The following is a 288358-nucleotide window of genomic DNA, read 5'->3' as shown; positions in this document are numbered from 1 at the left end:
TTCACCAACTCAATATGCTCTCTCATGTAAAGTACCAACATTCGAATTTTACGTGAATCGAAAATAATCTAAATAATAACTAGGCGCCCCAAAGTTAAAAGAAAATGGCTCTGAATATAGTCTGTTAGAAAAAATATACAATGCCTTATTCTATTCTGTTTTAAAGTATATACACCAACTCAGTAAGCTCTCTCATGTAAAATACAGAAATTCTAATTTCACCTGTATGGAGAAAATCTAAATATTATCTTGGCACCCCAAGGTTAAAAACAAAATTGCTCTGAATATAATCTGTCAGAAAAAATATACAATGGCATATTCTACTCTGTTTTGGAGTATATACACCAACTCCATATGCTCTCTCATGTAAAATACAGAAATTCTATATTTAAGCGAATCGAAAAAAATCTAAATATTATCTAGGCACCCCAATGTTAAAAATAAAACTTCTCTGAATATAATCAGTCAGAATAAATATACAATGTCCTATTACACTTTGTTTTGTAGTATATACACCAATTAAATATGGTCTCTCATGTAAAATACAAATTTTATATTTAAGTGAATCGAAAAAAATCTAAATATCATATAGGCACCCCAATGTTAAAAGCAAAGTTGCTCTGAATATAATCTGTCAGAAAAAATATACAACAGCCTATTCTACTTTGTTTTAAAGTATATAAAGCCACGCAATATGCTATCTCATGTAAAATACCAAAATTCTAATTTTACGTGAATCGAAAAAAATCTAAATAGTATCTAGGCGCCCCAAAGTTTAAAGAAAATGGCTCTGTATATAGTCTGTTTGATAAAATATACAATGCTTTTATCTACTCTGTTTTGGAGTATATACACCAACTCAGTGTGCTCTCTCATGTAAAATACAGAAATTCTAATTTTACCTGAATCGAAAAAATCTAAATGTTATCTAGGCACCCCAATGTTAAAAAGAAAATTGCTCTGAATATACTCTGTCAGAAAAATTACACAATGCTTTTTTCTACTCTGTTTTGTAGTAAATACACCAATTCAATATGCTCTCTTTTGTAAAATACAGAAATTCTAATTTTACGTGAACCGAAAAAAATCTAAATATTATCTAGGCACCCCAATGTTTAAAGCAAAATTGCTCTGAATATAATATGTCAGTAAAAATATACAATGTTCATTTCTACTCTGTTTTCGAGTATATACACTAACTCCATTTGCTCTCTCATGTAAAATATTGAAATTCTTATTTTAAGCGAATCGAAAAAAATCTATATAATATCTAGGCTCCCCAAAGTTAAAAGAAAATGGCTCTGAATATAGTCCATTAGAAAAAATATACAATGCCTTATTCTACTCTGTTTTGGAGTATATACACCAATTCAATATGCTCTCTCATGTAAAATAAAGAAATTCTAATTTTACCCGAATCAAAAAAATCTAAATATTATCTAGGCACCCCAATGTTGAAAACAAAATTCCTCTGAATATGATCAGTCAGATAAAATATACAATGCCCTATTCTACTCTGTTTTGGAGTATATACACCAACTCCGTATGCTCTCTCATGTAAAATAGAGAAATTCTATATTTAAGCGAATCGAAAAAATCTAAATATTATCTAGCTGCCCCAAAGTTAAAAGAAAATGGCTCTGAATATAGTCTGTTAGAAGAAATACACAATGCTTTATTCTACTCTGTTTTGAAGTATATACACCAACTCAGTATGCTCTCTCATATAAAATACCGAAATTCTAATTTTATGTGAATCGAAAAATATCTAAATATTATCTAGGCACCACAATGTAAAAAAAAAATTGCTCTGAATATAATCTGTCATAAAAAATATACAATGCCCTATTCTACTCTGTTTTGTAGTATATACACCAACTCCATATGCTCTCTCATGTAAAATACAGAAATTCTATATTTAAGCAAATCGAAAGAAATCTAAATATTATCTAGGCATTCCAATGTTAAAAGCAAAATTGCTCTGAATATAATCTGTCAGAAAAAATATACAATACCCGATTGTACTCTTTATTCGAATATATACACAAACGCCATATGCTCTCTCATGTAAAATAAAAAAATTCAATATTTAAGTTAATCGAAAAAAATCTAAATATTATCTAGGCACCCTAATGTTAAAAACAAAATTGCTCTGAATATAATCTGTCAGAAAAAATACACAATACCCGATTGTACTCTTTATTCGAATATATACACAAACGCCATATGCTCTCTCATGTAAAATAAAAAAATTCAATATTTAAGTTAATCGAAAAAAATCTAAATATTATCTAGGCTCCCCAATGTTAAAAACAAAATTGCTCTGAATATAATTTGTCATAAAATATATTCAATGCCCTATTCTACTCTGTCTTGGATTATATACACCAACTCAGATTGCTCTCTCATGTAAAATACAGAAATTATAATTTTACCCGTATCGAAAAAATCTACATATTGTCTAGGCACCCGAATGTTAAAAGAAAAATTAATCTGAATATAATCTGCCAGAGAAAATACACAATGCCCTATTCTACTCTGTTTTGGAGTATATACACCAACTCACTATGCTCTCTCATGTAAAATACTGAAATTCTAATTTTACACGAATCGAATAAATCTAAATATTATCTAGGCACCCCAATGTTAAAAACAAAAATGCTCTGAATATATTCTGTCAGAGAAAATATACAATGTTCTATTCTACTCTGTTTTAAAGTATATACACCAACTCAGTATGCTCTCTCATGTAAAATACCCAAATTTTAATTTTACGTAAATCGGAAGAATTCTAAATATTATCTAGGCACCCCAATGTTAAAAACAAAATTGCTCTGAATATAATGTGTCAGAAAAAATATGCAATGACCTATTCTACTCTGTTTTGGAGTATATACACCAACTCAATATGCTCTCTCATGTAAAATACCGAAATTCTAATTTTCATGAATTGGTAAAAATTCTTAATAATATCTAGGCACCCCAAAGTTAGAAGAAAATGACTCTGAATATAGTCTGTTATTAAAAATATACAATGCCTTATTCTGCTCTGTTTCGGAGTATATACATTAAGTCAGTATGCTCTCTTATGTAAAATACCGAAATTCTAATTTGACCCAAATCGAAAAAATCTAAATATTATCTAGGCTCCCCAATGTTAAACACAAAATTGCTCTGAATACAATCTGTCAGAAAAAATATAAAATGCCCTATTCTACTTTGTTTTGGAGGATATACACCAACTCAATATGCTCTCTCAGGTAAAATACTGAAATTCTAATTTTACGTGAATCGAAAAAAATGTAAATAATATCTAAGCGCCCCAAAGTTAAAAGAAAATGGCACTGAATATAGTTAGTTAGAAAAAATATACAATGCCTTATTCTACTCTGTTTTGAAGTATACCCACCAATTCAATATGCACTCTCATGTAAAATACAGAAATTGAAATTTTACCCGAATTGAAAAATTCTAAATATTATCTAAGCACCCCAATGTTAAAAAAAAAATTACTCTGAATATAATCATTCAGATAAAATATACAATGCCCTATTCTACTTTGTTTTGGAGTTTATACACCAACTCCATATGCTCTCTTATGTAAAATACAGAAATTCTATATTTAAGCGAATCGAAAATAATCTAAATATTATCTAGGCTCCCCAATGTTAAAGGCAAAATCGCTCTGAATATAATCTGTCATAAAATACATACAATGCTCTTTTCTACTCTGTTTTGTAGTATATACACCAACTGAATATGCTCTCTCATGTAAAAAACCGAAATTCAAATTTTACGCTAAACGAAAAAAATCTAAATAATATCAAGGCGCACCAAATTTAAAAGAAAATGGCTCTGAATATAGTCTCTTAGAAAAATCAGAAGAAATATACAATGCCCTATTCTACCCTGTTTTAAAGTACATACATCATCTCCATATGCCCCCTCAAGTAAAATAAAGAAATTCTATATTTAAGCGAATCCAAAAAAAATCTAAATAATATCTAGGCACTCCCACTTTAAAATCAAAATTGCTCTGAATATAATCTGTCAGAAAAAATATAAAATGCCCTTTTCTACTCTGTTTTGGAGTATATACACCAATTCAATATGCTTTCTCATGTAAAATCCCGAAATAGTAATTTTACCCAAATCGAAAAAATCTAAATATCTAGGCACCCAAATGTTAAAAACAAAATTGCTCTGAATATAATCTGTCAGAAAAAATATACGAAGCCCTATTCTACTCTGTTTTCGAGTATATACACCAACTCAGTATGCTCTCTGATGTAAAAAAATGAAATTCAAATTTTACCCAAATCCAAAAAAGCCTAATATTATCTAGGCACGCCAATGTTAAAAACAAAATGGCTCTGAATAGAATCTGTCAAAAAATATATACAATGCCTTATTCTATTCTGTTTTGGGGTATATACACCAACTCCATATGCTCTCTCATGGAAAATACAGAATTTCTATATTTAAGTGAATCGAAAAGAATCTAAATATTATCTAGGGACCCCAATGTTAAAAGCAAAATTGCTCTGAATATAATCTCTCAGAAAAAATATACAATGCCCTTTTCTACTCTTTTTTCGAGTACATACACCAACTCAATATGTTCTCTCATATAAAATACAGAAATTCAAATTATACACGAGTCGAAAAAATCTATATATTATCTAGGTACCCGAATGATAAAAAAAAAATTGCTCTGAATATAGTCTTTCAGAAAATATATACAATGCCCTATTCTACTCTGTTTTCGAGTATATACACCAACTCAGTATGCTCTCTCATATAAAATACCGAAATTCTTATTTTACGTGAATCAAAAAAAATCTAAATATTATCTAGGCACCCCAATGTTGAAAGCAAAGTTGCTCTGAATATAATCGGTCAGAAAAAATAAACAATGCCCTATTCTACTTAGTTTTGGAGCATATACACCACCTACATATGCTCTCTTATGTAAAATACAAAAATTCTATATTCAGGGGAATCAAAAAAAATCTAAATATTATCTAGGCACCCAAATGTTACAAGCAAAATTGCTCTGAATATAATCTATCATAAAAAATATACAACGCTTTTTTCTACTCTGTTTCAGAGTATATACAACAACTCAATATGCTCTCTCATGTAAAACACTTAATTCTAATTTTACGCGAATCGAAAAAAATCTAAATAATATCTAGGTGCCCCAAAGTTAAAAGAAAATGGCTCTGAATATAGTCTGTTAGAAAAAACATACAATGCCTTTCTACTCTGTTTTGGAGTATATACACAAACTAAGTATGCTCTCTATGTAAAATACCGAAATTCTAATTTTACGAGAATTGAAAAATAACTAAATATTATCTGGGCACCCCAATGTTAAAAGCAAAATTACTGTGAATATAATCTGTCAGAAAAAATATACAATGCTTTATTCTACACTATTTCGTAGTATATACAACAACTCAGTATGCTCTCTCATGTAAACACCGAAATTGTAATTTTACCCGAATCAAAAAATGTAAATATTATCTAGGAACCCAAATGTTAAACGCAAAATTGCTCTGAATATAATCTGTCATAAAATATATACAATGATCTTTTCTACTCTGTTTTGTAGGATATATACCAACTCAGTATGCTCTCTCAGTTAAAAAACCGAAATTCAAATTTTATGCTAATCGAAAAAATTCTAAATAATATCAAGGCGCACCAAAGTTAAAAGAAAATGGCTCTGAATATAGTCTGTCAGAAAAAACAAACAGTGCCTTATTCTACCCTGTTTTGGAGTGTATACACCAACTCAGTGTGCTCTCTCATGTAAAATATCGAAATTCTAATTTTACGGGAATCAAATAAAATCCAAATATTATCTAGGCACCCCAATGTTAAAAACATAATTGTTCTTAATGTAATCTGTCATAAAAAATATACAATGCCATATTCTACTCTATTTTAAAGTATATACACCAACTCAATATGCTCTCTCATGTAAAATACAGAAATTCTATATTTAAGTGAATCAAAAAAAATCTAAGTATTATCTAGGGACCACAATGTTAAAAACAAAATTGGTCAAATATAATCTGTCAGAAAAAATATACAATGCCCTATTCTACTCTGTTTTGAAGTACATACACCAACTCCATATGCTCTCTCATTTAAAATACAGAAATTCTATATTTAAGCGAATCGAAAAAATTCTAAATATTATATAGGCACCCCAATGTTAATAGGAAAATTTCTATGAATATAGTCTGTTTATCAAATTATAAAATGCCCTTGTCTACACTGTTTTGAAATATATACACCAACTCAATATACTCTCATGCAAAATACCGAAATTCTAATTTTACCCGAATCGAAAAAAATCTAAATAATATCTAGGCGCCCCAATGTTAAAAGAAAATGGCTCTGAATATAGTCTGTTAGAAAAAATGTACAATGCCTTATTCTACTATGTTTTGGAGTATATACACCAACTCAGTATGCTCTCTTGTGTAAAATACAGAAATTCAAATTTTACCTGAATCGAAATAATCTAAATATTATCTATGCATCCCAATGTTAAAAACAAAATTGCTCTGAATATAAACTGTCAGAAAAAATATACAATGCCCTATTCTACTCTGTTTTTGAGTATATACACCAACTCAACCTGTTATCTCATGTAAAATACAAAAATTCTATATTTCAGCGAATCAAAAAAAATCTAAATATTACCTAGGCACCCCAATGTTAAAAAAAAAAATTGTTCTGAATATAATCTGTCAGAAAAAATATACAATTTTCTTTTCTACTCTGTTTTGGAGTATATAGACCAATCAATATGTTCTCTAATGTAAAATACCGAAATTCTAATTTTACGCGAATCGAAAATAATCTAAATAATATCTATGCGCTCCAAAGTTAAAAGAAAATGGCTCTGAATATAGTCTGTTAGAAAAAATATACAATGCCTTATTCTACTCTGTTTTGGAGTATATACACCACCTCAATATGCTCATGTAAAATACCGAAATTATAATTTTACGTGAATCGAAGAAAATCTAAATATTATCTAGGCACCTTAATGCAAAAGCAAAATTGCTCTGAATATAATCTGTCAGAAAAAATATACAATGCCCTTTTCTACTACGTTTTAAAGTATATACACCAACTCCATATGCTCTCTCATGTAAAATACAGAAATTCAATATTTAAGCGAATCAAAAAATCTATATATTGTCTATACATCCCAATGTTCAAAACAAAATTGCTCTGAATATTATCGGTCAGAAAAAATATACAATGCCCTATTCTACTCTGTTTTGGGGTATATACAACAACTTTATAAGGTCTCTCATGTAAAATACAGAAATTCAATATGTAAGCGAATCGAAAAAAATCTAAATGTTATCTAGGCACCCCAATGTTAAAATCAAAATTGCTCTAAATATAAACTGTCAGAAAAATATACAATGCCATATTCTACTATTTTTTGTAGTTTATACACCAACTCCATATGCTCTCTCATGTAAAATACAGGAATTGTATATTTAAGCGAATCGAAAAAAATCTAAATATTATCTAGTCACCCCAATGTTAAAAGCAAAATTGCTCTGAATATAATCTGTCAGAAAAAATATACAATGTTCTTTTCTACTTTGTATTGGAGTATATACACCAACTCAATATTCTCTCTCATGTAAAATACCAAAATTCTAATTTTATGTGAATCGACAAAAATCTAAATAATATCTAGGCGCCCCAAAGGTAAAAAAAAAGAAGTCTCTGAATATAGTCTATTAGAAAAAATATACAATGCCTTATTCTACTCGGATTTCAAGTATATACACCAACTCTGTATGCTCTCTCATGTAAAATACCGAAATTCTAATTTTACATGTATCGAAAAAAATCTAAATGTTATCCAAGCACCCCAATATTAAAAGCCAAATTGCTCTAAATATAATCTGTCAGAAGAAATATACAATGACCTTATGTACTCTGTTTTGGAATATATACAACAACTCAATATGCTCTCTTATGTAAAATACAGAAATTCTATATTTAAGCGAATCAAAAAAAATCTAAATATTATCTAGGCTACCCAATGTTAAAAACAAAATTGCTCTGAATATAATCTGTCAGAAATAATATACAATGCCCTATTCTATCCTGTTTTGGAGTATATACACCAACTCAATATGCTCTCTCCTGTAAAATACGGAAATTCTAATTATATGTGAATCGAAAATAATCTATATAATATCTAGGCGCCCCAAAGTTAAAAGAAAATGGCTCTTAATATAGACTGGTAGAAAAAATATACAATGCCTTATTCTACTGTGTTTTGGAGTATATACACCAACTCAGTATCCTCTCTCATGTAAAATAACGAAATTCTAATTTTACGTGAATCGAATAAAATCTAAATAATATCTAGGGACCCCAAAGTTAAAAGAAAATGGCTCTGAATATAGTCTGTTAAAAAAAATATACAATGTTTAATTCTACTCTGTTTATGAGTATATACACCAACTTCGTGTACTCTCTCATGTAAAATACAGAAATTCTAATTTTACCGGAATAGTTAAAATCTAAATATTTCCTAGGCACCCCAATGCTTAAAAGAGAATTGCTCTGTATATAATCTGTCAGAAAAAAAATACAATGCCCTATTCTACTCTGTTTTCTAGTATATACACCAAATCCACATGCTCTCTCATGAAAAAAACAGAAATTCTATATTTAAGCGAATCGAACAGAATCTAAATATTATGTACGCACCCCAACATTAAAAGCAAAAGTGCTGTGAATATATTCGGTCAGAAAAAATATACAATGCCCGTTTCTACTCTGTTTTGTAGTATATACATCAACTCAATTTGCTCTCACATGTAAAATACAGAAATTCTAAATTTTCCATAATCGACAAAAATCTAAATATTATCTAGGCACCCCAATGTTAAAAGAAAAGTTGCTCTGAATATAATCTGTCATAGACATTATACAATGCCCTTCTCTACTCTGTATTGAAGTATATAAACCAACTCAGTATGCTCTCTCATGTAAACTACCGAAATTCTAATTTTATGCGAATCGAAAAAAATCTAAATAATATCTAGGTGCCCCAAAGTTAAAAGAAAGTGGCTCTGAATATCGTCTGTTAGACAAAATATACAATGCCTTATTCTACTCTGTTTTGGAGTATATACATCAACTCAGTATGCTCTCTCATGTAAAATACCGAAATTCTAATTTTACGCGAATCGAAAAAAATCTAAATAATATCTAGGTGCCCCAAAATTAAAGAAAATTGCTCTGAATATAGTCTGTTAGAGAAAATATACAATGTCTTATTCTACTTTGTTTTGGTGTATATACACCAACTCAGTATGCTCTATCATGTAAAATAAAGAAATTCTAATTTTACCCAAATCGAAAAAATCTAAATATTATCTAGACAACCCTATGTGAAAAATAAAATTTCTCTAAATATAATCTGTCAGATAAAATATACAATGACCTCTTCTACTCTGTTTTGGAGTATGTACATCAACTCAGTATGCTCTCTCATGTAAAATACAGAAATTCAAATTTTACCCGAATCGAAAGAATCTAAATATTATCTAGGCACCCCAATGTTAAAAACAAAATTGCTCTGAATATAATCTGTCAGAAAAAATATACAATGCCCGATTCTTCTCTGTTTTGGAGTATACACCAACTCCATATGCTCTCTCACGTAAAATACAGAAATTCTATATTTAAGAAACTCGAAAAAAATCTAAATATTATCTAGGCCCCCCTACGTTAGAAACAAAATTGCTCTAAATATAATCTGTCAGAAAAAATATACAATGCCCTTTTCTACTCTGTTTTGTAGTATATACACTATGTCAATATGATCTCTCATGTAAAATAAAGAAATTCTAATTTTACGGGAATCGAAAAAAATCTAAATATTATCTAGGCACCCCAATGTTACAAGGAAAATTGCTCTGAATATAATCTGTCACAAAAAATATGCAATGTTTTATTCTACTCTGTTTTGGAGTATATACACAAACTCATTATGCTCTTTCATGTAAAATACGGAAATTCTAATTATACGTGAATCGAAAAAAATCTAAATAATATCTAGACTCCCCAACGTTACTAGAAAATGGCTCCTAATATAGACTGTTAGATAAAATATACAATGCCTTATATTACTCTGTCTTGGGGTATATACACAAACTCAGTATGCTCTCTAATGTAAAATAACGAAATTCTAATTATATGCGAAACGGAAAAAATCTAAATAATATCTAGGCGCCCCAATGATAAAGAAAATGGCTCTAAATATAGTCTGTTAGAGAAAATATACAATGTCTTATTCTACTTTGTTTTGGAATATATAAACCAACTCCACATGCTGTCTCATGTAAAATACATAAATTGTATATTTAGGTGAATCGAAAAAAATCTAAATATTATCTAGGCACCCCAATGTTAAAAGCAAAATTGCTCTGAATATAGTCTGTCAGAGAAAATATACAATGCCCTTTTTTACTCTGTTTTATAGTATATACACCAACTTAATATGCTATCTCATGTAAAATACGGAAATTATAATTATACGCGAATCGAAAAAAATCTAAATAATTACTAGGAGCCCCAAAGTTAAAAAAAATGTCTCTGAATATGGTGTGTTAGAAAAATATACAATGTTTTATTATACACTGTTTTGGAGTATATACACAAATTTCGTGTACTCTCTCATGTAAAATATAGAAATTCTAATTTTACCAGAATAGTTAAAATCTAAATATTACCTAGGGACCCCAATGTTTAAAACAAAATTGCTCTGAATATAATCTGTCAGAAAAAATATACAATGCCCTATTCCACTCTGTTTTGGAGTATATACACCAACTCCATATGCTCTCTCATGTAAAATACCAAATTATAAATTTACGTGAATCGAAAGAAATCTAAATATTATTGAGGTACCCCAATGTTAAAACAAAATCGCTCTGATTATAATCAGTCAGAAATAATATACGATGCTTTATTCTACTTTCTTTTGAAGTATATACACAAACTCAATATGCTCTCTCATGTAAATTACCGAAATTCTAATTTTACGGGAATCGAAAATAATCTAAATATTGTCTAGGAACCTTAACGTTAAAAGCAAAATTGCTCTGAATATAATTTGTCAGAAATAATATAAAATATCTTTTTTTACTCTGTTTTGGGGTATATACACCAACTAAATATGCTGTCTCATGTAAAATACCAAAATTCTAATTTTACGTGAATTGAAAAAAGCTAACTATGATCTAGGCACCACAATGTTAAAAGCAAAATTGCTCTAAATATAACCTCTCAGAAAAAATACACAATGCGCTTTTCTACTCTGTTTTGGAGGAAATACACCAACTAAATATGCTCTCTCAAGTACAATACCGAAATTGTAATTTTACGCTAATCGAAAAAAATCTAAATATTATCCAGGACCCCAATGTTAAAAGAAAATGACTCTTAATATAACCTGTGAATCAAAATATACTATTCCCTTTTCTACTGTGTTTTGCAGTATATACACCAACAGAATATGCTCTCTAATGTAAAATACGGAAATTCTAATTTTACGTGAATCGAAATAAATCTAAATATTAACTAGGCACTTCAACGTTAAAAGCAACATTGATCTGAATATAATCTGTCAGAAAAAATATACAATGTTCTTTTCTACTCGGTTTTCAAGTATATAGACAAACTCAATATGTTCTGTAATCTAAAACACTGAATTTCTAAATTTACGTGAATCGAAAAAAATCTAAATATTATCTAGGCACCCCAATGTTAAAAGCAAAATTGCTCTGAATATAATCTTTCATAAAAAATATACAATGCCCTATTCTACTATGTTTTGGAGTATATAAACAAACTCAATACGCTCTCTCATGTAAAATGCGAAAATTCTAATTTTACCCGAATCGAAAAAATCTAAATATAATATAGGCATACCAATGATAAAAACAAAATTGCTCTGAATATAATCTGTCAAAAAAAATATACAATGCCCTATTCTCCTCTGTTTTGGAATATATACACCAACTCAGTATACTCTCTCATGTAAAATACCGAAATTCTAATTTTACGTGAATCGAAAAATATCTAAATATTATCTAGGCACCCCAATGTTAAAAGCAAAATTGCTCTGAATATAGTCTGTTTGAAAAAATATACAATGCCCATTTCTACTCTCTTTTATACTATATACACCAACTTAAGATGCTCTCACATGAAAAATAAAGAAATTCTAATTTTACCCGAATTGAAAAAATCTAAATATTATCTAGGCATCGAAATGTTAAAAGCAGAATTGCTCTGAATTTAATCTGTCAGAAAAAATATACAATGCCTTATTCTGCCCTGTTTTGGAGTATATACACCAACTCAGTATGCTCTCTCATGTAAAATAAAGAAATTCTAATGTTACGTGAATTGAAAAAAATCTAAATATTATCTAGGACACCCAATGTTAAAAGCAAAATTGCTCTGAACATAATCTGTCCGAAAAAATATACAATTCCCTTTTCTACTTTGTTTTGGGGTATATACACCAATTCAATATGCTCTCTCATATAAAATACCGAAATTCTAATTTTACATGAATCGAAAAAAATCTAAATAATATTTATGCGCTCCAAAGTTAAAAGAAAATGGCTCTGAATATAGTCTGTTAGAAAAAATATACAATGCCTTATTCTACTCTGTTTTGAAGTATATACACCAACTCACTATGCTCGCTCATGTAAAATACAGAAATTCTAATTTAACGTGAATTGAAAAAAATCTCAATATTTCCTAGGCACCCCAAAGATAAAAACAAAATTGCTCTGAATATAATCTGTCAGAAATAATATACAATGCCCTGTTCTTCTCTGTTTTGGACTATATACACCAACTCAATATGCTCTCTCATGTAAAATACCGAAATCCTAATTTTACCCAAATTAAAAAAATCTAAATATTATCTAGCCTCTCCAATGTTAAAAGCAAAATTTCTCTGAATATAATCTGTGAGAAAAAATATACAATGCCCTTTTCTACTCTCTTTTGTAGTATATACAACAACTCAATATGCTCTCTCATGTAAAATAACGAAATTCTATTTTTACACGATTTGAAAAAATCTAAATGATACTAGGTGCACTAAAGTTAAACAAAAATGCCTCTAAATACAGTCTGTTAAAAAATATATACAATGCCTTATTCTACTCTGTTTTGGAGTATATACACCAACTCAGTATGCTCTCTCATGTAAAATACAGAAATTCTAATTTTACACCGAATAGAAAAAATCTAAATATTATCTAGGCAGCCCAATGTTAAAAGCAAAATTGGTCTGAATATAATCTGTCAGAAATAATATACAATGCCCTTTTCTACCCTGTTTTGGAATATATAAACCAACTCAATATGCTCTATCATGTAAAATACCGAAATTATAATTTGACGTGAATCGAAAAAAATCTAAATAATATCTAGGCGCTCCAAAGGTAAAAGAAAATTGTTTTCAATATAGTATGCAAGAAAAAATATACAATGCCTTATCCTACTGTATTTTGGAGTATATACACCAACTCAGGATGCTCTCTCATGTAAAATACAGAAATTCTAATTTTACCCGAATTGAAAAAATCTAAATATTATCTAGGCACCTCAGTGTAAAAAAGGAAATTGCTCTGATTATAATCTGTCAGAGAAAATCTACAATGCCCTATTCTACTCTGTTTTGGAGTATATACACCAACTCCATATGCTCTCTCATGTAAAATACAGAAATTCTATATTTAAGCGAATCGAAAAAAATCTAAATATTATATATGCATTCCAGTGTTAAAAGAAAAATTGGTCTGAATATAATCTGTCAGAAAAAATATACAATGCCCTCTACTTTTGTGTATTGTAGTATATACACCGACCCCATATGTTCTCTCCTGTAAAATACAGAAAATCTATATTTAAGCGAATCGAAAAAAATCTAAATATTATCTAGGCACCCCAATGTTAAAAGCAAAATTGCTCGTATTATAATCTGTCAGAATAAATATACCGTGCCCTTTTCTACTCTGTTTTGCAGTATATACACCAACTCAATATGCTCTCTCATGTATACTACCGAAATTCTAATTTTATGCAAATCGAAAAAATCTAAATAATATCTAGGTGCCGCAAAGTTAAAGGACAATGGCTCTAAATATAGTCTGTTAGAGAAAATACAAAATGCCTTATTCTATTCTGTTTTGGAGTATATACACCAACGCAGTATGCTGTCCCATGTAAAATACAGAAATTCTAATTTTACGTGTATCGAAAAAATCTAAATATTATCTAGGCACCCCAATGTTAAAAACAAAATTGCTCTGAATATAACCTGTCAGAAAAATTATACAATGCCCTATTCTACTCTGTTTTGGAGTATATACACCAACTGAGTATGCTCTCTCATGTAAAATACAGAAATTCTATATTTAAAAGAATCGAAAAAAATCTAAATATTATCCGGGCACCCGAATGTTAAAAGCAAAATTGCTCTGAATATAATCTGTCAGAAGAAATATACAATGCCCTTTTCTACTCTGTTTTGGAGTATATACACCAACTCAATATGCTCTCTCATGTAAAATACAGAAATTCTAATTTTACCCAAATCGAAAATATCAAAATATTATCTAGGCACCCCAATGTTAAACGCAAAATTGCTCTGAATGTAATCTGTCAGAAAAAATATAAAATGCCCTTTTCTACTTTGTTTTGTAGTATAAACACCAAGTCAATATGCTCTGTCATGTAAAATACAGAAATTCGAATTCCACCGGAATCGAAAAAATCTAACTATTATAAAGACACCCTAATGTTAAAAGAAAAATTGCTCTGAATATAATCGGTCAGAACAAATATACAATGCCCTATTCTACTCTGTTTTAAAGTATATACACCAACTCCATATGCTCTCTCATGTAAAATACAGAAATTCTAATTCTACCGGAATAGAAATAATCTAAATATTATCTAGGCACCCCAATGTGAAAAAACAATATTGCTCTGAATATAATCTGGCAGAAAATATATACAATGCCGTATTCTACTCTGTTTTGGAGTATGTACACCAACTCAGTATTCTCTCTCATATAAAATACAAAAATTCTATGTTTAAGCGAATCGAAAAGAATCTAAATATTATCTAGGCACCCCAATGTTAAAAGCAAAATTGCTCTAAAAATAATCTGTCAGAGAAAAAACACAATGCCCTTTTCTACTCTGTTTTGTAGTATATACACCAACTCAATATGCTCTGTCATGTAAAATACAGAAATTCTAATTCTACCCGAATCGAAAAAATCTAAATGTTATCTAGGCATCCCAATGTTAAAAGCAAAATTGCTCTTAATAAAATCTGTCAGAAAAAATATAGAATGCCCTTTTCTACTCTGTTTTGGAGTATATACACCAACTCCATACGCTCTCTTATGTAAAATACGGAAATTCTAATTTTGGGCGAATCAAAAAAAATCTAAATAATATCTAGGCACTCCAAAGTTAAAAGAAAATGTCTCTGAATATAATCTGTTAGAAGAAATATACAATGCCTTATTCAACTTTGTTTTGGAGTATATACACCAACTCAGGTTGCTCTCTCATGTAAAATACAGAAATTCTAATTTTACCCGAATCGAAACAATCTAAATATTATCTAGGCAGCTCAATGTTAAAAACAATATTGCTCTGAATATAGTCTGTCAGAAAAAATCTACAATGCCCTATTCTATTCTGTTTTGGAGTATATACACCAACTCAGTATGCTCTCTCATGTAAAATACGAAAATTCTATGTTTAAGCGAATCGAAAAAAATCTAAATATTATCTAGGCACTCCAATGTTAAAAGCAAAATAGATCTGAATATAATCTGTCAGAATAAATATACAATACCCTTTTCTACTCGGTTTTGTAGTATATACACCAATTCCATATGCTCTATTATGTAAAGCAAAAAAAATACTATATTTAAGTGAATAGAAAGAAATCTAAATATTATCTAGGCACCCCAATATTAAAAGCAAAATTGCTCTGAATATAATCTGTCATAGAAAATATACAATGGCCTCTTCTACTCTGTTTTGTAGTATGTACACCAACTCAATATGCTCTCTCATATAAGATACCGAAATTCTAATTTTACGTGAATCGAAAAGAATCTAAATAATATCTACGTGCCCCAAAGTTAAAAGAAAATGGCTCTGAATTTATTCTGTTAGAAAAAATATACAATGCCTTATTCTACTTTGTTGTGGAGTTTATACACCAACTCAGGGTGCTCTGTCATATAAAATACAGAAATTCAAATTTTACCCGAATCGAAAAAATCTTAATATTATCTAGGCACCTCAATGTTAAAAACAAAGTTGCTCTGAATATAATCTGTTATAAAAAATATACAATGCCCTATTCTACTCTGTTTTGGAGTATATACACCAACTTCATATGCTCTCTCATGTTAAATACAGAAATTCTATATTTAACCGAATCGAAAAAAATCTAAATATTATCTAGGCAACCCAATGTTAGAAACAAAATTGCTCTGAATATAATCTGTCAGAAAAAATATACACTGTTTTATTCTACTCTGTTTTGGGGGATATACACAAACTTAGTATGCTCTCTAGAGTAAAATACCGAAATTATAATTTTAAATGAATCAAAAAAAACGTAAATATTATCTAGGCTCCCCAATGTTAAAAACAAAATCGCTCTGAATGAAACCTCTCAGAAAAAATATACAGTGCCCCTTTCTACTCTGTTTTCTAGTATATACACCAACTCAATATGCTCTCACATGTATAGTACCGAAATTCTAATTTTACGCAAATCGACAAAAATCTAAATAATATCTAGGTGCCCCAAAGTTAAAGGAAAATGGCTCTTAATATAGTCTGTTAGAGAAAATATAAAATGCCTTATTCTACTCTATTTTGGATTATATACACCAACGCAGTATTCTCTCTCATGTAAAATACAGAAATTCTAATTTTACGTGTATCTAAAGAAATCTAAATATTATCTAGGCACCCCAATGTTAAAAACAAAATTGCTCTGAATATAACCTGTCAGAAAAATTATACAATGCCCTATTCTACTCTGTTTTGGAGTATATACACCAACTCAGTATGCTCTCTCATGTAAAATACAGAAATTCTTTATTTAAAAGAATCGAAAAAAATCTAAATATTATCCAGGCACCCAAATGTTAAAAGCAAAATTGCTCTGAATATAATCTGTCAGAAGAAATATACAATGCCCTTTTCTACTCTGTTTTGGAGTATATAAACGAACTAAATATGCTCTCTCATGTAAAATACAGAAATTCTAATTTTACCCAATTCGAAAGAATCTAAATATAATCTAGGCACCCCATTGTTTAATGCAAAATCGCTCTGAATATAATCTCTCAGAAAAAATATACAATGTTCTTTTCTACACTGTTTTGTAGAAGAAATACCAACTCAATATGCTCTGTCATGTAAAATACAGAAATTCGAATTCCACCGGAATCGAAAAAATCTAAGTATTATCAAGGCACCCCAATATAAAAAGCAAAATTGCTCTGAATATTATCTGTCATAAAAAATATACAATGCCCTATTCTACTCTGTTTTGGAGTATATACACCAACTTCATATGCTCTCTCATGTTAAATACAGAAATTCGATATTTAAGCAAATCGAAAAAATCTAAATATTATCTAGGCACGCCAATCTTAGAAACAAAATTGCTCTGAATATAATCTGTCAGAAAAAATATACAATGTTCTATTCTACTCTGTTTTGGAGTATATACACAAACTCAGTATGCTCTCTCATGTAAAATACCAAAATTATAATTTTAAATGAATCGAAAAAAATGTAAATATAATCTAGGATACCCAATGTTAAAAACAAAATTGCTATGAATGAAATCTGTAAGAAAAAATATACAATGCGTTTTTCTACTCTGTTTTGTACTATATACACAACTTCCATATGCTCTCTCATGTAAAATACAGAAACTCTAATTTTACGCGAATCGAAAAAATCTAAATAATATCTAGGTGCCTCAAAATTAAAAGAAAATGTCTCTGAATATAGTCTGTTAGAAAAAAATAGAATGTCTTATTCTACTCAGTTTTGGAGTATATATATCAACTCAATATGCTCTCTCATGTAAAATACAGAAATTCTAATTCTACCCGAGTCGACAAAACCTAAATATTATCTATGCACCCCAATGTTAAAAACAAAATTGCTCTGAATATAGTCTGTCAGAAAAAATATACATTGCCCTATTCTAATCTGTATTAAACTATATACACCAACTCCATATGCTGTCTCATGTAAAATACAGAAATTCTATATTTCAGCGAATCGAAAAAAATCTAAATATTATCTAGGCACACGTATGTTAAAAGCAAAGTTGCTCTAAATTTAATCTGTCAGAAAAAATATACAATGCCCTTTTCTCCTCGGTTTTGTAGTATATACACCAACTCAATATGCTCTGTCATGTAAAATACAGAAATTCTAATTCTACTCGTATCAAAAAAAACTAAAAATTATCTAGACCCCCAATGTTAAAAGCAAAATTGCTCTTAATATAATCTGTAAGAGAAAATATACAATGCCCTTTTATACTCTGTTTTAAAGTATATACACCAACTCAATATGCTCTCTCATGTAAAATACCAAAATTCTAATTTTAGGCGAATCAAAATTAATCAAAATAATATCTAGGCGCCCCAAAGTTAAAATAAAATGGCTCTGAATATATTCTGTTAGAAAAAATATACAATGCCTTATTCTACTCTGTGTTGGAGTATATACACCAACTCAGGGTGCTCTTGCATGTAAAATACAGAAATTCGAATTTTACCCAAATCGAAAAAATCTAAATATTATCTAGGCACCCCAGTGTTAAAAAAAAATTGCTCTAAATATATTCTGTCAGAAAAAATATACAATGCCCTATTCTACTCTGTTTTGGAGTAAATACACCCACTCCCTATGCTCTCTCATGTAAAATACAGAAATTCTATATTTATGCGAATCGAAAAAAATCTAAATATTATCTAGGCACCCCAATGTTAAAAGGAAACTTGCTCTGAATATAATCGGTCAGAAAAGATATACAATGCCCTTTCTACTCTGTTTTGGAGTATATACACCAACTCCATATGCTCTCTAATTTAAAATACAGAAATTCAAATTGTACGCGAATCGAAAAATATATAAATAATATCTAGGTGCACCAAAGTTAAAAGAAATTGGCTCTGAATATAGTCTGTTAGAAAAAAAAAAAAACAACGCCTTATTCTACTCTGTTTCGGAGTACATACACCATCTCAGGGTGCACTCTCCTATAAAATACAGAAATTCTAATTTAACCGGAATCGAAAAAATCTAAATATTATCGAGGCACCTCAGTGTTAAAGAAAACTTGCTCTGAATATAATCTGCAGAAAAAATATACAATGCCGTATTCTACTCTTTTTTGGAGTATATATAGCAACTCAACATGCTCTCTCATGCAAAATACAGAAATTATATATTTAAGCGAATCGAAAAAAATCTAAATATTATCTAGTCACCCCAAAGTAAGAAGAAAAATCGCTCTGAATATAATCGGTCAGAAAAAATATACATTGCCCTATTGTACTCTGTTTTGGAGTATATACACCAACTCCATATGCTCTCTCATGTAAAATACAGAAATTCTATTTTTAAGCGAATCAAAAAAAATCTATATATATCTAGATACCTCAAAGTTAAAAGAAAATAACTCTGAATATAGTCTGTTAGATAAAATTTACAATGCCTTATTCTACTCTTTTTTGGAGTATATACACCAACTCAGTATACTCTCTCATGTAAACTACAGAAATTCTAATTCTACCCGAATTGAAAAAATCTAAATATTATCTAGGCACCCCAATGTTAAAAACAAAATTGCTCTGAATATAATTTGTCAGAAAAAATACACAATGCCATTTTATACTCTGTTTTGTAGTATATACATCAACTCAATAGGCTCTCTCTTATAAAATAACGAAATTCTAACTTTACACGAATCGAAAAAAATCTAAATAATATCTCGGCGCCCCAAAGTAAAAAGAAAATGGTTCTAAATATAGTCTGTAAGAACAAATATAGAATGCCTTATTCTTCTCTGTTTTGGGGTATATACACCAACAAAGTATGCTCTCTCATGTAAAATACTGAAATTCTAATTTTACGTGAATCAAAAAAAATCTTAATATTATCTAGGCACAGCAATGTTAAAAACAAAATTGCTCTGAATATAATCTGTCAGAAAAAATATACAATGCCGTATTCTACTCTGTTTTAAAATATGTACACCAACTCCATATGCTCTCTCATGTATAATATAGAAATTTTAATTCTACCCGAATCGCAAAAATCTTAATATTATCTAGACACACCAATGTTAAAAACAAAATTGCTCTGAATATAATCTGTCTTAGAAAATATACAATGCCCTATTCTACTCTGTTTTGGAGTATATACACCAACTCAATATGCTCTCTCATGTAAAATACCGAAATTCTAATTTTAGGTGAATCAAAAAAATCTAAATAATATCTAGGCGCCCCAGAGGTAAAAATAAATGGCTCTGAATATAGTCTGTTAAAAAAAATATACAATGCCCTATTCTACTCTGTTTTGGAATATATACACCAACTCAGTATGCACTCTCATGTACAATACAGAAATTTAAATTTTACGTGAATCGAAGAAAATCTAAATATTATTTAGGCACCCCAATATTAAAAACAAAATTGCTCTGAATAAAATCTGTCAGAAAAAATATACAATGCCCTTTTCTACTCTGTTTTGTAGTATATACACCAACTCAATATGCTCTCTTATATAAAATGCAGAAATTCTATATTTAAGCGAATCGAAAAAATTCTAAATATTATCCAGGTGTCCCAATGTTAAAAGAAAAATTGTAATCTATTAGAAAAAATATACAATGCCCTTATCTACACTGTTTTGGAGTATATACACCAACTCAATATGCTCTCTCATGTAAAATACAGAAATTCTAATTTTACACAAATCGAAAAAAGTCTAAATAAAATATAGATGCCCCAAAGATAAAAGAAAATGGCTCTGAATATAGTCTGTTGGAAAAAAAATACATCGCCTTATTCTACTCTTTTTTTAAGTACATACACCAACTCAGTGTGCTCTCTCATGTAAAATACAGAAATTCTAATTTTACCTGAATCAAAAATAATCTAACATTATCTAGGCACCCCAATGTTAAAAACAAAATTGCTCTGAATATAATCTGTCAGATAAAATATACAATGCCCTATTCTACTCTGTTTTAATGTAAATACACCAACTTCATATGCACTCTCATGTAAAATACAGAAATTCGGTATTTAAGCGAATCGAAAAAAATCTAAATATTATTTAGGCACCCCAATGTTAAAGCAAAATTGCTCTGAATATAATCTGTCAGAAAAAATATACAATGCCCTATTCTACTCTCTTCTGGAATATATACACCAACTCAACATGATGTCTTATGTAAAATAACGAAAGTATAATTTTAGGCAAATCAAAAAAGATCTAAATAATATCTAGGCGCCCCAAAGTTAAAAGGAAATGGCTCTGAATATAGTCTGTTAAAAAAATATACAATGCCTTATTCTACTCTGTTTTGGAGTATATACAGCAACACAGGGTGTTCTCTGATGTAAAATATAAAATTCTAATTTTACCCGAATCGAAAAAATCTAAATATTATCTAGGCACCTCAATGTTAAAAACAAAATTGCTCTGACTATAATCTGTAAGAAAAAATATACAATGCCCTATTGTACTCTGTTTTCGAGTATATACAACAACTCCCTATGCTCTCTCAGGTAAAATACAGAAATTCTATATTTAAGCGAATCGAAAAAAATCTAAACATTATCTAGGCACCCCAATGTTAAAAACAAAGTTGCTCTGAATGAAATCTGTCAGAAAAAATATACAAGGCCCTTTTCTACTCTGTTTTGTAGTATATACACCAACTCAATATGCTCTCTCATATAAAATACGGAAATTCTAATTTTACGCGAAATGAAAAAAATCTAAATAATAACTAGGAGCCCCAAAGGTAAAAGAAAATGGTTCTAAATGTAGTCTGTAAAAAAAAAATACAACGACTTATTCTTTTCTGTTTTGAAGTATATACACCAACTCCATATGCTCTCTCAATTAAAATACAGAAATTCTATATTTAAGCGAATGGAAAAAATTCTAGATATTATCTAGGCACCCCAATGTGAAAAGCAAAATTGCTCTGAATATAATCTGTCACATAAAATATACAATGCCCTTTCCTTCTCTGTTTTGTAGTATATACCCCAACTCAAAATACTCTCTCATGTAAAATACAGAAATTCTAATTCTACCCAATTCAAAAAAATCTAAATATTATCTAGGCACCCCAGTGTTAAAAAAAAATTGCTCTGAATATAATCCGTCAGAAAAAATATACACTGCCCTATTCTACTCTGTTTTGGAGTATATACACCAACTCCATATGCTCTCTCATGTAAAATAAAGAAATTCTATATTTAAGCGAATCGAAAAAAATATAAATATTATCTAGGCACCGCAATGTTACAAACAAAATCGCTTGGAATATAATCTGTCAGAAAAAATATGCAATGCCCTATTCTACTGAATTTTGGAGTATATACACCAACTCCGTATTTTCTCTCATGTAAAATACAGAAATTCTATATTTATGCAAATCGAAAATAACCTAAATATTATCTAGGCACCCCAATGTTAAAAGCAAACTTGCTCTGAATATAATCTGTCAGAAAAAATATACAATGCCCTTTTCTACTCTGTTTTGGAGTATATACACCAACTCAATATGCTCTCTCATGTAAAATAGCGAACTTCAAATTTTAGGTAAATCAAAATAATCTAAATAATATCTAGGCGCCCCGAAGTTAAAGAGAAAATGACTCTGAATATAGTCTGTTAGAAAAAATAAACAATGCCTTATTCTACTCTGTTTTGGAGTATATACACCAACTCAGTATGCTCTCTCATGTAAAATACAGAAATTCTAATTTTACGTGAATTGAAAAAAATCTAAATATTATCTAGGCAACCCAATGTTAAAAACAAAATTGCTCTAAATATAATCTGTCACAATAATTATAAAATGCCCTATTCTACTCGGTTTTGGAGTATATACACCAACTCAGTTTGCTCTCTCATGTAAAATACCAAAATTCTAATTTTAAGTGAATCGGCAGAATTCTAAATATTATCTAGGCACCGCAATGTTAAAAAAAAATTGCTCTGAATAAAAACTGTCAGAAAAAATGTACAATGCCCTTTTCTACTCGGTTTTGTAGTATATACACCAACTCCATATTCTCTCTCATGTAAAATACAGAAATTCTAATTCTACCCAATTCAAAAAAATCTAAATATTATCTAGGCACCCCAGTGTTTAAAAAAAATTGCTCTGAATATAATCCGTCAGAAAAAATATACACTGCCCTATTCTACTCTGTTTTGGAGTATATACACCAACTCCATATGCTCTCTCATGTAAAATAAAGAAATTCTATATTTAAGCGAATCGAAAAAAATATAGATATTATCTAGGCACCGTAATGTTACAAACAAAATCGCTTGGAATATAATCTGTCAGAAAAAATATGCAATGCCCTATTCTACTCTATTTTAAAGTATATACACCAACTCCGTATGCTCTCTCATGTAAAATACAGAAATTCTAATTTTACGTGAATTGAAAAAAATCTAAATATTATCTAGGCAACCCAATGTTAAAAACAAAATTTCTCTAAATATAATCTGTCACAATAATTATAAAATGCCCTATTCTACTCGGTTTTGGAGTATATACACCAACTCAGTATGCTCTCTCATGTAAAATACCAAAATTCTAATTTTAAGTGAATCGGCAAAATTCTAAATATTATCTAGGCACCGCAATGTTAAAAAAAAATTGCTCTGAATAAAAACTGTCAGAAAAAATGTACAATGCCCTTTTCTACTCGGTTTTGTAGTATATACACCAACTCCATATGCTCTCTCATGTAAAATACAGAAATTCTAATTCTACCCAATTCAAAAAAATCTAAATATTATCTAGGCACCCCAGTGTTAAAAAAAAATTGCTCTGAATATAATCCGTCAGAAAAAATATACACTGCCCTATTCTACTCTGTTTTGGAGTATATACACCAACTCCATATGCTCTCTCATGTAAAATAAAGAAATTCTATATTTAAGCGAATCGAATAAAATATAGATATTATCTAGGCACCGCAATGTTACAAACAAAATCGCTTGGAATATAATCTGTCAGAAAAAATATGCAATGCCCTATTCTACTGAATTTTGGAGTATATACACCAACTCCGTATGCTCTCTCATGTAAAATACAGAAATTCTATATTTATGCAAATCGAAAATAACCTAAATATTATCTAGGCACCCCAATGTTAAAAGCAAACTTGCTCTGAATATAATCTGTCAGATAAAATATACAATGTCGTTTTCTACTCTGTTTTGGAGTATATACACCAACTCAATATGCTCTCTCATGTAAAATAGCGAACTTCAAATTTTAGGTGAATCAAAATAATCTAAATAATATCTAGGCGCCCTGAAGTTAAAAGAAAATGACTCTGAATATAGTCTGTTAGAAAAAATAAACAATGCCTTATTCTACTCTGTTTTGGAGTATATACACCAACTCAGTATGCTCTCTCATGTAAAATACAGAAATTCTAATTTTACGTGAATTGAATAAAATCTAAATATTATCTAGGCAACCCAATGTTAAAAACAAAATTGCTCTAAATATAATCTGTCACAATAATTATAAAATGCCCTTTCTACTCGGTTTTGGAGTATATACACCAACTCAGTTTGCTCTCTCATGTAAAATACCAAAATTCTAAATTTAAGTGAATCGGCAAAATTCTAAATATTATCTAGGCACCGCAATGTTAAAAAAAAATTGCTCTGAATAAAAACTGTCAGAAAAAATGTACAATGCCCTTTTCTACTCGGTTTTGTAGTATATACACCAACTCCATATGCTCTCTCATGTATAATGCAGAAATTATATAGTTAAGCAAATCGAAACAATCTAAATATTATCTAGGCACCCCAATGTTAAAAACAAAATTGCTCTGAATATAATCTGTCAGAAAAAATATACAATGCCCTATTCTACTCTGTTTTGTATTATATATACCAACTATATTCGCTTTCATGTAAAAAACCGAAATTCTATATTTAAGCAAATCGAAAAATATCTAAATATTATCTAGGCACCCCAATGTTATAAGAAAAATCGCTCTGAATATAATCTCTCAGAGAAAATACACAATGCCATTTTCTATTCTGTTTTGTACTATATACAACAACACAATATGCTCTGTCATGGAAAATACAAAAATTGTAATTTTACCCGAATCAAAAAAATCTAAATATTATGAAGGCACGCCAATTTTAAAAACAAAATTGCTCTGAATATTATCTGTCAGAAAAAATATACAATGCCCTATTCTACTCAGTTTTGGAGTATATACACCAACTCAATATGCTCTCTCATGTAAAATACGGAAATTCTAATTTTACATGAATCGAAAACAATCTAAATATTATCTAGGAACTCCAATGTTAAAAACAGAATTTCTCTGAATATAATCTGTCAGAAAAGTTATACAAAGCCCTATTCTACTCTGTTTTCCTGTATATACACCAACTCCATATGCTCGCTCATGTAAAATACACAAATTCTATATTTAAGCGAATCGAAAATAACCTAAATATTATCTAGGTACCTCAATTTTAAAAGAAAAATATCTCTAAATATTATCTGTCAAAAAAAATATGCAATGCCCTATTCTACTTTATTTTGGAGTATATACACCAACTCCATATGCTCTCTCATGTAAATACAGTAATTCTATACTTATGTGAATCGAAAATAATCTAAATATTATCTAGGCACCCCAATGTTAAAAGCAAACTTTCTCTGAATATAATCTGTCAGAAAAAATATGCAATGAATTTCTACTCTGTTTTGGAGTATATATCTTAACTCAATATGCTCTCTCATGTAAAATAGCGAAATTCTAATTTTAGGTGAATCAAAATAATCTAAATAATATCTAGGCACCCCAGAGTTAAAAGAAAATGACTCTGAATGTAGTCTGTTAAAAAAAATAAACAATGCCTTATTCTACTCTGTTTTGGAGTATATAAACCAACTCAGTATGCTCTCTCATGTAAAATACAGAAATTCTAATTTTCCGTGAATCGAGAAAAATCTAAATATTATCTAGGCATTCCAATGTTAAAAGAAAAATTGGTCTGAATATAATATGTCAGAAATAAATATACAATGCCCTTTTCTACTCTGTTTTGTAGTATATACACCAACACAATATGCTCTGTCATCTAAAATACAGAAATTCTAATTCTACCCGAATCGAAAAAATCTAAATATTATTTAGTCAACCCAATGTTAAAAACAAAATTGCTCCGAATATAATCTGTCAGACAAAATATACAATGCCCTTTTCTACTCTGTTTTGAAGTCTATACACAAACTCAATATGTTCTCTCAAGTAAAATACCGAAATTCGAATTATACGGGAATCGACAAAAATCTAAATATTATCTAGGCACCCCAATGTTAAAGGAGAATGGCTCTGAATATAATCTGTCACAAAAAATATACAATGCCCTTTTCTACTATGTTTTGGAGTATATACGCCAACTCAACATGTTCTCTCATGTAAAATACCAAAATTCAAATATTAAATGAACCGCAAAAAGTCTAAATATTATCTAGGCATTCCAATGTTAAAAGCAAAATTGATCTGAATATAATCTGTCAGAAATAATATACAATGCTTTTACCTACCCTGTTATAAAGTATATACACCAGCTCAATATCCTCTCTCATGTAATATACGGATATTCTAAATTTACGTGAATCGAAAAAAATCTAAATATTATCCTGGCACCCCTATGTTAAAAACAAAATTGCTCTGAAAATAATCTCTCAGAAAAAATGCCCCATTCTACTCTGCTTTGGAGTATATACACGAAATCCATATGCTCTCTCATGTAAAATACAGAAATTCTATATTTAAGCGAATTGAAAAAAACCTAAATATTATCTAGGCACCCCAATGGTAAAGCAAAATTCCTCTGAATATAATCTGTCAGAAAAAATATACAATGCCCTTTTCCTCTATGTTTTGTAGTATATAAACCAACTCAATATGCTCTCATGTAAAATACCGAAATCCTAAATTTACACGAATAGACAAATATAAAAATAATATCTATGCGCCTTAAAGTGAAACGAAAATGGCACTGAATATAGTCTCTTAGAGAAAATATACAATGCCTTATTCTACTCTCTTTTGGATTATATACACCAAGTCAGTATGCTCTCTAATGTAAAATACCGAAATTCTAATTTTACGCAAATCAAAAAAAATCTAAATATTATCTAAGTACCCCAATGTTAAATACAAAATTGCTCTGAATATAATCTGTCAGAAAAAACATACAATGCCTTATTCTACTCTGTTTTGGAGTATATACACCAACTCCATATGCTCTCTCATGGAAAATACCGAAATTCTAATTTTACACAAATCGAAAAAAATCTAAATAATATCTAGGCGCCCCAAAGTTAAAAGAAAATGGCTCTGAATATACTCTGTTAGACGAAATATACAATGCTTTATTCTACTCTGTTTTGGAGTATATACACAAACTCAGTATGCTCTCTCATTTAAAATACAGAAATTCTAATTTTACCCGAATCGAAAAAATATAAATATTATCTAGGCACCAAAATGTTAAAAAAATATTGCTCTGAATATAATCTGTCAGAAAAAATATACAATGCCCTCGTCTCCTTTGCTTCGGAGTATATACACCAACTCCATATGCTCTCTCATGTAAAATACAGAAATTCTATATTTAAGCGAATCGAAAAAAATCTAAATATTATCTAGGCACCCCAATATTAAAAGCAAATTTTCTCTGAATATAATCTGTCAGAGAAAATATACAATGCCATATTCTAATTTGTTTTGGAGTATATACACCAACTCAGTTTGCTCTCTCATGTAAAATACCGAAATTCTAATCTTACGTGAATCGAAAAGAATCTAAATAATATCTTGGTGCCCCAAAGATAAAGAAAATGGCTCTGAATATAGTCTGTTAGAAAAAATATACAATGCCTTATTCTACTCTGTTTTGGAATATATACACCAACTCAGTATGCTCTCTGATGTAAAATACCTAAATTCTAATTTTACGCGAATCGAAAAGAATCTAAATAATATCTAGGTGCCACAAACTTAAAAGAAAATGGCTCTAAATATAGTCTGTCAGAGAAAATATACAATGACTTATTTTACTCTGTTTTAGAGTATATACACAAACTCAGTATGCTCTCTCATGTAAAATATAGAAATTCTAATTTTACACGAATCGAAAAAATCTAAAAATTATCTAGGCACCCCAAAGTTAAAAACAAAATTTCTCTGAATGTAATCTGTCAGAAAAAATATACAATGCCTTATTCTACTCTTTTTTGGAGTATATACACCAACTCCATATGCTCTCTCATGTAAAAAACAGAAATTCTATATTTGAGCGAATCGAAAAAAATCTCAATATTATCTAGGCACCCCAATGTAAAAAGCAAAATTGCTCTGAATATAATCTGTCAGAAAAAATATACAATGCCCTATTCTACTCTGTTTTGGAGTATATACACCAACTCAATATGCTCTCTCATGTAAAATACAGAAATTCTAATTTTACCAGAATAGAAAAATCTAAATATTATCTAGGCAATCCAATGTTAAAAGCAATATTGCTCTTAATATAAACTGACAAATAAATATAAAATGCCATTTTTTACTCTCTTTTGTACTATATACAAGACCTCAATATGCTCTCTCACGGAAAATAGAGAAATTCGAAATTACGTGAATCTAAAAAAATTTAAATATTATCTAGGCACAACAAAGTTAAAAGCAAAATTGCTCTGAATATCATCTGTCAGAAAAAATATACAATGCCCTATTCTACTCTGTTTTGGAGTATATACACCAACTACATATGCTCTCTCATGTAAAAAACAGAAATTGTATATTTAAGCGAATAGAGGAAAATCTAAATATTATATAGGCAATCCAATGTTGAAAGCAAAATTGCTCCGAATATAATCTGTCAGAAAAAATATACAAATCCCTCTTCCACTTTGTTTTGGAGTATATACACCAAATCAATATGCTTTGTCTTTTAAAATAACAAAATGATAATTTTACGCGAATCGAGAAAAATCTAAATAATATCTAGGCGCCTCAAAGTTAAAAAAAATGGCTCTGAATGTAGTCTGTAAGAAAAAATATACAATGCCTTATTCTAATCTGTTTTAGAGTATATACACCAACTCAGTTTGCTCTCTCATGTAAAATACCGAAATTCTAATTTTATCTGAATCGAAAACATCTAAATATTATCTAGGCACCACAATGTTAAAAACAAAATTGCTCTAAATATAATCTGTCTGACAAAATGTACAATGCCCTATTCTACTCTGTTTTGGAGTATATACACCAACTCAATATGCCCTCTCATGTAAAATACCGAAATTGTAATTTTACCCGTATCGGAAAAATATAAATATTATCTAGGCAACCCAATGTTAAAAGCAATATTGCTCTGAATATAATCTGAAAGAAAAAATATAAAATGCCCTTTTCTACTCTCTTTTGTAGTATATACACCACCTCAATATGCTCTCTCACGTAAAATACAGAAATTCAAAATTTACGTGAATCTAAAAAAATCTAAATAATATCTAGGCGCCCAAAAGTTAAAAGAAAATGGCTGTGAATATAGTCTGTTAGAAAAGATATACAATGCCTTATTCTTCTCTGTTTTAAAGTATATACACCAACTCAGTATGCTCTCTTATATAAAATACCGAAATTATAATATTACCGTAATCGAAAATATCTAAACATTATCTAGGCACCCCAATGTTAAAAAAAAAATTGCTCTGAATATAATCTGTCAGAAAAAATATACAATGCCCTATTCTACTCTTTTTTAGTGTATATCAACTAACTCACTATGCTCTCTCATGTAAAATAGAGAAATTCTAAATTTACGTGGATCTAAAAAAGTCTAAATATTATTTAGGCACCCCAAAGTTAAAAGCAAAATTGCTCTGAATATCATCTGTCAGAAAAAATATACAATGCCCTATTCTACTCTGTTTTGGAGTATATACACCAACTCCATATGCTCTCTCATGTAAAAAACAAAAATTCTATATTTAAGCAAATAGAGAAAAATCTAAGTATTATCTAGGCAATCCAATGTTGAAAGCAAAATTGCTCCGAATATAATCTGTCAGAAAAAATATACAATGCCCTTTTCTACTCTGTTTTGGTGTATATACACCAACTCAATATGCTCTCTCATGTAAAATACCGGAATTCTAATTTTACACGAATCAAAAAAAAAATCTAAATAATATCTACATGCCCCAAAGTTAAAAGAAATTGGCTCTGAATATAGTCTGTTAGAAAAAATATACAATGCTTTATTCTACTCTGTTTTGGAGTATATATACCAAATCAGTATGCTCTCTCATGTAAAATACCAAAATACGAATTTTACCTGATTCAAAATAATTTCAATATTATCTAGGCACCCCAATGTTAAAAACAAACTTGCTCTGAATATAATATGTAGGAAAAAATATACAATGCCCTATTCTACTCTGTTTTGGAGTACATACACCAACTCCATATGGTCTCTCATGTAAAATACTGAAATTCTATATTTAAGCGAATCGAAAAAAATCTAAATATTATCTAGGCACCCGAATGTTAATAGCAATATTACTCTGAATATATTCAGTCAGAATAAATATATAATGCCCTATTCTACTCTGTTTTGGAGTATATACACCAACTCCATATGCTCTCTCATGTAAAATACCGAAATTCTAATTTTACGCAAATGGAAAAAAACCTAAATAATATCTAGCCGCCCCAAAGTTAAAAAAAATGGCTCTAAATATAGTCTGTTAGAAAAAAATATACAATGCCTTATTCTACTCTCTTTTGGAGTATATACAGCAACTCAGTGTGCTCTCTCATGTAAAATACCAAAATTCTAATTTTACCCGAATCTAAAAAATCTAAATATCATCTAGGAACCCCAATGTTAAAAACAACATTGCTCTGAATATAATCTGTAAGAAAAAATATACAATGCCCTATTCTACCCTGTTTTGGAGTATATACACCAACTCAGTACGCTCTCCCCTGTAAAATTCCGAAATTCTAATTCTACGTGAATCGACAAAAATCTAAGTATTATCTAGGCACCCGAAGGTTATAAGCAAAATTTCTCTTAATATAATGTGTAAGAAAAAATATACAATGCCCTTTTCTACTCTGTTTTGGAGTATATACACCAACTCAATATGCTCTCTCATGTAAAACACAGAAATTCTAATTTTACCCGAGTAGAAAATAATCTAAATATTATGTAGGCACCCCAATGTTTAAAACAAAATTGCTGTGAATATAATCTGTCAAAAAAATGCACAATGCCCTCTTCTACCCTATTTTGGAGTATATACACCAACCCAGTATGCTCTCTCGTGTAAAATACAGAAATTCTAATTTTACCCGAATCGAAAAAATCTAAATATTATCAAAGCACCCCGATGTTAAAAACAAAATTGCTCTGAATATAAACTTTCAGAAAAAATATACAATGCCCTTTTCTACTCTGAGTCTGAGTATATACACCAACTCTACATGTTCTCTCATGTAAAATACAGAAATTCTATATTTAAGCGAATCGAAAACAATCTAAATATTATCTAGGCACCCCAATGTTAAAAACAAAATTGCTCTGAATATAATCTGTCAGAAAAAAATATACAATGCCCTATTCTACTCTGTTTTGGGGTATATAAAACAACTCCATATGCTCTCTCATATAAAATACAGAAATTCTATTTTTAAGCGAATCAATAAAAATATAAATATTATCTAGGCACCCCAATGTTAAAAGCAAAATTGCTCTGAATATAGTCTGTCACAAAAAATATACAATGCCATTTTCTACTCTGTTTTGTAGTAAATACATCAACTTAATATCCTCTCTCAGGTAAAATGCAGAAATTCTAATTTTACCCGAATCGAAAAAATCTAAATATTATCTAGGCACCCCAATGATAAAAGCAAAATTGCTCTGAATATAATCTGTCAGAAAAAAATATAAAATGCCCTTTTCTACTCTGTTTTGGATTATATACACCAACTCCATATGCTCTCTCATGTAAAATACAGAAATTCAATATTTAAGCGAATCGAAAAAATCTAAATATTATCTAGGCACCCCAATGGTAAAAACAAAATTTCTCTGAACATCATCTGTCAGAATAAATATACAATGCTCTATTCTACTCTGTTTTGGACTATATACACCAACTCCATATGCTCTCTCATGTAAATTACAAAAATTTTTTATTTAAGCGAATCAAAAAAATCTAAATAATATTTATGCACAACAAACTTAAAAGAAAATGTTTCAGAATATAGTCTGTTAGTAAAAATATACAATGCTTTATTCTTCTATGTTTTTGTGTATATACACCGACTCAGTATGCTCTCTCATGTAAAATACAGAAATTCTAATTTTACCCGAATCGAAAAAATCTAAATATTATCTAGGCACCCCAATGTTAAAAACAAAACTGCTCTGAATACAAACTGTCAGAAAAAATTTACAATGCTTTATTCTACTCTGTTTTTGAGTATATGCACCAACTCTACCTGCTCTCTCCTGTAAAATTCAGAAATTCTATATTTAAGCGAATCGAAAAAAATCTAAATATTATCTAGGCACCCCAATGTTAAAAACAAAATTGCTCTGAATATAATCAGTCATAAAAAATATAGAATGCCCTTTTCTACTCTGTTTTGGAGTATACACACCAAATCAATATGCTCTCTCATGTAAAATACCAAAATTCTAATTTTACGCGAATCGAAAGAAATCTAAATAATATCTAGGCACGCCAAAGTTAAAAGAAAATGGCTCTGAATATAGTCTGTTAGAGAAATTATACAGTGTTTTATTCTACTCGGATTTGTAGTATATACACCAACACAATATTCTCTCTCATGTAAAATACCGAAGGTCTAGACTTATGTGAATTGAAAAAATTCTGAATATTATCTAGGCACCACAATGTTAAAAGCAAAATTGCTCTGAATATAAACTGTCAGAAACAATATACAATGACTTATTCTACTCTATTTTGGAGTATATTCACCAACTCACTATGCTCTCTCATGTAAAATACAGAAATTATAATTTTACCCGAATCGAATAAATCTAAATATTATCTAGGCACGCCAATGTAAAATAAAAAATTGCTCTGAATGTAATCTCTCAGAAAATATATACAATACCTTATATTACTGTATTTTGGAGTAAATACACCAATTCAGTATGCTATCTTATGTAAAATACCGAAATGCGAATTTTACGTGAATCGAAAAAAATCTAAATATTATCTAGGCACCCCAATGTTAAAAGCAAAGTTGCTGTGAATATAATCTGTCAAAAAATATATACAATGCCCTTTTCTACTCTGTTCTGTAGTATATACACCAACTCAATATGATTTCTCGTGTGAAATACAAAAATTCTAATTTTACCCGAATCGAAAAAATCTAAATATTATCTAGGCACCCCAATGTTAAAAGCAAAATTGCTCTGATTATAATCTGTCACAAAAAATATACAATGCCCTTTTCTACTCTCTATTGGAGTATATATACCAACTCAATATGCTCTCTCATGTAAAATACCCAAATTCTAATTTTACGCGAATCGAAAAAAATCTAAAAAATATCTAGACGCTCCAAAGTTTAAAGAAAATGCCTCTGAATGTAGTCTGTTGTAAAAAATATACAATGCCTTATTCTACTTTTTTTTGGATTAAATACACCAACTCAGTATGCTCTCTCATGGAAAATACAGAAATTCTAATTTTACCAGAATCGAAAATATCTAAATATTATCTAGGAAGCCGAATGTTAAAAGCAAAATTGCTCTGAATATTATCTGTCAGAAAAAATATACAATGCCCTATTCTACTCTGTTTTGGAGTATATACACCAACTGCATATGCTCTCTCATGTAAAATACAGAAATTCAATATTTTAGTGAATCGGAAAAATCTAAATATTATGTAGGCACCCCAATGATAAAAGCAAAATTGCTCTGAATATTATCTGTCAGAACAAATATACAATGCCCTTTATTACTCTGTTTTGTAGTATATACACAAACTCAATATGGTCTCTCATGTAAAATAACCAAATTCTAATTTTACCCGAATTCAAGAAAATCTAAATAATATCTATGAACCCCAATATTCAAAGCAAAATTGCTCTGAATATAATCTTTCAGGAAAAATATACAATGCCCTATTCTACTCTGTTTTGGAGTATATACACCAACTCAGTTTGCTCTCTCATGTAAAATAACGAAATCCTAATTTTACGTGAATCGAAAATAAGGTAAATATTATCTAGGCACCACAATGTTAAAAGTAAAATTGCTATAAATATACCCTGTCAGAAAAAATATATAATGCCCTTTTCTACTCTTTATTAAAGTATATACACAAACTCAATATGCTCTCTCATGTAAAATACCGAAATTCTAATTTTACACTAATCGAAAAATATTTTAAAAATCTAGGCGCCCGAAATTTAAAAGAAAATGGCTATGAATATAGTGTGTTAGAAAAAAATATACAATGCCTTATTCTACTCTGTTTTGGAGTATATACACCAACTCAGTATGCTCTCTTTTGTAAAATACAGAAATTCTACATTTAAGCGAATCGAAATAAATCTAAATATTTTCTAGGCACACCAATGTTAAAAGAAATATTGCTCTGAATATAATTTGTCAGAATAAATATACAATGCCCTATTCTACTCTGTTTTGGAGTTTATACACCAACTCCATATGCTCTCTCATGTAAAATACAGAAATTCTATATTAAAGCAAATCAACAAAAATCTAAATATTATCTAGAAACCCCAATGTTAAAAGTAAAATTTCTCTGAATATAATCTGTCAGAAAAAATATACAATGCCGTTTTCAACTCTGTTTTGTAGTATATACACCAAATTAATATGGTCTCTCATGTAAAATACACAAATACTAATTTTACCAGAATCGAAAAAATCTAAATAATATCTAGGCGCCCCAAATGTAAAAGAAAATGGCTCTGAATATAGTCTGTTAGACAAAATATACAATGCCTTATTCTCCTCTGTTTTGGAGTATATACCCCAACTGAGTATGCTCTCTCAGGTAGAATACCGAAAAAATAATTTTACGTGAATCAAAAAAATCGAAATATTATCTAGGCACCTCAATGTTGAAAACAAAATTTTTCTGAATATAATCTGTCATAAAAAATATACAGTGCCGTATTCTACACTGTTTTGGAGTATATACACCAACTCAGTATGCTCTCTCATGGAAAATACCGAAATTCTAAGTTTACATGAATCGAAAATAATCTAAATATTATCTTGGCACCCCAACCTTAAAAGCAAAGTGGCTCTGAATATAATCTGTTGGAACAAATATACAATTCCTTATTCTACTATGTTTTGGAGTATATACACCAACTCACTATGCTCTGTCATGTAAAATAAAGAAATTCTAATTTTAAACGAATCGAAAAAATCTAAATATAATCTAGGCACTTCAATGTTAAAAAAAATTGCTCTGAATATAATCTGTCAGATAAAATATACAATGCCCTATTCTACTCTGTTTTGGAGTATATACACCAACTCCATTTGCTCTCTCATGTAAAATACAGAAATTCTATATTTAAGAGAATTGAAAAACATCTAAATATTATCTACGCACCCCAATGTTAAAACCAAAATTGCTCTGAATATATTCTGTCAGAAAAAATATACAATGCCCTTTTCTACTCTGTTTTGAAGCATATACACCAACAAAATATGCTCTCTCATGTAAAATACCAAAATTCTAATTTTACGCAAATGGAAAAAAATCTAAATAATATCTAGGCACCCGAAATTTAAAGAAAATGGCTATGAATATAGTCTGTTAGAAAAAATATACAATGCTTTGTTCTACTCTGTTTTGGAGTATATACACCAACTCAATATGCTCTCTCATGTAAGACACAGAAATTCTAATTTTAAGTGAATGGAAAAAAATCTAAATATTATCTAGGCACCCAAATTTTAAAACCAAAATTGCTCTGAATATAGTCTGTCAGAGAAAATATACAATGCCCTCTTCTACACAGTTATGTTGTATATACACAAACTCCATATTCTCTCTCATGTAAAATACAGAAATTCTATATTTAAGCAAATCGAAAAAAATCTAAATATTATATACTTACCCCAATGATAAAAACAAAATTGCTATGAATATAATCTGTCAGAGAAAATATAAAATGCCCTATTCTACTCTGTTATGAAGTATATACACCAACTCCATATGCTCTCCAATGTAAAACACAGAAATTCCATATTTAAGCGAATCGAAAAAAACATAAATATTATCAAGGCACGCCAATGTTAAAAGCAAATTTGCTCTGAATCTAATCTGTCAGAAAAAATATACAATGCTTTTTTCTACTCTGTTTTGGAGTATATAGATCACCTCAATATGCTGTCTCATGTAAAATACAGAAATTCTAATTTTACGCTAAAAAAAATTCTAAATAATATCTAGGCTCCACAAAGTTAAAAGAAAATGGCTCTGAATATAGTCTGTTAGAAAAAATATACAATGCCTTATTTTACTCTGTTTTGGAGTATATACACCAACTCAGTATACTCTCCCATGCAAAATATCGAAATTCTAATTTTACCCAAATCGAAAATATCTAAATATTATCCAGACACCCAAATGTTAAAATAAAAATTGCTCTGAATATAATGTCAGAAAAAATATACAATGCCCTATTCTACTCTGTTTTGGAGTATATACATCAACTCCATATGCTCTCTCATGTAAAATACCGAATTTCTATATTTAAGCGAATCAAAAAAATTCTAAATATTATCTAGGCACCCCAAAGATAAAAACAAAATTTCTCTGAATATAATCTGTCAGAAAAAATATACATTGCCCTTTTCTACTCTGTTTTGGTGTATATACACAAACTCAATATGCTCTTTCTTGTAAAATACGTAAATTCTAATTATACGCGAATCGAAAAAAATCTAAATAATATCTAGGCATCCCTATGTTACAAGAAAATGGCTCGAAATATAATCTGTCAGAAAAAGTATACAATGCTTATTTCTACCCTGTTTTGGAGTATATACACCAACTCAATACGCTCTCTCATGTAAAATACCGAAATTATAAATTTACGCGAATCGAAAAAAATCTAAATAATATCTAGGCGCCCCAAAGTTAATAGAATATGGCTCTTAATATAGACTGTTAGTAAAAATATACTATGCCTTATATTACTCTGTTTTGGAATATATACACCACCTCAGTATGCTCTCTCATGTAAAATACCGAAATTAGAAATTTACGCGAATCAAAAAAAATCTAAATAATATCTAGGCGCCCCATAGATAAAGAAAATGGCTCTGAATATAGTCTGTTAAAGAAAATATACAATGTTTTATTCTACTTCGTTTTGGAGTATATACACCAACTCCATGTGCTCTCTCATGTAAAATACAGAAATTCTATATTTAAGCGAAACGAAAAAAATCTAAATATTATATAGGCACCCCAATGTTAAAAACAAAATTGCTCTGAATATAATCTGTCAGAAAAAATATACAATGCCCGATTCTACTCTGTTTTGGAGTATACACCAACTCCATATGCTCTCTCATTTAAAATACAGAAATTCTATATTTAAGCGACTCGAAAAATATCTAAATATTATCTATTCACCCCTATGTTAACAACAAAATTTTTCTAAATATAATCTGTCAGAAAAAATATACAATGCCCTTTTCTACTCTGTTTTGTAGTATATACACCAACTCAATATGCTCTCTCAGATAAAATAACATAATTCTAATTTTACGTGAATCGAAAAAAATCTGAATATTATCTAGGCACCGCAGTGTTAAAAGCCAAATTGCTCTGAATATAATCTGTCAGAAAATGTATACAATGCCTTTTTCTACTCTGTTTTGGAGTATATACACTACCTCAATATGCTCTTTCATTTAAAATACGGAAATCCTAATTATACGAGAATAAAAAAATTATAAATAATATCTAGGCACCCCAAAGTTAATAGAAAATGGCTCTTAATATAGACTGTTAGAAAAAATATACAATGCCTTATATTACTCTGTTTTGGAGTATATAGGCCAACTCATTATGCTCTCTCATGTAAAATACCGAAATTCTAATTTTACGCGAATCCTAAAAAATCTGAAAAATATCTAGGCGCCCCACAGTTAAAAGAAAATGGCTCTGAATATAGTCTGTTAGAGAAAATATACAATGTCTTATTCTACTTTGTTTTGGAGTATATACACAAACTCAGTATTCTCTATCATGTAAAATACAGAAATTCTAATTTTACCCAAATCGAAAATATCTAAATATTATGTAGGCACCCCAATGTTAAAAACAAAATTTCTCTGAATATGATCTGTCAGAGAAATTAACAATGCCCTATTCTACTCAGTTTTGGAGTATATACACCAACTTTATATGCTCTCTCATGTGAAATACCGAAATTCTTTTTTTACGTGAATCGAAAATAATATAAATATTATCTAGGCACCCCAATGTTAAAAACAAAATTGCTCTGAACATAATCTGTCAGAAAAAATATACAAAACTTTTCTACTCTGTTTTGCATTATATACACCAACTCAATATGCTCTCTCATGTAAAATACAAAAATTCTAATGTTACCTGAATCGAAAAAATTCAAATATTATCCTCTCTCCCCATGTTAAAAACAAAATTGCTCTGAATAAAATCTATCAGAAAAAATATACAATGCCCTATTCTATTCTGTTTTGGTGTATATAACCCAAATCCATATGCTATCTGATGTAAAATACAGAAATTCTATATTAAAGCGAATCGAAAAATATCTAAATATTATCTAGGCACCCCAATGTTAAAAACAAAATTGCTCTGAATATAATCTGTCAGAAAAAATATACAATGCTTTTTTGTACTTTGTTTTGTAGTATATACACCAACTCAATATGCTCTCTCTTATAAAATACCGAAATTCTAATTTTACGCGAATCGAAAAAAATCTAAACATGATCTAGGCTCCCCAAAGCTAAAAGACAATGGTTCTAAATACAGTCTGTAAGAACAAATATAGAATGCCTTATTCTTCTCTGTTTTGGGGTATATACACCAACATAGTATGCTCTCTCATGTAAAATACTGAAATTATAATTTTACGTGAATCAAAAAAAATATAAATATTATCTAGGCACCCCAATGTTAAAAACAAAATTTCTGTGAATGTAATCTGTCAGAAAAAATATACAATGCCCTATTCTACTCTGTTTCAAAATATGTACACCAACTCCATATGATCTCTCATGTAAAATATAGAAATTCTAATTCTACCAGAATCGCAAAAATCTTAATATTACCTAGGCACCCCAACGTTAAAAACAAAATAGCTCTGAATATAATCTGTCAGAGAAAATATACAATGCCCTATTCTACTCTGTTTTGGAGTATATACACCAACTCAATATGCTCTCTTATGTAAAATACCGAAATTCTAATTCTAGGTGAATAAAAAAAAATCTTAATAATATCTAGGCACCCCAAAGTTAAAAGAAAATGGCTCTGAATATAGTCTGTTAGAAAAAAATATACAATACCCTACTCTACTCTGTTTTGGAATATATACACCAACACAGTATGCTCTCTCATGTAAAATACAGAAATTCCAATTTTCCGTGAATCGAAGAAAATCTAAATATTATTTAGGCACCCCAATGTTAAAAACAAAATTGCTCTGAATAAATCTGTCAGAAAAAATATACAATTCCCTTTTCTACTCTGTTTTGTAGTATATACACCAACTCAATATGTTCTGTCATGTAAAATACAGAAATTCTAAATTTACCCGAACTGAACAAATCCAAATATTATCTAGGCACTGCAATGTTAAAAGCAAAATTGCTCTGAATATAATCTGTCAGAAAAAATATACAATGCCCTCTTCTATTCTGTTTTGAAGTATAAACACCAACTCAATATGCTCTGTCATGTAAAATACAGAAATTCTAATTCTACCGGAATCGAAAGAAATCTAAATATCATCTAGGCACCCCAATGTTAAAAGCAAATTCCTCTAATATAATCTGTCAGAAAAAATATACAATGCCCTTTTCTACTCTGTTTTGGAGTATATACACCAACTCAATATGCTCTCTCATGTAAAATACAGAAATTCTAATTTTAGGTGAATAAAAATAATCTAAATAATATCTAGGCGCCCCAAAGTTAAAAGAAAATGACTCTGAATATAGTCTGTCAGAAAAAATATACAATGCCGTATTCTACTCTGTTTTGGAGTATATAGACCACCTCAGTATGCTCTCTCATGTAAAATGCAGAAATTCTAAGTTTACGTTAATCGAAAAAAATCTAAATATTATCTAGGCACCCCAATGTTAAAAACTAAATTGCTCTGAATATAATCTGTCAGAAAGAATATACGAAGCCCTATTCTACTCTGTTTTGGAGTATATACACCAACTCCATGTGCTCTCTCATGTAAAATACAGAAATTCTATATTCAAGCGAATCGAAAAAATTCTAGATATTATCTAGGCACCCCAATGTTAAACGCAAAATTTCTCTGAATATAATCTGTCAGAAAATATATACAATGCTCTTTTCTACTCTGTTATGTAGTATATACACAAACTCAATATCCTCTCTCATGCAAAAAAACAAAATACAAATTTTATGCTAATCAAAAAAAATCAAAATAATATAAAGGCACACGAAAGGTAAAAGAAAATGGCTCTGAATATAGTTTCTTAGAAAAATCAGAAGAAATATACAATAACCTATTCTACCCTGATTTAAAGTACATATACCATCTCCATATGCCCCCTCATGTAAAATACAGAAATTCTGTATTTAAGCGAACCCAAAAAATTCTAAATATTATCTAGGCACCCCAATGTTAAAAGAAACATTGCGCTGAATATAATCTGTCAGAAAAAATATGCAATGCCCTATTCTACTCTATTTTGGAGTATATACACCAACTTAGTATGCTCTGTCATGTAAAATACCGAAATTATAATTTTACGCAAATTGAAAACAATCTAAATAATATCTAGGCGCCACAAAGTTAAAAGAAAATGGCTCTGTATATAGTCTGTTAAAAAAATATACAATGCCTTATTCTACTCTGTTTTGGAGTATATACACCAACTCAGTGTGCTCTCTCATGTAAAATACAGAAATTCTAATTTTACCCGAATCGAAAAATTCTAAATCTTATCTAGTCACCCGAATTTTAAAAACAAATTTGCTCTGAATATAATCTGTCAGAAAAAATATAGAATCCCTTATTCTACGCTGTTTTGGAGAATATACACCAACTCAGTATGCTCTCTATGTAAAATACCGAAATTCTAATTTTACGTGAATCGAAAAATAACTAAATATTATCTGGGCACCCCAATGTTAAAAGCAAAATTGCTGTGAATATAATCTGTCAGAAAAAATATACAATGATTTATTCTACACTATTTTGGAGTATATACAAGAGCTCAGTATGCTCTCTCATGTAAAATACTGAAATTCTAATTTTATGCGAATCGAAACAAATCTAAATATTATCTAGGCACCCCAATGTTAAAAACAAAATTTCTCTGAATATAATCTTTCAGAGAAAAATCCTATGCGCTATTCTACTCTGTTTTGGAGTATTCACCAACTCCATATGCTCTCTCATGTAAAATACAGAAATTCTATATTTAATCAAATCGAAACAAATCTAAATTTTATCTGGGCACCCCAATGTTAAAAATCAAAATTGCTCTGAATATAATCTGTCAGAAAAAAAAGACTATGCGCTATTCTACTCTGTTTTGGAATATTCACCAACACCATATTCTCTCTCATGTAAAATACAGAAATTCTATATTTACGCGAATTGAAAAAAATCTAAATTTTATCTAGCCACCTAAATGTTAAAAACAAAATTGCTCTGAATATAATCTGTCATAAAAAATATACAATGCCCTATTCTACACTGTGTTGGAATATATACACCAACTTTATATGCTCTCTCATGTAAAACACAGAAATTCTATATTTAAGCGAATCGAAAAAAATCTAAATATTATCAAGGCATGCCAATGTTAAAAGCAAATTTGCTCTGAATCTAATCTGTTAGAAAAAATATACAATGCTTTTTTCTACTCTGTTTTGGAGTATATAGACCACCTCAATATGCTCTCTCATGTAAAATACAGAAATTCTAATTTTACGTGAAAAAGAAATCTAAATAATATCTAGGCTCCCTAAAGTTAAAAGAAAATGGCTCTGAATATAGTGTGTTAGAAAAAATATACAATGTTTTATTTTACTCTGTTTTGGAGTATATACACCAACTCAGTATTCTCTCTCATGTAAAATATCGAAATTCTAATTTTACCCGAATCGAAAATATCTAAATATTATCTAGGCACGCCAATGTTAAAATCAAAATTGCTCTGAATATAATGTCAGAAAAAATATACAATGCCCTATTCTACTCAGTTTTGGAGTATATACACCAACTGCATATGCTCTCTCATGTAGAACACAGAAATTTTATATTTAAGCGAATCGAAAAAAATCTAATTATCTAGGCACCCCAATGCTGAAAGCAAAATTTCTCTGAATATAATCTGTCAAAAAAATATACAATTCTTTATTCAACTTTGTTTTGTAGTATATACAACAACTCGATATGCGCTCTCATGTAAAATACAGAAATTCTAAATTTACGTGAATCGAAAAAAATCTAAATATTATCTAGGCATAACAATGTTAAAAGCAAAATTTCTCTGAATATAATCTGTCACAAAAAATATACAATGCCCTTTTCTACTTTTTTTTGCAGTATATACACCAACTCAATATGATCTCTCATGTAAAATACAAAAATTCTAATTTTCCGCGAGTCGAAAAAAATCTAAATTATATCTATCCATTCCAAAGTTAAAAGAAAATGGCGCTGAATATAGTCTGTTAGAAAAAATATACAATGCCTTATTCTACTCTGTTTTGGAGTATATACACCAACTCAGTATGCTATCTCATGTAAAATACTGAAATTCTAAATTTACGTGAATCGAAAAGAATCTGAATATTATCTAGGCACCACAATGTTAAAAGCAAAATTGCTCCGAATATAATCTATCAGAAAAATATACAATGTTCTATTGTACTATGTTTTGGAGTATATACACCAACTCCATATGCTCTCTCATGTAAAACAGAGAAATTCTATATTTAAGGGAATTGAAAAAATTCTAAATATTATCTAGGCACCCCAATGCTGAAAGCAAAATTGCTCTGAAAATAATCTGTCAAAAAATATACAATTCTCTATTCTACTCTGTTTTGTAGTATATACACCAACTCCATATGCTCTCTCATGTAAAATACAGAAATTCTAAATTTACGTGAATCGAAAAAAATCTAAATATTATCGAGGCACCCCAATGTTAAAAGCAAAATTCCTCTGAATGTAGCATGTCACAAAAAATGTACAATGCCCTTTTCTACTCTGTTTTTGAGTACATAAACCAACTCAGTATGCTCTCTCATGTAAAACACCGAAATTCTAATTTTACGTGAATCAGAAAATAACTAAATATTATCAGGGCACCCCAATAATAAAAGCAAAATTGCTCTTAATATAATCGGTCAGAGAAAATATATAATGCCCTATTCTACACTGTTTTGGAGTATATACACGAACTCAATATGCTCTCTCATGTAAAATACCGAAATTCTAATTTTACGCAAATAGAAAAAAATCTAAATAATATCTAGGCAAACCAAATTTAAAAGAAAATGGCTATGAATATAGTCTGTTCGAAAAAATATACAAGGCCTTCTTCTACTCTGTTTTGGAGTAAATACACCAACTCCGTTTGCTCTCACATGTAAAATACAGAAATTAAATTTTACCAGAATCGAAAAAATCTAAATATTATCTAGGCCCCCCAATGTTAAAAACAAAATTGCTCTGAATATTATTTCTCAGAAAAAATATACAATGCCCTTTTCTACTCTGTTTTGGAGTATATACATCAACTCCATTAGCTCTCTCATGTAAAATAAAGAAATTCTATATTTAAGCGAATTGAAAAATATCTAAATATTATTTAGGCACTTCAATGTTAAAAACAAAATTGCTCTGAATATAATCTGTCAGAAAAAATATACAATGCCCTATTCTACTCTGTTTTGAAGTATATACACCAACTTTATATGCTATCTCATGTAAAATACAGAAATTTTGTATATAAGCGAATTGAAATAAATCTAAATATTATCTAGGCACCCCAATGATAAAAGCAAAATTGCTCTTAATATAATGTGTCATAAAAAATATACAATGCCCTTTTCTACTACGTTTTGGAGTAAATACACCAGCGCCGTATGCTCTCTCATGTAAAATACAGAAATTCTAATTTTACCAGTATCGAAAAAATCTAAATATTATCTAGGCACCCCAATGTTAAAAGCAAAGTTGCTTTGAATATAATCTGTCAGAAAAAATATACAATGCCCAATGGTACTCTGTTTTGGTGTATATACACCAACTCCATACGCTCTCTAATGTAAAATAAAGAAATTCTATATTTAAGCGAATCAAAAAAATCTAAATATTATCTAGGCACTCCAATGTTAAAAACAAAATTGCTCTGAATATAATTTGTCAGAAAAAATATACAATGCCCTTTTCTACTCTGTTTTGGAGTATATAAACCAACTCCATAAGCTCTCTCATCTAAAATACAGAAATTCTATATTTAAGCGAATCGAAAATAATCTAAATATTATCTAGGCACCTTAATGATAAAAACAAAATTGGTCTGAATACAAGCTGTCAGAATATACAATGCCCTATTCTACTCTGTTTTGAAGTATATACATCAACACCATATGCACTCTCATGTAAAATAGAGAAGTTCTATATTTATGCAAATCGAAATAAATCTAAATATAATCTAGGCACTCCAAAGATAAAAGCAAAATTGCTCTGAATATAATCTGTCAGAAAAAATATACAATGCCATTTTCTACTCTGCTTTGGAGTATATACACCAAATCAATATGCTCTCTCAGGAAAAAAACCGAAATTCTAGTTTTACGCAAATCAAAACTAATCGAAATAATATCTAGGCGCCCCAAATTTAAAAGAAAATGGCTCTGAATATAGTCTTTTAGAGAAAATATATAATGCTTTATTCTATTCTGTTTTAGAGTATATACACCAACTAAGTATCCTCCCTCATGTAAAATACTGACATTCTAATTTTCCCGAATCGAAAAAAATCTAAATATTATCTAGGCACCCCAATGTTAAAAACAAAATTGCTCTTAATATAGTCTGTCAGAAAAAATATACAACGCACTATTCTATTCTGTTTTGGAGTATATACACCAAATCCATATGCTCTCTCATTTAAAATACAGGAAATCTATATTTAAGCAAATCGAATAAAATCTAAATATTATCTAGGAACCTCAATGTTAAAATCAAAATTGCTATGAATATAGTCTGTCTGACAAAATATAAAATGCCCTTGTCTTCCCTGTTTTGGAATATATACACCAACTCAATATGCTCTCTCATGTAAAATACAGAAATTCTAATTTTATGCTAATCGAGAAAAATCTAAATAATATTTAGGCGCCCCAAAGTTAAAATAAAATTGCTCTGAGTATAGTCTGTTAGAAAAAATATACAATGTCTTATGCTACTCTTCTTTTGAGTATATACACCAACTCAATATGCTCTCCCATGTAAAATACCGAAATACTAATTTTACGTTAATCGAAAAAAGTCTAAATAATATCTAGGCGCCCCATGTTAAAAAAAAATTTCTCTGAGTATAGTCTGTTAGAAAAAATATACAATGCCTTATTCTACTCTATTTTGGTGTATATACACCAACTCCATATGCTCTCGCATGTAAAATACAGAAATTCTATATTTAAGCGAATCGAAAAAAATCTAAATATTATATATGCACTCCAATGTTCAAAACAAAATTTCTCTGAATACTATCTGTCATAAAAAATATACAATGCCCTATTTTACTCTGTTTTGGAGTATATACACCAACATTATATGCTCTCTCATGTAAAATACAGAAATTCTGTATGTAAGCGAATGGAAAAAAATCTAAATATTATCTAAGCACCCCAATGTTAAAACCAAAATTGCTCTGAATATAATCTGTCATAAAAAATATACAATGTCGTTTTCTACTCTGTTTTGGTTTATATACACCAACTCCATATGCTCTCTCATGTAAAATACCGATATTCTAATTTTACGTGAATCGAAAAAAATCTAAATAATATCTAGGCGCACCAATGTTAAAAGAAAATGACTCTGAATATAGTCTGTTAGAAAAAATATACAATGTCTTATTCTACTGTGTTTTGGAGTATATACACCAACTCAGTATGCTCTCTCGTGTAAAATACAGAAATTGTAATTTTACCCGAATCGAAAAAATCTAAATATTATCTAGGCACCCCCATGTTAAAAGCAAAATTGCTCTGAATATAAACTGTCAGAAAAAATATACAATGCCCTATTCTACTCTGTTTTTGAGTATATACACCAACTCCACCTGCTCTCTCATGTAAAATACAGAAATTCTATATTTAAGCGAACCGAAAAAATCTAAATATTATCTACGCACCCCAATGTTTAAAACAAAATTGCTCTGAATATAATATGTCAGAAAAAATATACAATGCTTTTTTCTACTGTGTTTTGGAGTATATACACCAACTCCATATGCTCTCTCATGTATAATAGAGAAATTCTATATTTAAGCAAATCGAAAAAAATCTAAATATTATCTAGGTTCCCCAATGTTAAAAAAAATTGCTCTGAATATAATCTCTCCGAAAAAATATACAATTCCCTATTCTACTCTGCTTTGGAGTATATACACCAAATCAATATGCTCTCTCATGTAAAATACTGAAATTCTAATTTTACACGAATCCAAAAAAATCTAAATAATATCTAGGCGCCCCAAAGTTAAACGAAAATGGGTATAAATATAGTCTGTTAGAAGAAATATACAATACCTTATTCTACTCGGTTTTGGAGTGAATACAACAACTTTGTATGCTCTCTCATGTAAAATACAGAAATTATATTTTACCATAATCGAAAAAATCTAAATATTATCTAGGCAACCCAATGTTAAAAACAAAATTGCTCTGAATATAATCTGTCAGAAAAAATATACAATGCCCTTTTCTACTTTGCTTTGGAGTATATACACAAACTCAATATGCTCTCTCAAGTAAAATACCGAAATTCTAATTTTACGCGTATTGAAATAAATCTAAATAATATCTCGGCACCCCAAAGTTAAACGAAAATGTCTCTGAGTATAGTCAATTAGAAAAAATACAGAATGCTTTATTCTACTCTATTTTGGAGTATATACACCAACTCAGTATGCTCTCTCATGTAAAATACCGAAATTCAAACTTACCCGAATCGAAAAATTTAAATTTTATCTAGGCACCCCAATGGTAAAAACAAAATTTCTGTGAATATAATATGTCAGGAAACATATACAATGCCCTATTCTACTCTGTTTTGGAGAATATACACCAACTCCATATGCTCTCTCATGTAAAATACAGAAATTCTATATTTAAGCGAATCGAAAAAATCTAAATATTATCTAGACACCCAATGCTAAAAACAAAATTGCTCTGAATATAATTTGTCAGAAAAAATATACAGCCCTATTCTACTCTGTTTTGGAGTATATACACCAACTCAGTATTCTCTCTCCTGTGAAATACCGAAATTCTCATTTTACATGAATGGAAATAATTCTAAATATTATCTAGGCACCCCAATGTTAAAAACAATATTGCTCTGAATATAATCTGTCAGAATAAATATACAATGCCCTATTCTACTCTGTTTTGGAGTATATACACCATCTCAGTATGCTCTCTGATGTAAAATACCGAAATTCTAATTTTACGTGAATCGTAAAAAATCTAAATAATACATAGGCGCCCCAAATTTAAAAGAAAATGGCCCTGAATATAGTTTGTTAGATAAAATATACAATGCCTTATTCTACTCTGTTTTGGAGTGTATACACCAACTCCATATGCTCTCTCATATAAAATATCGAAATTCTAATTTTACCCAAATCAAAAATATCTAAATATTATCTTGACACCCCAATGTTAAAAACAAATTGCATTGAATATAATCTGTCAAAAAAAATGTACAATGCCCTATTCTACCTTGTTGTGGAGTATATATACCAACTCAATATGCTCTCTCATGTAAAATACCGAAATTCTAAATTTACGTGAATCGAAAGAAATGTAAATAATATCTATGCGCCCCAAAGTTAAAAGAAAATGGCTCCAAATATAGTCAGTTAGACAAAATATACACTGCCTTATTCTACTCTGTTTTGGAGTATATACAGCAACTCAGTATGCTCTCTCATGTAAAATATAGAAATTCTAATTTTACATGAATCGAAAATATCTAAAAATTATCTAGGCACCCCAAAGTTGAAAACAAAATTGCTCTGAATATAATCTGTCAGAAAAAATATACAATGCCCTATTCTACTCTGTTTTTGAGTATATACACCAACTCCATACGCTCTCTCATGTAAAATACAGAAATTCTATATTTAAGCGAATCGAAAAAAAATCTAAATATTATCTAGGAACCCCTATGTTAAAAGTAAAATTGCTCTGAATATAATCAGTCAGAAAAAATATACAATGCCCTATTCTACTCTGTTTTGGAGTATATACACCAACTCAATATGCTCTCTCATGTAAAATACAAAAATTCTGTATTTAAGCAAATGGAAAAAATATCTAAGAATTATCTAGGCATTCCAAAGTTAAAAGCAAAATTGCTCTGAATATAATCTGTCAGAAAATATATACAACGCCTTTTTCGACTCTGTTTTGTTGTATATACACCAAGATAATATGCTCTCTCATGTAGCATACCGAAATTCTGATTTTATGCGAATCAAGAAAATCTCCATATTGTCTATGCACCCTAGTGTTAAAAGCAAAATTGCTCTGAATATAATCTGTCAGAGAAAATATTTAATGCCCTTTTCTCCTCTGTTTTAAAGTATATACACCAACTCAATACGCTCTCTCATGTAAATTACCGAAATTCTAAAGTTACGCGAATCGAAAAAAATCTAAATAGTATCTAGGAGCCCCAAAGTTAAAGAAAATGTCTCTGAAAATAGTCTGTTATAAAAATATACAATTCCTGTTTCTACTCTGTTTTGGAGAATATACACCAACTCAATATGCTCTCTGATGTAAAATACAGAAGTTCTAATTTTACGTGAATCGAAAAAAATCTAAATATTATCTAGGCATCTGAATATTAAAAGTACAAATGCTCTGAATAAAATCTGTCAGAAAAAATATGCAATGCCCTTTTCTACTCTGTTTTGGAGTATATACACCAACTCAATATTCTCTCTCATGTAAAATACGGAAATTCTAATTTTACCTGTATCGAAAAAAATCTAAATAATATCTAGGCGTTCTGAAGGTAAAAGAAAATGTCTCTGAATACAGTCTGTTAGAAAAAATATACAATGCCTTATTCTACTCTGTTTTGGAGTATATACACAAACTCCATATGCTCTCTCATGTGAAATACAGAAATTCTATATATAAGCGAATCAAAATAAATCTAAATATTATCTAGGCACCCCAATGTTAAAAACAAAATTGCTCTGAATATAATCTGTCAGAAAAATTACACAATGCCCTATTTTATTCTGTTTTGGATTATATACACCAACTCCATATGCTCTCTCATGTAAAATACAGAAATTCTATATTTAAGCAATTCGAAAAAAATCTAAATATTATCTAGGCAACACAATGTTAAAAGCAAAATTTCTCTGAATATAATCTTTCAGAAAAAATATACAATGCCCTATTCTACTCTGTTTTGGAGTATATACACCAAGTCCATATACTTTCCCATGTAACATAGAGAGATTCTATATTTGCGCAAATCGAAAAACATCTCAATATTATCTAGGCACCCCAATGTTAAAAGCATAATTGCTCTGAACATAATCTGTCAGATAAAATATACAATGTCCTTTTCTACTCTGTTTTTTAATATATACACCAAATAAATATGCTCTCTCATGTAAAATATAGAAATCATAATTTTACCAGAATGAAAAAACCAAAATTTATCTACGCACCCCAATTTTAAAAAGAAAATTGCTCCGAATATAATCTGTCAGAAAAAAAATACAGCCCTTTTCTACTCTGTTTTGGAGTATATACACCAACTCAGTATTGTCTCTCTTGTGAAATACCGAAATTCTCATTTTACATGAATGGAAATATTTCTAAATATTATCTAGGCACCCCAACGTAAAAAACAATATTGCTCTGAATATAATCTGTCAGAATAAATATACAATGCCCTATTCTACTCTATTTTGGAGTATATACACCAACTCCATATGCTCTCTCATGTAAAATACCAAAACTCTAATTTTACGTGAATCGAAAAAAATCTAAATACTATTTGGCACCCGAATATTAAAAGCAAAATTGCTCTGAATATAATCTATGAGAAAAAATATACAATGTTCTTTTCTACTCTGTTTTAAAGTATATACACCAACTCAACATTGTCTCTCATGAAAAATACAGAAATTCTAATTTTACGTGAATCGTAAAAAATCTATGTAATATCTAGGCGCTGCTAAGTTAAAAGAAAATGGCCCTGAATATAGTCTGTTAGAAAAAATATGCAATGCCTTATTCTACTCTGTTTTGGAGTGTATACACAAACTCCATATGCTCTCTCATGTAAAATATCGAAATTCTAATTTTACGCAAATCGAAAAAATCTAAATATTATCTTGACACCCCAATGTTAAAAACAAATTGCATTGAATATAATCTGTCAGAAAAAGTATACAATGCCCTATTCTACCCTGTTGTGGAGTATATACACCAACTCAATATGCTCTCTCATGTAAAATACAGAAATTCTAATTTTACATGAATCGAAAAAAATCTAAATAATATCTAGGCACCCCAAAGTTAAAAGAAAATGGCTCTAAATATAGTGTGTTTGACAAAATATACAATGCCTTATTCTACTCTGTTTTGGAGTATATACACCAACTCAGTATGCTCTGTCATGTAAAATATAGAAATTCTAATTTTACATGAATCAAAAATATCTAAAAATTATGTAGGCACCCCAAAGTTAAAAACAAAATTGCTCGGAATATAATCTGTCAGAAAAATATACAATGTCCTATTAGACTCTGTTTTTGAGTGTATACACGAGCTCCATATGCTCTCTCATATAAAATACAGAAATTCTATATTTGAGCGAATCAAAAAAAATCTCCTTATTATCTATGCACCCCAATGTTAAAAGCAAAATTGCTCTGAATATAATCTCTCAGAGAAAATATGCAATGCCCTTTTGAACTCTGTTTTGGAGTATATACACCAACTCAATATGCTCTCTGATGTAAAATACTGAAATTCTAATTTTACGTGAATTGAAATAAATCTAAATAATATCTAGGTGACCCAAAGTTAAAGAAAATGTCTCTGGAAATTGTCTGTTATAAAATTATACAATTACTTATTCTACTCTGTTTTGGAGAATATACAGCAACTCAGTATGCTCTCTGATGTAAAATACTGCAAATGTAATTTTACGTGAATCGAAAAATATCTAAATATTGTAAAGGCATCCGAATTATAAAAGTACAATTGCTCTGAATAAAATCTGTCAGAAAGAATATGCAATGCCCTTTTCTACTATGTTTTGGAGTATATACATCAACTCAATATGCTCTCTCATGTAAAATATGGAAATTCTAATTTTTCCTGTATCAAACAAAATCTAAATAATATCTAGGCGTTCCGAAGGAAAAGAAAATGGCTCTGAATATAGTCTGTTAGAAAAAATATACAATGTCTTATTCTACTATGTTTTGAAGTATATACACCAACTCCATATGCTCTCTCATGTAAAATACAGAAATTCTATATATAAGCGAATCGAAATAAATCTAAATGTTATCTAGGCACCGCAATGTTAAAAACAAAATTGCTCTGAATATAATCTGTCAGAAAAAATATATAATGCCCTATTCCACTGTGTTTTGGAGTATATACACTAACTCTATATGCTCTCTCATGTAAAATACAGAAATTCTATATTTAATCGAATCAAAAAAATTTTAAATATTATCTAGGCACCCCAATGTTAAAAGCAAAATTTCTCTGAATATAATCTGTCAGAAAAAGTATACAATGCCCTATTCTACTCTTTTTTGGAGTATATACACCAACTCAGTATGCTCTCTCATGTAAAATACCGTAATTCTAATTTTACGCGAATCGAAAAAAATATAAATAATATCTAGGGGCCCCAAACTTAAAACAAAATGGCTCTAAATATAGTCTGTAATAAAAAATATACAATTCCTTATTCTACTCTGTTTAGGAGTGTATACACCAATTCCATATGCTCTCTCAAGTAAATCACAGAAATTCCATTTTTAAGCGAATTGAAAAAAATCTAAATAAAATCTAGGCAACCCAATGTTAAAAGAAAAATTTCTCTTAATATAATCTGTCAGAAAAAATATACAATGCAATTTACTACTCTGTTTTGCCGTATATACACCAGCTCAGTATGCTCTCTCATGTAAAATACCGAAATTCTAATTTACGCAAATCAAAAAAAATCTAAATAATATCTAGGCGACCCAAAGTTAAAACAAAATGACTCTGAATATACTCTGCTAGAAAAATATACAATGCCTTATTCTGCTCTGTTTGGAGTATATACACCAACTCAGTATGCTCTCTCATGTAAAATACCGAAATTCTAATTTTACGTGAATCGAAAAATATCTAAAAATTATCGAGGCACCCCAATGTTAAAAACAAAATTGCTCTGAATATAGTCTGTCAGAAAAACTATACAATGCCCTATTCTACTCTGTTTTGGAGTATATACACCAAATCCATATGCTCTCTCATGTAAAATAGAGAGATTCTATATTTGCGCAAATCGAAAAACATCTCAATATTATCTAGGTACCCCAATGTTAAAAGCATAATTGCTCTGAATATAATCTGTCAGAAAAAATATACAATGCCCTTTTATACTTTGTTTTGTAATATATACCCCAACTAAATACGCTCTCTCAAGTAAAATATAGAAATTCTTATGTTACCAGAATCAAAAAACCAAAATTTATCTAGGCACCCCAATGTTAAAAACAAAATTGCACCAAATATAATCTGTCAGAAAAAATATACAGCCCTATTCTACTCTGTTTTGGAGTATATACAACAACTCAGTATTCTCTCTCCTGTGAAACACCGAAATTCTCATTTTACATGAATGGAAATAATTCTAAATATTATCTAGGCACCCCAACGTAAAAAACAATATTGCTCTGAATATAATCTGTCAGAATAAATATACAATGCCCTATTCTACTCTGTTATGGAGTATATACACCATCTCAGTATGTTCTCTCATGTAAAATACCGAAATTCTAAATTTACGTGAATCGTAAAAAATCTAAATAATACCTAGGTGCACCAAAGTTAAAAGAAAATGGCCCTGAATATAGTCTGTTAGAAAAAATATACAATGCCTTATTTTACTCTGTTTTGGAGTGTATACACCAACTCCATATGCTCTCTCATGTAAAATATCGAAATTCTAATTTGACCTAAATCGAAAAAATCTAAATATTATCTTGACACCCCAATGTTAAAAACAAAATTGCATTGAATATAATCTGTCAGAAAAAATATACAATGCCCTATTCTACTCTGTTTTGGACTATATACACCAACTCAGTATGCTCTCTCATGTAAAATACAGAAATTATAAATTTACGTGAATCAAATAAATCTAAATATTATCTAGGCAACCCAATGTTAAAAACAAAATTGATGTGAATATAATCTCTCAGAAAAAATATACATTGCCCTTTTCTACTCTGTTTTGTAGTATATACACCAACTCTATATTCTGTGTCACGTAAAATACAGAAATTCAAATTTTACCCACATCGAAAAAATCTAAATATTATCTAGGCAACCCAATGTTAAAAAAAAAATTGCTCTGTATATAATCTGTCAGAAAAAATATACAATGCCATATTCTACGCTGTTTTGGAGTATATACACCAAATCCATAAGCTCTCTCAGGGAAAATACAGAAATTCTATATTTAAGCAAATCGAAAAAAATCTAAATATTATCTACGCATCCCAATGTTAAAGGAAAAATTGTACTGAATATGGCCTGTCAGAAAAACTAAACAATCCTTTTTTCTACTCTGTTGTGTAGTATATACACCAACTCAATATGCTCTCTCATGTAAAATACCGAAATTCTAAATTTTCTCGAATCGAAAATAATCTAAATTATATCTAGGCGCCTCAAAGTTCAAAAAAATGACTCTGAATATAGTCTGTTAGAAAAAATATACAATGCCTTACTCTACTCTGTTTTTAGGTATACACACCAACTCAGTATGCTCTCTCACGTAAAATACTGAAATTTTAATTTTACGTGAATCGAAAAAAATCTAAATATTATCTAGGCACTCCAATGTTAAAAAAAATTTCTCTGAATATATTCTGTCAGAAAAAATATACAGTGCCCTATTCTACTCTGTTTTGGGGTACGTACACCAACTCAGTACGCTCTATCATGTAAAATACTGAAATTCAAATTTTACGTGAATCGAAAAAAACCTAAAAATTATCTAGGTACACCAATGTTAAAAGCAAAATTTCTCTGAATATAACCTGTTAGACACAATATACAAAGCCCTTTTATACTCTGTTTTGGAGTATATACACCAACTCAATATGCTCTCTAATGTAAAATACCGAAATTCTTAATTTTATGTGAGTCGAAAAAAATCTAATTAATAGCTAGGCGCCTTAAAGTTAAAAGAAAATGGCTCTGAATATAGTCTGTTAGAAAAGATATACAATGCCTTATTCTACTGTGTTTTGGAGTATATACACCAACTCTGTATGCTCTCTAAGGTAAAATACCGAAATTCTAATTTTACGTGAATCGAAAAAAATCTAAATATTATCTTGACACACCAATGTTAAAAACAAAATTGCTCTGAATATAATCTGTCAGAAAAATATACAATGCCTTTTTCTACTCGGTTTTGGAGTACATACACCAACTCCATATGCTCTCTCATGTTAAATACAGAAATTCTATATTTAAGCGAATTGAAAAAAATCTAAATATTATCTAGGCAACCCAATGTTAAAAACAAAATTGCTCTGAATATAATCTGTCAGAAAAAATATACAATGCCCTATTCTACCCTGTTTTGGAGTATATACACCAACTCAATATGCTCTCTAATGTAAAATACCAAAATTCTAATTTTACGTGAATCTAAAAAAATCTAAATAATATCTAGTCGCAACAAAGTTAAAAGAAAATGACTCTGAATATAGTCTGTTAGAAAAAATATACAATGCCTAATTCTACTCTGTTTTGGAGTATATAGACCAACTCAGTATGCTCTCACATGTAAAATGTAGAAATTCTAATTTTACACGAATCGAAAAAAATCTAAAATTTATTTAGGTACCCCAAAGTTAACAACAAAATTGCTCGGAATATAATCTGTCAGAAAAAATATACAATGCCCTATTCTACTCTGTTTTGGAGAATATACACCAATTCAGTATGCTCTCTCATCTAAAATACCAAAATTCTAATTTTATGTGAATCGAAAAAAATCTAAATAATATCTAGGGACCCCAAAGTTAAAAACTAAATTGCTCTGAATACAATTTGTCAGATAAAAAAAACAATGCCCTATTCTACTCTGTTTTGGAGTATATCGACCAATTCCATATGCTCTCTCATTTAAAATACAGAAATTCTATATTTAAGCGAATCAAAAAAAATCTAAATATCATCTAGGCACTTCAGTGTTAAAGCAAAATTGCTCTGACTATAATCTGTCAGAAAAAATATACAATGCCTTATTCTACTCTGTTTTGGAGTTTATATATTAACTTAGTATGCTCTCTCAAGTAAAATACCGAAATTCTAATTTTACGGGAATCAAAAAAAATCTAAATATTACCTAGGCACCCGAATGTTAAAAGCAAAATTTCTCTGAATATAATCTGTCAGAAAAAATATACGATGCCCTTTTCTTTTTGTTTTGGATTATATACACCAACTCAATCTGCACTCTCATTTAAAATACCGAAATTGTAATTTTACGTGAATCGAAAAAAATCTAAATAGTATCTAGGCGCCCCAAAGTTAAAAGAAAATGGCTCTGATTATATTCTGTTAGAGAAAATATACAATGCCCTTTTCTACTCTGTTTTGGAGTATATACACCAACTCAGTATGCTCTCTCATGTAAAATACCGAAATACAAATTTTACGTGAATCAAAAAAAAATCAAAATATTTTCCAGGCACCACAATGTTAAAAGCAAAATTCCATTGAATATAATCTGTCAGAAAAAATATACAATGCCCTCTTCTACTCTGTTTTTGAGTATATACACCAACTCAATATGCTCTCTCATATAAATTGCGTAATTGTAATTCTACGCGAATCGAAAATTCTAAATAATATTTAGTCTTCTCAAAGTTAAAAGAAAAAGGCTCTGAACATAGTCTGTTAGAAAAAATATACAATGCCTTATTCTAATCTTCTTTGAAGTATATGCAGCAACTCAGTGTGCCCTCTCATGTAAAATACCGAAATTCTAATTTTACCTGAATCGAAATAATCTAAATATTATCTACGCACCCGAATGTTAAAAGCAAAATTGCTTTGAATATAATCTGTCTGACAAAACATACAGTGCCCTATCCTACTCTGTTTCAGAGCATATACACCAACTCAATATGCCCTCTCATGTAAAATACCGAAATTCTAATTTTACCTGAATCAAATAAATCTAAATATTATGTAGGCAACCCAATGTTAAGAGCAATATTGCTCTGAATATATTCTGACAGAAAAAATATAAAATGCCCTTCTCTACTCTCTTTTTTAATATATACACCACCTCAATATGCTCTCTCACGTAAAATACAGATATTCGAAATTTACGTGAATCAAAAAAAATCTAAATAATATCTAGGCGCCCAAAAGTTAAAAGAAAATGGCTCTGAATATAGTCTGTTAGGAACAATATACAATGCCTTATTCTTCTCTGTTTTAAAGTATATACACCAACTCAGTATGCTTTCTTATGTAAAATACCGAAATTAGAATATTACCAGAATCGAAAAAATCTAAATATTATTTAGGCACCCCAATGTTAAAAATAAAATTGCTCCGAATATAATCTGTCAGAAAAAATATACAATGCCCTATTTTTCTCTGTTTTGGAGTATATACACCAATTTCATATGCTCTCTCATGTAAAATACAGAAATTCTATATTTAGCGAATCGAACAAAATCTAAATGTAATCTAGGCACCCCAATGTTAAATACAAAATTGCTCTGAATATAATCTGTCAGAAAAAATATACAATGCCCTATTCTAATCGATTTTTGCGTATATACACCAACTCCATATGCTCTCTCATGTAATATACAGAAATTCTATATTTAAGAGAATCGAGAAAATCTAAATATTATCTAGGCATCCCAATGATGAAAACAATACTGTTCTGTGTATAATCTGTCGGAGAAAATATACAATGCCCTTTCCTACTCTGTTTTGTAGTATATACACCAACTCAATATGCTCTTTCAGGAAAAATACAAAAATTGTAATTTTACCCGAATCGAAAATATCTAAATATTATCAAAGCACCCCAATTCAAAAAACAAAACTGCTCTGAATATAATCTGTCATAAAAAATATACAATGACCTATTCTACTCTGTTTTGGAGTATATAAACCCAATCCATATGCTCTCTAATGTAAAATACAAAAATTCTATATTTAAGAGAATCGAAAGAAATCTAAATATTATCTAGGCACCCAAATGTTAAAAGCAAAATTGCTCTTAATATAATCTGTCAGAAAAGATATACAATTCCCTATTCTATTCTGCTTTGGAATATATACACCAAATCAATATGCTCTCTCATGTAAAATACAGAAATTCTATATTTAAGCGAATCGAAAAAAATCTAAATATTATCTAGGCACCCCAAGGTTAAAAGCAAAATTGCTCTGAATATAATCTGTCAGAAAAAATATACAACGCCCTTTTCTACTCTGTTTTGGAGTATATGCAGCAACTCAATATGCGCTCTCATGTAAAATACAGAAATTATTATTTTAAGCGAACTGAAAAAAATATAAATAATATCTAGGCATCCCAAAGTTAAAAGGAAATGGCTCTGAATATACTCTGTTTAAAAAAATATGCAATGCATTATTCTAATCTGTTTTGGAGTATATACACCAACTCAGTATGCTCTCTCATGTAAAATACCGAAATTCTAATTTTACCCGAATCGAAAAAATCTAAATATTATCTAGGCACCCCAATGTTAAAAACAAACTTGCTCTGAATATAATCTGTCAGAAAAAATATACAATGCCCTATTCTACTCTGTTTTGGGGTACATACACGAACTCAATATGCTCTCTCATGTAAAATACATAAATTCTAATATTAAGTGAATGGAAAAAAACCTAAAGAATATCTAGGCGCCCCAAAGTTAAAAGAAAATGGCTCTGAATATAGTCTGTAAGATAAGAAAAACAATGCCTTATTCTACACTGTTTTGGAGTATATACACCAACTCAGTATGCTCTCCCATTTAAAATACCGAAATTATAATTTTACAAGAATCGAAAAAATCTAAATAATATCTACGTGACGCAAAGTTAAAAGAAAATGGCTCTGAATATAGTCTGTTAAAAAAATATGCAATAGCTTATTCTACTGTGTTTTACAGTATATACACTAACTCAGTATGCTCCCTCATGTAAAATAACAAAATTCTAAATTTACACGAATCGAAAAAAATGTAAATAACGTCTAGACGCCCCAAGTTAAAAGAAAATGGCTCTGAATATATTCTGTTAGAAAAAATATACAATGCCTTATTCTACTCTGTTGCGGACTATATACACCTACTCAGTATGCTCTCTCATGTAAAATAGAGAAATTCTAAATTTACGTGAATCTAAAGAAATCTAAATATTATCTAGGCACCCCAAAGTTAAAAGCAAAATTGCTCTGAATATATTCTGTCAGAAAAAATATACAATGCCTTATTCTACTCTGTTTTGGAATATATACACCAACTCCATATGCTCTCTCATGTAAAATACAGGAATTCTATATTTAAGCGAATAGAGAAAACTCTAAATATTATCTAGGCACTCCAGTGTTAAAAGCAAAATTGCTCTGAATATAATCTGTCAGAAATAATATATAATGCCCTATTCTACTCTGTTTTTGAGTATATACAACAACTCCATATGGTCTCTCAGGTAAAATATTGAAATTCTAATTTGACGTGAAAGGAAAAAAACCTAAAAAATATCTAGGCACCCCAAAGTTTAAAGAAAATGGCTCTGAATATAGTCTGTAAGAAAAAATATACAATGCCTTATTCTACTTTGTTTCGGAGTATATACACCAACTCAGTATGCTCTCTCATGTAAATTACCGAAATTTTAATTTTACCCGAATTGAAAAAATCTAATTATTATCTAGGCACCCCAATGTTAAAAGTAGAATTGCTCTGAATATAAGCTGTCAGAAAAAATATACAAGGCCCTATTCTACTTTTTTTTTGGTGTATATAAACCAACTCAGTACGCTCTCTCATGTAAAATACCAAAATTCTTATTTTACATGAATCGAAAAAATCTAAATATTATCTAGGTACCCGGAGATTAAAAGCAAAATTGCTCTGAATATATTCTGTCAGAAAAAATATACAATACCCTTTTCTACTCTGTTTTGGAGTACATACACCAACTCAATATGCTCTCTCATGTAAAATACAGGAATTCTACATTTAAGCGAATAGAGAAAACTCTAAATATTGTCTAGGCACTCCAGTGTTAAAAGTAAAATTGCTCTGAATATAATCTGTCATAAATAATATATAATGCCCTATTCTACTCTGTTTTTGACTATATACAACAACTCCATATGGTTTCTCAGGTAAAATATTGAAATTCTAATTTGACGTGAAAGGAAAAAAACCTAAAAAATATCTAGGCACCCCAAAGTTTAAAGAAAATGGCTCTGAATATAGTCTGTAAGAAAAAATATACAATGCCTTATTCTACTTTGTTTCGGAGTATATACACCAACTCAGTATGCTCTCTCATGTAAATTACCGAAATTTTAATTTTACCCGAATTGAAAAAATCTAATTATTATCTAGGCACCCCAATGTTAAAGTAGAATTGCTCTGAATATAAGCTGTCAGAAAAAATATACAAGGCCCTATTCTACTTTTTTTTGGTGTATATAAACCAACTCAGTACGCTCTCTCATGTAAAATACCAAAATTCTAATTTTACATGAATCGAAAAAATCTAAATATTATCTAGGTACCCGGAGATTAAAAGCAAAATTGCTCTGAATATATTCTGTCAGAAAAAATATACAATACCCTTTTCTACTCTGTTTTGGAGTATATACACCAACTCAATATGCTGTCTCATGTAAAATACCGAAATTATTAATTTACGTGAATCGAAAAAAATCTAAATATTATCCCGGCACCCCAATGTTGAAAACAAAATTGCTCTGAATATAATCTCTCAGAAAAAATATACAATGCCCTATTCTACTCTGTTTTGCAATATATACAGCAACTCGATGTGCTCTCTCATGTAAAATAGAGAAATTCTGTATTTAAGTGAATCGAAAAAAATCTAAATATTATCTAGGCAACACAATGTTAAATGCAAAACTGCTCTGCATATATTCTCTCATAAAAAATATAGAATGCCCTTTTCTACTCTGTTTTGGAGTATATACACCAACTCAATATGCTCTCTCAGGTAAAATACCGAAATTCTAATATTACGCGAATCGAATAAACTCTAAATAATATCTATGGGCCCCAAAGTTAAAAGAAAATGGCTCTGAATATTGTCTGTTAGAGAAAATATACAATGACATATTCTACTCTGTTTTGGAGTATATACAGCAACTCAGTATGCTCTCCCATGTAAAATACAGAAATTTTAATTTTACCCGAATCAAAAAAATATAAATAATATGTAGGTAACCCAATGTTAAAAATAAAATTGCTCTGAATATAATCTGTCAGAAAAAATATACAATGCCCTATTCTACTCGTTTTTAGAGTATATACACCAACTCCATATGCTCTGTCATGTAAAATACAGAAATTCTAATTTTACCCGAATCGAAAAAATCTAAATATTATCTAGGCACCCCAATGTTAAAAACAAAATTGCTCTGAATATAATCCGTCAGAAAAAATATACAATGCCCTGTTCTACTGTTTTTTGGAGTATATACACCAACTCCATATGCAATCTAATTGGAAATACATAAATTCTATATTTAAGCGAATCGAAAAGAATCTAAATATTATCTAGGCACCCCAATGTAAAAAGCAAAATTTCTCTGAATATAATCTGTCAGAAAAAATATGCAATGCCCTTTTCCACTCTGTTTTGGAGTTTATACACCAACTAAGCATGCTCTCTCATGTAAAATAACAAAATTCAAATTTTACGTGAATCGAAAATAATCTAAATATTATCTAAGCACCCGAATGTTAAAAGCAATTTGTCTCTGAATATAATCTTTCATAAAAAATTTACAATGCCCTAATCTAGTCTGTTTTTGAGTATATACACCAACTCAATATGCTCTCTCATGTAAAATACCGAAATTCTAATTTTACGCGAATCGGAAAAAATCTAAAGAGTATCTAGGCGCCCCAAAGTTAAAAGAAAATGGCGCTGAATATAGTCTGTTAGATAAAATATACAATGCCTTATTCTATTCTTTTTTGGAGTATATAAACCAACTCCGTATGCTCTGTCATGTAAAATACAGAAATTCTAAATTTACCAGAATCGAAAAAATCTAAATATTATCTAGGCATTCCAATGTTAAAAACAAAATTGCTCTGAATATAATCTGTCAGAAAAAATATACAATGCCCTATTCTACTGTATTTTGGAGTATATACACCAACTCCATATGCTATCTAATTGGAAATACATAAATTCTATATTTAAGAGAATCGAAAAGAATCTAAATATTATCTAGGCACCCCAATGTAAAAAGCAAAATTTCTCTGAATATAATCTGTCAGAAAAAATACACAATGCCCTTTTCCACTCTGTTTTGGAGTTTATAAACCAAGTATGCTCTCTCATGTAAAATACCAAAATTCTAATTTTACGTGAATCGAAAATAATCTAAATATTATCTAAGCACCCGAATGTTAAAAGCAATTTGTCTCCGAATATAATCTTTCATAAAAAATTTACAATGCCCTAATCTTGTCTGTTTTTGAGTATATACACCAACTAAATATGCTCTCTCATGTAAAATACCGAAATTATAATTTTACGCGAATCGGAAAAAATCTAAAGAATATCTAGGCGCCCCAAACTTAAAAAAAAATGGCTGTGAATATAGTCTGTTAGATAAAATATACAATGTTTTATTCTAATCTTTTTTGGAGTATATACACCAACTCAGTATGCTCTCTCATGTAAAATAACGAAATTCTAATTTTACCCCAATCGAAAAAATCTAAATATTATCTAGGCATACCAATGTTAAAAAAAATTGCTCTGAATATAATCTGTCATAAAAAATATACAATTCCCCATTCTACTATGTTTTGGAGTGCATACACCAACTCTATTTGCTCTCTCATGTAAAATACAGAAATTCCATATTTAAGGGAATCGAAAAAAAATCTAAATATTATCTAGGCTCCCCAATGTTAAAAACAAAATTTCTCTCAATATATTCTGTCAGAAAAAATATAAAATGCCCTTTTCTACTCTGTTTTGGAGTATAAACACCAACTCAGTTTGCGCTCTCAGGTAAAATACAGAAATTCTAATATTACCCAAATCGAAAAAATCTAAATATTCTGTAGGCACCACAATGTTAAAAACAAAACTGCTCTGTATATAATCTGTCAGATAAAATATACAATGCACTATTCTACTCTATTTTTGGAGTATATACACCAACTCCATATGCTCTCTTATGTAAAATACAGAAATTCTAATTTTACTCGAATCGAAAAAATCTAAATATTATCTAGAAACCCCTATGTTAAACACAAAATTGCTCTGAAAATAATCAGTCAGAAAAAATATACAATGCCTTATTCTACTCTGTTTTGGAGTATATACAAAAACTGCATATGCTGTCTCAGGTAAAATACCGAAATTCTAGTTTTACGTGAATCGAAAATAATCTAAATAATATCTAGGCACTTCAAAGTTAAAACAAAATGGCTCTGAATATAGTCTGTTAGAAAAAATATACAATAGCTTATTCTACTCTGTTTTGGAGTATATACACCAACTCAGTATGCTCTCTCATGTAAAATACAGAAATTCGAATTTTACCCAAATCGAAAAAATCTAAATATTATCTAGGCACACCAATGTTAAAAACAAAATTGTTCTGAATATAGTCTGTCAGAGAAAATATACAATGCCCTATTCTACTCTGTTTTGGAATATATAAACCAACTCCATATGCTCTCTCATGTAAAATACAGAAATTCTATATTTAAGCGAATAGAAAAAAATCTAAATTATATCTAGATGCCCCAAAGTTAAAAGAAAATGGCTCTGAAAATTGTCTGTTAGAAAAAATATACTATGCCTTATTCTACTCTGTTTTGGAGTATATACACCAACTCAGTATGCTGTCTCATGTAAAATACTGAAATTCTAATTTTATGCGAATCGATATAAATCTAACTAATATGTAGCCACCCCAAATATATAAGAAAACGGCTCTGAATATAGTCTGTTAGAAAAAATATACAATGCCATATTCTACTCTGTTTTGGAGTATATACAACTCAGTATGCTCTCTCATGTAAAATACAGAAATTCTAATTTTTCCCGAATCAAAAAAATCTAAACATTATCTAGTCACCCCAATGTTAAAAACAAAATTTCTCTGAACTTAATCTGTCATAAAAAATATACAATGCCCTTTTTACTCTGTTTTGGAGTACATACACCAACTCCATATGCTCTATCATTTAAATAAAGAAATTCTATATTTAAGCGAATCGAAAAAAATCTAAATATTATCTAGGCACTTCAATGTTAAAAACAAAATTCCTCTGAATATAATCTGTCAGAAAAAATATACAATGCCCTTTTCTACTCTGTTTTGGAGTATATACACCAACTCAGTTTGTGCTCTGAAGGAAAATAGAGAAATTTTAATTTTACCCTAATCAAAAAAATCTAAATATTCTTTAGGCACCCCAATGTTAAAAACAAAACTGCTCTGAATATAATCTGTCAGAAAAAATATACAATGCCCTATTTTACTTTTTTTTGGAGTATATACACTAACTCCATATGCTCTCTCATGTAAAATACAGAAATTCTATATTTAAGCGAATAGAGAAAATCTAAATATTATCTAGGCACCCCAATGTTTGAGACAATATTGTTCTGGGTATAATCTGTCAGAGAAAATATACAATGCCTTATACTACTCTGTTTTGTAGTATATACACCAACTCAATATGCTCTTTCATATAAAATACAAAAATTCTAATTTTACCCAATTCGAAAATATGTAAATACTATCAAAGCACCCCAATGTTAAAAACAAAACTGTTCTGAATGTAATCTGTCATAAAAAATATACAATGACCTATTCTACTCTGTTTTGGATTATATACACCAACTCCATATGCTCTCAAATATAAAATACAGAAATTCTATATTTAAGCAAATCGAAACAGATCTAAATATTATCTAGGCACCCAAATGTTAAAAGCAAAATTGCTCTGAATATAATCTGTCAGAAAAAATATAAAATTCCCTACTCTACTCTGCTTTAGAGTATATACACCAACTCAATATGCTCTCTCATGTAAAATACAGAAATTCTATATTTAAGCGAATCGAAAAAAATCTAAATATTATCTAGGCACCCCAAGGTTAAAAGCAAAATTGCTCCGAATATAATCTGTCCAAAAAAATATCCAACGACTTTTTCTACGCTGTTTTGGTTTATATACACAAACTCAATATGCCCTCTCATGAAAAATACCGAAATTCTAATTTTACCCGAATCGAAAAAATCTAAATATTTTCTAGGGAACCCAATGTTAAAAGCAATATTGCTCTGAATATAATCTGACAGAAAAAATATAAAATGCCCTTTTCTACTCTCTTTTGTAGTATATACACCACCTCAATACTGCTCTCTCAGGTAAAATACAGAAATTCGAAATTTACGTGAATCAAAAAAAATCTAAATATCTACGTGCCCCAAAGTTAAAAGAAAATGGCTCTGAATATAGTCTGTTAAAAAAATATGCAATAGCTTATTCTACTGTTTTTTACAGTATATACACTAACTCAGTATGCTCCCTCATGTAAAATAACAAAATTCAAAATTTACACGAATCGAAAAAAATGTAAATAACGTCTAGACGCCCCAAGTTAAAAGAAAATGGCTCTGAATATATTCTGGTAGAAAAAATATGCAATGACTTATTCTACTTTGTTTTGGAGTATATACACCAACGCAGTATGCTCTCTCATGTAAAATACAGAAATTCTAATTTCACCCGAATCAAAAAAATCTAAATATTATCTAGGCACTGCAATGTTAAAAACAAAATTGCTCTAAATATCAGCTGTCAGAAAAAATATACAATGCGCTATTGTACTCTTTTTTGGAGCGTATAAACCAACTCCATATGCACTCTCATGTAAAATACAGAAATTCTATATTTAAGCGAATTGAAACGAATATAAATATTATCTAGGCACCCCAAAGTTAAAAAAAATTGCTCCGAATATAATCTGTCATAAAAAATATACAATGCCCTATTCTATTCTGTTTTGGTGTATATACACCAACTCAGTTTGCTCTCTCATGTAAAATAGAGATATTCTAATTTTACGTGAATCTAAAAAAATCTAAATATTATCTAGGCACCTCAAAGTTAAAAGCAAAATTTCTCTGAATATAATCTGTCAGAAAAAATATACAATGCCCTTTTCTACTCTGTTTTGGAGTATATGCAGCAACTCAATATGCGCTCTCATGTAAAATACCAAAATTCTAATTTTACGCGAATTGAAAAAAGTATAAATAATATCTAGGCACCCCAAAGTTAAAAGAAAATGGCTCTGGATATAGTCTGTTAGTAAAAATATACAATGCCTTATTCTACTCTGTTTTGGAGTATATACAACAACTCAGTATGATCTCTCATGTAAAATATCAATATTCTAATTTTACACGAATCGAAAAAATCTAAATATTATCTAGGCACCCCTATGTTAGAAACAAAATTGCTCTGAATATAATCTGCCACATAAAATATACAATGCCTTATTCAACTCTGTTTTGGAGTATATACACAAACTCAGTATGCTCTCTGATGTAAAATAGAGAAATTCTAATTTTACCAGAATCAAAAAACTCTAAAAATTATCTAGGCACCCCAATCTTAAAAACAAAATTTCTCTGAATATAATCTGTCAGAAAAAATATACAATACCCTGTTCTACTCTGTTTTGAAGTATATACACCAACTCAATATGCTCTCTCATGTTAAATACAGAAAATCTCTATTTGAGAGAATTGACAAAAATCTCAATATTATCTAAGCAACCCAATTTTAACAGCAAATTTGCTCACAATATAATCTGTCAGAAAAAATATACAATGCCTTTTTGTACTCTGTTTTGTAGTATATACACCAAATCAATACGCTCTATCATGTAAAATACTGAAATTCTAATTTTACGCAAATCAAAATAAATCTAAATAGTATCTAGGCGCCCAAAAGATAAAAGAAAATGGCTCTGAATATAGTCTGTTATAAAAAATATACAATGCCTTATTCTACTCTGTTTTGGAGTATATACACCAACTCAGTATGCTCTCTCATGTAAAATATAGAAATTCTAATTTTACACAAATTGAAAATATCTAAAAATTATCTAGGCACCCCAAAGTTAAAAACAAAATTGCTCTGAATATAATCTGTCAGAAATAATATACAATGCCCTTTTCCATTTTGTTTTGGAATATATACACCAACTCAATACGCTCTGTCATGTAAAATACCGAATTTCTAATTTTACGTGAATCGAAAAAAATCTAAATAATATCTAGGCGCCCCAAAGTTTAAACAGAATGTCTCTGATTTTAGTCTGTTAGAGAAAATATACAATGCCTTATTCTACTCTGTTTTGGAGTATATACACAAACTCCATATGCGCTCTCATGTAAAAAAAATTCTATATTTAAGCGAATCGAAAAAAATCCGAATATTATCTAGGAACCCCAATGTTAAAAGAAAAATTGCTCTCAAGAAAATCTGTCAGAAAATGTATACAATGCCCTTTTCTACTCTGTTTAGGAGTATATACACCAACTCAATATGCTCTCTACTGTAAAATTTTAATTTCGAATTTTACGTGAATCAAAAAACATCTAAATAATATCTAGGCTCCCCAAAGTTAAAGGAAAATGGCTCTGAATGGAGTCTGTAACGAAAAATATACAATTCCTTATTCTACTCTGTTTTGGAGTTTATACACCAAATCCATATTCTCTCTTAAGTAAAATACAGATATTCTATTTTTAAGCGAATTGAAAAAAATCTAAATATTATCTAGGCAACCCAATGTTAGAAGCAAAATTTCTCTGAATATAATCTGTCAGAAAAAATATACAATGCAATTATTACTTTGTTTTGCCATATATACACCAACCCAATATGCTCTCTCATGTAAAATACTGAAATTCTAATTTACGCGAATTGAAAAGAATCTAAATAATATCTAGGTGACCCAAAGTTAAAAGAAAATGGCTTTGAATATACTCTGTTAGAAAAATATACAATGCCTGATTCTACTCTGTTTTGGAGTATATACACAAACTCCATATGCTCTCTCATGTAAAATAACGAAATTCTAATTTTAACAAAATCGAAAAAATCTAAATATTATCTAGGCACCCCAATGTTAAAAACAAAATTGCTCTGAATATAATCTGTCAGAAAAAATATAGAATACCCTATTCTACTCTGTTTAGGAGTATATACACCAACCCCATATGCTCTCTCATGTAAAATACCAAAATTCTATATTTAAACGAATGGAAAAAATCTAAATACAATCTAGGCACCACAACGTTAAAAGCAAAATTGCTCTGAATATAATCTCTCAGAAAAAAATATACAATGATCTTTTCTAATCTGTTCTGGCGTATATACACCAACTCAATAGGCACCCTCATGTAAAATACCGAAATTCTAGTTTTACGTGAATCAAAAAATTCCAAAAAATATATAGTCGCCACAAAGTTAAAATAAAATGGCTCTGAATATAGTCTGTTAGAAAAAATATACAATGCCCTATTCTACTCTGTTTTGGAGTATATACACCAACTCAGTATGCTCTCTCATGTGAAATAACGAAATTCAAATTTTACTTGAATAAAAAAAATCTAAATATTATCTAGGCACCCTAATGTTAAAAACAAAATTGCTCTGAATATGATCTCTCAGACAAAATATACAATTCCCTATTCTACGCTGTTTTGGAGTATATACACCAACTCCATATGCTCTCTTTTGTAAAATACATATATTCTATATTTAAACGAATCGAAAAAAATCTAAATATTGTCTAGGCACCCCAATGTGAAAAGCAAAATTGCGCTGAATATAATCTGTCACAAGAAATATACAATGCCTTATTCTACTCTGTTTTGGAGTATGTACACACTCAATATGCTCTCTCATGTAAAATACCGAAATTCTAATTTTACGTGAATCAACGAAAATCTCAATATTATCTAGGCACCCGAATGTTAAAAGCAAAATTTCTCTGAATATAATCTGTCAGAAAATATATACAATGGCCTTTTCTACTCTGTTTTGGACTATATACACCAACTCAATATGCTCTCTCATGTAAAATACCGAAATTCTAATTTTACGTGAATCGAAAACAATCTAAATAATATCTAGGCGCACCAAAGCTAAAAGAAAATGGCTCTGAATATATTCTGTCAGACAAAATATACAATGCCCTATTCTACTCTCTTTTGGAGTTTATACACCAACTCAGTATGCTCTCTCCTGTAAAATACCGAAATTCTAATTTTATAACCATCAAAAAAAATCTAAATATTATGTAGGCACCCCAATGTTAAAACAAAATGGCTCTGAATATAATCTGTCCGAAAAATATACAATGCCCTATTCTACTCTGTTTTGTATTATAGTCACCAACTTCATATGCTCTCTCATGTAAAATACAGAAATTCTATATTTGTGCGAATTGAAAAAAATCTAAATATAATCTAGGGACCCCAATGTTAATAGCAAAATTGCTCTGAATATAATCTGTCAGAAAAAAATACAATGCCTTATTCTAGTCTGTTTTGGAGGATATACACCAACGCAGTGTGCTCTCTCATGTAAAATACCGAAATTCTATTTTTACGTGAATCGGAAAAAATCTAAATATTATCTAGGCACCCCAATGATACCACCAAAATTGCTCTGAAAATAGTCTGTCAGAAAAAATATACAATGCCCTTTTCCACTTTTTTGGAGTATATACACCAACTCAATATGCTCTCTCATGTAAAATACAAAAATTTTAATTTTACGAGAATGGAAAAAAATCTAAATAATATCTAGGCGTCCCAATGTTAAAAGAAAATGGCTCTGAATATAGTCTGTTTGAAAAAATATACAATGCCCTATTATTCTCTGTTTTGGAGTATATACACCAAGTCAGTATGCTCTCTCATGTAAAATACCGAAATTCTAATTTTACACGAATTTTAAAAAGCTAAATATTATCTAGGCACTACAATGTTAAAAACAAAATTGCTCTGAATATAGTCTGTCAGAAAAAATATACAATGCCCTATTCTACTCTGTTTTGGAGTATATACACCAACTCCGTATGTTCTCTCATGTAAAATACAGAAATTCTATATTTAAGGGATGCGAAAAAAATCTAAATATTATCTAGGCACATTAATGTTGAAATCAAAATTGCTCTGAATATAATCTGTCAGAAAAAATATACAATGCTCTTTCCTACACTGTTTTGGAGTATCTACACCAACTGAATATGCTCTCTCACGTAAAATACATAAATTCTAATTTTACGTGAATCGAAAAAAATCTAAAGAATATCTAGGCGCCCCAAAGTTAAAAGAAAATTGCACTGAATATAGCCTATTTGAAAAAATATACAATGCCTTATTCTACTCTGTTTTGGAGTATATACAGAAACTCAGTATGCTCTCTCATGTAAAATACCGAAATTCTAATTTTACCCGAGTCAAAAACATCTAAATATTATCTAGGCACTGCAATGATAGAAACAAAATTGCTCTGAATATAGTCTGTCAGAAAAAATATAAAATGCCCTATTCTACTCTGTTTTGGTGTATATACACCAACTTCATATGCTCTCAAATAAAAAATACATAAATTCAACATTTAAGCGAATCGAAGAAAATCTAAATATTATCTAGGCATCCCTATGTTAAAAGCAAAATTGCTCTGAATTTAATCTGTCAGAAATAATATACAATGCCCTTTTCTATTCTTTTTTGGAGTATATTCACCAACTCAATATGCTCTCTCATGTAAAATACCGAAATTATAATTTTACGCGAATCAAAAAAAATCTGAATAATATCAAGGCGTCCCAAAGTTAAAAGAAAATGGGTCTGAATATAGTTTGTTGAAAAAAATATACAATGCCTTATTCTACTCTGTTTTGGAGTATATACACCAGTTCAGTATGCTCTCTCATGTAAAATACAAAAATTCTATATTTAAGCGAATCGAAAAAAATCTAAATATTATCTAGGCACCCCAATGTTAAAAACAAAGTTTCTTTGAATATAATCTGTCTGAAAAAATATACAATGGCCTATTCTACTCTATCTTAGAGTATATAAAAGAACACCATATGCTCTCTCATATAGAATATGGAAATTCTATATTTAAGCAAATCGAAAAAAATCTAAATAGTATCCAGGGACTCCAATGTTAAAAGCAAAATTGCTCTGAATATAATCTGTGAAAAAGAAATTTACAATGCCCTTCTCTACTATGTTTTGGTGTATAAACACCAACTCAATATGCTCTCTCATGTAAAATACCGAAATTCTAAATTTATGCAAATTGAAAAAAATCTAAAAAATGTCTTGGCGCCCCAAAGTTAAAAGATAATGGCTCTGAGTATAGTCTGTTAGAAAAAATATACAATGCCTTATTCTACTTCGTTTTGGAGTATATACACCAACTCAGTATGCTCTCTCATGTAAAATACCGAAATTCTATTTTAACGTGAATCGAAAAAAATCTAAATAATATCTAGGTGCCCCAAAGTTAAAAGAAAATGTCTCTGTATGTAGACTGTTAGAAAAAATATACAATGCCTTATTCTACTTAGTTTTGGATTATATTCACCAACTCAGTATGGTCTCTCAGGGAAAATACCAAAATTCTAATTTTATGCGAATCGAAAAAAATCTAAATATTATCTAGGCACCCCAATGTTAAAATAAAGATTGCTGTGAATATAATCTGTCAGAAAAAATATACAATTCTCTTTTCTACTCTGTTTTGGAGTATATACACCAACTCCATATCCTCTCTCATGTAAAATAATGAAACTCTATATTTAAGGGAATCGAAAAAAATCTAAATATTATATCGGCACCCCAATGTTAAAAGCAAAATTGCTCTAAATATAATCTGTCAGAAAAAAGGTACAATGCCCTTTTCTACTCTGTTTAGGAGTATATACACAAACTCAATATGCTCTCACATGTAAAATACCAAAATTCTAATTTTAGGTGAATCGAAAAAAATCTAAATAATATCTAGCCGCCCCAAAAATCAAACAAAATGTCTCTGAATATAGTCTGTTAGAAAAAATATACAATGCCTTATTCTACTTTGTTTTGGGGTATATACACGAACTCAATATGCTCTCTCAGGTAAAATACAGAAATTCTATATTTAAGCGAATCGAAAAAAATGTAAATATTATCTAGGCACCCCAATGTTAATAAAAAAATTGCTATGAATATAATCTGTCAGAAAAAATATACAATGCCCTTTCTACTCTCTTTTCGAGTATATACACCAGCTGCATATGCTCTCTCATGTAAAATACAGAAACTCTATATTTAAGCGAATCGAAATAAATCTAAATATTATCTAGGCACCCCAATGTTAAAAGCAAAATTGCTCTAAATATAATCTGTCAGAAAAAATGTACAATGCCCTTTTCTACTCTGTTTAGGAGTATATATACCAACTCAATATGCTCTCACATGTAAAAAACCGAAATTGTGATTTACGTGAATCAAAAAATCTAAATAATATCTAGGCGCCCCAAAGTTAAAACAAAATAGCTCTGAATATAGTCTGTTAGAAAAAATATACAATGCCTTATTCTACTTTGTTTTGGAGTATATACAACTCAGTGTGCTCTCTCATGTAAAATAACGAAATTCTAACTTTACACGAATCGAAAAAATATGAATATTATCAAGGCACGCCAATTTTAAAAACAAAATTTCTCTGAATATACTCTGTCAGAAAAAATATACAATGCCCTATTCTACTCTGTTTTGGATTATATACACCAACTCCATATGCTCTCTCATGGAAAATACCGAAATTGCATATTTAAGAGAATAGAAAAAAATCTAAATATTATCTAGGCACCTCAATGTTAACAACAAAATTTCTCTGAATATAATCTGTCAGAAAAAATATACAATGCCCTATTCTACTTTGTTTTTGAGTATATATACCAACTCCATATGGTTCCTCATGTAAAAAACAGAAATTCTATATTTAAGCGAATCGAAGAAAATCTAAATATTAACATGGCACCACAATGTTAAAAGCAAAATTTCTCTAAATATAGTCTGTCAGTAAAAATATACCATGCTTTTTTCTACTCTGTTTTGTAGTATATACACCAACTTAATATGCTATCTCATGTAAAATACGAAAATTCTAATTATACGTGAATCGAAAAAAATCTAAATAATTTCTAGGCACCCCAAAGTTAAAAGAAAATTGCTCTGAATATAGTCTATTAGAAAAAATATACAATGTTTTATTCTACACTGTTTTGGAGTATATACACCAACTTCGTGTACTCTCTCATGTAAAATATAGAAATACTAATTTTACCAGAATAGTTAAAATCTAAATATTACCTAGGCACCCCAATGTTAAAAACAAAATTTATCTGAATATATTCTATTAAAAAAATATACAATGCCTTTTTCTACTCTGTTTTGGTGTATATACATTAACTCCATATGCTCTCTCATATAAAATATAGAAATTAAATATTTAAGCAAATCGAAAAAAATCTAAATATTATCTAGGCACCGCAATATTAAAACCAATATTGCTCTGAATATAATCTGTCAGAAAAAATATAAAATGCCCTATTCTACTGTTTTGGAGTACATACACCAACTCAGTGTGCTCTCTCATGTAATATACCGAATTTCTAATTTTACCTGAATTGAAAAAATCTAAATATTGTCTAGGCACCCCAATGTTAAAATCAAAATTGCTCTGAATATAATCTGTAAGAAAAAATATACAATGACCTATTCTACTCTGTTTTGGAGTATAGACACCAACTCAATATCCTCTCATGTAAAATACAGAAATTTTATATTTAAGCGAATTGAAGAAAATCTAAAAATTATCTAGGCACCCCAATTTTAAAAAAATATAGCTCTGAATATAATCTGTCAGAAAAAATATACAATGCCTTATTTTCCTCTGTTTTGGAGTATATTCACCATCTCAGTATGCTCTCTCATGTAAAATACAAAAATTCTAATTTTACCAGAATAGATAAAATCTAAATATTATCTAGGCACCTTAATGTTAAAAACAAAATTGCTCTGAATATAATCTGTCAGACAAAAATATACAATGCCCTATTTTAGTCTGTTTCGAGTTTATACAACAACTCAATATACTGTCTAATATAAAATACAGAAATTGTATATTTATTCAAATAGAAAATAATCTAAATATTATCTAGGCCCCCCAATTTTAAAAATAAAATTTCTCTGAATATAATTTGTCATAAAAAATACACAATGCCCTATTCTACTCTGTTTTGGAGTATATACACCAACTCAGTATGCTCTCTCATGTAAAATACCGAAATGCACATTTTACCAGAATCCAAAAAATCTAAATATTATCTAGGCACCAGAATGTTAAAAGCAAAATTGCTCTAGATATTATCTGTCAGAAAAAATATACAATGCCCAATTCTACTCTGTTTTGGAGTATATACACCTACTCCATATGCTCTCTCATGTAAAATACAGAAATTCTATATTTAACCGAATCGAAATAAATCTAAATATTATCTAGGCACCCCAATGTTAAAAACAAAATTGCTTTGAATATAGTCTGTCAAAAAACATGTACAATGCCCTATTCTACTCTGTTTTGGAGTATATACAGCAACAGTATGCTCTGTCATGTAAAATATCGAAATTCTAATTTTACGTGAATGGAACAAAAACTAAATAATATCTAATCGCTTGAAAGTTAAAAGAAAATGGCTCTGAATATAGTCTGTTAGAAAAAATATACAATGCCTTATTCTACTGTTTTTGAGTATATACACCAACTCAGTATGCTCTCTCATGTAAAATACCGCAATTCTATATTTACGTGAATCGAAAAAAATCTAAATATTACCTAGGCACCCCAATGTTAAAATCAAAATTGGTCAGAATATAAACTTTCCGAAAAAATATACAATGCCCTATTGTACTCTGTTTTGGGGTATATACACCCACTGAGTATGCTCTCTCATGTAAAATACCGAAATTCTGATTTTATGTGATTCGAAAAAAATTTAAATATTATCTAGACACCCGAAGGTTAAAGCAAAATTGCTTTGAATATAATCTGTCAGAAGAAATATACAATGCCCTGTACTTCTCTGTTTTGGAATATATACACCTACTCAATATGCTCTCTCATGTAACATACCGAAATTCTAAATTTACGTGAATCGAAATAAATCTAAATAATATCTAGGTGGCCCAAAGATAAAAAAAAAATGCCTCTGAATACAGTCTGTTAGAAAAAATATGCAATGCCTAATTCTACTCTGTTTTGGAGTATATACACCATCTCAGTTTGCTCTCTCAAGTAAAATACCAAAATTCTAATTTTACGTGAATCGAAAAAAATCTAAATAATATCTAGGCACCCCAATGTTAAAAGCAAAATTGCTCTGAATATAATCTGTCAGAAAATATGTACAATGCCTTATTCTACTCTGTTTTGGAGTAAATACACGAACTCAGTGTTCTCTCTCATGTAAAATACCGAAATTCTATATTTAAGCGAATCGAAAAAAATGTAAATATTGTTCAGGCACCCCAATGTTAAAAGGAAAATTGCTATGTATATAATCTGTCAGAGAAATATACAATGCCCGTTTCTACTCTGTTTTGGAGTATATACACCAACTCAATATAGTCTCACATGTAAAATACAGAAATTCTAATTTTACACGATTCGAAAATAATCTAAATAATATCTAGGCGCCCCAAAGGTAATGGAAAATGGCTCTGAATATAGTGTGTTAGAAAAAATATACAATGCTTTATTCTACTTTTTCTTAGAGTTCTATACACCAACTCAGTATGCTCTCTCATGTAAAATACAGAAATTCTAATTTTTCCTGAATCGAAAAAATCTAAATGTTATCTAGGACCCTTAATGTTAATAAAAAAGTTGCTCTGCATATAATATGTCAGAAAAAATACACAATGCGCTTTTCTACTCTGTTTTGAAGTATATACACCGACTCAATATGCTCTCTCATGTAAAATACAAAAATTCTATATTTAAGCGAATTGATAAAAATCTAAATATACTCTAGGCACCGCAATGTTAACAGCAAAATTTCTCTGAATACAATCTGTCAGAAAACATATACAATGCCCTTTTCAACTCTATTTTGGAGTATATACACCAACTGAATATGCACTCTCAGGTAAAATACAGAAATTCAAATTGTATGTGAATCAAAAAAAATCTAAATACTATCTAGGCGCCCCAAAATTGAAAGAAAATAGCTCTGAACATAGTCTGTAAGAAAAAATATAAAATGCCCTATTCTACTCTGTTTTGGAGTATATACACCAACTCAGTATGCTCTATCATGTAAAATACAAGTATTACATATCTAAGCGAATCGAAAAAAATTGAAATATTATCTAGGCACCCCAAGGTTAAAAGAAAAATTGCTCTGAATATAATCTGTCAGAAAAAAAATACAATGCCCTTGTCTATTCTGTTTTGTAGTATATACACGAGCTCAATATGTTCTCTCATGTAAAATACCGATATTATAATTTTACCTGAATCGAAAGGAATCTAAATAATATCTAGGCGCCCCAAAGTTAAAAGAAAATGGCTCTCAATGTAGTGTGTTAGAAAAAATAAACAATGCCTTATTCTACACTCTTTTGGAGTATATACACAAACTCAGTATGCTCTCTCATGTAAAATACAGAAATTCTAATTTTATGTGAATCAAAAAATTTTTAATAATATCTAGGAATATCAATGTTAAAAACAAAATTTCTCTGAATATAATCTGTCAGAAAAAATATACAATGCCCTTTTCTACTCTGTTTTGCAATATATACATCAACTTTATATGCTCTCTCATGTAAAATACGATATTCAAATTTTTCAGGAATCAAAAAAAATCTAAATAACATCTAGGAACCCCAAAGTTAAAAGAAAATGGTTCTGCATTTAGTCAGTTAGAAAAAATAATCAATGCCTTATTCTACTCTGTTTTGGAGTATATACACCAACTCAGTTTGCTCTCCTGTGTAAAATACAGACATTCTAATTTTATCCGAATCGAAAGAATCTCAATATTATCTAGGCACCCCAATGTCAAAAACAAAATGGCTCTGAATATAATCTGTCAGAAAAATTATACAATGCCCTACTCTAATCTGTTTTGGAGTATATACACCAAATCCATGTGCTCTGTCATGTAAAATACAGAAATTGTATATTTAAGTGAATCGAAAAAAATCTAAATATTAACTTGGCACCCCAATGATAAAAACAAAATTCCTCTGAATATAATCTCAGAAAAAATATACAATGCCCTGTTCTACTCTCTTTAGGAGTATATACATCAACTCCATATGCTCTCTCATGTAAAATAAAGAAATTCTATATTGAAGCGAATCGAAAAAAATCTAATTATCTAGACACCCCAATGTTAAAAGCGAAATTTCTCTGAATATAATCTGTCAGAAAAATTATACAATGCCTTTTCCTACTCTGTTTTGTTGTATATACACCAACTCATTATGCTCTCTCATGTAACATACAGAAATTCTAATTTTAACCGAATCGAGAAAATCTAAATGTTATCTACGCACCCCAATGGTTAGATCAAAATTTTTCTGAATATAATCTGTGAGGAAAAATATACAATACCCTATTCTACTTTGTTTTTGAGTATATACACCAACTCAGTGTGCTCTCTCATGTAAAATACAGAAGGGGAGAAGACAAGCAAAGCACACTGCCATGTTTGTACCTACGCAACTGTCTTGCATGCTCTGCTCATGTACCCCAAAACCTATAATCCAATAAAAAATAAAAAAAATACAGAAATTCTATATTTTAGCAAATCGAAAAAAATCTGAATATTATATAGGCAACGCAATGTTAATAGCAAAATTTCTGTGAAAATAATCTGTCAAAAAATATACACAATGCCCTTTTATACTATGTTGTGGAGTATATACACCAATTCAATATGCTCTCTCATGTAAAATACCAAAATTCTAATTTTATGCGAAACTAAAAAAAACTAAATAATATCTAGGCGCCCCAAAAATAAAAGAAAATGGCTCTGAATATATTCTGTTAGACAAAATATACAATGCCTTATTCTACTCTGTTTTGCAGTGTATACACCAGCTCACAATGCTCTCTCATGTAAAATACAGAAATTCTAATATTACCCGAATCTAAAAAATCTAAATATTATCTAGGCACCTCAAAGATGAAAAAAATTGCTCTGAATATATTCTGTCAGAAAAAATATACAATGCCCTATTCTACTCTGTTTTGGAGTATATCCACCAACTCCATATGCTCTCTCATGTAAAATACAGAAATTCTATATTTAACCGAATCGAAAAAAATCTAAATATTATCTAGGCATTCCAATGTTAAAAGTAAAAATGCTCTGAATATAATGTCAGAAAAAATATACAATGCCCTATTCTACTTTGTTTTAGAGTATATAAACAAACTCAATACGCTCTCCATGTAAAATATCGAAATTATAAATTACGCGAATCAAAAATAATCTAAATAATATCTAGGCACCCCTAAGTAAAATGAAAATGGCTCTGAATATAGTCTGTTAGAAAAAATATACAATGCCTTATTCTACGCTGTTGTGGAGTATATACACCAACTCACTATGCTCTCTCATGTAAAATACCAAAATTCTAATTTTACGTGAATCGAGAAAAACCTAAATAATATCTAGGCACTCTAAAGTTAAGAAAAAATGGCTCTGAATATAGTCTGTTAAAATAAATATACAATGCCTTATTCTACTCTATTTTGGAGTATATACACCAACTCCATATGCTCTCTCATGTGAAATACAGAAATTCTATATTTCAGCTTATCGAAAAAAATCTAAATATTATCTAGTACCCCTACGTCAAAAGCAAAATTGCTCTGAATATATTCTGTCAGAAAAAATATACAATGCCCTATTCTACTCTGTTTTGGAGTATATACACCAACCCAATATGGTCTTTCATGTAAAATATCGAAATTATAATTTTACATGAATTGAAGAAAATCTAAATAATATCTAGGCGCCCCAAAGTTTAAAGAAAATGGCTCTGAATATACTCTGTTAGAAAAAATATACAAAGCCTTATTCCCCTTTTTGTAGTATATACACCAACTCAGTATGCTCTCTCATTTAAAATATTGAAATTCTAATTTTACGCAAATCGAAAATAATCTAAATAATATCTAGGCTCTCCAAAGTTAAAAGAAAATGGCTCTAAATGTAGTCTGTTAGAAAAAATATACAATGCCTTATTCTACTCTGTCTTGAAGTATATACACCAGCTCACAATGCTCACTCATGTAAAATACAGAAATTCTAATATTAAGCAAATCGAAAAAATCTAAATATTATCTAGGAACCCAAAAGATGAACACAAAATTGCTCTGAATATATTCTGTCAGAAAAAATATACAATGCCCTATTCTACTCTGTTTTGGACTATATACACCAACTCCATATGCTCTCTCATGTAAAATACAAAAATTCTATATTAAAGGGAATCTTAAAAAATCTAAATATGATCTAGGCACCCCAAAGTTAAAAGCAAAATTGCTCTGAATATAATCTCTCAGAAAAAATTTACAGTGCCCTTTCGTACTCTGTTTTGTAGGATATACACCAACTCAATATGCTCTATCATGTAACATACAGAAATTCTAATTTTACCCGAATCGAAAAAATCTAAATATTATCTAGGCAAACCAGTGTTATAAACAAAATTTCTCTGAATATACTCTGTAAGAGAGAATATACAATGCTCTATTCTACATTGTTTTATAATATATAAACCAACTCAATATGCTCTCTCATGTAAAACACCGAAATTCTAATTTTACACGATTTGAAAAAAATCTGAATTATATCTAAAAGCCCCAAACATAAAAGAAAATGGCTCTGAATATAGTCCGTTAAAAAAAATATACAATGCCTTATTCTACTTTGTTTTGGAGTATATACACCAACTCAGTATGCTCTCTCATGTAAAATACCGAAATTCTAATTTTCCGTGAATTGGAAAAAATCTAAAGATTATTTAGACACCCCAATGTTAAAAACAAAACTTCTCTGAATATAATCTGCCAGAAAATATATATAATACCATATTCTACTCTGTTTCGGAGTATATACAACAACTTCAGATGCTCTCTTTTGTAAAATACAGAAATTATAACTTTACCCGAATCGAAAAATATCTAAATAATATTTATTTTCCCCAAAGTTAAAAGAAAATGGCTCTGAATATAGTCTGTTAGAAAAAATATACAATGCCTTATTCTATGTTTTGGAGTATATACACCAACTCAGTAGGCTCTTTCATGTAAAATACCGAAATTTTAATTTTATGTGAATCGAATAAAATCTAAATAATATCTAGGCGCCCCAAAGTTAAAAGAAAATGGCTCTGAATGCAGTCTGTTAGAAAAAATATATAACGCCCATTTCAACTCTTTTTTGGAGTATATACACCAACTCTATATGCTCTCTCATGTAAAATACGAAAATTGTAATTTTATGTGAATCGAAAAGGATCTAAATAATTTCTGGGAGCCTCAAAGTTAAAAGAAAATGGCTCTGAATATAGTCTGTTAGAAAAAATATACAATGTCTTATTCTACACTGTTTTGGAGTATATACACCAACTCAGTATGCTCTCTCATGTGAAATACAGAAATTCTAATTTTACCCGAATCAAAAAAATCCACATATTATCTAGTCACCCCAATGTTATAAACGAAATTGCTCTGAATATAATCTGTCAGAAAAAAATATACAATGCCCTTTTCTACTCTGTTTTAAAGTATATACACCAACTCCATATACACGCTCATGTAAAATACAGAACTTCTATATTTAAGCGAATCGAAAAATATCCTAATATTATCTAGGAAACCCAATGTTAAAAACAAATTTGCTCTGAATATAGTCTGTCAGAAAAAATATGCAATGCCTTCTTATACCCTGTTTTGGAGTATATACACCAACTCCATATGCTCTCTCATGTAAAATAGAGAAATTCTATATTTAAGCGAATCGATAAAAATCTAAATATTATCTAGAAACCCCAATGTTAAAAGCAAAATTGATCTTAATATAATCTCTCAGAAAAAATATACAATGCCCTATTCTACTTTGTTTTTGACTATATACAAAAACTCAGTATGCTCTCTCATGTAAAATACCAAAATTCTAATTTTACAGAAATCGAAAAAAATCTGTATAATATCTAGTTGCCCCAAAGTTAAAAGAAAATGGCTCTAAATGTAGTCTGTTAGAAAAAATATACAATGCCTTATTCTACTCTGTTATAAAGAATATACACCAACTCAGCATGCTCTCTCATGTAAAATACAGAATTCATAAATTACGCGAATCGAATATTCTAAATAATATCTAGGTGCCCCAAAGTTAAAAGAAAATGGCTCTGAATATAATTTGTCAGAAAAAATATACAATGCCCTTTTCTACTGTGTTTGGTAGTATATAAACCAACTCAATATGCTGTCTCCTGTTAAATACAGAAATTCTAATTTTACGTGAATCGAAAAACACCTAAATATTATCTAGGCACCACAATGTTAAAAGAAAATTGCTCTGAATACAATCTGTCCGAAGAAATATACAATGTGCTATTCTACTGCGTTTTCGAGTATATACACCAACTTCATATGCTCTCTCACGTAAAATACCGAAATTCCAATTTTACGCGAATCAAAAAAAATCTAAATAATAATTAGGCGCCCCAAAGTTGAAAGAAAATGGCTCTGAATATAGTCTGTTAGAAAAAATATACAATGCCTTATTCTACTCTGATTTGGAGTATATATACCAACTCTGTATGCTCTCTCATGTAAAATATTGAAATTATAATTTTCCGCGAATTGAAAAAATCTAAATATTATCTAGGCACCCCAACTAAAAATAAAATTGTTCTGAATATAATCTGTCAGATAAAATATACAATGCCCTATTCTACTCTGTTTTGGAGTATATAAACCAACTCCATATGCTCTCTCATTTAAAATACAAAAATTGTATATTTAAGAAAATCAAAAAACATCTAAATATTATCTAGGTACCGCAATGATAAAAGCAAAATTGCTCTGAATATAATCTTTGTGAAAAAATATACAATGCCCTTTGCTACTCTGTTCTGGAGTATATACACGAACTCAATATGCTCCCTCATGTAAAATATCGAAATTCTAAATTTATGCAAATCGAAAAAAATCTAAATAATATCTAGGCGCCCAAAAGTTAAAAGAAAATGGCTCTAAATATAGTGTGTTAGAAAAAATATACAATGCCTTATTCTATTCTCTTTTGGAGTATGTACACCAACTCAGTATGCTCTCTCATATAAAATACCGAAAATCTAATTTTACATGAATTGAATAAAATATAAATATTATCGATGCACTCCAATGTTAAAAGCAAAATTGCTCTAAATATAATCTGTCAGAAAAAATATACAATGCCCTATTCTACTCTGTTTTGGAGTAAATACACCAACTCAGTATGCTCTCTCATGTAAAATACAGAAATTATAAATTTACATGAATCGAAAAAAATGTAACTATTATCTAGGCACTCCAATGTTAACAGCAAAATTACTCTGAATATAATCTGTCAGAAAAAATATACAATGCCCTTTTCTACTCTGTTTTGTTGTATATGCATGAACTCAATATGCTGTCTTATGTAAAATACCGAAATTCAAATTTTACGTGAATCGAAAAAAATCTAAATAATATCTAGGCACCCCAAAGTTTAAAGAAAATGCCTCTGAATATAGTCTGTTAGAAAAAATATACAATGTATTATTCTACTCTGTTTTAAAGTATATACACCAAGTCAGTATGCTCTCTCAAGTAAAATACCAAAATTCAAATTTTATCCGAATCGAAAAAATCTAAATATTATCTAGACACCCTAATGTTAAAAATAATATTGCTCTGAATATAATCTTTCAGAAAAAATATACAATGCCCTTTGCTACTTTGTTTTGTAGTATATACACCAACTCAGTATGCTGTCTTCTGTAAAATACCGAAATTAAAATTCTAAGCGAATCGAAAAAAACCTATCTAATATTTAGGCGCCCAAAAGTTAAAAGAAAATGGCTCTAATAGAGTCTGTTAGAAATATATACAATGTCTTATTCAACTCTGTTTGGGAGTATATACACCAACTCAGTATTCTATCTCATGTAAAATACCGAAATTCTATATTACGCGAATCGAAAATAATCTAAATATTATCTAGGCACCCGAATGTTAAATGCAAAATTTCTCTGAATATACTCTGTCAGAAAAAATATACAATGCTTTTTTCTACGCTGTATTGTATTATATCAACCCACTCAATATGCTCTCTCGTGTAAAATAACGAAATTCTAATTTTACGTGAATCGAAAAAAATCTAAATAATATATACGCGCCTCAAAGTAAAAAGAAATTGGCTCTGAATATACTCTGTTAAATAAAATATACAATGCCCTTTTCTACTCAGTTTTGGAGTATTTACACCAACTCAGTATGCTCTCTCTTGTAAAATAGCGAAATTCTAATTTTACCCAAATCGAAAAAATATAAATATTTTCTAGGCACCCCAATGCTATAAGCAAAATTGCTCTGCATATAATCTGTCATAAAAAATATACAAAGCCCTTTTCTACTATGTTTTGTATTATATACACCAACTCAATATGCTCTCCAATGTAAAATACAGAAATTCAAATTTTACGCAAATCGAAAATAATTTAAATAATATCTAGGTGACCGAAAGTTAAAAGAAAATGGCTCTGAATATAGTCTGTTATAAAAAATATACAATGCCTTATTCTACTCTGTTTTGGAATATATACACCAACTCAGAATGCCCTCTCAGGTTAAATACCGAAATTCTAATTTTACGTGAATCGAAAAAAATCTACATATTATCTAGGCACCCCAATGTTAAAAGCAAAATTGACCTGAATATCATCTGTCAGAAAAAATATACAATGCTTCTTTCTACACTGTTTTGTAGTATATACACCAACTCAATATGATCCCTCCTGTTAAATACCGAAATTTTAATTTGATGCGAATTGCAAAAATCTAAATGATATCTAGGTTCCCCAAAGTTAAAAGAAAATGGCTCTAAATATAGTCTGTTATAAAAAATATACTATGCCTTATTCTACTTTGTTTTGGAGTATATACACCATCTCAGTGTGCTCTCTCATGTAAAACACCGATATTCTAATTTTATGTGAATCAAGAAAAATCTAAATATTATCTAGGCACCCCAATGTTAAAATCAAAACTGCTCTGAATATATTCTGTCAGAAAAAATATACCATGCCCTATTCTACTGTGTTTTGTAGTATATACACCAACTCAATATGCTCTCTCATGTAAAATACCGAAATTCTAATTTTACTCGAATCGATAAAAATCTAAATAATATCGAGGGATCCCCAAGTTAAAAGAAAATGGCTCTGAATATAGTCTGTTAGAAAAAATATACAACGCCTTTTTCTACTCTGTTTTGGAGTATACACACCAACTCAATATGCTCTCTCATGTAAAATACCGAAATTCTAATTTTGCGCCAATCGAAAAAAATCTTAATAATATGTAGGCGCCCCAAAGTTAAAAGAAAATGGCTCTGAATACAGTCTGTTAGAAAAAATGTACAATGCCTTATTCTACACTATTTTGGAGCATATACACAAACTCAATATGCTCTCTAATACAAATAACCGAAATTGAAATTTTACCCGAATTGAAAAAATCTAAATATTATCTAGCCAAACCAATGTTAAAAACAAAATTGCTCTGAATATAGTCTGTCTGAAAAAATATAAAATGCACTATTCTACTTTGTTTTGGAGTATATACATCAAGTCGATCTGCTCTCTCATATAAAATACAGAAATTCTATATTTAGGAGAATCGAAAAAAATCTAAATATTATCTAGGCACCCCAATGTTAAAAGCAAAATTGCTCTAAATATTAGTCTGTCAGAAAATATATACAATGCCCTTTCTACTCTGTTTTGTATTACATACACCAACTCAATATGCTCTCTAATGTAAAATACCGAAATTCCATATTTAAGGTGCATCGAAAATAATCTAAATAATATTTAGGAGCCCCAAAGTTAAAAGAAAATGGCTCTGAATATAGTCTTTTAGAAAAAAATATAGAATACCTTATTCTACTCTGTTTTGGAGTATATACAGCAACTCAGTATGTTCTCTAATGTAAAATACGGAAATATTAATTTTACGTGAATCGAAAAAAATCTAAATATTATCTAGACACCCCAATAATAAAAACAAAATAGCTATGAATACATTCTGTCAGAAAAAATATACAATGCCGTATTCTACTTTGTTTTGGAGTATATACACCATCTCAGTATGCTCTCTCATGTAAAATATAGAAATTCTAATTTTACACGGATCGAAAAAATTTAAATATTATCTAGGCACCCCAATGTTAAAAGAAAAATTGCTCTGAATATAATCTGTCAGAAAAATATACAATGCCCTTTACTACTCTGTTTTGTAGTATATACACCAAGTCCATATGCTCTCTCATGTAAAATACAGAAATTCTATATTTAAGCGAATCAAAAAAAATGTAAACATTATCTAGGCACCCCAATGTTTAAAGCAAAATTTCTCTGAACGTAATCTGTCAGAAAAAAATATACAATGTTCTTTTCTACTCTGTTTTGGAGTATATACCCCAACACAGTATGCTCTCTCATGTAAAATACAGAAATTCAAATTTTACGTGAATAAAAAATATCTAAATATTATCTAGGCATCCGATGTTAATAGCAAAATTGCTCTGAATATAAATTGTCAGAAGAAATATACAATGCCCTTTTCTGCTCTGTTTTGGAGTATATACACCAACTCAATATGCTCTCTCATGTAATATACCAAAATTCTAATTTAACGTGAATCGAAAAAATCTAAATAATATCTACGTGACCGAAAGTTAAAAGAAAATGGCTCTGAATATATTCTGTTAGAAAAAATATACAGTGCCTTATTCTACTCTGTTTTGGAGTTTATACATCAACTCAGTATGCTCTCTAATATAAAATACCGAAATTGAAATTTTACCCTAATCGAAAAAATCTAAATATTATCTAGCCACCCCAATGTTAAAAACAAAATTGCTCTGAAAGTAGTCTGACTGAAAAAATATAAAATGCCCTATTCTATTTTGTTTTGGAGTGTATATATCAACTCGATATGCTCTTTCATTTAAAATACAGAAATTCTATATTTAAGCGAACTGAAAGAAATCTAAATATTATCTAGGCACCCCAATGTTAAAAGCAAAATTTCTCTGAATATTAGTCTGTCAGAAAATATATACAATGCTCTTTCTACTCTGTTTTGTATTATATACACCAACTCAATATGCTGTCACATGTAAAATACAGATATTCTAATTTTACGTGAATCGAAAAAAATTTAAATAATATTTGGGAGCCCCAAAGTTAAAAGAAAATTTCTCTGAATATAGTCTGTTAGAGAAGAAATAGAATACCTTATTCTACTCTGTTCTGGAGTATATGCAGAAAATCAGTGTGCTCTGTAAAGTAAAATACGGGAATTCTAATTTTACGTGAATCAAAATAAATCTAAATATAATCTAGGCACCCCAATGTTAAAAACAAAATTGCTCTGAATATAGTCTGTCTGAAAAAATATAAAATGCCCTATTCTACTTTGTTTTGGAGTATATACATCAACTTGATCTGCTCTCTCATGTAAAATACAGAAATTCTATATTTAAGCGAACTGAAAAAAATCTAAATATTATCTAGGCACCCCAATGTTAAAAACAAAATTTTTATAAATATATACTGTCAGAAAAAATATACAATGCCGTATTCTACTTTGTTTTGGAGTATATACACCAACTCCATATGCTCCCTCTTGTAAAATACAGAAATTCTAATTTTATGTGAATCGAAAAAAATCTAAATATTATCAAGGCACCAGAATGTTAATAGCAAAATTGCTCCGAATATAATCTGTCAGAAAAAATATACAATGCCCATTCTACTCTCTTTTTTAGTATATACACCAACTCAATATGCTCTCTCATGTAAAATAAAAAATTTTAATTTTACCCCATTCGAAAAATTCTAAATATTATCTAGGCACCGCAATACTAAAAGCAAAATTTCTTTGAGTATAATCTGTCAGAAAAAATACACAATGCTCTATTCTACTCTGTTTTAGAGTATATACACCAACTCCATATGCTCTCTCATGTACAATACAGAAATTATAATTTTACCCGAATCGAAAAAATCTAAATATTATCTAGGCACCCCAATGTTCAAAGCTAAATTGCTCTGAAAACAATCTGTCAGTAAAAATAGACAATGCCCTTTTCTACTCCGTTTTGCAGTTTATACACCAACTCAATATGCTCACTCATGTAAAATACAGAAATTTTAATTTTACCCGAATTGAAAAAATCTAAATATTTTCTAGGCACCACAATGATATAAACAAAATTGCTCTGAATATAATCTCTCAGAAAAAATATACAATGACATATTCTATTTTTTTGAGTATAAACCAACTCCATATGCTCTCTTATGCAAAATACAGAAATTCAATATTTAAGCGAATCTAAAAAAATCTAAATTTTATCTAGGCACTCCAAAGTCAATAGGCAAAATTGCTCTGAATATAATCTGCCAGAAAAAATATACAATGCCCTATTGTACTCTGTTTTGTAGTATATACATTAACTCAATATGTTCTCTTTTAAAATACAGAAATTCTAATTTTACGCGAATCGAAAAAAATCTAAATAATATCTAGGCGCCACAAAGTTAAAAGAAAATGGCTCTGAATATAGTCTGTTAGAAAAAATATACAATGCCTTATTCTACACTGTTTTGGAGTATATACACTAGCTCAATATTCTGTCTTATGTAAAATACCGAAATTCTAATTTTACGTGAATCGAAAAAAATCTAAATATTATCTAGGCAACCCAATGTTAAAAACAAAATTTTTCTGAATATAATCTGTCAGAAATAATACACAATGCCTTATTCTACTCTTTTTTGAAGGATATATCCCAACTCAATACGCTCTCTCATGTAAAATACAGAAATTCTATATTTAAGCGAATCGATAAAAATCTAAATATTACCTAGGCACCCCAATCTTAATAGCAAAATTGCTCTCAATATAATCTGTCAGAAAAAATATATAATGTCCTTTTCTACTCTGTTTTGGATTATATACACCCACACAATATGCTCTCTCATGTAAAATACCGAAATTCTAATTTTACGCGAATCAAAAATAATCTAAGTAATATCTAAGTGCCCCAAAGTTAAAAGGAAATGGCTCTGAATATACTCTTTTAAAATAAATATACAATGCCTTTTTCTACTCTGTTTTGGAGTATATACACCAACTCAGTATGCTCTCTCATGTAAAATACCGAAATTCTAAATTTACGTGAATCGAAAATAATCTAAATATTATCTAGGCAGCCGAATGTTAAAAGCAAAATTGCTCTGAATATAATTTGTCAGAAAAAATATACAATGCCCATTTCTACTCGGTTTTGGGGTATAAACACCAACTCAATATGCTCTCTCATGTAAAATACTGAAATTCTAACTTTACGAAAATCGAAAAATATCTAAATAGTATCTACGCTCCCCAAAGTTAAAAGAAAATGGCTCTAAATATAGTCTGTTAGAAAAAATATACAATGCCTTATTCTACTATGTTTTGGAGTATATACACCAACTCAGTATGCTCTCTTATTTAAAATACAGAAATTCTTATTTTACTTGAATTAAAAATAATCCAAATATTATCTAGGCTCCACAATGTTAAAAACAAAATTGTTCTGAATATAATCTGTCAGAAAAAATATACAAGCCCTATTGTACTTTGTTTTAAAGGATATACGCCAATTCCATATGCTCTTTCCTGTACAATACAAAAATTCTATATTTACGTGAATCGAAATAAATCTAAATATAATCTAGGCACCCCAATGCTAAAAACAAAATTGCTCTGAATATAATCTGTCAGAAAAAATGTACAATGGCCTATTCTACTATGTTTTGGAGTACATACACCAACTCAATATGCTCTGTCATGTAAAAGACAGAAACTATATGTAAGCGAATCGACAAAAATCTAAATACTATCTAGGCACCCCAATTTTAAAAGCAAAATTGCTCTGAATATAATCTGTCATAAAAAATATACAATGCACTATTCTACTCTTTTTTGGAGTATATACACCAACTCAATTCGCTCTATCATGTAAAATACAGAAATTCTAATTTTACCCGAATCGAAAAAATCTAAATATTATCTAGGCACCCCAATGTTAAAAGCAAAATTGCTCTGAATAGAATCTGTCAGAACAAATATACAATGCCCTATTCTACTCTGTTTTAGAGTATATACACCAACTCATTATGCTTTGCATGTAAAATACCGAAATTATAATTTTACATGTATCGAAAAAAATCTAAATATTATATAGGCACCCCCATGTTAGAAACAAAATTGCTCTGAATATAATCTATGAGACAACATATAACATGCCCTATTCTACTCTGTTTTGGAGTATATACACCAACTAATTATGCTCTCTCATGTAAAATAGAGGAATTCTAATTTTACGTGAATCGAAAAAAATCTAAATATTATCTAGGCACCCGAATGTTAAAAGCAAAATTTTCTGATTATAATCTGTCAGACAAAATATACAATGCCCTTTTCTCCTCTGTTTTGGAGTATATACACCACCGCAATATGCTCTCTCATGTAAAATACAGAAATTCTCTTTTTACGTGCCTCAAAAAAAATCTAAATAATATCTACGTGCCACAAAGTTAAAAGAAAATGGCTCAGAATATAGTGTGTTAGAAAAAATATACAATGTCTTATTCTACTTTGTTTTGGAGTATATACACCAACTCAGTATGCTCTCTCATGTAAAACACAGAAATTCTATCTTTACGTGAATCTAAACTAAATCTAAATATTATCTAGGCACCCATATGTTAAAATCAAAATTGCTCTTAATATAATCTCTCACAAACAATATACAATGACCTCTTCTACTTTGATTTGGATTAAATACACCACTCAATATGCTCTCTCATGTAAAATACAGAAATTCTATATTTAAGTGAATCGAAATTAATCTAAATATTATCTAGGCACCCCAGTGTTAAAAGCAAAATTGCTCTGAATCTAATCTGCCAGAAAAAAATATACAATGCTTTTTTCTACTCTGTTTTGTAGTATATAAACCAACTCAGTATGCCCTCTCGTATAAAATACAGAAATTCTAATTTTACACGAATTGAAAAATCTAAATATTATCTAGGCACCCCAATGTTAAAAACCAAATAACTCTGAATATAATCTGTCAGAAGAAATATACAATGCCCTATTCTACCTTGTATTGGAGTATATACACCATCTCCATATGCTCACTCATGTAAAATACAGAAATTCTAAATTTACGTGAATCGAAAAATATCTAAATATTATCTAGGCACCGCAATGTTAAAAACAAAATTGTTCTGAATATAATCTGTCAGATACAATATAAAATGCCCTATTCTACTTTGTTTTGGAGTATATACAACAACTCAGTATGCTCTCTCATGTAAAATACAGAAATTCTAATTTTACGTGAATCGATGAAAATCTAATTAATATATTGGCACCCCAATGTTAATAGCAAAATTGCTCTGAATAGAACCTGTCAGAAAAAATATAAAATGCTTTTTTCTACCTTGTTTTGAAATACATACAACAACTCCATATGCTCTCTCGTATAAAATCCTAAATTATAATTTTAAGTGAATCAAAAAAATCTAAATAATATCCAGTCGCCCCAATGTAAAAAGAAGATGGCTCTAAGTATAGTCTGTTAGAAAAAATATACTATGCCTTATTCTTCTCTTTTTTGAAGTATATACACCAACTCAGTGTGCTCTCTCAGGTAAAATACCGAAATTATATTTTTACGTGAATCAAAAAAAAACCTAAATATTATCTAGGCACCCCAATGTTAAAAACAAAATTGCTCTGAATATAATCTGTCAGAAAAAATATACAATGCTTTATTCTACCCTGTTTTGGAGTATATACACCAACTCATTATGCTCTCTCATGTAAAATACAGAAATTCTACATTTGAGCGAATCGAAAAAAATCTAAATATTATCTAGGCAAGCCAATGTTAAAAGCCAAATTGCTCTGAATATAATCTGTCCGAAAAAATATCCAATGCCCTATTCTACTCTGTTTTGGAGTATATACACCAACTCAGTATGCTCTCTCATGTAAAATACAGACATACTAAATTTACGTGAATAGAAAAAAATCTAAATATTATATAGGCACCCCAATGTTAAAAGCAAAATTGCTCTGAACATAATCTGGCAGAAAATATATACAATGCCCTTTTCTACTTTGTTTTGAAATACATAAACCAACTCCATATACTCACTCATGTAAAAATCTAAATTATAATTTTACGTGAATCGAAAAAATCTAAATAATATCGTGGCACCCCAAAGTTGAAAGAAAATAGCTCTGAATATAGTCTGTTAGAAAAAATAAACAATGCCTTATTCTACTCTGTTTTGGAGTATATACACCAACTCAGTATGCTCTCTCATGTAAAATACCGAAATTCTATTTTTACATGAATCGATAAAAATCTAAATATTATCTAGGCACCCCAATGTTAAAAACAATATTGCTCTGAATATAATTACTCAGAGAAAATACAAAATGCCCTTTTCTTCTTTGCTTTAGAGTATATACACCAACTCAGTATGCTCTCTCATGTAAAATACCGAAAGTCAAATTTTACGTGAATCGAAAAAAATATAAATATTATCTAGGGTACCCAATGTAAAAAGCAAAATAGCTCTAAATATAATCTGTCAAAGAAAATATTCAATCCCTTTTCTACTCTGTCTTGAAGTATATACATCAATTCCATATGCTCTCTCATGCAAAATACAGAAATTCTATATTTAAGCGAATCGAAGGAAATCTAAATATTATTTAGGACAACCAATGTTAAAAGAAAAATAGCTCCAAAGATAATCTGTCAGAAAAAATATGCAATGCTCTTTTCTACTCTGCTTTTCAGTATAAAACCAACTCAATATGCTCTCTAATGTACAATACCGAAATTTTAATTTTACGCGAATCGAAAAAAATCTAAATAATATCTAGGCGCCCCAAAGTTAAAAGAAAATGGCTCTGAATATACTCTGTTAGAAAAAATATACAATGCCTTATTCTACTCCGTTTTGGAGTATATACACCAACTCAGTATGCACTCTCATGTAAAATACAGAAATTCTAGTTTTACATGAATCCAAAAAATCTAAATATTACATAGGCACCACAATGTTAAAATTCCTCTAAATATAATCAGTCAGAATAAAAACACAATGCCATATTCTACTCTGTTTTGGAGTATATACCCCAACTCCATATGCTCTTTCCTGTTAAATACAGAAATTCTATATTTAAGCGAATCGAAAAAATTCTAAATATTATCTAGGCAACTCAATGTTAAAAACAAAATTGCTCTGAATATAATCTGTCAGAGAAAATATACAATGCCCTATTCTACTCTGTTTTGTAGTACATACACCAATTCAATATGCTCTCTCATGTAAAATACCGAAATTCTAATTTAACGCGAATCGAAAGAAATATAAATAATATCTAGGTGCCCCAAAATTAAAATAAAATAGCGCTGAATATTATCTGTTAGAAAAAATATACAATGCCTTATTCTACTCTGTTTTGGCGTATATACACCAACTCAGTATGGTCTCTCATATAAAATACCAAAACTCAAATTTTACGTTAATCAAAAAAATCTAACTATTATCTAGGCACCGCAATGTTAAAAACAAAATTTATCTGAATATAATCTGTCAGAAAAAATATACAATGCCCTCTTCTACACTGTTTTGTAGTATATACACCAAAAAATATACTCTCTCATGTAAAATACAGAAATTCTAATTTTACGCTAATCGAAAAAACTCTGAAAAATATCTAGATGCCCGAAAGTTAAAGAAAATGGCTCTGAATATAATATGTTAGAAAAAATATACAATGTCTTATCCTAATGTGTTTTGAGGTATATACACCAAAACAATATGCACTCTCGTGTAAAATACCGAAATTCTAATTTTACGGGAATCAAAAAAAAGCTAAATAATAACTAGGCGCACCAGAGTTAAAAGAAAATGGCTCTGAATATAGTCTGTTAGAAAAAATGTACAATGCCTTATTCTACTCTATCTTGAAGTATATACACCAACTCAGTATGCTCTCTCATGTAAAATAGAGAAATTCAAATTTTACCAGAATCGAAAATATCTAAATATTGTCTAGGCACCCCAATGTTGAAAATAAAATTGCTCTGAATATAATCTGTCAGAAAAAATACACAATGCCTTATTCTAATTTGATTTGGGGTATATACACCAACTACATATACTCTCTCATGTAAAATACAGAAATTCTATATTTAAGCAAATCGAAAATAATCTAATTATTAACTAGGCACCCCAATGTTAAAAACAAAATTGCTCTGAATATAGTGTGTCAGAAAAAATATACAATGCCCTATTCTACTCTGTTTTGGAGTATATACTGCAACTCAGTATGCTCTCTCATGTAAAATACCGAAATTCTAATTTTACGTGAACTGAAAAAAATCTAAATAATATTTAGGTGCTCCAAAGTTATAAAAAATTGGTTCTGAATATACTCTGTTTGAAAAAATATACAATGCCTTATTCTACGCTGTTTTGGAGTATATCCATCAACTAAGTATGCTTTCTCATGTAAAATACAGAAATTCTAATTTTACCCGAATCGAAAGAATCTAAATATTGTTTAGGAACTCCAATGTTAACAGCAAAATTTCTCTGAATTTAATCTGTCAGAAAAAATATACAATGCCCTTTTCTACACTGTTTTGTAGTATATATATTAGGCACCCCAAAGTTAAAAGAAAATGCTTCTAAATGTAGTCTGTTAGAAAAAATATACAATGCCGTATTCTAATATTTTTTGGAGTATATATACCAACTCAGTATGTTCTCTCATGTAAAATACAGAAATTTTAATTTTACGTGAATCGAAACAATTCTAAATATTATATAGGCATTCCAATGTTGAAAAAAATTGCTCTGAATATAATCTGTCAGAAAAAATATACAATACTGTATTCTACACTGTTTCGGAGTATATACACCAACTCAATATGCACTCTCTTGTAAAATACAGAAATTCTAATTTTATGTGAATCAAAAAAAATCTAAATAATATTGAAGAGACCCAAAGCTAAAAGAAAATCGCTCTGATTATAGTCTGTTAGAAAAAATATACAATGCTTATTCTACTCTTTTTTGGGTTATATACACAACTCAGTGTGCTCTTTCATGTAAAATACAGAAATCCTATATTTAAGCGAATCGAAAATAATCTAAATATTATTTAGGCACCTCAATGTTAAAAACAAAATTGCTCTGAATATAATCTTTCAGAAAAAATATACAATGCCCTATACTAATCTGTTTTGGTGTATATACTCCAACTAGATATGCTCTGTCATTTGAAATACAGAAACTCTCTATTTAAGTGAATCGAAAAAAACCTAAATATTATCTAGGCACCCCAATACTAAAAGCAAAATTGCTATTAATATAATCTGTCATAAAAAATATAGAATGCCCTATTCTAGTCTTTTTTAGAGTATATACACCAACTCAGTATGCTCTCTCATGTAAAATATTGAAATTCTAATTTTACATGAATCGAAAACAATCTAAATAATATCTAGGCGCTTCAAAGTTAAGAGAAACTGGCTCTGAATATAGTCTGTTAGAAAAAATACATAATGCCTTATTCTACTCTGTTTTGGAGTATATACACCAGCTCACTATGCTCTCTCATGTAATATACAGAAATCCTATATTTAAGAGAATCGAACAATATCTGAACATTATCTAGGCACACCGATGTTAAAAATAAAACTACTCTTAATATAATCTCTGAGAAAAAATATACAATGCCCTATTCTACTATTTTTTCGAGTATATACACTAACTCCATAGGCTGTCACATGTAAAATACAGAAATTCTATATTTAAGCGAATTGAAAAAAATGAAATTAATCTAAGCACCCGAATGTTAAAAGCAAAATTGCTGTGAATATAATCTGTTAGAAAATATATACAATGCCCTTTTCTACTCTGTTTTGTAGTATATACAGCAACTCAATATGCTCTCTCATGCAAAATAGAGAAATTCTAAATTTACCCGAATCAAAAATATCTAAATATTATCTAGTCACTTCAATATTAAAAGCAAAATTGCTCTTAATATAATCTGTCAGAAAAAATATACAATTCCCTATTCTACTCTGTTTTGGAGTATATACACCAACTCCATATGCTCTCTCATATAAAATACAGAAATTCTATATTTAAGCGAATCGGTAAAAATCTAAATATTACCTAGGCACCCCAATGTGAAAAGCAAAATTGCTCTGAATATAATCTGTCAGAAAAAATATACAATGCCCTATTCTACTCTGTTTTAGAGTATATACACCAACTCATTATGCTCTCTCATGTAAAATACCGAAATTCTAAATTTGCGTGAATTGAACAAAATATAAATATTATCTAGGCATTCCAATGTTATAAAAAGAAGTCTCTGAATTTAATCGGTCAGAACAAATATACAATGCCCTATTCTACCCTGTTTCAGAATATATACACCAACTCCATATGCTCTCTCATGTAAAATACAGATATTCTATATTTAAGCGAAACGAAAAAAATCTAAATATTATCTAGGCATCCCAATGTTAAAAGCAACATTGCTCTAAATATAATTTGTCAGAGAAAATATACAATGCCCTATTCTACCCTGTTTTGTAGTATATACACCACCTCAATACGCTCTCTAAGGAAAAATACCGAAATTCTAATTTTACGTAAATCAAAAATAATCTAAATAATATCTAGGTGCCCCAAAGTTAAAAGAAAATATCCCTGAATATAGTCTGTTAGAAAAAATGTACAATGCCTTATTCTACTCTGTTTTGTAGTAGATACACCAACTCAGTATGCTCTGTCATGCAAAATACAGAAATTCTAACTTCACGTGAATCGACAAAAATCTAAATATTATTGAGGCACCCCAATGTTAAAAGCAAAATGGCTCTGAATATAATCTGTCAGAAACAATATACAATGCCCTATTCTACTGTGTTTTGGAGTATATACACCCAGTCAACATGCTCTTTCATGCAAAATACTGAAATTTTAATTTTACACCAATCGAAAAAAATATAAATAATATCTAGACGCCCGTAAGTTAAATGAAAATGGCTCTGGATATAGTCTCTAAGACAAAATATGCAATGCCCTATTCTACTCTGTTTTCAAGTATATACACCAAATCAGTATGGTCTTTCATGTAAAATACCGAAATTCTAAATTTACGTGAATCGGAAAAACTCTAAATATTATCTAGACAACCGAATGTTAAAAGCAAAATTGCTCTGAATACAATCTTTCATAAAAAATATAAAATGTCCTATTCTACTCTGTTTTGTAGTACATACACAAACTCAATATACTCTCTCATGTAAAATACAGAAATTCTAATTGTACCCGAATAGAAAAAATCTAAATATTATCTAGGCACCCCAATATTAAGAACAAAATTTCTCGGAATACAATCTGTCAGAAAAAATATATAATGCCCATTTCTACTTTGTTTTGAGTATATACAACAACTCAGTATGCTCTCTCAAGTATAATACTGAAATTCTAATTTTACGTGAATTGAAAAAAATTTAAATATTAACTAGGCACACGAATGTTAAAAGCAAAATTGCTCTGAATTTATTCATTTAGAAAAAATATACAATGTCCTATTCTACTCCGTTTTAGAGTATATACACCAACTCAGTATGCTCTCCCATGTAAAATAGAGAAATTCTGAATTACGTGAATCAAAATAAATCTATATATTATCTAGGCGCCCGAATGTTAAAAGCAAAATTTCTCTGAATACATTCTGTCATAAAAAATATACAATGTCCTATTCTACTCTGTTTTGTAGTATATACACCAACTCAATAGGCTCTCTCATGTAAAATACAGAAATTCTAATTTTACGCGAATTGAAAAAATCTTAATATTATCTAGGCACCACAATGTTAAAAACAAAATTGCTCTGAATATAATCTGTCAGAAAAAATATACAATGCCCATTTCTACTCTGTTTTGGAGTATATACACCAACTGCATATGCTGTCTCATGTAAAATAGAGAAATTCTATATTTAAGCGAATCGAAAAAAATCTAAATTATATCTAGGGGCCCCAAAGTTAAAAGAAAATGGCTCTGAATACAGTCTGTTAGAAATAATATATAATGCCCATTTCTACTCTGTTTTGGAGTATATACATTAACTCAGTATGCTCTCTCATGTAAAATACAGAAATTCTAAATTTACGTGAATCGAAAAAAATCTAAATATTATCTAGGCACCCAAATGTTAAAAGCAAAATTGCTCTGAATATAACCTGTCAGAAAAAATATACAATGCCCTTTTCTACTCCGTTTTGTATTGTATACACCAACTCAATACGCTCTCATGTAAAATAAAAAAAATTCTAATTTTCGCGAATCAAAAAAATGTAAATATGCTCTAGGCACCCCAATCTTAAAAACAAAATTTCTCTGAATATAATCTGTCAGAAAAAATATACAATGCCCTATTCGACTCTTTATGGAGTATATACACCAACTCAGCATGCTCTCTCATTTAAAATAACAAAATTCTAAATTACGTGAATCGAATAAAATCTAAATATTATCTAGGCACCCCAATATTAAAAGCAAAATGGCTCTGAATATAATCTGTCAGAAAAAATATACAATACCCATTTCTACTCTGTTTTGGAGTATATACACCAACTCAATATGCTCTCTCATGTAAAATACCAAAATTCTAATTTAACGTGAATCGAAATAAATCTAAATAATATCTAGGCGCCCCAATGTTAAATGAAAATAGCTCTGAATATAGTCTGTTAGAATAAATATACAATGCCTTAATCTATGCTGTTTTGGAGTATATACACCAACTCAATATGCTCTCTCATGTAAAATACAGAAATTATATATTTAGTCAAATCGAAAATAATCTGAATATTATCTAGGAACCCCAATGATAAAAACAAAATTGCTCTAAATATAATATGTCAAAAAAAATATACAATGCCCTATTCTACCTTGTTTTGGAGGCTATACACCAACTCCATATGCTGTCTCAAGAAAAATACAGAAATTCTATGTTTAAGCGAATTGAAAAATCTCTAAATATTATCAAGGCACCCCATTGTTAAAAGCAAAATTGCTCTGAATATAATTTGAAAGAAAAAATATACAATGCCCTTTTCTACTCTGTTTTTTAGTATATACACGAACTCAATATGCTCTCTCATTTTAAATACCGAAATTCTAATTTTACACGAATCGAAAAAAATCAAAATTATATCTAAGTGCGCAAAAGTTAAAAGAAAATGGTTCTGAATATACTCTGTGTGAGAAAATATACAATGCCTTATTCTACTCTGTTTTGGAGTATATACATCAACTCAGTATGCTCTCTCATGTAAATTAAGGAAATTCTAATTATACGTGCATCGAAAAACACCTAAATATTATCTAGGCACACCAATGTTAAAAGCAAAATTGCTCTGAATAAAATCTGTCAGAAAAAATATACAATGTCCTATTCTACTCCGTTTTGGAGTACATACACCAACTCCATATGCTCTCTCATGTAAAATACCAAAATTCTAATTTTACATGAATCGAAAAAAATCTAAATTATATCTAGGTGCCCCGAAGTTAAAAGAAAATGGATCTGAATACAGTCTGTTAAAAAAATATACAATGCCTTATTCTACTTTGTTTTGGAGTATATACACCAACTCAGTATGCTCTCTCATGTAAAATACCAAAATTCAAATTTTACGCGAATTGAATAAAATCTAAATAATATCTAGGTACCCCAAAATTAAAAGAAAATGTCTCTAAATACAGTCAGTTAGAAAAAATATATAATGCTCTTTTCTACTCTGTTTTGGAGTATATACACCAACTCAATATGCTCTCTCAAGTAAAATACCAAAATTCTAATTTTACGTGAATCGAAAAAAATCTAAATATTATCTAGGCACCCGAATGTTAAAAGTAGAATGGCTCTAAATATAATCTGTCAGAAAAAATATACAATTCCCTTTTCTACTCTGTTTTGTATTATATACATTAACTCAATATACTCTCCCATGTAAAATACCGAAATTATAATTTTACGCGAATCGAAAAAATGGAAATAATATCTAGGCACCACAAAGTTAAAATAAAATGGCCCTGAATGTAGTCTGTTTGAAAAAATATACAATGCCTTATTCTACTTTCTTTTGGAGTATATACACCAGCTCAGTGTGCTCTCTCATGGAGAATACCGAAATCCTAACTTTACATGAATCGAAAAAAATCTTAATACTATCTAGACACCCGAATGTTAAAAGCAAAATTGCGGTGAATACAATCTGTCAGAAAAAGTATACAATGCCCTTTTCTACTCTGTTTTGGAGTATATACACCATCTCAATATGCTCGCTCCTGTAAAATACCGAAATTCAAATTTTACGTGAATCGAAAAAGATCTAAATATTATCTAGGCATCCCAATGTTAAAAAAAATTGCTCTGAATATCGTCTGTCAGAAAAAGTATACAATGCCTTATTCTACTCTGTTTTGGAGTATATACACCAACTCAATGTGCTCTCTCATGTAAAATACAGAAATTCTGTATTTAAGCGAATCCAAAAAAATCTAAATATTATCTAGGAAACCCAATTTTAAAAACAAATTTGCTCTGAATATAATCTGTCACAAAAAATATACAATGCGTTTTTCTAATCTGTTTTGCATTATATACACCAACTCAATATGCTCACTCATGTTAAATAACGTATTTCTAATTTTACGCGTATCCAAAAAAATTAAAATAACATCTAGGTGCCCCAAAGTTAAAAGAAAATGGCTCTGAATTTAGTCTGTTAGGAAAAATATACAATGCTTTATTCTACTGTGTTTTGGAGTATATACAGCAACTCAGTGTGCTCTCTCATGTAAAATACAGAAATTCTTATTTTACGTGAATCAACAGAAATCTAAATATTATCTAGGCTCCCGAATGTTCAAAGTAAAATGGCCCTGAATATAGTCTGTCAGAAAAAATATACAATTCCCTTTTCTACTCTGTTTTGTAGTATATACATTAACTCAATATGCTCTATCATGTAAAATGTTGAAATTCTACTTTTACGTGAATCGAAAAAATCTAAATATTATCTAGGCACCCCAAAGTTAAAAGAAAATGACTCTTAATATAGTCTGTTTGAAAAAATATTCAATGCCTTATTCTAGTTTGTTTTGGAGTATATACAGTAACTCAGTATGCCCTCTCATGTAAAATAACGAAATTCTACTTTTACGCGAATCAAAAAAATCTAAATAATATATAGGCACGCCAAAGTTATAAGAAAATGGCCCTGAATATAGTCTGTTAGAAAAAATATACAATGCCTTATTCTACTAAGTTTTGGAATATATACACCAACTCCATATGCTGTCTCATGTAAAATACAGAAATTCTATATTTAAGCGAATCGAAAAATCTCTAAATATTATCTAGGCACCACATTGTTAAAAGAAAAATTGCTCTGAATATAATTTGTAATAAAAAATATACAATGCCCTTTTCTATTCTGTTTTGTAGTATATACAACAAACCAGTATGCTCTCTCATGTAAAATACCGAAATTCAAATTTTACGTGCATCGAAAAACACCTAAATATAATCTAGGCACCCCAATGTTAAAAGCAAAATTTCTCTAAATAAAATCTGTCAGAAAAAATATACAATGTCACATTCTACTTTGTTTTAGAGTACACACACCAACTCCATATGCTCTCTCATGTAAAATACCGAAATTCTAATTTTACACGAATCGAAAAAAATCTAAATTATATCTAGGTGCCCCGAAGTTAAAAGAAAATGGCTCTGAATACAGTCTGTTAAAAAAAATATACAATGCCTTATTCTACTTTGTTGTGGAGTATATACACCAACTCAGTATGCTCTCTCATGTAAAATACAAAAATTCAAATTTTACACGAATCGAATAAAAGCTAAATAATATCTAGGTGCCCCAAAATTAAAAGTAAATGGCTCTAAATACAGCCTGCTAGAAAAAATATATACTGCCCTATTCCACTCAGTTTAGGAGTATATACACCAACTCAATATGCTCTCTGAAGTAAAATAACAAAATTCTAAGTTTACATGAATCAAAAAAAAATCTAAATATTATCTAGGCACCCGAATCTTAAAAGTAGAATGGCTCTTAATATAATCTGTCAGAAAAAATATATAATGCCCTTTTCTACTCTGTTTTGGAGTATATACACCAACTCAATATGCTCTCTCATGGAAAATACTGAAATTCTAACTTTACGTGAATCGAAAATAATCTAAATAATATGTAGTCGGCCCAAAGTTAAAAGAAAATGGCTCTTAATATAGTCTGTTAGAAAAAATATACAATGCCTTATTCTACTCTGTTTTGGAGTGTATATACAAACTCAATATGCTCTCTCATGTAAAATAGAGAAATTCTAATTTTACGTGAATCGAAAAAAATCTAAACATAATCTAGGCACCCCAATGTAAAAAACAAAATTGCTCTGAATATAATCTGTCAGAAAAAGTATACAATACCTTTTCCTTCACTGTTTTGTAGTATATACACCAACTCTTGCTCTCTCATGTAAAATACAGAAATTCTAATTTTAACCGAATTCATAAAATCTAAATATTATCTAGGCACCCCAATGTTAAAAACAAAATTTTTCTGAATATAATCTGCCATAAAAAATATACAATTCCCTATCCCACTCTGTTTTGGAGTATATAAACAAACTCCATATGCTCTCTCATGTAAAATTCAGAAATTCTATATTTAAGCGAATCGAAAAAAATGTAAATATTATCTAAGCACCCAAATGTTAAAAGCAAAATTGCTCTAAATATAACCTGTAAGAAATAATATACAATGCACTTTTCATCTCTGTTTTGTTGTATATACACCAACTCAATATGCTCTATCATGTAAAATACAGAAATTTTAATTTTACCAGAAGAGAAAAAATCTAAATATTATCTAGGCACCCCAATGTAAAAAACAAAATTGCTCTGAATATAATCTGTCAGAAAAAATATACAATGCCCTATTATACTCTGTTTTGGAGTATATACACCAACTCCATATGCTCTCTCATATAAAATACAGAAATTCTATGTATAAGCTAATCGAAAAAAATCTGAATATTATCTAGGCACCCCAGTGTTAAAGCAAAATTGCTCTGAATATAATCTGTCAGAAAAAATATACAATGCCCTTTTTTACTCTGTTTTGGAGTATATACACCAACTCAATATGCTCTCTCATGTATAATACCGAAATTCTAATTATACGCGAATTGAAAAAAATATAAATAATATCTAGGCGCCCCGAAATTAAAAGAAATGGCGCTGAATATAATCTGTTAAAAAAATATAAAATGCCTTATTCTACTCTGTTTTGGAGTATATACACCAACTCAGTATGCTCTCTCATATAAAATACCAAAATTCTAATTTTACGTTAATTGAAAAAAATGTAAATATTATCCAAGCAGCGCAATTTAAAAAAAAAAAATTACTGTGAATATAGTCTATCAGAAAAAATATACAATGCCCTATTCTACTGTGTTTTGGAGTATATACACCAACTCCATATGCTCTCTCATGTAAAATACAGACATTCTATATTTAACCGAATAGAAACAAATCTAAATATTATCTAGGCACCCCAAAGTTGAAAGCGAAATTGCTCTGAATATAATCGGTCAGAAAAAATATACAATGCCCTATTGTACTCTGTTTTGGCGTATATAGAACAACTCCTATGATCTCTCATGTAAAATACCGAAATTCTTTATTTTAGCGAATCGAAAAAAATCTAAATATTATCTAGGCACCCCAATGTTTAAAACAAAATTGCTCTGAATATTATATGTCAGAAAAAATATAGAATGCCCTATTCTACTTTGTTTTGGAGTATATACACCAACTCAGTATCCTCTCTCATGTAAAATACTGAAATTCTAATTTTACGCGAATCGAAAAAAATCTCAATAATATCTAGGTGCCCCAAAGTTTAAAGAAAATGGCTCTGAATATAGTCTGTTAGAAAAAATAAACAATGCCTTGTTCTACTCTGTTGTGGAGTGTATACACCAACTCAGTATCCTCTCTCATGTAAAATACAGAAATTCTAATTTTACCCGAATCGAAAAAAGTCTAAATATTATCTAGGCACCCAAAGGTAAAAACCAGAGTTGCTCTGAATATAATCTGTCAGAAAAAATATACAATGTTCTATTCTACTCTGTTTTGTATTATATACACCAACACCATATGCTGTCTCAGGTAAAATACTGAAATTCTAATATTAAGGGAATCGAAAAAATATAAATAATATCTAGTCGCCCCACAGTTAAAAAAAAGGCTGTGTATATAGTCAGTTAGAAAAAATATACAATGCCTTATTCTACTCTGTTTTAGTGAATATACACCAAACCAGTGTGCTCTATCATGTAAAATACCGAAATTCTAAACTTACGCGAATCAAAAAAAATCTAAATAATATCTAGGCGCCCCAAAGTTCGAAAAAAATGTCTAGGAATATACTCTGTTAGATAAATTATACAATGCCTTATTCTACTCTGTTTTAAAGTATATACAACAACTCAGTGTGCTCTCTCATGTAACATATATAAATTTTAATTTTACCCGAATCGTAAAAATCTAAATACTATCTAGGCACCCCAATGTTAAAAACAAAATTGCTCTGAATATTATCTGTAACAGAAAATATACAATGTCCTTTTCTACATTGTTTTTGAGTATATACACCAACTCAGTATGCTCTCATGTAAAATACCGAAATTCTAATTTTACGTGAATTGAAAAAAATCAAAATATTATCTAGGCACACCAATGTTAAAATAAAAATTTCTCTGAATATAATCTGTAAGAAAAAATATACAATGCCCTTTTCTACTCTGTTTTGTAATATATACACCAACTCAATATTCTCTCTAATGTAAAATACCGAAATTCTAATTTTACGTGAATCGAAAAGAATCTATATAATATCTAGGTGCCCCGATGTGAAAAGAAAAAAGCTCAAATATAGTCTGTTTAAAAAAATAGACAATGCCTTATTCTACTTTGTTTTGGAGTATATACACCAACTCATTATGCTCTCTTATGTAAAATACCAAACTTCTAAATTTACGTGAATCGAAAAAGATCTAAATATTATCTATGCACACGAATGTTAAAAGCAAAATTGCTCTGAATATACTTTGTCAAAAAAAATATACAATGCCCTTTTCTACTCTCTTTTGGAGTTTATACACCAACTCAATATGCTCTATCATGTAAGATACCGAAAGTCTAAATTTACGTGAATTGAAAAAAATCCAAATATTATATAGTCACCCGAATATTTAAAACAAAACTGCTCTGAATATCATCTGTCAGAAAAAATATACAACGCCCTATTCTAGTATTTTTTGGAGTATATACACCAACTCCATATGCTCCCTCATGTAAAATTCAGAAATTCTATATTTAAGGGAATCGAAAACAATCTAAATGTTATCTAGCACCCAAATGTTAAAAGCAAAATTGCTCTGAACATAACCTGTCAGAAAAATATACATTGTTTTTTCTACTCTGTTTTGTAGTATATACACCAACAGTACACTCTATCATGTAAAATACAGAAATTCAAATTTTACCCGAAGAGAAAAAATCTAAATATTATCTAGCCACCCCAATGTTAAAAACAAAATTACTCTGCATATAATATGTCAGAAAAAATATACAATGTTCTATGCTACTCTGTTTTGGAGTATATACACCAACTCAGTATGCGCTCTCATGTAAAATACCGAAATTCTAATATTCCGTGAATCGAAATAAATCTAAATATTAACTAGGCACCCGAATGTTAAAAGCAAAATTGCTCTGAATATAATCTGTCAGAAACAGTATACAATGCCCTTTTCTACTCTGTTTTGGAGTATATACACCAAATCAATATGGTCTCTCATGTAAAATACCGAAATCCTAAATTGCGCTAATCGAAAAAAATCTAAATAATATCTAGTCGCCCAAAAGATAAAAGAAAATGGCTCTAATATAGTCTGTTAGAAAAAATATACAATGCCTAATTCTACTCTTTTTTGGAGTATATACAACTACTCAGTATGGTCTCTCATGTAAAATACCGAAATTCTAAATTTACGTGAACCGAAAATAATCTAAATATTATCTAGGAACACCAATGTTAAAAACAAAATTGCTCTGAATATTATCTGGCACAAAAAATATACAATGCCTTATTCTACTTTGTTTTGGAGTATATACACCAACTCCACATGCTCTCTCATGTAAAATAGAGAAATTCAATATTTAAGCGAATCGAAAAAAATATAAATATTATCTAGGCACCCCAATGTTAAAATCAAACTTGCTCTGAATAAAATCTGTCAGGAAAAATATACAATGCCTTATTCTACTCTGTTTTGGAGTATATATACCAACTCAATATTCTCTCTCATGTAAAATAGCGAAATTCAAATTTTACGTGAATCGAAAAAAATCTAAATAATATCAAGGCGCCCCAAACTTAAAAGAAAATGGCTGTGAATATAATCTGTTAGAAAAGATAAACAATGCCTTATTCTACTCTATTTTGGAGTATATAAAACTACTCAGTGTGCTCTATCATGTAAAATACCGAAATTCTAATTTTACGTGAATCGAAAAAAATCTAAATATTATCTAGGCAACCCAATGTTAAAAACAAAATTGCTCGGAATATAATCTGTCAGAAAAAGTATACAATGCCTTCAACTTCTTTTTTTTGTAGTATATACACCAACTCATGCTCTCTAATGTAAAATACAGAAATTCTAATTTTAACCGAATCCAAAAAATCTAAATATTATATAGGAACCGCAATGTGGCTGGCAAAATTGCTCTGAATATAATCTGTCAAAAAAAATACACAATGTCCTTTTCTACTATGTTTTGGAGTATATACACCAATTCAATATGCTCTCTCATGTAAAATATCGAAATTCTAATTTTACGCGAATGGAAAACAAACTAAATAATATCTAGGCGCCCCAAAGTTAAAAGGAAATGGATCTGAATATATTCTGTTATAAAAAATATACAATGCCTTATTCTACTCTGTTTTGTAGTGTATACACCAGCTTACTATGCTCTCTCATGTAAAATACAGAAATTCTAATTTTACCCGAATAGAAAACATCTAAATATTATCTAGGCACCCCAATGATAAAAGCAAAATTGCTCTGAATATAATCTGTCAGAAAAATATACAATGCCCTATTATACTCTGCTTTGGAGTATATACACCACCTCCATATGCTCTCTCATATAAAATACAAAAATTCTATATATAACCGAATCAAAAAAAATCTAAATATTATCTAGGCACCCAAATGTTAAAACAAAATTGCTCTGAATAAAATCTCTCAGAAAAATATACAATGCCTTATTCTATTCTGTTTTGGAGTATATATACCAACTCAATATGCTCTCTCATGTAAAATAGCGAAATTCTAATTTTACGTGAATCGAAAAAAATCTAAATATAATCTAGGCACCCCAATGTAAAAAACAAAATTGCTCTGAATATAATCTGTCAGAAAAAGTATACAATGCCTTTTCCTACACTGTTTTGTAGTATATACACCAACTCATGCTCTCTAATGTAAAATACAGAAATTCTAATTTTAAACGAATCCAAAAAATCTAAATATTATCTAGGCACCCCAATGTTAAAAACTAAATTTCTCTGAATATAATCTGTCAGAAAAAATATACAATGCCCTACTCTACTTTGTTTTTGAGTATATACATCAACTCAGTGTGCTCTCTCATGTAAAATGCAGAAATACTATATTTTAGCAAATCGAAAATATCTGAATATTATATAGGCACTGCAATGTTAATAGCAAAATTGCTCTGAATATAATCTCTCAAAACAAATATACAATGCCCTTTTCTACTATGTTTTGGAGTATATACACCAATTCAATATGCTCTCTCATGTAAAATACCGATATTCTAATTTTACGCGAATGGAAAAAAAACTAAATAATATCTACGCGCCCCAAAGTTAAAAGAAAATGGCTCTGAATATATTCTGTTATAAATAATATACAATGCCTTATTGTCCTCTGTTTTGTAGTGTATTCACCAGTTCACTATGCTCTCTCATGTAAAATACAGAAATTCTAATTTTACCTGAATCGAAAACATCTAAATAGTATCTAGGCACCCCAATGATAAAAACAAAATTGCTCTGAATATAATCTGTCAGAAAAAATATACAATGCCTTATTATACTCTGTTTTGGAGTATATACATTAACTCAGTATGCTCTCTCATGTAAAATACAGAAATTCCATATTTAAGCAAATCGAAAAAAAATGAAAAATTATCTAGGCACCCCAATGTTAAAAGCAATGTTGTTCTGAATATACTCTGTCAGAAAGAATATACAATGCCCTATTCTACTTTTTTTTTGTAGTATATACACCAACTCAGTATGCTCTCTTTTGTAAAATAAGAAAATTCTAATTTTTCCTTAATCGAAATAAATCTAAATATTATCTAGGCACCTGAATGTTAAAAGCAAAATTGCTATGAAAATAATCTCTCAGAAAAAATATACAGTGCCCATTTCTACTCTTTTTTAGAGTATATACACCAACTCAATATGCTCTCTTATGTAAAATACCGAAATTCAATTTTACATGAATAGAAAAAAATCTAAATAATATCTAGGCGCCCCAAAGTTAAATAAAAATTGCTCTGAATATAGTCTGTTAGAAAAAATATACAATGCCTTATTCTACGCGGTTTTGGAGTATATGCACCAACTCAGTATCCTCTCTCATGTAAAATAGAGAAATCATATATTTAAGCGAATCGAAAAAAATCTGAATATTATCTAGGGACACCAATGTTAAAAACAAAATTTCTCTGAATATAATCTGTGAGAAAAAAATATACAATGGCCTTTTCTACTCTGTTTTGTGGTATATACACCAACCCCATATACTCTCTCGTGTAAAGTAAAGAAATTCTATATTTAACCGAATCAAAAAAAATCTAAATATTATCTAGGCAATCCAATTTTGACAGCAAAATTGCTCTGAATATAATCTGTCAGAAAAAATATACAATAGCCTTTTCTACTCTGTTTTGTGGTATATACACCAACCCAATATACTCTCTCATGTAAAATAAAGAAAATCTATATTTAACCGAATCAAAAAAAAATCTAAACATTATCTAGGCAATCCAATGTTGAAAGCAAAATTGCTCTGAATATAATCTGTCAGAAAAAATATACAATGTTGTATTCTACTTTGTTTTGGAGTATTTAAACCCACACAATATGCTCTCTCATATAAAATATTGAAATTATAATTTTACGAGTATCGAAAAAAATCTAAATAATATCTAAGCGCCCCTAAGTTAAAAGAAAATGGCTCTGAATAAAGTCTGTTAGAAAAAATATACAAAGACTTATTCAACACTGTTTTAGAATATGTACACAAACAGTATGCTCTCTCATGTAAAATACAAAAATTCTAATTTTACGCAAATCGAGAAAAATCTAAATAATATCTAGGCGCCTCAAAGTTAAAAGAAAATAGCTGTGAATATAGTCTGTTAGAAAAAATATACAATGCCTTATTCTACGCTGTTTTGGAGTATATACACCAACTCAGTATGCTCTCTCAGGTAAAATACCGAAATTATAATTTTACGTGAATCGAGAAAATCTAAATAAAATCTAGGCACCCCAAGTTAAAAGAAAATGGCTCTGAATATAGTCTGTTAGAATAAATATAGAATGCCTTATTCTACTCTGTTTTTGAGTATATACACCAACTCATTATGCTCTCTCATGTAAAATAACGAAATTCAAAGTTTACGTGAATGCAAAAAAATCTAAATATTATCTAGGCACCACAATGTTACAAACAAAATTGCTCTGAATATAATCTGTGAGAAAAAATATACAATGCCCTCTTCTACTTTGTTTTGCAGTATATAGACCAACTCCATATGCTCTCTCATGTAAAATACCAAAATTCTTAATTTACGTGAATCGGGAAATATCTAAATATTATCTAGGCACCCTAATATTAAAAGCAAAATTGCTCTGAATGTAATCTGCCAGAAAAAATATTCAATGCCCTATTCTACCTTGTTTCGGGGTATCTAAGCAAACTCAATATGCTCTCTCATACAAAATACCGACATTCTAATTTTACATGAATCGAAAAAAATCTAAACAATATCTAGGCGCCCCACAGTTAAATGAAAATAGCTCTGAATATAGTCTGTTAGAAAAAATATACAATGCCTTAATCTACGTGGTTTTGGAGTATATACACAAACTCTGTATGCTCTCTTATGTAAAATACAGAAATTGTTTATTTAAGCGAATCGAAAAAACTCTGAATATTATCGGGGCACCCCAATGTTAAAAACAAAATTGCTCTGAATATAGTCTGTCAGAAAAAAATATACAATGCCCAATTCTACTCTGTTTTGGAGTATATATGCCAGCTCCATATGCTTTCTCATGTAAAATACAGAAATTCTTCATTTAAGCGAATCGAAAAACCTCTAAATATTATCGAGGCACCCCAATGTTAAAATCAAAATTGCTCTGAATATAATTTGTCAGAAAAAATATTCAATGCCCTTTTCTACTTTGTTTTGTAGTATATACACCAACTCAATATGCTCTCTCATGTAAAATAACGAAATTATAATTTTACGTGAATCGAAAAATACCTAAATAATATCTAGGCGTGCCAAAGTTTAAAGAAAATGGCTCTGACTATACTCTGTGAGAAACTATATAGAATGCCTTATTCTACTCAGTTTTGGGGTATATACACCAACTCAGTATGCTCTCTCATGTAAAATACAGGATTTATAATTTTACCCGAATCGAAAAAATCTAAATATTATGTAGGCACCCCAATGTTAAAAACAAAATTGCTCTGAATAGAATCTGTCAGAAAAAATATACAATGCCCTATTCTACTCTGTTATGGAGTATATACACCAACTCAATATGCTCTCACATGTAAAATACTGAAATTATAAATTGACGCTTATCGAATCAAATCTAAATATTATTTAGGCACCCCAATGTTAAAAGCAAAATTTCTCTGAGTATGATCTGTCAGAAAATATATACAATGCCCTTTTCTACTCTTTTGTGGAGTATATACACCAAGACAATATACTGTCCCATGTAAAATACAGAAATACTAATTTAACGCGAATCAAAAGAAATCTAAATATAATCTAGGTGACGCAATGTTAAGAGCAAAATTGGACTGAATGTAATCTGTGAATAGAAATATATAATGCCTTCTTCTACTCTGTTTTGGAGTATATACACCAACTCAATATGCTCTCCCATGTAAGTATAAGAAATTCTAGATTTACACGAACCGATAAAATTCTAAGTATTATCTAGGCATTCCAATGTTATAACCAAAATTCCTCTAAATATAGTCTGTAAGAAAAAATACACAATGCTTTTTCCTACTCTGTTTTGGAGTATATACAGCAAGTAAATATGCTCTCTCATGTAAAATACAAATATTCTAAATTTACGTGAATAAAAACAAAATCTAAAGATTTTCTAGGCACCCCAGTGTTAAAAGCAAAATTGCTCTGAATATAATCTGTCAGATAAAATATACAATGCCCTTTTCTACTCTGTTTTAAAGTATATACACCAAGTAAATATGCTCTCTCATGTAAAATAGTGAAATTATAAATTTACGTGAATCGAAAAAAATCTAAATATCATATAGGCACCCCAATGTTAAAAGCAAAATTGCTCTAAATATACTCTGTCAGAAAAAATATACAATGCCCTTTTTTACTGTGTTTTGGAGTATATTCACCAACTCAATATGCTCTCTCATGTAAAATACCGAAATCATAAATTTACGATAATCGAATGAAATCTAAATATTATCTTGGCACCCCCAGGTTAAAAAAAATTTCTCTGAATATAATACGTCAGAAAAAATATACAATGCCTTATTCTACTCTGTTTTGGAGTATATGCACCAACTCAATATGCTCTCTCATGTAAAAAAAAGAAATTTTAATTTTACGTCAATCGAAAAAAACTAAATATTATCTAAGCATCACAATGTAAAACGAATAATTTATCTGAATATAGTCTGTCAGAAAAAATATAAAATGCTTTCTTCTACTATGTTTTGGAGTATATACACCAACCGAATATGCTCTCTCGTGTAAAATACCGAAATTCTAATTTTACATGAACCGAAAATAATATAAATATTTTCTAGGCATTCCAATGTTAAAAGCAAAATTTCTCTGAATAAAATCTGTCAGAAAAAATATACAATGCCCTCTTCTACTCTGTTTTGGAGTATATACACCAACTCACTATGCTCTCTCATGTAAAATACCGAAATTATAAATTTACGCTAATTGAATGAAATCTAAATACTATCTAGGCACCGCAATGTTAATAGCAAAATTGCTCTAAATATGATCTCTGAGATAAAATACACAATGCCATTTTCTACTCTATTTTGGAGTATATACACCAACTCAATATGCTCTCTCATGTAAAATACTGAAATACTATATTTACAAAAATCGAAGAAAATCTAAATAATATCTAGGAACCCCAATGTTAAAGCAAAATTGCTCTGAATAAATTCTGTGAGAATAAATATACAATGTCCTTTTCTACTTTGTTTTGGAGTATATACACCAAATCAATATGCTTTCTCATGTAAAATACCGAAATTCTAAATTTAGTCAAATCGAAAAAAGTATAAATATTATCTAATCACCCCAATGTTAAAAGCAAAATTGCTCTGAATATAATCTGTTAGACAAAATATACAATGCCCTTTTCTACTGTGTTTTGGGGTATATACACCAACTCAATATGCTCTCTCATGTAAAATACAGAAATTCGATATTTATGCGAATCGTAAAAAATCTAAATATTATCTAGGCAACCCAATGTTAAAATCAAAATTGCTCTGAATATAATCTGTCAGTAAAAATATACAATGGCCTTTTCTACTCTGTTTTGGAGTATATACACCATCTCAATATGCTCTCTCATGTAAAATTCTGAAATTCTAATTTTACGCGAATCGAAAAAAATCTCAATAATATCTAGGCACCCCAATGTTAAAACAGAATGGTTCTGAGTATAGCCTGTAAGAAAAATTAACAATGCCTTATTCTACTCTGTTTTGGAGTATATACAACAACTCAGTGTGCTGTCTCAAGTAAAATAGCGAAATTCTAATTTTACGTGAATTGAAAAAAATATAAATATTATCTAGGCACCTGAACGTTAAAAGCAAAATTGCTCTGAATATAATCTGTTAGAAAAAATATACAATGCTTTTTTCTACTCTGTTTTGGAGTATATACACCAACTCATTATGCTCTCTCAGGTAAAACACGGAAATTCTAATTTTACCTGAATCAAAAAAAATCTAAATATTATCTAGGCACCCCAAAGTTAAAAGAAAATGGCTCTGAATATAGTGTGTTGGAAAAAATATACAATGCCTAACTCTACTCTGTTTTGGAGTATATACACCAACTCAGTATTCTCTCTCATGTAAAATACTAAAATTATAATATTACGTGAATCAGAAAAAATCTAAATCGTATCAAGACACCCCAATGTTAAAAACAAAATTGCTCTGAATATAATCTGTCAGAAAAAATATAAAATGCCCTATTCTGCTCTGTTTTGGAGTATATGAACCAACTCCATATGCTCTCTTATGTAAAATACGGAAATTCTATATTTAAGCAAATCAAAAATAATCTGAATATTATCTAGGCACCCCTATGTTAAAAGTAAAATTGCTCTGAATATAATCTGTTTGAAAAAATATACAATGCCCTTTTTTACTCCGTATTACAGTATGTACCCAGACTCAATATGCTCTCTCATGTAAAATACAGAAATATTGATTTTACACGAATCGAAAAAATCTAAATATTATCTAGGCACCCGAATGTTAAAAACAAAATTGCTCTGAATATAATCGGTCAGAAAAAATATACAATGCCCTATTCTACTCTGTTTTGGTGTATATACACAAACTCCATATGCTCTCTCATGTGAAATGCAGAATTTCTAATTTTACGTGAATCGAAAAAAATCGAAATATTATCTAGGCACCCGTATGTTAAAATCAAAACTGCTCTAAATATAATCTGTCAGAAGAAATATACAATGCCCTTTTCTACTCTGTTTTGTATTATATACAACAACTCAATATGCTCTCTCATGTAAAATAGAGAAATTTTAATTTTACGCATATCAAAAAATATCTAAATAAATCTAGGCGCCCCAAAGTTAAAAGAAAATGGCTCTGAATATAGTCTGTTAGAAAATATATACAATGCCCTTTTCTACTCTGTTTTATACTATATAAACCAACTCAGTATGCTCTCTCATGTAAAATACAGAAATTCTAATTTTACCCGATTCAAAACATTCCAAATATTATCTAGGGACCCCAATGTTAAAACAAAATTTCTCTGACTATAATCTGTCAGAAAAAATATACAATACCCTATTCTACTTTGATTTGGAGTATATACACCAACTCAGTATGCTCTCTCATGTAAAATACAGAAATTCTAAATTTACATGAATGGAAAAATATCTAAACATTATCTAGGCACCCCAATGTTAATTGAAAAATTGCTCTGAATATAATCTTTCAGAAAAAATATACAATGCCCTTTTATACTTTGTTTTGGAGTATATACAAAATCTCAATATGCTCTCTCATGTAAAATACCAAAATTTTAATTTTACGCGAATCGAAAAAAATCTAAATAATATCTAGGCGTCCCAAACTTAAAAGAAAATAACTCTGAATATAGTCTGTTACAAAAAATACACAATGCCTTATTCTACTCTGTTTTGGAGTATATACACCTACTAAGTATGCTCTCTCATGTAAAATACTGAAATTCTAATTTTACGTGAATCGAAAAAAATCTAAATAATATCTAGGCGCCCCAATGGTAAAAGAAATTGGCTCTGAAGATAGTCTGTTAGAAATATATACAATACCTAATTCTACTCTCTATTGGAGTATATACAGCAAGTCAGTATGCTCTCTCATGTAAAATAACGAAATTCCAATTTTCCGTTAATTTAAAAATATCTAAAGATTATCTAGGCACCTTGATGTTAAAAGCAAAGTTGCTCTGAATATAATCTGTGAGAGAAAATAAACAATGCCCTATTCTACTCTGTTTTGTAGTATGTATGCTCTCTCATGTAAAATACCGAAATTCTATTTTTACGTGAATCGAAAAAAACCTAAATATTATCTAGGCACCCCAATCTTAAAAGCAAAGTTTCTCTGAATACATTCTGTCATAAAATATATACAATGCCCTATTCTACTCTGTTTTGGAGTATATACACCAACTCCATATTCTCGCTCACATAAAATACAGAAATTCTATATTTAAGCGAATTGAAAAAAAACTATATATTATCTAGGCACCCCAATGTTAAAAGCAAAATTGCTCTGAATAAAATCTGTCAGAAAAAATATACAATGCCCTTTTCTACTCTGTTTTTTAGTATATACACCAACTCAATATGCTGTCTCATGTAAAATACTGAAATGCTAATTTTACCCGAATCGAAAAAACCTAAATATTATCTAGGCACCGCAATGTTAAAAACAAAATTTCTCTGAATATAATCTGTCAGAAAAAATATACAATGCACTATTATACACTGTTTTGGAGTATATACACCAACTAAGTATGCTCTCATATAAAATACAGAAATTATAATTTTACGTTAATCGACAAAAATCTAAATATTATCTAGGCACCCCAATGTTAAAAGCAAAATTGCTATGAATATAATCTGTCAGAAACAATATACAATGCCCTGTTCTACTCTGTTTTGGAGTATATACAGCAACTCAATAAGCTCTCTTAAGTAGAATACCGAAATTCTAATTTTACGCGATTGAAAAAAATCTATATAATATCTAGGCCCCCCAAAGTAAAACGAAAATATCTCTGAATATAGTCTGTTAGAAAAAATATACAATGCCTTATTCTACTCTGTTTTGGAGTATATACACATATTCAGTATGCACTCCCATGTAAAATACCATGATTCTAATTATACGTGATTTGAAAAAAATTTTAATATTATATAGGCACCCGAATGTTAAAAGCAAAATTGCTCTGCATATAATTTGTCAGAAAAAATATACAATGCCATTTTCTACTCTGTTTTAGAGTATATACACCAACTGAATATGCTCTCTCATATAAAATACAGAAATTCTAATTTTACGCGAATTGAAAAAAATCTAAATAATATCTAGGTGCCCCAAAGTTAATAGAAAATGGCTCTGAATATACTCTGTTAGAAAAAATATGCAATGCCTTATTCTATTCTGTTTTGAAGTATATACACCAACACAGTATGCTCCTTCATGTAAACTACCGAAATTCTAATTTTACGTGAATCGAAAAAAATCTAAATATTATCTAGGCACCCAAATGTTAAAAACAAAACTGCTCTGAATATAATCTGTCAGAAAAAATGTACAATGCCCTATTCTACTCTGTTTTGGAGTATGTACAGCTACTCTATATGCTTCCTTTTGTAAAATACGGAAAATCTATATTTAAGTGAATCGAAAAAAATCTGTATATTATCTAGGCACCACAATGTTAAAAGCAAAATTGCTCTGAATAAAATCTGTCAGAAAAAATATACAATGCCCTATTCTACTCTGTTTTGTAGTATATACATTAACTCAAAATGCTCTCTCAGGTAAAATACAGAAATTCTAATTTTACGTGAATCGAAAAAATCTAAATATTATCTAGAGACCCAATGTTAAAAATAAAATTGCTCTGAATATATTCTGTCAGAACAAATATACAATGCCCTATTCTACTCTGTTTTTGAGTATATACAATAACTCAGTATGCTCTCTCATGTAAAATAACAAAATTCTAATTTCACGTGTATTGAAAAAAATCTAAATATTATCTAGGCACCCCAATGTTAAAAGCAAAATTGCTCTGAATACAATCGGTCAGAAAAAAATATACAATGCCCTTTTGTAATTTGTTTTGGAGTATATACACACACTCAATATGCTCTCTGATGTAAAATAGCGAAATTCTAATTTAACGTGAATCAACAAAATCTTAATAATACCTAGGCGCCTCAAAGTTAAAGGAAAATGGTTCTGAATATAGTCTGATAAAAAAATATACAATGCCCTATTCTACTCTGTTTTGGGGTATATACACTAATTCAGTATGCTCTTCCATGTAAAATACCAAAATTCTAATTTTACGTGAATCGAAAAAAATCTAAATATTATCTAGGCAGCGGAATGTTAAAAGCAAAATTTCTCTGAATATAATCTGTCAGAAAAAATATACAATGCCCTTTTCTAATCTGTTTTGGAGTATATACACCAACTGAATAGGCTCTCTCATGTAAAATACAGAAATTCTAATTTTATGCAAATCGAAAAAAATCTAAATAATATCTAGACTCCCCAAAGTTAGAAAAAAATGGCTCTGAATATAGTTTGTTTGAAAATATATACAATGCCTTATTCTTCTCTGTTTTGGAGTATATTCACGAACTCAGTATGCTCTCTCATGTAAAATACAGAAATTCTAATTTTACCCGAATCGAAAAAATCTAAATATTATCTAGGCACCCCAATTTTACAAACAAAATTGCTCTGAATATAATCTGTCCAAAAAAAAGGTACAATGTTCTATTCTCCTCTGTTTTGGAGTATATACAAAAATTCCATATGCTGTCTCATGTAAAATACAGAAATTCTTTATTTAAAAGAATTGAAATAAATGTAAATATTATCTAGGCACCCCAATGTTAAAGCAAAATTGCTCTGAACATAATTTGTCAGAAAAAATATACAATGCCCTTTTCTACTCTGTTTTGGAGTATATACACCAACTCAGTACCGTCTCTCATGTAAAATACCGAAATTCTTATTTTACGTGAAACAACAAAAATCTAAATATGATCTAGGCACCCGAATGTTAAAAGCAAAATTGCTCTCATTATAATCTGTCAGACAAAATATACAATGCTTTTTTCTACTCGGATTTGGAGTATATACACCAACTCAATATGCTCTCTCATGTAAAATAGCATAATTCAAATTTTACGTGAATCGAAAAAAATCTAAATAATATCTCGGCGCACCAAAGTTAAAAGACAATGGCTCTGAATACAGTCTGTTAGAAAAAATGTACACTGCCTTATTCTATTTTATTTTGGAGTATATACACCAATTCAGTATGCTCTCTCATGTAAAACACCGAAATTATAATTTTACGTGAATCGAAAAAATCTAAATATTATCTAGGGAACCCAATGTTAAAAAAAAATTGCTCTGAATATAATCTGCCAGAAAAAATATACAATGTCATTTTCTACTCTGTTTTGTAGTACAAACACCAACTCAGTATGCTCTCTCACGTAAAATACAGAAATTAAATATTTAAGCGAATCGAAAAATATCTAACTATTATCTAGGCACCACAATGTTAAAAGCAAAATTGCTCTGAATATAATCTGTCAGAAAAAATATACAATGTCATTTTCTACTCTGTTTTGTAGTATATACACCAACTCAATACGCTCTCTCATGTAAAATACAGAAATTCTAATTTTACCAGAATCGAAAAAATCTAAATATCTTATAGACACCACAATGTAAAATACAAAATTGCTCTGAATATAATCTGTCAGAAAAAATATACAATGCCCTATTCTATTCCGTTTTACAGTATATACACCAACTCAGTATGCTCTCTCATATAAAATACCGAAATTCCAAGTTTACGTGAATCGACAAATATCTAAATATTATCTAGGCACCCCAATGTTAAAAACAAAATTGCTGTGAATATAATCTGTCAGAAAAGATATACAATGCTCTTTTCTACTCTGTTTTGAAATATATACACACACTCAATATGCTCTCTCATGTAAAATAGAGAAATCCTAATTTTACGCTAATCAAAAAAATCTAAATAATATCTAGGCGCCCCAAAGTTAAAAGAAAATGGCTCTAAATGTAGTCTTTTAGGAAAAATATACAATGCCTTATTGTAATCTTTTTTTGGAGTACATATACCAACTCAGTATGCTCTCTTATGTAAAATACAGACATTCTAATTTTACTTGAATTAAAAAAAATCCAAATATTATCTAGGCACCACAATGTTAAAAACAAAATTATTCTGAATATAATCTGTCAGAGAAAATATACAATGCCCTATTTTACTCTGTTTTGCAGGATATACGTTAATTCCATATGCTCTCCCCTGTAAAATACAGAAATTTTATATTTACGTGAATCGAAATAAATCTAAATATTATCTAGGCACCCCAATGTTAAAAACAAAATTGCTCTGAATATAATCTGTCAGAAAAAAATATACAATGACCTATTTTACTCTGTTTCGGAGTACATATATCAACTCAAAATGCTCTTTCATGTAAAATACAGAAATTCTATATTTAAGTGAATCGACAAAAATCTAAATATTATCTAGGCACCCCAATGTTAAACACAAAATTTCTCTGAATATAATCGGTCAGAAAAAATATACAATGCCCTATTCTACTTTCTTTTAGATTATATACATCAACTTAGTATGCTCTCATGTAAAACACAGAAATTCTAATTTTACGTGTATCGAAGAAAATCTAAATATTATGTAGGCAACCCAATGTTGAAAACAAAACTGCTCTGCATATAATCTGTTAGAAAAAATATACAATTCTTTATTCTACTCTGTTTTAGAGTATTACACCAAGTCAGTGTGCTCTCTCATGTTAAATACCGAAATTCTAATTTTACGTGAATTGAAAAAAATCTAAATATTATCTAGGCACCCGAATGTAAAAAGCAAAATTGCTCTGATTATAACCTGTTAGACAAAATATACAATGCCCTATTCTCCTCTGTTTCTGGGTATATACACCACCGCAATGTGCTCTCTTATATAAAATACAGAAATTCTTATTTTACGCGAATCACAAAAATCTAAATAATATCTAGGAGCCCCAAAGTTAAAGGAAAATGGCTCTGAATATAGTCTGTTAGAGAAAATATACAATGCCTTATTCTACTCTGTTTTGAGTATATACACCAACTATTGATGCTCTCTCATGTAAAATACCGAAATTTTAATTTTAACCAAATCGAAAAAATCTAAATATTATCTAGGCATTCCAATGTTAAAAGCAAAATTGCCCGAAATATAATCTGTCAGAAAAAATGTAACATGCCCTATTCTACTCTGTTTTGGAATATATACACCATCTCCATATGCTCTCTCATGTAAAATACAAAAATTCTATATTTAAGTGAATCAAAAAAAATCTAAATATTATCTAGGCACCCCAATGTTAAAAACAAAATTGCTCTGAGTATAATCTGTCAGAAAAAATTTAAAATGCCTTATCCTACGCTGTTTTGGAGTACATACACCAACTCCATGTGCTGTGTAATGTAAAATACAGAAATTCTATATAAGCGAATAGAAAAAAATCTAAATATTCTCTAGGCACCCCAATGTTAAAAGCAAAATTGCACTGAATATAATCTGTCAGAAAAAATATACAATGCCCTATTCAACCCTGTTTTGGAGTATATAAACCAACTCAGTATGCTCTCTAATTTAAAATACCGAAATTCTAAATTTACTTGAATCGAAAGGAATGTAAATATTATATAGGCACCCCAATGTTAAAAGCTAAATTGCTCTGAATATAGTTTGTCAGAACAAATATACAATGCCCTTTTCTACTTTGTTTTGAAATATATACCCCAACTCCATATGATCTCTAATGTAAAATACCGAAATTCTAATTTTACACGAATCGGAAAAAATCTATATAATATCTAGGCGCCCCAAAGTTAAACGAAAATGGCTCTGAATATAGTGTGTTAGAAAAAATAAGGAATGCCTTATTCTACTCTGTTTTGGAGTATATACACCAACACAGAGTGCTCTCACGTAAAATACCAAAATTCTTTATTTACGTGAATCGAAAACAACCTAAATATTATCTAGGCACCCCAATGTTAAAAAAAAATTGCTCTGAATATAATCTCTCAGAAAAAATACACAATGCACTTTTCTACTCTGTTTTAAAGTATATACACCAACTCAGTGTGCTCTCATGTAAAATACAGAAAGTCTAATTTTACGTGAATCAAAAAAAATCTATATATTATCTAGGGACCCCAATGTAAAAAGCAAAATTGCTCTGAATATATTCTGTCAGAAAAAATATACAATGCCCTTTTCTACAATGTTTTGGAATATATAAACTAACTCAATATGCTCTCTCATGTAAAATACCAAAATTTTAATTTTAGGCTAATTGAAAAATATTTAAATAATATCTAGACGCCAAAAGTTAAAAGAAAATGGCTCTGAATATAGTCTGTTAGAAAAAATATACAATGCCTTATTCTACTGTGTTTTGGAGTATATACATCAACTCAGTATGCTCTGTCATGTAAAATACAGAAATTCTAAATTTTCTTGAATTGAAAAAAATCTAAATATTATCTAGGCACCCCAATGTTAAAAACAAAATAGTTCTGAATATAATCTGTCAGAAGAAATATACAATGCCCTATTCTACTCTGTTTTGGAGGATATACACCAACTCCATATGCTCTCTCGTGTAAAATACAGAAATTCTGTATTTATTCGAATCAAAAAAATTTTAAATATTATCTAGGCACCCCAATGTTAGAAACAAAATTGCTCTGAATATAATCTGTCGGAAAAGATATACAATGACCTGTTCTACTCTGTTTTGGAGTACATACACCAACTCAATATGCTCTCTCATATAAAATACAGAAATTCTATATTTAAGCGAATCGAAAAAAATCTAAATATTATCTAGGCACCCCAATGTTAAAAGCAAAATTGCTCTGAATATAATATGTCAGAAAAAATATACAATGACCTTTTCTACTCTGTTTTGTACTATATACACGAACCCAGTATGCTCTCTCATGTAAAATACACAAATTCTAATTTTACCCGAATCGAAAACATCTAAATATTATATAGGCACCCCAATGATAAAGACAACATTGCTCTGAATATAATCTGTAAGAAAAAATATACAATGCCCTACTCTACTCTGTTTTGGAGTATATACACCAACTCAGTATGCTCTCTCATGTAAAATACAAAAATTCTAATTTTACGTGAATCGAAAAAAATCTAAATATTATCTAGGCACTTCAATGATAAAAACAAAATTGCTTTGAACATAATCTGTCAGAAAACATATAACATGCCTTATTCTACTCTGTTTTGGAGTATATACACCAACTCAGTATGCTCTCTCATGTAAAATACAGAAATTCTAATTTTACGTGAATCGAAAAAAATCTAAATATTAACTAGGCACCCCAATGAATAAAACAAAATTGTTCTGAATATAATCTGTCAGAACAAATATACAATGCCCTATTCTTTTCTATTTTGGAGAATATACACCAATTCCATATGCTCTCTCATGTAAAATACAGAAATTCTGTAGTTACGTGAATTGAATAAAACCTAGTATCTCCTAGGCACCCCAATGTTAAAAACAAAATTGCTCTTAATATAATCTGTAAGAGAAAATATACAATGCCCTATTCTACTCCGTTTTAGAGTATATACACCAACTTAGGATGCTCTCTCACGTAAAATACTGAAATTCAAATTTTACGTGAATCGAAATGAATCTAAATATTATCTAGGCAACTTAATGTTAAAAAACAAGATTGCTCTGAATAAAACCTGTCCGAAAAAATATACAATGAACTATTCTACTCTGTTTTGGAGAATATACACCAACTCAGCATGCTCTCTCATGTAAAATACCGAAATTCTAATTTTACGTGAATCGAAAAAAATGTAAATATTATCTAAGCATCCAAACGTTAAAAGCAACATTGCTCTGATTATAATCTGTCAGACAAAATATACAATGCCCTGTTCTAGTTTGTTTTGGAGTATATACACCAACTCAGTATGCTCTCTCATGTAAAATACCGAAATTCTAATTTTACTTGAATCGAAAAAAATGTAAATATTATATAGGCACCCCAATGTTAAAAGCTAAATTGCTCTGAATATAATCTGTCAGAACAAATACACAATGCCCTTTTCTACTTTGTTTTGAAATATATACCCCAACTCCATATGCTCTCTAATGTAAAATACCGAAATTCTAATTTTACATGAATCGAAAAAAATCTATATAATATCTAGGCGCCACAAAGTTAAACAAAAATGGCTCTGAATATAGTCTGTTAGAAAAAGTAATCAATGCCTCATTCTACTCTGTTTTGGAGTATATACACCAACTCAGTGTGCTCTCTCATGTAAAATACCGAAATTCTATTTTTACGTGAATCGAAAACAACCTAAATATTATCTAGGCACCCCAATGTTAAAAAAAAAATTGCTCTGAATATAATCTGTCAGAAAAAATATACAATGCCCTATTCTAATTTTTTTTGGAGTATATACACCAAATTCATATGCTCTCTCATTTAAAATAGAGAAATTCTATATTTAAGTGAATCAAAAGATATCTAAATATTATGTAGGCACCCCAATGTTAAAAACAAAATTTCTCTGAATATATTCTGTCAGAAAAAATATACAATGCCCTATTCTACTCTGTTATGGAGTATATACACCAACTCAATATGCTCTCATATATAAAATACTGAAATTATAAATTGACGCTTATCGAATGAAATCTAAATATTATTTAGGCACCCCAATGTTAAAAGCAAAATTTCTCTGAGTATGATCTGTCAGAAAATATATAAAATGCCCTTTTCTTCTCTTTTTTGGAGTATATACACCAACTCAATATACTCTCCCATGTAAAAAAAACGAAATTCTAATTTAACGCGAATCGAAAAAAATCTAAATATAATCTAGGTAACTTAATGTTAAAAGCAAAATTGGACTGAATGTAGTCTGTCAAAGAAATATAAAATGCCTTCTTCTACTCTGTTTGGGAGTATATACACCAACTCAATATGCTCTCCCAGGTAAGTATCAGAAATTCTAGTTTTACACGAACCGATAAAATTCTAAGTATTATCTAGGCATTCCAATGTTATAACCAAAATTGCTCTGAATATAGTCTGTCAGAAAAAATACACAATGCTTTTTCTACTCTGTTTTGGAGTATATACAGCAATTCAATATGCTCTCTCGTGTAAAATACCGAAATTCTAAATTTACACGAATCAAAAAAATTCTAAAGATTTTCTAGGCACCCCAATGTTAAAAGCAAAATTGTGCTGAATATAATCTGTCAGAAAAAATATACAATGCTTTTTTCTACTTGGTTTTGGAGTATATACACCAAGTGAATATGCTCTCTTATATAAAATACCGAAAATATAAGTTTGCGCGAATCGAAAAGAATCTAAATATCATCTAGGCACCCCAATGTTAAAAGAAAAATTGCTCTAAATATAATCTGTCAGAAAAAATATACAATGCCCTTTTCTACTCTGTTTTGGAGTATATTCACCAACTCAATATGCTCTCTTCTGTAAAATACTGAAATCATAAATTTACGATTATCGGATGAAATCTAAATATTATCTTGGCACCCCAATGTTAAAAGAAAATGTCTCTGAATATAATATGTCAGAAAAAATATACAATGCCTTATTCTACTCTGCTTTGGAGTATATACACCAACTCAGTATGCTCTCTCATGTAAAATACCGAAATTCTAAATATACGTAAATCGAAAAAAATCTAAATATTATCTAGGCACCCCAATGTTTAAAGCAAAATTGCTCTGAATATAATCTGTCGGAAATAATATACAATGCCTTTTTCTACTCTGTTTTCCAGTATATACACCAACTCAATATGCTCTCTCATGTAAAATACCGAAATTCTAATTTTATGCGAATCGAAAAAAAATTAAATAATATCTAGGCGCTTTAAAGTTAAAAGAAAACGACTCTGAATATTGTCTGTTTGATAAAATATACAATGCCTTATTCTACTCTGTTTTGCAGTATATACACCAACTATGTATGCTTCCTCATGTAAAATAACGAAATTCTAATTTTACGTGAATTGAAAAAAATCTAAATATTATCTAGACACCCCAATGTTAAAAATATAATTTCTCTGAATGTAAGCTGTCAGAATACATATACAATGCCCTATTTTACTTTGGTTTGGAGTATATACAGTAACTCGATATGCTCTCTCATGTAAAATAAAATAATTATATATTTAAGCGAATCGAAAAAATCTAAATATCATCTAGGCATCCCAATGTTAAAATAAAATTACTCTTAATATAATCTGTCAGAAAAAATATCCAATTCCCAAATCTACGCTGTTTTGGCGTATATACACCAACTCAATATGCTCTCTCATGTAAAATACAAATATTCTATATTTATGCGAATTGAATAAAAATCTAAATATAATCTAGGCACCCCAAAGATAAAAACAAAATTGCTCTGAATATAATCTTTCAGAAGAAATATACAATTCCCTATTCTACTCGGTTTTGGAGTATATATACCAACTCCATATGCTCTCTCATGTAAAATACAGAAGTTCTATATTTAAGCGAATCGAAAAAAATCTAAATATTATCTAGGCACCTCGATGTTAAAGGAAAAATTGCTCTGAATATAATCTGTCAGAAAAAATAGACAATGCCCTTTTCTACTCTGTTTTGGAGTATATACACCAACTGAGTATGCTCTCTGATGTAAAATACCGAAATTCTAAATTAACGTGAATTGAAAAAAATCTAAATATTGTCCAGGAACCCCAATGTTAAAAGCAAAATTGCTCTGAATATAATCTGTCAGAAAAATATACAATGCCCTATTCTACTCTGCTTTCTAGTATATACACCAACTCAGTATGCTCTCTCATGTAAAATACCGAAATTCTAATTTTACGTGAATCGAAAAAAATCTAAATAATATCTATGCACCCCAAAGTTAAAAGAAAATGGCTCTGAATATAGTCTGTTTGAAAAAATATACAATGTCTCATTCTACTCTGTTTTGGAGTATATACAGCAACTCGATATGCTCTCTCATGTAAAATAGAATAATTCTATATTTAAGCGAATTGAAAAAAATCTAAATATTATCTAGGCACCCCAATGCTAAAAGCAGAATTTCTCTGAATATATTCTGTCAGAAAAAATATACACTGCCCTTTTCTACTTTGTTTTGGAGTATATAAACCAACTCAATATGCTCTATCATGTAAAATACCGAAATTCAAGTTTTTCGTGAATCAAAAAAAATCTAAATAATATTTATGCACCCCAAAGTTAAAAGAAAATGGCAATGAATATAGTCTGTTAGAAAAAATATACAATGCCTTATTCTACTCTGTTTTGGAGTATATACACCACCTCAGAATGCTCTCTCATGTAAAATACCTAAATTCTAAATTTACGTGAATGGAAAAAAAACTAAATATTATCTAGGAACCCTAATGTAATAGCAAAATTGCTCTGAATATAATCTGTCAGAAAAAATATACAATGCCCTTTTGTACTCTGTTTGGAGTGTATACACCAACTCAATACTCTCTCTCATGTAAAATACCGAAATTCTAATTTTACACGAATCCAAAAAAATCAGAATAATATCTAGGCGGCCCAATGTTAAAAGAAAACGGCGCTGAATATATTCTGTTAGAGAAAATATACAATGCCTTATTGTACTCTGTTTTGGAGTATATACTACAACTAAGAATGCTCTCTCATGTAAAATACCGAAATTCTAATTTTACCCGAATTGAAGAAATCTAAATATTATCTAGGCACCCCAATGTTAAAAAAAAATTACTCTGAATATAATCTCTCAGAAAAAATATACAATTCCCAATTCTACTCTGTTTTGGAGTATATACACCAACTACATATGCTGTCTCACGTAAAATACAAAAATTCTATATTGATGCGAATTGAATAAAAATCTAAATAGAATCTAGGCTCACCAATGTTAAAAACAAAATTGCTCTGAATACAATCTTTCAGAAAAAATACACAATTCCCTTTTCTACTTCTTTCTGGAGTTATATAACAACTGAATATGCTCTCTCATGTAAAATACAGAAGTTCTATATTTAAGCGAATCGAAAGAAATCTAAATATTATCTAGGCACCCCAATGTAAAAGGAAAAATTGCTCTTAATATAATCTGTCATATAAAATAGACAATGCCCTTTTCTACTCTGTTTTGGAGTATATACAGAAACTCAATATGCTCTCTCCTGTAAAATACCGAAATTCTAATTTTACATGAATCGAAAATAATCTAAATAATATCTAGGCCCCCGAAAGTTAAGAGAAAATATCTCTGAATATAGTCTGTTAGAAAAAATAAAAAATGCCTTATTCTACTAAGTTTTGGAGTATATACACCAACTCCATATGCCCTCTCATATAAAATACAGAAATTTTATATTTAAGCGAATCGAAAAAAATATAAATATTATTTAGGCACCGCAATGTTAAAAGCAAAATTGCTCTGCATATAATCTGTCAGAAAAAATATACAATGCTTTATTCTACTCTGTTTTGTAGTATATACAACAAATCAGTATGCTCTCTCATGTAAAATACGGAAATTCTACATTTACGTGAATCGAAGAAAATCTTACTAATATATAGGCGCCCCAAAGTTAAAAGAAAATGGCTCTGAATATAGTCTGTTAGTAAAAATATACACTACCTTATTCTACTCTGTTTTGGAGAATATACACCAACTCAGTATGCTATCTCATGTAAAATACCAAAACTCTAATTTTACGTGAATCAAAAGAAATCTAAATATTTACTAGGTACCCAAATTTTAAAAACAAAATTGCTCTGAATATAATCTGTCAGAAAAACTATACAATGCCCTATTCTACTCTGTTTTGTAGTATATACACCAACTCCATATGCTCTCTCATTTAAAATACCGAATATCTATATTTAAGCGAATCGAAAGAAATGTAAATATCATCTAGGAACCCCAATGTTAAAAAAAAAATTGCTGTGAATATAAACTGTCAGAAAAAATATACAATGCCCTTTTCTACGCTGTTTTGTAGTATATTCACCAACTGAATATGCTCTCTCATGTACGATACCGAAATTCTAATTTTACACGAATCGAAAGCAATCTAAATATTATCTAGGCACCCCAATGTTAAAGACAAAATTGGTCTAAATACAATCTGTCAGAAAAAATATACAGTGACCTATTCGACTCTGTTTTTGAGTATATACACCAACTCCATATGCTCTGTCATGTAAAATAAAGAAATACTATATTTAATCAAATCGAAAAAAATCTCAATATTATCTAGGCACATCTATGTTAAAAGAAAAATTGCACTGAATATAATCTGTCAGTGAAAATATACAATGCCCTTTTCTACTCTGTTTTGTAGTATATACACCAACTGAATATGCTCTCTCATGTACGATACGGAAATTCTAATTTTACGCAAATCGAAATAAATCTAAATAATATCTTGGCACCCCAAAGTTAAAAGAAAATGGCTCTGAATATAGTCTGTTAGAAAAAATATACACTACCTTATTCTACTGTGTTTTGTAGAATATAAACCTACTCAGTATGCTACCTCATATAAAACACGAAAATTCTAATTTTACGTGAATCGAGAAAAATCTAAATATTACCTAGGTACCCAAATTTTAAAAACAAAATTGTTCTGAATATAATCTGTCAGAAAAACTATACAATGCCCTATTCTACTCTGTTTTGGAGTATATACATCAACTCAATATGCTCTCTCATGTAAAATACCGAATATCAATATTTAAGCGAATCGAAAAAAATCTAAATATTATGTAGTTACCCCAATGTTAAAAGCAAAATTGCTTTGAATACAATCTGTCAGAAAAAATATACAATGCCCTTTTCTACGCTGTTTTGTAGTATATAAACCAACTCAATATGCTCTCTCAAGTAAAACACCGAAATTATAATTTTATGCAAATCGAAAAAAATCTAAATAATATCTCGGTGCCCCAAAATAAAAAGAAAATGGCTCAAAATATACTCTTTCAGAAAAAATATACAATGTCTTATTCTACCCGGTTTTGGAGTATATACACCAACTCAGTATGCTCCCTCATGTAAAATACAGAATTTCTAATTTTACGTGAATCGAAAACAATCTAAATATTATCTAGGCACTTCAATGTTAAAGACAAAATTGCTCTGAATACAATCTGTCAGAAAAAAAATACAATGACCTATTCCACTCTGTTCTTGAGTATATACACCAACTCCATATGATCACTCATGTAAAATAAAGAAATTCTATATATAAGCAAATCGAAAAAAACTCAATATTATCTAGGTACCCCTATGTTAAAAGCAAAATTGCTCTGAATATAATCTGTCAGTGAAAATATACAATGCCCTTTTCTACTCTATTTTGTAGTATATACACCAAATCAATATGCTCTCTCATGTAAGATACTGAAATTCTAATTTTACGCAAATCGAAGGAAATCTAAATAATATCTCCGTTCCCCAAAGTTAAAAGAAAATGACTCTGAATATATTCTGTTAGAAAAAATATACAATGCCTTATTCTACTCTGTTTTGGAGTATATACACCAACTCATGCTCTCTTATGTAAAAGACAGAAATTATAATTATAGGTGAATCGAAAAAAATCTAATTATCTAGGCACCACAATGTTTAAAGCAAAATTGCTCTGAATATAATCTGTCAGAAGAAATATACAATGCCCTTTTCTACTCTGTTTTGTAGTATATACACCAACTCAATATGCTATCTCATTTAAAATACAAAAATTCTAATTTTACCCAAATCGAAAAAATCTAAATATTATCTAGGAACCACAATGTTAAAAACAAAATTGCTCTGAATATAATCTGTCAGAAAAAATATACAATGCCCTATTCTACTCTGTTTTGTAATATATAAACCAAGTTCGTATTCTCTATCATGTAAAATACAGAAATTTTATATTTAAGCGAATCGAAAAAAATCTGTATATTATCTGGGCACCCCAATGTTAAAAGCAAAATTTCTCTGAATATAATCTTTCAGAAAAAATATACAATGTTCTTTTCTACTCTGTTTTGTAGTATATACACCAACTCAATATGCTGTCTCATGTAAAATACCGAAATTCTAATTTTACGTGAATAGAAAAAAATCTTAATAAAATCTGGCTCCCGAAAGTTAAAAGAAAATGGCTCTGAATATATTCTGTTAGAAAAAATTCACAATACCTTATTCTACTCTGTTTTAGAGTATATAAACCAACTAATTATGCTCTCTCATGTAAAATACAGAAATTCTAATTTCACCTGAATCGATAAAATCTAAATATTATCTAGGCACCCCAATGTTAAAACCAAAATTGCTCTGAATATAATCTGTCAGAAAAAAATAATAAAACGCCCTATTCTACTCTGTTTTCTAGTGTATACAGCAACTCCATATGCTCTCTCATGTAAAATACAGAAATTCTATGTTTAAGCAAATCGAAAAAAATCTAAATATTATCTAGGAACCCCAATGTTTAAAACAAAACTGCTCTGAATACAATCTGTCAGAAAAAATATACAATGCCCTATTCTACTCTGTTTTCGAGTATATACACCAACTCCATATCCTCTCTTATCTAAAATACCTAAATTCTAATTTTACGTGAATCGAATTAAAACTAAATAATATCCAGGCACCCCAATGTTAAAAACAAAATTTCTCTGAATAAAATCTGTCAGAAAAAATATACATTGCCCTATTCTTCTCTGTTTTGGAGTATATACACCAACTTTATATGCTCTCTCATTTAAAATAGAGAAATTCTATATTTAAGCGAATCAAAAGATATCTAAATATTATGTAGGCACCCCAATGTTAAAAACAAAATTTCTCTGAATATAATCTATCAGAGAAAATATACAATGTCCTATTCTACTCTGTTATGGAGTATATACACCAACTCAATATGCTCTCACATGTAAAATACTGGAATTATAAATTGACGCTTATCGAATGAAATCTAAATATTATTTAGGCACCCCAATGTTAAAAGCAAAATTTCTCTGAGTATGATCTGTCAGAAAATATATACAATGCCCTTTTCTTCTCTTTTTTGGAGTATATACACCAACTCAGTATACTCTCCCGTGTAAAAAAACGAAATTCTAATTTAACGTGAATCGAAAAACATCTAAGTATAATCTAGGTAACCCAATCTTAAAAGCAAAATTGGACTGAATGTAATCTGTCAAAAGAAATATATAATGCCTTCTTCTACTCTGTTTTGGAGTATATACACCAACTCAATATGCTCTCCCAGGTAAGTATCAGAAATTCTAGTTTTACACGAACCGATAAAATTCTAAGTATTATCTAGGCATTCCAATGTTATAACCAAAATTGCTCTGAATATAGTCTGTCAAAAAAAGTACACAATGCTTTTTCTACTCTGTTTTGGAGTATATACAGCATCTCAATATGCTCTGTCATGTAAATTACTGAAATTCTAATTTTACCAGAATCGAAAACATCTAAGTATTATCTAGGCACCACAATGTTAAAAAAAAAATTGCTCTGAATATAGTCTGTCAGAAAAAATATACAATGCCTTATTGTACTCTGTTTTGGAGTATATACACCAACTCAATATTCTCTCTCACGTAAAATACAGAAATTCTAAATTTAAGCGAATCGAAAAAAATCTGTATAATATCTAGGCACCCCAATGTTAAAAGCAAAATTGCTCTGAATATAATCTGTCAGAAAAAATATACAATGACCTTTTCTACTCTGTTTTGGAGTATATACACCGACTCATTATGCTCTCTCATATAAAATACCGAAATTGTAATCTTACGCGAATCAATAAAAATCTAAATGATATCTATGCCCCTCCCAGTTAAAAGAAATGGCTCTGAATATAATCTCTTAGAAAATATATACAATAACCCTTTTTACTCTGTTTTGTAGTATATACACCAACTCAATATGCTCTATCATGTAAAATACAGAAATTTAAATTTTGCCTGAATCGAAAAAATCTAAATAATATCTAGGCCGTGCAATGTAAAAAAAAAATTGCACTGAATATAATCTGTCAGAAAAAATATACAATGCCATTTTCTACTCTATTTTGGAGTATATACACCAACTCAATATGCTCTTTCATGTAAAATGCAGAAATTCTATATTTAAGCGAATCCAAAAAAATCTAAATATTATCTAGGCACCACAATGTTAAAAGCAAAATGGCTCTGAATATAATCTGTCAGAAAAAATATACAATGCCCTATTCTACTCTGTTTTGGAGTATATACACCAAATCCATATGCTCTCTCATGTAAAATACCGAAATTCTAAATTTACGTGAATCGACAAATATCTAAATATTATCTAGGCACCGCAATGTTAAAAGCAAAACTGCACTGAATATAATCTGTCAGAAAAAATATACAGTGCCCTTTTCTATTCTTTGGAGTATATACACCAACTGCATATGCTCTCTCAAGTAAAATACTTAAATTGTAATTTTACGCGAATCGAAAATATCTAAATATTATCTAGGCACCCCCATTTTAAAAACAAAATTGCTCCAAGTATCATCTGTGAGACAACATATAACATGCCCTATTCTACTCTGTTTTGGAGTATATAGACCAACTCTGTATGCTCTCTCATGTAAAATACAGAAATTCTAATTTTACGTGAATCGAAAAAAATCTAAAAATGATCTAGGCACCCGAATGTTAAAAGAAATATTGCTCTAATTATAATCTGTCAGACAAAATATACAATGCCCTTTTCTCCTATGTTTTGGGGTATATACACCACCGCAATATGCTCTCTCATATAAAATACAGAAATTCTAATTTTATGCGCATGGAAAAAATTCTAAATAATATGTAGGCGCCCCAAACTTAAAAGAAAATGGCTCAGAATATTCTCTGTTAGAAAAAATATGCAATGCCTTATTCTACTCTGTTTTGTAGTATATACACCAACTCAGTATGCTCTCTCGTGTAAAATACAGAAATTCTAATTTTACCGAATACAAAAATCTAAATATTATCTAGACACCCAAATGTTAAAAACCAAAATGCTCTGAATATAATCTCTCAGAAGATATATACAATGCCCCATTCTACCCTGTATTGGAGTATATACACAATCTCCATATGCTCTCTCATGTAAAATAGAGAAATTCTAAATTTACGTGAATCGAAAAAAATCTAAATATTATCTAGGCACCCAAATGTTAAAAATAAAATTGTTCTGAATATAATCTGTCAAAAAAATATACAATGCCCTATTCTACTCTGTTTTGGAAGATATACACCAACTCCATATGCTCTCTCATGTAAAATACAGATATTTTATATTTATGTGAATCGAAAAAAATCAAAATAATATATAGGCACCCCAATGTTAATAGCAAAATTTCTCTGAATATAATCAGTCAGAAAAAATATACAATGCCCTTTTCTACTTTGTTTGGAAATACATACACCAACACCAAATGCTCTCTCATGTAAAAAACTTAAGTTATAATTTTACGTGAATCAAAAATAATCTAAATATTATCGAAGCACCCCAATATAAAAAGCAATATTGCTGTGAATATGATGTGACAGAAGGAATATACAATGCCCTTTTCTACTCTGTTTTGGACTATATAAACCAACTCAATATGCTCTCTAATGTAAAATACCGAAATTCAAACTTACACGAATCGAAAAAAATCTAAATAATATCTAGGCGCCCAAAGGCTAAAAGAAATTGGCTCTGAAGGCAGTCTGTTAGAAATATATACAATACCTAATTCTACTCTGTTTTGGAGTATATACACCAAGTCAGTATGCTCTCTCATGTAAAATACAGAGATGCTAATTTTACCCAAATCGAAAAAAATCTAAATAATATCTAGGCGCCCCAAAATTAAAAGGAAATGGCGGTGAATATAGTCTGTTAGAAAAAATATACAATGCCTTATTCTACTCTGTTTTGGAGTATATACACCAACTCAGTATGCTCTCTCATGTAAAATAAAGAAATTCTAATTTCACCCTAATCGAAAAATTCTAAATATTATCAAGGCACCCCAATATTAAAAACATAATTTCTCTGAATATAATCTGTCAGATAAAATAGAAAATGCCCTATTCTACTCTGTTTTGGAGTATATACACCAACTCAATATTCTCTCTCACTTAAAATACAGAAATTATATATTTAAGCGAATCGATAAAAATCTATATATTATATAGGTACCTTAATGTTAAAAGCAAAATTGCTCTGAATATAATCTGTCAGAAAAAATATACATTGCCCTATTCTGCTGTGTTATGGAGTATATACACCAACTAAATACGCTCTCTCACGTAAAATACGGAAATTCTAATTTTACCTGAATCGAAAAAATCTAAATATTATCAAGGCACAACAATTTTAGAAACAAAATTGCTCTGAACACAATCTGTCAAAAAAAATATACAATGCCATATTCTACTCTGTTTCGGAGGATATACACCAACTCCATATTCTCTCTCATGTAAAATACAGAAATTCTATATTTATGTGAATTGAAAAAAATCTAAATATTATCTAGGCACCCCAATGTTAAAAACATAATTTCTCTGAATATAATCTGTCAGATAAAATATAAAATGCCCTACTCTACTCTGTTTTGGGGTATATACAGCAACTCATTATGCTCTCTCATGTAAAATAAAGAAATTGTAATTTCACCCTAATCGAAAAATTCTAAATATTATCTAGGAACCCCAATATTAAAAACATAATTTCTTTGAATATAATCTGTAAGATAAAATATAAAATGTCCTATTCTACTCTGTTTTGGAGTATATAAACCAACTCCATATGCTCTCTCATATAAAATACAGAAATTCTATATTTAAGCGAATCGAAAAATATCTAAATATTATCTAGGCACCCCGACGTTAATAGCAAAATTGCTCTGAATATAATTTGTCAGAAAAAATATACAATGCTTTTTTTTACTCTGTTTTGTAGTATATACCCCAACTCAATATGCTCTCTCATGTAAAATACCGAAATACTAATTTTATGCGAATCGTAAAAAAGCTAAATAATATCTAGGCTCCCCAAAGTTAAAAGGAAATGGCTGTGAATACAGTCTGTTATAAAAAATATACAATGCCTTATTCTACTCTGTTTTGGAGTATATAAACCAACTCAGTATGCTCTCTCATATAAAATACTGAAATTCTAATTATACATTAATAGAAAAAAATCTACATATTATCTTGGCACCCCAATGTTAAAAACAAAATTTCTCTGAATATAATCGGTCAGAAAAATTATACAATGCCCTTTTCTATTATTTCTTGGAGTATATACACCAACTCAGCGAGCTCTCTCATGTAAAATAATGATATTCTAATTTTACATGAATCGAAAAATATCTAAATATTATCTCTGCAACTCAATATTAAAAGCAAATTTGCTCTGAATATAATCTGTCAGAAAAATTATACAATGCCCTATTCTACGTTGTTGTGGAATATCTAAACCAACGCAATATGCTCTTTCATGTAAAATACTGAAATTCTAATTTTACACGAATCGAAAAGGATCTAAATAATATCTATGTGCCCCAAAGGTAAAAGAAAATCGCTCTGAATATAGTACGTTAGAAAAAATATACAATGCCTTATTGTACTATGTTTTGGAGTATATACATTAACTCAGTATGCTCTCTCATGTAAAATACAGAAATTCTAATTTTACCCAAATCGAAAAAATCTACATATTATCTAGTCACCCCAATGTTAGAAACAAAACTGCTCTGAATACAATCTGTCAGAAAAAAATACACAATGCCCTTTTCTACTCTGTTTTAAAGTATATACACCAACTCAGTATGCTCTCTTATGTAAAATACCGAAATTCATATTTTACGTGTATCAAAAAAAATGTAAATACTATATAGGCACCCCAATGTTAAAAAAAAAATTGCTCTGAATATAAGCTTTCAGAACCAATATACAATGTTTTATTCTACTCTGTTTTGGAGTATATACACCAACTAAGTATGCTCTATCATGTAAAATATCGAAATTCTAATTTTATGTTAATCAAAAAAATCTAAATATTATCTAGGCACCCCAATGTTCAAAGCAAAATTACTCTGAATATCATCTGTCAAAAAAATATACAATGTTTTTTCTACTCTGTTTTGGAGTGTATACACCAACTCAATATGCACTCTCATGTAAAATACCGAAATTCTAATTTTACGTGAATCGAAAAAAATCTAAATAATATCTAGGCTTCTTAAATTTAATAGAAAATAACTCTCAATATAGGCTGCTGGAAAAAATATACAATGCCTTATTCTACTCTTTTTTGGAGTATATACACCAGCTCAGTATGCTCTCTCAGGTAAAATACCAAAATTCTAATTTTACGTGAATCGAAAAAAATCTAAATAATATCTAGGCACCCAAAAAATAAAAAAAAAATTCTCTGAATATAGTCTATTAGATAAAATATAAAATGCCTTATTCTACTCTGTTCTGGAGTATATAAACCAGCTCAGTATGCTCTCTTATATAAAATACGGAAATTCTAAATTTACATGGATCGAAAAAAATCTAAATATTATCTAGGCACCCCAATGTTAAAAGGAAAATTGCTCTTAATATAATCTGTCAGAAAAAATATACAATGCCTTATTCTACTCTGTTTTTGTGTATATACACCTACTCCATATACTCTCTCATGTAAAATACACAACTTCTATATTTAAGCGAATCAAAAAATATCCTAATATTATCTAGAAAACCCAATGCTAAAAACAAATTTGCTCTGAATATAGTCTGTCAGAAAAAATATACAATGCCGTCTTATACCCTGTTTTGAAGTATATACACCAACTCCATATGATCTCTCATGTAAAATAGAGAAATTCTATATTTAAGCGAATCGATAATAATCTAAATATTATCTAGGCACCCCAATGTTAAAATCAAAATTGCTCTTAATATAATCTGTCAGAAAAAATATACAATGCCCTATTCTACTTTGTTTTTGACTATATACACCAACTCAGTATGCTCTTTCTTGTAAAATACCGAAATTTTATTTTACAGAAATCGAAAAAAATCTGAATATTATCTAGGCACCCCAATGTTTAAAAAAATTACTCTGAATATCATCTGTCAGAAAAAGATATACAATACCATATTCTACTCTGTTTTGGAGTATATACCCCATCTCCATATTCTTTCTTATGTAAAATACAGAAATTCTATATTTAAGCGAATCGAAAAAACTCAAAATATTATCTAGGAACCTTAAGGTTAAAAGAAAAATTTCTCTGACTATAATTTGTCAGAAAAAATATACAATGCTTTTTTCTACTCTGTTTTGTGGTATATACACCAACTCAATATGCTCTCTCATGTAAAATATCGAAATTCTAATTTTACACGAATCGAAACAAATCTAAATAATATCTAGGTGCCCCAAAGTTAAAAGAAAATGGCTCTGAAATAATCTGTACGAAAAAATATACAATGCCCTATTTTACTCTGTTTTGGAGTATATACACCAACACAGTATGCTCTCTCATTTAAAATACCAAAATTATAAGTTTACGTCAATGGAAAATAATCAAATTATTTTCTAGGCACCCAAATAATAAAAGCAAAATTGCTCTGAATATAATCTGTCAGAAAAAATATACAATGCCCCATTCTACTCTGTTTTGGACTATATACACCAACTCCATATGCTCGCTCATGTAAAATACAGAAATTCTATATTTAAGCGAATGGAAAGAAATCTAAATATTATCTAGGCACCAGAATGTTAACAGCAAAATTGCTGTGAATATAATCTATCAGAAAAAATATACAATGCCATTTTCTACACTTCTTTGTAGTATATATACCAACTAAATATGCTCTCTCATGTAAAATACCGAAATTTTAATTTTACATGAATAGAAAAGAATTTAAATAATATTTATGTGCCCTAAAGTTAAAAGAAAATGGCTCTTTATATAGTCTGTTAGAAAAAATATACAATGCCTTATTTTATTCTGTTTTGGAGTATATACACCAACTCAGTATGCTCTCTTATGTAAAATAACGAAATTCTAATTTTCCGTGAATCAAAAAACATCTAAATATTAACTAGGCACCCGAATGATAAAAGCAAAATTGCTCTGAATAAAATCTGTCAGGAACAGTATACAATGCCCTTTTCTACTCTGTTTTGGAGTATATAAACCAACTCAATATGGTCTCTCATGTAAAATACCGAAATCCTAAATTACGCTAATCGAAAAAAATCTAAATAATATCTACTCGCCCCAGAGATAAAAATTAATGGCTCTGAGCATAGTCTGTTTGAAAAAATATACAATGCCTTATTCTACTCTTTTTTGGACTATATACACCAACTCAGCATTGTCTCTCTTGTAAAATACCGAAATTTTAACTTAACGTGAATCGAAAATAATCTAAATATTATCGAGTCACCCCAATGTTAAAAGCAAAATTGCTCTGAATACAATCTGTCAGAAAAAATATACAGTGCCCTTTTCTAGTCTGTTTTGTAGTATATAAACCAACTCAATATGCTCTATCATGTATAATACCAAAATTCTAATTTTACGTGAATCGAAGAAAATCTAAATATTATCTAGGCACCCCACAGTTAAAAGAAAATGGTCTGAATATAGTCTGTTAGAGAAAATATATAATGACTTATTCTACTTTGTTTTGGAGTATATACACAAACTCAGTATGCTCTCTCATGTAAAATACCGAAATTCTAATTTTATGTGAATTGAAAGAAATCTAAATATTAACTAGGCACCCGAATGTTAAAAGAAAAATTGCTCTGAATATAATCTGTCAGAAAAAGTATACAATGCCTTTTTCTACTCTGTTTTGGAGTATATACACCAACTCAATATTGTCTCTCATGTAAAATACCGAAATCCTAAATTACACAAATTGAAAAAAACCTAAATAATATCTCGGCACCCCAAAGTTAAAAGAAAATGGCTCTGAATGTAGTCTGTTAGAAAAAATATACAATGCCTTATTATACTCTTTTTTGGAGTATATACACCACCTCAGTATACTCTCTCAATTAAAATACCGAAATTCTAAATTACGTGAATCAAAATGAATCTAAATATTATCTAAGCGCAAAATTGCTCTGAAAATAATCTGTCAGAAAAAATATACAATGCCCATTTCTACTCTGTTCTGGAGTATATACACCAACTCAATATGCTCTCTCATGAAAAATACCGAAATTCTAATGTTACGTGAATTGAAAATAATCTAAATAATATCTAGGCACCCCAAAGTTAAATGAAAATAGCTGTAAATATAGTCTGTTAAAAAAATATACAATGCCTAAATCTACGCTGTTTCGGAGTATATACACCAACTCAGTATGCTCTCTCATGTAAAATACAGAAATTCTATATTTAAGCAAATCAAAAAAAATCTGAATATTATCAAGGCACCCCAATGTTAAAGACAAAATTACTCTGAATATGATCTGTCAGAATAAAATATAAAATTCCCTATTCTACTATGTTTTGGAGTATATACGCCAACTCCATATGCTCTCTCATGTAAAATACAAAAATTTTATTTTAAAGCGAATCGAAAAAACTCTAAATATTATCTAGGCACCCCAATGTTAAAAGCAAAATTGCTCTGAATATGATTTTTCAGAAAAAATATACAATGCCCTTTTCTACTTAGTTTTGTAGTATATACACCGACTCAATATGCTCTATCATGTAAAATACCGAAATTCTAAATTTAAGTGAATCGAAAAACACCTGAATATTATCTAGGCACCCAATGTTAAAAGCAAAATTTCTCTGAATACAATCTGTTAGAAAAAATATGCAATGTTTTATTCTACTCTATTTTGGAGTATATACAACTACTCCATATGCTCTCTCATGTAAAATACCGAAATTCTAATTTTACGCTTATCAAAAACTATCTAAACGATATCTAAGCACGCCAAAGTTAAAAGAAAATTGCTCGGAATATAGTCTATTAGAAAAAATGTACAATGCCTTATGCTACTCTCTTTTTGAGTGAATACACCAACTCATTTTGCTCTGTCATGTAAAATACAGAAATTCTAACTTCACGTGAATCGACAAAAATATAAATATTATCGAGACACCCCAATGTTAAAAGCAAAATTGCTCTGAATATAATCTGTCAGAAAAAACATACAATGCCCTATTCTACTGTTTTGGAGTATATGAACGAACTCCATATGCTCTCTCATGTAAAATAGAGAAATTCTATATTTAAGCGAATCAAGAAAAATATAAATATTATCTAGGCACCCCAATGATAAAATCAAACTTGCTCTGAATATAATTTGTCGAAAAAATATAAAATGCCCTATTCTACTCTGTTTTGTAGTATATACACCAAATCAATATTCTCTCTCATGTAAAATACAGAAATTCTAATTTTACGCCAATTGAAAAAAATCTGAAAAATATCTAGACGCCCGAAAGTTAAAAGAAAATGGCTCTGAATATAGTCTGTTAGAAAAAATATAGAATGCCTTATTCTAATGTGTTTTGGAGTATATACACCAACACAATGTGCTCTCTCATTTAAAATACCGAAATTCTAATTTTATGGGAATCTAAAAAAATCTAAATAATAACTAGGCGCGCCAAAGTAAAAAGAAAATGGCTCTGAATATAGTCTGTTAGAAAAAATGTACAATGCCATATTCTACTCTGTCTTGAAGTATATACACTGACTCAGTATGCTCTCTCATGTAAAATAGAATAATTCTAATTTTACCCGAATCGAAAAAATCTAAATATTGTCTAGGAACCCCAATGTTAAAAACAAAATTGCTCCGAATATAGTCTGTCATAAAAAATATAAAATGCCCTATTCTACTCTTTTTTATAGTATATAAACCAACTCAGTATGCTCTCTCATGTAAAATACCGAAATTCTAAATTTACGTTAATCGAAAAAAATCTAAATATTACCCAGGCACCCCAGTGTTAACAGCAAAATTTCTCTGAATTTAATCTGTCAGAAAAAATATACAATGCCCTTTTCTACTTTGTTTTGTAGTATATACACCAACTCAATATGACATCTCATGTAAAATACTGAAATTCTAATTTTACGTGAATCAAAAAAAATATAAAGAACATTAGGCGCCCCAAAGTTAAAAGACAATGCTTCTTTATACACTCTGTTAGAAAAAATAAACAATGCCGTATTCTAATTTTCTCTGGAGTATATATACCAACTCAGTATGCTCTCTCATGTAAAATACAGAAATTCTAATTTTACGTGAATTGAAACAAATCTAAATATTATCTAGGCATTCCAATGTTAAAAAAGATTTCTCTGAATATAATCTGTCCGAAAAGTTATACAATACTCTATTCTATTCTGTTTCGGAGTATATACACCAACTCAATATGCTCTCTCATGTAAAATACAGAAATTCTAATTTTATGTGAATCGAAACAAATTTAAATAATATTGAAAAGCCCCAAAGCTAAAAGAACATGGCTCTGATTATAGTCTGTTAGAAAAAATATACAATGCTTATTCTACTCTTTTTTGGGTTATATACACCAACTCAGTGTGCTCTCTCATGTAAAATACAGAAATTCTATATTTAAGTGAATCGAAAATAATCTAAATATTATCTAGGCACCCCAATGTTAAAAAGAAAATTGCTATGCATATACTCTTTCAGAAAAAATATAGATTGCCCTATTCTACTTTGTTTTGGAGTATATACACAAACTAGATATGCTCTGTCATTTGAAATACAGAAATTCTCTATTTAAGCGAATCGAAAAAAACCTAAATATTATCTAGGCACCCCAATATTAAAAGCAAAATTGCTCTTAATATAATCTGTCAGAAAATATATAGAATGCCCTATTCTAGTCTTTTTTAGAGTATATACACCAACTCAGTATGCTCTCTCAAGTAAAATATTGAAATTCTAATTTTACGCGAATCAAAAACAATCTAAATAATATCTAGGCTCTCCAAAGTTAAAAGAAAATGGCTCTGAATATAATCTGTTAGAAAAAATATACAATGCCTTATTCTATTCTTTCTTGGAGTATATACACCAGCTCACAATGCTCTCTCATGTAAAATACAGAAATTCTAATATTAACCGAATCAAAAAAATCTAAATATTATCTAGGCACCCCAAAGATGAAAACAAAATTGCTCTGAATATATTCTGTCATAAAAAATATACAATGCCCTATTCTACTCTGTTTTGGAGTATATACACCAACTCCATATGCTCTCTCATGTAAAATACAAAAATCTATATTAAAGGGAATCGAAAAAAATCTAAATATGATCTAGGCACCCCAAAGTTAAAAGCAAAATTTCTCTGAATATAATCTGTCAGAAAAAATATACAGTGCCCTTTCGTACTCTGTGTTGTAGGATATACACCAACTCAATATGCTCTATCATGTAACATACATAAATTCTAATTTTACTCGAATCAAAAAAATGTAAATATTATCTAGGCACCCCAATGTTATAAACAAAATTGCTCTGAATATACTCTGTAAGAGAGAATATACAATGCTCAATTCTACATTGTTTAGTAATATATAAACCAACTCAATATGCTCTCTAATGTAAAATACCGAAATTCTAATTTTATGCGAATTGAAATAAATCTATATAATATCTAGGTGCCCCATGGCTCTCAATATAGTCTGTTAGAGAAAATAGACAATGCCTTATTCTACTTTGTTTTGGAGTATATACACCAACTCATTATGCTCTCTTATGTAAAATACCAAAATTCTACATTCACGTGAATCGATAAAATCTAAATATTATCTATGCACCCGAATGTTAAAAGCAAAATTGCTCTGAATATACTCTGTCAGAAAAAATATACAATGCCCTTTTCTACTCTGTTTTGGAGTATATACACCAACTCAATATGCTCTCTCATGTAAAATACCGAAATTCTAATTTTACATGATTCGAAAAAAATCTAAATTATATCTAAAAGCCCCAAACATAAAAGAAAATGGCTCTGAATACAGTCCGTTAAAAAAATATATACAATGCCTTATTCTACTTTGTTTTGGAGTATATACACCAACTCAGTATGCTCTCTCATGTAAAATACCGAAATTCTAATTTTCGTGAATTGGAAAAAATTTAAATATTATCTAGACATCCCAATGTTAAAAAAAAAACTGCTCTGAATATAATCTGCCAGAAAATATATATAATGCCCTATTCTACTCTGTTTCGGAGTATATACAACAACTCCAGATGCTCTCTTTTGTAAAATACCGAAATTCTAAATTTACCTGAATCGAGAAAAATCTAAATAATATTTATTTGCCCCAAAGTTAAAAGAAAATGGCTCTGAATATAGTCTGTTAGAAAAAATATACAATGCCTTATTCTACTATGTTTTGGAGTATATACACCAACTCAGTAGGAGCTTTCATGTAAAATACAGAAATTTTAATTTTATGCAAATCGAATAAAATCTAAATAATATCTAGGCGCCCCAAAGTTAAAAGAAAATGGCTCTGAATGCAGTCTGTTAGAAAAAATATATAATGGCCATTTCAACTCTGTTTTGGAGTATATACATTAACTCTATATGCTCTCTCATGTAAAAAACGAAAATTCTAATTTTATGTGAATAGAAAAGGATCTAAATAATTTCTGGGCGCCTCAACGTTAAAAGAAATGGCTCTGAATATAGTCTGTTAGAAAAAATATACAATGTCTTATTCTACACTGTTTTGGAGTATATACAGCAACTCAGTATGCTCTCTAATGTAAGATACAGAAATTTTAATTTTACATTAATCAAAAGAATCTAAATATTATCTAGGCACCCCAATGTTAAAAACAAAATTGTTCTGAATATAATCTGTCATAAAAACTATACAATGCCCTATTCTACTCTGTTTTGAAGTATATACACCAACTCAGTATGCTCTCTCAGGTAAAATACCAAAATTCTATTTTTACGTGAATCAAAAAAAATCCTAAATATTATCTAGGCACCCCAATGTTAAAAACAAAATTGCTCTGAATATAATCTGTCAGAAAAAATATACAATGCTTTATTCTACCCTGTTTTGGAGTACATACACCAACTCAGTATGTTCTCTCATGTAAAATACCGAAATTCTAATTTTATGTTAAGCGAATAAAATCTAAATATTAACTAGGCACCTTGATGTTAAAAGCAAAGTTGCTCTGAATATAATCTAAGGGAAAAAATATACAACGCCCTATTCTACTCTGTTTTGGAGTATATACACTAACTCAGTATGCTCTCTCATGTAAAATACCGAAATTGTATTTTTACGTGAATCGAAAAAAACCTAAATATTATCTAGGCACCCCATTGTTAAAAGCAAAATTGCTCTCAATATAATTTGAAAGAAAAAATATACAATGTCCTTTTCTACTCTGTTTTTTAGTATATACACGAACTCAATATGCTCTCTCATTTAAAATACCGAAATTCTAATTTTACGCGAATCGAAGAAAATCAAAATAATATCTAAGCGTGCAAAAGTTAAAAGAAAATGGCTCTGAATATACTCTGTGATAGAAAATATACAATGCCTTATTCTACTCTGTTTTGGAATATATACATCAACTCAGTATGCTCTCTCATGTAAATTAAGGAAATTCTAATTATACGTGCATCGAAAAACACCTAAATATTATCTAGGCACACCAATGTTAAAAGCAAAATTGCTCTAAATAAAATCTGTCAGAAAAAAATATACAATGTCCTAATCTACTCCGTTTTGGAGTACATACACCAACTCCATATGCTCTCTCATGTAAAATACCGAAATCCTAATTTTACACGAATCGAAAATAATCTAAATTATATCTAGGTGCCCTGAAGTTAAAAGAAAATGGCTCTGAATACAGTCTGTTAAAAAAAATATGCAATGCCTTATTCTACTTTGTTTTGGAGTATATACACCAACTCAGTATGCTCTCTCATGTAAAATACCAAAATTCAAATTTTACGCGAATCGAATAAAGTCTAAATAATATCTAGGCGCCGCAAAATTAAAAGAAAATGTCTCTAAATACAGTCTGTTAGAAAAAATATATAATGCCCTTTTCTACTCTGTTTTGGACTATATACACCAACTCAATATGCTCTATCAAGTAAAATACCAAAATTCTAATTTTACGTGAATTGAAAAAAATCTAAATATTATCTAGGCATCCGAATGTTAAAAGCAAAATTGCGCTGAATATAATCTGTCAGAAAGAATATACAATGCCCTTTTCTACTCTGTTTTGGAGTATACACACCAACTCAATATGCTCTCTCCTGTAAAATACCGAAATTCTAATTTTACGTGAATTGAAAAAAATCTAAATATTATCTAGGCACCCCAATGTTAAGAAAAAATTGCTCTGAATATCATCTGTCAGAAAAAGTATACAATGGCCCATTCTACTCTGTTTTGGAGTATATACACCAACTCAATGTGCTCTCTCATGTAAAATACAGAAATTCTGAATTTAAGCGCATCCAAAAAAATCTAAATATTATCTAGGAAACCCAATGTAAAAAACATATTTGCTCTGAATATAATCTGTCATAAAAAATATACAATGCGTTTTTCTACTCTGTTTTGCATTATATACACCAACTCAATATGCTCACTCATGTTAAATAACGTATTTCTAATTTTACGCGTATCGAAAAAAATTTAAATAATATCTAGGTGCCCCAAAGTTAAAAGAAAATGGCTCTGAATTTAGTCTGTTAGGAAAAATATACAATGCTTTATTCTACTCTGTTTTTGAGTATATAAAGCAACTCAGTGTGCTCTCTCATGTAAAATACAGAAATTCTTATTTTACGTGAGTCGACAGAAATCTAAATATTATCTAGGCTCCCGAATGTTAAAAGTAAAATGGCTCTGAATACAATCTGTCAGAAAAAATATACAATTCCCTTTTCTACTCTGTTTTGTAGTATATACATTAACTCAATATGCTCTATCAGGTAAAATGTTGAAATTCTACTTTTACGTGAATCGAAAAAATCTAAATATTATTTAGGCACCCCAAAGTTAAAAGAAAATGGCTCTTAATATAGTCTGTTAGAAAAAATATTCAATGCCTTATGCTACTTTGTTTTGGAGTATATACAGTAACTCAGTATTCCCTCTCATGTAAAATTCCGAAATTCTAATTTTACGCAAATCAAAAAGAATGTAAATAATATCTAGGCGCGCCAAAGTTAAAAAAAATGGCTCGGAAATACTCTGTTATAAAAAATATACAATGCCTTATTCTCCTTTTTTTTTTGTAGTATATAAACCAACTCAGTATGCTCTCTCATGTAAAATACCGAAATTCTAATTTTACCTGAATCGAAATAAATCTAAATATTATCTAGGCACCAGAATTTTAAAAGCAAAGTTGCTCTGAAAATAATCTGTCAGAAAAAATATACAATGCCCATCTTTCCTCTGTTTTGGCGTATATTCACTCACTCAATATGCTCTCTCATGTAAAATACCGAAATTCTAATTTTACGTGAATCGAAAAAAATGTATATAATATCTAGGCGTGCCAAAATTATATAAATATAGCTCTAAATATACTCTGTCAGAATAAATATACAATGCCTTATTCTACGCTGTTTTGGAGTATATACACCAACTCAGTATGCTCTCTCATGTAAAATACAGAAATTCTATATTTAAGTGAACCGATAAAAATCTGAATATTATCTAGGCACCCCGGTATTAAAAACAAAATTGCTCTGAATATAATCTGTCAGAAAAAAATATACAATGCCTTATTCTACTTTGTTTTGGAGTATATACACCTACTCCATATGCTCTCTCTTGTAAAATACAGAAATTCTATATTTAAGCGAACTGAAACAAATCTAAATATTATCAAGGCACCAAAAATTTAAAGGAAAATGGCTCCGAATATAGTCTGTTAAAAAAAATATACAATGCCTTATTCTACTCTGTTTTGGAGTATATTAACCAACACGGTATGCTCTCCCATGTAAAATACCGAAATTCTAAATTTACGTGAATCGCAAAAAATCTAAATATTATTTATGCTCCCCAATGTTAAAAGAAATATTGCTCTGAATATGATCTGTCAGAAAAAATATACAATTCCCTATTCTATTCTGTTGTGGAGTATATAAAACAACTCAGTGTGCTCTTTCATGTAAAATACCGAAATTCTAATTTTACGTGAATCAATAAAAATCTAAATATTATCTAGGCACCCCAAGGTTAAAAACAAAATTGCTCTGAATATAATATGTTAGAAAAAATATACAATGCCGTATTCTACTCTGTTTTGGAGTATATACACCAGCTCCATATGCTCTCTCATGTAAAATAAAGAAATTCTATATTAAAGGGAATCGAAAAAAATCTAAATATGATCTAGGCACCCCAAAGTTAAAAGGAAAATTGCTCTGAATATAATCTGTCAGAAAAAATATACAGTGCCTATTCGTACTCTGTTTTGTAGTATATACACCAACTCAATATGCTCTCTCATGTAACATACAAAAATTCTATTACCCGAATTGAAAAAATCTAAATATTATCTAAGCACCCGAATGTTAAAAGCAAAATTGCTCTGAATATACTCTGTCAGAAAAAATATACAATGCCGTTTTCTACTCGGTTTTGGAGTATATACACGAACTCAATATGCTTTCTCATGTAAAATACCGAAATTCTAAATTTACGCGATTCGAAAAAAATCTAAATGTTATCTAGGCAGCCCAATGTTAAAAACAAAACTGCTCTGTATATAATCTGCCAGAAAATATATATAATGTTCTCTTCTACTCTGTTTCGGAGTATACACACCAACTCAGTATGCTCTCTTATGTAAAATACCGAAATTCATATTTTACGTGTATTGAAAAAAATCTAAATATTATATAGGCACCCCAATGTTAAAAACAAAATTGCTCTGAATATAACCTTTCAGAACCAATATACAATGCCCTATTCTACTCTGTTTTTGGAGTATATACACCAACTAAGTATGCTCTATCATATAAAATATCGAAATTCTAATTTTATGTTAATTGAAAAAATCTAAATATTATCTAGGCACCCCAATGATAAAAGCAAAATTACTCTGAATATAATCTGTCAAAAAATATACAATGCCTTATTGTACATTCTTTTGGAGTATATACACCAACTCAATATGCTTTCTCATGTAAAATACCGAAATTCTAATTTTACGTGAATTGAAAAAAATCTAAATAATATCTAGGTTTCTTAAGTTTAATAGAAAATGGCTCTGAATATAGTCTGCTGGAAAATATATACAATGCCTTATTCTACTCTGTTTTGGAGTATATACACCAGCTCAGTATGCTCTCTCAGGTAAAATACCAAAATTCTAATCTTACGCGAATGGAAAAAAATCTAAATAATATCTAGACGCCAAAAAGATTAAAGAAAATTTCTCTGAATATAATCTATAAGATAAAATATAAAATGCCTTATTCTACTCTGTTCTGGAGTATATACACCAACTCAATATGCTCTTTCATGTAAAATACAAAAATTCTAATTTTACCCGATTCGAAAATATCTAAATATTATCAAAGCACCACAATGTTAAAAACAAAACTGTTCTGAATATAATCTGTCAGAAAAAATATACAGTGACCTATTCTACTCTGTTTGGGAGTATATACACCAACTCCATATGCTCTCTAATGTAAAATACAGAAAATCTATATTTAAGCAAATCGGAAGAGATCTAAATATTATCTAGGCACCCAAATGTTAAAAGCAAAATTGCTCTGAATATAATCTGTAAGAAAAAATATACAATTCCCTATTCTACTCTGCTTTGGAGTATATACACCAACTCAATATGCTCTCTCATGTAAAATACAGAAATTCTATATTTAAGCGAATCGAAAAAAATCTAAATAGTATGTAGGCACCGCAAGGTTAAAAGCAAAATTGCTCCGAATATAATCTGTCTGAAAAAATATCCAACGGCCTTTTCTTTTCTTTTTTTTTTTTTTTAATTTTTTATTGGATTATAGGTTTTGGGGTACATGAGCAGAGCATGCAAGACAGTTGCGTAGGTACACACATGGCAGTGTGCTTTGATTTTCTTCTCCCCTTCACCCACATTTGGCATTTCTCCCCAGGCTATCCCTCTTCACCTCCGCCTCCCACTGGCCCTCCCCTTTTCCCCCCAATAGACCCCAGTGTTTAGTACTCCCCTCCCTGTGTCCATGTGTTCTCATTTTTCATCACCCACCTATGAGTGAGAATATGCGGTGTTTCATGGATGAATCTGGAAAACATCATCCTCAGCAAACTGACACAAGAACAGAAAATGAAACACAAACGGCCTTTTCTACTCTGTTTTGGTGTATATACACCAACTCAATATGCTCTCTCATGTAAAATACCGAAATTCTAATTTTACGCGAATCGAATAAAATCTAAATAATATCTACGCGACCCAAAGTTAAAAGAAAATGGCTCTGAATATAGTCTGTTAAAAAAATATCAGGACTTCATGAACAAAACACCAAGAGCATTGGCAACAAAAGCCAAAATAGACAAATGGGACCTAATGAAACTCCACAGCTTCTGCACGGCAAAAGAAACAGTCATTAGAGTGGATCGGCAACCAACAGAATGGGAAAAAATTTTCGCAGTCTACCCATCTGACAAAGGGCTGATATCCAGAATTTACAAACAACTCAAGCAGATTTACAGGAAAAAAACAAACAAGCCCATTCAAAAGTGGGCAAAGGATATGAACAGATACTTTACGAAAGAAGACATATATGAGGCCAACAATCATATGAAAAAATGCTCATCGTCACTGGTCATCAGAGAGATGCAAATCAAAACCACATTGAGATACCATCTCACGCCAGTTAGAATGGCGATCATTAAAAAATCTGGAGACAACAGATGCTGGAGAGGATGTGGAGAAATAGGAACACTTTTACACTGCTGGTGGGAGTGTAAATTAGTCCAACCATTGTGGAAGACAGTGTGACCATTCCTCATGGCCTTAGAAATAGAAATATTTCTACAGTATATACACCAACTCTGTATGCTCCCTCATGGAAAATACCGAAATTCTAAATTTACGTGAATCGAAAAAAATGTAAATAACATATAGGCGCCCCAAAGTTAAAAGAAAATGGCTCTGAATATACTCTGTTAGAAAAAATATACAATGCCTTATTTTACTCTGTCTTGAAGTATATACACCAAATCAGTATGCTCTCTAATGTAAAATACCAAAATTCTAATTTTACGTGAATCTAAAAAACCTATATATTATCTAGGCACCCAAATGTTAAAAACAAAATTGCTCTGAATATAGTTTGTCAGAAAAAATATACAATGCCCCATTCTACTCTTTTTTGGAGTATATACAACAACTCCATATGCTCTCTCATGTAAAATACAGAAATCCTATATTTAAGCAAATCGAAAAAAATCTAAATATTATTTAGGCACCCCAATGCTAAAAGCAAAATTGCTCTGAATTCAATCTTTTAGAAAAAATATACAATGCTTCTTTCTACTTCGTTTTGTGGTATATACACCAACTCATTACGCTCTCATGTAAAATAAAAAAAATTCTAATTTTACCCAAATCAAAAAAATGTAAATATTATCTAGGCACACCAATGTTAAAAACAAAATTGCTCTGAATATAATCTGTCAGAAAAAATATCGAATACACTATTCTACCCTTTCTGGGGTATATACACCAACTCAGCATACTCTCTCATATAAAAGAACGAAATTCTAATTTTACGTGAATCGAATAAAATGTAAATATTATCTAGGCACCGCAATATTAAAAATAAAATTGCTCTGAATATAATCTGTCAGGAAAAATATGCAATGCCCTATTTTATGTTGTTTTGGAGTATCTAAACCAACTCAATATGCTCTCTCATATAAAATACCGAAATTCAAACTTTATGCGAATCGAAAAGGATCTAAATAATATCTAGGCGCCTCAAAGTTAAAAGAAAATGGCTCTGAATATATTCTGTTAGAAAAAATATACAATGCCTTATTCTACTCTGTTTTGGAGTATACACAACAACTCAGTATGCTCTTTCATGTAAAATACAGAAATTCTAATTTTACCCGAATCGAAAAAATCTACATATTATCTAGTCACCCCAATGTTAAAAACAAAATTTCTCTGAATATAATCGGTCAAAAAAATATACAATGCCCTATTCTACTCTGTTTTGGAGTGTATACACACACTCAATATGCTCTCTCATGCAAAATACCGAAATTCTTATTTGTAGCGAATCAAAAAAAATCTAAATAATATCTAGGCGCCACTAAGCTAACTGAAAATGGCTCTGGATGTATTCTCTTAGAAAAAATATACAATGCCTTATTCTACTCTGTTTTGGAGTATATACACCAACTCAGTATGGTCTCTCATGTAAAATACCGAAATTCTAATTTTATGTGAATCGAAAAAAATCTAAATATTATATACGCACCCAAACGTTCAAAACAAAATTGCTCTGAATTTAGTCTGTCAGAAAAAATATACAATGCCCTATTCTACTCTGTTTTGGAGTATATACACCAACTCCATATGCTCTCTAATGTAAAATACAGAATTCTATATTTAAGCAAATCGAAAAAAATCTAAATATTATCGAGGCACCCAAATGATAAAAGCAAAATTGCTCTGAATATAATCTGTCATGAAAAATATAGAGTGCTCTTTTGTACTGTGTTTTGTAGTATATACAACAACTCAATATGCTGTCTCATTTAAAATACCGAAATTCTAATTTTCCATGAATCGAAAAAAATCTAAATAATATATAGGCGCCTCAAAGTTAAATGAAAATAACTCTGAATATAGTCGGTTATAAAAAATATACAATGCCTTAATCTACGCTGTTTTTGAATATATACACCAACTCTGTATGCTCTCTGATGTAAAATACAGAAATTCTATATTTAAGTGAATCGAAATAAATCTGAATTTTATTTAGGCTCCCCAATGTTAAAAACAAAATTGCTCTGAATATAATCTGTCAGAAAAAAATATACAATGCCCTATTCTACTCTGTTTTGGAGTATATACGCCATCTCCATATTCTCTGTCATGTAAAATACAAAAATTCTATATTTAAGCGAATCGAAAAAACTCAAAATATTATCTAGTCACCTTAATTTTAAACGCAAAATTGCTCTGTATATAATTTGTCAGAAAAAATATACAATGCCCTTTTCTACTCCGTTTTGTAGTATATACACCAACTCAATATGCTCTCTCATGTCAAATACCGAAATTCTAATTTTACTCGAATCGAATAGATCTAAATATTATCTAGTCACTTCAATGTTAAAAGCAAAATTGTTCTGAATATAATCTGTCAGAAAAAATATAAAATGCCCTATTCTACTTTTTTTTGCAATATATACAGCAACGCAGTATGCTCTCTATTATAAAATACTGACATTCTGATTTTACGTGAATTGAAAAAAGTCTAAATATTATCTAGGCACCTCAATGCTAAAAGCAAAATTGCTCTGAATTCAATCTTTTAGAAAAAATATACAATGCTTCTTTCTACTTCGTTTTGTGGTATATACACCAACTCATTACGCTCTCATGTAAAATAAAAAAAATTCTAATTTTACCCGAATCAAAAAAATGTAAATATTAATTAGGCACACCAATGTTAAAAAAAAATTGCTCTGAATATAATCTGTCAGAAAAAATATCCAATACACTATTCTACACTTTTTGTGGTATATACACCAACTCAGCATACTCTCTCATATAAAATAACGAAATTCTAATTTTACGTGAATCGAATAAAATGTAAATATTATCTAGGCACCGCAATATTAAAAATAAAATTGCTCTGAATGTAATCTGTCAGGAAAAATATGCAATGCCCTATTTTATGTTGTTTTGGAGTATCTAAACCAACTCAATATGCTCTCTCATATAAAATACCGAAATTCAAATTTTATGCGAATCGAAAACGATCTAAATAATATCTAGGCGCCTCAAAGTTAAAACAAAATGGCTCTGAATATATTCTGTTAGAAAAAATATACAATGCCTTATTCTACTCTGTTTTGGAGTATATACAACAACTCAGTATGCTCTTTCATGTAAAATACAGAAATTCTAATTTTACCCGAATCGAAAAAATCTACATATTATCTAGTCACCCCAATGTTAAAAAAAAAAATTCTCCGAATATAATCGGTCAAAAAAATATACAATGCCCTATTCTACTCTGTTTTGGAGTGTATACACACACTCAATATGCTCTCTCATGCAAAATACCGAAATTCTTATTTGTAGCAAAACGAAAAAAATCTAAATAATATCTAGGCACCCCTACGCTAACTAAAAATGGCTCTGGATGTATTCTCTTAGAAAAAATATACAATGCCTTATTCTACTCTGTTTTGGAGTATATACACCAACTCAGTATGGTCTCTCATGTAAAATACCAAAATTCTAATTTTATGTGAATCGAAAAAAATCTAAATATTATCTACGCACCCCAATGTTCAAAACAAAATTGCTCTGAATTTAATCTGTCAGAAAAAATATACAATGCCCTTTTCTACTCTGTTTTGAAGTATATACACCAACTCAATATGCTCTCTCATGTTAAATACCGAAATTCTAATTTTACGCAAATTTAAAAGAATGTAAATAATATCTAGGCACGCCAATGTTGAAAAAAATGGCTCTGAATATACTCTGTTAGAAGAAATATACAATTCCTTATTCTACTCTGTTTTGGAGTATATACACCAACTCAGTATACACTCTCATGTAAAATAAAGAAATTCTAATTTTACATGAATCAAAAAACACCTAAATATTATCTAGGCATCCCAATGTTAAAAGCAAAATTGCTCTGAATACAATCTGTCAGAAAAAATATACAATGTCTTATTCTACTTTGTTTTGGAGTATATATACAAACTCAGTATGCTTTCTCATGTAAAATACCGAAATTCTAATTTTACGTGAATCGAATAAATTTTAAATAATATCTAGGCTCCCCAAATTTTAAAGAAAATGGCTGTGAATACAGTCAGTTAGAAAAAATATATAATTCCCATTTCTACTCTGTTTTGGAGTATATACACCAACTCAATATGCTCTCTCATGTAAAATACCGAAATTCTAATTTTACGTGAATTGAAAAAAATAGAAATGTTATCTAGGCACCCCAATATTAAAAACAAAACTGCTCTGAATATAATCTTCCTGAAAAAATATACAATGCCCTATTCTACTCTGTTTCGCAGAATATACACCAACTCACTATGCTCTCTCACGTAAAATAAAGAAATTCTAATTTTACGTGAATCGAAAAGGATCTAAATAATATCTAGGCGCCTCAAAGTTAAGAGAAAATGACTCTGAATATAGTGTGTTAGAAAAAAATATATAATGCCCATTTCTAGTGTTTTTGAGTATATACACCAACTCAATATGCTTTCTCAAGTAAAATAAAGAAATTCTAATTTTACGTGAATTGAAAAAAATCAAAATATTAGCTGGGCACCCGAATGTTAAAAGCAAAATTGCTCTGAATTTATTCTTTCAGAGAAAATATACAATGTCCTATTCTACTCCGTTTTGGAGTATATACACCAACTCAGTATGCTCTCTCATTTAAAATATAGAAATTCAAAATTACGTGAATCAAAATAAACCTAATATTATCTAGGCGCCCGAATGTTAAAAGCAAGATTTCTCTGAATACAATCTGTCAGAAAAAATATACAATGTCCTATTCTATTCTGTTTTGGAGTATATACACCAACTCAATATGCTCTCTCATGTAAAATACAGAAAATCTAATTTTACGCGAATGGAAAAAATCTGAATATTATGTAGGCCCCCCAATGTTAAAAACAAAATTGCTCTGAATATAATCTGTCAGAAAAAATATACAATGCCCTATTCTACTCTGTTTTGGAGTATATACACCAACTCAGTGTGCTCTCTCATGTAAAATACCGAAATTCTAATTTTACGTGAATCGAAAAAACCTAAATATTATCTAGGCACCACAATGTTAAAAACAAAATTGCTCTGAATATAGTCTGTCAGAGAAAATATACAATGCCCTATTCTACTCTGTTTTGGAGTATACACACCAACTGCATATGCTCTATCATGTAAAATACAGAAATTCTATATTTAAGAAAATAGAGAAACATCTAAATATTATCTAGGCAATGCCAATGTTTAAAACAAAATTGCTCTGAATATAATATGTCAGAAATACTATTCAATGCCCTATTCCACTTTGTTTTGGAGTATACACACCAACTCCATATGCTCTCTCATGTAAAATATAGAATTTCTATCTTTAAGCGAATCAAAAAAAATCTAAATATTATCTAGGCACCCCAATGTTAAAAAACAAAATAGCTATGAATGTAATCTGTCAGAAAAATATACAATGCCCTATTCTACTCTGTTTTGGAGTATTTACACCATCTACATATGCAATCTCATGTAAAATAAAAAAATTCGAGATTTAAGCGAATCGAAAAAAATCTAAATATTATCTAGACACCCGAATGTTAAAAACAAATTACTCTGAATATAATCTGTCAGAAACAATATACAATGCCCTATTCTACTGTGTTTTGCAGTACATACCTCAACTCCATATGGTCTCTCACGTAAAATACAGAAATTCGATATCTAAGCAAATCGAAAAAAATCTAAGTATTATCTAGGCACCCCATTGTTAAAAGAAAAATTGCTCTGAATATAATCTGTCAGAAAAATATACAATGCCCTTTTCTACTCTGTTTTGTAGTATATACAGCAACTCAATATGCTCTCTCCTGTAAAATACCGACATTCTAATTTTACGCGAATCGAAAAAAATCTAAAAAATATTTAGGCGCCCCATAGTTAAAAGAAAATGGCTCCGAATATAGTCTGTTAGACAAAATATACAATGCCTTATTCTACTCTTTTTTGGAGTGTATACACAAACTCAGTATGCTCTCGCATGTAAAATACCGAAATTCTAATTTAACGTTAATCGAAAAAAATATAAATATTATCTAGGCTCCCCAATGTTAAAAACAAATTGTTCTGAATATAATCTGTCAGAAAAAGTATACAATGCCCTCTTCTACTCTGTTTTGGAGTATATACACCCACTCCATATACTTTTTCATGTAAAATAAAGAAAGTCTATATTTAAGCAAATCGACATAAATCTAAATATTATCTAGGCACCCCAATGTTAAAAACAAAATTGCTCTGAATATAATCTGTCAGAAAAAACGTACAATGCTCTTTTATACTTTTTTTTGTAGTATGTACACCAACTCCATATGCTCTCTCATGTAAAATACCGATATTCAAATTTTTCAGTAATCAAAAATATCTAAATAACATCTAGGAACCCCAAAGTTAAAAGAAAATGGCACTGAAAATAGTCTGTTAGAAAAAATAATCAATGCCTTATTCTACTCTGTTTTGGAGTATATACACCAACTCAGTTTGCTCTCCCTTGTAAAATACAGACATTCTAATTTTATTCGAATCGAAAGAATCTCAATACTATCTAGGCACCCCAATGTTAAAAACAAAATGGCTCTGAATATAATCTGTCAGAAAAAATATACAATGCCCTACTGTAATCTCTTTTGGAGTATATACACCAAATCCATGTGCTCTGTCATGTAAAATACAGAAATTGTATATTTAAGTGAATCGAAAAAAATCTAAATATTATCTTGGCACCCCAATTATAAAAACAAAATTGCTCTGAATATAATCTTTCACAAAAAATATACAATGCCCTGTTCTACTCTCTTTAGGAGTATATACATCAACTCCATATGCTCTCTCATGTAAAATAGAGAAATTCTATATTGAAGGGAATCGAAAAAAATCTAAATATTATCTAGACACCCCAATGTTAAAAGAAAAATTGCTCTGAATATAATCTCTCAAAAAAATTATACAATGCCTTTTCCTACTCTGTTTTGTTGTATATACACCAACTCATTATGCTCTCTCATGTAACATACAGAAATTCTAATTTTAACCGAATAGAGAAAATCTAAATGTTATCTACGCACCCCAATGGTTAGATCAAAATTTCTCTGTATATAATCTGTCAGAAAAAATATACAATACCCTATTCTACTTTGTTTTTGAGTATATACACCAACTCAGTGTGCTCTCTCATGTAAAATACAGAAATTCTATGTTTTAGCAAATCGAAAAAAATCTGAATATTATATAGGCACTGTAATGTTAATAGCAAAATTGCTGTGAAAATAATCTGTCAAAAAATATATACAATGCCCTTTTCTACTATGTTTTGGAGTATATACACCAATTCAATATGCTCTCTCATGTAAAATACCGAAATTCTAATTTTACGCGAATCTAAAAAAAACTAAATAATATCTAGGCGCCCCAAAAATAAAAGAAAATGGCTCTGAATATATTCTGTTAGAAAAAATATACAATGCCTTATTCTACTCTGTTTTGTAGTGTATATCCCAGCTCACAATGCTCTCTCATGTAAAATACAGAAATTCTAATATTACCTGAATCGAAAAAATCTAAATATTATCTAGGCACCTCAAAGAAGAAAACAAAATTGCTCTGAATATATTCTGTCAGAAAAAATATACAATGCCCTATTCTACTCTGTTTTGGAGTATATACACCAACTCCATATGCTCTCTCATGTAAAATACAGAAATTCTATATTTAACCAAATCGAAAAAAATCTAAATATTATCTAGGCATTCCAATGTTAAAAGAAAAAATGCTCTGAATATAATCTGTCAGAAAAAATATACAATGCCCTATTCTACTTTGTTTTAGAGTATATAAACACACTCAATATGCTCTGTCATGTAAAATATCGAAATTATAAATTACGCGAATCGAAAATAATCTAAATAATATCTAGGCACCCCTAAGTAAAATGAAAATGGCTCTGAATATAGTCTGTTAGAAAAAATATACAATGCCTTATTCTACGCTGTTTTGGAGTATATACACCAACTCACTATCCTCTCTCAAGTAAAATACCAAAATTCTAATTTTCCGTGAATCGAGAAAAACCTAAATAATATCTAGGCGCTTTAAAGTTAAGAGAAAATGGCTCTGAATATAGTTTGTTAAAATAAATATACAATGCCTTATTCTACCCTATTTTGGAGTATATACACCAACTCCATATGCTCTCTCATGTGAAATACAGAAATTCTATATTTCAGCTTATCGAAATAAATCTAAATATTATCTAGGTACCCCAATGTTATAAACAAAATTTCTCTGAATATATTCTGTCAGAAAAAATATACAATGCCCTATTCTACTCTGTTTTGGAGTATATACACCAACCCAATATGCTCTTTCATGTAAAATATCGAAATTCTAATTTTACATGAATCGAAGAAAATCTAAATAATATCTAGGCGCCCCAAAGTTTAAAGAAAATGGCTCTGAATATACTCTGTTAGAAAAAATATACAAAGCCTTATTCTACCCTTTTTTTAGTATATACACCAACTCAGTATGCTCTCTCATGTAAAATAAAGAAATTCTAATTTTACATGAATTGAAATAAATCTAAATATTATCTAGGCACCCGAATGTTAAAAGCAAAGTTGCTCTGAAAATAATCTGTCAGAAAAAATATACAATGCCCATTTCTACACTGTTTTGGCGTATATACACACACTCAATATGCTCTCTCATGTAAAATACTGGAATTCTAATTTTACGTAAAATGAAAAAAATCTATATAATATCGAGGCGCCCCAAAGTTAAATAAAAATAGCTCTGTACATAGTCTGTCTTAATAAATATACAATGCCTTATTCTACGCTCTTTTGGAGTATATACACCAACTCAGTGTGCTCTCTCATGTAAAATACCGAAATTCTATATTTAAGCGAATCGAAAAAAATCTAAATATTATCTAGGCACCACAAGGTTAAAAGAAATGGCTTCGAATATAGTCTGTTAGAAAAAATATACAATGCCTTATTCTACTCTGTTTTGGGGTATATAAACCAACTCAGTATGCTCTCTCATGTAAAATAATGAAATTCTATATTAAAGCGAATCAAAATAAATCTAAATATTATTTAGGCACCCCAATGTTAAAAGCAAAATTGCTCTGAATATAATCTGTCAGAAAAAATATACAATGCCCTATTCTACTCTGTTTTGTAGTATATACACCAACTCAATATGCTCTCTCATGTAAAATACAGAAATTCTAATTTTACGCCAATCGAAAAAAATCTGAAAAATATCTAGACGCCCGAAATTAAAAGAAAATGGCTCTGAATATACTCTGTTAGAAAAAATATAGAATGCCTTATTCTAATGTGTTTTGGAGTATATACACCAACACAATGTGCTCTCTCATGTAAAATACCGAAATTCTAATTTTACGGGAATCCAAAAAATCTAAATAATAACTAGGCACGCCAAAGTTAAAAGAAAATGGCTCTGAATATAATCTGTTAGAAAAAATGTACAATGCCATATTCTACTCTGTCTTGAAGTATATACACCGACTCAGTATGCTCTCTCATGTAAAATAGAAAAATTCTAATTTTACCCGAATCGAAAAAATCTAAATATTGTCTAGGAACCCCAATGTTAAAAACAAAATTGCTCCGAATATAGTCTGTCAGAAAAAATATAAAATGCCCTATTCTACTCTTTTTTGGAGTATATACACCAAATCCATATGCTCTCTAATGTAAAATACTGAAATTCTATATTTAAGCTAATCGAAAATAATCTAAATATTATCTAGGCACCCCAATGTTAAAAAGAAAATTGCTATGAATATACTCTTTCAGAAAAAATATACAATGCCCTATTGTACTTTGTTTTAAAGTATATACACCAACTAGATATGCTCTGTCATTTGAAATACAGAAATTCTCTATTTAAGCGAATTGAAAAAAACCTAAATATTATCTAGGCACCCCAATATTAAAAGCAAAATTGCTCTTAATATAATGTCAGAAAATATATAGAATGACCTATTCTAGTCTTTTTTAGAGTATATACACCAACTCAGTATGCTCTCTCATGTAAAATATTGAAATTCTAATTTTATGCGAATCGAAAACAATCTAAATAATATCTAGGCTCTCCAAAGTTAAAAGAAAATGGCTCTGAATGTAGTCTGTTAGAAAAAATATACAATGACTTATTCTACTCTGTCTTGAAGTATATACACCAGCTCACAATGCTCTCTCATGTAAAATACAGAAATTCTAATATTAACCAAATCGAAAAAATCTAAATATTATTTAGGCACCCCAAAGATGAACACAAAATTGCTCTGAATATATTCTGTCAGAAAAAATATACAATGCCCTATTCTACTCTGTTTTGGAGTATATACACCGACTCCATATGCTCTCTCATGTAAAATACAAAAATTCTATATTAAAGGGAATCTTAAAAAATCTAAATATGATCTAGGCACCCCAAAGTTAAAGCAAAATTGCTCTGAATATAATCTGTCAGAAAAAATATACAGTGCCCTTTCGTACTCTGTTTTGTAGGATATACACCAACTCAATATGCTCTCTCATGTAACATACAGAAATTCTAATTTTACCCAAATGGAAAAAATCTAAATATTATTTAGGCACACCAATGTTATAAACAAAATTGCTCTGAATATTCTCTGTAAGAGAGAATATACAATGCTCTATTCTACATTGTTTTATAATATATAAACCAACTCAATATGCTCTCTAATGTAAAATACCGAAATTTTTATTTTACGCGAATCGAAATAAATCTATATAATATCTAGGTGCCCCATGGTTAATAAAAAATGGCTCTCAATATAGTCTGTTAGAGAAAATAGACAATGCCTTATTCTACTTTGTTTTGGAGTATATACACCAACTCATGATGCTCTCTTATGTAAAATACCAAAATTCTACATTCACGTGAATCGAAAAAATCTAAATATTATCTATGAACCCGAATGTTAAAAGCAAAATTGCTCTGAATAAACTCCGTCATAAAAAATATACAATGCCCTTTTCTACTCTGTTTTGGAGTATATACACCAACTCAATATGCTCTCTCATGTAAAATACCGAAATTCTAATTTTACATGATTCGAAAAAAATCTAAATTATATCTAAAAGCCCCAAATATAAAAGAAATTGGCTCTGAATATAGTCCATTAAAAAAAATATACAATGCCTTATTCTACTTTGTTTTGGAGTATATACACCAACTCAGTATGCTCTCTCATGTAAAATACCGAAATTCTAATTTTCCGTGAATTGGAAAAAATCTAAAGATTATCTAGACACCCCAATGTTAAAAACAAAACTGCTCTGAATATAATCTGTCAGAAAATATATATAATGCCCTATTCTACTTTGTTTCAGAGTATATACAACAACTCCAGATGCTCTCTTTTGTAAAATACCGAAACTCTAACTTTACCCGAATCGAAAAAAACTAAATAATATTTATTTTCCCCAAAGTTAAAAGAAAATGGCTCTGAATATAGTCTGTTAGAAAAAATATACAATGCCTTATTCTACTATGTTTTGGAGTATATACACCAACTCAGTAGGCTCTTTCATGTAAAATACCGAAATTTTAATTTTATGCAAATCGAATAAAATCTAAATAATATCTAGGCGCCCCAAAGTTAAAAGAAAATGGCTCTGAATGCAGTCTCTTAGAAAAAATATATAACGCCCATTTCAACTCTGTTTTGGAGTACATACACCAACTCTATATGCTCTCTCATGTAAAATACTAAAACTCTAATTTTATGTGAATCGAAAAGGTTCTAAATAATTTCTGGGCGCCTCAAAGTTAAAAGAAAATGCCTCTGAATATAATCTGTTAGAAAAAATATACAATGTCTTATTCTACACTGTTTTGGGGTATATACACCAACTCAGTATGCTCTCTCATGTAAAATACAGAAATTCTAATTTTACACGAATCGAAAAAATCTACATATTATCTAGTCACCCCAATGTTAAAAACAAAATTGCTCTGAATATAATCTGTCAGAAAAAAATATACAATGCCCTTTTCTACTCTGTTTTAAAGTATATACACCAACTCCATATACTCTCTCATGTAAAATACAGAACTTCTATATCTAAGCGAATCGAAAAATATCCTAATATTATCTAGGAAACCCAATGTTAAAAACAAATTTGCTCTGAATATAGTCTGTCAGAAAAAATATGCAATGCCTTCTTATACCCTGTTTTGGAGTATATACACCAACTCCATATGCTCTCTCATGTAAAATAGAGAAATTCTATATTTAAGCGAATCGATAAAAATCTAAATATTATCTAGGAACCCCAATGTTAAAAGCAAAATTGCTCTTAATATAATCTCTCAGAAAAAATATACAATGCCCTATTCTACTTTGTTTTTGACTATATACACCAACTCAGTATGCTCTCTCATGTAAAATACCAAAATTCTAATTTTACAGAAATTGAAAAAATCTGTATAATATCTAGTTGCCCCAAAGTTAAAAGAAAATGGCTCTAAATATAGTCTGTTATAAAAAATATACAATGCCTTATTCTACTCTGTTTTAAAGAATATACACCAACTCAGTATGCTCTCTCATGTAAAATACAGAATTCATAAATTACGCGAATCGAATATTCTAAATAATATCTAGGCGCCCCAAAGTTAAAAGAAAATGGCTCTGAATATAATTTGTCAGAAAAAATACACAATGCCCTTTTCTACTGTGTTTTGTAGTATATAAACCAACTCAATATGCTCTCTCCTGTTAAATACAGAAATTCTAATTTTACGTGAATCATAAAAGACCTAAATATTATCTAGGCACCCCAATGTTAAAAGCAAATTGCTCTGAATACAATCTGTCCGAAGAAATATACAATGTGCTATTCTACTGCGTTTTCGAATATATACACCAACTCCATATGCTCTCTCGCGTAAAATACCGAAATTCCAATTTTACGTGAATGGAAAAAAATCTAAATAATATCTAGGCGCCCCAAAGTCGAAAGAAAATGGCTTTGAATACAGTCTGTTAGAAAAAATATACAATGCCTTATTCTACTCTGATTTGGAGTATATATACCAACTCTGTTTGCTCTCTCATGTAAAATACTGAAATTATAATTTTCCGTGAATTGAAAAAATCTAAATATTATCTAGGCACCACAATTTAAAAAAAATTTTTTTCTGAATATAATCTGTCAAATAAAATATACAATGCCCTATTCTACTCTGTTTTGGAGTATATACAAAAAACTCCATATGCTCTCTCATTTAAAATACAAAAATTGTATATTTAAGAGAATCAAAAACATCTAAATATTATCTAGGTACCGCAATGATAAAAGCAAAATTGCTCTGAATATAATCTTTGTGAAAAAATATACAATGCCCTTTGCTACTCTACTCTGGACTATATACACGAACTCAATATGCTCCCTCATGTGAAAAATCGAAATTCTAAATTTATGCAAATCGAAAAAAATCTAAATAATATCTAGGCGCCAAAATTTAAAAGAAAATGGCTCTAAATATAGTGTGTTAGAAAAAATATACAATGCCTTATTCTATTCTCTTTTGGAGTATGTACACCAACTCAGTATGCTCTCTCATATAAAATACCAAAAATCTAATTTTACGTGAATTGAATAAAATATAAATATTATCAATGCACTCCAATGGTAAAAGCAAAATTGCTCTAAATATAATCTGTCAGAAAAAATATACATTGCCCTATTCTACTCTGTTTTGGAGTAAATACACCAACTCAGTATGCTCTCTCATGTAAAATACAGAAATTATAAATTTACATGGATCGAAAAAAATCTAACTATTATCTAGGCACTCCAATGTTAACAGCAAAATTACTCTGAATATAATCTGTCAGAAAAAATATACAATGCCCTTTTCTATTCTGTTTTGTAGTATATGCATGAACGCAATATGCTGTCTCATGTAAAATACCGAAATTCAAATTTTACGTGAATCAAAAAAATCTAAATAATATCTAGGCGCCCCAATGTTAAAAACAAAACTGCTCTGAATATATTCTGTCACAAAAAATATACAATGCCCTCTTATACCGTGTTTTGTAGTATATACACCAACTAAATATGCTCTCTCATGTAAAATACCGAAATTCTAATTTTACTCGAATCAATAAAAATCTAAATAAAATCTAGGGATCCCCAAGTTAAAAAAAATGGCTCTGAATATAGTCTGTTAGAAAAAATATACAACGCCTTCTTCTACTCTGTTGTGGAGTATATACACCAACTCAATATGCTCTCTCATGTAAAATACCGAAATTCTAATTTTGCACCAATCAAAAAAATCTTAATAATATCTAGGCGCCCCAAAGTTAAAAGAAAATGGCTCTGAATACAGTCTGTTAGAAAAAATGTACAATGCCTTATTCTACACTATTTTGGAGTATATACAAAAACTCAATATGCTCTCTAATACAAATAACCGAAATTGAAATTTTACCTGAATCGAAGAAATCTAAATATTATCTAGCCAAACCAATGTTAAAAACAAAATTGCTCTGAATATAGTCTGTCTGAAAAAATATAAAATGCACTATTCTACTTTGTTTTGGAGTATATACATCAACTCGATCTGCTCTCTCATGTAAAATACAGAAATTCTATATATAAGAGAATCGAAAAAAATCTAAATATTATCTAGGCACCCCAATGTTAAAAGGAAAATTGCTCTAAATATTAGTCTGTCAGAAAATATATACAATGCCCTTTCTACTCTGTTTTGTATTATATACACCAACTCAATATGCTCTCTAACGTAAAATGCAGAAATTCTAATTTTACGTGAATTGAAAAAAAATCTAAATAATATTTAGGAGCCCCAAAGTTAAAAGAAAATGGCTCTGAATATTGTCTTTTAGAAAATGATATAGAATACCTTATTCTACTCTGTTTTGGAATATATACAGCAACTCAGTATGCTCTCTAATGTAAAATACGGAAATACTAATTTTACGTGAATCGATAGAAATCTAAATATTATCTAGACACTCCAATAATAAAAACAAAATAGCTATGAATACATTCTGTCAGAAAAAATATACAATGCCGTATTCTACTTTGTTTTGGAGTATAAACACCAAATCAATATGCTCTCTCTTGTAAAATACAAAAATTCCAATTTTACATGAATCGAAAAAAATCTGAATATTATCAAGGCACCCGAATGTTAATAGCAAATTTGTTCTGAATATAATCTGTCAGAAAAAATATACAATGCCCTTTTCTACTCTCTTTCGTAGTATATACACCAACTCAATATGCTCTCTCATCTAAAATACAGAAACTCTAATTTTACCACATTCGAAAAATTCTAAATATTATCTAGCCACCACAATGCTAAAAGCAAAATTGCTCTGAGTATAATCTGTCAGAAAAAATATACAATGCCCTATTCTACTTTGTTTTAGAGTATATACACCAACTCCATATGCTCTCTCATGTAAAATAGAGAAATTATAATTTTATCCAAATCGAAAACATCTAAATATTATCTAGGCACCCCAATGTTAAAAACTAAAGTGCTCTGAATATAATCTGTCAGAAAAAATATACAGTGCCCTTTTCTATTCCGTTTTGTAGTATATACACCAACTCAACCTGCTCTCTCATGTAAAATACAGAAATTTAAATTTTAGCCAATTCGAAAAAATCTAAATATTATCTAGGCACCACAATGTTATAAACAAAATTCCTCTGAACATAATGTGTCAGAAAAGATATACAATGCCCTATTCTATTTTTTTTAGTATATAATCCAACTCCATATGCTGTCTTATGTAAAATACAGAAATTCCATACTTAAGCGATTCAAAAATAATCTAAATTTTATCTAGGCACTCCAATGTTAAAAGCAAAATTGCTCTGAATATAGTCTGTCAGAAAAAATATAAAATGCCCTATTCTACTCTGTTTTGTAGTATATACACAAACTCAATATGCTCTCTCATGTAAAATACAGAAATTCTAACTTTATACAAATCGAAAACAATCTAAATAATATCTAGGTGCCACAAAGTTAAAAGAAAATGGCTCAGAATATAGTCTGTTAAAAAACTATACAATGCCTTATTCTACTCTGTTTTGGAGGATATACACCAACTCAATACGCTCTCTCATGTAAAATACAGAAATTCTATATTTAAGCGATTCGAAAAAAATCTAGATATTAACTAGGCACGCCAATATTAAAAGCAAAATTTCTCTGAATATAATCTGTCAGAAAAAATATACAATGTTTTTTTCTACTTTGTTTTGGATTATATACACCCACACAATATGCTCTCTCATGTAAAATTCCGAAATTTTAATTTTACGTGAATCAAAGAAAATCTAAGTAATATTTAAGCACCCCAAAGTTAAAAGGAAATGGCTCTGAATATACTCTTTTAGAATAAATATACAATGCCTTTTTGTACTCTGTTTTGGAGCATATACACCAACTCAGTATGCTCTCTCATGTAAAATACCGAAATTCTAAATTTACGTGAATCAAAAATAATCTAAATATTATCTAGGCAGCTGAATGTTAAAAGCAAAATTGCTCTGAATATAATTTGTCAGAAAAAATATACAATGCCCTTTTCTACTCTGTTTTGTGGTATAAACACCAACTCAATATGCTCTCTCATGTAAAATACCAAAATTCTAATTTTACGCAAATCGAAAAATATCTAACAAATATCTACGCTCCTCAAAGTTAAAAGAAAATGGCTCTGAATATACTATGTTAGAAAAAATATACAATGCCTTATTCTACTCTGTTTTGGAGTATATACACCAACTCAGTATGCTCTCTCATAAAATATACCAAAATTCTAATTTTACGTAAATTGAAAAAAATCTAAATATTGTCTAGGCACCCAGTGTTCCAAACAAAATTGCTCTGAATATAATCTCTCAGAAAAAATATACAAAGCCCTATTCTACTCTGTTTTGGAGTATATACACCAACTCAATTGGCTGTCTCATGTAAAATAGAGAAATTCTAATTTTATGCTAATCGAAAAAAATCTAAATAATATCTAGGCTCCCCAAAGTTAAAAGAAAATGGCTCTGAATATAGTCTGTTAGAGAAAATATACAATGCCTTATTCTTCTCTGTTTTGGGGTATATTCACCAACGCAGTATGCTCTCTCATGTAAAATACAGAAATTCTAATTTTACTTGAATCGAAAAAATCTAAATATTATTTAGACACCCGAATGTTAATAACAAAATTGCTCTGAATATAGTCTGTCATAGAAAATATACAATGCCCTATTCTCCTTCGTTTTGGAGTATATACACAAATTCCATATGCTCTCTCAGGTAAAATACAGAAATTCTTTATTTAAGAGAATCGAAATACATATAAATATTATCTAGGCACCCCAATGTTAAAAGCAAAATTGCTCTGAATATAATCTGTCAGAAAAAATAAACAATGCCCTATTCTACTCTGTTTTGGAGTATATACACCAACTCAGTATGCTCTCTCATGTAAAATACCGAAATTCTAACTTTACATGAATCGAAAAAAATTAAAATATTATCTAGGCACCAAAATGATAAAAAGAAAATTGCTCTGAATATAATCTGTCAGAGAAAATATACAATGACCTATTCTGCTCTGTTTTGGAGTATATACACCAAGTCCATATGCTCTCTCATGTAAAAGAAATTCTAAATTTACGTGAATCGAAAAAAATCTAAATATTATCTAGGCACCCCAATGTTAAAAACAAAGTTGTTCTGAATATAATCTGTCAGAAAAAATACACAATGCTTTATTCTATTCTGTTTTGGAAGATATCCACCAACTCCATCTTCTCTCTCATGTAAAATACAGATATTCTATATTTACGTGAATCGAAAAAAATCTAAATATTATCTAGCCACACCAATTTAACAAACAAAAGTGCTACGATTATAATCTGTCTGAAAAAATATCCAATGCTATATTCTACGTTGTTTTGGAGTATATACACCAACTCAGTATGCTCTCTCATGTAAATACCGAAATTCTAAATTTACGTGAATCGAAAAAAATCTAAATATCATATAGGCACCCCAATGTTAAAAGCAAAATTGCTCTGAACATAATCTGTCAGAAAAAACATACAATGCCCTTTTCTATTTTGTTTTGAAATACATACACCAACTCCATATGCTCTCTCATGTAAAAATCTAAATTATAATTTTACGTGAATCGAAGAAATCTAAATAATATCTTGGCACCCCAAAGTTGAAAGAAAATAGCTCTGAATATAGTCTGTTAGAAAAAATAAACAATGCCTTATTCTACTCTGTTTTGGAGTATATACACCAACTCAGTATGCTCTCTCATGTAAAATACCGAAATTCTATTTTTACGTGAATCGATAAAAACCTAAATTTTATCTAGGCACCCCAATGTTAAAAACAATATTGCTCTGAATATAATAACTCAGAAAAAATATAAAATGCCCTTTTCTACTCTGTTTCAGAGTATATACACCAACTCAGTATGCTCTCTCATGTAAAATACCGAAAGTCAAATTTTACGTCAATCAAAAAATATAAATATTATTTAGGGAACCCAATGTAAAAAGCAAAATAGCTCTAAATATAATCTGTCAAAGAAAATATTCAATCCCTTTTCTACTCTGTTTTGGAGTATATACATCAAGTCCATATGCTCTCTCATGTAAAATACAGAAATTCTATAGTTAAGCGAATCGACGGAAATCTAAATATTAACTTGGGAAACCAATGTTAAAAGAAAAATAGCTCCAAATATAATCTTTCAGAAAAAATATGCAATGCTCTTTTCTACTCTGCTTTTCAATATAAACACCAACTCAATATGCTCTCTAATGTACAATACCGAAATTTTAATTTTACGTGAATCGAAAAAAATCTAAATAATATCTAGGCGCCCCAAAGTTAAAAGAAAATGGCTCTGAATATACTCTGTTAGAAAAAATATACAATGCCTTATTCTACTCCGTTTTGGAGTATATACAACAACTCAGTACGCACTCTCATGTAAAATACAGAAATTCTAGTTTTACATGAATCCAAAAAATCTAAATATTATCTAGGCACCACAATGCTAACATTCCTCTGAATATAATCGGTCAGAATAAAAATACAATGCCATATTCTACTCTGTTTTGGAGTATATACCCCAACTCCATATGCTCTCTCCTGTTAAATACAGAAATTCTATATTTAAGCGAATCGAAAAAATTCTAAATATTATCTAGGCAACTCAATGTTAAAAAAAAATTGCTCTGAATATAATCTGTCAGAGAAAATATACAATGCCCTATTCTACTCTGTTTTGTAGTACATACACCAATTCAATATGCTCTCTCATGTAAAATACCAAAATTCTAATTTAACGCAAATTGAAAGAAATATAAATAATATCTAGGCACCCCAAAATTAATAGAAAATAGCGCTGAATATAATCTGCTAGAAAAAATATACAATGCCTTATTCTACTTTGTTTTGGAGTATATACACCAACTCAGTATGCTCTCTCATATAAAATACCAAAATTCTAATTTTACGTTAATCAAAAAAAATCTAAATATTATCTAGGCACTGCAATGTTAAAAACAAAATTTCTCTGAATATAGTCTGTCAGAAAAAATATACAATGCCCTCTTCTACACTGTTTTGTAGTATATACACCAACTAAATATACTCTCTCATGTAAAATATAGAAATTCTAATTTTACGCCAATCGACAAAACCCTGAGAAATATCTAGATGCCCGAAAGTTGAAGGAAATTGGCTCTGAATATAATCTGTTAGAAAAAATATACAATGCCTTATTCTAATGTGTTTTGAGGTATATACAGCAAAACAATATGTACTCTCATGTAAAATACCGAAATTCTAATTTTAGGGGAATCGAAAAAAAGCTAAATAATAACTAGGCGCCCCAAAGTTAAAAGAAAATGGCTCTGAATATAGTCTGTTAGAAAAAATGTACAATGCCTTATTCTACTCTATCTTGAAGTATATAAACCAACTCAGTATGCTCTCTCATGTAAAATAGAGAAATTCTAATTTTACCCGAATCGAAAAAATCTAAATATTGTCTAGGCACCCCAATGTTGAAAATAAAATTGCTCTGAATATAATCTGTCAGATAAAATACACAATGCCTTATTCTAATTTGTTTTGGGGTATATACACCAACTACATATACTCTCTCTTGTAAAATACAGAAATTCTATATTTAAGCAAATCGAAAATAATCTAATTATTAACTAGGCACCCCAATGTTAAAAACAAAATTGCTCTGAATATAGTGTGTCAGAAAAAATATACAATGCCCTATTCTACTCTGTTTTGGAGTATATACTGCAACTCAGCATGCTCTCTCATGTAAAATACCGAAATTCTAATTTTACGTGAACTGAAAAAAATCTAAATAATATTTCGGTGCTCCAAAGTTATAAAAAATTGGCTATGAATATACTCTGTTTGAGAAAATATACAATGCCTTATTCTACGCTGTTTTGGAGTATATACATAAACTCAGTATGCTCTCTCATGTAAAATACAGAAATTATAATTTTACCCGAATCGAAAGAATCTAAATATTGTCTCGGAACCCCAATGTTTACAGCAAAATTTCTCTGAATTTAATGTGTCAGAAAAAATATACCGTGAACTTTTCTACACTGTTTTGTAGTATATATATTAGGCGCCCCAAAGTTAAAAGAAAATGCTTCTAAATGTAGTCTGTTAGAAAAAATATACAATGCCGTATTCTAATATTTTTGGAGTATATATACCAACTCAGTATGTTCTCTCATGTAAAATACAGAAATTCTAATTTTACGTGAATCGAAACAAATCTAAATATTATATAGGCATTCCAATGTTGAAAAAAATTGCTCTGAATATAATCTGTCAGAAAAAATATACAATACTGTATTTTACTCTGTTTCGGAGTATATACACCAACTCAATATGCACTCTCTTGTAAAATACAGAAATTCTAATTTTATTTGAATCTAAAAAAATCTAAATAATATTGAGGAGACCCAAAGCTAAAAGAAAACGGTTCTGATTATAGTCTGTTAGAAAAAATATACAATGCTTATTCTACTCTTTTTTGGGTTATATACACCAACTCAGTGTGCTCTTTCATGTAAAATACAGAAATTCTATATTTAAGCGAAACGAAAATAATCTAAATATTATCTAGGCACCCCAATGTTAAAAACAAAATTGCTCTGAATATAATCTTTCAGAAAAAATATACAATGCCCTATACTAATCTGTTTTGGTGTATATACTCCAACTAGATATGCTCTGTCATTTGAAATACAGAAATTCTCTATTTAAGCAAATCGAAAAAAACCTAAATATTATCTAGGCACCCCAATACTAAAAGCAAAATTGCTATTAATATAATCTGTCAGAAAAAATATAGAATGCCCTATTCTAGTCTTTTTTTAGAGTATATACACCAACTCAGTATGCTCTCTCATGTAAAATATTGAAATTCTAATTTTACGTGAATCGAAAAAATCTAAATAATATCTAGGCGCCCCAAAGTTAAGAGAATCTGGCTCTGAATATAGTCTGTTAGAAAAAATACATAATGCCATATTCTACTCAGTTTTGGAGTATATACACCAACTCAGTATGCTCTCTCATGTAATATACAGAAATCCTATATTTAAGAGAATCGAACAATATCTGAACATTATCTAGGCACACCAATGTTAAAAATAAAAATACTCTTAATATCATCTCTGAGAAAAAATATACAATGTTCTATTCTACTATTTTTTCGAGTATATACACTAACTCCATAGGCTCTCACATGTAAAATACAGAAATTCTATATTTAAGCGAATCGAAAAAAATGAAATTTATCTAGGCACCCGAATGTTAAAAGCAAAATTGCTCTTAATATAATCTGTCATAAAAAATATACAATTCCCTATTCTACTCTGTTTTGGAGTATATACACCAACTCCATATGCTCTCTCATATAAAATACAGAAATTCTATATTTAAGCGAATCGGTAAAAATCTAAATATTACCTAGGCACCCCAATGTGAAAAGCAAAATTGCTCTGAATATAATCTGTCAGAAAAAATATACAATGCCCTATTCTACTCTGTTTTAGAGTATATACACCAACTCATTATGCTCTCTCATGTAAAATACCGAAATTCTAAATTTGCGTGAATTGAAAAAATATAAATATTATCTAGGCATTCCAATGTTATAAAAAAAAGTCTCTGAATTTAATCGGTCAGAAAAAATATACAATGCCCTATTCTACCCTGTTTCAGAATATATACACCAACTCCATATGCTCTCTCATGTAAAATACAAATATTATATATTTAAGCGAAACGAAAAAAATCTAAATATTATCTAGGCATCCCAATGTTAAAAGCAAAATTGCTCTAAATATAATTTGTCAGAGAAAATATACAATGCCCTATTCTACCCTGTTTTGTAGTATATACACCACCTCAATACGCTCTCTAAGGAAAAATACCGAAATTCTAATTTTAAGTGAATCAAAAATAATCTAAATAATATCTAGGTGACCCAAAGTTAAAAGAAAATTGCTCCTAATATAGTCTGTTAGAAAAAATGTACAATGCCTTATTCTACTCTGTTTTGTAGTAGATACACCAACTCAGTATGCTCTGTCATGCAAAATACAGAAATTCTAACTTCACGTGAATCGACATAAATCTAAATATGATTGAGGCACCTCAATGTTAAAAGCAAAATGGCTCTGAATATAATCTGTACGAAACAATATACAATGCCCTATTCTACTCTGTTTTGGAGTATATACACCCAGTCAACATGCTCTTTCATGCAAAATACCGAAATTCTGATTTTACGCCAATCGAAAAAAGTATAAATAATATCTAGGCGCCCGTAAGTTAAATGAAAATGGCTCTGGATATACTCTCTAAGACAAAATATGCAATGCCTTATTCTACTCTGTTTTGAAGTATATACACCAACTCAGTATGCTCTCTCATGGAAAATAGAGAAATTCTGAATTACGTGAATCAAAATAAATCTAAATATTATCTAGGCGCCTGAATGTTAAAAGCAAAATTTCTCTGAATGCAATCTGTCATAAAAAATATACAATGTCCTATTCTACTCTGTTTTGTAGTATATACACCAACTCAATATGCTCTCTCATGTAAAATACAGAAATTCTAATTTTACACGAATTGAAAAAATCTAAATATTATCTAGGCACCACAATGTTAAAAACAAAATTGGTCTGAATATAGTCTGTCAGAAAAAATATACAATGCGCATTTCTACTCTGTTTTGGAGTATATACACCAACTCCATATGCTCTCTCATGTAAAATAGAGAAATTCTATATTTAAGCAAATCGAAAAAAATCTAAATTATATCTAGGGGCGCCAAAGTTAAGAGAAAATGGCTCTAAATACACTCTGTTAGAAATAATATATAATGCCCATTTCTACTCTGTTTTGGAGTATATACACCAACTCAAAATGCTCTCTAATGTAAAATACAGAAATTCTGAATTTACGTGAATCGAAAATAATCTAAATATTATCTAGGCACCAAAATGTTAAAGGAAAATTGCTCTGAATATAACCTGTCAGAAAAAATATACAATACCCTTTTCTACTCCGTTTTGTAGTATATACACCAACTCAATACGCTCTCATGTAAAATAAAAAAAATTCTAATTTTCGCGAATCAAAAAATTGTAAATATGCTCTAGGCACCCCAATCTTAAAAACAAAATTGCTCTGAATATAATCTGTCAGAAAAAATATACAATGCCCTACTCGACTCTTTCTGGAGTATATACACCAACTCAGCATGCTTTCTCATTTAAAATAACAAAATTCTAAATTACGTGAATCGAATAAAATCTAAATATTATCTAGGCTCCCAAATATTAAAAGCAAAATTGCTCAGAATATAATCTGACAGAAAAAATATACAATACCCATTTCTACTCTGTTTTGGAGTATATACACCAACTCAATATGCTCTCTCAGGTAAAATACCGAAATTCTAATTTAACGTGAATCGAAATAAATCTAAATAATATCTAGGCGCCCCAATGTTAAATGAAAATAGCTCTGAATATAGTCTGTTAGAATAAATATACAATGCCTTAATCTACGCTGTTTTTGAGTATATACACCAACTCAATATGCTCTCTCATATAAAATACAGAAATTATATATTTAATCGAATCGAAAATAACCTGAATATTATCTAGGAACCCCAATGATAAAAACAAAATTGCTCTAAATATAATTTGTCAGAAAAAAATATACAATGCCCTATTCTACCTTGTTTTGGAGGATATACACCAACTCCATATTCTCTCTCATGAAAAATACAGAAATTCTATATTTAAGCAAATTGAAAAATCTCTAAATATTATCTAGGCACCCCATTGTTAAAAGCAAAATTGCTCTGAATATAATTTGAAAGAAAAAATATACAATGCCCTTTTCTACTCTGTTTTTTAGTATATACACGAACTCAATATGCTCTCTCATTTAAAATACCGAAATTCTAATTTTACGTGAATCGAAAAAAATCAAAATTATATCTAAGCGCGCAAAAGTTAAAAGAAAATGGCTCTGAATATACTCTGTGAGAGAAAATATACAATGTTTTATTCTACTCTGTTTTGGAGTATATAAATCAACTCAGTATGCTCTCTCATGTAAATTAAGGAAATTCTAATTATATGTGCATCGAAAAACAACTAAATATCCTCTAGGCACACCAATGTTAAAAGCAAAATTGCTCTGAATAAAATCTGTCAGAAAAAATATACAATGTCCCATTCTACTCCGTTTTGGCGTACATACACCAACTCCATATGCTCTCTCATGTAAAATATCAAAATTCTAATTTTACACGAATCGAAAAAAATCTAAATTATATCTAGGTGCCCCAAAGTTAAAAGAAAATGGCTCTGAATACAGTCTTTTAAAAAATATACAATGCCGTATTCTACTTTGTTTTGGAGTATATACACCAACTCAGTATGCTCTCTCATGTAAAATACCAAAATTCAAATTTTACGTGAATCGAATAAAATCTAAATAATATCTAGGCGCCCAAAAATTAAAAGAAAATGTCTCTAAGTACAGTCAGTTAGAAAAAATATATAATGCCCTTTTCTACTCTTTTTTGGAGTATATACACCAACTCAATATGCTCTCTCAAGTAAAATACCAAAATTCTAATTTTACGTGAATCGAAAAAAGTCTAAATATTATCTAGGCACCCGAATGTTAAAAGTAGAATGGCTCTGAATATAATCTGTCAGAAAAAATATACAATTCCCTTTTCTACACTGTTTTGTATTATATACATTAACTCAATATGCTCTCTAATGTAAAATACCGAAATTATAATTTTACGTGAATCGAAAAAATGGAAATAATATCTAGGCTCCCCAAAGTTAAAAGAAAATGGCCCTGAATATAGTCTGTTTGAAAAAATATACAATGCCTTATTCTACTTTCTTTTGGAGTTTATACAACAACTCAGTATGCTCTCTCATTGAGAATACCGAAATCCTAATTTTACGTGAATCGAAAAAAATCTTAATATTATCTAGACACCCGAATGTTAAAAGCAAAATTGCGCTGAATATAATCTGTCAGAAAAAATATACAATGCCCTTTTCTACTCTGTTTATGAGTATATACACCAACTCAATATGCTCTCTCCTGTAAAATACCGAAATTCTAATTTTACGTGAATCGAAAAAGATCTAAATATTATCTAGGCATCCCAATGTTAAAAAAAAAATTGCTCTGAATATCGTCTGTCAGAAAAAGTATACAATGCCCCATTCTACTCTGTTTTGGAGTATATACACCAACTCAATGTGCTCTCTCATGTAAAGTACAGAAATTCTGTATTTGAGCGAATTCAAAAAAATCTAAATATTATCTAGGAAACCCAATGTTAAAAACAAATTTGCTCTGAATATAATCTGTCAGAAAAAATATACAATGCGTTTTTCTACTCTGTTTTGCATTATATACACCAACTCAATATGCTCACTCATGTTAAATAATGTATTTCTAATTTTACGCGTATCGAAAAAAATTTAAATAATATCTAGTTGCCCCAAAGTTAAAAGAAAATGGCTCTGAATTTATTCTGTTAGGGAAAATATACAATGCTTTATTCTACTCTGTTTTGGAGTATATACAGCAACTCAGTGTGCTCTCTCATGTAAAATACAGAAATTCTTTTTTTACGTGAATCGACAGAAATCTAAATATTATCTAGGTTCCCGAATGTTCAAAGTATAATGGCTCTGAATATAGTCTGTCAGAAAAAATATACAATTCCCCTTTCTACTCTGTTTTGTATTATATACATTAAATCAATATGCTCTATCATGTAAAATGTTGAAATTCAACTTTTACGTGAATCGAAAAAATCTAAATATTACCTAGGCACCCCAAAGTTAAAATAAAATGGCTCTTAATATAGTCTGTTAGAAAAAATATTCAATGCCTTATTCTACTTTGTTTTGGAGTATATATAGTAACTCAGTATGCCCTCTCATGTAAAATAACGAAATTCTACTTTTACGTGAATCAAAATAATCTAAATAATATATAGGCACCCCAAAGTTATAAGAAAATGGCTCTGAATATAGTCTGTTAGAAAAAATATACAATGCCTTATTCTACAAAGTTTTGGAATATATAAAGCAACTCAGTATGCTCTCTCATGGAGAATACCGAAATCCTAATTTTATGTGAATTGAAGAAAATCTAAATATTATCTAGAAACCCGATTGTTAAATGCAAAATTGCTCTGAATATAATCTGTCAGAAAAAATATACAATGCCCTATTCTACCTTGTTTGGGAATATATACACCAACTCCATATGCTCTCTGATGTAAAATACAGAAATTGTATATTTAAGCGAATCGAAAAGAATCTAAATATAATCAAGGCAACCCAATGTTAAAAGCAAAATTTCTCTTAATATAATCTGTCAGAAAAAATATACAATGCCCTTTTGTACTCTGTTTTGGAGTATATACACCTACTCCACATGCTCTCTCATGTAAAATACAGAAATTCTAAATTTAAGCGAATCGAAAAAAATATAAATATTCTCTATGCAACCTAACATTAAAAACAAAATTGCTCCGAATATAATCTGTCAGAAAAAATATACAATGCCCTATTCTACTCTGTTTTGGATTATATACACCAACTCAATATGCTCTCTCATGTAAAACACAGAAATTCTATATTAAAGCGAATCGAAAACAATATAAATATTACCTAGGCACCCCAATATTTAAAAAAAATTGCTCTGAATATAATCTGTCAGAACAAATATACAATGCCATTTCCTCCTCTGTTTTGTAGTATATAGAACAACTCAATATGCTCTCTCTTGTAAAATACCGAAATTCAAATTTTACGTGAATCGAAAAAAATGTCAATAATATCTAGGCGCCCCAAAGTTAAAAGAAAATGGCTCTGAATATAGTCTGTTAGAAAAAATATACAATGCCTTATTCTACTCTGTTTTGGAGAATATACAACAACTCAGTATGCTCTCTCATGTAAAATACTGAAATTCAAATTTTACGTGAATTGAATAAAATGTAAATATTATCTAGGCACCCCAATATTAAAAACAAAATTACTATAAATATGGTCTGTCAGAAAAAATATACAATGCCCTATTCTACTCTGTTTTTTATTATATACAGACACCTTATAAGCTCTCTCATGTAAAATACAGAAATTCTATGTTTAAGCGAATCGAAAAAATCTAAATATTATCTAGGCACCTCAATGTTAAAAGCAAAATTGCTCTGAATATAATCTGTCACAAAAAATATACAATGCCCTTTTCTACTCTGTTTTGTAGTAATACACCAACTCAATATGCTCTCTCATGTTAAATACCGAAATTCTAATTTTACGCGAATCGAAAAGAATGTAAATAATATCTAGGTGCGCGAAAGTTAAAAAAAATAGCTCGGAATATACTCTGTTAGAAAACATATACAATGCCTTATTCTACTCTGTTTTGGAGTATACACACCAACTCAGTATACTCTCTCATGTAAAATACAGAAATTCTAAATTTACGTGAATCAAAAAACACCTAAATATTACCTAGGCACCCCAATGTTAAAAGCAAAATTTCTCTGAATACAGTCTGTCAGAAAAAATATACAATGTCTTCTTCTACTTCGTTTTGGAGTATATACACCAACTCAGTAAGCTTTCTCATGTAAAATAACGAAATTCTAATTTTACGTGAATCGAATAAATTTTAAATACTATCTAGGCTCCCCAAATTAAAAAGAAAATGGCTCTGAATACAGTCTGTTAGAAAAAATATATAATTCGCATTTCTACTCTGTTTTGGAGTATATACACCAACTCAATATGCTCTCTCATGTAAAATACAGAAATTCTAATTTTACGTGAATTGAAAAAGACCGAAATGTTATCTAGGCACCCCAATATTAAAAACAAAACTGCTCTGAATATAATCTTCCAGAAAATATATATAATGCCCTATTCTACTCTGTTTTGGAGAATATACACCAACTCATTATGCTCTCTCATGTAAAATAACAAAATTCTAATTTTACGCGAATCGAAAAAGATCTAAATAATATCTAGGTGCCTCAAAGTTAAGAGAAAATGACTCTGAATATAGTCTGTTAGAAAAAATATATAATGCCCATTTCTACTGTTTTTGAGTATATACACCAACTCAATATGCTCTCTCAAATAAAATACCAAAATTATAAATTTACGTGAATTGAAAAAAATGAAAATATTAACTAGGCACTCGAATGTTAAAAGCAAAATTGCTCTGAATTTATTCTTTCAGAGAAAATATATAATGTCCTATTCTACTCCATTTTGGATTATATACACCAACTCAGTATGCTCTCTCATGTGAAATACAGAAATTCTAAATTACGTGAATCAAAATAAATCTAAATATTATCTAGGCGCCTGAATGTTAAAAGAAAAATTTCTCTGAATACAGTGTGTCATAAAAAATATAAAATGTCCTATTCTACTCTGTTTTGTAGTATATACACCACCTCAATATGCTCTCTCATGTAAAATACATAAATTCTAATTTTACACGAATAGAAAAAATCTAAATATTATGTAGGCACCCCAATGTTAAAAACAAAATTGCTCTGAATATAATTTGTCAGAAAAAATATACAATGCCCATTTCTACTCTGTTTTGGAGTGTATAAACTAACTCAGTATGCTCTCTCATGTAAAATACAGAAATTCTATATTTACGTGATCGCAAAAAATTTAAATATTATCTAGGCAACACAATGTTAAAAACAAAATAGCTGTGAATATAATCTGTCAGAAAAAATATACAATGCCCTATTCTACTCTGTTTTGGAGTATATACACCAACTCAATATGCTCTCTCATGTAAAATACAGAAATTCTAAATTTACGTGAATCGAAAATAATCTAAATATTATCTAGGCACTTAAATGTTAATAGCAAAATTGCTCTGAATATGACCTGTCCGAAAAAATATACAATGCCCTTTTCTACTCCGTTTTGTAGTATATACACCAACTCAATACGCTCTCATGTAAAATAAAAAAAATTCTAATTTTCGCGAATCGAAAAACTGTAAATATGCTCTAGGCACCCCAATCTTAAAAAGAAAATTGCTCTGAATATATCTGTCAGAAAATATATACATTGCCCTATTCTACACTTTCTGGAGTATATACACCAACTCAGCATGCTCTCTCATTTAAAATAAAAAAATTCTAAATTTACATGAATCGAATAAAATCTAAATATTATCGAGGCACCCCAATATTAACAGCAAAATTGCTCTGAATATAATCTGTCAGAAAAAATATACAACGCCCTATTCTACGTTGTTTTGGACTATCTAAACCTATTCAATATGCTCACTCATGTAAAATATCGAAATTCTAATTTTACGCGAATCGAAAAGTATCTAAATAATATCTAGGTGCCTAAAAGTTAAGAGAAAATAGCTCTGAATATAGTCTGTTAGAAAAAATATACAATGCCTTATTCTACTGTGTTTTTGAGGATATACACCAACTCAGTATGCTCTCTCATGTACAATACCGAAATTCTAATTTTACCCGAATCGAAAAAATCTACATATTATCTAGTCACTCCAATGTTAAAAACAAAATTGCTCTGAATATAGTATGTCAGAAAAAATATACAATGACCTATTCTACTCTGTTTTGGAGAATATACACCCACTCAATATCCTATCTCATGCAAAATACCGAAATTCTCTAAATAATATCTAGGCGCCGCCATGTTAAATGAAAATGCCTCTGAATATATTCTCTTAGAAAAAATATACAATGCCTTATTCTACTCTGTTCTGAAGTATATACACCAACTCAGTATTGTCTCACATGTAAAATACCGAAATTCTAATTTTACCTGAATCGAAAAAAATCTAAATATTATCTAGACACCTCAATATTAAAAACAAAATTACTCTGAATATAATCTGTCAGAAAAAATACACAATGCCTTAATCTACTCTGTTTTGTAGTATATACATTAACTCAATATGCTCTCTCATGTAAAATACCAAAATTCTCATTTTACACCAGTCGACGAAAGTCTAACTATTATCCAGTCGCCCCAGAGTTAAAAGAAATTGGCTCTGAATATAGTCTGTCAGAAAAAATATACAATCACCTATTCTACCCTGTTTTGGATTATATACACCAACTCCATATGCTCTCTCATGTAAAATACAGAAATTCTATATTTAAGCGAATCGAAATATCTCTAAATATTATCTAGGCACCCCATTGTTTAATGCAAAATTGCTCTGAATATAATTTTTAAGAAAAAATATACAATACCCTTTTCTACTCTGTTTTGTCGTATATACAACAAATCAGTATGCTCTCTCATGTAAAATGCCAAAATTCTAATGTTACGTGCATCGAAAAACACCTAAATATAATCTAGGCACCCCAATGTTAAAAGCAAAATTGCTCTGAATAAAATCTGTCAGAAAAAATATACAATGTCCCATTCTACTCCGTTTTGGAGTACATACACCAACTCCATTTGCTCTCTCATGTAAAATACCGAAATTCTAATTTTACGTGAATCGAAAAAAATCTAAACATTATCCAGGCACCCCAATGTTAAAAGCAAAATTGCTCTGAATATAATCTGTCAGAAAAAATATACAATGCCATTTTCTACTCTGTTTTGGAGTATATACACCAACTCAATATGCTCTTTCATATAAAATGCAAAAATTCTATATTTAAGCGAATCCAAAAAAATCTAAATATTATCTAGGCACCGCAATGTTAAGAGCGAAATGGGTCTAAATATAATCTGTCAGAAAAAATATACAATACCCTATTCTACTTTGTTTTGTAGTATATACACCAACTCAGTATGCTCTATCATGTAAAATATAGAAATTCTAATTTTACCCGAATCGAAAAAAATCTAAATATTATATAGGCATCCCAATGTTAAAAAAAAAATTGCTCTGATTATAATCTGTCTGAAAAAATATACAATGCCCTATTCTACTTTGTTTTGGAGTATATATACCAACTCAGTATGCTCCCTCATGTAAAATACCGAAATTATAAATTTACATGAATCGACACAAATCTAAATATTATCTAGGCACTGCAATGTTAAAAGCAAAATTTCTCTGAATATAACCTGTCAGAAAAAATATACAGTGCCCTTTTCTTCTCTGTTTTGGAGTATATACACCAACTCAATATGCTCTCTCATGTAAAATAATTAAATTGTAATTTTATGCGAATTGAAAAAAATCTAATATCTAGGCGTCTAAAAGTTAAAGGAAAATGGCTATAAATATAGTCTGTTAGAAAAAATATAAAATGCCTTATTCTACTCTGTTTTGGAGTATATACACCAACTCAGTATGCTCTCACCTGTAAAATACAGAAATTCTAATTTTACGTGAATCCAAGAAAATCTAAATATTATCTAGCCACCCCAATGTTAAAAACAAAATTTTTCTGAATATAATCTGTCAGAAAAAATATGCACTGCCCTATTCTACTCTGTTTTGGAGTATATACACCAACTCCATATGCTCTCTCATGTAAAAAAGAGAAATTCTATATTTAAGCGAATGAAAAATACCTAAATATTATCTAGGCACCCCAATGTAAAAAGCAAAATTGCTCTGAATATAATCTCTCAGAAAAAATATACAATGCCCATATTCTACTTCGTTTTGGAGTATATACACCAACTCAGTACGCTCTCTCATATAAAATACCAAAAGTCTAGTTTTACGTGAATCGAAAAAAATCTAAATATTATCTAGGCACCCCAATGTAAAAAGCAAAATTGCTCTGAATATAATCTGTCAGAAAAAATATACAATGCCCTTTTATACTCTGTTTTGGGATATATACACACACTCAATATGCTGTCTCATGTAAAATAGAGAAATTCTAATTTTACGCTAATCAAAAAAAATCTAAATAATATCTAGGCGCCCCAAAGTTAAAAGAAAATGGCTCTTAATATAGTCTGTTAGAGAAAATATACAATGCCTTATTGTACTCTCTTTTGGAGTATATACACCAACTTAGTATGCTCTCTTATGTAAAATACAGAAATTCTAATTTTACTTGAATTAGAAAATATCCAAATATTATCTAGGCACCACAATGTTAAAAACAAAATTGTTCTGAATATAATCTGTCAGAAAAAATATACAATGCCCTCTTGTACTCTGTTTTGGATGATATACGACAATTCCATTTGCTCTCCCCTGTAAAATACAGAAATTCTATATTTCAGTGAATCGAAATAAATCTAAATATTATCTAGGCACCCCAATGTTAAAAAAAAATTGCTCTGAATATAATCTTTAAGAAAAAATATACAATGCCCTATTCTACTCTGATTTGGAGTATATACACCAACTCAATTTGCTCTCTCATTTAAAATACAGATATTCGAATTTTACCCGAATCGAAAAAATCTAAATATTATCTAGGCACACCAATGTTAAAAACAAAATTGCTCTGAATATAATCTGTCAGAACAAATATACAATGCCCTATTCTACTTTGTTTTAGAGTATATACACCAACTCATTATGCTCTCTCATGTAAAATACGAAAATTCTAATTTTACGTGAATCGAAAAAAATCTAAATATTATCTAGGCACCCCCATGTTAAAAACAAAATTGCTCTGAATATAATCTGTAAGACAACATATAACATGCCCTGTTCTACTTCGGTTTGGAGGATATACACCAACTCAGTATGCTCTCTCATGTAAAATACAGGAATTCTAATTTTACGTGAATCGAAAAAAATCTAAATATTATCTAGGCACCCAAATGATAAAAACAAAATTGTTCCTAATATAATCTGTCATAAAAAATATACAATGCCCTATTCCACTCTGTTTTGGAAAATATACCCCAACTCCATATGCTTTCTCATGTAAAATACAGAAATTCTATATTTACGTGAATCGAAAAAAATCTAAATATTATCTCGGCACCCATATTTTAAAAACAAAATTGCTCCTAACATAATCTCTCAGAAAAAATATACAATGACCTCTTCAACTTTGATTTGGAGTATATACACCACTCAATATGCTCTCTCATGTAAAATACAGAAATTCTATATTTAAGTGAATCGACTAAAATCTAAATATTATCTAGGCACCCCAAAGTTAAAATCAAAATAGCTCTGAATATAATTTCAGAAAAAATATACAATGCTCTTTTGTACTCTGCTTTATAGTATATACACCAACTCAGTATGCTCTCGTGTAAAATACAGAAATTCTAATTTTTCCCGAATCGGAAAATCTAAATATTATCTAGGCCCCCAATGTTAAAAGCAAAATTGCTCTGAATATAATCTGTCAGAAAAAATATACAATGCCCTATTCTACTCTGTATTGGAGTATATACACTAACTACATATTCTCTCTCATATAAAATACAGAAATTCTATATTTAAGCGAATAAAAAAAACCTAATTATTATCTAGGCACCCCAAGGTGAACAGAAAAATTGCTCTGAACATAATCTGTCAGAAAAAATATATAATGCCCTTTTCTACCCTGATTTGGAGTATGTACACCAACTCAATATGCTCTCTTATATAAAATACCGAAATTCTTATTTTATGTGAATCACAAAAATCTAAATAATATCTAGGAGCCCCAAAGTTAAAGAAAAATGGCTCTGAATATAGTCTTTTAAAGAAAATATACAATGCCTTATTCTAATCTGTTTTGAAGTATATACACCAACTCCATATTCTCCCTCATGTAAAATACCGAAATTTTAACTTTATGCAAATGGAAAAAATCTATATAATATCTAGGTGCCCCAAAGTTAAAACAAAATAGCTCTAAATATAGTGTGTTAGAAAAAATATACAATGATTTATTCTACTCTGTTTTGAAGTATATACACCAACTCAGTATGCTCTCTCATTTAAAATACCGAAATTCTAATTTTACGTGAATCAAAAAAAATCTAAATAATATCTAGGCGCCCCAAAGTTAATAGAAAATGGCTCTGAATATAGTCAGTTAGAAAAAATATACAATGTTTTATTCTACTCTGTTTTGGAGTATATACACCGACTCAGTATGCTCTCTCATGTAAAATTCAGAAATTCTAATTTTACAAGAAATGAAAAAATCTAAATATAATCTAGGCACCCCAATTTTAAAAATAAAATAGTTCTGAATATAATCTGTCCGAAAAAATATACAATGCCCTATTCTACTCTGTGTTGGAGGATATACACCAACTTTATATGCTCTCTCATGTAAAATACAGAAATTCTACATTTATGTGAATCGAAAAAAATCTAAATATTATGTAGGCACCCAATGATAAAAACAAAATTGCTCTGAATATAATATGTAGGAAAAACTATACAATGACCTATTCTACTCTGTTTTGGAGTACATACACCAACTCAAAATGCTCTCTCATTTAAAATACAGAAATTCTATATTTAAGCGAATCGACAAAAATCTAAATATTATCTAGGCACCCCAATGTTAAAAGTAAAATTGCAATGAATATAATATGTAAGAAAAAATATACAATGCCCTTTTCTACTCTGTTTTGTAGAATATATACAAACTCAGTATGCTCTCTCATGTAAAATACAGAAATTATAATTTTACCAGAATCGAAAACATCTAAATATTATATAGTTACCCCAATGATAAAAACAAAATTGCTCTGAATATAATCTGTCAGAAAAAATACACAATGCCCTATTCTACTTTGCTTTGGAGTATATACACCAACACAGTATGCTCTCTAAAGTAAAATACCGAAATTCTAATTTTACGTGAATAGAAAGAAATCTAAATATTATCTAGGTACCCCATTGTTAATAGCAAAATTGCTCTGAATAAAATCTGTCAGAAAAATATATACAATGCCATTTTCTAATCTGTTTTGGAGTTTATACAACACCTCAATATGCTCTCTCATGAAAAATACCAAAATTCAAATTTTACGTGAATCAAAAAATATCTAAATAATATCTAGGCGCCCCAAAGTTAAAAGAAAATGGCTCAGAATATATTCTGTTAGAATAAATATACAATGCCTTATACTACTCTGATTTGGAGTATATATACAAACTCAGTGTGCTCTCTCATATAAAATACTGAAATTCAAAATTTAGTGAATCGAAAAAATCTAAATATTATCTAGGCACCCCAATTTTAAAAACAAAATTGTTCTGAATATAATCTGTCAGATAAAATATACAATGTTCTATTCTACTTTTTTTTGGAGTATATACACCAACTCCATATCCTCTCTCATTTAAAATAGAAAAATTGTATATTTAAGCAAATCGAAAAAATCTAAATATTATCTGGGCAAACCAGTGTTAAAAGCAAAATTGCTCTGAATATAATCTGTCTGAAAAAATATACAATGCCCTTTTCTACTCTGTGTTGTAGTATATAAACCAACTCAATATGGTCTAATGTAAAATCCCGATATACTAATTTTACGTGAATCGATAAAATCTAAATAATATCTAGGCACCCCAAAGTTAAAAGAAAATGGCTCTGAATATAGTCTGTTAGAAAAAATATACAATACCTTATTCTACTTTGTTTTGGAGTATATACCCCAACTAAGTATGCTCTCTCATGTAAAATACAAAAATTCCAATTTTACATGAATCGAAAAAATCTAAATATTATCTAGGTACCCCAATGTTAAAAACAAAATTTCTTGGAAAATAATCTGTCAGAAAAATATAACATGCCCTATTCTGCTCTGTTTTGGACTATATACACCATCTCCATATGCTCTCTCATGTAAAATATAAAAATTCAACATGTAAGCAAATCGAAAATAATCTAAATATTATCTAGGCACCCCAATGTTGAAAAAAAATTACTCTGAGTATAATCTGTCAGAAAAAATTTAAAATGCCCTATTCTACTCTGATTTGGAGTATATACAACAACCCAATTCAATCTCTCATGTAAAATACCGAAATTCTAATTTTTTCCGAATCGAAAAAATCTAAATATTATTTAGGCACACCAATGTAAAAAACAAAATTGCTCTGAATATAATCTGTCAGAACAAATATACAATGCCCTATTCTACTCTGTTTTAGAGTATATACACCAACTCCGTATGCTCTCTCCTGTAAAATACAGAAATTCTATATTTACGTGAATCAAAATAAAATTTAAAAATTATCTAGGCACCACAAAGTAAAAAGTAAATTGCTCTGAATATAATCTGTAATAAAAAATATACAATGCCCTTTTCTACTATGTTTTGGAGTATATACACCAACTCAATATGCTCTCTCCTGTAAAATACCGAAATTCTAATTTTACGTGAATCGAGAAAAAGCTAAATATTATCTAGAAACCCCAATGTTAAAAACAAAATTGCTCTGAATATAATCTGTCAGAAAAAATATACAATGCCCTATTCTACTCTGTTTTAGAGTATATACACCAACTCAGTATGCTCTCTCATGTAAAATACAGAAATTCTAATTGTATGAGAATCGAAAAAAATTTAAATATTATCTAGGCACCCCACTGTTAAAAACAAAATTTTTCTGAATATAATCTGTTAGAAAAAATATTTAATGCCCTTTTCTTCTCTGTTTTGGACGATATACACCAACTGAATATGCTCTCTCATGTAAAATACAGAAATTATAAAATGATGCTTATCGAATCAAATCTAAATATTATTTAGGCACCCCAATGTTAAAAGCAAAATTTCTCTGAGTATGATCTGTCAGAAAAAATATACAATGCCCTTTTCTACTTCTTTTTGGAGTATATACACCAACTCAATTTGCTCTCCCATGTAAAATACCGAAATTCTAATTTAACGCGAATCGAAAAAAATCTAAATATAATCTAGGTAACCCAATGTTAAAAGCAAAATTGGACTGAATGTAATCTGTCAAAAGAAATATATAATGCCTTCTTCTACTCTGTTTTTGAGTATATACACCAACTCAATATGCTCTCCCAGGTAAGTATCAGAAATTCTAGTTTTACACGAACCGATAAAATTCTAAGTATTATCTAGACATTCCAATGTTATAACCAAAATTGCTCTGAATATAGTCTGTCAGAAAAAATACACAATGCTTTTGCTACTCTGTTTTGGAGTATATACAGCAACTCAATATGCTCTCTCATATAAAATACCAAAATTCTAAATTTACGTGAATCCAAAATAATCTAAAGATGATCTAGGCACCGCAATGTTAAAAGCAAAATTGCTATGAATATAATCTGTCGGAAAAAATATACAATGTTGTTTTCTACTATGTTTTGGAGTATATACACCCAGTCAATATGCTCTCTCATTTAAAATAATGAAAATCTAATTTTACACGAATCGAAAAAAATCTAAATATCATCTAGGCACCCCAATGTTAAAAGCAAAATTGCTCTAAATATAATCTGTCAGAAAAAATATACAATGCTTTTTTCTACTCTGTTTTGGAGTATATACACCAACTCAATATGCCCTCTCATGTAAAATACAGAAATTACAATTCTACGCGTATGAAAAAAAATCTAAATAATATCTAGGCGCCCCAAAGGTAAGAGAAAATGGCTCTGAATATCGTCTGTTAGAAAATATATACAATGCCTTATTCTACTCTGTTTTGTAGTATATACACCAACTCAGTATACTCTCTCATGTAAAATACCGAAATTCTAATTTTACGTGAATTGAAAAAAATCTAAATGTTATTTAGGCACCCCAATGTTAAAAACAAAATTGTTCTGAATATAGTCTGTCAGAAAGAATATACATTGCCCTATTCTACACAGTCTTCGAGAATATACACCAACTCCATATGCTCTCTCATGTAAAATACACAAATTCTATATTTACGTTAATCGAAAAAAATCTAAAAATTATCTAGGCACCCCAATGTTTAAAACAAAATGCTCTTAATATAATCTGTCAGAAAAAATATACAATGCCTTATTCTTATCTGTTTTAGAGTGTATACACTAACTCCATATGCTCTCTCATCTAAAATACAGAAATTCTATATTTAAGCGAATCAAAAAAATCTAAATATTATCTAGGCACCCAATTGTTAAAAGTAAAATTGCTCTGAATATAATCTGTCAGAAAATATATGCAATGCTTTTTTCTACTCTGTTTTGTAGTATATAAACCGACTCAATATGCTGTCTCATGTATAATATTGAAGTTCTAATTTTACCCGAATCAAAAAAATCTAAATATTTTCTAGACACCCAAATGTTAAAAACAAAATTGCTCTGAATATAGTTCGTCAGAAAAAATATACAATGCCCTATTCTACTCTGTTTTGGAGTATATATACCAACTCAGTATGCTCTCTCATGTAAAATACCGAAATCCTAGTTTTACGTGAATCGAAAAAAATCTAAATATTACCTAGGAACCCCAATGTTAAAAGCAAAATTGCTCTGAATATAATCTGGCAGAAAAAATATACAATGCCCTATTCTACTCCGTTTTGGAGTATTTACACCAACTCCATATTCTCTCTCATGTAAAATACAAAAATTCCATATTTAAGCAAATCAAAACAAATCTATATATTATCTAGGCGCCCCAAAGTAAAAAGAAAATGGCTCTGAATATAGTCTGTTAAAAAAATATACAATGCCTTATTCTTCTCTGTTTTGTAGTATATTCACCAACTCAGTGTGCTCTTTCGTGTCAAATACAGAAATTCTAATTTCACCCGAATTGAAAAATCTAAATATTATCTAGGCACCCCAATGTTAAAAACAAGATTTCTCTGAATATAATCTGTCAGAAAAAATATACAATGCCCTATTCTACACTGTTGTAGAGTAAATACACCAACTTCCTATGCTCTCTCATGTAAAATACAGAAATTCTAAATTCACGTGAATTGAAGAAAATCTAAATATTATCTAGGCACCCCAATGTTAAAAACAAAATTGTTCTTAATATAATAAGTCAGAAAAAATATACAATGCCCTATTCTACTCTGTTTTGGAAGATATACACCAACTCCATATGCTCTCTCATGTAAAATACTGATATTCTATATTTACGTGAATTGAAAAAAATCTAAATGTTATCTAGGCACACCAATATTAGAAACAAAAGAGATATGATTATAATCTGTCAGAAAAAATGTACAATGCCCTATTCTACTCTATTTTGGAGTATATACACCAACTCAGTATGCTCTCTCATGTAAAATACCGAAATTCTAAATTTACATGAATCGAAAAAAATCTAAATATTATATAGGCAATCCAATGTTAAAAGCAAAATTGCTCTGAATATAATCTGTCAGAAAAAATATTCAATGCCCTTTTCTACTTTGTTTTAAAATACATACACCAACTCAATATGCTCTCTCATGTAAAAACCTAAATTATAATTTTACGTGAATCGAAAAAATCTAAATAATATCTAGGCGCCCCAAAGTTAAAAGAGAATGTCTCTGAATATAGTCTTTAAAAAAAAATAAACAATGCCTTATTCTACTCTGTTTTGGAGTATATACACCAACTCAGTATGCTCTCTCATGTAAAATACCGAAATTCTATTTTTACATGAGTCGAAGAAAACCTAAATATCATCTAGGCACCCCAATGTTAAAACAAAATTGCTCTTAATATAATCTCTCTGAAAAAATACACAATGCCCTTTTCTACTCTGTTTTAGATTATAAACACCAACTCAGTACTCTCTCTCATGTAAAATACCGAAAGTGTAATTTTACGTGAATTGAAATAAATCTAAATATTATCTAGGGACCCCAATGTAAAAAGAAAAATTTCTTTGAATATAATCTGTCAGAAAAAATATACAATGCCCTTTTCTACAATGTTTTGGAATATATAAAACAACCCAATATGCTCTCTGATGTAAAATACCAATATTCAAATTTTACGCTAATCCAAAAAATCTAAATAATATCAAGGCACCCGAAAGTTAAAAGAAAATGGCTGTGAATATATTCTGTTAGAAAAAATATACAATGCCTTATTCTACTCTGTTTTGGAGTATATACACCAACACACTATGCTCTCTCACGTAAAATACAGAAATTCTAATTTTAAGTGAATTGAAAAAGATCTAAATATTATCTAGGCACCCCAATGTAAAAACAAAATAGTTCTGAATAAAATCTGTCAGAAAGAATATACAATGCCCTATTCTACTCTGTTTTGGATGATATACACCAACTCCATATGCTCTCTTATGTAAAATACAGAAATTCTATATTTACGTGAATAGAAAAAATTCTAAATATTATCTAGGCACCCCAATGTTAAAACAAAATTGTTCTGAATATAATCTCTCGGAAAAAATATACAATGACCTATTCTACTCTTTTTTGGAGTACATACACCAACTCAATATGCTTTCTCATGTAAAAGACAGAAATTCTATATTTAAGCTAATCGACAAAAATCTAAATATTATCTAGGCACCCCAATGTAAAAAGCAAAATTGCTCTGAATATAATATGTCAGAAAAAATATACAATGCCTTTTTCTACTCTGTTTTGGAGTATATACACCAACTCAGTATGCTCTCTCATATGAAATACCGAAATTCTAAATTTACGTGAATCGAAAGAAATCTAAATATGATCTAGGCACCCGAATGTTAAAACAAAAATTTCTCTCATTATAATCTGTCAGGCATAATATACAATGCCCTTTTCTCCTTTGTTTTGGGGTATATACACCACCGCAATATGCTCTCTCATATAAAATACTAAAATTCTAATTTTACGTGCATCGAAAAAAATCTAAATAATGTCTAGGCGCCCCAAAGTTAAAAGAAAATGGTTGTGAATATAGTCTGTTAGAAAAAATATACAATGCCTTATTCTACTCTGTTTTGGAGTATATACACCAACTCAGTATGCTCTCTCACGTAAAATACAAATATTCTATATTTACGTGAATCGAGAAAAATCTAAATATTATCTAGACACCCCAATGTTAAAAACAAAATTGCTTTGAATATAATCTGTCAGAAAAGATATACAATGCCCTTTTCTACTTTGTTTTGTAATATATACACCAACTCTATATGCTCTCTCTTGTAAAATACCGAAATTCTAATTTTACGTGAATCAAAAAAATCTAAATATGATCTAGGCACCCGAATGTTAAAAGCAAAATTGCTCTCATTATAATCTGTCAGACAAAATATACAATGCTCTTTTCTACTCGGATTTGGAATATATACACCAACTCAATATGCTCTCTCATGTAAAATAGCGTAATTCTACTTTTACGTGAATCGAAAAAAATCTAAATAATATCTCGGCACACGAAAGTTAAAAGACAATGGCTCTGAATACAGTCTGTTAGAAAAAATGTACACTGCCTTATTCTATTTTGTTTTGGAGTATATACACCAATTCAGTATGCTCTCTCATGTAAAACACCGAAATTATAATATTACGTGAATCAAAAAAATCTAAATATTATCTAGGGAACCCAATGTTAAAAACAAAATTGCTCTGAATATAATCTGTCAGAAAAAATATACAATGTCATTTTCTACTCTGTATTGGATTATATACAACAACTCCATATGCTCTCTCATGTAAAATACAGAAATTCTATATTTAAGTGAATCGAAAAAAATCTAAATATTATCTAGGCACCGCAAGGTTAACAGGAAAATTGCTCTGACTATAATCTGTCAGAAAAAATATAAAATGCCCTTTTCTACTCTGATTTGGAGAATATACACCAACTCAATATGCTCTCTTATATAAAATACCGAAATTATATATTTAAGGGAATCGAAAAAATTTAAATATTATCTAGGCACCCCAATGTAAAAAGCAAAATTGCTCGAAATATAATCTGTCAGAAAAAATGTAACATACCCTATTCTACTCTTTTTTCGAATATATACAGCATCTCCATATGCTCTCTCATGTAAAATACAAAAATTCTATATTTAAGCTAATCGAAAAAAATCTAAATATTATCTAGGCACCACAATGTTAAAAACAAAATTCTCTGAGTATAATCTGTAAGAAAAAATTTAAAATGCCCTATTCTACTCTGTTTTGGAGTACATACACCAACTACATATTCTCTCTAATGTAAAATACAGAAATTCTATATTTAAGAGAATAGAAAAAACTCTAAATATTCTCTAGGCACCCCAATGTTAAAAGCAAAATTGCACTGAATATAATCTGTCAGAAAAAATATACAATGCCATATTAAAACCTGTTTTGGAGTATATACACCAACTCAGTATCCTCTCTCATGTAAAATACCGAAATTCTAATTTTACACGAATCGAAAAAAATCTATATAATATCTGGGCGCCCCAAAGTTAAACAAAAATGTCTCTGAATATAGTCTGTTTGAAAAAACATACAATGCCTTATTCTACTCTGTTTTGGAGTATACACACCAACTCAGTTTGCTCCCTCATGTAAAATACAGAAATTCTAAATATATGTGAATCGAAAAAATTCTAAATATTATCTAGGCACCCCAATGTTATAAGAAATATTGCTCTGAATATAATCTGTCATAAAAAATATACAACGCCCTATTCTACTCTGTTTTCGAGTATATACACCAAATCCGTATTCTCTCTCATGTAAAATACAGAAATTCTATATTTAAGTGAATCGAAATAAATCTATATATCATATAGGCACCCCAATGTTAGAAGCAAAAATGCTCAGAATATAGTCTGTCAGAAAAAATAGACAATTCCCTTTTCTACTCTGTTTTGTAATATATACACATACTCAATACGCTCTCTCATGTAAAATACAGAAATTCTAATTTTACCCGAATCGAAAAAATCTAAATATTATCTAGGCACCCCGATGTTAAAAACAAAATTGCTCTGTATATTATCTGTCAGAAAAAATATACAATGCCCTATTCTGTTCTGTTTTAAAGTATATACAACAACTTAGTATGCTCTCTCACGTAAAATACAGAAAATATAATTTTACGTGAATCGAAAAAAATCTAAATAATATCTAGGTGCCCCTAAGTTAAAAGAAAATTGCTCCGAATATAATCTGTGAGAAAAAATATACAATGTTCTATTCTACTCTGTTTTGGAGTATATACACCAACTCAGTATGCTCTCTCATGAAAAATACCGAAATTCTAATTTTACGTGAATTGAAAGAAATCTAAATATATTCTAGGAACCCGAATGTTAAAAGCAAAATTGCTCTCATTATAATCTGTCAAAAAAAATATACAATGTCCTTTTCTCCTATGTTTTGGAGTATATACACCACTGCAATATGCTCTCTCATATAAAATACTGAAATTCTAAATTTACGCGCATCAAAAAAAATCTAAATAATATCTAGGCGCCCCAAGTTAAAAGAAAATGGCTCTGTATATAGTCTGTTAGAAAAAATATGCAATGCCTTATTCTACTCTGTTTTGAAGTATATACACCAACTCAGTATGCTCTCTCATGTAAAATACAGATATTCTATATTTACGTGAATCGAGAAAGATCTAAATATTATGTAGGCACCCCAATGTTAAAAACAAAATTTCTCTGAATATAATCTGTCAGAAAAAATATACAATGACCTATTCTACTCTATTTTGGAGTACATACACAAACTCAATATGCTCTCTCATGTAAAATACAGAAATTCTATATTTAAGCGAATTGACAAAAACCTAAATATTATTTAGGCACCCCAATGTTAAAAGGAAAATTGCTCTGAATATAATATGTCAGAAAAAATATACAATGCCCTTTTCTACTCTGTTTTGTAGTATATACATGAACTCAGTATGCTCTCTCATGTAAAATACAGAAATTCTAATTTTACCCATATCGAAAACCTCTAAATATTATATAGGCACCCCAATGATAAAGACAGAATTGCTCTGAATATAATGTTTAAGAAAAAATATACAATGCCCTATTCTACTCTGTTTTGGAGTATATACACCAACTCAGTATGCTCTCTAATGTAAAATACAGAAATTCTAATTTTACGTGAAGAGAAAGAAATCTAAAAATTTAAAATTCCCTATTCTACTTTGTTTTGGAGTATATACACCAACTACATATTCTCTCTAATGTAAAATACAGAAATTCTATATTTAAGAGAATAGAAAAAAATCTAAATATTCTCTAGGCACCCCAATGTTAAAAGCAAAATTGCACTGAATATAACCTGTCAGAAAAAATATACAATGCCATATTAAACCCTGTTTTGGAGTATATACACCAACTCAGTATGCTCTCTCATGTAAAATACTGAAATTCTAATTTTACACGAATCGAAAAAAATCTATATAATATCTGGGCGCCCCAAAGTTAAACAATGCCCTATTCTACTCTGTTTTGGAGTATATACACCAACTCAGTATGCTCTCTAATGTAAAATACCGAAATTCTAATTTTACGTGAAGGAAAGAAATCTAAATATTATCTAGGCACCCCAATGTTAAAAGCCAAATTGCTCTGAATAAAATTTGTCAGAAAGAATATACAATGCCCTTTTCTACTCTGTTGTGGATTATATACAAAACCTCAATATGCTCTCTCATGGAAAATAGCAAAATTCAAAATTTACGTGAATCGAAAAATATGTAAATAATATCTAGGCGCCCCAAAGTTAAAAGAAAATGGCTCTGAATATAGTCAGTTAGACAAAAAAAAACAATGCCTGATTCTACTCTGATTTGGAGTATATATACAAACTCAGTGTGCTCTCTCATGTAAAATACTGAAATTCAAAATTTACGTGAATCAAAAAAATCTAAATATTATCTTGGCACCCCAATGTTAATAACAAAATTGCTCTGAATATAATCTGTCGGAAAAAATATACAATGACCTATTCTACTCTATTTTGGAGTACATACACCAACTCAATCTCTCTCATGTAAAATACAGAAATTCTATATTTAAGCGAATCGACATAAATCTAAATATTATCTAGGCACCACAATGTTAAAAGCAAAATTGCTCTGAATATAATCTGTCAGAAGAAATATACAATGCCCTTTTCTACTCTGTTTTGTAGTATATACACCAACTCAATATGATCTCATATATAATCCCGATATAAAAATTTTACACAAATCGATAAAAATTTAAATAATATCTAGGCGCCCAAACTTAAAAGAAAATGGCTCTGAATATAGTCTGTTTGAAAAGATATACAATGCTTTTTTCTACTTTGTTTTGGAGTATATACACCAACTCAGTATGCTCTCTCATGTAAAATATTGAAATTCAAGTTTTATGTGAATCGAAACAAATCTAAATATTATCTAGGCACCGCAATGATAGACGGAAAATTTCTCTGAATATACTCTGTCAGAAAAAATAAATACAATGCCCTTTTCTACTCTGTTTTGGAGTATAAACACCAACTCAATATGCTCTCTCGTGTAAAATACAGAAATTCAGAGTTTATGTGAGTCGAAAAAAATCTAAATATTATCTAGGCACCCCAATGTTAAAAACAAATTGTTCTGAATATAATCTGTAAGAAAAAATATACAATGCCCTATTCTACTTTGTTTTGGAAGCTATACACCAACTTCAAATGCTCTCTCATGTAAAATACAGATATTCTATATTTACGTGAATTTTAAAAAATCTAAATATTTTCTAGGCACACCAATTTTAGAAACAAAAGTGCTATGATTATAATCTGTCAGATAAAATATAATATGCCCTATTCTACTCTGTTTTGGAGTATATACACCAACTCAGTATGCTCTCTCATGTAAAATAGAGAAATTCTAATTTTACGTGAATCGAAAAAAATCTAAATATTATCTAGGCACCCCAATGTTAATAGCAAAATTGCTCTCAATATAATCTGTCAAAAAAATATACAATTCTCATTTCTACTTTGTTTTGAAATACATACACCAACTCCATATGGTCTCTCATGTAAAAAACCTAAATTATATTTTTACGTGAATCAAAAAAATCTAAATAATATCTAGTCGCCCCAATGTTAAAAGAAAATGGCTCTGAATATAGTCTGTTAGAAAAAATATACTATGGCTTATTCTACTCTTTTTTGGAGTATATACACCAACTCAGTATGCTCTCTCAGGTAAAATACCGAAATTCTATTTTTACATGAATTGAAAAAAACCTAAATATTATCTAGGCACCCCAATGTTGAAAACAAAATTTCTCTGAGTATAATCTGTCAGAAACATATACAATGCCTTATTCTACTCTGTTTTATAGTATATACACCAACGCAGTATGCTCTCTCGTGTAAAATATGGAAATTCTACATTTAAGGGAAACGAAAAAAATCTGTATAATATCTAGGCACACCAATGTTAAAAGCAAAATTGATCGGAATATAGTCAGTCAGAAAAAATATACAATGCCCTTTTCTTCTGTGTTTTGTACTATATACACCAACTAAATATGCTCTCTCATGTAAAATAAAGAAATCCAAATGTTACACGAATGGAAAAAATCTAAATATTATCAAGGCACCCCAATGTTGAAAGCAAAGTGGCTCTGAACATAATCTGTGAGAAAAAATATACAATGCCCTATTCTACTCTGTTTTGGAGTATATACACCAATTCAGTATGCTCTCTCATGTAAAATACCGAAATTGTATTTTACGTGAATCGAAAAAAATCTAAATATTATCTAGGCACCCCAATGTTAAACACATAATTGCTCTGATTATAATCTGTCAGAAAAAAATACAATGCCCTTTTCTACTTTGTTTTGTAATATATACACCAACTCAATACGCTCTCTCTTGTAAAATACAGAAATTCTAATTTTACCCGAATTGAAAATATCTAAATATAATCTAGGCACCCCAATGTTAAAAACAAAATTTCTCTGAATATAATCTGTCAGAAAAAATATACAATGCCCTATTCCACCCTCTTAGAGAGTATATACATCAACTTAGTATGCTCTCTCATGTAAAATACCGAAATTGTAATTTTACGTGTATCTAAGAAAATTTAAATATTATCTAGGCACCCGAATGATAAAAGCAAAATTGCTCTGATTATAATCTGTCAGTCAAAATATACAATGCCCTTTTCTCCTCTGTTTTGGAGTATATACACCACCACCATATGGTCTCTCATATAAAATACAGAAATTCTAATTTTACGTGCATAGAAAAAAACCTAAATAATATCTAGGCGCCCCAAAGTAAAAAGAAAATGGCTCTGAATATAGTTTGTTAGAAAAAATATACAATGCCTTATTCTACTCTGTTTTGTAGTATATACACCAACTCAGTATGCTCTCTCGTGTAAAATACAGAAATTCTAATTTTACCCGAATAGAAAAATCTTAATATTATCTAGGCACCCCAATGTTGAAAACAAAACTTCTCTGAATATAATCTGTCAGAAAAAATATACAATGCCTTATTCTACTCTGTTTTATTGTATATACACCAACGCAGTATGCTCTCTCGTGTAAAATATGGAAATTTTACATTTAAGGGAAACGAAAAAAATCTGTATATTATCTAGGCACCCCAATGTTAAAAGCAAAATTGATCTGAATATAATCTGTCCGAAAAATATACAATGCCCTTTTCTTCTCTGTTTTGTACTATATACACCAACAAAATATGCTCTCTCATGTAAAATAAAGAAATTCAAATTTTACCCGAATGGAAAAAATCTAAATATTATCTAGGCACCCCAATGGTAAAAACAAAATTGTTATGAATATGATCTGTCAGAAAAAATATACAATGCCCTATTCTACTCTGTTTTGGAGTATATACACCAACTCAGTATGCTCTCTCATTTGAAATAACGAAATTCTAATTATCCGTGAATCGAAAAAAATCTACATGTTATCGAGGCACCCAAATGTAAAAAACAAAATTGCTCTAAATGTAATCTGTCAGAAAATATATACAATGCCCTTTTCTACTCTGTTTTGGAGTATATACACTAATTCCATATGCTCTCTCATGCAAAATACCGAAATTCTATATTTAAGTGAATCGAAAAAAATCTAAATATTATCTAGGCACCCCAATGTTAAAAACAAAATTTTTCTGAATATAATCTGTCAGACAAAATATACAGTGCCCTTTTCTACTTTGTGTTGGAGTATATACACCAACTCAATATGCTCTCTCATGTAAAAGACAGATATTCTATATTTAAGCGAATTGAAAAAAATCTAAATATTATCTAGGCACCCCAATGTTAATAGCAAAATTGCTCTGAATATAACCTGTTAGAAAAAATATACAATGACCTTTTCTACTCTGTTTTGGAGTATATACACCAACTCAATATGCTCTCTCATGTAAAATACAGAAATTGTAATCTTACGCGAATCGATAGAAATCTAAATAATATCTAGGCGCCTCAAAGTTCAAAGAAAATGGCTCTTAATATAATGTCTTAGATAAAATATACAATATTCTTTTCTACTCTGTTTTGTAGTGTATACACCAAATCAATATGCTCAATCATGTAAAATACAGAAATGAAAGTTTTGCTTGAATCGAAATAATCTAAATAATATCTAGGCACCGCAATGTTAAAAACAAAATTTCTCTGAATATAATCTGTCAAAAATATATACAATGCCTTTTTCTACTCTGTTTTGGAGTATATACACCAACTCAATATGCTCTCGCATGTAAAATACGGAAATTCTAATTTTCTGCGAATCGAAAAAATCTAAATATTATCTAGGCGCCCCAAAGTTAAAAGAAAATGGCTCTGAATATATTCTGCTATAAAAAATATACAATGCCTTATTCTACTCTGTTTTGGAGTATATACACCAACTCAGTATGCTCTCTCATATAAATACAGAAATTCTAGATTTAAACGAATCGAAAAAAATCTATATATAATCTAGCCTCCCCAATGTTAAAAGCAAAATTGCTCTGAATAAAATCTGTCAGAAAAAGTATACAATGCCCTTTTCTACCCAGTTTTGAGGCATATACACCAACTCAATATGCTCTCCCATGCAAAATACAGAAATTCTAGTTTTACCCAAATAGAAAAAAACCTAAATATTATATAGGCACCCCAATTTTAAAAACAAAATTGCTCTGAATAATCTGTCCGAAAAAATATACAATAACCTATTCTTCTCATTTTCGGAGTATATACACCAACTCCATATGCTCTCTCATGTAAAATAAAGAGATTGTATATTCAAGCGAATTGAAAAAAATCTAAATATTATCTAGGCACCCCAATGTTTAAAGCAAAATTGCTCTGAATATACTTTGTCAGAAAAAATATACAATGCGTTTTTCTTCTCTGTTTTAGAGTATATACACCAACTCAATATGCTCTCTCAAGTAAAATAGCGAAATGCTAATTTTACGCGAATCGAAAAAAATCTAAATAATATCGACGCGCCCCGAAGGTAAAAGAAAATGGCAGTGAATATAGTCTGTGATAATAAATATACAATGTCTTATTCTACATTTTGGGAGTATATATACCAACTCATTATGCTCCCTCATGTAAAATAGCGAATTACTAATTTTATGTGAATCGAAAAAAATCTAAATATTTTCTAGGCACCCCAATGTTCCAATGTTAAAAGCAAAATTGCTGTGAATATAATCTGTCAGAAAAAAATTACAACGCTCTATTCTACTCTGTTTTGAAGTATATACACCAACACCATATTCTCTCTCATGTAAAATACAGAAATTCTATATTTAAGTGAATCAAAAATAATCTATATATTATCTAGGCACCCCAATGTTAAAAGCAAAATTGCTCTGAATATATTCTGTCAGAAAAGATATACAATGCCCTATTCTATTCTGTTTTAGAGTATATACACCAACTCAGTAGTCTCTCTCTTGTAAAATACCAAAATTTAAATTTTACGTATATCGAAAAAAATCTAAATATTATCCATTCACCCCAATGTTAAAAACAAAATTGCTCTGAATATAATCTGTCATAAAACATATAAAGTGCCCTATTCTACTCTGTTTCGGAGTATGTACACCAACTCAGTATTATCTCTCAGGTAAAATACAGAAATTCTAATTTTACGTGATTCGAAAAAAATCTAAATATTTTCTAGGCACTTAAATGTTAAAAACAAAACTGCTCTGATTATAATCTGTCAGAAAAAATATACAATGCCCTATTTTACTCTGTTTTAAAGTATATACACCAACTCCATATGCTCTCTCCTGTAAAATACAGAAAATCTATATTTAAGCGTTTTGAAAAAAATCTATATATTATCTAGACAACCCAATATTAAAAGCAAAATTGCTCTGAATGAAATCTGTCAGAAAAAAATATACAATGCCCTATTCTACTCTGTTTTGTAGTATATACATCAACTCAATATGCTCTCTCATGTAAAATACAGAAATTCTAATTCTATGTGAATCAAAAAAATCTAAATATAACCTAGGGACCCCAATGTTAAAACAAAATTTCTCTGAAAATAATCTGTCAGAAAAAATATACAATGCCCTATTCTACTTTGTTTTGGAGTATATACACCAATTCAGTATGCTCTATCATGTAAAATACCAAAATTCTAATTTTACGTGAATCGAAAAATATCTAAATATTATCTAGGCATCAGAATGTTAAAAGCAAAATTTCTGTGAATATAATCAGTCAGAAAATATATACAATGCCCTTTTCTACTCTGTTTTGGAGTATATACACCTACTGAAAATGCTCTCTCATGTAAAATAATGAAATTCTAATTTTACGTGAATCAAAATAAGCTAAATAATATCTAGGCGCCCCTAAGTTAAAAGAAAATGGCTCTGAATATAGTTTGTTAGAAAAAATATACAGTGTTTTATTCTATTCTGTTTTGGAGTATATACACCAACTCACTATGCTCTCTCTTGTAAAATACCGAAATTCTAATTTTACGTGAATAAAAAAAAATCTATATATTATCTAGGCACCCAATTGTTAATAACAAAATTGCTCTGAATATAATCTGTCAGAAAAAAGTATACAATGCCCTATTCTACTCTGTTATGGAGTATATACACCCACTCCATATGCTTTTTTATATAAAATACACAAAGTCTATATTAATGAGAATAGAAAAAAACTAAATATGATCAAGGCACCCCAATGTTAAAAGCAAAATTGTTCTGAATATAATCTGTGAGAAAAAATGTACAATGCCCTTTTCTAATCTGTTTTGGAGTATATACAACAACTCAATATGCTTTCTCATGTAAAATACCAAAATTCTAATTTTACGTTAATTGAAAAAGATCTAAAAAATCTCTAGGTGCCCAAAGATAAAAGAAAATAACTGAATATAGTCTGTCCGAAAAAATATACAATGCCCTTTTCTACTCTGTTTTGGAGTATATACACCAACTCAATATGCTCTCGCATGTAAAATACCGAAATTCTAATTTTATGCAAATCGAAAAAAAATCTAAATAATATCTAGTCGCCCCAAAGATAAAAGAAAATGTCTCTTAATATAGTCCATTAGAAAAAATATACAATGCCTTTTTATACTCTGTTTTGGAGTATATAAACCGACTCATGATGCTCTCTAATGTAAAATACAGAAATTCTAAATATACGTCAGTCGAAAAAATTCTAAATATTATCTAGGCACCCCAATGTTGAAAACAATATTACTCTGAATATAATCTGTTAGAAAAAACATAAAAGGCCCTATTCTGCTCTGTTTTGGAGTATATACACCAACTCAGTATGCTCTCTCATATAAAATACAGAAATTGTATATTTAAGCGAATCGAAAAAAATTTAATATTATTTCGGCACCCCAATGTTAAAAGCAAAATTGCGCTGAAAATAATCTTTCAGAAAATATAGACAATGCCCTTTTCTACTTTGTTTTGGAGTATATACACCAAGTCAATATGCTCTCTCATGTAATATACCAAAATTTTAATTTTACGCGAATTGAAAAAATCTTAATAATTTCTAGGAGCCCCAAAGTTAAAAGAAAATGGCTCTCAATATAGTCTCTTAGAGTAAATATACAATGCCTTATTCTACTTTGTTTTGGAGCAAATACACAAACTTTGTATGCTCTCTCACGTAAAATAACGAAATTCTAATTATACCCGAATTGAAAAAATCTAAATATTATCTAGGCGCCCCAATGTTAAAAACAAAATTGCTCTGAATATAATCTGTCAGAAAAAATATACAATGCCTTATTCTACTCTGTTGTGCAGTATATACACCAACTCAGTACACTCTCTCATGTAAAATACATAAATTCTATATTTAAGCGAATCGAAAAAAATCTAAATATTATCTCGGCACCCCAATGTTAAAAACAAAATTACTCTGAATATAATCTGTTAGAAAAAAATATAAAATGCCCTATTCTACTTTGTTTTTGAGTATATACACCAACTCAGTATGCTCTCTCATGTAAAATACAGAAATTGTATATTTAAGTGAATCGAAAAAAATCAAAATATTATTTCGGCACCCCAATGTTAAAAGTAAAATTGCTCTGAAAATAATGTGTCAGAAAAACTAGACAATTCCTTATTCTACTTTGTTTTGTAGTATATACACCAACTCAATATGCTCTCTCATGTAAAATACAGAAATTCTAATTTTACATGAATTGAAAAAATCTAAATATAACCTAGGGACCCCAAAGTTAAAACAAAATTTCTCTGAATATAATCTGTCAGAAAAAATATACAATGCCCTATTCTACTTTGTTTTGGAGTATATACACCAATTCAGTATGCTCTTTCATGTAAAATACCAAAACTCTAATTTTACGTGAATCGAAAAAAATCTAAATATTATCTAGGCACCCCAATGTTAAAAGCAAAATTGCTCTGAATATAATCTGTCAGAAAAAATATACAATGCGCTATTCTACTCTGTTTTAGAGTATATACACCAACTCATTATGCTCTCTCATGTAAAATAGAGAAATTCTAAATTTACCCAAATCGAAAATATCTAAATATTATCTAGTCACTTCAATATTAAAAGCAAAATTGCTCTTAATATAATCTGTCAGAAAAAATATACAATGCCCTATTGTACTCTGTTTTGGAGTATATACACCAACTCCATATGCTCTCTCATATAAAATACAGAAATTCTATATTTAAGCGAATCGGTAAAAATCTAAATATTACCTAGGCACCCCAATGTTAAAAGCAAAATTGCTCTGAATATAATCTGTCAGAAAAAATATACAATGCGCTATTCTACTCTGTTTTAGAGTATATACACCAACTCATTATGCTCTCTCATGTAAAATACCGAAATTCTAATTTTACGTGAATCAAAAAAAATATAAATATTATCTAGGCATTCCAACGTTATAAAAAAAATGTCTCTGAATTTAATCGGTCAGAAAAAATATACAATGCCCTATTCTACCCTGTTTCAGAATATATACACCAACTCCATATGCTCTCTCATGTAAAATACAAATATTCTATATTTAAGCGAAACAAAAAAAATCTAAATATTATCTAAGCATCCCAATGTTAAAAGCAAAATTGCTCTAAATATAATTTGTCAGAGAAAATATACAATGCCCTATTCTACCCTGTTTTGTAGTATATACACCACCTCAATACGCTCTCTAAGGAAAAATACCGAAATTCTAATTTTACGTGAATCAAAAATAATCTAAATAATATCTAGGAGCCCCAAAGTTAAAAGAAAATTGCTCTTAATATAGTCTGTTAGAAAAAATGTACAATGCCTTATTCTACTCTGTTTTGTAGTAGATACACCAACTCAGTATGCTCTGTCATGCAAAATACAGAAATTCTAACTTCACGTGAATCGACAAAAATCTAAATATTATTGAGGCACCCCAATGTTAAAAGCAAAATGGCTCTGAATATAATCTGTCAGAAACAATATACAATGCGATATTCTACTCTGTTTTGGAGTATATACACCCAGTCAACATGCTCTTTCATGCAAAATACCGAAATTCTGATTTTACGCCAATCAAAAAAAATATAAATAATATCTAGGCGCCCGTAAGTTAAATGAAAATTGCTCTGGATATAGTCTCTAAGACAAAATATGCAATGCCTTATTCTACCCTGTTTTGGAGTATATACACCAAATCACTATGGTCTTTCATGTAAAATACGGAAATTCTAATTTTACGTGAATCAAAAAAACTCTAAATATTATCTAGACAACCGAATATTAAAAGCAAAATTGCTCTGAATACAATCTTTCATAAAAAATATCAAATGTCCTATTCTACTCTGTTTTGTAGTATATACACAAACTCAATATGCTCTATCATGTAAAATACAGAAATTCTAATTGTACCCGAATAGAAAAAATCTAAATATTATCTAGGCACCCCAATGTTAAGAATAAAATTTCTCTGAATACAATCTGTCAGAAAAAATATATAATGCCCATTTCTACTCTGTTTTTGAGTATATACACCAACTCAATATGCGCTCTCAAGTAAAATACTGAAATTCTAATTTTACGTGAATTGAAAAAAATATAAATAATATCTAGGCACCCGTATGTTAAAAGCAAAATTGCTCTGAATTTATTCTTTTAGAAAAAATATACAATGTCCTATTCTACTTCGTATTGAAGTATATACACCAACTCAGTATGCTCTCTCATGTAAAATACAGAAATTCTAAATTACGTGAATCAAAATAAATCTAAATATTATCTAGACGCCCGAATGTTAAAAGCAAAATTTCTCTGAATACAATCTGTCATAAAAAATATACAATGTCCTATTCTACTTTGTTTTGTAGTATATATACCAACTCAATATGCTCTCTCCTGTAAAATACATAAATTCTAATTTTACGCGAATAGAAAAAATCTAAATATTATCTAGGCACCCCAATGTTAAAAACAAAATTGCTCTGAATATAATCTGTCAGAAAAAATATACAATGCCCATTTCTACTCTGTTTTGGAGTATATACACCAACTCCATATGCTCTCTCATGTAAAATAGAGAAATTCTATATTTAAGCGAATCGAAAAAAATCTAAATTATATCTAGGTGCCGCAAAGTTAAAAGAAAATGGCTCTGAATACAGTCTGTTAGAAATAATATATGATGCCCATTTCTACTCTGTTTTGTAGTATATACACCAACTCAGTATGCTCTCTCATGTAAAATACAGAAATTCTAAATTTATGTGAATCGAAAAAAATCGAAATATTATCTAGGCACCCAAATGTTAAAAGCAAAATTGCTCTGAATATAACCTGTCAGAAAAAATATACAATGCCCTTTTCTACTCCGTTTTGTATTATATACACCAACTCAATATGCTCTCTCATGTAAAATAAAAAAAATTCTAATTTTCACGAATCAAAAACATGTAAATATGCTCTAGGCACCCCAATCTTAAAAACAAAATTTCTCTGAATATAATCTGTCAGAAAAAATATACAATGCCCTATTCGACACTTTCTGGAGTGTATACACCAACTCAGCATGCTCTCTCATTTAAAATAACAAAATTCTAAATTACGTGATTCGAATAAAATCTAAATATTATCTAGGCACCCCAATATAAAAAGCAAAATTTCTCTGAATATAATCTGTCAGAAAAAATATACAATGCCCATTTCTACTCTGTTTTGGAGTATATACACCAACTCAATATGCTCTCTCATGTAAAATGACGAAATTCTAATTTAACGTGAATCGAAATAAATCTAAATAATATCTAGGCGCCCCAATGTTAAATGAAAATAGGTCTTAATATAGTCTGTTAGAATAAATATACAATGCCTTAATCTACGCTGTTTTGGAGTATATACACCAACTCAATATGCTCTCTCATGTAAAATACAGAAATTATATATTTAATCGAATCGAAAATAATCTGAATATTTTCTAGGAACCCCAATGTTAAAAACAAAATTGCTCTAAATGTAATTTGTCAGAAAATAATATACAATGCCCTATTCTACCTTGTTTTGGAGGATATACACCAACTCCATATGCTCTCTCATGAAAAATACAGAAATTCTATATTTAAGCGAATTGAAAAATCTCTAAATATTAGGTAGGCACCCCATTGTTAAAAGCAAAATTGCTCTGAATATAATTTGAAAAAAAAAATATACAATGCCCTTTCTACTCTGTTTTTTAGTATATACACCAACTCAATATGCTCTCTCATTTAAAATACTGAAATTCTAATTTTCCGCGAATCGAAAAAAATCAAAATAATATCTAAGCGCGCAAAAGTTAAAAGAAAATGGCTCTGAATATACTCTGTGAGAGAAAATACACAATGCCTTATTCTACTCTGTTTTGGAGTATATACATCAACTCAGTATGCTCTCTCATGTAAATTAAGGAAATTCTAATTATACATGCATCGAAATACACCTAAATATTATCTAGGCACACCAATGTTAAAAGAAAAATTGCTCTAAATAAAATCTATCATAAAAAATATACAATGTCCTAATCTACTCCGTTTTGGAGTACATATACCAACTCCATATGCTCTGTCATGTAAAATACCAAAATCCTAATTTTATATGAATCGAAAAAAATCTAAATTATATCTAAGTGCCCCAAAGTTAAAAGAAAATGGCTCTGAATACAGTCTGTTAAAAAAAATATACAATGCCTTATTCTACTTTGTTTTGGAGTATATACACCAACTCAGTATGCTCTCTCATGTAAAATACCAAAATTCAAATTTTACGCGAATCGAATAAAGTCTAAATAATATCTAGGCGTCCCAAAATTAAAAGAAAATGTCTCTAAATATAGTCTGTTAGAAAAAATATATAATGCCCTTTTCTACTCTGTTTTGGAGTATATACACCAACTCAGTATGCTCTCTCAAGTAAAATACCGAAATTCTAATTTTACGTGAATCGAAAAAAATCTAAATATTATCTAGGAATCTGAATGTTAAAAGCAAAATTGCGCTGAATATAATCTGTCAGAAAATATATACAATGCCCTTTTCTACTCTGTTTTGGAGTATATACACCAACTCAATATGCTCTCTCCTGTAAAATACCGAAATTGTAATTTTACGTGAATTGAAAAAAATCTAAATATTATCTAGGCACCCCAATGTTAAAAAAAAATTGCTCTGAATATCATCTGTCAGAAAAAGTATACAATGTTCCATTCTACTCTGTTTTGGAGTATATACACCAACTCAATGTGCTCTCTCATGTAAAATACAGAAATTCTGTATTTAAGCGCATCCAAAAAAGTATAAATATTATCTAGAAAACCCAATGTAGAAAACATATTTTCTCTGTATATAATCTGTCCGAAAAATATACGATGCGTTTTTCTACTCTGTTTTGCATTATATAACCCAACTCAATATGCTCACTCCTGTTAAATAACGTATTTCTAATATACGCGTATCGAAAAAAATTTAAATAATATCTAGGTGCCCAAAAGTTAAAAGAAAATGGCTCTGAATTTAGTCTGTTAGGAAAAATATACAATGCTTTATTCTACTCTGTTTTAGAGTATATACAGCAACTCAGTGTGCTCTCTCATGTAAAATACAGAAATTCTTATTTTACGTGAATCGACAGAAATCTAAATATTATCTAGGCTCCCAAATGTTAAAAGTAAAATGGCTCTGAATATAATCTGTCAGAAAAAATATACAATTCCCTTTTCTACTCTGTTTTGTAGTATATACATTAACTCAATATGCTCTATTATGTAAAATGTTGAAATTCTACTTTTACGTCAATCGAAAAAATCTAAATATTATCTAGGCATCCCAAAGTTAAAATAAAATGGCTCTTAATATAATCTGTTAGAAAAAATATTCAATGCCTTATGCTACTTTGTTTTGGAGTATATACAGTAACTCAGTATGCCCTCTCATGTAAAATACCGAAATTCTAATTTTACATGAATCGAAAAAGTCTAAATAATATATAGGCACCCCAAAGTTATAAGAAAATGGCTCTGAATATAGTCTGTTAGAAAAAATATACAATGCCTTATTCTACTAAGTTTTGGAATATATACACCAACTAAGTATGCTCTCTCATGGAGAATACCGAAATCCTAATTTTACGTGAATCGAAGAAAATCTAAATATTATCTAGAAACCCGAATGTTAAAAGCAAAATTGCTCTGAATATAATCTGTCAGAAAAAATATACAAAGGCCTATTCTACTCCGTTTTGTATTATATACAGACACCCCATATGCTCTCTCATGTAAAATACAGATATTCTATATTTAAGCGAATCGAAAAAATCTAAATATTATCTAGACACCCCAATGTTAAAAGCAAAATTGCTCTGAATATAATCTGTCACAAAAAATATACAATGCCCTTTTCTACTCTGTTTTGTAGTATGTACACCAACTCAATATGCTCTCTCATGTTAAATACCGAAATTCTAATTTTACGCGAATCGAAAAGAATGTAAATAATATCTAGGAGTGCCAAAGTTAAAAAAAATGGATTGGAAATACTCTGTTAGGAAAAATATACAATGCCTTATTCTACTCTGTTTTGGAGTATATACACCAACTCAGTATGCTCTCTCATGTAAAATACCGATATTCGAATTTTATGTGAATCGAGAAAAATCTAAATAATATCGAGGTGCCCCAAAAGTAAAAGAAAATGGCTCTGAATATAGTCTGTTAGAATAAATATACAATGTCTTATTGTACTCTGTTTTGAAGTATATACACCAACTCAATATACTCTCTCATGTAAAATACAGAAATTCTCATTTTATGTGAATTGAAAAAAATTTAAATGTTATCTATGCACCCCAATATTAAAAAGAAAACTGCTCTGAATATAATGTGCCAGAAAAAAATATACAATGCATTATTTTACTCTGTTTTGGTGTATATACACTAACTCCATATGCTCTCTCATGTAAAATAAAGAAATTCTATATTTAAGCGAATCGAAAAAAATCTAAATATTATCTAGGCACCCCATTGTTAAAAGCAAAATTGCTCTGAATATATTCTGTCAGAAAAAATTTACAATGCTATATTCTACATTGTTTTGGAGTATATACACCAACCGAATATGCTCTTTCATGTAAAATATCGAAATTCTAATTTTACGTAAATCGAAAAAAATCTAAATAATATCGAGGCGACACAAAGTTAAAAGAAAATGGCTCTGAATATACTCTCTTAGAAAAAAATATACAATGCCTTATTCTCCTTTTTTTTTGTAGTATATAAACCAACTCAATATGCTCTCTCATGTAAAATAACGAAATTCTAATTTACCTGAATCGAAATAAATCTAAATATTATCTAGGAACCCGAATTTTAAAAGCAAAGTTGCTCTGAAAATAATCTTTCAGAAAAAATATACAATGCCCATTTTTACTCTGTTTTGGCGTATATTCACTCACTCAATATGCTCTCTCATGTAAAATACCGAAATTCTAATTTTACGTGAATCGAAAAAAATGTATATAATATCTAGGCGCCCCAAAATTATATAAAAATAGCTCTGAATATATTCTGTCAGAATAAATATACAATGCATTATTCTATGCTGTTTTGGAGTATATACACCAACTCAGTATGCTCTCTCATGTAAAACACAGAAATTCTATATTTAAGCGAATCGATAAAAATCTGAATATTATCTAGGCACCCCAATATTAAAAACCAAATTGCTCTGAATATAATCTGTCAGAAAATAATATACAATGCCCTATTCTACTTTGTTTTGGAGTATATACACCTACTCCATATGCTCTCTCTTGTAAAATACAGAAATTCTATATTTAAGTGAATCGAAACAAATCTAAATATTATCTAGGCATCAAAAAGTTAAAGGAAAATTGCTCCGAATATAGTCTGTTAGAAAAAATATACAATGCCTTATTCTACTCTGTTTTGGAGTATATAAACCAACACAGTATGCTCTCCCATGTAAAATACCGAAATTCTAAATTTACGTGAATCGCAAAAAATCTAAATATTATTTAGGCTCCCCAGTGTTAACAGCAATATTGCTCTGAATATAATCTGTCAGAAAAAATAAACAATTCCCTATTCTATTCTGTTGTGGAGTATATAAACAACTCAGTGTGCTCTTTCATGTAAAATAACGAAATTCTAATATTACATGAATCAATAAAAATCTAAATATTATCTAGGCACCACAATGTTAAAAAAAATTGCTCTGAATATAATATGTTATAAAAAATATACAATGCCGTATTCTACTCTGTTTTGGAGTATATACACCACCTCCATATGCTCTCTCATGTAAAATACAGAAATTCTATATTAAAGGGAATCGAACAAAATCTAAATATAATCTAGGCACCCCAAAGTTAAAAGCAAAATTGCTCTGAATATAATCTGTCAGAAAAAATATACAGTGCCTATTCGTACTCTGTTTTGTAGTATATACACCAACTCAATATGCTCTCTCATATAACATACAGAAATTCTAATATTACCCGAATCAAAAAAATCTAAATATTATCTAGGCACCCGAATGTTAAAAGCAAAATTGCTCTGAATATACTCTGTCAGAAAAAATATACAATGCCGTTTTCTACTCGGTTTTGGAGTATATACACCAACTCAATATGCTCTCTCATGTAAAATACCGAAATTCAAATTTTACACGATTCGAAAAAAATCTAAATGTTATCTTGGCACCCCAATGTTAAAAACAAAACTGCTCTGTATATAATCTGCCAGAAAATATATATAATGTTCTCTTCTACTCTGTTTCGGAGTATATACACCAACTCAGTATGCTCTCTTATGTAAAATACCGAAATTCATATTTTACGTGTATCAAAAAAAATCTAAATATTATATAGGCACCCCAATGTTAAAAACAAAATTGCTCTGAATATAACTTTTCAGAACCAATATAAAATGCCCTATTCTACTCTGTTTTGGAGTATATACACCAACTAAGTATGCTCTATCATGTAAAATATCGAAATTCTAATTTTATGTTATTCGAAAAGAATCTAAATATTATCTAGGCACCCCACTGTTAAAAGCAAAATTGCTCTTAATATAATCTGTCAGAAAAAATATACAATACCTTATTCTACACTGTTTTGGAGTATATACACCTACTCCATATACTCTCTCATGTAAATACAGAACTTCTATATTTAAGCGAATCGAAAAATATCCTATTATCTAGGAAACCCAATGTTAAAAACAAATTTGCTCTGAATATAGTCTGTCATAAAAAATATACAATGCCTTCTTATACCCTGTTTTGGAGTATATAGACCAACTCCATATGCTCTCTCATGTAAAATAGAGAAATTCTAATTTTACGCGAATCGAAAAATATCTAAATAATATCTAGGCACACCAAAGTTAAAAGAAAATGGCTCTGAATATACTCTGTTAGAAAAAATATACAACGCCTTAATCTACTTTGTTTTGGAGTATATAAACAAACTAAGTATGCTCTCTCATGTAAAATATCGAAATCCTAAATTTACGTTAATCAAAAAAAATCTAAATATTAACTAGGCACCCGAATGTTAAAAGCAAAATTGTTCTGAATATAACCTGTCAGAAAAAATATACAGTGCTCTTTTCTACTCTGTTTTGTAGTATATAAACCAAATCAATATGCTCTCTCATGTAAAATACTGAAATTCTAATTTTACCGGAATCGAACAAAATCTAAATAATATCTAGGTTCCGCACAGATAAAAGTAAATGGCTCTGAATATAGTCTGTTAGAAAAAATATACAATGCCTTATTCTACTCTGTTTTAAAGTATATACACCAACTCAGTATGCTCTATCATGTAAAATACAGAAATTCTAATTTTACCCGAATCGATAAAATCTAAATATTATTTAGGAACCCCAATGTTAAAAACAAAATTTCTCTGAATATAATCTGCCAAAAAAAAACATACAATGGCCTATTCTACTTTGTTTTGGAGAATATACACCCACTCACTCTGCTCTCTCATATAAAATATCGAAATTCTAATTTTACACGTATTGAAGAAAATCTAAATAATATCTAGGCACCCCAAAGTTAAAAGAAAATAGCTCTGAAAATCGTCTGCTAGAAAAAATATACAATGGCTTATTCTGCTCTTTTGTGGAGTACATATACCAACTCAGTATGCTCTGTCATGTAAAATACAGAAATTCTAATTTTACCCGAATCGAAAAAATATAAATATTATCTAGGAACCCCAATGTTAAAAACAAAATTGCTCTGAATATAATCTGGCACAAAATATACACAATGTCATATTCTACTCTGTCTTGGAGTATATACACCAACTCCATATGCTCTCTCATGTAAAATAGAGAAATTCTATATTAAAGCGAATCAAAAAATATATAAATATTATCTAGGCACCTTAATGTTAAAATCAAAATTGCTCTGAATATAATCTGTCGAAAAAATATACAATGCCTCATTCTACTCTGTTTTGTAGTATATACACCAACTCAATATGCTCTCTCATGTAAAATACCGAAATTCTAATTTTACGCGAATCAAAAAAAAACTAAATAATATCTAGGCGCTCCAAAAATAAAAGAAAATGTCTCTGAATATATTCTGTTAGAAAAAAATATACAATGGCTTATTCTACTCTGTTTTGTAGTGTATACACCAGCTCACAATGCTCTCTCATGTAAAATACAGAAACTCTAATTTTACCCGAATCGAAAAAATCTAAATATTATCTAGGCACCCCAATGATGAAAAGAAAATTGCTCTGAATATATTCTGTCAGAAAAAATATATAATGCCCTTTTCTACTCTGTTTGAAAATATATACACCAACTCCATATGCTCTCTCAAGTAAAATACAGAAATTTTATATTTGACCGAATCGAATAAAATCTAAATATTATCTAGGCATTCCAATGTTAAAAGCAAACATGCTCTGAATATAATCTGTCAGAAAAAATATACAATGCCCTATGCTACTCTGTTTTGGACTATGTACACCAACTCAGTATGCTCTCTCATGTAAAATACAGAAATTCTAAATTACGTGAATCAAAACGAATCTCAATATTATCCAGGCGGCGAATGTTAAAAGCAAAATTGCTCTAAAAATAATCTGTCAGAAAAAATATACAATGCCCATTTCTACTCTGTTCTGGAGAATATACACCAACTCAATATGCTCTGTAATGTAAAATACTGAAATTCTAATGTTACGTAAATCGAAAATAATCTAAATAATATCTAGGCGCCCCAAAGTTAAATGAAAATAGCTGTGAATAAGGTCTGTTAAAAAAAATATACAATGCCTTAATCTACGCTGTTTTGAAGTATATACATCAACTCAGTATGCTCTCTCATATAAAATACAGAAATTCTATATTTAAGCGAATCAAAAAAAATCTGAATACTATCAAGACACTCCAATGTTAAAGACAAAATTGCTCTGAATATGATCTGTCAGAAAAAAATATACAATTCCCTATTCTACTATGTTTTGGAGTATATACGCCAAATCAATATGCTCTCTCATGTAAAATATTGAAATTCTAATTTTAAGTGAATCGAATAACACCTAAATATTATCTAGGCACCGCAATGTTAAAAGCAAAATTTCTCTGAAGACAATCTGTCAGAAAAAATATACAATGTTCTATTCTACTCTATTTTGGAGTACATACACCAACTCCATTTGCTCTCTCATGTAAAATACCGAAATTCTAATTTTACGCGAATCGAAAAAAAATCTAAATAATATCTAGGTTCCCCAAAGGTAAAAGAAAATCGCTCTGAATATAGTCCGTTAGAAAAAATATATAATGCCTTATTCTACTTTGTTTTAAAGTATATACAACAACTCAGTATGCTCTCTCATGTAAAATAACAAAGCTCTAATTTTACGTGAATCGAATACAATCTAAATAATATCTAGGCGCCCAAAAGTTAAAAGAAAATCGCTCTGAATACAATGTGTTAGAAAAAATATTTAATGCCCATCTCTACTCTGTTTTGGAGTATATACACCCACTCAGTATGCTCTCTCATATAACATACCGAAATTCTAAATTTACGTAAATCGAAAAAAATCTAAATATTATCTAGGCACCGCAATGTTAAAAACAAAATTACTCTGAATATAATCTGTCAGAAAAGATATATTCTACTCTGTTTTGTAGTATATACACCAACTCAATATGCTCTCTCATGTAAAATACAGAAATTTTAATTTTACGTGAATCAAAATAAATGAATATAATATCTAGCCTCCCGAAAGTTAAAAGGAAATGTCTTTGAATATAGTCTGTTAGAAAAAATATACAATGCCTTATTCTACGCTGTTTTGGAGTATATACAACAACTCAGTATGCTCTCCCATTTAAAATACCAAAATTCTAATATTATGTGAATCAAAAACTTTAAATATTATCTAGGCACACCCGAATGTTAAAAGTAAAATCATTCTGAACATAATCTGTCAGAAAAAATATACAATCCTTTTTTATACTCTGTTTTGGATTATATAAACTCACTCAATATGCTCTCTCATGTAAAATACTGAAATTCTAATATTACGCGAATTGAAAAAATCTAAATATTATCTAGTGACACCAATGTTAAAAACAAAATTGATCTGAATATAATTTGTCATAAAAAATAAAAAATACCCTATTCTACTGTGTTTTGGAGTATATACACTAACTCCATATGCTCTCACATGTAAAATACCGAAATTGTAATTTTATGCGAATCGAAAAAAATATAAATAATATCTAGGCGCCGTAATGTTAAAAGCAAAATTGCTCTGAATATAATCTGTCATAAAAAGGATACAATGCCCCATTCTACTCTATTTTAGAGTATATACACCAACTCCATATGCTCTCTCATGTAAAATACAGAAATTCTATATTTAAGCGAATCGAAAAAAATATAAATATTATCTAGGCACCCCAATGTTAAAAACAAAATTGCTCTGAATATAATTTGTCAGAAAAAATATACAATGCCCTTTTCTACTCTGTTTTGTACTATATACACCAACTCAATATGCGCTCTCCTGTAAAATACAGAAAATCTAGTTTTACCCGAATCGAAAAAAACTAAATATTATCTAAGCACCCCAATGTTAAAAACAAAACTGCTCTTAATATAATCTGTCGGAAAAAATATCCAATGCCGTATTCTACTCTGTTTTAGGGTATATACACCAACTCAGTATGCTCTGTCATGTAAAATACAGAAATTCTATATTTACGTGAATCAAAAGAAATCTAAATATTATCTAGGCACCCTAATGTTAAAAGGAAAATTGCTCTGAATATAATCCGTAAGAAAACATATACAATGCCTTTTTCTACTATGTTTTGGTGTATATACACCAACTCAATATGCTATCTTCTTTAAAATACTGAAATGCTAATTTTACGTGAATCGAAAAAAATCTAAATATTATCTAGGCACCCCAATGTTAAAAACAAAATTGCTCTGAATATAGTCTGTCAGAAAAAATATACAATGCCCTATTCTACTGTGTTTGGAAGTATATATACCAACTCGATATTCTCTCTCATGTAAAATACCGAAATTCCCTATTTAGGCGAATCGAAAAAATTCTATATATTGTCTAGGCACCCCAATGTTCAAAGCAAAATGGCTCTGAATATAACCTGTCAGAAGACGTATACAATGCCATTTTTTACCTTGTTTTGAAGTATATACAAACTCAATGTGCTCTCTCATGTAAAATAGAGAAATTCTAATTTTACCCGAATCGAAAAATTCTAAATATTATCTAGGCACCCCAATGTTAAAAACCAAATTGCTCTGAATATAATCTGTAAGAAAAAATATACAATGTCCTATTCTACTCTCTTTTGGAGTATATACACCAACTCAGTATGCTCTCTCATGTAAACCACCGAAATTCTAATTTTACGTTAATCGACAAAGATCTAAATATTATCTAGGCACGCCAGTGTTAAAAACAAATTGCTCTGAATATAATCTGTCAGAAAAAATATACAATGCCCTATTCTACTTTTTTTTGGAATATATACACCAACTCAGTATGGACTCTACTGTAAAATACCAAAATTGTTAATTTACGTGAATTGGCAAATATCTAAATATTTTCTAGTCACCCCAGGGTTGAAAGCGCAAATGCTCTGAATATAATCTGTCAGAAGGAATATAAAATGACCTATTCTACTCTGTTTTGGAGTATATACACCAACTCAGTATGCTCTCTCCTGTAAAATACCGAAATTCTAAATTTATGTAAATAGACAAAAATCTAAATATTATGTAGGCACCCCAATGTTACAAGCAATATTGCTCTGAATATAATCTGTCATATAATATATACAATGCCCTTTTCTACTCTGTTTTGGAGTATATACACCAACTCAATATGCTCTCTCATGTAAAAAACCTAAATTATAATTTTACGTGAATCAAAAAATCTAAATAACATCTAGGCGCCCCAAAGTTAAAAGAAAATGGCTCTGAATATAGTCTTTTAGAGAAAATATACAATGTTTTATTTCTCTCTGTTTTGGAGTATATACAGCAACTCAATATGCTCTCTCATGTAAAATACCGAAATTTTATATTTATGTGAATCAAAAAAAATGTAAATATTATCTAGGCACCTTAATGTTAAAAGCAAAGTTGCTCTGAATATAAACTGTCAGATAAAATATACAATGCCCTATTCTACTCTGTTTTGGAGTATATACACTAACTCCATATTCTCTCTCACGTAAAATACAGAAATTCTAATTTTACCCGAATCGAAAAAATCAAAATTCTATATTAAAGCAAATCAAAAAAATCTATATATTATATAGGCACCTTAATGTTAAAAGCAAAATTTCTCTGAATAAAACCTGTCAGAAAAAATATACAATGCCCTATTCTATTCTGTTTTCGAGTATATACACCAAATCAATACGCTCTCTCATGTAAAATACAGAAATTCTAATTTTACCCGAATCGAAAAAATCAAAATATTATCTAGGCACCCCAATGTTAAAAACAAAATTGCTCTGAATATAATTTGTCTGAAAAAATATAAAATCTCCTATTCTACTCTGTTTTGGAGTATATACACCAACTCAGTATGCTCTCTCATATAAAATACCGAAATTCTAATTTGACGTGAATCGAAAAAAATCTAAATACTATCTAGGCACCCCAATGTTAAAAACAAAATTGCTCTGAATATAATCTTTCAGAAAAAATAGACAATTCCCTATTCTACTCTATTTTGGAGTAAATATATTAACTCCATATGCTATCTCATGTAAAATACAGAAGTTCTATATTTAAGCGAATCAAAAAAAATCTAAATATTATCTAGGCAGGCCAATGTGAAAGGAAAAATTGCTCTGAATATAATCTGTCAGAGAAAATAGACAATGCCCTTTTTCACTCTGTTTTGGAGTACATACACAAACTCAATATGCTCTCTCATGTAAAATACCGAAATTCTAATTTTACGTGAATCGAAAAAAATCTAAATAATATCTAGGCCCACGAAATTTAAGAGAAAATATCTCTGAATATAGTCTGTTAGAAAAAGTAGAAAAAGCCTTATTCTACTCAGTTTTGGAGTATATACATCAACTCCATAAGCCCTCTCATGTAAAATATAGAAATTCTATATTTAAGCGAATCGAAAAAAATCTAAATATTATTTAGGCACCCCAATGTTAAAAGTAAAATTGCTCTACATATAGTCTGTCAGAATAAATATACAATGCCCTATTCTACTCTGTTTTGTCGTATATACACCAACTCAGTATGCTCTCTCATGTAAAATACCGAAATTCTATATTTACGCAAATCGAAGAAAATCTTAATAATATCTAGGCGCCCCATAGTTAGAAGAAAATGGCTCTGATTATAGTCTGTTAAAAAAATATACACTACCTTATTCTACTCTGTTTTGGAGAATATACACCAACTCAGTATGCTATCTCATGTAAAATAAAAAAGGTCTAAGTTTATGTGAATCGAAAAAAATCTAAATATTATCTAGGTACACAAAGTTTAAAAACAAAATTGCTCTGAATATAATCTGTCAGAAAAACTATACAATGCCCTATTCTACTTAGTTTTGGATTATATACACCAACTCCGTATGCTCTCTCATTTAAAATACCGAATATCAATATTTAAGCGAATTGAAAAAAATCTAAATATTATCTAGGAACCCCAATGTTAAAAGAAAAATTGCTGTGAATATAAACTGTCAGAAAAAATATACAATGCCTTTTCCTACGCCGTTTTGTAGTATATAAACCAACTCAATATGCTCTCTCAAGTAAAATATCGAAATTATAAATTAACGTGAATCGAAACCAATTTAAATATTATCAAGGCACCCCAATGTTAAAGACAAAATTGCTCTAAATACAATCTCTCAGAAAAAACATACAGTGACTTATTCGACTCTGTTTTTGAGTATATACACCAACTCCATATGCTCTGTCAGGTAAAATACCGAAATTCTAAATTTACATGAATCGAAAAAAAACCAAATATTCTAGGAACCCAAAACTAATAGCAAAATTGCTCTGAATATAATCTGTCATAAAAAATATACAATGCTTTTGTACTCTATTTGGAGTTTATGCACCATCTCAGTATGCTCTCTCATGTAAAATACCGAAATTTTATATTTACGTGAATCGAAAAAATGTAAATTATATCTAGGCACCCCAATGTTAAAAGCAAAGCTGCTCTGAATATAATCTGTCAGAAAAAATATACAATGCCCTATTCTACTCTGTTTTGGAGTATATACACAAATTCCATATTCTCTCTCACGTAAAATACAGAAATTCTATATTTAAGCAAATCAAAGAAATCTATATATTATATAGGCACCTTAATGTTAAAAGCAAAATTGCTCTGAATAACATCTGTCAGAAAACATATACAATGCCCTATTCTATTCTGTTTTCGAGTACATACACCAACTCAATACGCTCTCTCAGTTAAAATACAGAAATTCTAATTTTACCCGAATCGAAAAAAATCTAAATATTATCTAGGCACCCCAATGTTAAAAACAAAATTGCTCTAAATATAATCTGTCTGAAAAAATATACAATCTCCTATTCTACTCTGTTTTGGAGTATATACACCAACTCAGTATGCTCTCTCATATAAAATACCGAAATTCTAATTTGACGTGAATCGAAAAAAATCTAAATATTATCTAGGCACGCCAATGTTAAAAATAAAATTGCTCTGAATATAATCTGTCAGAAAAAATATAGAATGCTCTATTCTACTCGGTTTTGGAGTATATACACCAACTCAATACTCTCTCTTATGTAAAATACAGAAATTATAATTTTACATAAATCCAAAAAAATCTAAATAATATCTAGGCGGCCCAGAGTTAAAAGAAAATGGCTCTGAATATATTCTGTTAGAGAAAGTATACAATGCCTTATTCTACTCTGTTTTGGAGTATATACAACCACTAACAATGCTTTCTCATGTAAAATAGCGAAATTCTAATTTTACCCGAATCAAAAAAATCTAAATATTATCTAGGCACCCCAATGTTAAAAACAATATTACTCTGAATATAATCTCTCCGACAAAATATACAATTCCCAATTCTACTCTGTTTTGGAGTATATACACCAACTCCATATGCTCTCTCATGTAAAATACAAAAATTCTATATTGATGCGAATTGAATAAAAATCTAAATGTAATCTAGGCACACCAATGTTAAAAACAAAACTTCTCTAAATATAATCTTTCAGAAACAATATACAATTCCCTTTTCTACTTTGTTTTGGAGTTATATACCAACTCCACATGCTCTCTCATGTAAAATACAGATGTTATATATTTAAGCGAATCGAGAAATATCTAAATATTATCTAGGCACCCCAGTGTAAAAGAAAAAATTGCTCTGAATATAATCTGTCAGAAAAAATAGAAAATGCCCTTTTCTACTCTGTTTTTGAGTATATACACAAACTCAATATGCTCTCTCATGAAAAATAACGAAATTCTAATTTTACGAGAATCGAAAAATATCTAAATAATATCTAGGCCCCCGAAAGTTAAGAGAAAATATGTCTGAATATGGCCTGTTAGAAAAAAATGAAAGTGTTTTATTCTACTCAGGTTTGGAGTATATAAACTAACTCCATATGCCCTCTCATGTAAAATACAGAAATTCTTTAAGCGAATCGAAAAAAATCTAAGTATTATTTAGGCACCCCAATGTTAAAAGCAAAATTGCTCTTAATATAATCTGTCAGAAAAAATATACAATGCCCTATTCTACTCTGTTTTGTAGTATATACACCAACTCAGTATGCTCTCTAATGTAAAATACCGAAATTCTACATTTACGCGAATCGAAGAAAATCTTAATAATATCTAGGTGCCCCAAAGTTAACAGAAAATGGCTCTGAATATAGTCTGTTAGAAAAAATATACACTACCTTATTGTACTCTGTTTTGGAGAATATACACCAACTCAGTATGCCATCTCATATAAAATACCAAAATTCTAATTTTACGTGAATCGAAAAAAATCTAAATATTATCTAGGTACGCAAATTTTAAAAACAAAATTGCTCTGAATATAATCTGTCAGGCAAACTCTACAATGCCGTATTCTACTCTGTTTTGGAGTATATACACCAACTCCATATGCTCTCTCATGTAAAATACCGAATATCAATATTTAAGCGAATCGAAAAAAATCTAAATATTATCTAGGAACCCCAATTTTAAAAGCAAAATTGCTGTGAATACACTCTGTCAGAAAAAATATACAATGCCCTTTTCTACACTGTTTTGTAGTATATAAACTAACTCAATATGCTCTCTCCATTAAAACACCGAAATCGTAATTTTATGCAAATCGAAAAAATCTAAATAATATCTAGGCACCCCAAAGTAAAAAGAAAATGGCTCAAAATATACTCTTTTAGAAAAAATATACAATGCCTTATTCTACCCGGTTTTGGAGTATATACACCAACTCAGTATGCTCTCTCATGTAAAATACCGAAATTCTAAATTTACGTGAATCGAAAACAATCTATATATTATCTAGGCACCCCAATGTTAAAGACAAAATTGCTCTGAATACAATCTGTCAGAAAAAAAATAAAATGACCTATTCGACTCTGTTCTTGAGTATATACACCAATTCCATATGCTCTCTCATGTAAAATAAAGAAATTCTGTATATAAGCAAATCGAAGAAAATCTCAATATTATCTAGGCAGCCCTATGTTAAAAGCAAAATTGCTCTGAATATAATCTGTCAGTGAAAATATACAATGCCCTTTTCTACTCTGTTTTGGAGTATATACACCAAATCAATATGCTCTCTCATGTAAGATACCGAAATTCTAATTTTACACAAATCGAAAGAAATCTAAATAACATCCTGGCGACCCAAAGTTAAAAAAAAAATGACTCTGAATATAGTCTGTTAGAAAATATATACAATGCCTTATTCTACTGTGTTTTGGAGTATATACACCAACTCAGTATGCTCTCTCATGTAAAATACTGAAATTTTAATTATACGTGAATCGAAAAAAATCTAAATATTATCTAGGCACCCCAATGTTTAAAGCAAAATTGCTCTGAATATAATCTGTCAGAAAAAATATACAATGCCCTTTTCTATTCTGTTTTCTAGTATATACACCAACTCAATATGCTCTCTCATTTAAAATACAAAAATTTCTAAGTTTTCCCAAATCAAAAAAATCTAAATATTATGTAGGCACCCCAATGTTAAAAACAAAATTTCTCTGAATATAATCTGTCAGAAAAAACATACAATGCCCTATTCTACTCTGTTTTGTAGTATATAAACCAACTCCATATTCTCTCTCATGTAAAATACAGAAATTCTATATTTAAGCGAATCGAAAAAAATCTGTATATTATCTGGGCACCCCAATGTTAAAAGCAAGATTTCTCTGAATATAATCTTTCAGATAAAATATACAATGCCCTTTTCTACTCGGTTTTGTAGTATATACCTCAACTCAATATGCACTCTCATGTAAAATATCGAAATTCTAATTTTACGCAAATCGATAAAAATCTAAATAATATCTAGGCGCCCCAAAGTTAAAAGAAAATGGCTATGAATATAGTCTGATGGAAAAAATATACAATGCCTTATTCTAATCTATTTTGGAGTACATACGCCAACTCAGTATGCTGTCTCATGTAAAATACCGAAATTCTATATTTACGTGAACCAAAAAAAAGTAAATATTATCTAGGCACCCCAAGGTGAAAAGCAAAATTACTGAAAAAGTAATTTGTCAGAAAAAATACACAATGCCCTTTGCTACTCTGTTTTGGGGTATATACACCAACTCAATATGCTCTCTCATATAAAATACCGAAATTCTAATTTTACATGAATCGAAAAAACTCTTAATAATATCTAGGCTACGCAAAGTTAAAAGAAAATGGCTCTGAATATAGTCTGTTAAAAAAATATACAATACCTTATTCTACTCTGTTTTGGAGTATATAAACCAACTATATATGCTCTCTAATGTAAAATACAGAAACTAAAATTTCACCCGAATCGAAAAAATCTAAATATTATCTAGACACCCCAATGTTAAAACCAAAATTGCTCTGAATATAATCTGTCATAAAAAAATATAAAACGCCCTATTCTACTCTGTTTTCTAGTGTATACAGCAACTCCATATGGTCTCTCACGTAAAATATAGATATTCTATATTTAAGCAAATCGAAAAAAATCTAAATATTATCTAGGAACACCAATGTTAAAAACAAAACTGCACTGAATATAATCTGTCAGAAAAAATATACAATGCCCTATTCTACTCTGTTTTCGAGTATATACACGTAATCCATATCCTCTCTCATCTAAAATACGGAAATTCTAATTTTACGTGAATCGAATAAAAACTAAATATTATCCAGGCACCCCAATGTTAAAAACAAAATTTCTCTGAATATAATCTGTCAGATAAAATATACAATGCCCTATTCTACTCTGTTTTGGAGTATATTAACCAACTCAGTATGCTCTCTCATGTAAAATAACAAAATTCTAATTTTACGTGAATCGAATAAAATCTAAATACTGTCTAGGCACCCCAAAGTTAAAAACAAAACTGCTCTTAATATAATCTGTCAGAAAAAATATACAATGCAGTATTCTACTCTGTTTTGGAATATATACACCAACTCAATACGCTCTCTCATGTAAAATAGAGAAATAGTAATTTTACCTAAATTTAAGAATATAAATATTATCTAGGCACCCCAATGTTAAAAACCAAATTTTTCTGAATATATTCTGTCAGAAAAATATACAATGCCCTATTCTACTTTGTTTTGGATGATATACACCAACTCCATATGCTCTCTCATGTAAAATAAAGGAGTTCTATATTTACGTGAATCGAAAAAATCTACATATTATCTAGGCACCCCCATGTTAAAAACAACATTGCTCTGAATATAATCCGTCAGAAAACATATAACATGCCCTATTCTACTCTGTTTTGGAGTATATACACCTACTCAGTGTGCTCTCACATGTAAAATAAAGAAATTGTAACTTTACGTGAACCGAAAAAAATCTAAATATTTTCTAGGCACCCCAGTGTTAAAAACAAAATTGTTCTGAATTTAATATTTCAGAAAAAAATATACAATGCCCTATACTACTCTGTTTCGTAGTATATATACCAACTCCATATGCTCTCTCATGTAAAATACAGAAATTCTATATTTACGTGAATCGACAAATATCTAAATATTATCTAGGCACCCCAATGTTAAAAGCAAAATTGCTCTGAATTTAATCTGTAAGAAAAAATATACAATGCCCTTTTCTACTATGTTTGGGAGTATATACACCAACTCAATATGCTCTCTCATGTAAAATACCGAAATTCTAATTTTACGTGAATCGAAAAAAATCTAAATATTATCTAGGCAACCCAGTGTTTAAAACAAAATTGCTCTGAATATAATCTGTCAGAAAAAATATACAATGCCCTATTCTACTCTGTTTTTCAGTATATACACCAACTCCATATTCTCTCTCATGTAAAATACAGAAATTCTATACTTAAGCAAATCGAAAAAAATCTATATATTATATAGGCACCTTAATGTTAAAAGCAAAATTGCTCTGAATAAAATCTGTCAGAAAAAATATACAATGCCCTATTCTACTCTGTTTTCGAGTATATACACCAACTCAATACGCTCTCTCATGTAAAATACAGAAATTCAAATTTTACCCAAATCGAAAATATCTAATTATTATCTAGGCACCCCAATGTTAAAAACAAAATTGCTCTGAATATAATCTGTCATAAAAAATAAACAATGCTCTATTCTACTCTGTTTTGGAGTATATACACCAACTCAGGTTGCTCTCTCATGTAAAATACAGAAATTATATATTTTAAGCGAATCGAAAAAAATCTAAATAATATATAGGCACGCCAATGTTAATAGCAAAATTTCTCTGAATATAATCTGTCACAAAAAATATACAATGCCCTTTTCTACTTTGTTTTGTAGTAAATACACCAACAAAATATGCTCTCTCGTTTAAAATACAGAAATTCTAATTTTACGTGCATCGAAATAAGTCTAAATATAATCTAGGCACCCTAGTGTTAAAAACAAAATTTTTCTTAATATAATCTGTCAAAAAAAATATACAATGCCCTATTCCACTCTGTTTTAATATATATACAGCATCTTAGTATTCTCTCTCATGTAAAAAAACAAAATTATAATTTTACGTGAATCGAAAAAAATCTAAATATTATCTAGGCAATTCAATGTTAAAAAGAAAATTGCTCTGAATATAATCTGTCAGAAAAAATATACAATGCCCTATTCTACTCTGTTTTGAAGTATATACACCAACTCAATATGCTCTCTCTTGTAAAATATCGAAATTATAATTTTACGTGAATCGAAAAAAATCTAAATATTATCTAGGCACCCGAATGTTAAAAGCAAAATTTCTCTGATTATAATCTGTCAGACAATATATACAATGCCTTATTCTACTCTGTTTTGCGGAATATACACCAACTCAGTATGCTCTCTCATGTAAAATACCAAAATTCTAATTTTACGTGAAGTTGAATAAAACCTAAATATTATCTAGGCGCCCCAAAGTTAAAAGAAAAAGGCTCTTAAAACAGTCTGTTAGAGAAAATATACAATGCCTTATTCTATTCTGTTTTGGAGTATATACACCAACTCAGTATGCTCTCTCATGTAAAACACCAAAATTCAAATTTTACCCAAATCGAAAAAATGTAATATTATCTAGGTACCCCAATGCTGAAAACAAAATAGCTCAGAATATAATCTGTCAGACAATATATACAATGCTCTGTTCTACTCTCTTTGGAATATATACACCAACTCAGTATGCTCTCTCATGTAAAATAAAAAAAATTCCGTATTTAAGCGAATCGAAAAAAATCTAACTATTATCTAGGCACGCCAATGTTAAAAGCAAAATTGCTCTGAATATCATCTTTCAGAAAAAATATAAAATGCCATTTTCTACTTTGTTTTGAAATATATACACCAACTCCATATGCTCTCTCATGTAAAATACTTAAATTCTAATTCTACCCTAATCGAAAAAAATCTAAATAATATCTAGGCGCCGCAAAGTTAAAATAAAATGGCTGTGAATATAGTGTGTTAGAAAAAATATACAATGCCTTATTCTACTCTGTTTTGGAGTATATACACCAACTCAGTATGCTCTCTCATGTAATATACAGAAATTCTAAATTTACGTGAATCTAAAACAAATCTAAATATTATCTAGGCACCTCAATGTTAAAAACAAAATTGCTCTTAATATAATCTGTCAGAAAAAATATATACTGCCCTATTCTACTCTGTTTTGGAGTATATACAAAATCTCCATATGCTCTCTCATGTAAAAGACAGAAATTCTATATTTAAGCGAATGAATAAAACGAAAATATTATCTAGGCACCCCAATGCTAAAAGCAAAATTGCTCTGAATATAATCTGTCAACAAAAATATACAATGCCAGTATTCTACTTCATTTTGGAGTACATACACCAACTCAGTATGCTCTCTCATGTAAAATTCTGAAAGTCAAATTTTACGTGAATCGAAAAAAATCTAAATATAATCTAGGCACCCCAATGTAAAAAGCAAAATTGTTCTGAATATAATCTGTCAGAAAAAATATACAATGCCCTTTTCTACTCTGTTTTGGAATATATACACACACTCAATATGCTCTCTCATGTAAAATAGAGAAATCCTAATTTTACGCTAATCGAAAAACTATAAATAATATCTAGTCGCCCCAAAGTTTAAAGAAAATGCCTCTAAATATAGTCTGTTCTAAAAAATATACAATGCCTTATTGTACTCTTTTTTGGAGTATATACACCAACTCAGTATGCTCTCTTAGTTAAATTACAGAAATTCTAATTTTACTTGAATTTAAAAAAATCCAAGTATTATCTAGGCACCACAATGTTAAAAACAAAATTGTTCTGAATATAATCTGTCAGAAAAAATATACAATGCCCTATTGTACTCTGTTTTGGAGGATATACGCCAATTCCATATGCTCTCCCCTGTAAAACACAGAAATTCTATATTTACATGAATCGAAATAAATCTAAATGTTATCAAGGCACCCCAATGTTAAAAACAAAATTGTTCTGAATATAATCTGTCAGAAAAAATATACAATGACCTATTCTACTCTTTTTTGGAATACATACACCAACACAATATGCTCTGTCATGTAAAATAGAGAAATTCTATATTTAAATGAATTGACAAAAATCTAAATATTATCTATGCACCTCAATGTTGAAAACAAAATTGCTCTGAATATAATCTGTCATAAAAAATATACAATGCCCTATTCTACTCTGTTTTAGAGTATATACACCAACTCAGCATGCTCTCTCATGTAAAATACAGAAATTATAATTTTATGAGAATCAAAAATAATCTAAATATGATCTAAGCACCCCAATGTTAAAAACATAATTGCTCTGAATATAATCTGTCAGAAAATATATAACATGCCCTATTCTACTTTGTTTTGGAGTATATACACCAACTCAGTATGCTCTCTCATGTAAAATACAGAAATTCTAATTGTATGAGAATCGAAAAAAATATAAATATTATCTAGGCACCCCACTGTTAAAAACAAAATTGTTCTGAATATAATCTGTCAGAAAAAATATACAATGCCCTATTCTTCTCTGTTTCGGGGGATATACACCAACTGCATATGCTCTCTCATGTAAAATACAGAAATTCTATACTTACGTGAATCGAAAAAAATCTAAATATTATCTAGGCACCCCAGTGTAAAAAACCAAATTGCTCTGAATATAATCTGTAAGAAAAAATATACGATGTCCTATTCTACTCTCTTTTGGACTATACACACCAACTCAGTGTGCTCTCTCATGTAAACAACCGAAATTCTAATTTTACGTTAATCGACAAAGATCTAAATATTATCTAGGCACGCCAGTGTTAAAAACAAATTGCTCTGAATATAATCTGTCAGAAAAAAAATATACAATGCCCTATTCTACTCTTTTTTGGAATATATACACCAACTCAATATGGACTCTCATGTAAAATACCGAAATTCTTACTTTTCGTGAATCAGCAAATATCTACGTATTATCTAGGCACCCCAATATTAAAAGAAAATTGCTCTAAAAATAATCTGTCAGAAGAAATATACAATGCTTTTTTCTACTCTGTTTTGTAATATATACGCCAACTCAATACACTCTCTCATGTAAAATACAGAAATTCTAATTTTACGCAAATCGAAAAAATCTAAATATTATTTAGGCACCCTAATGTTAGAAACAAAATTTCTCTGAATATAATCTGTCAGAAAAAATATACAATGCTCTTTTCTACTCTGTTTTGGAATATATACCCACACTCAATATGCTCTCTCATGTAAAATAGAGAAATTCTAATTTTACGCTAATCAAAAATATCTAAATAATATTTAGGCAACCCAAAGTTAAAAGAAAATGGCTCTAAATGTAGTCTTTTAGAAAAAATATACAATGCCTTATTGTACTCTTTTTTTGGAGTATATACATCAACTTAGTATGCTCTCATGTAAAATACAGAAATTCTAATTTTACGTGTATCAAAGAAAATCTAAATATTATGTAGGCAACCCAATGTTGAAAACAAAACTTCTCTGCATATTATCTTTAAGAAAAAATATACAATTCTTTATTCTACTCTGTTTTGGAGTATATACACCAAGTCAGAATGCTCTCTCATGTTAAATACCGAAATTCTAAGTTTACGTGAATTGAAAAAAAATCTAAATATTATCTAGGCACCCGAATGTTAAAAGCAAAATTGCTCTGATTATAATCTGTCAGACAAAATATACAATGCCCTTTTCTCCTCTGTTTTTGGGTATATACAGCACCGCAATATGCTCTCTTACATAAAATACCGAAATTCTTATTTTACGCGAATCACAAAAATCTAAATAATATCTAGGAGCCCCAAAGTTAAAGGAAAATGGCTCTGAATATAGTCTGTTAGAGAAAATATACAATGCCTTATTCTACTCTGTTTTGAGTATATAAACCAACTTATTATGCTCTCTCATGTAAAATACCGAAATTTTAATTTTAACCAAATCGAAAAAATCTAAATATTATCTAGGCACCCCAATGTTAAAAACAAAACTGCTCTGAGTATAATCTGTCAGAAAAAATTTAAAATGGCCTATTCTACGCTGTTTTGGAGTACATACACCAACTCCATATGCTCTCTAATGTAAAATACAGAAATTCTATATTGAAGAGAATCGAAAAAAATCTAAATATTCTCTAGGCACCTTAATGTTAAAAGCAAAATTGCACTGAATATCATCTGTCAGAAAAAATATACAATGCCCAATTCAACCCTGTTTTGGAGTATATACACCAACTCAGTATGCTCTCTAATGTAAAATAGCGAAATTCTAATTTTACTTGAATCGAAAGAAATATAAATATTATATAGGCACCCCAATGTTAAAGCTAAATTGCTCTGAATATAATCTGTCAGAACAAATATACAATGCCCTTTTCTACTTTGTTTTGAAATATATACCCCAACTCCATATGCTCTCTACTGTAAAATACCGAAATTCTAATTTTACACGAATCGAAAAAAATCTATATAATATCTAGGCGCCCCAAAGTTAAACGAAAATGAGTCTGAATATAGTCTGTTAGAAAAAATAAACAATGCCTTATTCTACTCTGTTTTGGATTATATACACCAGCTCAGTGTGCTCTCTCATGTAAAATACCGAAATTCTATTATTATGTGCATCGAAAACAACCTAAATATTATCTAGGCACCCCAATGTTAAAAACAAAATTGCTCTGAATATAATCTCTCAGAAAAAATACACAATGCACTTTTCTACTCTGTTTTAAAGTATATACACCAACTCAGTATGCTCTCATGTAAAATACAGAAAGTCTAAATTCACGTGAATCAAAAAAAATCTATATATTATCTAGGGACCCCAATGTAAAAAGCAAAATTACTCTGAATATATTCTGTCAGAAAAAATATACAATGCCCTTTTCTACAATGTTTTGGAATATATAAACAAACTCAATATGCTTTCTCATGTAAAATACCAAAATTTTAATTTTACGCTAATCGAAAAAAATCTAAATAATATCTAGGCGCCTGAAAGTTAAAAGAAAATGGCTCTGAATATAGTCTGTTAGAAAAAATATACAATGCCTTATTGTACTGTTTTTTGGAGTATATACATCAACTCAGTATGCTCTATCATGTAAAATACAGAAATTCTAATTTTACTTGAATTGAAAAATATCTAAATATTATCTAGGCACCCCAATGTTAAAAACAAAATAGTTCTGAATATAGTCTTTCAGAAGTAATATACAATGCCCTATTCTACTCTCTTTTGAAGGATATACACCAACCTCATATGCTCTCTCGTGTAAAATACAGAAATTCTATATTTACGTGAATCGAAAAAATTTTAAAAATTATCTAGGCACCCCAATGTTAGAAACAAAATTGCTCTGAATATAATCTGTCGGAAAAGATATACAATGACCTGTTCTACTCTATTTTGGAGTACATGCACCAACTCAATATGATCTCTCCTATAAAATACAGAAATTCTATATTTAAGCGAGTCGAAAAAAATCTAAATATTATCTAGGCACCCCAATGTTAAAAGCAAAATTTCTCTGAATAAAATATGTCAGAAAAAATATACAATGCCCTTTTCTACTCTGTTTTGTAGTATATACAACAACTCAGTATGCTCTCTCATGTAAAAAACCTAAATTATAATTTTACGTGAATCAAAAAAATCTAAATAATATCTAGGCTCCCCAAAGTTAAGAGAAAATGGCTATAAATATAGTCTGTTAAAGGAAATATACAATGCCTTATTCTACTCTGTTTTGGAGTATATACAGCAACTCAGTATGCTCTCTCATGTAAAATACAGAAATTCTATATTTACGTTAATCGAAAAAAACCTAACTATTATCTAGGCACCCCAATATTAAAGAGCAAAGGTGCTCTGAATATAATCTGTCAGAGAAAATATACAATGTCCTATTCAACTGTGTTTTGGAGTATATACACCAACTCCATATTCTCTCTCACGTAAAATACAGAATTTCAATATTTAGGCAAATCAAAAAAATCTATATATAATATAGGCACCTTAATGTTAAAAGCAAATTGCTCTGCATAAAATATCTCAGAAAAAATATACAATGCCCTATTCTATTTTGTTTTCGAGTATATACACCAACTCAATACGCTCTCTCATGTAAAATACAGAAATTCAAATTTTACCTGAATTGAAAGAATCTAAATATTATCTAGGCACCCCAATGATAAAAACAAAATTGCTCTAAATATAATCTGTCAAAAAAAATGTACAATCTCCTATTCTACTCTGTTATGGAGAATATACACCAACTCAGTATGCTCTCTCATGTAAAATACCAAAATTCTAATTTTACGTGAATCGAAAAAAATCTAAATATTATCTAGGCACCCCAATGTTAAAAACAAAATTGCTCTGAATATAATCTGTCAGAAAAAATATACAATGCCCTTTTCTACTTTGTTTTGAACTATATACACCAACTCCATATGCTCTCTCATGTAAAATACCTAAATACTAATTCTACGCCTATCGAAAAAAATCTAAATAATATCTAGGCGCCCCAAAGCTAAAAGAAAATGGCTGTGAATATAGTCTGCTAGAAAAAATATACAATGCCTTATTCTACTCTGTTTTGGAGTATATACACCAACTCTGTGTGGTCTCTCATGTAAAATACAGAAATTCTAAATTTACGTGAATCAAATAAAATCTAAATATTATCTAGGCATTCCAATGATAAAAACAAAATTTCTCTGAGTATAATGTGTCAGAAAAAATATACAATGACCTATTTTACTGTGTTTTGGAGTATATACACCAACTCAATATGCTCTCTTATGTAAAATACCAAAATACTAATTTTATGCAAATCGACAAAAATCTAAATAATATCTAGGCGCCCCAAAGTTAAACGGAAATGGATATGAATATAGTCTGTTAGAAAAAATATACAATGCCTTATTCTACTTTGTTTTGGAGTATATACACCAACTCAGTATGCTCTATCCTGTAAAATACCGAAATTCTAATTATACGTGAATTGAAAAAAATCTAAATATTATCTAGGCACCCCAGTGTTAAAAGCAAATTTGCTCTGAATATAATCTGTCAGAAAAAACGTACAATGCGTATTTCTATTCTGTTTTGGAGTATATACAACAACTCAATATTCTCTCTCTTGTAGAATACCGAAATTATAATTTTACGTGAATCGAAAAAATCTAAATAAAATCTAGGTGCCTCAACGTTAAAAGATAATGGCTCTGAATATTGTCTTTTGGAAAAAATATACAATGCCTTATTTTGTTCTGTTTTGGAGAATATGCACCAATTCTGTAGGCTCTCTCATGTAAAATACGGAAATTCTAATTTTACCCGAATCAAAAAAATTCTAAATATTATCTAGGCATTCCAATGTTATAAACAAAAGTGCTCTGAATATAATCTGTCAGATCAAATATACAATGCCCTTTTCTACTTTGTTTTGGGGTATATACACCAACTACATATGGTCTCTCATGTAAAATACCAAAATTCTAATTTTACACGAATTGAAAAAATCTAAATAATATCTAGGCGCCTTAAAGTTAAAAGAAACTGGCTCAAAATATACTTTTTCAGAAAAAATATAAGATGCCTTATTCTACCCGGTTTTGCAGTACATACACCTACTCAGTATGCTCTCTCATGTAAAATAAAGAAATTCTATATATAAGCAAATCGAAAAAAACTCAATATTATCTAGGCACCCCTATGATAAAAGCAAAATTTCTCTGAATATAATCTGTCAGTGAAAATATACAATGCCCTTTCTACTCTGTTTTGTAGTATATACACCAAATCAATATGCTCTCTCATGTAAGATACCGAAATTCTAATTTTACGCAAATCGAAGGAAATCTAAATAATATCTCGGTGCCCCAAAGTTAAAAGAAAATGATTCTGAATATATTCTGTTAGAAAAAATATACAATGCCTTATTCTACTCTGTTTTAAAGTATATACACCAACTGAATATGCTGTCTCATGTAAAATACCGAAATTCTAATTTTACATGAACCGAAAAAAATCTAAATATTTTTTAGGCATTCCAATGTTAAAAGCAAAATTTTTCTGAATAAAATCTGTAAGAAATATATACAATGCCCTATTCTACTCTGTTTTGGAGCATATACACCAACTCAATATGCTCTCTCATGTAAAATACTGAAATTATAAATTTATGCTAATTGAATGAAATCTAAATATTATCTAGGCTCCCCAAAGTTAATAGCAAAACTGCTCTAAATATGATCTCTCAAATGAAATACACAATGCCATTTTCTACTCTGTTTTGGAGTATATACACCAACTCAATATGCTCTCTCATGTAAAATACTGAAATTCTATTTTTACAGCAATCGAAAAAAATCTAAATATTATTTAGGCACCCCAATATTAAAAGCAAAATTGCTCTGAATAAATTCTGTCAGAATAAATATACAATGTCCTTTTCTACTTTGTTTTGGAGTATATACACCAACTCAGTACGATCTCTCATGTAAAATACAGAAATCTAAATTTACGTGAATCGAAAAAATTCTAAATATTATCTAGGCACACCAATGTTAATTGCAAAATTTCTCTGAATATAATCTTTCAAAAAAAATACAATGCTCTTTTCTACTCTGTTTTGGAGTATATACACCAACTCAATATGCTCTCTCATGTAAAATACAGAAATTCTAATTTTACCCGAATCGAAAAAATCTTAATAATATCTGGCTCCCAAAAGTTAAAAGAAAATGGCTCTGAATATAGTCTGTTAGAAAAAATATACAATGCCTTATTCTACTCTGTTTTAGAGTATATAAACCAACTATGTATGCTCTCTCATGTAAAATACAGAAATTCTAATTTCACCCGAATCAATAAAATCTAAATATTATCTAGGCACCCCAATGTTAAATCCAAAATTGCTCTGAATATAATCTGTCAGAAAAAAATATAAAACGTTCTATTCTACTTTGTTTTCTAGTGTATACAGCAACTCCATATGCTCTCTCATGTAAAATACAGAAATTCTATATTTAAGTAAATCGAAAATAATCTAAATATTATCTAGGAACCCCAATGTTTAAAACAAAACTGCTCTGAATATAATCTGTCAGAAAAAATATACAATGCCCTATTCTACTCTGTTTTCGAGTATATACACCAACTCCATATCCTCTCTTATCTAAAATACCTAAATTCTAATTTTACGTGAATCGAATTAAAACCAAATATTATCCAGGCACCCCAATGTTAAAAACAAAATTTTTCTGAATAAAATCTTTCAGAAAAAATATACATTGCCCTATTCTACTCTGTTTTGGAGTATATACACCAACTTTATATGCTCTCTTATTTAAAATAGTAAAATTCTATATTTAAGCGAATCGAAAGTTATCTAAATATTTTGTAGGTACGCCAATGTAAAAAGCAATATTCCTCTGAATATGATGTGACAGAAAGAATATACAATGCCCTTTTCTACTCTGTTTTGGACTATATAAACCAACTCAATATGCTCTCTAATATAAAATACCGAAATTCAAACTTACACGAATCGAAAAAAATCTAAAGAATATATAGGCGCCCAAAGGGTAAAAGAAATTGGCTCTGAAGACAGTCTGCTAGAAATATATACAATACCTAATTCTACTCTGTTTTGGAGTACATACACCAAGTCAGTATGCTCTCTCATGTAAAATACAGAAATGCTAATTTTACCCGAATCGAAAAAAATCTAAATAATATCTAGGCGCCCGAAAGTTAAAAGGAAATGGCTGTGAATATAGTCTGTTAGAAAAATATACAATGTCTTATACTACTCTGTTTTGGAGTATATACACCAACTCAGTATGCTCTCCAATGTAAAAAACAGAAATTCTAAATTTACATGAATCAAAAAAAATCTAATTATCTAAGCACCCCAATGTTAAAAACAAAATTGCTCTGAATATAATCTTTCAGAAAAAACATACAATGACCTATTCCACTCTGTTTTGGAGTATATACACCAACTCAATATGCTCTTTGATTTAAAATACAGAAATTCCATATTTAAGCGAATCGAAAAAAATGTAAATATTATCTAGGCACCCTAATGTTAAAAGCAAAATTGCTCTCAATATAATCTGTCAGAAAAAATATACAATGCCCTATTCTACTCTGTTTTGTAGTATATACACCAAGTCAGTGTGCTCTCTCATGTGAAATACAGAAATTCTAATTTTACCCAAATAGAAGAAATCTAAATATTATATAGGCACCCCAAAGTTAAAAACAAAATTGCTCTGAATATAATCTGTCATTAAAAAAATATAGAATTCCCTATTCTACTCTCTTTTGGAATATATACACCAACTCCGTATGCTTTATCATGTAAAATACCGAAATTCGAAATTTACGAGAATCGACAAAAATCTAAATATTATCTAGGCAAACCAATGTAAATAGCAAAATTTCTCTGAATGTAATCTGTCATATAAAATATACAATGATCTTTTGTACTCTGTTTTAGAGTATATAACCCAACTCAATATGCTCTCTAATGTAAAAATCATAAATTATAATTTTACGTGAATCTAAAAAATCTATATAATATCTAGGTGCCCCAAATATAAAAGAAAATGGCTCTGAATATAGTCTGTTAGAAAAAATATACAATGCCTTATTCTACTCTGTTTTGGAGTATATAAACCAACTCAGTATGCTCTCTCATGTAAAATACCGAAATTCTATGTAACGTGAATCGAAAAAGCCTAAATATTATCTCGGAACCCCAATGTTAAAAGCAAAGTTGCTCTGAATATAATTTGTCAGATAAAATATACAATGCCCTATTCTACTCTGTTTTGGAGTATATACACCAACTCAATATTCTCTCTCACTTAAAATACAGAAATTATATATTTAAGCGAATCGAAAAAAATCTATATCTTATATAGGTACCTAAATGTTAAAAGCAAAATTGCTCTGAATATAATCTGTCAGAAAAAATATACAATGCCCTTTTCTGCTCTGTTATGGAGTATATACACCAACTCAATACGCTCTCTCACGTAAAATACAGAAATTCTAATTTTACCTGAATCGAAAAAATCTAAATATTATCAAGGCACAACAATTTTAGAAACAAAATTGCTCTGAATATAATCTGTCAAAAAAATATACAATGCCCTATTCTACTCTGTTTGGGAGGATATACACCAACTCCATATTCTCTCTCATGTAAAATACAGAAATACTATATTTATGTGAATTGAAAAAAATCTAAATATTATCTAGGCACCCCAATGTTAAAAACATAGCTTCTCTGAATATAATCTGTCAGATAAAATATAAAATGCCCTATTCTACTCTGTTTTGGAGTATATACAGCAACTCCATATGCTCTCTCTTGTAAAATAAAGAAATTCTAATTTCACCCTAATCGAAAAATTCTAAATATTATCTAGGCACCCCAATATTAAAAACATAATTTCTCTGAATATAATCTGTCAGATAAAATATAAAATGCCCTATTCTACTCTGTTTTGGAGTATATACACCAACTCCATATGCTCTCTCATATAAAATACAGAAATTCTATATTTAAGAGAATCGAAAAATATCTAAATATTATCTAGGCACTCCAACGTTAATAGCAAAATTGCTCTGAATATAATTTGTCAGAAAAAATATACAATGCTTTTTTTTACTCTGTTTTGTAGTATATACCCCAAATCAATATGCTCTCTCATATAAAATACCGAAATACTAATTTTATGCGAATCGAGAAAAAGCTAAATAATATCTAGGCTCCCCAAAGTTAAAAGGAAATGGCTGTGAATATAGTCTGTTATAAATAATATTCAATGCCTTATTCTACTCTGTTTTGGAGTATATACACCAACTCAGAATGCTCTCTTAGGTTAAATACCGAAATTCTAATTTTACGTGAATCGAAAAAAATCTACATATTATCTAGGCACCCCAATGTTAAAAGCAAAATCGATCTGAATATGATCTGTCAGAAAAAATATACAATGCTTCTTTCTACTCTGTTTTGTAGTATATACACCAACTCAATATGCTCCCTCCTGTTAAATACCGAAATTTTAATTTGACGTGAATTGCAAAAATCTAAATGATATCTAGGTGCCCCAAAGTTAAAAGAAACTGGCTCTAAATATAGTCTGTTATAAAAAATATACAATGCCTTATTCTACTTTGTTTTGGAGTATATACACCATCTCAGTGTGCTCTCTCACGTAAAATACCGATATTCTTTTTATGTGAATCAAGAAACATCTAAATATTATCTAGGCACCCCAATGTTAAAGACAAAACTGTTCTGAATATATTCTGTCAGAAAAAATATACAATGCCCTCTTCTACTGTGTTTTGTAGTATATAAACCAACTCAATATGCTCTCTCATGTAAAATACCGAAATTCTAATTTTACTCGAATCGATAAAAGTCTAAATGATATCAAGGCATCCCCAAGGTAAAAGAAAATGGCTCTGAATATAGTCTGTTAGAAAAAATATACAACGCCTTTTTCTACTCTGTTTTGGAGTATATACACAAACTCAATATGCTCTCTCATGTAAAATACCGAAATTCTAATTTTGCGCCAATCGAAAAAAATCTTAATAATATCTAGGCGCCCAAAAGTTAAAAGAAAATGGCTCTGAATACAGTCTGGTAGAAAAAATGTACACTGCCTTATTCTACACTTTTTTGGAGTATATACACCAACTCAACATGCTCTCTCATGTAAAATACCGAAATTCTAATTTAACGTGAATCGAAAAAATCTAAATAATATCTACGTGACCGAAAGTTAAAAGAAAATGTCTCTGAATATATTCTGTTTGAAAAAATATACAATGCCTTATTATACTCTGTTTTGGAGTATATACATCAACTCAGTATGCTCTCTAATACAAATAACCAAAATTGAAATTTTACCTGAATCGAAAAAATCTAAATATTATCTAGCCAAACCAATGTTAAAAACAAAATTGCTCTGAATATAGTCTGTCTGAAAAAATATAAAATGCACTATTCTACTTTGTTTTGGAGTATATACATCAACTCGATCTGCTCTCTCATGTAAAATACAGAAATTCTATATTTAAGAGAATCGAAAAAAATCTAAATATTATCTAGGCACCCCAATGTTAAAAGAAAATGGCTCTTAATATACTGTTAGAAAAAATATACAATGCCTTATTCTACTCTGTGTTGAAGTATATACACCAACTCAATATGCTCTCTAATGTAAAATTCCGAAATTTTAATTTTACGCGAATCAAAGAAAATCTAAGTAACATTTAAGTGCCCCAAAGTTAAAAGGAAATGGCTCTGAATATACTCTTTTAGAATAAATATACAATGCCTTTTTCTACTCTGTTTTGGAGTATATACACCAACTCAGTATGCTCTCTCATGTAAAATACCGAAATTCTAAATTTACGTGAATCAAAAATAATCTAAATTTTATCTAAGCAGCCGAATGTTAAAAGCAAAATTGCTCTGAATATAATTTGTCAGAAAAAATATACAATGCCCTTTTCTACTCTGTTTTGTGGTATAAACACCAACTCAATATGCTCTCTCATGTAAAATACCGAAATTGTAATTTTACGCAAATCGAAAAATATCTAAATAATATCTACGCTCCCCAAAGTTAAAAGAAAATGGCTCTGATTATAGTCTGTTAGAAAAAATACACAATGCCTTATTCTACTCTGTTTTGGAGTATATACACCAACTCAGTATGCTCCCTCATAAAATATACCAAAATACTAATTTTACGTAAATTGAAAAAAATCTAAATATTATCTAGGCAACCAATGTTCAAAACAAAATTGCTCTGAATATAGTCTCTCAGAAAAAATATACAAAGCCCTATTCTACTCTGTTTTGGTGTATATACACCAACTCAATTGGCTGTCTCATGTAAAATACAGAAATTCTAATTTTATGCGAATCGAAAAAAATCTAAATAATATCTAGGCGCCCCAAAGTTAAAGAAAATGGCTCTGAATATAGTGTGTTAGAGAAAATATACAATGCCTTATTCTTCTCTGTTTTGGAGTATATTCACCAACTCAGTATGCTCTCTCATGTAAAATACAGAAATTCTAATTTTACTTGAATCGAAAAAAATCTAAATATTATCTAGGCACCCGAATGTTAATAACAAAATTGCTCTGAATATAGTCTGTCATAAAAAGTATACAATGCCCTATTCTCCTTTGTTTTGGAGTATATACACAAATTCCATATGCTCTCTCGGGTAAAATACAGAAATTCTTTATTTAAGAGAATCGAAATAAATATAACTATTATCTAGGCACCCCAATGTAAAAAGCAAAATTGCGCTGAATATAATCTATCAGAAAAAATATACAATGCCCTATTCTACTGTGTTTTTTATAATATACAACAACTCCAAATGCTCTTTTATATAAAATACAGAAATTCTATATTTAAGCGAATCGACAAAAATGTAAACATTATCTAGGCACTCCAATGTTTAAAGCAAAATTTCTCTGAACGTAATCGGTCAAAAAAAATATACAATTTTTTTTCTACTCTGTTTTGGAGTATATACACCAACTCAACAGGCTCTCTCATGTAAAATACCGAAATTCTAACTTTACGCGAATCGAAAGTAATCTAAATAATATCGAGGTTCCCCAAAGTTAACAGAAAATGGCTCTGAATATAGTCTGTTAGAAAAAATATACAATGCATTATTCTACTCTGTTTTGGAGTATAAACACCAACTCAGTATGCTCTCTTATGTAAAATACAGAAATTCTAATTTTACCCGAATCGAAAAAAGCTAAATATTATCTAGGAACCCCAGTGTTAAAAACAAAATTGCTTTGAGTATAATGTGTCAGAAGAAATATACATTGACCTATTCTACTTTCTTTTGGAGTATATACACCAACTCCATATGCTCTCTAATATAAAATACAGAAACTCTATATTTACGCGAATCGAAAATAATCTAAATATTATCTAGGCACCCCAATGTTAAAAGCAAAATTGCTCTTAATATAATTTGTCAGAAAACATATACAATGCCCTCTTCTACTGTGTTTTGTTGTATATAAACCAACTCAATATGCTCTCTCATGTAAAATACCAAAATTCTAATTTTACGCGAATCGACAAAAATCTAAATGATATCTAGGCAATACAAAGTTAAAAGACAATGGCGCTGAATACAGTCTGTTAGAAAAAATATACAATGCCTTTTTCTACTCTGGTTTGGAGTATATACACCAACTCAATATGCTCTCTCAAGTAAAATAACGACATTATAATTGTACGCGAATCAAAAAAATCTTAATAATATCTAGGCGTCCCAAAGTTAAAAGAAAATGGCTATTAATATAGTCTGTTAGAAAAAATATACAATGCATTATTCTACTTTGTTATGGAGTATATACACCAACTAAGTATGCTCTCTCATGTAAAATAACGAAATTTTAATTTTACCCGAATCGAGAAAATATAAATATAATCTAGGCACCCCAATGTCAAAAACAAAATTGCTCTGAATATAATCTGTCAGAAAAAATATAAAATGCCCTATTCTGCTCTGTTTTGGAGGATATACAACAATTCCATATACTCTTTCATGTAAAATACAGAAATTCTATATTTCATTGAATGGAAAAAAATCTAAATATTATATAGGCACCCCAATGTTAAAAGCAAAATTGCTCTGAATATAGTCTGTCAGAATAAAAAATACAATGCTCTTTTCTACTCTGTTTTGTAGTATATAAACCAACTCAAATTGCTCTCTCATGTAAAATACCAAAATTCTAAATTTACGCGAATCGAAAAAAATCTAAATAATATCTAGGTGCCAAAAAGGTAGAAAATAATGACTCTGAATATAGTCTGTTGGAAAATATATACAATGCCTTATTCTACTTTGTTATGGAGTATATACACCAACTCAGCATGCTTTCTCATGTAAAATATAGAAATTCTAATTTTACACGGATCGAAAAAATTTAAATATAATCTAGGCACCCCAATGTTAAAAGGAAAATTTCTCTGAATATAATCTGTCAGAAAAAAAAACAATGCCCTTTTCCACTTTTTTTTGTAGTATATACACCAACTCAATTTGCTCTTTCATGTAAAATACAGAAAATCTAATTTTACCAGAATAGAAAAAATCTAAATATTTTCTATGCACCCCAATGTTAAAAGCAAAATTTCTCTGAATATAATCTGTCAGAAACAATATACAATGCCCTATTCTACTCTGTTTTGGAGTATATACATCAACTCAGTATGCTCTCTCATGTAAAATACCGAAATTCTAACTTTACATGAATCGAAAAAAATTAAAATATTATCTAGGCACCAAAATGATAAAAAGAAAATTGCTCTGAATATAATCTGTCAGAGAAAATATACAATGACCTATTCTGCTCTGTTTTGGAGTATATACACCAAGTCCATATGCTCTCTCATGTAAAATACAGAAATTCTATATTTAAATGAATTGACAAAAATCTAAGTACTATCTAGGTTCCCGAAAGTTAAAAGAAAATGGCTGTGTAAATAATCTGTTGGAAAAAATATACAATTGCTTATTCTACTCTGTTTTGGATTATATACACCAACTCAGTATGCTCTCTCATATAAAATACCGAAATTCTAATTTTACGTGAATTGAAAAAAATCTAAATTTTATTTAGGCACTTCAATGTTAAAAACAAAATTGCTCTGAAAATAATCTGTCAGAAAAAATATACAATGCTCTATTCTACTGTGTTTTTTAGTATATACAACAACTCCATATGCTCTCTCATATAAAATACAGAAATTCTATATTTAAGCGAATCGAAAAAAATGTAAACATTATCTAGGCACACCAATGTTTAAAGCAAAATTTCTCTGAACGTAATCTGTCAGAAAAAAGATACAATGTTCTTTTCTACTCTGTTTTGGAGTATATACACCAACACAGTATGCTCTCTCATGTAAAATACAGAAATTCTAATTTTACGTGAATAAAAAATATCTAAATATTATCTAGGCATCCAATGTTAATAGCAAAATTGCTCTGAATATAAATTGTCAGAAGAAATATACAATGCCCTTTTCTACTCTGTTTTGGAGTATATACACCAACTCAATATGCTCTATCATGTAAAATACCGAAATTCTAATTTAACGCGAATCGAAAAAATCTAAATAATATCTACGTGACCGAATGTTAAAAGAAAATGGCTCTGAATATATTTTGTTAGAAAAAATATGCAATGCCTTATTCTACTCTGTTTTGTAGTATATACATCAACTCAGTATGCTCTCTAATATAAAATACCGAAATTGAAATTTTACCCTAATCGAAAAAATCTAAATATTATCTAGCCACCCCAATGTTAAAAACAAAATTGCTCTGAAAATAGTCTGACTGAAAAAATATAAAATGCCCTATTCTACTTTGTCTTGGAGTGTATACATCAACTCGATATGCTCTTTCATGTAAAATACAGAAATTCTATATTTAAGCGAACTGAAAGAAATATAAATATTATCTAGGCAACCCAATGTTAAAAGCAAAATTGCTCTGAATATTAGTCTGTCAGAAAATATATACAATGCTCTTTCTACTCTGTTTTGCATTATATACACCAACTCAATATGCTCTCTCATATGAAATACAGATATTCTAATTTTACGCGAATTGAAAAAAATCTAAATAATATTTAGGAGCCCCAAAGTTAAAAGAAAATTGCTCTGAATATAGTCTGTTAGAGAAGAAATAGAATACCTTATTCTACTCTGTTTTGGAGTATATACAGCAAATCAGTGTGCTCTCTAATGTAAAATACAAAAATTCTAATTTTACGTGAATCAAAAAAAATCTAAATACAATATAGGCACCCCAATGTTAAAAACAAAATTTCTCTGAATATAGTCTGTCTGAAACAATATAAAATGCCCTATTCTACTTTGTTTTGGAGTATATACATCAACTTGATCTGCTCTCTCATGTAAAATACAGAAATTCTATATTTAAGCGAACTGAAAAAAATATAAATATTATCTAGGCACCCCAATGTTAAAAACAAAATTGCTATAAATACATTCTGTCAGAAAAAATATACAATGCCGTATTCTACTTTGTTTTGGAGTATATACATTAACTCCATATGCTCTCTCTTGTAAAATACAGAAATTCTAATTTTACGTGAATCAAAAAAAATCTAAATATTATCAAGGCACCAGAATGTTAATAGCAAAATTGCTCCGAATATAATCTGTCAGAAAAAATATACAATGCCCCTTTCTACTCTCTTTTGTAGTATATACACCAACTCAATATGCTCTCTCATGTAAAATACAAAAATTCTAATTTTACCCCATTCGAAAAATTATAAATAATATCTAGGAACCCCAATACTAAAAGAAAAATTTCTCTGAGCATAATCTGTCAGAAAAAATACACAATGCTCTATTCTACTCTGTTTTAGAGTATATACACCAACTCCAAAAGCTCTCTCATGTACAATACAGAAATTATAATTTTACCCGAATCGAAAAAATCTAAATATTATCTAGGCACCTCAATGTTCAAAGCTAAATTGCTCTGAATACAATCTGTCAGAAAAAATATACAATGCCCTTTTCTACTCCGTTTTGCACTATATACACCAACTCAATATGCTCTCTAATGTAAAATACAGAAAATTTAATTTTACCGGAATCGAAAAAATCTAAATATTTTCTAGGCACCACAATGTTATAAACAATATTGCTCTGAATATAATCTCTCAGAAAAAATATACAATGATCTATTCGATTTTTTTGAGTATATAAACCAACTCCATATGCTCTCTTATGCAAAATACAAAAATTCATTATTTAAGCGAATCTAAAAAAATCTAAATTTTATCTAGGCACTCCAATGTCAAAAGCAAAATTGCTCTGAATATAATCTGTCATAAAAAAATATACAAGGCCCTATTCTACTCTTTTTTGTAGTATATACATTAACTCAATATGTTCTCTCATGTAAAATACAGAAATTCTAATTTTACGCGAGTCGAAAAAAATCTAAATAATATCTAGGCGCCACAAAGTTAAAAGAAAATGGATCTGAATATAGTCTGTTAGAAAAAATATACAATGCCTTATTCTACACTGTTTTGGAGTATATACACCAGCTCAATATTCTGTCTTATGTAAAATACCGAAATTCTAATTTTACGTGAATCGAAAATAATCTAAATATTATCTAGGCACCACAATGTTAAAAACAAAATTGTTCTTAATATAATCTGTCAGAAAAAATATACAATGCCTTATTCTACTCTGTTTTGGAGGATATACACCAACTCAATACGCTCTCTGATGTAAAATACAGAAATTCTATATTTAAGCGAATCGAAATTAATCTAAATATTATCTAGGCACCCCAGTGTATAAGCAAAATTGCTCTGATTCTAATCTTCCAGAAAAAAATATACAATGCCCTTTTCTACTTTGTTCTGTAGTATATAAACCAACTCAGTATGCCCTCTCGTGTAAAATACAGAAATTCTAATTTTACACGAATTCAAAAATCTAAATATTATCTAGGCACCCCAATGTTAAAAACCAAATTGCTCTGAATATAATCTGTCAGAAGAAATATACAATGCCCTATTCTACCCTGTATTGGAGTATATACACCATCTCCATATGCTCTCTCATGTAAAATACAAAAATTCTAAATTTGCATGAATCGAAAAATACCTAAATATTATCTAGGCACCGCAATGTTAAAAACAAAATTGTTCTGAATATAATCTGTCAGATAAAATATACAATGCCCTATTCTACTCTGTTTTGGAAGATATTCAACAAATCCATATGCACTCTCATGTAAAATACAGATATACTATATTTATGTTAATCAAAAAATTATAAATATTATCTAGGCACACCAGTTTTAGAAACAAAAGTGCTATGGTTATAATCTGTCAGAAAAAATATAAAATGCCCTATTCTGCTTTGTTTTGGAGTATATACACCAACTCAGTATGCTCTCTCATGTAAAATACAGAAATTCTAATTTTACATGAATCGAAAACAATCTAAATAATATATAGGCACCCCAATGTTAATAGCAAAATTGCTCTGAATAGAATCTGTCAGAAAAAATATACAATGCTTTTTTCTACTTTGCTTTGAAATACATACACCAACTCCATATGCTGTCATATAAAAACCTAAATTATAATTTTACGTGATTAAAAAAATGTAAATAATATCTAGTCGCCACAATGTTAAAAGAAGATGGCTCTAAATATAGTCTGTTAGTAAAAATATACTATGTCTTATTCTTCTCTTTTTTGAAGTATATACATCAACTCAGTATGCTCTCTCAGGTAAAATACGGAAATACTACTGTTACGTGAATCAAAAAAAAACCTAAATATTATCTAGGCACCCCAATGTTAAAAACAAAATTGATCTGAATATAATCTGTCAGAAAAAATATAGAATGCTTTATTCTACCCTGTTTTGGAGTATATACACCAACTCAGTATGCTCTCTCATATAAAATACAGAAATTCTGCATTTGAGCCAATCGAAAAAAATCTAAATATTATCTAGGCACGCCAATGTTAAAAGCAAAATTGCTCTGAATATAATTTGTCCGAAAAATATACAATGCCCTTTTCTACTCTGTTTTGTTGTAAATAAACCAACTCAATATGCTCTCTCATCTAAAATACAGAAATTCTAATTTTACCTGAATCAAAAAACTCTAAATATAATCTAAGCACACCAATTTTAGAAACAAAATTGCTCTAAATATAATCTGTCCAAAATAATATACAATGCCCTTTTTTACTATGTTTTGGAGGATATACACAAACTCCATATGCTCTCTCAGGTAAAATACAGAAATGCTATATTTACGTGAATCGACAAATATCTAAATATTATCTTGGCACCCCAATGTTAAAAGCAAAATTTCTCTGAATACAATCTGTAAGAGAAAATATACAATGCCCTTTTCTACTATGTTTTGGAGTATATACTCCAACTCAATATTCTCTCTCATGTAAAATACCGAAATTCTAATTTTACCTGAATCAAAAAAAATCTAAATATTATCTAGGAACCCCAATGTTAAAAACAGAATTGCTCTTAATATAATCTGTCAGATAAAATATACAATGCTCTGTTCTACTCTGTTTTGGAGTATACACACCAACTCAGTATGCTCTCTCATATAAAATACCGAAATTCAAATTTTACGTGAATCGAAAATAATCTAAATATTATCTAGGCACTTCAATGTCAAAAGCAAAATTGCTCTGAATATAATCTCTCAAAAAATTATACAATGCTTTTTGCTACTCTGTTATGGAGTATATACACCAACTCAGTATGATCCCTCATGTAAAATACCAAAATTTTAACTTTATGCGAATGAAAAAATCTAAATAATATCTAGGCGCCCCAAAGTTAAAACAAAATGGCTCTAAATATAGTGTGTTAGAAAAAATATACAATGCCTTATTCTACTCTGTTTTGGAGTATATACACCAACTCAGTTTGCTCTCTCATGTAAAATACAGAAATTGTTATCTTACGTGAATCGAAAAAAATCTAAATATTATCGAAGCACCCCAATGTAAAAAGCAAAATTGCTCTGAATATAATGTGACAGAAAGAATATACAATGCCTTTTTCTACTCTGTTTTGGACTATATACACCAACTCAATATGATCTCTAATGTAAAATACCGAAATTCAAATTTACACGAATCGAAAAATATCTAAATAATATCTAGGTGCCCTAATGGTAAAAGAAATTGGCTCTGAAGACAGTCTGTTAGAAATATATACAATACCTAATTCTACTCTGTTTTAAAGTATATACACCAAGTCAGTATGCTCTCTCATGTAAAATACCGAAATTCTAATTTTATGTTAATCGAAAAAAATCTAAATATTACCTAGGCACCTTGATGTTAAAAGCAAAGTTGCTCTGAATATAATCTAAGAGAAAAAATATACAATACCCGATTCTACTCTGTTTTGGAGTATATAAACCAACTCACTATGCTCTCTGATGTAAAATACCGAAATTCTATTTTTACGTGAATCGAAAAAAACCTAAATATTATCTAGGCACCCCAATGTTAAAAGCAAAGTTGCTCTGAATATAATCTGTCAGAAAAAATATACAATGCCCTATTCTACTCTGTTTTGGAGTATATACACCAACTCTCTATGGTCTCTCATGTAAAATACAGAAATTATAAATTTACGTGAATCGACAAAAATCTAAGTATTATCTAGGCACCCCAATGTTAAAAGCATAATTGCTCTGAATATAATCTGTCAGAAAAAATATACAATGCCCTTTTCTAATTTGTTTTGTAATATATACACCAACTCAATACGCTCTCTCTTGTAAAATACAGAAATTCTAATTTTACCCGAATCGAAAAAATGTAAATATTATCTAGGCACCCCAATGTTAAAAACAAAATTTCTCTGAATATAATCTGTCAGAAAAAAATACAATGCCCTATTCTACTCTGTTATAGAGTATAAACATCAACTTAGTATGCTCTCTCATGTAAAATACTGAAATTCTAATTTTATGTGTATCGAAGAAAGTCTAAATATTATGTAGGCAACCCAATGTTAAAAACAAAATTGCTCTGAATTTAATCTGTGAGAAAAAATATACAATTCCGTATTCTACTTAGTTTTGGAGTATATACACCAAGTCAGTATGCTCTCTCATGTAATATACAGAAATCCTAAATTTACGTGAATCGAAAAAAATCTAAATATTATATAGGCACCCCAATGTTAAAAGCAAAATTGCTCTGAACATAATCTGTCAGAAAAAATATACAATGCCCTTTTCTACTTTGTTTTGACATACATACACCAACTCCATACGCTCTCTCATGTAAAAATCTAAATTAAAATTTTACGTAAATCGAACAAATCTAAATAATATCTTGGCGCCCCAAAGTTGAAAGAAAATGGCTCTGAATATAGTCTGTTAGAAAAAATAAACAATGCCTTATTCTACTCTGTTTTGGAGTATATAAACCAACTCAGTATGCTCTCTCATGTAAAATACCGAAATTCTATTTTTACGTGAATCAAAAAAAACCTAAATATTATCTAGGCACCCCAATGCTAAAAACAATATTGATCTGAATATAATAACTCAGAAAAAATACACAATGCCCTTTTCTACTCTGTTTTAGTGTATATACACCAACTCAGTATGCTCTCTCATGTAAAATACCGAAAGTCAAATTTTACGTGAATCGAAAAAAATATAAATATTATCAAGGGAACCCAATGTAAAAAGCAAAATAGCTCTAAATATAATCTGTCAATGAAAATATTCAATCCCCTTTTCTACTCTGTTTTGGAGTATATACATCAACTCCATATGCTCTCTCATATAAAATACAGAAATTCTATATTTAAGCGAATCGAAGGAAATCTAAATATGATCCAGGGAAACAAATGTTAAAAGTAAAATAGCTCCAAATATAATCTGTCAGAAAAAATATGCAATGCTCTTTTCTACTCTGCTTTTGAGTATAAACACCAACTCAATATGCTCTCTAATGTACAATACCGAAATTTTAATTTTACGTGAATCGAAAAAAATCTAAATAATATCTAGGCGCCCCAAAGTTAAAAGAAAATGGCTCTGAATATACTCTGTTGGAAAAAATATACAATGCCTTATTCTACTCCGTTTTGGAGTATATACAACAACTCAGTATGCACTCTATTGTAAAATACAGATATTCTAGTTTTACATGAATCCAAAAAATCTAAATATTATCTAGGCACCACAATGTTAAAATTCCTCTGAATATAATCGGTCAGAATAAAAATACAATGCCATATTCTACTCTGTTTTGGAGTATATACTTCAACTCCATATGCTCTCTCCTGTTAAATACAGAAATTCTATATTTAAGCGAATTGAAAAAATTCTAAATATTATCTAGGCAACTCAATGTTAAAAACAAAATTGCTCTGAATATAATCTGTCAGAGAAAATATACAATGCCCTATTCTACTCTGTTTTGTAGTACATACACCAATTCAATATGCTCTCTCATGTAAAATACCGAACTTCTAATTTAACGCGAATCGAAAGAAATATAAATAATATCTAGGCGCCCAAAAATTAAAAGAAAATGGCGCTGAATATAATCTGTTAGAAAAAGTATACAATGCCTTATTCTACTCTGTTTTGGAGTATATACACCAACTCAGTATGCTCTCTCATATAAAATACCAAAATTCTAATTTTATGTTAATCGAACAAAATCTAAATATTATCTAGGCACCGCAATGTTAAAAACAAAATTTCTCTGAATATAATCTGTCAGAAAAAATATACAATGCCCTTTTCTACTCTGTTTTGGAGTATATACACCAACTCAATATACTCTCTCATGTAAAATACCGAAATTCTAATTTTACGGGAATCGAAAAAAAGCTAAATAATAACTAGGTGCCCCAAAGTTAAAAGAAAATGGCTCTGATTATAGTCTGTTAGAAAAAATGTACAATGCCTTATTCTACTCTGTCTTGAAGTATATACAGCAACTCAGTATGCTCTCTCATGTAAAATAGAGAAATTCTAATTTTACCCGAATTGAAAAAATCTAAATATTTTCTAGGCACCCCAATGTTGAAAATAAAATTGCTCTGAATGTAATCTGTCAGAAAAAATACACAATGCCTTATTGTAATTTGTTTTGTGGTATATACACCAACTATATATACTCTCTCATGTAAAATACAGAAATTCTATATTTAAGCAAATCGAAAAAAATCTAATTATTAACTAGGCACCCTAATGTTATAAACAAAATTCCTCTGAATATAGTGTGTCAGAAAATATATACAATGCCCTATTCTACTCTGTTTTGGAGTATATACTGCAACTCAGCATGCTCTCTCATGTAAAATACCGAAATTCTAATTTTACGTGAACTGAAAAAAATCTAAATAATATTTAGGTGCTCCAAAGTTATAAAAAATTGGCTCTGAATATACTCTGTTTGAAAAAATATACAATGCCTTATTCTACGCTGTTTTGGAGTATATACATCAACTCAGTATGCTGTCTCATGTAAAATACAGAAATTCTAATTTTACCCGAATCGAAAGAATCTAAATATTCTCTAGGATCCCCAATGTTAACAGCAAAATTTCTCTGAATTTAAAAGAAAATGCTTCTAAATGTAGTCTGTTAAAAAAAATATACAATGCCGTATTCTAATATTTTTTGGAGTATATATACCAACGCAGTATGTTCTCTCATATAAAATACAGAAATTATAATTTTACGTGAATCGAAACAAATCTAAATATTATATAGGCATTCCAATGTTGAAAAAAAATTGCTCTGAATGTAATCTGTCAGAAAAAATATACAATACTGTATTCTACTCTGTTTCGGAGTATATACACCAACTCAATATGCACTCTCTTGTAAAATACAGAAATTCTAATTTTATGTGAATCGAAAAAAATCTAAATAATATTGAGGAGACCCAAAGATAAAAGAAAATGGCTCTGATTATAGTCCGTTAGAAAAAATATACAATGCTTATTCTACTCTTTTTTGGGTTATATACACCAACTCAGTGTGCTCTTTCATATAAAATACAGAAATTCTATATTTAAGTGAATCAAAAATAATCTAAATATTATCTAGGCACCCCAATGTTAAAAACAAAATTTCTCTGAATATAATCTTTCAGAAAAAATATACAATGCACTATACTAATCTATTTTGGTGTATTTACACCAACTAGATATGCTCTGTCATTTGAAATACAGAAATTCTCTATTTAAGCGAATCGAAAAAGAACTAAATATTATCTAGGCACCTTAATACTAAAAGAAAAATTTCTATTAATATAATCTGTCAGAAAAAATATAGAATGCCCTATTCTAGTCTTTTTTAGAGTATATACACCAACTCAGTATGCTCTCTCATGTAAAATATTGAAATTCTAATTTTATGCGAATCGAATACAATCTAAATAATATCTAGGCACTCCAAAGTTAAGAGAAACTGACTCTGAATATAGTCTGTTAGAGAAAATATATAATGCCTTATTCTACTCTGTTTTGGAGTATATACACCAACTCAGTATACTCTCTCATGTAATATACAGAAATCCTATATTTAAGAGAATCGAACAGTATCTGAACCTTATCTAGGCACACCAATGTTAAAAATAAAACTACTCTTAATATAATCTCCGAGAAAAAATATACAATGTTCTATTCTACCATTTTTTCGAGTATATACACTAACTCCATAGGCTCTCACATGTAAAATACAGAAATTCTATATTTAAGCGAATCGAAAAAAATGAAATTTATCTAGGCACCCGAATGTTAAAAGCAAAATTTCTCTGAATATAATCTGTTAGAAAATATATACAATGCCCTTTTCTACTCTGTTTTGTAGTATATACAGCAACTCAATATGCTCTCTCATGTAAAATACAGAAATTCTAAATTTACCCGAATCGAAAATATCTAAATATTATCTAGTCACTTCAATATTAAAAGCAAAATTGCTCTTAATATAATCTGTCAGAAAAAATATACAATGCCCTATTCTACTCTGTTTTGGAGTATATACACGAACTCGATATGCTCTCTCATATAAAATACAGAAATTCTAAATTTAAGCGAATCGGTAAAAATCTAAATATTACCTAGGCAACCCGATGTGAAAAGCAAAATTTCTCTGAATATAATCTGTCAGAAAAAATATACAATGCCCTATTCTACTCTGTTTTAGAGTATATACACCGACTCATTATGCTCTCTCATGTAAAATACAGAAATTCTAATTTTGCGTGAATCGAAAAAAATATAAATATTATCTAGGCATTCCAATGTTATAAAAAAATGTCTCTGAATTTAATCGGTCAGAAAAAATATACAATGCCCTATTCTACAATGTTTCAGAATATATACACCAACTCAACATGCTCTCTCATATAAAATACAGATATTCTATATTTAAGTGAAACGATAAAAATCTAAATATTATCTAGGTATCCCAATGTTAAAAGCAACATTGCTCTAAATATAATTTGTCAGAGAAAATATACAATGCCCTATTCTACCCTGTTTTGTAGTATATACACCACCTCAATACGCTCTCTAAGGAAAAATACCAAAATTCTAATTTTACGTGAATCAAAAATAATCTAAATAATATCTAGGTGCCCCAATGTTAAAAGAAAATTGCTCTGAATATAGTCTGTTAGAAAAAAAGTACAATGCCTTATTCTACTCTGTTTTGTAGTAGTTACACCAACTCAGTATGCTCTGTCATGCAAAATACAGAAATTCTAACTTCACGTGAATCGACAAAAATCTAAATATTATAGAGGCACCCCAACGTTAAAAGCAAAATGGCTCTGAATATAATCTGTAAGAAACAATATGCAATGCCCTGCTCTTTCATGCAAAATACCGAAATTCTAATTTTACGTGAATCGAAAAAACTCTAAATATTATCTAGACAACCGAATGTTAAAAGCAAAATTGCTCTGAATACAATCTTTCATAAAAAATATAAAATGTCCTATTCTACTCTGTATTGTAGTATATACACAAACTCAACATGCTCTATCATGTAAAATACAGAAATTCTAATTGTACCCGAATAGAAAAAATCTAAATATTATCTAGGCACCCCAATGTTAAGAACAAAATTTCTCTGAATACAATCTGTCAGAAAAAATATATAATGCCCATTTCTACTCTGTTTTTGAGTATATACACCAACTCAATATTTGCTCTCAAGTAAAATACTGAAATTCTAATTTTATGTGAATTGAAAAAAATCTAAATATTAACTAGGCACCCGAATGTTAAAAGCAAAATTACTCTGAATTTATTCTTTTAGAAAAAATATACAATGCCCTATTCTACTCCGTTTTGGAGTATATACACCAACTCAGTATGCTCTCTCATGTAAAATACAGAAATTCTAAATTACGTGAATCAAAATAAATCTAAATATTATCTAGGCGCCCGAATGTTAAAAGCAAAATTTCTCTGAATACAATCTGTCATAAAAAATATACAATGTCCTATTCTACTCTGTTTTGTAGTATATACACCAACTCAAAATGCTCTCTCGTGTAAAATACAGAAATTCTAATTCTACGCGAATAGAAAAAATCTAAATATTATCTAGGCACCCCAATGTTAAAAACAAAATTGCTCTGAATATAATCTGTCAGAAAAAATGTACAATGCCCATTTCTACTCTGTTTTGGAGTATATACACCAACTCCATATGCTCTCTCATGTAAAATAGAGAAATTCTATATTTAAGCGAATCGAAAAAAATCTAAATTATATCTAGGTGCCCCAAAGTTAAAAGAAAATGGCTTTGAATACAGTCTGTTAGAAATAATATATAATGCCCATTTCTACTCTGTTTTGGAGTATATACACCAACTCAGTATGCTCTCTCATGTAAAATACAGAAAGTCTAAATTTACGTGAATCAAGAAAAATCTAAATATTATCTAGGCACCCAAATGTTAAAAGCAAAATTGCTCTGAACATAACCTGTCAGAAAAAATATACAATGCCCTTTTCTACTCCGTTTTGTATTTTATACACCAACTCAATACGCTCTCATGTATAATAAAAAAATTATAATTTTCGCGAATCAAAAAAATGTAAATATGTTCTAGGCACCCCAATCTTAAAAACAAAATTGCTCTGAATATAATCTGTCAGAAAAAATATACAATCCCCTATTCGACTCTTTCTGGAGTATATACACCAACTCAGCATGCTCTCTCATTTAAAATAACAAAATTCTAAATTACATGAATCGAATAAAATCTAAATATTATCTAGGCACCCCAGTATTAAAAGAAAAATTGATCTAAATATAATCTGTCAGAAAAAATATACAATGCCCATTTCTACTCTGTTTTGGAGTATATACACCAACTTAATATGCTCTCTCATGTAAAATACCGAAATTCCAATTTAACGTGAATCGAAATAAATCTAAATAATATCTAGGCGCCCCAATGTTAAATGAAAATAGCTCTGAATATAGTCTGTTAGAATAAATATACAATGCCTTAATCTACGCTGTTTTGGAGTATATACACCAACTCCATATGCTCTCTCATGTAAAATACCGAAATTCTAATTTTACACGAATCGAAAAAAATCTAAATTATATCTAGGTGCCCCGAACTTAAAAGAAAATGTCTCTAAATACAATCTGTTAGAAAAAATATATAATGCCCTTTTCTACTCTGTTTTGGAGTATATACACCAACTCAATATGCTCTCTCAAATAAAATACCAAAATTCTAAATTTACGTGAATCAAAAAAAATCTAAATATTATCTAGGTACCCGAATGTTAAAAGTAGAACGGCTCTGAATATAATCTGTCAGAAAAAAATATACAATTCCCTTTTCTACTCTGTTTTGTATTATATACATTAACTCAATATGCTCTCTCTTGTAAAATACCAATATTATAACTTTACACGAATTGAAAAAATGGAAATAATATCTAGGCACCCCAAAGTTAAAAGAAAATGGCCCTGAATGTATTCTGTTTGAAAAAATATAAAATGCCTTATTCTACTTTTTTTGGAGTATATACACCAACTCAGTATGCTCTCTCATGGAGAATACCGAAATCCTAAATTTACGTGAATCGAAAAAAATCTTAATATTATCTAGACACCCAAATGTTAAAAGCAAAATTGCGCTGAATATAATCTGTCAGAAAAAATATACAATGCCCTTTTCTACTCTGTTTTGGAGTATATACACCAACTCAATATGCTCTCTCCTGTAAAATACCGAAATTCTAATTTTACGTGAATCAAAAAAAATATAAATATTATCTAGGCACCCCAATGTTAAAAAAAAATTGCTCTGAATATCATCTGTCAGAAAAAGTATACAATGCCCCATTCTACTCTGTTTTGGACTATATACACCAACTCAATGTGCTCTCTCATATAAAATACAGAAATTCTGTATTTAAGGGAATCCAAAAAATCTAAATATTATCTAGGAAACCCAATGTAGAAAACAAATTTTCTCTGAATATAATCTGTCAGATAAAATATACAATGCGTTTTTCTACTCTGTTTTGCATTATATACACCAACTCAATATGCTCACTCATGTTAAATAACATATTTCTAATTTTATGCATATCGAAAAAAATTTAAATAATATCTAGGTGCCCCAAAGTTAAAAGAAAATGGCTCTGAATTTATTCTGTTAGGAAAAATATACAATGCTTTATTCTACTCTGTTTTGGAGTATATACAGCAACTCAGTGTGCTCTCTCATGTAAAATACAGAAATTCTTATTTTACGTGAATCGACAGAAATCTAAATATTATCTAGGCTCCCGAATGTTAAAAGTAAAATGGCTCTGAATATAATCTGTCAGAAAAAATATACAATTCCCTTTTCTACTCTGTTTTGTATTATATACATTAACTCAATATGCTCTATCCTGTAAAATGTTGAAATTCTACTTTTACGTGAATCGAAAAAATCTAAATATTATCTAGGCACCCCAAAGTTCAAAGAAAATGGCTCTTACTATAGTCTGTTAGAAAAAATATTCAATGCCTTATTCTACTTTGTTTTGGAGTATATACTGTAACTCAGTATGCCCTCTCATGTAAGATACCGAAATTCTACTTTTACGTGAATCGAAAAAATCTAAATAATATATAGGCACCCCAAAGTTATAAGAAAATGGCTCTGAATATAGTCTGTTAGAAAAAATATACAATGCCTTATTCTACTAAGTTTTGAAATATATACACCAACTCACTATGCTCTCTCATGGAGAATACTGAAATCCTAATTTTACGTAAATCGAAGAAAATCTAAATATTATCTAGAAACCCGAATGTTAAAAGCAAAATTGCTCTGAATATAATCTGTCAGAAAAAATATACAATTCCCTGTTCTACCTTGTTTTGGAATATATACACCAACTCCATATGCTCTCTCATGTAAAATACAGAAATTGTATATTTAAGCGAATCGAAAAGAATCTAAATATTGTCAAGGCAACCCAATGTTAAAAACAAAATTTCTCTTAATATAATTTGTCAGAAAAAATATACAATGCCTTTTTCTACTCTGTTTTGGAGTATATACACCTACTCCATGTGCTCTCTCATGTAAAATACAGAAATTCTAAATTTAAGCGAATCGAAAAAAATATAAATATTCTCTATGCAACCTAATTTTATAAACAAAATTGCTCCGAATATAATCTGTCAGAAAAAATATACAATGCCCTATTTTACTCTGTTTTGGAGTATACACACCAACTCAATATGCTCTCTCATGTAAAACACAGAAGTTCCATATTTAAGCGAATCGAAAACAATATAAATATTACCTAGGCACCCCAATTTTAAAAGCAAAATTGCTCTGAATATAATCTGTCAGAACAAATATACAATGCCATTTCCTACTCTGTTTTGTAGTATATAGAACATCTCAATATGCTCTCTCTTGTAAAATACCGAAATTCAAATTTTACGTGAATCGAAAAAAATATCAATAATATCTAGGCGCCCAAAGTTAAAAGAAAATGGCTCTGAACATAGTCTGTTAGAAAAAATATACAATGCCTTATTCACCTCTGTTTTGTAGGATATACACCAACTCAGTATGCTCTCTCATGTAAAATACTGAAATTCAAATTTTACGTGAATCGAATAAAATGTAAATATTATCTAGGCACCCCAATATTAAAAACAAAATTACTCTGAATATGATCTGTCAGAAAAAATATACAATGCCCTATTCTACTCTGTTTTGTATTATATACAGACACCCCATATGCTCTCTCATGTAAAATACAGAAATTCTATATTTAAGCGAATCAAAAAAATCTAAATATTATCTAGGCACCCCAATGTTAAAAGCAAAATTGCTCTGAAAATAATCTGTCACAAAAAATATACAATGCCCTTTTCTACTCTGTTTTGTAGTATATACACCAACTCAATATGCTTTCTCATGTTAAATACCGAAATTATAATTTTACGCGAATCGAAAAGAATGTAAATAATATCTAGGCGCTCCAAAGTTAAAAAAAATGGCTAGGAATATACTCTGTTAAAAAAAATAGACAATGCCTTATTCTACTCTGTTTTGGAGTATATACACCAACTCAGTATACTCTCTCATGTAAAATACAGAAATTCTAAATTTACGTGAATTGAAAAACACCTAAATATTATCTAGGCACCCCAATGTTAAAAGCAAAATTTCTCTGAATACAGTCTGTCAGAGAAAATATACAATGTCTTATTCTACTTCGTTTTGTAGTATATACACCAACTCAGTATGCTTTCTCATGTAAAATACCGAAATTCTAATTTTACGTGAATCGAATAAATTCTAAATAATATCTAGGCTCCCCAAATTTAAAAGAAAATGGCTCTGAATACAGTCTGTTATAAAAAATATATAATTCCCATTTCTACTCTGTTTAGGAGTATATAAACCAACTCAATATGCTCTCTCATGTAAAATACCGAAATTCTAATTTTACGTGAATTGAAAAAGACTGAAATGTTATCTAGGCGCCCCAATATTAAAAACAAAACTGCTCTGAATATAATATGCCTGAAAAAATACACAATGCCCAATTCTACTCTGTTTTGCAGTATATACAACAACTCCATATGCTCTCTCATGTAATATAGAAAAATTCTATATTTAAGCGAATCGAAAAATATCTAAATTATATCTAGGTGCCCCAAAGTTTAAAGAAAATGGCTCTGAATACAGTCTGTTAGAAATAATATATAATGCCCATTTCTACTCTGTTTTGGAGTATATACACCAACTCAGTATGCTCTCTCATGTAAAATAAAAAAAATTCAAATTTTCGCGAATCGAAAAACTGTAAGTATGCTCTAGGCACCCGAATCTTTAAAACAAAATTGCTCTGAATATATCTGTCAGAAAATATATACATTGCCTTATTCTACACTTTCTGGAGTATATACACCAACTCACCATGCTCTCTCATATAAAATAACAAAATTCTAAATTTACATGAATCGAATAAAATCTAAATATTATCTAGGCACCCCAATATTAAAAGCAAAATTGCTCTGAATATAATCTGTCAGAAAAAATATACAATGCCCTATTCTACGTTGTTTTGGAGTATCTAAACCTATTCAATATGCTCACTCATGTAAAATACCGAAATTCTAATTTTATGTGAATCGAAAAGTATCTAAATAATATCTAGGCGCCTTAAAGTTAAGAGAAAATAGCTCTGAATATAGTCTGTTAGAAAAAATATACAATGCCTTATTCTACTGTGTTTTGGAGTATATACACCAACTCAGTATGCTCTCTCATGTACAATACCAAAATTCTAATTTTACCTGAATCGAAAAAATCTACATATTATCTAGTCACTCCAATGTTAAAAACAAAATTTCTCTGAATATAATCTGTCAGAAAAAATATACAATGCCCTATTCTACTCCGTTTTGGAGAATATACACCCACTCAATATCCTCTCTCATGCAAAAATACCGAAATTCTAATTCTACGTGAATCGAAAATAATCTAAATAATATCTAGACGCCGCTATGTTAAATGAAAATGGCTCTGAATATATTCTCTTAGAAAAAATATACAATGCCTTATTCTACTCTGTTTTGAAGTATATACACCAACTCAGTATTGTCTCACATGTAAAATACCGAAATTCTAATTTTACGGGAATCAAAAAAAAATCTAAATATTATCTAGACACCCCAATATTAAAAACAAAATTGCTCTGAATATAATCTGTCAGAAAAAATATACAATGCCCTATTCTACTCTGTTTTGTATATATACACCAACTCAATATGCTCTCTCATGTAAAATAACAAAATTCTCATTTTACGCCAATCGACGAAAGTCTAAATATTATCCAGTCGCCCCAGAGTTAAAAGAAATTGGCTCTAAATATAGTCTGGTATAAAAAATATACAATGCCTTATTCTACTCAGTTTTGGAGTATATACACCAACTCAGTATGCTCTCTCATGTAAAATACCGAAATTTTAATTTTACGTGAATCGATAAAAATCTAAATATTAGCAAGGCACCCGAACGTTAAAAGCAAAATTGCTCTGAGTATAATCTGTCAGAAAAAGTATACGATGCCCTTTTCTACTCTGATTTGGACTATATACACCAACTCAATATGGTCTCTCATGTAAAATACCAAAATATTAAATTACGCAAATCAAAAATTCTAAATAATATCTAGGCTCCCCAAAGTTTAAAGAAAATGGCTTTGAATATAGTCTGTTAAGAAAAATATACAATGCCTTATTCTACTTTTTTTTGGAGTACATACACCAACTCAGTATGCTCTCTCATGTAAAAAACAGAAATTCTAAATTACGTGAATCAAAATAAATCTAAATATTATGTAGGCACACGAATGTTAAAAGCAAAATTGCTCTGAATATAATCTGTCAGAAAAAATATACAATGCCCATTTCTACTCTGTTTTGGAGTATATACACCAACTCTATACGCTCTCTCATGTAAAATACCGAAATTCTAATTTTACGTGGATAGAAATAAATCTAAATAATATCTAGGCGCCCCAAAGTTAAATGAAAATAGCTCTGAGTATAGTCTGTTAGAATAAATATACAATGCCTTAATCTACGCTGTTTTAAAGAATATAAACCAACTCAATATGCTCTCTCATGTAAAATACAGAAACTATATATTTCATCAAATCGAAAATAATCTGAATAATATCTACGAACCCCAATGTTAAAAACAAAATTGCTCTAAATATAATGTGTCAGAAAAAAATATACAATGTCCCATTCTACTCCGTTTTGGAGTACATACACCAACTTTATATGCTCTCTCATGTAAAATACCAAAATTCTAATTTTACATGAATCGAAAAAAAATCTAAATTATATCTAGGTGCCCCGAAGTTAAAAGAAAATGTCTCTGAATACAGTCTGTTAAAAAAATATACAATGCCTTATTCTACTTTGTTTTGGAGTATATACACCAACTCAGTATGCTCTTTCATGTAAAATACCAAAATTCAAATTTTACGTGAATCGAATAAAATCTAAATAATATCTAGGCGCCCCAAAATTAAAAGTAAACGGCTCTAAATACAGCCTGTTAGAAAAAATATATAATGCCCTTTTCTACTCTGTTTTGGAGTATATACACCAACTCAATATGCTCTCTCAAGTAAAATACCAAAATTCTAATTTTACGTGAATCGAAAAAAATCTAAATATTATCTAAGCACCCGAATGTTAAAAGTAGAATGGCTCTGAATATAATCTGTCAGAACAAATATATAATGCCCTTTTCTACTCTGTTTTGGAGTATATACACCAACTCAATATGCTCTCTCATGTAAAATACCGAAATTCTAATTTTACGTGAATTGAAAAAAATTTAAATGTTATCTATGCACCCCAATATTAAAAAGAAAACTGCTCTGAATATAATGTGCCAGAAAAAAATATACAATGCATTATTCTACTCTGTTTTGGTGTATATACACCAACTCCATATGCTCTCTCATGTAAAATACAGAAATTCTATATTTAAGCGAATCGAAAATAATCTAAATATTACCTAGGCACCCCAATGTTAAAAGCAAAATTTCTCTGAATATATTCTGTCAGAAAAAATTTACAATGCTATATTCTACATTGTTTTGGAGTATATACACCAACCGAATATGCTCTTTCATGTAAAATATCGAAATTCTAATTTTACGTAAATAGAAGAAAATCTAAATAATATCGAGGTGACACAAAGTTAAAAGAAAATGGCTCTGAATATACTCTCTTAGAAAAAATATACAATGCCTTATTCTCCTTTATTTGTAGTATATAAACCAACTCAGTATGCTCTCTCATGTAAAATAATGAAATTCTAATTTTACCTGAATCGAAATAATTCTAAATATTATCTAGGCACGCCGATGTTAATAAAACATAGCTGTGAATATAATCTGTCAGAAAAAATATACAATGCCCTATTCTACTCTGTTTTTCTGTATATAGAGCAACTCAGTATGCTCTCTCATGTAAAATACCAAAATTCTAATTTTACGTGAATCAAAAAAATCTAAATATTATCTAGACACCCCAATGGTAAAAACAAAATTTCTCTGAATATAATCTGTCAGAAAACATATACAATGTCCTATTCTACTCTGTTCTGGAGTATATACACCAAGTCCATATGCTCTCTCATGTAATATACAAAAATTCTATATTTAAGCGAATCAAAAAAAATCTAAATATTATTTTGGCACCCCAATGCTAAAAGCAAAATTGTTCTGAATACAGTCTGTTAGAAAAAATATAAAATGTCCTATTCTACTCCGTTTTGGAATATATACACCAACTCACTATGCTCTCTCATGTAAAATACAGAAATTCTAAATTACGTGAATCAAAATGAATCTAAACATTATCTTGGCGCACGAATGTTAAAAACAAAATTGTTCTGAATATAATCTGTCAGAAAAAATATACAATGCCCTATTCTACTCTGTCTTAAAGTATATAAACCAACTCAGTATGCTCTCTCATGTAAAATACCGAAATTCTAACTTTACGTGAATCGAAAAAACCTAAATATTATCTAGGCACCCCAATGTAAAAACAAAATTGCTCTGAATATAATCTGTCAGGAAAAATACACAATGCCCTATTCTACTCTCTTTTGGAGTATATACACCAACTCCATATGCTCTCTCATGTAAAATACAGAATTTCTATATTTAAGTGAATCGAAAAAAATCTAAATATTATCTAGGCACCCTAATGTTAAAAGCAAAATTGCTCTGAATATAATCTTTTTGAAAAAATATACAATGTTCGTTTCTACTAAGTTTTGTAATATATTAACTAACTCAATACGCTCTCCTGTAAAATAAAAAATATTCTAATTTTACCCGAATTGAAAAAATGTAAATATAATCTACGTACCCCAATGTCAAAAACAAAGTTGGTCTCAATATAATCTGTCAGAAAAAAGATACGATACACTATTATACTCTTTCTGAAGTATATACACCAACTCAGCATGCTCTCTCATGTAAAACAACGAAATTCTAATTTTACGTGAATCGAAAAAAATCTAAATATTATCAAGGCACCCCAATATTAAAAGCAAAATTGCTCTGAATATAATCTGTCAGCAAAAATAAACAATGCCCTATTCTACGTTGTTCTGGAGCATATACACCCACTCAATATGCTCTCTCATGAAAAATACCGAAATTTTAATTTTATGCGAATCAAAAAAATCTGAATAATAACTATGCACCTTTAAGTTAAATGAAAATGGCTCTGGATTTAGTCTCTTAGAAAAAATATACAATGCCTTATTCTACTTTCTTTTGGAGTATATACACCAACTCATTATGGTCTCACAAGTAAAATACTGAAATTCTAATTTTACGTGAATCGAAAAAATCTAAATATTATCTAGGCACCCCAATGTAAAAAACAAAATTGCTCTGAATATAATCTGTCAGAAAAAATATACAATGCCCTATTCTACTTTGTTTTGGAGTATATACACAAACACCATATGCTCTCTCCTCTAAAATAAAGAAATTGTATATTTAAGCGAATCGACAAAATTCAAAATATTATCTAGACACCTTAATGTTAAAAGCAAAATTTCTCTGAATATAATTTGTCAGAAAAAATATACAATTTTTTTTACTCTGTTTTGTGGAATACACACCAACTCAATATGCTCTCTCATGTAAAATACCGAAATTCTAATTTTACGTGAATCGAAAAATATCTAAATAATATCTAGGCGCACCAAAGTTAAAAGAAAATGGCTCTGAATATACTCTGTTAGAAAAAAATATACAAAGCCTTAATCTACTTTGTTTTAGAGTATATAAACAAACTCAGTATGCTCTCTCATGTAAAATATCGAAATCCTAAATTTACGTTAATCGAAAAAAATCTAAATATTAACTAGACACCCAAATGTTAAAAGCAAAATTGTTCTGAATATATTCTGTCAGAAAAAATATACAGTGCTCTTTTCTACTCTGTTTTGTAGTATATAAACCAAATAAATATGCTCTCTCATGTAAAATACCGAAATTCTAATTTTACATAAATCGAACAAAATCTAAATAATATCTAGGTGCCCCACAGATAAAAGTAAATGGCTCTGAATATAGTCTGTTAGAAAAAATATACAATGCCTTATTCTACTCTGTTTTAAAGTATATACACCAACTCAGTATGCTCTATCATGTAAAATACAGAAATTCTAATTTTACCAGAATCGATAAAATCTAAATATTATTTAGAAACCCCAATGTTTAAAACAAAATTGCTCTGAATGTAATCTGAAAAAAAACATACAATGGCCTATTCTACTTTGTTTTGGAGAATATACACCCACTCAGTATGCTCTCTCATATAAAATACCGAAATTCTAATTTTACGTGTATCGAAAAAAATCTAAATAATATCTAGGCACCCCAAAGTTAAAAGAAAATAGCTCTGAATATCGTCTGTTAGAAAAAATATACAATGGCTTATTCTGCTCTTTTTTGGAGTACATATACCAACTCAGTATGCTCTGTCATATAAAATACAGAAATTCTAATTTTACCCAAATCGAAAATATCTAAATATTATCTAGGAACCCCAATGTTAAAAACAAAATTGCTCTGAATATAATCTGGCACAAAATATACACAATGTCATATTCTACTCTGTCTTGGAGTATATACACCAACTCCATATGCTGTCTCATGTAAAATAGAGAAATTCTATATTTAAGCGAATCAAAAAAATCTAAATATTATCTAGGCACCGCAATGTTAAAATCAAACTTGTTCTGAATATAACCTGTCGAAAAAATATACAATGCCTCATTCTACTCTGTTTTGTAGTATATACACCAACTCAATATGCTCTCTCATGTAAAATACCAAAATTCTAAATTTACGCGAATCGAAAAAAAACAAAATAATATCTAGGCGCTCCAAAAATAAAAGAAAATATCTCTGAATATATTCTGTTAGAAAAAAATATACAATGCCTTATTCTACTCTGTTTTGTAGTGTATACACCAGCTCACAATACTCTCTGATGTAAAATACAGAAACTCTAATTTTACCCAAATCGAAAAAATCTAAATATTATCTAGGCACCCCAATGATGAAAACAAAATTGCTCTGAATATATTCTGTCAGAAAAAATATACAATGCCCTATTCTACTCTGTTTTAGAGTATATAAACCCACTCAATAAGTTCTCTCCTGTAAAATAACGAAATTATAAATTACGTGAATCGAAAATAATCTAAATAATATCTAGGCACCCCTAAGTTAAATGAAAATGGCTCTGAATATAGTCTGCTAGAAAAAATATACAATGCCTTATTCTACGCTGTTTTGGAGTATATAAACCAACTCAGTACGCTCTCTCATGTACAATACCGAAATCCTAATTTTACGTGAATCGAGAAAAATCTAAATAATATCTAGGCCCCCCAAAGTTAAAAGAAAATGGCTCTGAATATAGTCTGTTAAAATAAATATACAATGCCTTACTCTACTCTGTTTTGGAGTATATACACCACCTCCATATGCTCATTCATGTAAAATAGAAAAATTCTATATTTCAGCATATCGAAAAAAATCTAAATATTATCTAGTACCCCAAGTCAAAAGCAAAATTGCTCTGAATATATTCTATCAGAAAAAATATACAATGCCCTATTCTACACTCTTTTGGAGTATATACACCAACCCAATATGCTCTTTCATGTAAAATATCGAAATTCTAATTTTACATGAATCGAAGAAAATCTAAATAATATCTAGGCGCCCCAAAGTTTAAAGAAAATGGCTCTGAATATACTCTGTTAGAAAAAATATACAAAGCCTTATTCTACCCTTTTTTGTAGTATATACACCAACTCAGTATTCTCTCTCATGTAAAATAAAGAAATTCTAATTTTACATGAATTGAAATAAATCTAAATATTATCTAGGCACCCGAATGTTAAAAGCAAAGTTGCTCTGAAAATAATCTGTCAGAAAAAATATACAATGCCCATTTCTACTCTGTTTTGGCATATATACACACACTCAATATGCTCTCTCATGTAACATACCGAAATTCTAATTTTACGTGAATTGAAAAAATTTATATAATATCTGGGCGCCCCAAAGTTAAATTAAAATAGCTCTGAACATATTCTGTCAGAATAAATATACAATGCCTTATTCTACGCTCTTTTGGAGTATATACACGAACTCAGTATGCTCTCTCATGTAAAATAATGAAATTCTATATTAAAGCTAATCAAAATAAATCTAAATATTATTTAGGCACCCCAATGTTAAAAGCAAAATTGCTCTGAAGATAATCTGTCAGAAAAAAATATACAATGCACTTTTCTAATTAGTTTTGGAGTATATATACCAACTCAATATGATCTGTCATTTAAAATACCGAAATTCAAATTTTACGTGAATTGAAATCATCTAAATAATATCTAGGCACCCCAAAGTTAAAAGAAAATGGCTCTGACTATAATCTGTTAGAAAAAATATACAATGCCGTATTCTACCCTGTTTTGGAGTATATAAAACAACTCAGTGTGCTCTTTAATGTAAAATACCGAAATTCTAATTTTATGTGAATCGAAAAAAATCTAAATATTATCTAGGCACCCCAGTGTTAAAAACAAAATTGCTCTCAATATAATATGTTAGAGAAAATATACAATGCCCTATTCTACTTTGTTTTGGAGTATATACACCAACTCAATATGCTCTCTCATGTAAAATACCAAAATTCTAAATTTACGTTAATCGAAAAAAATCTAAATATTACCTAGGCACCCCAATGTTAACAGCAAAATTTCTCTGAATTTAATTTGTCAGAAAAAATATACAATGCCTTATTCTACTTTGTTTTGGAGTATATACACCAACTCAGTAGGGTCTCTCATGTAAAATACCGAAATTCTAATTTTACACGAATCAAATTAAATCTAAATAATATCTAGGCGCCCCAAAGTTCAAAGAAAATGGCTCTGAATACCGTCTGTTAGAAAAAATATATAATGCCCATTTCTACTCTGTTTTGGAGTATATATACCAACTCAATATGCTCTCTCATGTAAAATACCGAAATTCTAATTTTACGTGAATCGAAAGAAATATAAATAATATCTAGGTGCCCCAGAATTAAAATAAAACGGCGCTGAATATACTCTGTTAGAAAAAATATACAATGCCTTATTCTATGCTGATTTGGACTATATACACCAACTCAGTATGCTCTCTCATGAAAAATACAGAAATTCTAATTTTACCCGAATCGAAAAAATCTAAATATTGTCTAGGAACCGCAATGTTAAAAACAAAATTGCTCCGAATATATTCTGTCAGATAAAATATACAATGCCCTATTCTACTCTGTTTTATAGTATATACACCAACTCAGTATGCTCTCTCAGGTAAAATACCGAAATTCTAAATTTACGTTAATCGAAAAAAATCTAAATATTACCTAGGCAACCCAATGTTAACGGCAAAATTTCTCTGAATTTAGTTTGTCAGAAAAAATATACAATGCCCTTTTCTACTTTGTTTTGTAATATATACACCAACTCAGTATGCCCTCTCATGTAAAATACAGAAATTCTAATTTTACGTGAATCGAAAAAACCTAAATGTTATCTAGGCATCAAAATGTTAAAAACAAAATTGCTCTGAATATAGTTTGTCAGAAAAAATATACAATGCCCTATTCTACTCTTTTTTGGAGTATATACAACAACTCCATATGCTCTCTCATGTAAAATACAGACATCCTATATTTAAGCAAATCGAAAAAAATCTAAATATTATTTAGGCACCCCAGTGCTAAAAGCAAAATTGCTCTGAATGCAATCTTTTAGAAAAAATATACAATGCTTTTTTTTACTTCGTTTTGTGGTATATACACCAACTCATTACGCTCTCATGTAAAATAAAAAAAATTCTAATTTTACCCGAATCAAAAAATGTAAATATTATCTAGGCACACCAACGTTAAAAACAAAATTGCTCTGAATATAATCTGTCAGAAAAAATATCCAATACCCTATTCTACACTTTCTGGGGTATATACACCAACTCAGCATACTCTCTCATATAAAATAACGAAATTCTAATTTTACGTGAATCGAATAAAATGTAAATATTATCTAGGCACCGCAATATTAAAAATAAAATTTCTCTGAATATAATCTGTCAGGAAAAATATACAATGCCCTATTTTTTGTTGTTTTGGAGTATCTAAACCAACTCAATATGCTCTCTCATATAAAATACCGAAATTCAAATTTTACGCGAATCGAAAAGGATCTAAATAATATCTAGGCGCCTCAAAGTTAAAACAAAATGGCTCTGAATATATTCTGTTAGAAAAAATATACAATGCCTTATTCTACTCTGTTTTGGAGTATATACACCAACTCAGTATGCTCTTTCATGTAAAATACAGAAATTCTAATTTTACCCGAATTGAAAAAATCTACATATTATCTAGTCACCCCAATGTTTAAAACAAAATTGCTCTGAATATAATCTGTCAAAAAAATATACAATGCCCTATTCTACTCTGTTTTGGAGTATATACACACACTCAATATGTTCTCTCATGCAAAATACCGAAATTCTTATTTGTAGCGAATCGAAAAAAACCTAAATAATATCTAGGCGCCCCTAAGCTAAATGAAAATGGCTCTGGATATATTCTCTTAGAAAAAATATACAATGCTTTATTCTACTCTGTTTTGGAGTATATACACCAACTCAGTATGGTCTCTCATGTAAAATACCGAAATTCTAATTTTATGTGTATCGAAAAAAATCTAAATATTATCTAGGCACCCCAATGTTCAGAACAAAATTGCTCTGAATTTAATCTGTCAGAAAAAATATACATTGCCCTATTCTACTCTGTTTTGGAGTATATACAACAACTTTATATGCTCTCTAATGTAAAATACAGAATTCTATATTTAAGCTAATCGAAAAAAATCTAAATATTATCGAGGCACCCAAATGATAAAAGCAAAACTGCTCTGAATATAATCTGTCATGAAAAATATAGAGTGCTCTTTTCTACTGTGTTTTGTAGTATATACAACTACTCAATATGCTCTCTCATTTAAAATACCGAAATTCTAATTTTCCATGAATCAAAAAAAATCTTAATAATATCTAGGCGCCCCAAAGTTAAATGAAAATAACTCTGAATATAGTCGGTTATAAAAAATATACAATGCCTTAATCTACGCTGTTTTTGCATATATACACCAATTCTGTATGCTCTCTGATGTAAAATACAGAAATTCTATATTTAAGTGAATCGAAATAAATCTGAATTTTATCTAGGCTCCCCAATGTTAAAAACAAAATTGCGCTGAATATAATCTGTCAGAAAAAAATATACAATGCCCTATTCTACCCTGTTTTGGAGTATATACGCCATCTCCATATTCTCTGTCATGTAAAATACAAAAATTTTATATTTAAGCGAATCGAAAAAACTCAAAATATTATCTAGGCACCTTAATGTTAAACGCAAAATTGCTCTGTATATAATTTGTCAGAAAAAATATACAATGCCCTTTTCTACTCCGTTTTGTAGTATATACACCAACTCAATATGCTCTCTCATGTCAAATACCGAAATTCTAATTTTACTCGAATCGAACAGATTTAAATATTATCTAGGCACCCCAATGTTAAAAGCAAAATTGTTCTGAATATAATCTGTCAGAAAAAATATAAAATGCCCTATTCTACTTTTTTTTGGAATATATACACCAACGCAGTATGCTCTCTAATATAAAATACCGACATTCTGATTTTACGTGAATCGAAAAAAGTCTAAATATTATCTAGGCACCTCAATGTTAAAACAAAATTGCTCTTAATATAATCTGTCAGAAAAAATAAACAATGCCCTATTGTACTCTGTTTTGGAGTATATACACCAACTCAGTAAGCTCTCTCATGTCAAATACCGAAATTCTAATTTTACATGAATCGTAAAAAATCTAAATATTATCTAGGCATCCCAATGTTAAAAGCAAAATTTCTCTGAAGATAATCTGTCAGAAAAAATATACAATGCTTTTTTCTACTCTGTTTCGGAATGTATACACCAACTCAATATGCTCTCTCATATAAAATACCGAAATTACAATATTACGTGATTCGAGAAAAATCTAAATAATATCTAGGCTCCCCAAACCTAAAAGAAAATGGCTCTGAATATAGTCTGTTAGAAAAAATATACAATGCCTTATTCTACTGTGTTTTGGAGTATATTCACTAACTCACTATGCTCTCTCATGTAAAATACCGAATTACAAAAATTACGTGAATCAAAAATAATCTAAATATTATCTAGGCAACCCAATGTTAAAAGAAAAATTGCTCTGAATACAATCCGTCAGAAAAAATATACAATGCGTTATTCTACTCTGTTTTGGAGTATATACACCAACTAATTATGCTCTCTCATGTAAAATACAGAAATTCTAATTTTACTCGAATCGAACAGATCTAAATATTATCTAGGCACCCGAATGTTAAAACAAAAATTTCTCTGAATATATTCTGTCACAAAAAATATACAATGCCCTTTTCTACTCTGTTTTGAAGTATATACACCAACTCAACATGCTCTCTCACGTTAAATACCGAAATTCTAATTTTATGCAAATCGAAAAGAATGTAAATAATATCTAGGCACGCCAAAGTTGAAAAAAATGGCTCTGAATATACTCTGTTAAAAAAATATACAATGCCTTATTCTACTCTGTTTTGGAGTATATACACAAACTCAGTATACACTCTCATGTAAAATAAAGAAATTCTAATTTTACGTGAATCAAAAAACACCTAAATATTATCTAGGCAGCCCAATGTTAAAAGCAAAATTGCTCTGAATACAATCTGTCAGAAAAAATATACAATGTCTTATTCTACTTTGTTTTGGAGTATATACACAAACTCAGTATGCTTTCTCATGTAAAATACCGAAATTCTAATTTTACGTGAATCGAATAAATTCTAAATAATATCTAGGCTCCCCAAATTTAAAAGAAAACGGCTCTGAATACAGTCAGTTCGAAAAAATATATGATTCCCATTTCTACTCTGTTTTGGAGTATATACACCAACTCAATATGCTCTCTCATGTAAAGTACCGAAATTCAAATTTTACGTGAATTGAAAAAATAGAAATGTTATCTAGGCACCCCAATATTAAAAACAAAACTTCTCTGAATATAATCTTCCAGAAAAAATATACAATGCCCTATTCTACCCTGTTTTGGAGAATATACACCAACTCACTATGCTCTCTCATGTAAAATAAAGAAATTCTAATTTTACGTGAATCGAAAAGAATCTAAATAATATCTAGGCGCCTCAAAGTTAAGAGAAAATGACTCTGAATATAGTGTGTTTGAAAAAAATAAATAATGCTCATTTCTACTCTATTTGAGTATATACACCAACTCAATATGCTCTCTCAAGTAAAATAAAGAAATTCTAATATTACATGAATTGAAAAAAATCAAAACATTAACTAGGCACCCGAATGTTAAAAGCAAAATTGTTCTGAATTTATTCTTTCAGAGAAAATATACAATGTCCTATTCTACTCCGTTTTGGAGTATATACACCAACTCAGTATGCTCTCTCATGTAAAATACTGAAATTCTAAATTACGTGAATCAAAATAAATCTAAATATTATCTAGGCGCCCGAATGTTAAAAGAAAATTTCTCTGAATACAATCTGTCAGAAAAAATATACAATGTCCTATTCTACTCCGTTTTGTTGTATATACACCAACTCAATATGCTCTCTCATGTAAAATTCAGAAATTCTAATTTTACGCGAATAGAAAAAATTTAAATATTGTGTAGGCACCCCAATGTTAAAAAAATTGCTCTGAATATAATCTCTCAGAAAAAATACACAATGCCCTATTCTACTCTGTTTTGGAGTATATACACCAACTCAATATGCTCTCTCATGTAAAATACCGAAATTCTAATTTTACGTGAATCGAAAAAACCTAAATATTATCTAGGCACCACAATGTTAAAAACAAAATTGCTCTGAATATAGTCTGTCAGAGAAAATATACAATGCCCTATTCTACTCTGTTTTGGAGTATATACACCAACTCAATATGCTCTCTCATGTAAAATAACAAAATTCTAATTTTACGTGATTTGAAAAAAATCTAAATTATATCTAAAAGCCCCAAACATAAAAGAAAATGGCTCTCAATATAGTCCGTTAAAAAAAAATATACAACGCCTTATTCTACTTTGTTTTTGAGCATATACACCAACTCAATATGCTCTCTCATGTAAAATACAGAAATTCTAATTTTCTGTGAATTGAAAAAAATCTAAATGTTATCTAGGCACCCCAGTGTCAAAAACAAAACTGCTCTGAATATAATCTGCCAGAAAATATATATAATGCCCTATTCTACTCTATTTCGGAGTATATACAACAACTCAAAATGCTCTCTCTTGTAAAATACGGAAATTCAAACTTTAGTTTAATCTAAAAAAATCTAAATTATATTTATTTGCACCAAAGTTAAAAGAAAATGGCTCTGAAAATAGTCTGTTAGAAAAAATATACAATGCCATAATCTACTATGTTTTGGAGTATATACACCAACTCAGTATGCTCTTTCATGTAAAATACCGAAATTTTAATTTTACGTGAATCGAATAAAATCTAAATAATATCTAGGCGCCCCAAAGTTAAAAGAAAATGGCTCTGAATTCAGTCTGTTAGAAAGAATATATAATGCCCATTTCAACTCTGTTTTGGAGTATATACACCAACTCTATATCCTCTCTCATGTAAAATACCAAAATTCAAATTTTATGTGAATTGAAAAGTATCTAAATAATTTCTGGGCACCTCAAAGTTAAAAGAAAACGGCTATGAATATAGTCTGTTAGAAAAAATATACAATGTCTTATTCCACACTGTTTTGGAGTATATACACCAACTCAGTATGCTCTCTAATGTAAAATACAGAAATTTTAATTTTATGTGAATCGAAAGAATCTAAATATTATCTAGGCACCCCAATGTTAAAAACAAAATTGTTCTAAATACAATCTGTCTGAAATAATATACAATGCCCTATTCTACTCTGTTTTTGAGTATAAACACCAACTCAGTATGCTCTCTCATGTAAAATACTGATATAATTTTACTTGAATCGAAAAACACCTAAATATTATCTAGGCACCCCAATGTTATAAGCAAAATTGCTCTGAATACAATCTGTCAGAAAAAATATACAACGTCCTAATCTACTCCGTTTTGGAGTATATACACCAACTCCATATGCTCTCTCATGTAAAATACTGATATGCTAATTTTACGCGAATCGAAAAAAATCGAAATTATATCTAGGTGCCCCAAAGTTAAAAGAAAATGTCTCTGAATATAGTGTGTTAGAAAATATATACAATGCCTTATTCTACTTTGTTTTGGAGTATATACACCAACTCAGTATGCTCTCTCATTTTAAATACCGAAATTCAAATTTTACGCAAATCGAATTAAATCTAAATAATATGTAGGCGCCCCAAATCTAAAAGAAAATGGCTCTGAATACAGTCTGTTAGAAAAAAAATATAATCCCCATTTCTACTCTGTTTTTGAGTATATACACCAAATCAGTATACTCTCTCATGTAAAATAGAGAAATTCTAAATTTACATGAATGGAAAAACACCTAGATATTATCTAGGCACCCCAATGTTAAAAGCAAAATTGCACTGAATATCATCTGTCAGAAAAAATATACAATGTCCTATTCTACTTTGTTTTGGACTATATACACCAACTCCATATGCTCTCTCATGTAAAATACAGAAATTCTAAATTTACGCGAATTGAATAAAATCTAAATAATATCTAGGTGAACCAAATTTACCAGAAAATTGCTCTGAATACAGTCTGATAGAAAAAATATATAATGCCCATTTCTACTCTGTTTTGGAGTACATACACCAACTCCATATGCTCTTTCATGTAAAATACAGAAATTCTATATTTAAGCGAATCGAAAAAAATCTAAATATTATCTAGGCACCCGAATGTTAAATTCAAAATTGCTCTGAATATAACATGTCAGAAAATATATACAATTCCTTTTTCTACTCTGTTTGGTAGTATATACACCAACAAAATATGCTCTATCATGTAAAATACAGAAATTCAAATTTTACCCGAAGACAAAATGTCTAAATATTATCTAGGCACCCAGATGTTTAAAACAAAATAGCTGTGAATATAATCTGTCAGAATAAATATACAATGCCCTATTCTACTCTTTTTTTATGTATATACAGCAACTCAGTATGCTCTCTAATGTAAAATACCAAAATTCTAATTTTACGTGAATCAAAAAAATCTAAATATTATCCAGACACCCCAATGGTAAAAAAAAAATTGCTCTGAATATAATCTGTAAGAAAACATATACAATGCCCTATTCTACTCTGTTTTGTAGTACATACAGCAACTCAATGTGCTCTCTCATGTAAAATAACGAAATACAAATTTTACGTGAATCGAAAAAAATCTATATAATATCTAGGTGCCCCAAAGTGAAAAGAAAATGGCTCTGAATATAGCCTGTTAGAAAAAAATATACAATGCCCTTTTCTACTCGGTTTTAGAGTATATACACCAACTCAGTATGCTCTCTCATGTAAAATACAGAAATTCTAAATTTGTGTGAATTGAAAAATATCTAAATATTATCTAGAAACCCAATGTCAAAATTAAAATTGCTCTGAATATAATCTATCAGAAAAAATATACAATGTCCTTTTCTACTCTGTTTTAAAGTATATACACCAAGTCAATATGCTTTCTCATATAAAATAAAAAAATTCTAATATTACACGAATTGAAAGAAATCTAAATAATATCGATGTGCCCCAAAGTTAAAAGAAAATGGTTCTGAATATAGTCTGTTAGAATAAATATACAATGCCTTATTCTACTTTGTTTTGGAGTATATACACAAACTCACTATGCTCTCTCATGTAAAATACCGAAATTCTAATTTGACGTGAATTGAAATAAATCTAAATATTCTCTAGGCACACCAATATTTAAAAAATTGCTCTAAATATAATCTGTCAGAAAAAATATACAATGCCCTATTCTAGTCTGTTTTGCAGTATATACACCAGCTTTATATTCTCTCTAATGTAAAATACAGAAATTCTATATTTAAGCGAATCGAAAAAAATCTATATATTATCTAGTCACCCCAATGTTAACAGCAAAATTGCTCTGAATTTTATCTGTCACAGAAAATATACAATGCCCTTTTCTACTCACTTTTGTATTATATACAACAACTCAATACGCTCTATCATGTAAAATAGAGAAATTCTAATTTTATCCGAATTGAAAACAACTAAATATTATCGATTCACCCCAATGTTAAAAACAAAATTGCTCTGAATATAATCTGTCAGAAAAAATATACAATGCCCTATTCTACTTTGTTTAGAGTATATAAACCAACTCACTATGCTCTCTCATGTAAAATACCGAAATTCTAATGTTACTAGAATCGAAAGAAATCTAAATATTATCTAGGCACCCCAATGTTAAAAACATAATTGCTCTGAATATCATCTGTCAGAAAACACATAACATACCCTATTCTACTCTGTTTTAAAGTATATACACCAACCCAATATGCTCTCTCATGTAAAATACAGAAATTCTAATTTTACATGTATCAAAAAAAATCTAAATATTATCTAGGCACCCCAATGTTAAAAGCAAAATTGCTCTGAATTCGATCTGTAAGAAAAAATATACAATGCCCTTTTCTACTATGTTTTGGAGTATATACACCAACTCAGTATGCTCTCTTTTGTAAAATACCCAAATTCTAATTTTACGTGAATCGAAAAAAATCTAAATATTATCTAGGCACACCACTGTTTAAAACAAAATTGCTCTGAATATAATCTGTCAGAAAAAATAAACAATGCCCTATTCTACTCTCTTTTGGAGTATATAAACCAAATAAGTATGCTCTCTAAGGTAAAATACCGAAATTTTATATTTAAGCGAATCCAAAAAAATCTATATATTTTATAGGCACGTTAATGTTAAAAGCAAAATTGCTCTGAATAAAATCTGTCAGAAAAAGTATACAATGCCCTTTTCTACTCTGTTTTGGAGTATATACACCCACTCAATACGCTCTATCATATAAAATACAGAAATTCTAATTTTACCCAAATCGAAAAAATCTAAATATTATCTAGGCACCCAAATGTTAAAAACAAAATCGCTCTGATTATAAACTGGCAGAGAAAATATACAATGCCCTATTCTACTCTCTTTTGGAGTATATAAACCAAATAAGTATGCTCTCTAAGGTAAAATACCGAAATTCTAATTTTACGTGAATCGAAAAAAATCTAAATATTATCTAGGCACCCCAATGGTATAAGCAAAATTTCTCTGAATATAATCTGTCAGAAAAAATAAACAATTCTCTATTCTTCAGTGTTTTGGAGTATATACACCAACTCAGTATGCTCTCTCAGGTAAAATACTGAAATTCTATATTTTTAGTGAATCGAAAAAAAATCTAAATATTATCTAGGCACGCCAATGTTAAAAGCAAAATTGCTCTGAATATAATCTGTCCGAAAAAATATACAATGCCTTTTTCTACTCTGTTTTGTAGTAAATACACCAACTTAATATGCTCTCTTATGTAAAATACAGAAATTCTAATTTTACCTGAATCGAAAAAATCTAAATATTATCTAGGCAAACCACTTTTAGAGACAAAATTGCTCTGAATATAATCTGTCAAAAAAATATACAATGCCCTATTCTACTCTATTTTAGAGTATATACAACAACTCAGTATGCTCTCTCATGTAAAATACAGAAATTCTAATTTTACGTGAATCGAAAAAAATCTAAATATTATATAAGCACCCTAATGTTAAAAACAAAATTTCTCTGAATGTAATTTGTCAGAAAAAATATACAATGCCCTATTCTACTCTGTTTTAAAGTATATACACCAACTTAGAATGTTCTCTCATGTAAAAAACAAAATTCTGATTTTACGTGAATCGAAAAAAATCTAAATATTATCTATGCAACCCAATGTTAAAAACAAAATTGCTCTGAATGTAATCTGTCAGAAAAAATATACAATGCCCTATTCTACTCTGTTTTGGAGTATATACACCATCTCAGTATCCTCATTCATGTAAAATATCGAAATTCTAATTTTACGTGAATCGAAAAAATTCTAAATATTATCTAGGCACCCAAATGTTAAAAGCAAAATTTCCCTGATTATAATCTGTCTGAAAAAATATACAATGCCCTATTCTACTCTGTTTTGGAGTATATACACCAACTCATTTTGCTCTCTCATGTAAAATACCGAAATTCTAATTTTACGAGAAGTTAAAAAAAATCTAAATATTATCTAGGCGCCCCAATGTTAAAAGAAAAAGGCTCTGAAAACAGTCTGTTAGAAAATATATATAATGTTTTATTCTACTCTGTTTTGGAACATATACACCAACTAAGTGTGCTCTCTCATGTAAAATACCGAAATTCAAATTTAACCCGAATCAAAAAAATTTAATATTATCTAGGTACCCCAATGTTAAAAACAAAATTGCTCGGAATATAATCTGTCAGAAAAAATATAACATGCCCTATTCTACTCTGTTTTGGAATATATACACCATCTCCGTATGCTCTCTCATATAAAATAAAAAAATTTTATATTTAAGCAAATGGAAAAAAATCTAAATATTATCTAGGCACCTCAATGTTAAAAGGAAAATTGCTCTGAATATAATCTGTCAGAAAAAATATACAATGCTGTATTCTACTCTGATTGGTAGTATATACACCAAGTCAGTGTGCTCTCTCATGTAAAATAAAGAAATTCTAATTTTACCCAAATCGAAAACATCTAAATATTATATAGGCACCCAAAAGTAAAAAAAAAATTGCTCTGAATATAATCTGTCATTTAAAAAAATATACAATTCCCTATTCTACTCTCTTTGGAGTATATACACCAACTCAATATGCTTTCTCATGTAAAATACCGAAATTCGAAATTTACGTGAATCGACAAAAATCTAAATATTATCTAGGAAGCCCAATGTTAAAAGAAAAATTGCTCTTAATGTAATCTGTCATATAATATATTCAATGAACTGTTGTACTCTGTTTTGGAGTATATAACCCAACTCAATATGGTCTCTCATGTAAAAAACCTAAATTATAATTTTACGTGAACCTAAAAAATCTATATAATATCTAGGCGCCCCAAAGATAAAAGAAAATGGCTCTGAATATAGTCTGTTAGAAAAAATATACAATGTCTTATTCTATTTCGTTTTGGAGTATATAAACCAACTCAGTATCCTCTCTCATGTAAAATACCGAAATTCTAATTTACGTGAATCAAAAAAAACCTAAATATAATCTGGGAAAATCAATGTTAAAAGTAATGTTGCTCTGAATATAATCTGACAGAAAAAATATACAATGCCCTTTTTTAATTTGTTTTGTAGTATATAAACCAACTCAATATGCTCTCTCACGTAGAATACTGAAATACTAATTTTATGCGAATTGAATAAAATCTAAACAATATCTAGGCGCCCCAAAGTTAAAAGGAAATGGCTGTGAATATAGTCTTAGAAATAATATACAATGCCTTATTCTACCCTGTTTTGGAGTATATACACCAACTCAGTATGCTCTCTCATGTTAAATACCAAAATTCTAATTATACGTTAATAGAAAAAAATCTAAATATTATCTAGGCTCCCCAGTGTTATAAGCAAAATTGCTCTTAATATAATCTGTCAGAAAAAATGTACAATGCCTTTTTCAATTCTGTTTTGGAGTATATACACCAACTCAGTATTCTCTCTCATGTAAAATACCGAAATTATAATTTTATGCGAATCGAAAATATCTAAATAAAATCTAGGTGCCCAACGTTAAAAGAAAATGGCTCTGAATATTGTCTGTTGGAAAAAATATACAATGCCTTATTCTGTTCTGTTTTGGAGTATATGCAACAATTCTGTAAGCTCTCTTGTAAAATACCGAAATTCTAATTTTACCCGAATCGAAAATATCTAAATATTATCTAGGAAGCCCAATGTTAAAAACAACGTTGCTCTGAATATAATCTGTCAGAAAAAATATACAATGCCGTATTCTACTTTGTTTTGGAGTATATTCACCAACTCGGTGTGCTCTCTCATGTAAAATACCGAAATTCTAATTTTACGTGCATGGAAAAAAATCTAAATATTATCTAGGCATTCCAATGTTATGAACAAAAGTGCTCTGAATATAATCTGTCAGATAAAATATACACAGCCCCTTTCTACTCTGTTTTGTAGTATATACACACACTCAATATGCTCCCTTCTGTAAAATACCGAAATTCTTATTTACGCGAATTGAAAAAAATGTAAATAATATCTAGGTGCCCCAAAGTTAAAAGAAAATGGCTCTGAATATACTCAGTTACAAAAAATATACAATGCCTCATTCTACTTTGTTTTGGAGTATATACACCATCTCAGTATGCTCTCTCATGTAAAATGCCGATATTCTAATCTTATGTGAATCAAGAAAAATCTAAATATTATCTAGGCACTCCAATGTTAAAAGCAAAATTGCTCTGAATATAATCTATCAGAAAAAATAAACAATGCCGTTTTCTGTGCTTTTTGTGGTATATAAACCAATTCAATATGCTCTCTGATGTAAAATATCGAAATTCTAATATTACGTGAATCCAAATAAATCTAAATATTATATGGGTACCCCAATGTTAAATACAATATTGTTGTGAATATAATCTGTCAGAAAAATATACAAAGCACTATTCTTCTCTGTTTTGGGGTATATACACCAACTCAGTATGCTCTCTCATGTAAAATATAGAAATTCTATATTTAAGAGAATCGAAAAATATCTAAATATCATCTAGGCATCCCAATGTTAAAAAGAATTTCTCTGCATATAATCTGTCAGAAAAAATATACAATGCCCTATTCTACACTGTGTTGGAAGATATATGCCATCTCCATATGCTCTCTCATGTAAAATATAAAAATTCAATATGTAAGAGAATCGAAAATAATCTAAATATTATCTAGGCACCAAATGTTAAAAAAAATTGCTCTGAGTATAATCTGTCAAAAAAAATTTAAAATGCCCTGTTCTACTCTGATTTGGAGTGTATACACCAACCCAATTCGCTCTCTCATGTAAAATACAGAAATTCTAATTTTATCCGAATCGAAAAAATCTAAATATTATCTAGGCACCCTAATGTAAAAACCAAAATTGCTCTGAATATAATCTTTCAGAGCAAATATACAATGCCCTATTCTACTCTGTTTTAGAGTATATAAACCAAATCCGTATGCTCTATCCTGTAAAATACAAAAATTCTATATTTACGTGAATCCAAAAAAATCTAAAAATTATCTAGGCACCCCAAAGTAAAAAGTAAATTGCTCTGAATATAATCTGTAATAAAAAACATACAATGCCCTTTTCTACTATGTTTTGGAGTATATACACCAACTCAATATGCTCTCTCCTGTAAAATACCGAAATTCTAATTTTAGGTGAATCGAGAATAAGCTAAATATTATCTAGGAACCCCAATGTTAAAAACAAAATTGCTCTGAATATAATCTGCCAGAAAAAATATACAATGCCCTATTCTACTGTGTTTTGGAGTATATACACCAATTCGATATTCTCTCTAGTGTAAAATACAGAAATTCCATATTTAGGTGAATCGAAAAAAATCTATATATTATCTAGGCACCCCAATGTTAAAAACAAAATTGCTCTGAATATAATCTGTCAGAGAAAATATACAATGCCCTATTCTACTTTGTTTTGGAGTATATACACCAACTCAGTATGCTCTCTCATGTAAAATACTGAAATTCTAATTTTACGTGAATCGAGAAAAATCTAATTATTATCTAGGCACCCCAATGTTAAAAACAAAATTGCTCTGAATATAATCTCTCAGAAAAAATATACAATGACATATTCTACTTTGTTTTGGAGTATATACACCACTCAATATGCTCTCTCATGTAAAATACAGAAATTCTATATTTAAGCGATTCGAAATAAATCTAAATATTATCTAGGCACCCCAATGTTAAAAGCAAAATTGCTCTGAATATAATCTGTCAGAAAAAAATATACAATGTTCTTTTCTACTTTGTTTTGTAGTATATACACCAACTCAGTATGCTCTCTCGTTTAAAATACAAAAATATTAATTTTACCCGAATTCAAATATCTAAATATTATCTAGGCACCCCAATGTTAAAAAACAAATTGCTCTGAATATAATCTGTCAGAAGAAATATACAATGCCCTATTCTACCCTGTATTGGAGTATATACACCCTCTCCAAATGCTCTCACATATAAAATGCAGAAATTCGAATTTTACGTGAATCGAAAAAAATCTAAACGTTATTTAGGCACCCCAATGTTAAAAACAAAATTGTTCTGAATATAGTCTGTCAGACAAAATATAAAATGCCCTATTCTACTCTGTTTTCGAGAATATACACCAACTCCGTATGCTCTATCAAGTAAAATACACAAATTCTATATTTAAGTGAATCGAAAAAAATCTAAATATTATCTAGGCACCCCAATGTTAAAAAATAAATTGCTCTGAATATAATCTGTCAGAAAAATATACAATGCCTTATTCTTATCTGTTTTAGAGTATATACACCAACTCCATATGCTCTGTCATCTAAAATAAACAAATTCTATATTTAAGCGAATCAAAAAAATCTAAATATTATCTAGGCACCCAAATTTTAAAAGTAAAATTTCTCTGAATATAACCTGTCCAAAAAAAAATACAATGCCCTTTTCTACCCTGTGTTGTATTATATACACCATCTCAATATTCTCTCTCATGTAAAATACAGAAATTCTAATTTTACCTGAATCGAAATAATCTAAATATTATCTAGGCACCCCAATGTTAAAAACAAATTTGCTCTGAATATAATCTGTCAGAAAAAATATACAATGCCCTATTCTACTCTCTTTAGGAGTATATACACCAACTCAATATGCTCTCACATGTAAAATACTGAAATTATAAATTGACAATTATCGAATGAAATCTAAATAGTATTTAGGCACCCCAATGTTAAAAGCAAAACTTCTCTGAGTATGATCTGTCAGAAAATATATACAATGCCCTTTTCTACTCTGTTTTGGAGGATATACACCAACTCAATATGCTCTCTCATGTAAAATACAGGTATTCTATATTAACGTAAATCGTATAAAATCTCAATATTATCTAGGCACCCCAATATTAAAAGCAAAATTGCTCTGAATATAGTCTGTCAGTAAAAATGTACAATGCCCTTTTCTACTCTGTTTTGGAGTATATACACCAACTCAATATGCTCTCTCATGTAAAATTCCGAAATTCTAGTTTTACGTGAATCGAAAAAAATCTAAATAATACCTAGGCGCCCCAAAGTTAAAACAGAATGGCTCTGAGTATAGTCTGTTAGAAAAAATATACAATGCCTTATTCTACTCTGTTTTGGAGTATATACACCAACTCAGTATGCTCTCTCATGTAATATAGCAAAATTCTAAATTTATGTGAATCGAAAAAAATCTAAATATTATCTAATCTCCTGAATGTTAAAAGCAAAATTGCTCTGAATATAATCTGTCAGAAAACATATACAATGCCCTTTTCTACTCTGTTTTGGAGTATATACACCAATTCCTTATGCTCTCTCATGTAAAACAGGGAAATTCTAATTTTACCCGAATCAAAAATAATCTAAATATTATCTAGGCACCCCAAAGTTAAAAGAAAATGGCTCTGAATATAGTCTGTTAGAAAAAATATACAATGCCTTATTCTAATTTGTTTTGGAGTATATACACCAACTCAGTATGCGCTCTCATGTAAAATACCGATATTATAATTTTACGTGAATCGAAAAAAATCTAAATAGTATCAAGACACCCCAATGTAAAAAAAAAATTGCTCTGAATATAATCTGTCAGAAAAAATATATAATGCCCTAATCTACTCTGTTTTGGAGTAGATGCACCAACTCCATATGCTCTCTCATGTAAAATACAGAAATTCTGTATTTAAGTGCATCAAAAATAATCTGAATATTATCTAGGCACACCAATGTTAAAAGTAAAATTGCTCTGAATATAATCTCACCGAAGGAATATAAAATGCTGTTTTTTTACTCCGTACTATACAATGTACACAAACTCAATATGCTCTCTCATGTAAAATACAGAAATTCTAATTTTACGTGAATCGAAAAAATTCTAAATATTATCTAGGCACCCCAATGTTAATTGCAAAATTGCACTGAATATAGTCTTTCAGAAAAAATTCACAATGCCCTTTTCTACTCTTTTTTGAATTATATACACCAACTCAATATGCTCTCTCATGTAAAATACAGACATTTTAATTTTATGCATATCAAAAAAAATCTAAATAAATCTAGGTGCACCAAAGTTAAAGAATATGGTTCTGAATATATTCTGTTAGAAAATATATGCAATGCTTTTTTCTACTCTGTTTTGTTGTATATACACAAACTCAGTATGCTCTCTTATGTAAAATACAGAAATTCTAATTTTACCCGATTCGAAAAAATCTAAATATTATCTAGGCACCCCAATGGAAAAAAAAAATTGCTCAGAATATAATCTGTCAGAAAAAATATACAATGCCCTATTCTACTCTGTGGTGGAGTATATAAACCAACACATTATGCTCTCACATGTAAAATACAGAAATTATAAATGGACGCTTTTCGAATGAAATCTAAATATTATTTAGGCATCCCAATGTTGAAAGCAATATTGCTCTGAGTATGATCTGTCAGAAAAATTATACAACGCCCTTTTCTACTCTTTTTTGGAGAATATACACCAACTCAATATGGTCTCTCATGTAAAATACCGAAATTCTAATTTTACCCGAAAAGAAAAAAATCTATATATTATCGAGGCACCCCAATGTTATAAGCAAAATTACTCTAAATATAATCTGTCAGAAAAAATATACAATACCCTTTTGTACTCTGTTTTGGAGTATATACACCAACTCAATATGCTCTCTCATGTAAAATACAGAAATTCTAATGTTACCCGAATAGAAAAAATCTAAACATTATCAAGGCACCCCAATGTTAAAAGCAAAATTGTTCTGAATGTAATCTCTCAGAAAAAATATACAATGCCCCATTCTTCACTGTTTTGGGGTATATATACCAACTCAGTATGCTCTCTTTTGTAAAATATCGGAATTCTAAATTTTCGTGAATCGAAAAATATCTAAATATTATCTAGGCACCCCAATGTTATAAGGAAAATTTCTCTGAATATAATCTGTCTGACAAAATATACAATGCCCTTTTCTACTCTGTTTTGGAGTATATACACCAACTCCATATGCTCTCTGATGTAAAACACCGAAATTCTATATTTAAGCGAACCGAAAAAAATGTAAATATTATCTAGGCACCCCAATGTTAAAAGCAAAATTGCTCTGAATATAATCTGTCAGTAAAAATATTCAATGCCCTATTTCTCTCTGTTTTGGAGGCTATACACCAACTCCATATGCTCTCTCCTGTAAAATACAAAAATTATATATTTACGTGAATCGAAAAAAATGTAAAAATTACCTAGGCAGTCCAATGTTAAAAGCAAAATTGCTCTAAATATCATCTGTAAGAAAAAATATACAATGCCCTTTTCTACTATGATTTGGAGTATATACACCAACTCAATATGCTCTCTCCTGTAAAATACCGAAATTCTAATTTTACGTGAATTGAAAAAATTCTAAATATTATCTAGGCACCCCAATGTCAAAAACAAAATTGCTCTGAATATAGTCTGTTAGAATATATATACAATGCCCTATTCTACTGTGTTTTGGAGTATATACACCAACTCGATATTCTCTCTCATGTAAAATACAGAAATTCCCTATTTAGGCAAATTGAAAAAATTCTATATATTATCTAGGCACCCCAATGTTAAAAGCAAAATGGATCTGAATATAATCTGTCAGAAGACATATACAATGCCATTTTTTACCCTGTTTTGAAGTATATACAGAAACTCAATATGCTCTCTCATATAAAATAGAGAAATTATAATTTTACCCGAATCGAAAAATTCTAAATATTATCTAGGCACCCCAGTGTTAAAAACCAAATTGCTCGGAATATAAGCTGTAAGAAAAAATATACGATGTCCTATTCTACTCTCTTTTGGAGTATACACACCAACTCAGTGTGCTCTCTCATGTAAACAACCGAAATTCTAATTTTACGTTAATTGACAAAGATATAAATATTATCTAGGCACTCCAGTGTTAAAAACAAATTGCTCTGAATATAATCTGTCAGAAAAAAATATACAATGCCCTATTCTACTCTTTTTTGGAATCTATACACCAACTCAACATGGACTCTCATGTAAAATACCGAAATTCTTAATTTACGTGAATCGGCAAATATCTAAATATTATCTAGGCACCCCAATATTAAAAGCAAAAATGCTCTAAAAATAATCTGTCAGAAGAAATATACAATGCTTTTTTCTACTCTGTTTTGTAATATATACACCAACTCAATACACTCTCTCATGTAAAATACAGAAATTCTAATTTTATGCAAATCGAAAAAATCTAAATATAATCTAGGCACCCTAACGTTAGAAACAAAATTTCTCTGAATATAATCTGTCAGAAAAAATATACAATGCCCTATTCTACTCTGTTTTAGAGTATATACAACAACTTAAGATGCTCTCTCAAGTAAAGTACCGAAATTCTAATTTTACGTGAATCGAAAAATATCAGAATATTATCTAGACAACTTAATGTTAAAAACAAAATTGCTCTGTATATAACCTGTCAGAAAAAATATACAATGAACTACTCTATTCTGTTTTCGAGTATATACACCAACTCAGTATGCTCTCTCATGTAAAATACCGAAATTCTAATTTTACATGAATCGAAAAAATCTAAATATTTTCTAAGCATCTGAATGTTGAAAGCAAAATTGCTCTGATTATAATCTGTCAGACAAAATATACAATGCCCTATTCTATTCTGTTTTGGAGTATATACATCAACTCACAATGCTCTCTCATGTAAAATACCGCAATTCTAATTTTACATGAATCTAAAAAAAATCTAAATATTATCTAGGCACTGCAATGTTAAAAATAAAATTGCTCGGAATATTATCTGTCAGAAAAAAATAACATGCCCTATTCTACTCTCTTTTGGAATATACACACCATCTCCATAGTCTCTCGCATGTAAAGTAAAAGAATTCAATATTTAAGCAAATCGAAAAAAATCTAAATATAATCTAGGCACACCAATGTTAAAAACAAAATTGCTCTGAGTATAATCTGTTAGAAAAAATTTAAAATGCCCTATTCTACTTTGTTTTGGAGTATATAAAGCAACTAAATATGCTCTCTAATGTAAAATACAGAAATTCTATATTTAAGCGAATCGAAAAAAATCTAAATATTCTCTAGGCACCCCAATGGTAAAAGCAAAATTGATCTGAATATAATCTGTCTAATAAATATACAATGCCCAATTCTACTTTGTTTTGAATTATATACACCAACTCTGTATGCTCTCTCATGTAAAACACGGAAATTCTAAATTTACGTGAATTGACAAAAATCTAAATATTATCTAGGAAACCCAGTGTTAAAAACAAAATTACTCTGAATATAATCTCTCAGAAAAAATATACAATGCTCTATTCTACTCTGTTTTGCAGTATATACACCAATTCCATATTCTCTCTCACATAAAATACAGAAACTCTATATTTAAGCGAATCGAAAAAAATCTATATATTATATAGGCACCTTAATGTTAAAAGGAAAATTTCTCTGAATAAAATCTGTCAGAAAAAATATACAATGCCCTTTTCTACTCTGTTCTGGAGTATATACACCAATTCAATATGCTCTCTCATGTAAAATAGAGAAATCCTAATTTTACCCAAATCGAAAGAATCTAAATATTATCTAGGCACCCCTATGTTAGAAAAAAAATTGCTCTGAATATAATCTCTCAGAAAAAATACACAATGCCCTTTTCTACTCTGTATTAGAGTATATACCCCAAATCAATATGTTCTCATGTAAAATCCCGATATTCTAATTTTACGCGAATCGATAAAAATCTAAAAAATATCTAGGCGCCCCAAAGTTAAAAGAAAATGGCTCTGAATATACTCTGTTAGAAAAAATATACAATGCCTCTTTCTACTCTGTTTTGGAGTATATACACCAACTCAGTATGCTCTCTCATGTAAAATACCGAAATTCTAATTTTACGTGAATCTAAAAAAAATCTAAATATTATCTAGGTTCCCCAAAGATAAAAGAAAATGGCTCTGAAATTAGTTTGTATGAGAAAATATACAATGCCTTATTCTACTTTGTTTTGGAGTATATACACCAACTAAGTATGCTCTCTCATGTAAAAAAGCGAAATTCCAATTTATCCGAATCCAAAAAAATCTAAATATTATCTATGCACCCGAATGTTAAAAAAAAAATTGCTCTGAATATAGTTTGTCAGAAAAAATATACAATGCTTTATTCTACTCTGTTTTAGAGTATATACACCAACTCAGTATGCTCTCTCATGTAAAATACCAAAATTCTAATTTTACGTGAATCGAAAAAAATCTAAATATTATCTAGGCACCCCAATGTTATAAACAAAATTTTTCTGAATATAATCTGTCAGAAAAAATATACAATGCCCTATTCTACTCTGTTTTGGAAGATGTACACCAACTCCATATGCTCTCTCATGTAAAATACTGATATTCTATATTTACGTGAATTGAAAAAAATCTAAATATTATCTAGGCACACCAATATTAGAAACAAAAGAGCTATGATTATAATCTGTCAGAAAACATATACAATGCCCTATTTTACTCTGTTTTGG

Source organism: Callithrix jacchus, chromosome 18, assembly GCF_049354715.1.
Source record: "Callithrix jacchus isolate 240 chromosome 18, calJac240_pri, whole genome shotgun sequence".
Lineage (NCBI taxonomy): Eukaryota > Metazoa > Chordata > Mammalia > Primates > Cebidae > Callithrix > Callithrix jacchus.
This window is presented reverse-complemented; position numbering follows the sequence as displayed.